Here is a 288,358-nt window from a genome sequence, read left to right as displayed (position 1 = left end):
TTTCCTCCCCATCTAGGTGGTCTACATGTTACGTGCTCCTAACACCTTAGACCCCGCGGTCTTGTATATATATTGTATTGATTGTGATGTGTTGGTTTACTTTAGTATTAGTGTGATTCTTTGCTATGGTCGATGTTACAAAGACCTTGTAATAAATGTGTCTATATTTTAATATAACACCTGTCTGGAGTCATTTGTAAGTGTCCTTGCTTTGTGTGCTTATTGAGGTCTTTCCGTCATCCTCACCCCTCTTGAGACTTAGTCTTGACCGCCGCCATCGCTACTCTGATTGGTCTGGCTTGTCCAGAGGTTACCCTGTTCCAAGAAAGTAGGCTGGCCTTCTGAACCTCTGCCCCTCCAGGTCAGTGTTCAGAAATCCATCTTAACAGGTTAGATGAAGTGGTTTTCTTTCCAACGTCGTATGATATGCGCTTGGGATGTTTCCCTGTTGAGATTGTCTTTTCCCAGTTCCAGTCAGGTTTATCAGTGAGGTCAACTGAGGCTTCCCAGGATAGTAGAAGACAATAATTTTGGATATTATTCTGGACTACAGGAGGACTTAAACGTTCTGAAATAGTTGGGAAGTCAGTACCAATGATTACTTCTTCAGGAAGAGCAGGTACAATTGCAGTTTTTATAGTCGTGGGCTGATCTCTGAATTTTAATAGTAGAGAGACCTTCAGATAAGTTTCGACATCACTGTGCACACATGAAAATTTGGACGGCCTGGTTATCCTGGAGATCTTCTGGATACTTTAGGTCTGCTCTCACGGCCATCGTGCATGGCAAGCTCACCTCCCTAGCCTCACAGGAGGTATCTTTCCCTTTGCAATTCGTCACAGGTGATAGACCAGTCAGGTCGCATGAGTTCTGAGCAGGCCATGGCTGCACTAGCTCTCTGTTGTGCCCACATCCTCTAGTCTTCACTCCCCCATCAGCTCTTCCCACATCAATATCAAAACGCAACATTAATACATTAATACCTGCTTTCTTCCCTTATCTTTATGCACCCTCTTTCTAGAGCTCCCTTTGCCATTTTTAAAGTGCTCATCTTGCTTGTATTTTAGAGCAAAAAGCTTTGTTCACCTACCACAAAGGAGCACATTTTCTTTAAATTAGTAATTTGGCAGTGGAGACCTGTTACGTTAACGCTTTAACCTAAGCGGGTCCCCGCTGTCACATTTTCATCAGTTGCACTGCAGGTCCAAATGTAAAGAGCGAAAGACGGTGTTAAAATGTATACAGCACTTTTTGCCCTTCTCATTTGCACTCTGCAGTACAACGTGCATAAACACTGCCTGGCATGCAGGCATGCCAGGCAGCCTTTAGTTTTGTTTGTGAGTGCTGCTTGCCATGGTCTCATGGCAAGCAGCACTCACAAATTAAATGAAACCCTCTCCGACATGCTTGCACGTTTGGGAGGGTTTCATTTCAACTGGGCACACTGCTTACCATGCATGCATGCAAGCATGTCTGGGAGGGTTTACTTTCAATTGTACATGCTTCCTGCCACGCTCACATAGGATGGAGTGTGTACAATAGAACCCTGTGGGATGTACCTGCTTTATGCTGGTGCATAAAATAGGCAAACCCCATAGGGATCTCCAGCATTTGCACCATCATGAAAATCCATGCCAGCGCAGATGCCTGAGCGTGTGGGGCAGAGAGGAACGAGGTTGGTGAAATGTATGTTACGTTCTGCTCTCCTCTCCACCATACACATGCTTGAAAAATGAGCGGTGGCGTGATTGAAAGGCGTTAAAGCCTTATTCAAGGCGTTTACGCCTTTCAATCACATTACAGCTCTGATGAACATGAGCCCCAAAATGTTTTCCCCTCATCCACTCAAAAATAAATACTATTAGCAGTTTGCTATGCTAACGTCTACTAATTTAGGCGTGTGGCCATTACTACCCTTACATTCTGGCAGCAATGGCATTTTTGCTAAATTTTTATTGATCTGAGAAGCAGATGAAGGGACATATTTTGATTATGCGATATTGCAATAGAACGGACAATGTTAAATATCACCTTGTTTTAAGACCACCCGTATCATGAGTTTGTGATATTCACCTCATGTGGTATTTTGACAATACTGTTGAATTACATGTTTTTTAGTACATAAAAACAGGGGGAATCACCCAATAACTTTACCTACACCTAAATTATTGTTATTATTATTATTATTATTATTATTATTATTATTATTATTAGGGTATTTGTTGAGCGCAGACCTAGCTTCGAGAAGCCACTGAGCGCTTTACAATCATGGGGTGAAGAACAAGGTTAGGGAGCAGAGAACCAAGGGGTTCTAACAACAGGGGAGGGAGGGCAATTGTCAGCAATGGGGTCTACAAGTAACCTGGGGAGGAAACGGGGGATCGGATCAGCCTGTCTAAGGTATGGTGAGGAGTGGATGGTCGATGGACATAGGTGTTAGGGAGCAGCCATTCCTTGAAGAAGAGGGTCTTGAGCTCCTTCCAGAACTGTAGAAGCAAGGGTACAAGTCAGATGTTGTTGGAGAGGAGGTTCCAGGGTCTTGGGGTGTAGATAGAGAAGGCCTCTCTTCTGTTTTTTTCCTTCCTGCACTGGCGGAGTTCAAGTCTGCAAATGTCCTTAGGCCTCCAGAGATGTTGAGTTTCTCAGTGGGGTAGTTTGGGGACTTCAGGGTGACAACCTTGTAGATGATGCACCAGGATTTGAAGATGATACAGACTTGCAGTGGGGACCAGTGCAGTTCGATGAGGGTCAGGGTAATGTGGTTGAATTTGCAGAGTCCTTTGATGAGTCGTGCTGCAGCATTCAGGACACACCCCACGGGAGACATGGTTGTCGACAGAAGGCCTTTCAAGACGGCATTGCCACCATTCAGGTGGGAGAGGACCGAGGCGTGGATGAAGGGCTTCATTTACTGCATCAGAGAAAGTTGGCTGTCAATGTTAAATCCAAGGGACTTGGTGCAGGTGGCCAACGGTGGTGTGAAGCCCTCAAGGTGTATAGCAGAGAGGCAGGTATGGATGTCTGGGTGTTTGGTGTTGTTGATCAGCAGTAGGAATTCAGTCTTGGAGGGGTTGAGCTTCAGGTAAGCACTGGACGACTGTATCCATGAGAGGCAGGCTTTGAGTCTGTGGATGTCTTGTTTCACCCAATGCTTAGAAAAATATATTTCCTTTAATTAAAGTGAGCCCTTCATCATCCCCTTCACTTGCATTGCACACGTTCACAGGGGATGCAGAAATAAGCAGAGGTGCTTGCACTCTCATGCTTTTGCAAGTGGAGATGCACAATTTTTACAAGGGTCATCACTGTCCCTTCCTTAACACCTAGGTCCACAGCACTCCACGGTATCCAGTGATTTTACAGAAAACGTTTTATTTGAGGCATTTTCTTACCAGAAAAAATACCAATTTTCTTACACACACATATATATATATATATATATATATATATATATATATATATATATATATATATATATATATATATATATATAAATTCAGTAAAAAAAAACGTTGTTAAAAGGACGTTATGGTTACAAGTAAAATCGAAAACCCCCTGAAATTCGACAGTTATGGTAAGCTAAGCAACCATAACTCGCGCCACCACCGTGCACTGCTAAGACTAACACCCAGGACATCAAAGACGACATCACAAATATCATTGGTGACATCACTGATGACATCACATGTCTGGCTCACTATGTTTTCTTTTGCTGACATATCTAGGCCACATGGTTTTCTTCAGTAATAGTCAGAAACTAAGAATTTTATTTTATTTGTAGACATATCCTTCTAGTAGGTTCTTACAGTAATTCCCTTAGAGTACAGTCAAATCATATGAAACATATACATATGGGAAAACACAAGCTTGAAAGACAGCAATCCTTTTTGTGCATAAAGATAATCACTAGACTTATGAGCACGTTCTGATAGTTCTGTTTTTTTATGGCTGTCCTTTCCCTGTATATGCTCATATTTGTATACATTGTACTCACACTACTTTCCTTAGGGTCCAATCACATCAAGTGATACATATACATAGGGTAAATAGCAGCTTTGAAACAGAGCAATCATTTATTTGCATGAAACTAATCAGTTAAGTTATGAATTGTTTCTGCTACTACTTGTGCTTTTTTTGCTAACTTCACTTTCCCTGTATATACCCATATTGGTATGTGTTCTTGTGTCTTTGTGTTTTGTCTATAGTAATGCAATTATGTAATACATGGGTTTTATTAGCTACTTATTACATATTTCACAGTACACAAAAATCTATTAAGAAAACAATTATCATTTCATTATTCAACATATTACCATTACGAATATCATACCTTCATCTTGTACGCTGCACACAATGTTATGTTTCTGTATGAGTAGCTTAGTATACTAGATAGAACCCCATAATAGGATGCTATTTATATCAATTCATCGTTCAATGCACTTATTAGGGTATATTTCTTGCAATGATTCTTGACACTTTTTTCGCAACATTATAAGAATCCCTTCTACACATATTTCATGAGAAGTACATACACATGTGATGTCATTAGTGATGTCATCAATGACATTTGTGATGTCATCTTTGATGTCCTGGGTGTTAGTCTTAGCAGTGCACAGTGGTGGCGCGAGTTATGGTTGCTTAGCTTACCATAACTGGCGAATTTCAAGGGTTTTTCGGTTTTACTTGGAACCATAACGTCCCTTTAACAAAGTTTTTTCACTGAATTTCATAGGTTTTTAGTAGCGCAACTTAACCATAACGTCCCTTTAACAAAGTTTTTTTCACTGAATTTCATAGGTTTTTAGTAGCGCAACTTAACCATAACGTCCCTTTAACAAAGTTTTTTCACTGAATTTCATAGGTTTTTAGTAGCACAACTTAACCATAATATCTCTGACACGTAACATAGAACATACTAACCCCCTTGTAGAGATTTTCATGTCCGCGGACTACCGCCATGTCCGCGGACACATCGAAAATCTGAGCGTGATGAATGTAAATTTAAATAGTGTGCCCCATTTCCCCTTTGAAGTTGGCTCTGAAAAGAGCCATTTTTGTTTACAGATGCTTGACAAACACCTGTTATTTTATATTTTTTTTCTTGTTTTTTTTTCTTACTTTACTCCTAAAATCTTCACCTAACCTTCTCCAAAGCAACCCTTACATTCCAAAATAGAAAGGCCTTTCCGGTAAAACATAAAGAAATGCCATCTTCTTTAAAATTAACAGCATTACTGGCATCAATATTCCCATTGTTACAGAAGAACATACCAGCTCTAAGCATGAAGGCACACATGCCTCGGTTGATGACACACCTAGCAATGTTTTGCTGAGGGCAAAAAACTGAACTATTGTCCCATATTGCCCTAGGTAGTAATCCAGAACAAATTACTTTCACATTTGGAAGGATCTTCATTACGGCTTGAACCAAGCGTTCCAAATCAGCCAACAAAGTAGGGGCACTGACGTTGCCCAAATGGAAAGCACCATAGTGCAAAACTACCACATGCGGACTGTTCATCGTGGCCATATCCGCACAAACTTGTACAATTCCCTGTACATTGCAATCAGGCACAGTGCTCCACACCACCTCCACTCCTTTCACATCAAAGTTCTTTGCAACATGCCTGCATTCAGCGTACTGCTGTAAACCATGCACAAACATATCTCCGAGCACCGACACCCTGACTTTCTCCACTTCTGCCATCTTCACCACACACAGTCTCTTTCAACACAAATCCACAACCTCGACATCTGATTGGCTGATCCATACAGTTTTCTTTCCACGTTGGATTTCCTGGAAAAACCCGGATGTACCACGCCCTGCCCACGAACAGCCGCAGTGTCCGCGGACAGCGTCCACTTTACTCTCTGTGCCATTCCCTCATTGCATACAGCTAAGCAATCACACAATACGAATAACGTCCTCAGAACACCCCCATTTTGTGAATTTTCGAACATTTCAGGACAGTTATCATTTCATTATTCAACATATTAACATTACAAATATTATACTTTTATCTTGTACTCTGCACAAAATGCTATCTTTCTCCATTAGTAGCTCAGTATACTACATAGAATCCCATAATACAATGCTATTTATATCAATGCATCGTTCAAAGCACTAATAACGGTATGATATTTATTGCAATATCCTTGACATTTTTTTCGGAACATTATAATAAAAATCCCTAGTACACAAATTCCATGAAAAGTACATACACATGTGATGTCATCAGTGATTTCATCAATGACATTTGCGATGTCATCTTTGATGTCCTGGGTGTTAGTCTTAGCAGTGCATGGTGGTGGCGTGAGTTATTTTTCATAGCTTACCATAACTTGCTATTTTCAGGGGTCTTTCGGCTGTACTTAGAACCATAACGTCCTTTAAACAAACTTTTTTAATATCATGCAAACAATATACAAACATGGCGTGCAAAAAACAACTTCTACAGATGGCTTTACACAGAATTTTGCAAAGTAAGAATTTATGCTCGTTCACAGTGAAGGTCAGCTGCTTCCATTTTTTTCTCGGGCACCGGAGAGGCTCACGAAGCAGACTATAGGTTGTATTGTGTTTTGACCTTGACAGACAGAGATTGTGATGAAAGACTTCTCTTGAAGGAGTGTTGCTAAAACGTAAGAGAAGATAAAGATGACATTTCTGAAATGAAACCACTTTTATATATTATATCACTATGCGAAAGATCGTTGGCACACGCAGAGTCGTATTTTGGGACTGCACCACTCGTAGACAATAGAAATTGCAATTGTACTGTAAGTAACCCTTTAGATTACTTTATACCAAATATAATTACAATAGCGTAGCATTAAAGACCGCTGAAGTGAACTTGTTAGTTGAAAGTGGCATAATGTTTTCTACCGCGCACTATCACCGCCGAATTGATCCCCTGTCGTTTAGAGGGCTCTGAAAAAGGCAGACGACACAGGGTGGGTTAATAGAAATAATTTAACCGGTCTATAGGCGGTCAAGCGCTCTACTCGCTGTGCCACTTCACTGTAGCCTGTCAAGTGGCACAGCGAGTACAGCGCTCGCTTTGACATCCGTGCACAGCTCGCTAACGCAACTTTGAATCCCGGCAAGGCGAAACTCAGCCTTTCATCCTTCCGTGGTCGATAAATGAGCACCACACACCGTGGTTAATAATAAGCACGGCTTACATTCCTCACAGTTCTTAGCGCTATATGAATGGGAAAATATTATTATTTTATTATTAACATACTCTCTTGCACTATCTTCGATAGCAAATAGTTTCACGCCCTAATAAATAAAATGATGATTTTTAATGAAGATCGGCTGGTGAGACTAATTTATGTTTTTTAAAACAGGTACGTGGCCCCATTTTGTCTATGTCACGATTTACAGACTCCAGCGGATGGGGTCTTCAACTGCGGGTGCAAGTCCAAATATGCAACTTCATGACCCTCACCATTTTATGGGACAATAGCCAAGGACCAATATGCCCTTACGCAGTACTAGCGGCTACAAACAACATACCAACCAATAGAGTGGTCTAATGGCTCGTTGTTGGAGCAACCTTACGATTATCAGAGCGACTATTTACTGCTTTTATCATAAACCAACAGCCTATCTACCGCAAAGGAACAACGTGTGGCTCCAAATAAACTTTTCCTGATCGACAGCAGAGACAAATGCAAATTGCTGAATATTCTCTAAACATTTGATGTCAAAGTTTGGTGAGGATTCGTCCAGGGGGAGCAGAGTTATAGGGGTGGGGGGTCCCAAAACATCTTTTCTTCCCATAGACTGAATGGGGGAAAAACTTTGCGTACGGCTACAGGCAAAACCACTGGACGGATTTTGACGAAATCTGCGGGAGGTACAGGGGCTTGGTCTAGAAAGCGTGCTTTTGTAAATGTTGTCACTGTACATGCAGTACGTTCATTTATAATTATGAAAATGTAGGTCTGAAATAATTAGTGATATCTATGTTCGCTATGCGGTCACACTTCCCTGTTCGGTCGACGAACAAGAAACCGATTGGCTAAGGGGTTGCCATCATGACCGCGTACACGCGACGTCTCTGCCCATTGGCTGCTGCGAGATGTATTCTCCGTCAGATAGTTTGGATGCGCCGACATCTTGGATCCGCAGAAAGTGGAGCAACTACCAGCGTACACATGCTTTTTTCATTACCCTTTTTTTGCTGTGTCACAGAGCATTGGGAAAGGTTCACACAGTAAGAAATGGGTGATCTATGCATTTGTTCTTCGGCCGTCATGATGTAATTTCTATGGGCACCTTGTACGTACAGTGAATGTGGGGGGTAATAACGATAGCACTTCAGTCCATATAGTGGGCAGAAAAAGTGTAAACCTTCATTGAAAGTGACAACATGCCGTGAACGCATTATTTTTCCCAATGGCTAATTTTAGATTCATAAGAACGCCGCAATGGGTGGCACATGCTACGGTGGTAGTGGCCAGGGGCTACAGTCATAACATATGGGTAATTGATGCACTTGTTCTGGGGGTCGGTCGTCATGATGTAATGTGTGTGGACATCTTGTATGCACAGTACACTTATATCTACTTAATGACATATGTTCTATGGCATCCTTGTACGAACAGAAAAGGAGGGGTCCAATAAGGCTAGTATTTGAGCCTGTGCACTGCACGGGGGAGTTGTTACATTTGTAAGGACACATATGGTGTTAGGGAACATTGAAATTGGCTACATGCTGTGAATACGTTAGTGTTTGCAATGGCTTTTGTTATATTCATTAGTATGCTCCCATGGTTGGCACATGCTACGGTGGTTGTGGCCAGGGCCTAGAGTCTTGGATGCATGGCCGTCGGCCGAAGGCCGAAGGCCTTACTTCCAAGACTGTAGGCCCTGACCACAACAACGCCGCATGTGTCAACCATGCATACACTCCTTGTGTTGCATTTTGATTGGCAAGTTGTGGAGAGTGCATGAAGTGTTGGGTGCATGGCCAAAGGCCATGCACCCAAGAACAAAGAGGTGGTTGTGGGGAGATCCTGCACTCTTGGGTGCAAGGTTGAAGGCCATGCACCCAATAATACACTTATACCTGCGTTATGACGTATGTTCTGTGGCCTCCTTGTACGCACAGAAAATGAGGGGTCCAATAAGGCCAGTATTTCAGCCCGTGCAGTGCACGGGGGAGCTGTTAGATTTGTAAGGACACGTACATTACTGTTTCCAATGGCTATTATTATAGTCATTAGTATGCACAGATGGTTGGCACATGCTATGGTGGTTGTGGCCTGGGCCTAGCGTCTTGGATGCATGGCAGTCGGCCGAAGGCCGAAGGCCTTACTTCCAAGACTCTAGGCCCTGGCCACAACCACCATAGCATGTGCCAACCATGCATACACTCCTTGTGTTGCATTTTGATTGGCAAGTTGTGGAGAGTGCATGAAGTGTTGGGTGCATGGCCGAAGGCCATGTACCCGAGAACAAAGAGGTGGTTGTGGGTGGTTGTGGGGAGATCATGCACTTTTGGGTGCAAGGTCGAAGGCCATGCACCCAATAATACATTTATACCTACTTATACCGAAGGCCATGCAACCAAGAAGAAAGTGGTAAGTACTAGACTTGGAAGACACTGCACACCCATCCCATGCAAGATCTACAGACATACACCTAGGAGGGAAGCCTCTGGGCAGAGGTACTGAAGGATAACACACCTATAGAATAACCCCCACTAACACACTTCACCGAGGTGGTTGTGGGGAGACCCTGCAGTCTTGGGTGCATGGCTAAAGCCCATGCATGGAAGACTGAAGTCATAAGCAGTGGAGTTACATGTTCATGTGGGTGTGGTGGATTGTGGTTGTTGTTTTCATGCCCTACTTTCTTCACTTCATGGCTGCAGACGATGGTCCAAAAATGAAAATTTACAAGGACCATATTTTACATATGCAGCGATGGTTGTGGATAGGACCTCTACTCCTTGAAACTTGGCTGAAAGGCGTAGGTGGTAGGTTACTCACCGCAGACAAAAGGCCAGCCTACAGACACTGCAGCATATTACTACCATAGATTAGACAAGTAGATTCCAATGTGTACAAAATGCCTGGCAATATACTTACTCCTTACTTTGTTCAGAATCTATAACCTTTTTTAAAATTGGTTATCGTACTTGGCGGAAGTATCACTTTTTCCATTTCTGTGAAGAAAGAAAAAGGTGTGTTAATGTTTGCAGTTTTCCCACATTTGCCACATTGCATAATAGACAGTTAAGTTACCTTTTTTTTTTAGACCCTCATATTTAGTTTACAAACCAGTGTACTGTGCATTGCACTCAGTTTCTGTGTTTGCTTTGCTAATCCTTGGGTCTGGGGAAAAAAATCCTTGTCGGATTAAAAAAATCCTTCATTTCTTATGGAACTTGGTACTTTATTTTTTACTTTCAGTGTTTTCTTCATTTTTCAAATCAATGTTATGTTCGTTGCCTTCCTGCTCATTTTTAACAACAGTTAGATACCTGTAGGCGTATTCTAACTGAGCATTTGTTCCTACAGATTTTTGATACTTATTCATTTGTGTCGTTGTTACATCCTGTTTCCTTCATCTTTCCCAATAATGTTTTCTTTGTTGCCTTCCTGACGATTCTTAACAACACTTACATACCTATAGGCAATTTCTACCTGTGCATTTGTTTCCAACGATCTGTGATTATCATTTATTTGTGTCATTCTTCCATCCTGTTGGGTAGTTAGAAACCTGTGGACGTATTCTAACTGTTTGTAGTGTTTCACTTACTTTGTTGACAATTTTGAAGTACACATGAATTCATAAATGTTGGCTTCAAAGAACATTAAATACACATTTGTTAGGTTAGCTGGCAACCTCTGCTTTAGAGCAATGGTGCTATCCTTACATTCAAACCATCCAGAATTCTTTTTAATGTATGCAGTGTAGTGACCTGCATTGGTTGTAGCTCCTGCATGGTATATTATTCCTGCTGTTGTAAAGGTTTTCTTTCCAAGTGACACTTGACCGTGTGTAAATCCAGTTAGTTTGCAGTTGTTTTTGGAGCCATCTGCATTATAACGTAGAAGCATAAGTATTATGTAGGCACTATGTGATTGTATCAGTAAGGTAGAACGATTGTCTGAATTGCAAATACTACATATTCTGCCATGGTTTGCATTTTGTACAAGTTGCTGAAATGGAATGCTCTCACAATTTGGTATGGAAATATACACAAATCGCTCATTTGGGATTTCTTCCTGTATCACTTTGTTACAGAGAGTGCATGTATGTTTCCACATGTACGAAATTTGGAAGATTTCATTTACAGGTATGTTTTTGTTTTCCAATACTAATAGTATGTACATTAGAAATTCTTCTGGATCTTCTTGTGAGTTCATAGTGAATCTCACCATTCCAGCACAGTCGTCCAATTGTTGCCTTACTCCATGAACTCTGTATGTGTTGTCAGGATTGCTTGTTGCATTTCTATGCAGCACTAACATTTGCAAACACAATTGGTCTGTGCTGTGCAGGTAAATATTGTTAACAAGTGGTGGCAATTGAAATAGAATATTAATTGCTACATTTGCATAGCAACTCACCCCACTTTCATTTGTAAATTTGAATGGGCCAGCAAGTTCTGTATCTGAGTGCATTTTTCGGTTTTTCTGTTGCTTCTTTGCCGACGTGCTTGGTTTACATTCCCTAATACGTTCTTCTATGTTTGCGGCAATTGATGAAACTTTAGCTTCTTTTCTTTTTTTTGTGGAATTTCCTGTTGCATTCTGTTGCATTTCTGTTTCATTTACTTTTCTTTTACAACGTTTCACTTTATCTGGAACAGAATATTGTTTCTGGTGAGGGGTGTACAGTGAACGCAATCTATTGGTATTCTAGAATGCAAGGAATATCAGCTTTGACTTTACTTGAATCAAAGTTTATTAGCAATAGACCGTCAAGTGTACGTAAGTGTGGACAATGCTACGTAGCTCATGCCTTCCTTAAACACTGTCTTTCCTATATCTATCAATGCTTTCTCTATGCTCTCTACGCACATACATGTCTTTGAAGAGAAGAAATCGAGCCATCCTTTTTACTTCTGAAACTTTATCAAAGCGAATATTTACAAACTGAATGCTGCTATCACGTGGGTATGATTGAAAGCCAACAACTGTGCCCAGTGCTCCATTAACTAGCCCTTGCTCTACGTCAAGGTTACGTTTAATCATTACTGTTCAATTTAATGATAATTTCAATACTTTTTCCAAACCAGCTTTGTTGGAGATTGAATTTTCTAAACTATTTAGTCTTGTTGTGGCTTGCTCACACGTGGGTACTGTCATACCATGTATGTCTAGTTTGTCTATGGTGCTAATTTCTATTATTGGTTGCATTTCTCTCTTTAGCATTGTTTCATTGAATTTGAAACAGCTTGCAAGAGTTGGCATTAAGGCCATACAATTGACATTTTTGTGTGCTATTTGTTCCATAACATCAGTTGCACATGCATGATCGCTGTAAAGTGCATGTATATGCCGCTTTTTAAATACAGCTTGTGCTTTTTGCGATAATACACCAACTCTAATACTTTTTAAGATGTTGGCATAAGTGAGATCTGCAGATTGCCGCATGTTCTCAGTTAATTCTCTGTATTGGAAATGTTGCCAAAGGTTAACATTACCTATGCTACCAACAGTTTTCCGGCAGAGTTTGTGGCCTACGGTTTTAAAAATCGGTTCTCCTTTTGCTGGTGTCAATTGTAGGTGATCTCTGAAAACGATGATCTGTTTCCCTGCAAAGAGTTCTTCGTTATTACTTTTTAAGTACTTCTTGCAATCTGAGATGAATCAAAGAGATGAATCAAAGCCAACATTAGATTGGAGACCATGCTCACTTCATCTTTTAGCAGCATTTTCATTTGTTTCAATACTCTACGTAATTCCATTGCAGCTTCTGCGGAAGGTTTGTAATTTATTTTGATGCTCTACTGGAAGCAGTAGTAAGCGGTGTAAAGTCACACCGCCTATGTTGTAGGCAGCTAAACCTGTGGGGGCTGTTACAATAGCTGACAGTTTGTTGTTTGTCAATTGTTGAAGGAAATTGCTGATAATTTTGATTAAGAATGTTTTCCCTGATCCAGCTTCACCACTGATGTACAGCAGTATAGATTTGTAATTTTGGCAGGTACATTCTTTATTTTCGTGTTGAACGCCATGCACAATGTCTTTTGTTACCTCTTCAAAAATGGTGCTCTGATCGTTGTTAAGTTTTGCTTGTTGTACCGCTAAGTCCTCTGTATCTTCTTGATACTGATAAATGGTGTTTTCTACTTCTGCCATAGCAACTTCAGCCTCATTTGCTATTAGTGGTTGTCCTAATGGTTCTTTACTTCCTGTTACAGAAGGTTGACTACTGTCGGAAGAGTCTTTATCTAGTTGGGCTTGAATTTCTTCTTCCTGTTGCTGCTCATTGTGTAACAATGTTTTGTACTGCGTAAAGATAACATCGGTGATATTGCTTTCATTTGCTTTGAAAGCATCTTCATAGCACTCATAATTATCTTGTATGTCTTCCTCTTTTCTCCATGGTTTGAAAAGTTGTAACAGAGACATGTAATATGGTTCTTTCTGTTGAGGAGTTTTTAATGACAATTTCACATGATTAATTAAGCTTCATTTGTTAAGTTTCAGTAAGCTCCCTTCACAATCGATCACTCTATATCTACGTTTGCTTTCATCGGGTTTTACTTTATTTTTGTAGGCAAAGTTTTGAGCTATGTGGTATAGACACATGCTTTCCAGAGTGGTACTCCTGTTCGGATAGTATGTGTCCAGTAAATTGTTTTTTAGAATGTCTTGACTGTTGGGATCATTTCTAGCAATTGTTTCTATGTCCTCATATGATTTTAGCACTCTTTTTCTAGATTTTGCAGGACCAAGGCTGAGCCATACTATGTTGTCTGACTTTCCATACAAAGCAGTGCCGGTTAAACGATCTGCTGCTTCATAGGCACCACATTCTCTATGAGAGAGCATTTTTATCCCTAGGCTGTACAATTTCTGTGATAATGTTTTGTCTGATGCTAGGTCATCCCAGAGGTCTTGAAGCTCTGTTTTTTTCTGCTTTTGTTAAGTAGGCTGTAACATATTGTGCAACAGCAGTTGAATTGTCTGCAATGTATTGCACATCTATGTTTGCATTCCATAATAGGGCAATGATTGCATTGTAATCATTGATATATTTTGATTCCTCCCTTCTTTTTATGTAATACGTGTTTTTAGGTGATTTACCTTTAACACTATGTCGAACTGAAGACATGAAGTTGTTTACTTCACCTGTTTCTGAAACTGGTCTAGGGAAACCAAAGCGGCATTTGGTGTAGTATTTATCTTTGTTTTTGTATTTATGGCGACAATATTTTCCACATTTGTGTCTTTGAAATTGTAAAATCTGCCCATGCAGTTCACTTTGTGTTTGTTGTGAAGGGATTTCACATGTGACATATTTTTGGATGAACTTATAAACAGTGCTATCAATGTCGGGCCCAAATTTTTCGGAGCACCTTTGATCCATAACAGCATGTGAATATGTGGTGCTCCTCTCGATTGATATTCTTTTCTCCAAAAGAAGTGTTGCACTTCTCCAATGGAAGGAACAGTTTTATTGCAAATAAAGTGTAGCATTGCAATGAAACGATGATGGAAATATCTTGAGACATTAACTGGATCTAGAGAGCAAAGTTCTCCAGGTGTTAATGTATCTATGTTATTTTTGTTGCTGTTTGCAATGCGTAAGGAACTCATGTAAATCTTCCCATGCATATTCTGCACAACTTAGCGTAACAAACCAAGTTGGTGGTCCAAGGTTTCTGATCATGCAACGCACGTCTCCGTGCCGTCTAAACCAGTATACTTTTGTACCGTGCATGTTTGCAAACAGATTTGTTATACTTGATTGTGAAACCTCATCTTTTTCTTGTACTTTTTGTATTAACTGCGTAGCTGACATATTTTTAAAATGCGTTCCAGATTTAAGAATGTGTGCACCTCCATAACATAGTGTTGCTAATTCACTTTCATAGAGTAGGTGGAATATGTATTCCACATTTTGCCTAATTCTGGGATCTTGTGAATACATTCGTAATGAGCGGTATTCTGATACCCCAATCTGAGTGGGTCTATCATTGTATCTCCCACCTTTGCCAGTAGGAAATAGTAGTGGAAAAGCTTGTGCTTCTATACTTTTTTCCCAAATACTCATTGGTGACCCTTTGGTTTGTCGCATTTGTTAAGTTTCTAGTGCATCATCTATACTTTCATTGGAATGCAATGGATGAATTGTGTAATGGTCCAAAAGAGTGGATACTGTAGCTGGATCCAGAAGTTCGAATTGCCCAGTTTCTGATGGCTCTTGAATTATTTCAGTTGTTTGCCTTAAACTTTCATCAATATTTATTTCCTTGTAGTACTCATTGTTGTCTTTTAGATATTGCAATGCTTGTGTAACTTTGTGTAAGTCTATTAATTGTTGCCACATTTTTTATATCCTTTGTTGGTACTCCATTTACCAAGACTATTAAAGAATGCTCTATTGAACGCTCCACTCCTAAAGTGTGCACATTCTCTGTTAGATCTAATGGCAAGCAAACTACTTTGCCACAAATTCCTTTCACCAATTCAGATGAAGGTGAATTTGCTGTATTTGGATGAAGGCGTATAATTGCTTGAAATGGATGAACTTTTTGAATTATTATGCTCTCATACAAATTGAGCTGTTGCAGGATTTTTGGTAATGGAAACAATTCCATATTATTTGTAATTACACAAGAAGGAGTGTGGTTGTTGTCTAATTTTGCAGTACAGTAACTGCAACATATTAGGCGTTCAGTTATTTCATATTTGCTTTCCGCTAAAAGGTACAAAGCTAATTCAAACCATTTAGACTCTTCATTGTTTTTCCATTTTGTATGCTATGTCCACATTTGTGTTCCTTTTGTAAAATGTTCTGCGGCAACATACACACACATGGTTTGGTACTTCAGGCGATGACCTTTTAAATGTTAGTATTTCTTTTCTGTATGTGTGTAGAAGGTTGTCATGTGCAGAATTGTCGCTACTATGCTCTAAAACTGTTGCTTTTTGTAAGTGGCTCTCACTTCCAAAATATTTTTTCTGAACAGGGTCCATTTCCTCTTTTAAGTATTTGGGTGTACCATGCAGAAGAGTGGTATTTAAATTGTCTAATTCTAATGCTGGACTTTTTGTACAGTATATTTTATACACTAAATTTCTTACTTTGGAATGATGTACTGCTATTCTTTTGATATCATGGAAGGTACTTTTGCAAATAGGGCCAGAAATGCAGGCTAATGGATGTCCTTTTAGTCCTGTTTCTTTCCGCACTACACAAATATCCATATTTTGCAGCACTTTCATTTTACTTTTGTCTTTACCTTTTACATATTGATTGAGGAACTGGCATAAAGATTTGAAAGCTTTGTTTGGAATGGCACACATTGATGTGCACGGCCATTTGTATACTGTACGGTGTGCTTCTGCTGAATCGAGAGGTAATTCTGAGTTTTCAGAAGATAGTTTTGTAAGCTGTGTTTCTTGTTCCATGATCGTAGTATTGATTTTCTCATACCCTCGTCCACTGCTATGGATGGCAATTGTGTTTGTTTGATTTTGTTTGTATGCTTCTTCATTAAAATATGGCTCTGTGGTTGTTGTGTGACTCCATTCACCACCACAAACATGCACAAAATTATTTTTTGTTCACAATCCGTTTATTGCTGAGTTTCATTTGTAGTTTAGTACTTAGGCTTGTTAGTGCTTTCATCCTTTTTAACACTAATATGAACAACTTCCTTTTGAGAAGGATTGCACTGTTCACGAGTGCTTGTAGAATTAACTTTCTACGGTACGTTTTAAGGGGTGGGGATGCTTTTGGTCCTCTTCTTAGTAGATTCTGAAGGACTCCGTGATGAAATTTATTTGCTAAAATACTTTTTTTACTATGGTTCTTACACTATCAGGATTATTAGGAACATTGTAAACTGTACTGGCAGTCGTTTTTTTCACAACATTTCTGTGTTTTGTGACACTTTTTGATGGAGGAGGTACAGTTTCGGTAGTTGTGGCTTCATCTATTATGTTACCCCAACAGCATTAGGTGGTGTATACCAAGATTCTCCACTAGCTCTACAACAGGTGGACGCTTACATCGGACACCTTTCTTTTTATTTGCTCTAATGCTGCGTTCCTTTCTACGGAGCTGCTTTTTGGTAGTCATTGTTTGGTGTCTGTTGAGAAAAAAATATATACTTTGGTCTGTTGTCCAATGTATGTGTGCTGTGTGCATGTGTGTATAAGTGTGATGGAGAAGCTCTTTGGCATGGTGTGTGCATGCACAGTGACCTCTAAGTATCATTTGGTAAGGCTACCTTACTGTTTGTATACTAGTACAATGTGCTTTAAATGAGAGTACAAAGCGCCCTACTTGTGACGAGAACCATTACTAATAACCGAATTGCAAAAAAATTCCTACCGCCACTTATTTTCTCCATCTGCCCTTTTAAGGATTCCCTATGTTATTTCAGTACCAAACACACAGGGATTTGTCAGCCATTCCACCTGTTAATCTTTGTCCCATACATGAATATTTGTAGGTAGAATGGTTTACAAATGAATGGTTTCTTTGGTGCCCAAAATAAACAATTAACCCACGCAGCCTTTTTAAGGAGTAGTTAGATGACCAGGTTCTTCGGATATGTCGTCTGCAGCGTAGATGCTGCTGATTCTCACGAGAGTAGTCTTCACTGTCAATTAAAAAAACGATGTCAATTACTTTGTGTGTTTGCAGCGGTCATGATACTGCAGACTTCACGTCTACTTCTTTCGTCAGAGGATTTAACTTTCATATTTCAACCCAGTCCACGTGTACATTTCACTTCTCTCTGTGCAGGATTTCCATACTACTTTCAATATGGTACTTTCAAGTCCTTCCAAATATCTACATTTTTAAAGGGTTTGAAAATTCCTTGTTCTTTACAAAGTGTAGTATGCATAGGAGAGAGGTTTGTAAGCGATAGGGTAAAGTAGTAGATGGGCAAACATTTTGTACTTGTTAATGAAAAGCACAATGTCCAAAAATCGGGAGACCCTCCCAAGGATATGTCAGCACCACAATCGGGAGTGATTACTATTCTCATACGATAACATTGCAAATAGCATTACTGTAGGCAGTACCGAGTACAGAACTCCGACATTTTTGCATACTAAATTGAGGTCTGCCCTACATTATACTTTCAACTCACATGCTTTTGTCAGGTGTTACCCGCCTTGTAAAGGGCAAACTCACCCGCCAAGCCTCCTGCACGGCCATTCATTCCAATGGGCGTCTCATCCACCAAAAACAAAATCAGCTGATTTCACCCGCCTTTAACACAAAAATGGTTGCGAGCTATGCCTAAATAGGCATGCTTGCAACGTATGTACAGGTTATGCAGAAGACATTAAGCGGTCGTGCGATTTGTAAATGACAAATCGGCTTTCTTGCACTTCAAAAGGGGGAGCATTGTTATGTGTTCCCTATGGAAATTTACCACCATTATTTTGTCTATTTTTAATCATAAGGCTTCCACATGTACTCTGATTAAAATGCACATACCTGTACTCTATACTGATGCATGTGCACATGCATGGAGCTGTACGTAGGAATTCACAATCCTTCCACAGTCGCTTGTGAATTAGGTGCTTTGCAATGGTATGATATTTCCATTAACAATCATCGACAGTAATTTTGAAGTGAGCAATGTTGATGACGGAGTTAAAATTAGCAATGCTCTATGTGATTGGTGGATGTTTGTGTGCCCGCTTAGTTGTGTCCAATGAGGGACTCGCTTTGGTACTGCTGTAGAAAGGGTGGAAGGACTCTGTAAGAGTTACGTGCCACACGTAGGCAACGCTTGTCCGCTGGTAGGGCGTGTCACATACAGGTTTGTACAGCAAATCCTGCATGGGAAGACGACTGTAGGCATCAGCCAATCAAATGTTCACATTAGTCTTTTGTGTCGAAAGACGGTGCGCACACTGAAAATGGCATAAGTGCAGAGGGTCCGGGTTTTGCTGCTTGGAGACATTTTTGTGTAAGGCTTACAATACTATGCCGAGAGTAGGCATGTTGCACACCATTTCGATGTGCAAGGAGTGGAGTTGGTGTGGAGCGCTGACACTGATGCCAATGCTGCAGCAATTCTGCAAGTTTGCAGAGATATGCATGGAATGACCACTCCTCATGTGGTAATTTTGCACTATGGTGCTTGCCACGTGGGATACCTGACTTCACGTACTTTGTTGGCAGATTTGGCACAGTTGGTTGAAGCACTCATGACCCTCTTCCCAACATCAAACATTTTTCTGCTTTACTCCCGAGTGCATTGGACCAACCCTTCTGTTTTCTGTCCAGATCAAAGCATTAGGAGGTGCATCATCAATCGCGGCATGCGTGCATTCATGCTACGAGTCGGTATGTTTTTTTGTAGCCACGATAACATTGTTCCAAGTAATGTGCTTTACTTTGAAGGAGATGGCATTGCATTATCCTCTTTGGGAAATGCGATGTTTTTTTGGGACATAAGACTTGCTTTAGAGATGGTTCTGCAATGTTTGCCAGAGTAAAGCAAGGAAGAAAAATACAAAAAAATACATAAAATACCACATGTCTGTGCGATATGTGGACAAAAATAAAAAATAAACGGCTCTTTTCAGAGCCTACCTTAAAGGGGGAAAAAAGGGAATAGTACTTTAATGTGTCGTCGCCACGCTCTGATCCTGTACATGTCCGCGAACATGGCGGTAGTTAGCAGCCAGCACATATCACCACCGGGGATAGAAGGGTGGAGCCAAATGTAAATGAGAATGAGCGGAGCTAGGGATTGGTCCATAAAGTTCAGCAGGTGTGTTCTGACCGACGTACTTTAGTAACACCGTCTTCTCCCTCACACGACATCACACAGCCATGGCTTTCCATGCTCGAAAACAGATTATCTGGATTGTGGGAGACTCATGGATACATTGGTTGAAGATGCATGCAGAAAGCTGTAGTTTATCTACAAATCTCGGATTTCCACATGCGGAAGTGCACTGGCATGGCGTGCATGACATGAGATGGTTGGACTTGGTACCTCTTTGTGTTACTTTACAGACAGAGCGTCCTACGGATATACTCACATTCATTGTGGAGGAAACAGTTTAGGCCATGTATCTGGCATTTCTTTACAATTTGCCATGAAGGAAGGACTCGCAAAGCTCATGGACATGTTTCCAAATTGTCAAATACTTTTTTCCCGTATTGCCCAAAGACAAAAATGGTTGCGTTCTTCTGCATTTGGTCCACAAATGGAGAAAGCGAGACGCAATGTGAATGAGGCTGTGTGTGCGTTTTTAAGAGATGTTGGCATGTCCTCTTTCCACAATGAAAACATTTTGTTTCGTAGCACTTTCATTTTCCGCAGAGATGGCGTCCACCTCACATATGCTGGTAATCAAATGTTTCTTCACAATGTACAAAATGCATTGCGCCCTCTTTTGCAATCGCACTAACCTATGTGACAATCTGTTTTCCCCAATCCGCTGTTTTTGACCCACACCGCACCCCACCAAAAGGCTCTTTTCAGAGCCGCCACTTACTCCCAACATACTCTTTATTGTGTTTGCGCCGCTTGCACCCTCCCTTTTTCTCCCTCTACGACTGTCCCCAAACTTTTTCTGTACTCCGCAGTGGTCTACGGCCTTCAATTCATAGTTCTATTGTTACACTGTGAAAGGCGGCTCTGAAAAGAGCCTTTTCTGTCATTTTTGATGTTTTTACGTTCATTGCTTACCACCACTTGACACACTAGGAGAAGAGGCGAAAGGAGGTTAAGGAAGGGAGACCAGCCACGGGGATAAGAAAGGGCAACTGAACAGAGAAATATTACGGGTGATCTTTATTTAGGTAAGGAGCAAATCTTCTGTTGCTCGGTGACTGCAGCCTCATAAGCACTTTGAAAACTCTCCACCCTGCAGAGTACTGCGTCACAATACGTGCACACTACTGTCACCTTTGAAAGGTAAGGGTCCACAGCATTGCGAATGGCTTGTGAAGCAGGTGGAGGGAGGCGCTCACCGAGAGGAGTGTCTATTGTGGTGGAAGGAGCGGATTCCGAGGATGATGTGGCAGAACTCAAATGACTACGCTCTTCACATGGCACCACCTTGCGAATATCTGCAGTGTGGAACGAAGTGAGGTGTCGCTTCATGGTTGTCGTACCAAAACTGTACGCTCCAAATCTCCCGCGACTCAACACCACATCGCACTGGTTACACTTCACCAGGTTCGCATGTGCTTTTGGTACATTCCCATAAACGGAAAACAACCGCCACACCCACGACTCCCGCTTAGTGCTCCTAGTGCAGAGTTCCTCCACTTCATTCTCTTCCTCCTCTTCTTCCTCAATCTCTACATCCTCACCCATATATCTCTCTGCAGGCCCTTTCTGAGGTGGTGATGGTGGCAGGTTTGGGGGTGGTGCAGAGGATAATAACCCAACAGCAGCCATGGAAGCCATACCAATTATTTTCCTTTTGGTCACTACAGCAGTAAAGGCATCGCACCTCAATCAGCTATAGCTAGCAAGACAATGAAGATGCGCTCGGGGGTGTGGCCTTTTCTAGGGCTGCAGGGGTGTGCCTCGTGACCGTCTTCATCCCTACAAAGCAGTACACACGTTTTACACAGAAACTCCTGAGGTGCTCTATTGTTTGGGAAGTGTTAAATTAACCTTTTTAAACTCCATAATACTTTGGCTTGTGTCCACAAGTTCATTTTTATTGTTGCGGAAGCACACAACCCGCGGAAAGTAGTCCCCACGCTCAGCGTAGGTGCGGTCACAAGATGACGTCCTCAACACATCCGCCCCCATATTGAAAGTCCCCTGAACAGCTAATGCAAAGACTCAAACATGCGCATGCGCACAAGTGTCCTACAGACAGTGTTCGGGTTATCAAACTACTTCACAGTGCGACACAAGTGAGATGGACAGTTAGGAACTTGTGCGCTGTTCGTAATACTTACGTTTGTACTGCGCATGTGCACTCATGCTATGTTCACTGTACATGCCTGTTCTACGGGTGGCACCATTTTGACTGCGCCCAATACGGACCGCTATAGTGTACTTCACACACTCCATTTTAACTCATTTACACCCATTCCAGACATCTTGTGTATTCTACAACCATGTATTATCTCGTTTCCAAGCGGTACGCCAACATAGTATATCATTTGGACACCCTTTTCTGTTTATGTATGCACATTTTCTAAAGATGCAGCAGTCACACTTCACATCCATCTTACTTCACATTAGACAGCACCCACATTCCATTGCTTGCGGATAGGTCAAACAGGCATGCTGTTCGCGAACATTTTACGTCTTTTTAAAAACAAATTTTGCACACACACACTTTCTCCACAACTACTGTACAAAACCATTCTCTACACAAACACACACACACACACACAAACACACACACACACACACACACACACACACACACAAACATCAATCTAAAGAAATAGCGGGGGAAGCGGACACTGAAACAAATATGGGGGAATTTGGATTTAACACGGCCTGGTTATGAGGGGAAGATTTGTGAGGGGAAGAAGGGATGGATACTTCGTCGAAACGTCTATTCTCCTCTTGCAGGTTTGGGGATGGGTCACTAGGGAATGGAGAAGCAGGGCAGGTGCAGGTGGGGCAAAGGTACTGAACTTTTCCTCTCACAACATCCTCCACAAACTCCCGTAAACTTTTAAAATTGTCGTTCAAAATGTCCATTTTCTGCTCTATCTTTTTTATCCTGTCTTCTTCTATCTCGTTTTTTTTCCCTTTCCTCTTTTCTTTCCTGTTCTGTTGAAAAAAAACACACCATAAGTTAAATGGCTATAAAATACTGGTCACTATTCTCCATATGCAGACCAATGTGTACCATTGTTGTCGCTGTCTTCAGACATTTCCCCCTGCGGGAAATACTTCTCCAACCACTCCAAAGTACTAGCCATTTCTAAGTCAAAACAACACAGAGAAATTATTATTTTTGCACCACATTCTAAAAAAAAACAACATCCACATAAAAAAATGACCTCCACTCACTCTTTTGATGTTATCTTCCTTTGTACTACTGCGTCCGTCCACTATCGTTCCAGGTTGCCGAGTTTCTGTGCAGTGATTACAGTGGAGGCATCCTTTCTTTTTTTATTGCTACCATCCACTTCCCTATACATGATTATTAAATGTTTCCTTTTCTTTTTCCCACCTTCACGTTTCCATATTTACATATTACTACTTACAATATCTTTATGCCGTTCTTCAACGTTTCACACTATTTGTGTAAGACATAAGTACATTTTCAGATACCCCCCTCCTCTTTCAGTAATCTTTATCCTGTCCGCCCCCGTCCGCAACCAGGCGCTCAGTCCGTCCCTTTCTAAAATCAATAGGGAGGGGGTTCTGCATGTTCTATGTTAAATGTTTATCAAATACGTACATTACAGTACATATCTCCCAAGATCACTTAATAAAAATGCATACTCTGCACAACAACTTCATTGCCACACTGTCACGTTTAAGTTCCTCTTCCAAAAACCTGTACAATTCACTACAAAAAACAATTTGATAAGGGGAAGTTATGGTTAATTTGCCCTCCCAAAAACCAGTTAAATTCACTACAAAAAAAAAACTTTGTTGAGAAGACGTTATGGTTAAGTTGCCCTAACAAAAACCTGTATACTTCACTAAACAGAAACTTTCCACCTCTCCTTTATGCTTCACACCAAAACCGAAAAACCCCTGAAATTCGAGAGTTATGGTAAACTAAGCCTGCAACCCTGCCACCACCCCTGCGCACTGCTAACACTAACACCCACATCATCACTTGTTTAGCCCCTTTCTTTTCCTTCCCTGCCATACATACATATGTACATTCAGTAAAAAAATGTCACTAAAGGAATGTTATACTTCACAGTGCAACGAAACACCACTGCACATTCCCCCATTATAGTAAACTAAGCAACCATAACTCGCCCCATCTACGTGCTTTGCTAACACTAACACCCAGGACATCAACAATGACATCACAAATATCATTGATGACATCACTCATGACATCACATGTGTGCCTCAACTATTTTAGTGCACTGAAAAATGTAGGCTGGGTGGTCTCATTAACTGACCAGTACATTATGAAAATTGAAAAGGTGCAGTGTAGCAAAACGTTACCCTTGTCATGTGCTCTTAAAGTACTTTCGTCAGCGTCTGGTGGCAGCTCATGATGCACATGCATGAGGCAATAGCAGGCCTCAAACACACAATTAATGTGTATACATGAAGATAATCTGTGGGATGCTGCTAGTTCTTTGAACCCTACTTCAGTGTCCCTGTATGTGCCACTCAGTTATATGTATTCCGTCGTCATATGTATTGTTTGTTGTAGCACAAGTGTGTATTGAGTCTAGATTTGTGAACTACAAAATACATGTGTAACATTACACAATCACCCCTGACATCTTGCTACCAACATAATAGATAGAACCCCTTGTAGGTAGAGTTTTTTTAGAAATATTATTTTCACCTTGATTCTTTTATTAAGAGATAAGCACAGACATCTTTCAGTTGACGACAGCTTAATTCCTTAACAGACTCGAGATTCACCATTTCAAACCACACCTTTCAACCCTTGTTTTTACAGATACGAAAAACCTGCTACAATCATTGGAAAATGAATACATCATGAATACTACTTTAAATTTGATTCTGCAAAACGCTTACTTAGGTGAGTTACTTACTTCTCAACTATGAACACCCAACTTGGGCTCTTTTAAATGCAGTGTCTCACCAGAAACCTTTCTTTCTCTTACAGCACTAAACACATTGTGCCGCCAACTAACATGTAAAAAGAGCTAATTTAGGACAGCTCAAACCTACATCACGCTTTAACAAGATACCAATTAGGTGAATGGATTAAACCACTTTGCACTATCTTAGCCACATCGAATTTATGGATGCATGCAAATAAGGATTATATATATTGTTTTAGCGACCACCTGTCTACCACCACTGAATTAGGATGCCATGCTATTTACAGGCACAACAATACTTAGCTACCTTTTAGACATAATATGTCAGACTACAAGCTAGGACCATGTTTGAACCAATAGACAATCTTAATGGAGACCTATTTATCATATGTCTCATACACACTCCATGACCGACCCAGAATGTTACCATGAATCAGATAGGCACTTATTTTATGATTTAGCCAGAAGGGCACTGGTTATTCAGAGGTCCTAAGTGTGTTAGTCAGCAATTACAGCATTGGGACATGTCGTAACAGTTCTATAAACCCATGCAATCTTACTTACTCTACTATGTTTTGTTTTTCTCAATATTCTCTTCTCGTCCTTCCTCCTTTATGATTTTTTGATCTTTACTGAAATTACTTTCCTTTTAATTTAATTGTGATATACTGTACCTTGATACAATCACTATGGCTTGCAACTTACAATGAACTACACATTTACTATTGTTAAACCTTGAGAAAGAGCTTTTGGTCAAAACACGTGTTGGCTTAGTCATGACACTCCATGTTTTTGGGAGCACTGGAAAACTGTAATGACACTTGAATATTGAATTCTAAAATGAACATTGAGCTCAGCAGTAGTGTTCACGCTAACCTTACACTGTTTCCTTAAGAGGTTAGGGCATTTCCTCTTGAACACCACAATACGCAGCAGCCAACTCTAGTAATTTTCTATCCCTTCTACACCTCGCGCAAGACAATTGGTTGCCCTAAAAATTGTCCATACGCAAAACATTTAGTATTCATTTGTTAAAATTGCAATCACCTGTGTCAAAACAATCTCTTTTTGACCGTGTTAATTTCTTCTTTTAAATGATGTGTGCATCTTCGCAAAACTGGTGCCATGGGCAATGTCTGAAATTGTCCTTGATTTGTCCTTCATTACCCCCTCGCCTCTTTTTCTATCACAGTCCTTACTTTATGTCAAAGACTGTGACGTGTAAGACCAGAACTCAGAGTACAGAAGATTAATGGTAAGTAATCAGACCATCACCTCCTCCTTAGCTAAGCATTAATCTAGCAACTGTCTACCTTTGTCTGATTGCCTGTCGTCTTGTCCAATTACCTACTATTGTCTCATCTCTCCCTGTCTCGTCTGCTTGCGCCCCTCCATGCGTCCTTCCCTATTGTTCTCCCTGCCTCCTCCCTCCCTACTCTTCTCTCCTTTGCCCTCCTACTCCATGGTGCTCTCTGTCTCTCCTATCTTTTCTAACTGCTTCTCTATTGAATATCCTTCTCTCCTCACTAAATCTGCTAGGAAGAAGTTTAAAAAGGATATACTGGTCTCCAACCAAGGCCTCCCTATCGCTGACACCTACACCAGTGCCGCCTCGAGGCAAACCGTCACTGACATCCTCTTTGTCGTTCCTTCACCAGACCTATGGACTTTTCATATGGTCTCTGTGCTTTCCCCTTTCTCTTCGTCTCCCATTAATGGTGGCACCCGATAAGAGGCCCTCCTGCCCTCCTTCCACTATTTTAAAGTCATCATTAATGTTTACTTGAATGGTACCGTGCTGGTCCAAGGCCCTCAGGCCAATCTTCTCTTCTTTGACAGATGATTCCTGGACCTCATCAATTTCCTTCCTTCTCCTGCTGTCCCCTCTCTTCCCTCCACAGCTTCCTAGCCTCCCCCTGCTGTCTCTTCCTTGGCTACCTTGCCCTCCCCTCCTTCCTCTTCTACACCTCTGCAGGGCATACCTCTGATTTGTACCCATCCCATTAAGTCTTTCAAGGATGGCAACTTTCTCCATATTGCCACTCTTTACTCTTGCTCAGCTGTCAAACACTCCTCGGACATCTGCCGCCTACTAGAGGAACTTGAGCTCGATGTCCTCGGTCTCACCGAGACATGGTTCACAGCCAGCTCTGTCACAAGCTTTGATACTCTCCTCCCTGATGGCTACAAGATCCTCTCCACGCCCAGGTCCAACCGTTCTGGAGGAGGTGTAGCCCTGATCTTCCCTCAGTGATTTCCTGCTTTTGTCATTCCTACACAGGCCTACTCCTCCTTCGATGCCTCGGCTGCAGACTCTCTCTCTGCTAGCCATTCCCTTACTGTGACTACTATCTATCGGCCACCAGGTCAGATCTCCTCCTTTCTCTCTGAATGGGCAAACCTTTCCTCTTCCCTCCTGGTCTTGACCACTCAACTCCTCCTTCTTGGAGACTTTAACATCCCCCTGGATGCTTTGTGTCCTTCCTCTGGACTCTTTCGTGACCTCTGTGACTCAATCTCTATTCTCCCCTCTGGCCCGACTCACTCTGCAGGGCACACTCTGGAGGTTCTGATCACCTCAGACCTTCCCCTTTCTATCACTCTCACCACTCCTCTCTCCTGGAGTGATGGAGTGATCACTTTCTGCCTTCATCCCAGATCACCCTCTCTACCCCCCAGGTCAAGCCAACTCCAGCACCGCCACCCACCTTCTCGGTTATCTGACCCATGAAGCATGTGGCAGTTGAGGCTTTCGCTGCCACTCCCCCCCTACCCTTGGCTGACTCACACCCTGACACAGCCCTTTCCATGCTCCACTCTGCTATATCTGTTACTCTCAATGTGCATGCCCCTGTCATGAGGATCTGCTTGAAGCTCAAAGCCAAGTGCAACTCCTGGTACGACTCAGACCTCGCCACCCTCAAACGCAAGTGCAGGGTGGCTGATCGGAAATGGCGTGCTTCTGGTACATCCTCTGATAAACTGTCCTGCCGCCTGCTCCAAAGGCAATACCGGCTCTCTGTCCGCACCAAGAAGAGAGCTCACATCAAAGCCTGTGTCTCTGCAGCATCTAACAACTCGCCCAAACTCTTTAAAATCTGCAAAGGACTGGCCAATCCTGCTGCAGTCTCTACCTCTCTTGTCACTTCCCAGGTCCTTTGCACAGCTCTGGCTTCTCATTTCATCTATAAAACTCAGGACATCCTGTCCTCTCTCTCTTCCTCTCCCCTTTGCCCCTCTACTCCCTGCTCTTCCTCTGGCCCTTCTTTCGCCACCTCTCTGCCCTCCTTCTCTGTCTTTCCTCTGTTCTCCCCAGACAAGGTTTCTAGACAAGTCTGATCTATGAAAGTCTCATCAAAACAGATTCATCCCTGTTCCTCCAAAACCATCAAGGACCACATTGACTCCCTGGCTCCTGCTCTGTCCGACTTCTGCAACCAGTCCCTTGCCACTGGAGTCTTCCCATCCCCCCTGAAGCACTCCCTTGTGCACCCTCTTCCTAAGAAACCCTCTGCCGACCCGTCCTGCCCGGCTAACTATCGCCCAATCTCCATCACTCCTTACCTGGGCAAACTCCTCGAAAAGATGGCCATCTCCCAGCTCAATCTTCACACTAAATCTGTTTGTTGTCTTCATGAACATCAGTCTGGCTTCAGAGCTGCCAGAAGCACGGAAACTGCTCTCCGGAACATCTGTGAAGACATGCTCTCCAACCTTGATTCCAACACCCCTGCGTCCTCATCTTACTTGATCTCTCTTCTGCCTTAGACACGGTCAATCATGCCATCCTGCTCAACCGTCTCTGTTATAACCTGGGTATCACTGACCAGGGCCTGGCCTGGCTGACTTCTTTTCTCTCTGACCGACCCTCCCAGGTCAAACTTGGGTCCTTCCTCTCCTTTATCTCTATCTCCACCCGTGGTGTCCCCAGGGGTCTAACCTCTCTCCCTGGCTGTTCTGTCGGAATTGAAATAATATTATGCCTCCTATCGCAGCACTTGTATATGTATTGGCCTACGCCAAGTTGTCTAAAACCTCATATGCGAACAAACTCTGCGGCAAGGTCTTGACCTTAGAGAAATTAATGTAAGTCGCCATCTTGGATTAAACCGCCATTTTAGGTTCTCTTGTAATGTGGAAGTCACCCTGAACATCAAAATGGAGGCCGAATGACATTCTGAGTAAAGGTTCCGGCCTTTGTGACCTCCGTACACACAAATAATTAATATGCCTGCAGGCCACTTGTCGGAGTCGCGAACCGAGACCTTGTCCTATTGCTGACCTATGTGTAAATGTACAACTATATCAGCGAAACTAATCAAAATGCATATATTATAGGATTGACCTGGCTAGGAACCCATAGGCCAGATCCCTAGAATGGTTAACCAGCGAGGGGGTTGGCCAATGGCTGGATAAAGGATATAAAAGTTCGAGTATTCCAATGTACGGTCTCTCTTACTAATGCATCGAACCTTCGTTGAAGTTCGTTACGTTACTCTGAGAGCCGAATAGCTATCCGTTTGTCAATTGACTTTGGTAACTGTTGTAGCTTTTAAATAAAGCACTTGTATGTTCTTTGTAACCTGTGTTGGTGTGTTTCTTTTGGGCTTCCCGGCCTCATATTATTTTTATGTTTTCACAGTTGGTGCCCGAATAGGGAACCTCAAGATTGATGCCGGATCATTGAAGGTTGACGCAGACTATCGAACCGGGATCGGACGGTGTGATACTGCGGGCCCGACCGAACGAGACGCGATACCTCGGCAGCGCTGCACGATCCGATCCTTGGACGATAGTCTTGTGGTCTGACACGGCATCTTGACGAGGGTCCATTTTTGAGGCGGGCAGATTTGTCGAAATCACCAAACACAAGGTAAAATTTGTTAGGTAAGTTCTTTGGTAAACCATACGGTCCTCCTTAGGTTTGGTCAGGTGCAGTCGTGACCCGGCTTTTAATTTAACCCTGACAATTTGAATTTGGCGTATTGTATCTGTAGACACAATTATTGACTAGGTAACACCAATTTTTTGTGAAATGCCTGGGAAATTGTCTCACTGCTTTAGGGCTCTGTTCCACAGCGATCGACAATCTTTGGAATTTAGCCGCCCGGCAACACAGGAGGGGTCGCCGGCATGTACTATGTACTGTAAGTATGGCATTGGAAGTATAGTATTTAATGATATTTGGCACAGACAAACCAGACATGCCTCCGAATTTCAGTGGCCAATCAATGGTAGTTTTGAGATCCCCCGTATTGAATACCTAGAATCGGTCTTGCTAAAAAAGAAGACCAGACCTGCAGCATTTGATGTTTTGCAGAATTGGAAAAAAGAAGCATTGCAGCAGCTTAAAAGTAGGGATAAACATGCATGCCGTCATAAAACAAATGCCGAAAAGGCGTTGGTATATGATAAGGAAAAACATTCAGAGTCAGTTAAAAATATGGATAGGGCTTTTTCACTCGGAATCCAGAAAATGTATCCCTCTAAAGATTGCCATGTTTCTGAAGAATTTATTGAAAAATTGTTAAACGAACGCAGGCGTGGTGCCTCTGCGCCACCTCCGTATGATCCTCTCCCGGGTGTTCTGCCCATTCCTGCTGTTGTTCCTGCTGTTATTCCTGTTCCCCCTGTACAACCTATTGTTCCTATTCCTCTAGTTGTTGTTCCTCCACCTATCGCACCACCCCTTCCTCCTGCGCCAATAGTTGCACCCTTATTGAATTTGCCTGCATCTCCGCTCCCGAGTGGTTTTGTATTGACTGAAGTTGATCAGGGTGCGGGGTCAAAGATTGTCACTCGTAATACTGTTTCTGCAGACAAGAAACAAGAATTATTTGCATGGGCTAAGCACTGTATGGAGAAAGGCGATTAAGTTAACGTTTTTTCCACATTATCCAATTTGAACAGTTTTCCCGAGAAAAATGTTTTTATCGAAGGTTTGGGGACTCATTTATGTATAATGTGGGGTAGATTACAAAATTCGGATCTCCCACAAGGGGTGAGGGATCTAAATGCTTTAGCACTTTTGAGGGACACAGAGGAGAAAGTACATGGTCATGTTGAAAGATTGTTTGAGTATAGGAGGGACTTTGAGGAATCACGAGATGAGGATGATGAAGACGACAGTATGTATGTGCAGAAACGGTTCCTTCTGTGTTGTAGATCGGCACCTGAGGAAGTACGAATTTGCACCAAAGATGCGATTCGATGGATCTCGGATTCATCGATACCGCCAGATGAAGTATATGACACGTATAGTCAGTATACAGTAGAAATGCAAAGGAAGGTGATTCAGGTAATGGTACAGTACCTACATGAAGAATGTGTAAGGAAGAAGGTTAGTTGTCCTATAGAGTTATTGGGAATTTGTAAAAGGGCTTTTTCGCCCGACACTTCTTCGACTGCCTTAGCGCTCGACCTGGCTCTGTTGCTTAGTAAGCGGTCGGAGTTACCTATATCTCAGTTGCCTATGAGAGAGGTTCCTCCGACATTTGTCCCAAAGGTTGAGATTCCCACTAACGCTGGGACTGGTGCACCCACTGTGGATATCCCTGCGCATTATGTATCACAATTTGTTCACGTCCCGTTTTCACGACAGGAAGTGAACACTATTAGACAATCAATTCCCGATATCAGGAAAAACCCGACAGGGTTTTACAAAGAGATGGAGTCCGTTTTGCAGTCCTCTGTGTTCACCTTAAGTGATATTGACTTGCTATTCCCTGTACTCCTACCCGTAGATTTATGGAAACAGGTTCGGACAATAGACGATGTGCCAGGGTTGGGAGATACGTGGGCTAACATGACTAGGTTTGATGGGAAAAAGACCAGCTGGTGAGAAACCACCTCAGGTAATACTTACTTTGCCTGATAGAATTGTCGCAAAATTTAAAACTATAATTCCAGAGAAAAGAATTATTTGGGACAAGCTTACGGCCTGTGTTCAAGGAAAAACTGAAGGTGCCACCAAATTCTTTAATAGATTCGAACAGGTATTCTCTGACTTCAGTGGACAGGACTTGGGCACAGAGTCTGGGAAAAGGTTGTTTGTGGACAAATTTGTACGTGGATTGTTGCCCTACATCCAGACACAGATTATGTCCTCTGAGAGCGCTTGGCAGGCGAAATCCCAATCTGAGGTTTTGCACATGGCTCAGTATTATGAGAACCGTGTTAATAATGAAAAGGAGAAAATAGAGAAGAGGAAAGGAGATCTGAAGACTAAAGTATTGTTACAACAAATTGTTAGAAATCCCAGAGGAGGTACGACACAGACCAGAGGTCAGTATGTCCCAAAAGGAAACGCTCCTTTGGGTTCTGTGAATATTAATCAATGTGCCTATTGCCGCCAGGAAGGTCATTGGCGAGCACAGTGCCCCGTCCTTCAACAAAGGTCAAACAATGCGTTTGGGAGTATGGGTAGACGACCTAGAAGTCGCCCTGGAGCATGGGGCCCTGATAGAGGTCAGTTTTCACAAGATCCTCAAACAACCTTTTTCACAGGAAAATCAGACTTTGAGTGTGGACGCAAGAAACATATTTGATCACCCTTCTGCTGCCTACCTTTCTGAAGAGCTTCCTTCCGACGACATTTTATTTCGTTAGGACTTCCCGAAGCAGGGTTTGGAACCTTCACCTATTCCCGTTATTCAGAAAGGTCCCTACGTTGAATTGTTGGTGGGGAATAGGAAGCATCAGTTTTTGATAGACACTGGAGCACAGAGGTGCTCCATTGATCATTCTCGGGTTCCAAACATTCCACTGTCAGGGCAAACAAATGTTTCTGTAGGGTTTTCTGGTATACCAATTGTTTGTCCGGTTTCTTCGCTGGTGTCTGTTTCTTTGGGTCCCTTTACGGACCATTGTCCCTTCTTTCTGACTTCGAACTGTGGAGAGAATTTGCTGGGGTTATATCTGTTGAAGAAATTGAATGCAGTAATTCATTGTTCCTCTGATGGAGTACGACTGACGGTTTCACCACAGCAACTTCCCAATTCTCAGTTTCTGATTGGACCATTGCCTCCTGAGTTTAGCGTTGTTACGGAATGTTTATGGGCAGTTGACGACAATGATGTCGGGGTACTACAGATAGAGCCCGTTAAAATAGTTTTGAAACGTGGAGTTAAATTACCACGCATTCCGCAGTATAAAATATCAGTTGAGGGCGAGCGTGCTTTGAAGTGCATTGTCTCCGATTTTGTGCATCGAGGGGTGATTGAGGAGATTGCAGGTAGTTTATGTAACAGCCCGATTTTGCCTCCATACAAGAAAGGTGACAATGCAATCCCATACTGGTTCATAATTGATCTTCGTGCTATTAACAAAGTTGTCGCCCCACAATTTCCAATTGTGCCTGATGTAACAACAATACTAACAATGATCCCTGCTACGGCTACGCACTATAGTGTTGTGGATTTAAAGAATGCTTTCTTTAGCATTCCTGTACACAAGGCGAGTAGATATTTGTTCGCGTTCACCTTGGGAGGACGTTCATTTACATTTACTCGGGCACCTCAAGGGTATACTGAAAGTCCAAGCATTTATAGTAGAGCTTTGAAAGAGCAGCTCGACACCCTTGAATTGCCACCTACTTGTACACTGCTTCAGTATGTCGATGATTTGCTTTTGGCTGCAGGTTCTGAAAGTGCTTTTAAAGAAGGCACTGTACTGTCATAAAGCTTCGCTCAAAAAATGTCAATATTGTTGTCAGGAGGTCGCCTATTTAGGCGACCTCCTGTCAAAGGAGGGGAGAAGATTGACACCTGAAAGAATAAAACACATTTCTGGCATGTCTGTTCCAAATACACAGAAGGAAGTCAGAGCCTTAATAGGTATGGCTTATTACTGTAGGTTGTGGATCCCAAACTTTTCACTAGTGATAAAACCGATGTTGGCTTTGACGAAGAAGGGCATTTCTTTGCCGCTGCCATGGAAATCGGAACATCAACGATCATTTGAGCTTCTCAAAACCGTGTTATGCTCTGCACCGGTTCTGGGTACTCCAAATTATGACAAGGCCTTTGTTTTGTTTGTGCATGAATGTGATGGATGTGCTCTGGCTGTGTTAACACAGGAACAGGGAGGGAAGAATAGGCTGTGCGGCTACTACTCCTCCGCCCTTGATCCTGTCGCATGCGCTTTGCCAAGATGTTTGCGAGCTGTCGCTGCTGCTGCCGCGTCCGTACAACAGAGTGAGGGAATGGTCCTAGGCCATGATTTCATTTTGATGGTACCTCACTCTGTAGATGTCCTATTGAATAAAACCCAAACGCAACACCTCACCTCTGCACGGCTGACAAGGTATGAATTAATCCTGTTTGCCCCTCACATTCAAATTAAGAGGTGTTGTGTTCTTAATCCGGCTGAACTTCTACCTTTCCCGCAAAATACTGTTTGCGGTGACGAAGAATTACATGACTGCCTGTATACCACTGAACAGGAAACAAAGGGCAGGATAGATCTTATAGATACTCCTTTGGATAATGCAGAAGGGGAGCTGTTTTGTGATGGCTCCTGCTTCAAACTTCCAGATGGTACATCTACAGCCACTTACGCAGTCACTACGTTGAGTACGGTTGTTGAAACTAAGAGAATTTCGCATAACTCCGCGCAGGCCGCAGAGATTATAGCGTTGACCCGAGCTTGTGAACTCTCCGAAGGGCATATAGTAAACATATATACTGATAGCCAGTACGCCTTTGGGGTGGCTCACAACTTTGGGAGGCTCTGGTCGGAAAGAGGGTTCCTAACCTCACATGGGACCAAGATCCAGCATGGTCCCCTGATAGTGCAATTGCTCTCGGCACTCTCACTCCCTAGGCAGTTAGCGATCATGAAATGTGCAGCACATCGTAAGGTCATAGATGATGTGGGAAAAGGGAACGCTTTTGCTGACCAGATAGCCAGGCAAACGGCCATAGACCTTAGCGCAGACATGTATGCTCTAAGGGAAACAAAAGATGCCTATGTAATGGATGAGGGTATTGGGTCTGTGCGAGATATTCAAACTGATGCCACAATAGAAGAGTCTAAAAGGTGGGCCGAAGGAATGGGGAAACTAGATGATGATGGGTGTTGGGTGGATACATCTGAAGGAAAATGGTTGCTCCCTGATTCATATGTGCTGGCAATGGTTACGATGGCACACGGTCCTAACATGTGTGTGCTCAGCAGATCACGAAAATGTTAGAACAAGTCTGGGTGAATGATAAAATTTTGAAGACTGCCCAGCGACATGTCCAGAATTGTATGATTTGCTTACAGCACAATGTGGGGAAGGGGACAGTAACTCCAAGGGGAAGCTTTGGGCCCCCTTCTGTTCCCTTCGAGGTCATCCACTTTGATTTTATTGAGATGGAACGGTGTAGCAATCTAAAATATGTTCTTGTGATTATTTGTGCTTTTAGTAAATGGGTCGAGGCTTTCCCCATTAAAGATGCTACTGCCATGACCACTGCAAAGACTATGGTAAAAGAATTCTTTCCAGGATTTGGGCTTCCAAGGGTAATTTGGTCGGACAATGGTCCCCATTTTGTTGCAGCAGTAATTTTGCAGATATGCACAGCATTACACATTGAAAAACGATTTCACTCAGCTAGACATCCTCAAAGTGCTGGGTTGGTAGAGAGACATAACGGTATCCTAAAGAATAAGCTTGCAAAAACATGTGCCGACACCAAATTGAAATGGCCAGATGCCTTACCTATTGTATTATTAGCCATGCGTACCACACCTCAAACTAAGACTGGGCTTTCTCCATTTGAGGTAGTGATGGGGAGACCTGCTAACATTTGGGGTCTTCCGAAGCCTAAAGCATTGAGGGAGGTAGAAAATGTATTGCTTGTAGACTACTGCAACCAGTTGACTAAAAACCTGTATTTCATTTATCATCAGGTCCAATCAGCTTTACCTGTACGGTTTACGGGCCCAGGACACGATATTCAGCCTGGAAGTTGGGTCCTAGTGAAGGCCTACGAAAGGTCTTCCTGTTTCGCTCCTCGCTGGAGGGGACCCTACCAGGTGCTGTTGGTCACTCAGACAGCAGTGCGGGTGGCTGGGAAAAAACATTGGATCCACGCGACGCATGTCAAGAAACTTCCTCACCCGACGCCACACGTTACAGAAGAAGCAGAACCCCTCGCTGATGCTACAATCTCTGTTCCTGGAGTAGCAAACAGTGCTGTGAGTGCATCGGAGAATTCCTCTGAGCCCGTGGAACAGTCCATTTTGTCTCCACACTCTTTGAAAAAGTCATTTACGGAAAACACTGTTTCAAGTTCTGCGACTTCCGTCGCCTCCGATATGTCGCTTCCCTCAGGAAGTGAAGACGCCTTGTTTCCGGCAAACAGTTTTGGGTACCACCAGGTACGACCTTCGACGAAGAAAATAGAACTACGGCACGGGTCTTTCCGCGCATTTGGAAAGAAGAAGTGATTGAAAGTTTTCTCTTGTAAAAGAAAGTTCCTTTCGAACAAAAGGGAAAAAAAGGGATTCTGCTGGCTAGGGTTGGGAAGGACTAAGAAGTTGCGCGACCGTAGTGTCGCCAGCAACGAACATTGGGGTCGTCGATTGAGAAACTACGATGCCTGCCACCTCCACCGCTGCTCCCCGCATTGGACTTGTAAATAAGGGGGTGATCAACTCGGACAACGAACAATGTGCCTGGGCCCCGAAAACGTATTGCTGTGTTGTGTTAATAATAATTGGAATTTGTGTAATTACTGCTGTGGGACTTTGGTACTTCGAAGAAATTTACCCTCTAAAACTTCTGCTGCCAATTGAGATTGTACCTACTGCTTTGACTCCCTCTGTACACCTTCACACTCTGTCACCTAGAGACTCCCAGCATAGACGAAAGTATCATAATAACACTTTAATGATAGTAATGAATGCAACGCATGCCATTTTTAATAAGAGTAATTGCTGGATTTGCACCCATTTACCGCAACATGGGAACAAGGGGCTAGGATGGTATATTCACCCTTTACCTTTAACGACTGCTTGCTATGCCTCTCTTAGAGCACTATTCTTTGGCCGCTGGAATGATAGCATCTCAGGGAACTTTGATGGAACTAATTTAAATGATTTTGAGAAGCGTGAATTGACTCCCCTGGGATGCTTGCTTTTTGCAAATAGAAGTAAACCTAATGTTGCTTCTATTAGGCCATCTGATAAACTATCTCTTCCTTTTCAAACTCTAATTTCCTTTAAAATGGCTCTGATAGGCAATAAGGACGCCGTGCCCCCTTCCTACTCTATTAATAATAGCCCTGATTCAGTCCCCTTTTGTGTACAAAGAAATGGCACTCGGCCAATGGGAGATTTTGAAGGTTGTATAAACATTGTAAATTTGACTGGAGAGAACAGGCCTCTGTATGTAGGGGGGCCTGTTTATTTCGTTTGTGGTAATTCAGCATTTCCCTGGTTGCCCAAGGATTGGCAGGGAACCTGTTATTTAGGAATCCTGTTACCTGGGGTATTTGTAGCCAGTACATTGGAGGTTTCTAAGGCTCGCCCATGGCGGGACGAGAACGGAGATACCCCTGGGCAAGTATTGGGAGATATAGCAAAATCAGTTGTGCCATTTTGGGGACAGGTAGCAAATTCTGAAAATATTAGGGGACTAGCAAGAGTACTGGAGAAAACCATCAACCGGACCACGGATATACTCTACAATATGACATTAGAACAGAAAGCAATAAGATTGGTAGCACTCCAAAATCGGATGGCATTAGATGTCATTCTGGCAGAACGTGGTGGAGTATGCAAATTAGTGTGGTCCGCTTGTTGTGTTTTCTTACCAGATTCCTTGCCGACAATTTTCAAAGCAATACAGAACTTGCACATCCTTAGTTCTGAAGTGCATGTTCCTGTGGGAGATTGGAATATTAGCGCCTGGTTCTGGGATTCTCTACGATCCTGGGGTTGGAAGGTGCTTTCTGTTATCTTGGTTATTTTGGGAATCCTGCTATTCCTTTGTTGCTGTTTTCAATGTCTACCTAGTGAATGTGCAATGCTAGAGGGATGCTGTGCTCAGGCAGTGAGCACAGTGGGGCACAAAATGTACGCCCCAGATACAGCATCTAAAGAGTTTGTGTTACAAGAGGTTCTGATGAACGACCTAATGGCTATAGACATTACAGATAATGATTCAGGATGTATGGACGACAATGCATGGAGTTATTTGCAAAAGTATTAGAAGTGATATTAGCACTTGGCATAAGCCAAAAGGAGGATTTGTCGGAATTGAAACAATATTATGCCTCCTATCGTAGCAATTGTATATGTATTGGCCTACGCCAAGTTGTCTAAAACCTCATATGCGAATAAACTTTGCGGCAAGGTCTTGACCTTAGAGAAAGTAATGTAAGTCGCCATCTTAGATTAAACCGCCATTTTAGGTTATCTTGTAATGTGGAAGTCACCCTGAACATCAAAATGGAGGCCGAATGACATTCTGAGTAAAGATTCCGGCCGTTGTCACCTCCGTACACACAAATAATTAATATGCCTGCAGGCCACTTGTTGGGGTCGCGAACCGAGACCTTGTCCTATTGCTGACCTATGTATAAAAGTACAACTATATAAGCGAAACTAATCAAAATGCATATATTATAGGATTGACCTGGCTAGGAACCCATAGGCCCGATCCCTAGAATGGTTAACCCGCGAGGGGGTTGGCCAAGGGCTGGATAAAGGATATAAAAGCTCAAGTATTCCAATGTACAGTCTCTCTTACTAATGCATCGAACCTTCGTTGAAGTTCGTTACGTTACTCTGAGAGCCGAATAGCTATCCGTTTGTCAATTGACTTTGGTAACTGTTGTAGCTTTTAAATAAAGCACTTGTATGTTCTTTGTAACCTGTGTTGGTGTGTTTCTTTTGGGCTTCCCGACCTCATATTATTTTTATGTTTTCACAGTTCAACCAATACTTGGCACTTCGAGCCCACTGTATTGCCACTCTATGCCCCAACTTTCAGTGCTATGCGGATGACACTCAGCTTAATTTTAGGCTACCCTCAGCCACCTCTTCTCCTTCCCTCATCTCTGACTGTCTGTCTGCTATCCAAGAGTGGTGTGCCGCCAATGATCTCTGCCTCAATGCCAGTAAGAATGAGATTCTCCTCATCTGCACACCCGCTCCCTCCTTTCCTGTCACTCTCTGGCTGGCCTCTCTTGGCCCTCTTCCTTCTCCCACCTGCGAGGCTAAAAACCTCTGGGCCATCTTTGACTCGACCTTCTCCTTCTCTCCTCACATCTCTGACTTCGCTAAGAAGTCACACTACCAGCTGCACCTCCTCAGAGGTATTTCTCCTTTTCTCTCCTTTCCCCAGAAGCTCACTGTCTCCTTCTACCCTCCGCCTTCTGCAACGCATCCAGAACAGGACTGTGAGACTTGTCCTTGGCCTTGGCCTCAAGCCCAGGGATCATATTTCTCCACGACTGAAATCTCTGCACTGGCTACCAATGGCTGCGAGGATTAAGTTTAAAACCCTCTGCATTGTCCACAAGGCCTTCTGGCGACTGGGGCCTCAATACCTTCAACTCTCTCTTCCTAAATATTTCCCGCTCTCGAGCTCTTTGCTCCAACTCCCTCAGGGTCAGTCGCTTCTCCAAGGAACGAGTTGGTGGTAGATCTCTTTCCTTGGCTGGGGCCTTCCTCTGGAACAGCCTCCCTGCCTCCCTGAAACTTGAGGAGCGCACTTGGGGACTGTTTCTATATCCATACATTCCCCCACCAGCACTTGACACCTGACGTCTGCACTTACCCTTGCACTTGCCAGCAACTGGCCGTACTTCTATTATTGTTTTAGTTATTCTATTAATCCCTTTTACTGCACTGTCCCCTCCCCCCCGCACGTTTCACCTTGCCCCCTCACCTGTGCGATCTGAATGACACCTGGCCTAGCAGGATCGTTGTCTCTGTCTTCCCTCTGTTTCCCCTCCCTTGCCGCATCGCGCCTTGAAACACTTGTGTATAGGCACGTTAGAAATGACATATATCATATCATATCCTCTGTACCCCGGAATACTCCTTAACATACAGTAAGCACTTTGACGAGCAGTGCTGGTCATTGGGCCGGCTCTCGGCGGATCCGAGATCCGGCACCAGATGTGTAGCCGGATCTCGGTATCCAGCCAGAGTCAGCCGCCCAAGCCCATGAACCACGCTGCAAAAAAGAAAAAGAAAAAAAAAGCGTCTGTGACGGCAGCATTTGCCGTTTACTGCATCTTTGGCACTGATGTGTAATGCATAATGCTCACTACATGTACAACTGAAAGGAATCAGTTGTACATGTAGCGAGCATTGTGCTTTACACAACAGTGCCAGAGCCACGTAAAAGGCAATGCTGCTCTCGCGGGCGTTTTTTTTTTTTTCTTTTTCTTTTTTTCGCACAACAAAATGAGCCAGGGCTCATCAAGGGGTTCTGGCCTAACTGCAGGGGTCCTGCGGGTCCGTTATGCCACACCTTCCTGACGAGCCCCGGCTCAATGGGCTACTGGCACCCCTGCCAGGCAACCTTTTGTAGTGATCAACACCCTCTCCCCTTTGGGGAGAGGGTGTTGATCTCTGTATTTATATTCTATAGGCTTGCCTGGCAGGGGACAGGGCCTCGCCTATTCAGCCTTAATGGTGGCGCTGCCCCTTGCCAGCTGGGTAGGTAGGGGCAGCGTCACCATTAAGGCTGAAAGGGTGAGGCCACTGGAAGCTGAGGCCGTTTTCCTGAAAACTGAAACTCCACGAGTTTCAGTCTCCAGGAAAACGGCCTCAGCTTCCAGCGGCCTCACCCTATCAGCCTTAATGGTGGCGCCGGCCCACGGGCTTCTCCTGCTTAAAGGGATGCCTCGCAGGTGCGGCGCCACCATTACGGCTGAAAGGCATTTTTTTCTGGAGCCTGAAGCTTTCGCACACGAGCGAGAGCTTCAGGCTTCAGAAAAAAATCCTTTTCGTGTAGTGGCCGGGGCTGGCAGGGGAGATTAGTGGGACCCACAGGGCCCCGCCAGGCCCCGTCCCACTTAAAGCCCTGGCCAGCAGTAAAAGGCAATGTTACCGTTGTGGGCGCTTATTTTTCTTTCTTTTTTTAAAAGTATTTATCTGATCGGATGGCCACTACCAACCCTGCCCCCTCTAGACCACGCCTCCTCTGCCCCCCCAACTCCTCCCTCACCCCGGCACTTGTGGGATCCCCCACCACATTTTTTCCATTTCCACCACTGGTGACGAGAAAGACTTGGACTCAGAGTAATGAAGATAACTGGTAAGTAATCAAGTCATTATTGTAGTTTGAAGTTTTGTAGCATGCCAAATTGCAGAAAACCGCTGGAAAAACGGAACTAAACAAATATATTGAGTGGCAGATGAGTTAAAATACAATTTTGGAGCCTTTTAAGTCGCACCAACATTTTGTAGCATTTTTTGAAATGACAAATTTTGCATTTTTTATTGAGCGCATAATATCATTATCAGCTGCATGGTCTGAGTAACACATTCTCCACTGTCAATTTGCTTTTTATTCAGGTAACAGTGGTATACTATATAAGTGACAGTGACAGGGAACATAGCGAGAGAGAGGTAAAGGCACAGCCAGACTTCTCTTAAGCAGAAAGGGCTTTTCATGGAGTTGCTTTAACTGGGATATGTCCATGACCACAATCAATCGGGTAATCATTTATTTTGCTTTTCATTCCACATGCTTCTTTGGTGTGTTACAACATTCACCTTCTATCTTCATTATTGTCTTGTAGAGTTGAGATTTCTCGCTCACTTTCTCATTGATAGAAAACAATGCAAGAAGTTAGCAGTGATGCATTTTATGGGCACACTTGGCATGACCCTCAACGGTTTGCACTGAAGCAAATCGGGAGATATCCATAAGCATCTCAAATGTTCACATGCCACCTTCTACCTGATTACCAAAGCTTAAAACTAGAAACAATCTGGAGCAGCCTGGAGAGGGTCTGGGTGCCCTTCAGCAAACTTTGCACGCAAACATCTCAACAATGCCCATGACTTCTCTAGATTTAGGTTTTGTGAATCAGGTGTAAGGCAGCAGGTGAGAATGTGAGATACTCTAAGACATCTCCAGATTTGCCCCAATGCAAATATTGGTACAACAAGGCTGATATTGTTTTGTCTAACCCAGTGCAAAGGGTTTGGGTCTATTTGACCTAAAACATTATACCTAATCACATTGGATTGAATTTATTTGACCTTTTTTTTGTTCTAAAAAGAATGGGGAGACCTCTGCAAACCCCCCACTTGCTATCAAAATTGAATTCGCCAGTGCCCACTTCCAGAACAGCATGTACCACTGTGTGTGACATATTTAGCCGCATAAGAGTGAAGAAGCCCTAATTATAGCTATTAACCTTTTAAACGAAAACACACTATAACAATTCTTTAGTCGTTTTTACAGACTATAATCACTTTCGGGAGAAAACAGATTCTGAAGCACAACCTATCTAAGCTCTGCTTGACTTCACCCTTGACGAGCTCATCAAGGGAAGAAGATATTCATCTGTCTTTTTTTTTAAAACCAATTTTTATTTTGTTTTTCGTAATTTGCATCACAACTACATGAACAAACAACAATAGTCTTCTAGTACGACACTCCATAGAGAACCCTCCTCCCCAACCCTGCGCCACTCCATTTTGAGCTCCCTCCCGACCCTTACCCCAACTCGCACCTCTTAACTCCTGACCCCTTCAGCCTGCTAGGAAATAATCCTCCTGCCCGTCCCCATGGGTCCTCTCAACTCCCTCCTTAGTCTAGTTCCATCCAGCGGGCCCATATCTTTTCAAACTTTTGGCGACATTCCCTCTCCCTGTACACCCTTCTCTCCATCTCTGCACAATGGCCAATCCCCTCTATCCATCTGCTTATATTCGGTAGCATCGAGTTACCCCAGTCCATTGCCAAATGCTTCTTGCCCACCATCATGGCTGTCTTGGTGAGCTCTTTTTCTCTGTTATTAAACCCTGCTTCCCCCTACCCATGTAAAATCATCACCTCAGGACAGACCGGAATTGGGGTGCTGATTGTCCTAGATATCTTGTCCCTGACCTTCCCCCAGAAAGATTGCACTTTAGGGCAATCCCACATCATATGGAAGAACGAGCCCACTCCCGCTCCACATTTCAAGCAATGGGGGTCTACCACACTGCCTATCTGACGCAAGCGATCCCACTAAAGTATGTCCTATGTATGGCCTTGTATTGTATCAATCGCAATCGCATGCTTATGCTGGCCTCTCTCTGTGAGCACAGCGCTTCAACCCAGTCCTCCTCCTCCTCCAAGGTGCCTAGGTTATCCCCCATTTATCTCTATGTGTCTGCATGGGCTTGGATGTGAAGCCTTTAAGCATCTGATATAGTTGCATTAAAGCCTTTCCTTGGATTGCTCCCTCCAGGAGGTTGGCCTCAATCTGCGATCTCTCAGGGATGTCTCATGTGTCTTGTCTGTCCTGGATCATGGAATGTTGCAGCCTAGTGTAGGTACAGCCATCACTAGTTTGTAGACCACACACCTCCTGCAAATGCTGGCATGGGGAAAGTCGGTCCTGGACCAGGATGTCCTTCATTTTCTTAACCCATTTATCCTGCCAGCTTCTCTGCTCCCCAAATGTATGTATCTCCAGCAGATCAGCGTTCTCCCAAATAAGTGCTTCCCTGGTCACAACTCCCCCCAACCCATCCCTCTGAGAGCCGCCTTGCAGGAATCCATTGTACAAACCCCTGGTTGTGCCATCCCCTTATGCCCATATATCTGCTGCCAGGCCATCCTTGGTCCCATCCTCCTCGGTTCCAGTGCAATATGGGCCAATTCCGTCCTGCCAAACAACAATTCTTTAGCAACCATTAGTTGGGATGCCCAATAAAAAGGCTGCATGCTCGGAACACCCAGTCCCCTGTCCCACACCAATCTGGTCAGCGTCTTCAGCTCAATTCTCGGGATTTTATTACCCCATATAGTATCCCTCTGCAACCTCTCTATGGTGCAAAATGCCCCAGTCGGCACCTTAATGGGAGAGTTCTGAAGTACATAGAGGAGGCTCGGTAGTGCCATCATCTTAAACAGGTTTGCCCTTCCCACCAGTGATATCGGGAGAGTCGCCCAGTGTTTAGCGTCGCTCTTCAGCCTATCCAATACTGGGTCTAGATTGTTCTGGAGAAACTCTGCCTACAACATCCTGACTGTGATACCCGAATATTTAAGGGATTCTCTTGCGATCGTGAGTGGACACCCCTCAGGGATCACCTCATTCTCGCCCTTAATTGGCATGAGCACTGATGTATCCCAATTTATCTGGAGGCCGCTTACTTCCCCAAACTCCCTGAACACCTCCATCGCTCTTGGACCAGTATGCTTGGGTTCCCCTAGATAGATGAGGACATCATCGGCATAAAGCAATATGCGGTCCTCCCATCCCTCTGGCCAAGCAAAGCCTTTCAATTGGGGATCCACTCTCACCCTCGCTGCCAGGGGCTCCATCACCAGCAAGAACAGGAGCAGTGAGAGAGGTTATGTCTGTCTAGTTCCCCTTTGTAAAGGGAAGGCTCCCGAGATACAACCATTCACTTTAGCCCTGGCTACTGGATAAGTGTATAAAAGTTGCACCCAATGCACAAATCTGGGTCCAAATCCGAACCTTCTCATAACCGCCCAGAGGTACTTCCAACCAACAGAGTCAAATGCCTTCCCTGAGTCTATTGCCATAAGGGCATATGCAGAGGTGTTACTGGGGGGGAGGGTAGGGCTGAGGTGCCTATAGCCCTGGGTCTTTTGGTTATAGCCCTGGATAGAAGCTCAGGAGCTACAACCAAACGACTAGCTAGCCAGAGTCTAGCCAGTCCCGACATTAGTGTAGCCCCAGATCTTTTCCAGACCTAGCAACACTCCTGGGCATGTGGTCCCTCTAAGGAAGAGACTGCACTAAGCGAATGCTGCAGTCTCCAGATATTCATCCTGGTCACCCTGCCTGTCCCAATGAATGGCAAAACATTTGCGATGATTTTATCCTCCCCCTTGATCAGGGAGACTGGATGATACATGCTACATCGCCTCTGGGGCTTCCCTGCCTTGTGTATTACCACTATCATTGCTTGTATAAGATCCTCGTACAATATGCCTTCCTTGAGGCACTCCAGAAACATGGCCCCCGTCTCCTCCGTTGGGCCCTGTCCCATTGTTTTCCAGAATTCTGCTGGGGTTTCAATGGGTTCCGTGGACTTAGTGCACTAAAGCTGGGTTATGGCTTGTTGTATCTCCTCCAAGGTCGGGTCCACTTCCAGCCTGTCCCGCCGCTCCTGACTCACCTGTGGTAGCTCTATGGTTTCTATGTGCTGTTCTATCATCGCCTCACTCCCGGGTGCCTGTTCCTGATACAGCTCACTATAGAAGACTGCAAACTCCTCTGCTATGTCCTCACTCTTGTCCCAGAGCTCCCCATCCACCCGTCTTATTTTCCTCACCCATCTAGTCCCTTGCTCCCTTTTCTCTAGCCATGCCAAGAGTCTACCAAATGTATCTCCTGCATCAAAAATCCTCGCCTGCTTGTCCCTGTGTGCTGCCCTTGCCTCATCCTGAGCCGCCTTGCCGTATGGGTGCACTGTCCTAGCCAATGCTCTCTTGCTCTCGTCTGTCGTGTCACAAATGTGTTGAGACTCAGTTGCCTCCACCTCCCGCTCCAGCTCATCCATCCTCTCTCTATGAGTCCTAAGGTGTTGCCATATCACCTGTATTGCCCTCCCCGGCAGGACCGCTTTGTAGGCCTCCCAGAGTGTAGAACGGCTATCAACCGATCCAACGTTATTCTGGAAGTAGGCCTCTGATTCCTTTCCGTAGAACCTCTGCCACCTTCTCATTCTTCAAATGATACAGATGCTGCCTCCAATCCGCCCCCACCCTGTGTGTGCTCCACCTCCCTTGCTTGTGATGAGTAGTGGGCAATGACCTGAAATCCACCTTGGGAGAAACTTGGCCGTGGTCGCCCTGCCTGCCATGGAGCTCGGGGAGAATACATAGTCTATATTCGAAAAGAACGATTGGGCATTGGAGTAGAAGGATAAGCCCTGTCAACCGGGGTGCCGGTCCCTCCAGATATCTCACATCCCTGTGGTCTGGATAAAGGTCTTAAGTTTGCTGGGGGATGCCCCTGCCTACCCCTATATGGCAATCTATCCATTGTTGGCTAGGCTGTGTCATTAAAATCCCCACCCACCAATACATACCGTCTCCTCCGACGATGTTCCCTGCAAGAAAACCATCCTACCCCCTGGTCTCTTTCAACTTTGTGCACCTCTAATGGTAGCAATTTCTTGACCAGTATTACCACCCCTCCTTGAGCCTCTAGCAAACCTGGCATGGTCTACAACCGAATATCGAGCCCTCCCCAGGAATTTACAGGCCGCTCCCAACATATGAGTTTCTTGCAGTAGCACTATGTCCGCCTGATGCGACGCCAACAATTTTGACACCACGCTTCCAAAAGCCCATTAATGTTCCAAATCATGCAGGTCAAAGTCCTGCATCGTGAACTATCCACTCCTACTATCCCTTTCTTATGGACTGGGCATACAGGTCCGGAGTAGGCCCTCGTCTTCACCCCTGACGGCCATGTGTCCTCCTCCCTCAGTCATGATCACCCTGGACAACTCAATGAACACTGCAAACTTCTCCACCAACTCACCCCCCCTCACCACCCTTCTCCCCAACCAGAAGCATCTGTCACCCCATAACTGTTGTCCAAACCGTGACTGCCCCACCCTTCAGGTGGACAATCAGGGTGTGTGTGCTCTCCATGTCTCTCCAGCTCTGCTCCGACTAAGTCAATTTTTGTCTTAGCCAACCTGCGTCAGCTCTGGTGCTTTCATGCTCTCCTATATCCGATCATCAATTCCTACGAAGTCCATTCCACTGCAGCTTTATTCAACTTGATACCTTCCCCTCGCCCTCTCGTGATCGATTCCTTCAGCCCAGTCCCTCGCTGTCATCCCAATCCCAGGCCTCCTTTCGGACTGTGAAAAAACTGGACCCCGCTGGGGCCCACCACACTGAGGGTGGCCAGGAAGACGATTGCATACTTTATCTCTGCCTCGCATAGCCACCTCTTGACCTCTTCAAACGAGTGCCTAGCCTTTTGTACAGCTCTCATGAAGTCTGGATAAATCATTACTCTGGACCTGTTCACCAGCGTGGGCCCGTTCGCCCTCAACATCTGCAAGATCTCATCACAATCCCAATCATTTAAAAGCTTTGCTATCACTAGTCTGGGGTGGGCCACTAAGATCCCACCCCTGCTTGGGATTCTGTGGGCTCTTTCCACTGAGAATGATCACGTCAGCCCTATTGGCACAATCCAGTTTACCAGCCAACCTTCGAAGTACAGTTCCATGGAGGGTCACTCTCTTTTATCCAGGAGCCCCAGTATCTGAATGTTGTTACGGCAGGCCCTCCCTTCCGCGTCCTCCACCCATTCTTCCAGCAATTTGGTCCTGCGTTTTAGTTCTTGGACATCTCTCTGCATCGGTTGCAGTGTATCCTCGAACTCCGAGACCCTGTGCTCAGCATCCCCCACTCTCGCTGGGATTTTATGTAGGTCCTGCCTCAGAAAGCTGCCCTCTGTCCCACGGCATCCACTTTACTCGCCAGCGAGGCTTTAGAGTCCTTGATAGCGAGGAGCAGTTTGTTCAACATTGGCGACTGCAAGAGGGTCCCTGTGCTCACCTCTTTCCCACTCTCTCTGTTACTCGAGACCTCTTTTGGGGGAACTTTAAACGAGTCCATCTTTGCCTGCATGGGTGCTTTCTGCCCCTTCTCTTTTGCCCTAGCCCTCGGTATTCCCTTGTGACTCTGCACTTCTGTGGTGTGCACAGGGTTCTGTTTTGCTGTCCCAACGGTGTCCTATTTATTGTCTTGATCTTCTGCCGGGACTTCCCAACAAATACCCCCGCTGTCCCCGCTCCCTCTCCTCCACCACTGGTGTGAGGGGGTTGTTGCCAATGTCCAGAGTTTGTGCCTCGCACCCACTGCACTGTGACCGCCAGCCACCGGGGCTTATCGCCTGCTGCACCCTTGCCGCTGCTCTCTGCCTTGCACTACAGATGGGGGCCTCTTCGGTGGAGGCTATGATACAGCTCCCCTTCACTACCTTGAGTTGTGTTATGTCATGTTAAAGGTAAATATATAGCGCACCGTCACCAACGGAATTGGTCCCCAGGCACTCCCACTTCCAATCATCGGGGATTGCCACTTGCTGCTGCTGCCCCCGTGCCCCTAGCCCTTCACCAATGGGGCAGGGTCCTTCACTGGAGGCGGGACAAACGCTCGCCAAGCTGCTACTTCCAGCTGCGGGGGGGAGATACAGTCTCAGTTCCGCTCCCCCACCTCTACATCATGCGCTTGCCCCGCTGCTTTCAGCGCGCTCTCACCTCCTCTACCGCACAGTTCTTGGTGTCTGTGGCTGCTGTTACCACTGTGCTTACGTGAAAGGCTAAAGCCAAGGTTGAAATTGCCTGTGGACTTCAACAGAATATGATTGCAAGCTGAAAGTCAATCATTGTCTATTAGGCCTTTTAACCTCTACGGGAAATATCACCCAATACTGAAAACTCTCACTCTTAATTAGATTTCTTTTTACAAATATTGTAGAAAGGGAACAGAACTGGTGTGCCTGCAAGTTGGCAATCTGGCTATGATTTGAATCACCAAGGTTTTTCTAACCGAGAAACATCCCAAAATGTTAAGTCTTATGCTGCTTTCCATTGTCTGTTTCTTCTATTTTTGCATTCACACCTGAATAGTTGTACTCACATAAAATGCTTCCGTTCCTTTTCCTAAGTGTCTGATGTGAAAATAACAGTTCATTCACTTGTCAAGAGAGCCTCTTTTGTATTTTTGTTTATAAACAATTTTGTTGGGTTTTACAATGATAAAAATGAACAATTCATATAAATAACACAACTACCGTTACTTGCAGGTGCTTTTTCCTCCCTTCCCCCGTTTCCTCTTTCCCCAGGGCATCATTTCATTAATAGCACAACCCCTCCTGGCCTTACTAATAATTATACTCATAGATTAACCCCGTTATACAGAGTCCCCTCTATTCTGTTGTTTTGTGGTTACCATTGTCCTCAGGTAAAGTTATCCCACATCCCTCATATTTTCGAGTGTTTAGTTGGGTAATCTCTGTTATTATTTTCTCTAATGTTCGGCAGTGGTCTATTCTTTCTTTCCACTTGGTAATAATAGGTGTCTCCTCCGCTCCCCATTTGGCGGCTAAATTCCATTTGGTAACCATCAATGCTGTTGAAATTAGTTTCATCTCCCATCTCGTGCCTTCACAATGCAGAAGGGACAATTTGGGACATATCGTCATTTATCTTTTTTTTTATTTTTAAAGCTGCTATTTCCTGAGAGTGGCTCGCCTTTCAATTAGCCCAGGAGTCCCCATTGCTATTTTATTGCAGTTCACTTTCTGATACCAGCCTGGGCCTTCCCAACCCTCTCACCTTCCTAGCACATTCTGAAGCAGTTCCCTCTGCACGTGGCCCTGTATAAGACAACGAAACTAACTAACTAAATAAATAAATAAATAAAGGCGTGTTTTCAACTTTTGGGTCCTGCATTAACACCACAATTACTCTTGGCTGAAGGATATATAGGGAGGAAGACCAGAGGGCAATGAAGAATTGGAATGATGAGGGAGGTGTTGGTGGAGATAGAAATAGTAAAATGGGTTAGGGAGAGTCAAGGGACGAACATGGAGAAAGAGGACAGGGTGCGGACAGAAGAAAGAAAGAAGGGCGCATGTCGGAAGATAATGAGATACTACGGAAGGGAGTGGACCTCAGATGGAAGGAGAGGGTTTTGAGATTGCAAATGAGGGAGGCAGAGGGATAGGTAGAAATGTAAAGGTAAGGTGAAAAAGCATACGGAAATGCTTTACTCCCCACCAGTAACAGTTCTCTATGTGCTTCCTCGATAGAACTTCTCTTGCCGTGGAATGAGTCCATCATTAGCAGACTCTACCAGTCCCTCTTTACTGGCTTCAATGGATTCTCACTACCTCTAGTACAAGCCTCCCATACAAGCATCCATGGACCACCCACATTCAACAGTAACAGTCCCTCAGGCCAGCCTCAATTGTCCCCCACATATGCCCATCACCTGGAGTACATGTTCTGCTGGCGTTCATTGACAACTACTTTAATAACAGTCACTTATACCTGATCTCATCCATCCTGAATTATTCTAGCATCATCTTAACCTGCCATCCACTAAATCTATCTGGATTTCCCAGTATCCATCAAACCCCTCCTTGGGATAAGCACCCATTGCCGGTCTCTGAGCCTCACCTACCCCAGAACTAGTCTCTACTGCCAGCTTCCAGACTTTAGAACCCCCATCCCCAGTGCTAACCTTAATACTACACAGCCTCTTCACTTACAGCTTACAGCTTGTATTACTTTTCCAGCTTCTATGCATCCCAAACTAACCTATGTCGCAGACGGCCTCAAGAACACACCAACTCTTGAAGACATTTCCAGAGTTTTAAAGTGAAGATTTGAAAAGGGGCTCACTAAGGGCCGTCCCTCTCCCTCTTCTAGCGCAGGCTGGTCTCTCCCTAGCCCAGGCATATCTGATCCCCAGGATGGTCTCTAAAGATTGTTCACCCCAACTGTTTAAGAAGCTGTCCGTCTGGTTATTATGGCCTAAAGGCAAACACCCTTTCTCTCAAAATCCCTATGGGAACAATCTAGGTGGTCCCTCACCTAAGCTTCCCAATTTAATAAAATGTGAAGGTTGGTAACTTTTCGACCCTTTTCCTTCCATGACATGGTATTCCTCTCCCTATGTAACTCTCCCTTTTCTCCTACTACACCCATTCTCTATCCCCCCCCTCTCTCTCTCTCTCTCTCTCTCTCTCTCTCTATCTCTCTCTCTCTCTCTCTCTCTCACACACACACACTCACACTACCTCTTTTATCCTTCCGCTATTCCACTAATATTACCTACCTCCAGTCCCTGATCTTATTCCCCAACTACACTCAGCTCCCCATCTTACTACTTTACTAGTATTTCCTCTCCACACTATGACTACTCTCCCCCTCCACACTACAACTCCCCTCTCTCCACATGGCCACTACTCTCCTCTCTCCACACTACTGCTAGTCTCTACCTACACCTTCTTTCACACTCATTCTCTTTTCACTTGCTACCTGACCTTCTCATTTGCTACCTACTCTCTCTTCATTTGTTGCATTTGCACACCTCACCATGCACAACCCTTCAGCAGTCCTTTTCCAAGATTCTCTGCACTCTCCTTCTTCCTCCTTGTCCCCTGTCCTCTTTCTGCTCCTTTGACCTCACCTGAATAACCCACGTCTTCCTGTTTCCTGTGCCTTCTTTTATCATCCATCTTCCTCCTCCATTGCTCCCCCTCTCACCTTGGTTCCCCAGGCAAACCGCTGCCTTGCCTTTCCACAGTAGAGGTGTTAAATGTGAGCAAAAGCATAAAAGAGGACTTAAGGCTTACCCATATTTTCTCTGTGGGTCCGCTGACTTTAGTCTTTGGCAGCCTGCTGCAGTGAGAATCAATTACAATGTCTCCGTTCATGTTAGGGTTTTCTGGCGTGTGTGAAAGGCCGGCTTGCCAGTCGAACCACTCTGCAGCCCTGTTGCTGGTGGTGTATTGGCTTGTAGGTCAGGGAATTGCTGGAAAGCACTATGCATTCTTGTGGCGAGTCACATCTTAGTTAAAGTCTGGGTTGCGTGGGCCATTGGGATGGCCAGTTTAGCGTATGGTTTCTTTTGCAGTCTGCAACTCGCTCGCTGTTAACTCTCCCGCTCGGGCTGCACACTCGCTCTTCGAATGCCAGGTCTTCTGGGTACTGTAGTTTCTTTGGGGAATCAGAAACAGACTGGCCAACAGTGTGCAAAACAGGTATGGGGCAAGACAAGTTGGTACTGATATCAAACATGCAGGCACATGTAGAAGGGATAGGGACGGGTGCCCCCTCCACTCCCACACCAAGCCTCTGGGGCAGGACTGGCTGTGCCACAAATGCTACTAGGCATTCCATCCTAGGCTGAGATGGTTCAGAATCCCCTCATTATAGGATCAGGTCCCTGATACTGTCACACCGAGTAAGAGCCTAGTATCCATAATCAGCCGGTGAGAATCCCTATAACATGTATTACAAACTACTTGACATCCCAACCTTGACATCCAAACCTGCCTCAATACCAGTCCCCATTGCAAGTGTTCTTTGTGCACCTCATCCATATTCAATTGTTTTGCTTTAGTCACCCCGAGTGGGACAGGTATGCCCAGACATGGGTCCCGTGCCTGCTGGGCCTAGAGACCCAGGCTACTCCTCACTGATGAGTCCCAACAAGGCTGAAACATGTTTGAGGATGCTTGTGGTCTCATGCAGAAGGGATGTGACCTAGCAGTTTGGGCTGCACTTCCCCCTTGGGGGTGGGACCAAGCCTGATTTGCAAATGGTCCTTCCACTTTCTGTAATGGCTTTGCGAGCGAAGAACGATGGCCTGGAGGGTTACCCAGAGCAATGCCAGAGGTTAAGATTAATTCTAAACCTTCCAGCCATCATCTCTTTTGTTTTGCTTTATTCAACATCTGTGGGGCAGATATGCCCAGACGTGGGTCCCGTTCCTGCTGGGCCTAGAGACCCAAGCTACTCCTCACTGATGAGGCCCAACAAGGCTGAAACATGTTTGGGGATGGTTGTGGTCTCATGCAGAAGGAATGTGACTTAGCAGTTCAGGCTGGACTTCCCCTTTGAGGGTGGTGCCGAGTCTGATTTGCATATGGTCTTTCCCCTTTCTGTAATGGCTTGGCAGGCAACAAACAATGGTCTGGAGGGTTGCTCAGAGCAATGCCAGAGGTTAAGATTAATTCTAAACCTTCCAGCCATCACCTCTTTTGTTTTGCTTTATTCAACATGTGTGGGGCAGATATGCCCAGATGTGGGTTCCGTGCCTGCTGGGCCTAGAGACACCAGCTACTCCTCACTGATGAAGCCCAACAAGGCTGAAACATGTTTGGGGATGCTTGTGGTCTCGTACAGAAGGGATGTGACCTAGCAGTTTGTGATGGACTTCCCCTTTCGGGGTAAGACCAAGCATGATTTACATATGGTATTTCCCCTTTCTGTAATGGCTTGCCCAGCGATGAACAATGGTCTGGAGGGTTGCCTAGAGCAATGCCAGAGGTTAAGATTAATTCTAAACGTTCCAGCCATCACCTCTTTTGTTTAGCTTTAGTGGCCCCCAACTGGACAGCCGTTAAAAAGGATTCGATCAGACCATTTTCAACAGGACTGCTTATTAACAATGGACAAGCCTCTGCCAATAGCCACGACTCCCGTTTCCACTCACAAGGTGCTGTTGAAATGGAGAACTGGGAACAGGGATCCGGGTGAGAAGTACCTCCTAACTAAAGAATCCTGCCATTGGAAAAATCCTGCGATCAAACTGAATAACAAAATACTAAGCTGGAGCTCTTGTAAAAGTGCTGGAATTTGGAAAATTAAGGATATCTGCAAGGGAAGTACATTGGTAGATGTTGGTTTCTTGAAGTTCAAGCACAAGATGTGTGAATCTGAACACTTTACTTTGTTTGCTCCGATCTTCTCGCCCCTGAACACTGGCAAACAAGAAAGCTCAGCACTTCTTTGCATCTCCCACGCCTCCCCGTCTGTGCCTAAATGAGTTGCGCTCTCCTGCAGCAGCATCCCAACCTTCAGTCAGTGGGGGCCAGTCAATAGAGGTGGGAGGGCAAACTGTGTCCAACATAACGGGCCAAGACTGAGTACAGATATGTTGAAACATGGAGGAGATGAAAGTTGGCCTAACCTCCATGTCACTCTACAGAGGGTTGGGGGTTACCTTCCCTGTTTCCCTTGGAAGATGTGGAAAAGGAAGCTCTTAACACCTTTTGAGGGTTGGTTTCCAAGGAATCAAGCTGTGCTAGCTTACACATGTTCTGGAAATGTAGGAAAGGAACCTGCTATTGGTAGGATGCACATAAGAGGATTGCTTTGCATTCTGGGGTTATTCTCCCTTACACCACACCTTTTTTAGAATTTAAAAAATTGATGTAAAGAGTCTTTATTGTGGCTAAGACACAGAGGCACCACAGTGAGAAGACTGGATTTTCTAGGAAGGAGTCGTCTCATGACAATGGACTGATCTGCGACGTATTCAATGATCGATGAGCTGTAATCGATAGAGCATAATATAATTGAGTGGATGGGGGCCCACAACCCTCTGATCCGCCCCAGTGTTTGTCTTATCTTCATGATTTGTTGGAGAACTCGTGTATGGAACGTTTCTCGTGTAAGGAACGTAAGGAGCGGTTGGTCCCTTTATCTCCAATTGTCTCGTTGGACTGGTCCTCGTTCTTCAAACACCAGGGATTGTCCACTTTTCAATACTTCATAGCCTCCCCTGTCTATGGAACAGTCTATTGCTTTTCAAGCAATAGGTACAGTAAAGCACATGCACATTTACACGTTAAATAAACAATGTTTAATCAGTTATTTTGTCTGTCGGTTTTTATGTACTTTTCCCACATATATGTTGCCCATGAGGGTACTGTGACACCAACCCTTTGGACCCGAACTGGGCTATGGGTTAACCATACATAGGTGGTGCTTTTGGACCAAGGGATTACCCTGCATTTCCTTTTGCGTGTAAAGCTCTGGGGCCATTTAGAGCCCGATAGGTGGGTTATATTGCTACCCCCTTTTAGGGACCATGTGGAATAGTGCGGCAGAGAGCCAATGAACAGGTCTGTCCTGTGCTGGAATGAACTGGACAGGAGAGAATGCTGGAGAAAGAGAATGTTTAAATAGGAGAAAAGGCAGCAGAGAGCAGAGTGTGAAGAGCTCTCTGAGCGACCCTTGATGCTATCATGACTTCCGAAGCTGGACCGCGTATGTGGACCGCGTATGAAAGGTGCAGCGCATCATGAACCATGAGCTCCTGGCTGCTTGTTTTGAGCAGCCCAGGCACCCACGTGCCTTCAAGCATACCGGTGTACCTAAGAGCCAGGCAGGGCATGCCTAGAAGCTGGATGCTCCAGGCCACGTGTGGGGATGCGACCTGGGGGTGAATATCAGGGCTGCCCATGCCATGGCCGTGTGAGCAGGGCACCCACGGGACCAGGCAGGGTGGCCTCGAGGGCTGATGGCCCACCTTGGGGCCAGTCGAGATGGGCACAGAAGACTTCTGCTCCCAGTATGCTAGGAGTGGCCTGGGACATAAAAGAAGTGCCAGCAGTGTTGCCGGCCCAACAGAGGTCAGGTGGGCGAGCTGGTGAACAAAAAAAGCCCGGGAAGTCAGGATTAAGGGTGGAGCTGTTGCTAGCATGCTGGGAAGCATGAGAGTGTGTTGGCAAACGAGAGCAGCCCGGGGCCACATCCACGTGACCTGGGTGAAGATGTCAGTGCCTGCTCAGTGCCTGAAGGACATGGGCAGGCTCGCCCGTCATCGCCGTGAAGGAGAGGGCAGGTCCCACCCCAATGTTTCGATGAGGGGAGCGAAGTAAAGCGACCCAGCTTTGTGCAGTCAGTACACCCATGGCAAAGGGGTACTGCAAAGAGATAAAAGATATTCCTGGACTGCGGAGGTGCTTGTGAGTGGCACCTCACAAGAGCATCAGGCGTCACATGAAAAGAGCATGGGGCACCCCTAAAGTGCAAGGAGCACTGCCGTAGATGAAGCCAGCACCTGGGGTGCACCAGCCCCTTCGGAGCAACAGCAAGGGGCAGGTCCCGCCACCAGCAACAACAACATCATCAACCAAAGGAAACTGTGACTGGCCCTATAACAGGGGTCTACAACCTGCGGCTCTCCTGATGTTTTGGTATGCAATTCCCCATTGTCTCTCACCATTTACTATGCTAGCTAGGACTGATGGGAGTTCTAGTACAACACATCTGGGGAGCAAAAGGTTGCAGAGCCTTACCCTACAAGAACTGAAAGGCCATTGAGTGTGGCTGACTGCAGCAGCCACATCATTGTATTTAAATGGGTATATTTATTTGTGCAATTAATTAATATATTTACTTGCATATGTATATGCTTATTGGTATTTCTGTATCTTTGGGTGTAGGTAGGCTTATGGTAAAGTGGGGAGAATTTGGTTGGCACAAGGAGTGTGGGGGCAGACGCCCTGGTGTGGGAAGGGTGGATTAGATGTAGGCTTGCCAGAGGCCATCTTGGGAGAGGGGCCGCCCATCAAGGCTATCCTCTGGCCAGACATGTACGAGGCGTTTGTTCTGTCAGTTCACCCTGGTTCTCTCGATGACCCCTTTCAGGGAGGGTGGGTTGGCGCAGTAGGTCACTAGGAGGAGAGTCACACCCGGGCTGAGGTGAGGCAGGAGAACAAATGAGGAGTGTGTAGGAATGACATTCTTTTTGTAGTTTTTCAGTGTTATTGGTTACTCAGGAAAAAGAGATCCTCATTGGGGCCAGTAAAACTCCAACCTGGTGTCTGGTGTCATTATTGAAGTGTTATAAAGAATATGGTTAGAAACACTGGATGGATCTAGACCATCTTCTGTAATGTGGGATAGAGAGTAATATCTTCTCAAAGTTGCCGGTTGCCTAGTGTCCCTCCCATTGCCTCTGGTCTGTGTGGAGTGGTGAGTGGTCCCTCCCTGACCTGAGGTAGGAGTGTGCAAAAGCCACTGGGCAAGGGCAAATGAAACCAGGGCGGCATTGGAGGTACTGCTGAAGTGAGCTGGGCCTCAGACGGACCCCAAGAGGTATCAGGTAATAATATCACCATATATATGGTCGCCGTAAATAATACCGCCGCGAAAATGTCGTGGCGATATTATTTGGGTGACCATATATATGGTGACAGGGGCAAAAATATTGTTTATTAAAAAAAAAAAAATTGGGGGTTGCTAGGGTGTCCCCCGCATGTTCCATGCAATAATGTCGCCACAAAAAACGGCAATTTTCCAGCGATATTTTTGCATGGCGAGATTTTTGTGGCAACATTATTACATGGAAACCCCCAAGAGTGATGTGACAGTGACGTTCCATGACTTTGCTCTGATAGGCATTCCCGGGGAATGAAATTAGGGGAATTATGTAACCCCTGTAACAATAAGGGTCTGGCTAGGTGGGTGGTATTGCCCACCCCATGAGGGACTGTAGTTACACAGTGGTGAATAGCAAAGAATTTTATTTAGTTTGTGTACATTTTATTTTTGCTGGGACTTACCTTTTCTCTCCATCATGACTGACTCCGCCAATCAGCCTCTCCCAGGGGCCACCTAGAATGAAGGGTTAGACGGACAACGGACAGGTATCCCTGGACCAAGAATGGACTGGACAGGAGAGAATGTTGGGGAGAGAGAACTTAAAAAAACAACAGAAGGACAACTGTTGAGAAAAACTATTAGAAGCGTGTGGGACGTGGTGGAAATAGCTCTCTGGGTGGATGGAGGGGGGACTGGCATTGAGCAGCCCCCTGTTATAGGACAACTAGGTATAGACACACCAGAAAGGAAAAGTAAGAAACAAAGTGAAAAGAGATTCCTGTTGAGAAGGGAATGATGGTTTCTTCATCTTTTGATATACCTAACAATACATCTGATCCCACATATCAAGGAGCCAATGAGAAGAATCTAACACATGATCAATATCCAGAGGATTCATTTCCTTTGAGGTTTTTGATGATGAGCAAGTACAGCTACAGTGCATTTCCTTGGGCTTGCACACCTTTCCATCCATTGTTAGGACCATAACAGACTGATTAGGACTTGCTAAAGGGCATGTGAAAGAGCATGGATATAGCCTGTGAGTATTCTTTCTACCAATACATGTATTTCTTTACTGTAGATTTGTTGAGTTCTGCCTCAACACATAGTGCTATCGGAAAGGAATACTAGCAGCAGAACAGACCAGTTTACCATGGACACATGTCGCTTTTACTAAGTAGGGCTAGCTGCAGAGTTTGTAAGTCTGGACATTCCTTATAGTGGTTGAAGTAGGCATGTGGAAACCTTGTGGTAGGACGGATCCACAGAGGTGTATCGTTGTCCGAAAGGGAAGTTATGGGTGGTGATACTGTCTCTATGTGGACTGCTCGGCACAATATCGAAAACGTTTTAGTTAAACATTGAAGATGTAACTGAAGGAGAGTAACTATATTCCCATCTACCCTTCTCTCTTTCTTTTTCCTCCCCTGCCTCCAACTTGCTAAATCTGTGTTTGTTTATGTAGATGACCCTTAGGTCCTTACCATGGAAGTGATGTGTTGTTTCATGATATAACAATTTTTTTCTATTTTGTTTGAGTGTACTTTTTTATCTATGTAGAAAAGTCATATTTTCGTATATCTTTTATCCATGTAATATTTTTCTTTTCTTTTTTCTTAATTATCTTTTCTTGTGAAAGGTTTCCACTTGTTTGTTTGTGGCAACCAAAACACAACAACCAAAAAAAAAATAAGTTCTGGTTTGTGTGCAGAGGCGTCACACAGAAAGACCAGCCATCTCCCTTGGGTTGCCTCCACACTAGCCCAGGCATTCCTCCTAAACCCTGTTAGTACTAGCGCTCTGCGACCCCTACTTCTGTGGGTCTCCTGAGTCATTGGCTAGCTTACCCACCAGGGACCTTCTAACTCTCGCTCTCCTAGCCCTGCCTAGTGTTCTGTGGGGAGTTAGGGAGCAGTTCCGTACACTCGCTCCATTGTAATAACTCACCACTCATGCATTGTCTCACTTTGCCATTTCTACTTGGTTTTCCTCCTGCATTCGCCTCTCTCCCTCCGATGTGTTACTCTGCCTTCCTATCTCCACTCTTAGATGTTAACCTTCCTCCTCCTATTGATTCCCTCCTTTCTCAGCTCCACCACTCGCTACTACTACTTCTTCCTTCTAACCCACTACTACTCCACTCGCTACTACTGCTCTCCTCTCGCCCACTGCTGTATTGTCTCTTCTCCTCTACTACGACTTCTCTTCTTCACCACTACTACATCTTTGCTACAACTACCACTTCTCTGTTATGTTGCTATGGCCTCACCACTTGTACCACTACCATTTTACTACATCTTCTACTTCTCCTCTTAACACCACTACTTCCTTCTACTGCTATTGCTACTATCCTTCTGCCACTACCTCTCCCTTCCCCTACCACTGCTTCCTCTCTCTCCCTACAACCACTCAATACCTTCCATTACTACTGCTCACTGTTACTACCTCTCCTCGTCCAACTACGACCCACCATTGATTACCATTTCATCGCTCCCTTCTTGCACTCATGCCCTACCACTTCACATTACCCCTCTCTCCACTCACCTTCACACAACTTCTCCCTGTCATCCTTCTGGTCTCTTGGTCTTCCACCTCTGGCCTCACCATTCTAACCCACAGTGAACCCTTCTTGAATGTCCCTACCCCTCTGCTGATTGGTTCTCTTTCCTTGTCCAATTCTCTTACCTTAACCTAGAGGGGTATGTGCGGGGAGGGCTGGAAAACTTTTGAAAAGTCTTACGCCCACCGCCTTTCTCAATGTGGTTTGCCTTGTTTATGACATGGGAAGGTATACAGTCATTATTGCACTCTTGTAGGACTTTTCCAATATTATATGTCTCTGCTGGTTTAGTGGGGCATTTCCTGCTGCGCTGTTCTCTGTGATGCCAAGTTGGCTCATGGTACCTCCCGCCGCGTGCTAGCGCTGCCTTCTTCCAACTCTCTGCTGAGTGCCCAGCGTCCCTCTGGCTGTCTCCTGCCTCCAGCCGCTCCAAGCGGACCGGGCTGCACAACCTCTTGTCTCCTCCGGCAGCTCGTTGCAGAACCAGCTCCGGACACGATTCCTTCCCACCAGGTAAGGAGGGCTTGGGAAGGGGGTCTGCAACCAGGCGCCCTGAAAGGCAGTACGCATCGAGGTTCACCGTCTCTCGCAAGACCGGGCAGTGGTCATAGGACTTTGACTAACAAATAGCAGCGAAGCCTGTTTAGAGAAAGAAGTCGAGAGTTGAGATGACAATGGTGCTCATTATATGTTTTGTGGGTTTGTCCTGGGATTACTAGCAGTAATGACTGTTGCAGCTGTGTTCATCCCAGGAATCTGCCTCATTTTGGGAATATTGATGATGCAGTGGGAATGGATGCACATTTCCAGAAATATCACATCCTATATGTCAGAAAATATTTTCATAGAATTCCTAACATTGCTTTAATCCATTGCATTACCATTACAAGCACTGACATTGATTGTGTTCAGTAGTGTATAGTACATCTGCTGTTCAATGTTAAAATATTGTAGAGAAGTCTAATCGTTTACCCTTCCCTGCATTATTTTGGCTCACATTAACAGCCAGTGTGAAGGAGCGTTCCATTCAATACTGGGTGAATCTATTTGGGCAATCTTCAAATAATAATGATCTGTTATTATGGCATTTTCACCAAAATCCTTTAACATGGAACATTTCAAATGCAATTGTTATTACTCAGTCAACATTTTTACTCATTTAATGACCTTGAAAGGATAAAAGGCTGAGTTGTGTCTGCTGCAATTTGACCCAGCGACCTGCAGATCAAACAGGTAGACGTTAGTGGTGAACCTGTGGAGCTATCTTCCCAATAATCACTTAACATGTGTTTGACTTTCCACCGAATAAGCCAGATCAAACTTTCTAAGAATTGCTTTCCGGAAGTGCAGAGGAAAAGGGGTTCATGTGAGTTGGAGTTGATGCTCTGTAAGTAGTAGGTGTGGTCGGAGATCATGATCAGTGATGTAGGCAGAAGATGGAGTTTTGATTGCTGATTGCTTTGAAAGGGTTAATAGATCGGGAAGGATCTTTACTTTTGAGTGTTTTAGGGAAAGGAAGAACATAGAAATAGGATTGAGTTTAGGCGAGGTGGAAAATTGAAATAGGACAGTGTAGTGAATATTTTTGTAAATCAAGGAATTTGTTGGAGATAGGCAATAACCATTCACCAGATGTAACTAAGCGTGTCATCTTTTTTCACCAGTTGGAAAGAGAGAATCCAAGTGGCTATCTTGCGTGTCGTACACGCACATGACATTTGTTGCCAGTGACTATTCGAAAGGAGAACGCCCCAGGGTTGCTCGAAGGCAGGAGATTACATTCATAAAACTGTTATTTAAGTCTGTAAATACAAGCCCTCTGGTTGTGTTTGAGGATGAACAAGTTTGGTTGTGACTTGGGAGTGCAGGCAGTCTTGCACACCTCATCCTCATTTTTGGGGTTCGGTCGACCTGCTGATGATGCACAGGTTTGCACAGTCTTCCTTGAATATGTGCCGGTCGTCCGTCTGGCCCATCTTATTAGCAATATGTTGATTACGAGCCTAGACGCATCCAACATTACGGTCCCACCTGATCCCCTCCTTGCCACCTAATGTTCATGAGGAATTGGAATGTGAAACATGCGATGTGCATGCCAGTAAAAAAAACTCCATTTCACAGCTGTGCTGAAGGGCCCATGCTTAATGCACAGTTTTTGAGCACTTCATACATCACTGGAATGTCGATTGGCGCCATCTTGGAAGGGTGCAGTGCAGTTTACATCACAAACAGTATAATATCAATTATCAACTGAATTAGAGCTTACATTGGCCTTGGGAGGAAAAGACAATCACAGTTGACTGTGCTGAGATTGGAAACAGTGTCACCAACGATTACACACAGATTGCGGAAGTGGAGATAATTTACTTGCTCCTTGACTAAAAAATACCACGAGATGGGTGCTGGAGAACGAAGGAAAGATGAAAGTTCATTGAGCACTAATTTGGTTGATCTGACAAAGATGGTACATGCAATGGCAGGAGAAGGCTTAAATCGTCCTGATATGATGTGCTAAAGAGTCGCATTTCACCACCCCTTTGATCCAGTCACACCGGTATGCTCATTACGCATTACCCACGCAAAAAATGGCAACGTGAAAACATGGAAACAAACGACGGACAATGCATTCATGGTACATGTATATTTTTAGTGGCGAGTGAAATACTGTTCACAATTTAAAGACACATTTTCTATTTTACATTTGAAGAAGTACAGCATCATGGTCTGTTCAACATATTATTTACACCTTACAATGCCGGGCGCTGCTGCTAGCATATGCACGCGCCGTCATAAATACATGTACAGGTTTATACATAAAGATATCTATTTACATTCTGTACATTAGGGCAAGACGTGTGCATTGTTCGGATTTTCTCCACCGAAGTCAGGGATCCTCTCTCCGTCTGAAGCTGTGCGAAAAGTCTCTGTACAGTCTTACGATTGCAGATAACACATTTGTTTGCAGTGCCGAAAACGGTGAAGCGCAAGTGAAGGACTTGGCAATGGCAGCAGGCTATGCTTCTCATTTTCCAAAACATTTCTGCCTGAATTCTGGGCTTTTGCCCATCTTACAGTCTCAGCCGTAAAATCACGCGGCGTGAACGGAGCCTGCGACCGCGGTTCCTCTCCGGGGGGATTTTGACCATTTACTGCTCTGAGGCGTAAACAAGCACGGAAATATAGGTGTTTGCCGGGTTCCGGGGCCTTTTACCATCACAGCCAGAAGATGTGCTGGTTGGCATCCACCGTGTATGTGCATGGCGGACGCCATTGACAATAGATATGGATTCTGCACGCTCAGGCAAAAATCTAATGGGATTGAAGCCTTTCCAGCCGTATCAAAGTTAGATAAGGGCAGAGATGCTTTTGGGTTGCCTTGCCACAGCGGGAGAGGACTGGAGCGTATTTCCCACTCTGTGCCCCTCTCTATCGAGGGAATCTTGAGAAAAATGGCACGAATCAGAAAATAAATATGCAGGGAGCTTATCTCCATGTGTACATTGATTGACCATCAACACGATAGAGTGACATTGGCTGTAGAGGAATAAGTGGATTTCTCGATAGGCCAGTAGTGCTGGGGTCAGAGTAGATCTGATGTTGGGCATTCATTTGTCTGATGTGTGACTGGCTCTAATGCAGTTCGACCAACCGTACAGAAGCACCAGCCTGTCCATTTGACTGGCTCGATCTCATCAATAGCAACATTTCGGTGTTTGATCCTTTACTGGTAACCCCTAAAACAAGTGACTAGTGTTGCCTTGCCACGGACAGGCCCTGGGTGTGGGAGCCGAGGGGAACATATGCCAAGACGATCATGCGTCAAAGGACTAAACCACATACTGAAGAAGCTGGAGCCACCTCACCAGGCCAAGGGGGGATACTCTGGGTGGAGAGCCACACACCCTGGTCTAAAGAAATACAAACACGTGACTACCATGATCCGAGCACACCAATGCGCAGAGATCTGAGAATTCCAGGGCTGTGTTGGAGGCCACCTGAAATGGGTTTGTTTTTAGGTTTTGAAAGAAATGGAAATTGAATTTTGTAGTTATAGCTTTTGCTTTGGCACCACCAATACCAGAACCTTTAAACATCCTCCAGAATTTCAGAAATACAGCCTCGAAATTGCAAAACTCACCAAGCAGGTCCTTTGTCAAAATATTCTGAAGGAAAACCCAAGGGACATTTGATGTTCTTGGCAATCGCCGTGGCACAGAGCATTTGTTTCACCCTCTTTCTTTGGATGGAGTTACTCACTCTGTCGGAACATATTTTTAAACCAGCTGTGAGCACAAAGGGCTCGGGCACTGAATGTCTCTAAATTCTATATGTGTGTGTGTCATACTTTTTCACTTAAGCACAATTGCCCTAATATCCATGATTGTCTTGATCACCATGTTACTTTCGTCTCCCTGCAAAATGCTGACATCAGTCCCAGTGTGGTGTAAGGGTTTAGGGCGGCAGATACGTGTGTGGTGTTGAGTGCTGCAGTTGTCTTTCCTAATGAGAACATAAGTGCTCAGTTTATCATTTACGGAGCGTGGGGTATGGGTCCAAGAATTGCACACACGCATCTCCACATCAACTCTTTTTTGATGTGTATTTTTTTCTAAAAAATGTGACCTCTCGCAAGGGGTAAAGCACATCCCCTCTCATGTGTAACCAATTGAGAAACCACCGTCGGCTTCAATTCAAATAAGCATGACAAACTTAAAAGTTGACAGACCCACTCTCCAGATGTGAACTAATGACCAACTGAATCACTTCGGACCTTTACATTAAAAATGTATCCACCGGTTAATGTCTTATTTTGAAATATGGCGCCTGGAAAGTGCAGCGTTGAAGGCTATCCACCTAATCCAGCATGCATCAGACTTTCTGGTAGCATGCCCAAGTTGTGGGAAGGGGAGGTAGGGCCCAGGGAGACCAGGCATTTAACATGTTGATCCAGTTGGAAGATTGCTTAATGGTTCCCAGGGAGGTTTGGCATCCCCAGCAAACAACTGGCCCATGTCCAGCGAGCATGAGGTGTGAGTATGAGTCGAGGAATGTCGGTGCAATGGGTCTTTTAGGTTTCAGAAACAGCAGCATCATGAACAGACCAGCTCTTTTTTGTACTTACTCGCGCATAGAGTTTTAAGGCACTACAGGGGTATTTCAAGGATTCTGACCGGCTTATGCCTCTGAAAAGCCAATAGGTCTGAGGCATACAGTCACTAAAGAACCACAGAAAAAGTGGACGATTGTCCAGAAGGATGGTAGCCCTGAAATGCAGCTAGGGCCTGGTATGCGTCAGACGTGTTAGGGAATTTGCCGCTGTCCTACCAACTTTTCAGATGTACTTGATCATCAGGAAAGTGACCACCATCCCAATAATCCACTCGGCCTCTGACCTCCAAGGCCACGAGATTTTGTTTGCAAAGTGTTATAATGTATAAAAGGTCAGTTACATACTCGCTGCATAAATCCCAGATCTGTTTGGCCAGTCATTTCTATCTCACACAACAGTTTGAGAAGCTGAATTTGCGCGTCAAAGGACCCGTAAGGTTGACTGTTGCTTTCTAGCTTGCTCAGTTAATTTGATTGGTTCCTTTCCCTTTTGCTTTGTGAAACAACCTCCTTAGGTGGCAGTTGCTTGCCATGCAAAATAGACAATTTGGCTAATTGATATTCATCAGGTGGGTCAGCCCGTTTCGGTGGCTGACTACCATATCCAGCTATCAATTTCACTACTGAGTTCTTTCTACCCAAATTAGACATTTTCATTGGCCCATGGCTTACTAGATGAATTTGTCAGTCTGGTGGACTACGTACATCTACTACCTCTTACCAGCACTTTCTTTGTGTTGTTTACTCCAGTGGTGGCACTTTTTAACTGCTCTGTGGTACGCATCCTCGTTCCCAGAAATGAGGAAAAGGTTGCTTTTTTAAGGTGTAAAACATGCAGGTCTGCCTCCTTGAAATCCTAACAAAAGAGTGTTTTATTTTTGTATTTTTTTAGCACTAACGAGGGATTTGAGGTAACAAAGCACAGCTATGGTAAAAGCCCCAGGTCCTTTTCTTTGATGTCTTATCGTTTATTATTGGGTTGCAGCAGACACGTGTAAATTGTGGAGTGCTAATGATCCCTTTCCCTGACAAGTCACAGTTCACTGGGAAGGGGTCAGAAGCATTCCAAATCCCCTCATTCTGCCTGTTCTCCACAGTAAATGGCTTCATGACATAAGCCCGAAACAGTGCTATGCATGCACACTTGCACATTTTATTCAGAAAGTGCTTGTGCAAAACAATTCTGTGATGTGAAGACAAGTAGGGCAACACACAGAGATGTCTGGTTGTCTTGTGCAGGTAAGACATTTTCAAGCATCAGGGTGTTGTAATTGTTTGCGCACTCCTTGATTTCGAGAACGAGGGGTGATTTTGAAAAGAAGGAAAGGGGGTGTTTTACAATATGGGCGACGAGCATGGGTACAACTTTAAACTGAGAGGGCCACTACCAGGGTTGTTTTATGTATGTACCTTCAATTAAATAATGCTGCTGGTTGATTGTGGGCAGGGGTGTTGCTAGGTCTGGAAAAGGTCCGGGGCTACACTAATGTCGGGACTCTCGGAACTCTGGGCTTCTATCCGGGGCTACAACCAAAAGACCCAGGGCTTTAGCCCCCTTAATGCCTCTGATTGTGGGGATGTGTATGCTTCTTTCTGCTCTGGCAGGATATCGTTTGTAGTTTAGCCCTGCCAAAGGCACAAGGTTTTCTCCCAGGGTTATGTCATGCTTCCCAAAGCAGATTCTGCCAACACTGACTGACCATTGTGCATCTCCAGTAAATGTAGACTTTTGGCCACATGGCTTTTCACCTCCGGAATTCACTCTTATCATGAACCACATGGACTTCAACCTTAACCCCACAATTGCTCCAGATAAAGAAAGTCACACAATGTAAGAGTTACATTGGCAACACCCAGGCCTGCCAGAGAGACCGTCATTTTGATCCGTGGGTGGAAGAGTGGCACTTTCTAAAATCCACTCTTAGTGCTCCCTAGAAACCTTCAGAAAATGTCTCTACCGAATACTGAAGGCTAGTTTCCGAAACTTTCCATCGATAAATGATCATAATTATTTGTCTTTCCCTGACTCCGGCCAAGGAGAAGCAGGGAGTTGCCCTAAAAAGTGCCAACCAGATGAATGACCCAAAGAAGTCTGTAAAATGTGTCCTGAATTGCATAGGATAATCTGCAAAATGGGTTTGCCTCTCTATCAACCCACATCCTCTATGCTCTACTATACGCTGCTTTTGATTCCCTTGTTATTTATTTAAAGGTTTTCCTGGCCACCTCTAGTGTTTACATATAAACCACTGCATACTTTAGCCCCATAAGACTTTTGCCTTCAGCTCAGCTCTATTACAACACAAGACCAAAAATGGCATCTACTCTGAAAAAGAACATGAAAAGGAAATGTGATTTCTGTATCTATCTGGAAAAATATATTCCTCCCTGAAATACTGAAAAGCCATCACAAAATGGCCACTGCTGCCACGTACAGTGGCGGATACAGCAAACATATGGATACCGTCTTTGAAGAAGCACTTCTCCTTTTTGGCCAGATGCTGTCTCAGAGGCTAACTCATCCACACGGAACTTTCTCAAACTGGCTGCCACTGAAAAGCTGTAAGGGCTGGGGCTGAGTCAGTCACACATGCACATGCCAGTCCCCCATGCGGCTTCACTTCCTTTACCAACTGTGTGTGTTGTCATAGGCCTCCCTGCAATTTGCTTAACAAAATCTTCCAAGAACACTAGACTGAGTTTGTCTCCTGATAATTAAAAGGTCTATCCAGCATTACAAGAGATGACCTTCATGACACAGTAACACTTAATAAGGCACCAAAGGGGTCCAGAGAGAGAGACAAAAAAAGCCCTACGCGCAATTGGTAGATTTTCCAACAGGCCGGAATCTATGAAAGCAGGTTGGGAAGTGACAGAGGCAGCCTGACAGGTGACTGACTCTACCCCACCCCAACCAGGCTTTCATTGTTCACGTAATTTTTAGGTTCTTAAGACTACCACGAAGTCTACCAATTTGCTGATATGCCTGTATGCCTTGACATTCTCATGGAGACAAAAAAACAAATGCCTCAGATATTGCATGTAATACAACTCTTTAAATCTCCCTTTTCTAATGTCCCTGTGATTACAACAATAATTCAGGGCGCTGGCACCCCTTTGAAGCGCTTCCTAATGTCGAGCTGGAGTTGCGGCACACTACTAACAGCTGCAAAGTCTGGAATTGGGAAAGTGCTGCTTCCTGGTTGGTGAGGTCTGCCCAATCAAGAGTCTGTGCCCACGGATGTGTCAAGGCATAGCTGCCAGCGGAGCCTTGCCCAGATTTAGATATTCCAGGCCTTCTGAACTAGTGAACCGGGATCTCGTCTACTCTGTAGCCTAAAACTTAAATGGAATTTTAAAAAAGAAACAAAAAAGTATCACCCATCTGAATGGATAAGTCAAATAGATTGCCTCTTGGATCTTGAGAGGCAGGTGCTAGTATCTGGCGACAGAGCTAGCGTACTCAATATTCTGAAGGCTGGGCCTGCCGGAGCGCTGGTGTGGATGGGTCGGATTTAGGACAACACACAGCCTACTTATATGAACAGCAACTGCTGATGTTGGTGGCTGGACCACCAGTGTGGTGGCCCGCAGCCTTTCAGCCAGTATTGTCAGAGAGACAATGTCTATATTGGGACTCGGGAGGATAGCTCAGGGGCAACGTGCTTGCCTGGGAAGCAAGACGTCACAGAGCACAACATGTTCGATCCCGTGTCCGCGCTTAGAAACCTCTGGGTATTAAGCGCGTTATGAATAACCTTTCATATCATACGTAGAAACAGTACCTGCTGGATCCATCAAACTTCCCACTGGACGCTACAGAGGTCTGATAGGGGACAGGTCTTGGTTTTGCAAGGATACAAGGGTTGGCACTAGCCGTATTTAATTGGGTACAGTCAGTCGGTCTTTCAGTGCCAAGCAGGAAAGGCTAAAATTCCTGGTGTCCTCCCTTACATCTTAATTTGATTCAGAGGCTCGTCCGCGTGCACTAGAATGTTTCCGAGGGTGCCGGGGTTCTATTCTGCAGCGCAGAACGTGAACAGCGTGGAGGCTTGTTGGGGCAAACATGAGATTTGACACTTCTGACTATTTGATCTGTTATGTTAAGAGTTCTTTATACTGGGGCTTGTCCCCTTCGTAGTGGTCTCACTGTGTCGCAGCTTGTTCGGAAAGTGGTGTGTTGTGCCCACGAAAATGGCATATCGAGCTTAGGCTTAGCCTGTGGGGGAATGCAAAAAGGCATGGAGGAGAGGAATGGCGAAGGCGAGCACACCCAAACAAACAGGAAAGATTTGCAAAGATAAGAGATGGGATGAATGCAGGTTTGAAGTGTGTGATTAGATGCCTCTGGGCGACTGCCACCCCCGCCACGCCTCCCCGGGGCAATCTTTCAAGGGCTCCACCGAGCTGGCGTAGTGGGAGAAGGCGTGGCAAGTGCCCTTTTGTTATTCACTGCGCCCACATCAGCACCATATTGAGATGATTACCTCCCTGCTTTGGCACAGCGAGGTGGTTTTCATTAGAATAGGGCGCTCATGCTACTGATGAACACCCTGCTCAGCCGTCCCGAGAGGATAGCTCAGCGGCAACGTGCCCGTCTTGGAAACAAGACGACACGGAGCAACACAGGTTCGATCCCGGGTCAGCGCTTAGAAACCTCTGAGTATTAAGCGTGTTATAAATAACCTATCATATCATATAATAAGGCCGGCAATGCCTGAAGCCTCACTGAAGAGTGATAAAAGCCTATCACTCATTGGGGAAAGGGCTAACGTACACCGCCACCAAAAGCAGGCGCCTCAGCCATGAAGCCAGCTTCTTGTTATATAAAGGAGTTCTGAAATGTGTTAGTAAGCGGTTGCATGATGGGATTGCATTGTGCACCGGCATCTACAATGCTTGACAGGGAACCAGGTCTCGAGGAATGCTTTCTTTGCACTCTGTCTCGCGAGTGCAAGGGAGTATGTTTTTGGACCCATGTTAGGAGAGATTCCGTTTTTGACAGTCAACAGATCATGTTCCGGAGCATAAACAGAATTCTGGTGCCAAAGGAAGTGTTTTCTTAAGACCTGCTCATTTCCTTTTCTATGTCTAGCTCACACACCCCCCCTTCCCGGCAACTCAGGTTAAATGGAAGGTCCCTGTGCAACCGATACGCTACAAGTAGCAAAACCAAGGCCTTAGAATTGGTGAAAGCCGGCGTGGCTACATCATCTAGTCTTGCTTTGATAAAGTTCAAGAGAGCTACAATTTGTATTATTTGTAATTAGGACATGAAAGTCATTATTGACAACCTCTAAAACAATACGAATGCTCGCAATGCAGTCCGTAATCCCTGTTATTGACCTTATTCCAAACATTCTGACTTCAGTAGCTGCACACACTATTTCATTGCATTTCACCACTGAGCAGCAATAGCCTTATAGACTTTGGAAGAGTGCATTATTGCTTGGCTTTAATACCCTTTCCCAATGTATTGCCATCTGAGAAACCTGGGGGCAGGCGTTATCCTGTGATAATGATGCTTCCCCCAGCCTATAATCCTTCATGAGCTGCTTTTGGTTATCTTGAGGCCGTGGAATGGGGATTCTGGTCTATGTGTTGGCATTTTCTTTTTACTTGGCTGTTTACTTCGGATGGGGATGTTAGACATTCCGCCAAAGCATTTTGTAAGTGTCTCGGGCGATGTGAAAAACATTTTTGACTAATGTGGAGTGCCTGAAGATTTTTTTAGCCTAACTAATAAACGTAACCAAAACCTTGGCATTCCTCTGGAGCCGAGCGACAGGGCACATTTGGACGGATGCTTTTTACAGAACAATGTCTTGAGTGACTGATCTCTTGGAGGCTGCAGCTATGCACGCGTTCTGGGAAGGTTGTCAGGTTTTCAGTTGTGTGTTATTGCCAGGGTGCTCTTTTAGAGCCACGCGTGGTGTGCTGGAATGATGCAGTGGGACGAGCCATCTCATCTGGAATTTCGCTCATCTGGTATTTTGGGAGGGGGCGGGTGGATCTGTTGATACTGAGAAGTTCTGGAACAAGATGAGGGAAGAGTGGAAGGAACAGCTGCTGGGCGGGAACCCGGCCAGGTGTGGAAGCACACTCTGTACAATAGCTGATGCGGGCTCATTCGTGTGGTCTATAGGGGAACCGCGTGAAGCCGGGGCCCCCGGCGTTTCCGGAGATCTCTCAAATGCATGACACGTCGCTGACTCTGCCCAAGACCTAGTGGTCCGTGGGAGGCACCGGCTTGTCAGGGGAATATCCAAAATTCCATTTCTCTGCTCATGCTTTCCTGCAGGAATAGTTTGCATGTCAGAGATAAATGTTATTAGTTCTTTTCAAAGCACCTGAAGGAAACAGAATGGAACAGCATATGATAGGAAGTTAGGGAATGCGCCCAGCATGGACTGGACAGTAGTGGCGGGACGTGATGTGTCGGGTGCAGCGGGGCGATCCAGGTTCAGGATGGCCTCCTGCACAACTGACCACGGCTATCACAGTGCAGAAGCAAACTCATGAACGTGGTGGCAACGTGGCTTGGTCAGTAGTGGCGGGACATGATGTGTCAGGTGCCACTGCGCGATCCAGGTTCAGGATGTCCTCCTGCACAACTGACCACGGCTATCACAGTGCAGAAGCAAACTCATGAACGTGGTGGCAACGTGGCTTGGCCAGTAGTGGCGGGACGTGATGTGTCAGGTGCCGCGGGGCGATCCAGGTTCAGGATGGCCTCCTGCACAACTGACCACGGCTATCACAGTGCAGAAGCAAACTCATGAACGTGGTGGCAATGTGGCTTGGCCAGTAGTGGCGGGACGTGATGTGTCAGGTGCCGCAGGGCGATCCAGGTTCAGGATGGCCTCCTGCACAACTGACCACGGCTATCACACTGCAGAAGCAAACCCATGAACGTGGTGGCAACGGTATCTGCAGAAATGATCGAATAGAAAAATACCCAATGAGAAATTATAACATTTTTTGCGTCAAATTCGTTAGGTATTTTTGTTCATTTTTATTACAAATAGATGTGGGGTGGGGTTAGGGGATAGGCTAAAGGTAGGAGGAAGTGGAGTGTCTCTCCTGCATTATTAAAAGAAGATCTCACCAGTCGGTGATTGCTCCACTCAACTCTAATAATCCCCCTTTGGAGGTACCCGCTCCCTCGCTGCCTCTACCCAGCAGAGCTCCTCAACTACTCCTGCACCCACGTGTGACCCCGTTGGGGCCTCCCCTATGTACAGTGTTGCGTTGTTCCCAGCTAGGGTAGTGCTTTAAAAATCATCCCAAAAATGTCATACTTTTTGGCAGATGTTGAACAATCTCCTATAAATTGAAGTTCTAACAGTTCAACAAAATCAAGCAAATTGTAAAACATTTTTAAAAAGTAAGAGCTATGTAGGTTCCACTCGAAATGCCAGTTTGGGTTTGACCTGTTCTATCATGAGATGGATAACAACATTGATGTGTGTTGCTGTTGTGTGGAGGGAATTAAGGTTTATGATCATGCATGAATTTGATGTGTTTAGTTCTGTCATACACCGTGGCCACCTCAGAGTCCAGGATTCTTTATCTGATAGGCTGGCGTACTTAAAAAGCTGGTTGGTTTGGTAGAAAAGCAGTTGAGGCTTTCGAGAGTCATTGAGATGTCGGCCTCACCGGCGAGCTGCTGGTCGCAGGTGGGCCCAATGAAAAGTCAGGTCACGCGTCAATCTTACATCTGACAGTTTGGCGAGGTGTGCAAAGTCATGCTTGTTTTATCTCCGAACCACTGGTAGGGTTAAGGCAGAGGCATTCACACGCCACTAACCACTCAAAAGGCAGCATTTTCCAAAGGTTCTAGTCTCACAAAATGTTTACATTATGACGTAATTGTAATCCACTCGAAGGGGCACAGGCAAATTACAATTGTGCCTTGGGCGTCTACGAGATTACTAACTTCAAAGGAACTTGTGTTTTTGGATACGATTGGTGCCAACCCTTTTCTTTGATCTGATAACTTGCCAGTCACGTATGGTGGGCTTGAGGCATGCATCTTCCTATATATGATGGGTAGGGCTGCATAGGTGCACCTGCAGGCACAGAACAGACCAACCTGAGCTCAGTTTTACGCTTTGGGGCAACCTCCTGATGCCACTTCACAAAATGTTTGCCAAGATTTGCCTCGTTCCAAAACTGGCCCCGCTCTGAGAAGGGCACCTGTCCTCATCCCCACAACTTTTACTTTTACACATCACAGAACCCTGCGGACCACTGCTATCACATAATATGAACACTAATGAGTGCCACCAGTCTATAAGCCTTCATTATTTGCTTTTGGTTAACTTGAGGGGGCTGAAGGGGGGATCTGGTCTATGTGTTGACATTTTCTTTTTACTTGGCTGTTTACTTCGGGTAGGGATATAAGATATTCCTCCAAAGGATTTTGTGAGTGTCTCAGTCGATGTGAAAAACATTTTCGAGAAATGTGTGTTGTGCCCGAAGCCCGAAAGGATTTTTTTAGTCTAACTAATAAACGTGACCAAAACCTTGGCATTCCTCTGGAGCCGAGCGACAGGGCACATTTTGATAGATGGTTTTTACAGAGCAATTTCTTCAATGACTGATCTCTTCAAGGCTGTAACTATACACACGTTCTGGGAAGGTTGTCAGATTTTCAGATGTGTGTTATTGCCAGGGGTGCTTTTTTAGAGTCACACGCGGTGCCATAAAGTGACATGTCTCTCGGTGCTTACCACTGTTATACTAACCAGCTCCATGCTTCCCATGTTATCAACATTGACAAGATGGCTGGCCGAGTCGGCATTTCTGGAAACAAAATGGATGACCTGCAGATTACACAGATCTGTGACAGCTGCATAGCGCACCGTGCTATTTTACCAACAGAAGTTACACCGAAAGTGACCGTTCCATGCATTAAATGAAATGGAATATTTCCAATATCTTTCTACGACGGCGTCATCGGTTCCACTATTTTATCGAGGATCAGAAATAGAAAGGGGGCTGCATTTGATTCTACCTGAACAATATGAAAATAAACATGTATTTTTTTTTTTACATTTTGCCATTCATATTTAACACTGTTAAAAAAATAATAGACTCCGGTTTCTTATGTACAGCGTCCTCTATAAAATGTAGGACTTGTGTCGCAGGGAGGGGAGGAGCTTGTGGGAGTGTGCGTTTTCAGAATACCTGAGCAGTCTTTGAACATGGGGGTATAGTTCCCATGCTAGGGGTAACTTAATTAGTCGGTCCAAGAGAGGCCACGTGCGTTGCACCAGCAGTCGGTGTGCTCTGAAATAAAACAGAGAGAAAAAGAAAGAAAGAACAGAATTAGACTTGTCAGAGGGAAATTCAGATGTAATCTTATAATAGACAAGTTACATTTTCCATTAACAGTGACAAGAATATCCTTGTTTCCTTTCTAGGTAAATAGCCTGAGCGAAATAAATCTATTAACATGATTGTCAATTTATATAATGCAGCCAAAATTCAAAATGCTGATCAAGAGTTCATCAAAACTTCAATACATTCCAATGGGAATGTTAGAGATAATGCCATGCGGTCTGCATCCTTTGGCTCTTCAGATGTTTTGGACTGCAACCCCCATCAGTCCTTGCCAGCATATTCAATAGTGAGAGACCATGGGAGTTGTAGTCCAAATCATCTTGAGAACCACAGGTTGAAACCCCTAGAATATTGCATGATTGCAGGTCCCTGTTGGACAGCTGCATGTGAATCCACACACTGAAGAAAGGAACATAAGCTCAGATTGATGTCACAATCCAAAGACACAGCTTTTGTTAGGCTGGCCACAAGAAGGCACCAATGTTAAACAACCACAGACATGTTTGAATTTGTATTGGACTCATCAGTGTGATGGTGTTGGCATGCCTTGAGGGTAATTAATCTAGATGGGTGGCCAATCAAAAACACCATTGAATGAATTCCAGGCAAATAAAATGGTAGAAGAACACTCCTGGCTCCTATATTGCTGGAGCCTAAACGAAGAACAGAGTTGAATACGGGGGGGCGTGGCTTGGAAGCCATGTGAGAGGACGCGCTCTTGGAAGAGCTCCTGAAGATCCTGCATTTATCCTGTGTAAAAGTGCATTGAGACTAACTTTCGCGAGTCAGGAACGAAGGAACCCGTCCATGAATGTATGCTGCATAAATATTGAGGAGCTGAATCCTTCGTAAGCCCGGCAACAACAGAAAAATTGCGATCGAAGATCCGGGAGTCACGGCCCGGACGGAGGGAAGATGGCGGCCATGCCGGACAACGGAGGAGATACATGCGGGGCGATGAAGAGGCATTCTCGTAGTGATCGGTGGCAAAGTAAGCTGTGAAGTGTGAGAATGGCCTCTGGGAGAGAACCGGCGAGTCTCGGTGGGCACCGATTACTTATCACGGGCTTTGGACAGTGACGGTCAGTGGTCGGCACTAGGACCCACCCGAGCTGACCACCCGCCTTGGGTGCCGGAGCATCGCGTGCTGGTCAAGCGGCAGCCTTGGGACGGAGGGCCCACATTGTGTAGGAACTCGCTGGTAGGGACCCAGTCGAGTGGCGGAAGGAGTGACTGCGGAGGTACACTTGGTGCGGGAGAAGCGACTCGCTCCATTGCGAGCGGAAGGTGGGCTCCTCTCTCCCGGGGTGGGGGTGAGGCGGGAGTGTACGGGCCCGCGACATACAGTGGTGGTGGAATGGCGAATAAATCCGTCAGACAGAAAGTGAAACAACCCACATTGGATGAGTTTACCAAGACACCACCAGGCCCAGAAAGTGCTCGGAGCAAGGAGAAGCCATCTGCAGGCGGCATGGCCGCCGCTAGCCCAAATCAGGACGTGTTAGTTGCGCTCGCAGAATTGAAAGCGGATTTGAAAACCGCTTGGGAAGCCAAGCTCGAAATGGTGGTGGCGGACCTGAAAACAGTGCTTGACCTCAAAGTGGGAGAAGTTCGGGAGGAGGTGAACCTACTTCGACAAGATGTGAGGACTCTGTCGGAGCGCACGGAGAGCCTGGAAAAGGAGGGGAGCGCCAACACGGCAGATTGCGCCTCACACAAGGCCGACCTGCATGTCTTGGAACAGAAAGTGCGCAACCTGGAGAACAGGGCCGAAGAAGCAGAAGGGCGCGCCCGGAGGAATAATATCCGTGTAGTGGGCATCCCGGAAGGATTGGAGGGTCACAACCCCACGGACTTCATTGAGAATATGTTGCTCCAAGAGATCACTGGGGGAGTGCTGTCGCAGGGTTTTGCGGTGGAGCGAGCGCATAGAGCATTGGCCAGGAGGCCTCCGCCGGGCGGTCCGCCCAGGCCAATGATAGCCAAAATCCTTAACTACCGAGACAGAGAGAGGATTTTGGAGCATTTTCGCAAAGGAGGAACCATCAAGAGGGGGGAGGCCACCATAACGGCCTACCCAGACTACACCATGATGGTGCAGAGGAGTCGGATGAACTTTGCAGCGGTCAAAAGGAGACTTAGAGAGGCGGGGAGGAAGTATATGCTCCTCTACCCGGCCAAATTGAAGGTGATCCACAACAACAGATCCTTGTTTTTCGAGTCGCCTGAGGAAGCCATGGGTTGGTTGGACATGAAGGGCAGCCCCCAGGAGCCGGAGGTCCAGGCTGATGAAGGTGGCAATAAGAGTTAAGTGCGCTACGACGATAAAGAGTGCAGCCAGAAGACTATGGGACTTGAATATAGTTACTGTTATGGCCGGGGGAGGTCGGGCCTGGAACTGAATGATCAATGCACTGTTTGCACCGTACCTGTGGTTATACGAAGGAGCCTTTCGGGGCTAGTCCATTCACCCCCATTTAGTGTTTTTTAGTTAGGTGGCCGTTAGGGCGACTTTACCCTACTGGGCTCTGTGTGTAACAGCCAGAACTAGATGTGGGGGGGCCTGAGTTCCCGAGGTGGAGCTGGGCAACAGTTGGGGAGGGTGTTGGGGGGACGGGTGGGGGGAATGGGGGGTGCGGGGAAAGTTGGGGTGTACATAGCGTTGGGGAGTTTAAGTTTGACCGCGAGCCCTGGGAGTACATTTTGGATGAGATATCTGGACGGCACGGATGAGCGGGGTGGGTTGGGGGGGAGTGGGCAGGATACCAGTGAATTATGGGGGAGCTAAAATTGCTAACATGGAACGTCAGGGGTCTCAATAGCTATCTAAAACGGAATAAAGTCATGCTATACTTGAGAAGGCAAAAGATAGACATCGCATTGTTGCAAGAAACGCATTTGACCCGAGATAAACTGGAGCTGGTAAAGAAAAAGTGGGGTGGAACGGTGGTGGGATCCACGTACTCGGCTTATGCCAGAGGTGTACTGATCTGGGTGGCGCCACATGTCCCGTTTCAACTGAGGCAGGAAATCTTGGATACTGAGGGGCGCCTGGCTATGGTAAGAGGGGCAATCGAGAATAAAGAGATGTGTGTAGTGAACACGTATGCCCCGAACCAGGGCACGGCAGAGTACTATCGGACTATGAGTGCCAGCCTGAGCTGGTGTGTTGGGAGTGCGGTGTTCTGGGGAGGGGATTTTAACTGTGTGTTGGAGCCGGGGATGGATAGATCCGACGATAAAGTGACTAGGCCCGCCCCGGCAGCCCGGGCGCTGCGGACGCTGCTGCGAGACTTCGAGCTCGAGGATGTGTGGAGGACTAAGCACCCCAATGTGAGACAGTACTCACACTACTCGGCCCCGCAGCAGTTGCACACCAGGCTTGATTATATCTTTGCCACATCGGATGTCTTGACAGAGGTGTCCAGGGCGGAATATAAAGCGAGGGTCCTATCGGACCACTCGCCATTGGTGGTGGGTTGGCAATATGGCCGCCCCAGAGCGCGGATCCCGACGTGGCGTCTGCGCGCAGAGGCGCTTAAAGACCAGGTTTTCAGGGAAGATATGCGGGAGGAAATAGCTAGTTATTTCGATACCAATACTGGCAGCGTTGATTCGGCGGGAACTCTGTGGGAGGCTTTTAAGGTTGTGATGCGAGGGGTGGCGATTGCCAAATCGAAAGGCTTGCAGAATGGGGTCCTGGTTGATTTACAGAGGGCAGAAAGCCAGTTGGAACGGGCGTTGAAGAGCGAGCCCATAGACAACGAGCTGGTGCTTAAACTGCAACAGCAGTGTACGGAACATTGGGGGAGGCTCTGTAACCTAAACTATAAAAAATATATTGAGAGACAACACGCGGGAGGAGACAAAACGGGCCGTCTCCTGGCATGGCTATATAAGAAAGAAACCCCGAGACCCCCGATTAGGACGATTACTAGAGAGGATGGGAAGCAGATAGATACCCAAGAGGGCATAAACGAACAATTTGTGAATTACTATAGGGAATTGTACGGGGATCCGGGTGGCGGTGACCGGGAGGATATGCTGGAGACCCTGCAAGATATTGGGCTGCCCAGGATAAGCACGGAAGAAAGAGAGGAATTAGATGCCCCGATAACATTGGAGGAGTTGGAGGCGGTTGTCCGGCAACTACCCACTAGTAAGACCCCAGGGACGGACGGCCTGCCCAGCGAATTTTACAAAACCTTTGGAGCGGAAGTGCTCCCCCCGATGCTTGATATGCTCAATGAGGCGTTCGAGACGGGGAGGTTGCCGGAATCGCTCAGAGAGGCGGTCATTGTACCGCTCCCTAAGCCCAATAAACCCAGGCATAGTTGTGGGTCGTACAGGCCAGTATCTATGCTGAATCAGGACAGCAAGATACTAACGGCTGTCCTGGCAAACAGACTGCGGAGGGTGATAGGCAAACTGGTACACCCGGACCAAACAGGGTATGTCCCGGGGAGGAATATTACCCAAAACCACAGACGCCTCCACCGGGTGATAGAGATGGGATCCATTAGCGACGGGGAAATGGCGATAGTGTCGTTGGATGCTGTAAAGGCCTTCGATTCGGTTAATTGGGGGTGGCTGCTGACGGCCTTGAGAGAATACGGACTGGGTCCAAGATACGTTAGATGGGCGGAGCTGCTGTATAGTGCTCCACTGGCCAGGGTCCGGACGGGGGCAATCATATCCGAGAGATGGCAACTCAGCAGAGGCACTAGACAGGGGTGTCCTTGGTCCCCGATGCTGTATATCCTGGCCCTGGAACCCCTGGCACTGTACCTGCGGCAGCAGTACGACATTGTGGGTATTGAGATTGGGAGGGAAAAGCATCTGATATCCCTGTATGCGGACGACTTGTTATTGTACCTGAGTCATCCGGAGGAGAATTTACAGTATATCCTGGACGTGATGGGGAGATATGCGAGGTTGTCAGGCATAGCGGTCAACCCCCAGAAGTCGAACATTTTCCCATTGGGCTGCTATACGGGTGTCCCCATAGAGAGGCTGCCGGTGCTACAGGTGCCCTGGGCAGTTAACACGTTTCGTTACCTGGGAATAGATGTCTACCACACGGTAGAGAAAGAACATAAGTGTAACACTGAGATGGCTGTTGAGAAGATACGCGCATGCATGAGTTTCTGGCAGAAGTTGCCCCTGGCGATGATGGGGCGTGGAGCAATGATTAAAATGGTGGTTCTGCCTAGGCTGCTACACTACTTTAGTAACATCCCATATATGATCCCTAAGGGTTTTTTTGCTAAAATAAATGGGGTTTGCAGAGAGTTCCTGTGGCATGGCACTCGAAACAGGGTAGCACTCTGGAAGTTGCAGAACTCTCATGAAAAAGGGGGAGTTAGACTCCCAAACTTTGAGGCTTATTACATAGCGAGCCAACTACAGTTTGTATCCAAATGGCTTTCCGACGAAGAGACCCCAGAACTTAGATTATTCGGGCATGATTGTGCCCCATTTTTCCTGAAGGAAGTCATTTGGTTGCCAGAAACTGTTACGAGAAAGTACCCGGCGATGGTGAGGCTGGGATGGAAGATGTGGAGACGAGCATGCAAACTGATGGGAGACCCACTCCCGTGTTCTCCGCAGATTCCACTAGTTGCCCTGGCGGGGGTAGACGGACAGCTGAGGGGGATTATTAGGACCTATTGGGAATCTGTGGGGTTGGTGACATTGGGTGATGTGTGGCAGGAGGGTGCCATCAGAGCGTTTGAGGAACTTAGCGGGGAGGTTGGATTACATGGAGGCCAATATGTAACATACCACAGATTGGGGAGGAAAATTCGGGAACTATGGCCTGAATTTACCTTGGCAGACGAATCGGAGGTTACGCTGGAAGGGATATACGACACGACGGAAGGGGGACATGAGATCTCTAGGTTGTATGAGATGGTGATGTTGAAGGTTGGGAAGGAATTGACAGGCCTACGATCGGAATGGGAGTGCGAGGTGGGGACCCAGATGGGAGATGGGATGTGGGAACGGGCTCTAAGATACCACAGGAAAGTATCTCGAAATGCCAGACTGCAGCAGGTACAGCTATATGTCACGCACAGAGCGTATATGACCCCACTGCGGATATCCAAATTCCGGAATGCGGGCAGACAGGCGTGCCCTAAATGCGACGAAGAAAATGCGGACATGACGCATATGTTCTGGGCATGCCCAGTGATCGAGGGGTTCTGGAGGGAGGTGGCGCGCAAGCTAGGAGAGAAAGGGGTCACGCTTGCCATAGACACCGCCTGGGCATGCCTGCTGGGTGGGTTTTCCAGACCTAGGAAGCAGAAACATGTGTGTAAACTGAAAGACTTGGCGTATGTGCTGGCCAAACGGAGAATAGCCATGGGCTGGAAAAAATGTAGCAAGCCACGGGTTGAGGTGTGGTGGAATGACCTACAGAAATGGGCGGAGGCCGAGACAGCAGTGTGGCAGGAGGCGAGTTGTATGTCTTGGGAGGAGGAACTGGCCTCTTTGATGGCATGGAGGACTTTGATATCTTGCATATTTGGGACAGGGATGGCTTCGGGAGGGTCGGATGACAACGAGGCCCGCTCATGTGCGGCAGATACGGAATGTGACATGGAAACTGGCTCGCGAGGGGGGAGGGATCAGGGAGGTAGTGCGCACTAATGATTAAATGCTTTATTGTAATATTGTTAATTGCACTACGGTTTGGTTTGTATTGTTGTTTGTGTTGAAAAATCAATAAACTTTTTTAAAAAAAAAAAAAGAGTTGAATACGGCCTCAACACTCAAGAGTGAGCTGAGCGCTTGGTAAAATCTTTAATTATTTGGAGCAAGTTGGACAAGGTGGCACACAAAATGCAGAATAAAAAGGTGTCCATTGCCAGCTCCTGCCTTGGCTCTGCATCAGATGGGTGGAACTGAGCTAGACACTCGGAAACCAACACCATCGCTGTTGTTGTGTTATTTCATTGAATAGATGACAAAGAACAAGTGAGAATGTACTGGAAGTAGAGAGGGTGGTGGTGAGACTGTTGTTGTATGGTACTGCTAATGTAGAGTGCTGTTTGGCACCTGAAGAGCCTTCACTTACATGGTTTAGCATGCACTACTTTCCGAAGCATGAAGTGGGGAATCCCCATGACAAGTGTATTGTCCATGAAATTGACGCATGGTGATCTCAGCCATTTCTCTGGGAATTAACCATTAACTCCACTGTCTCTCTGGTTCACGGTCTGATCAGGAAACGACTTATGCAACAGCCTTTTTTTAACCAACATCTTCGGTATAAAAACAAGACATTTTCGATTTTCCCATGAATGTGTCTTTTTATTGTAAATTTGTCCTAGTGCTATCATTTCAACTTAGATAACAGTTCCTAAATATTTGCGAAGAGATGGAGCTTTAGTCTTATTATCCTAATAATTGTACATAAAAATGTTATATGTGCATGGCTTTGGTGAAAGCACCATATGAATAACACATTACTTTTCCTATTATCTGTTTGGAGAAGAACCAAAAAGATGCCTTTTCAAGCTAAGCTTAATCGATGACTCAAACAAATACGCAGTGTAAAAAATAAACATACCAGCATTATATCTCATTGGATGGGACATCTCTGCATAGGGTTCCTAATTAATTAATTAAGTTCACGGATGCTCGATGGAAGTTGTATTTTATGAAAATCAGGTGTAATTTGTTACCCTCCAATGAGATGTTTGGAATTAGATATCGAACCCCTATTGAGGAGAGATTCTGTCGTTTTGGTAAATCCAAAGAAGTAGAATCCCTTAAGCGCCTAGTAATGGCAAGTCGTAAACTATCAGACTCGAGGAGGCTTTTTCTTGGCTGTTTTTATAAGGATTCTAGGTTTAATTCTGTAGATTTATTGTGGCAACCTTTACTGGAGAGTCCACAAGTTGCTTGGAAAATCGGATGAATAACCTTTTGCATTTAACTGAAAATCTAGAAGTTATTTATGAAAACTCAAGAAACTTAATTCTGTCTATAGGACATTTTATCTTCTGTAAGAGACAACGGACTAGATAATTTATGTATTTGTTTGTATTTTAGATTCTTATATATCTTAGATTGTCTTTTTACGCATTGGATTTATTTGTATTATAACTTTTATTTACTGTGGTATAGTTCAGCAGGTGAACTATACCACAGTAAATAAATAAATAAAATTATCAAGCACTTTGGTTATTCGTTTTCTTAAAGATAAACTTTTTTAGGCATGAGTCTTTCAAATGTTGATTTCCTCGATTCATAGGTATGCAAGTTTTATACATTAATCAAAATATACATTACACATTTCAAATATTACATTTCATAAACAGGCAAGTATTGAACAATAATACAAACACATTATGCATTGAAGAGAATGTCCACGTAATTCCACAGCAGGGCCCAATTTAATACACTGTGTTTGTTTGTTTGTTTATTTTATTTGTAGTGCGCTCCAGACCCAGGGGCATCAGGGCGCAGGAAATAAGGATACGTTCAGCTTGGTTCCATAGCTGAATGAAATACAGAGACATAGATAGGTGCATGAGATACAAAGGCATAAATACAATGTACATTGCATGAGCGGCTGGATACAGAGTCATCGCAGTACAACACAACATAGAGAGGGTGTCCAGAGGGGACTAACACATAGTGGGCGACTCAGTGTGCAGAAGGATATGCGGTGATGGAGCATGTGGAAAGTCGAGTGAGTGTTAGTCCAACGGGTTAGTTATCATTTTCTTTTATCCAGTCTGTCAGGTTCTGTCTGAATTTTGAGAAGGACTGGTATTCTCTAAGACCAGGGTGTAGGGAGTTCCACAATTGTGCAGCCTTAACTGGGAAGCTGTGTCCCCCAATAGTGGAGAGTTTGAAACGTGGTACTGGGAGGCAATTCGAGTTGGCTGTTCTGGTCGGTGTAAGAGAGGTTTTCCTGCTGATTCTGTCATTGAGGTAGGGCGGTGCTCTATTATTTAGGCACTTGTATGTGAGGGAGGCAATTTTAAGTTGGATTTTATCAAAAGTAGATAGCCATTTGTGTTGTCTTCTAATGGAAGAGATGTGTTCATTTCTGTTGATCTTAAGTGCTGCTCTCAAGGCATTGTTCTGTGTTCTGTGTTGCATTGAGATACTTACCAAGTGAAAATCATCACATGAAATTCTGCAAGAGGAGGAAAATGACCTACACTACAAGTCTGGCCTTTCCATATATTATTTGCAAATACCATTTCAATATTGTTTACACAGGGGCGTTATTACAAGTATGGCGGCGTGGGCAAAAATGGGTGGAACGGAATTACCGCCACTTTTTTCACACTGCCATACTATGAGTATGGCCCTGGAGTGGAGGTTTTACCTCCAGCATGATTTACCTCCAGCATGATGCTGGAGGTATATCCTCCATCTTTCTGCCAAAAATCTGCAAAATTGGAGGAATTACTGCAGCGGTAATTCCACCAAAAATGCCCCATAGAGTCCAATGGACTCAATAAAAAATGGGGACTAACTCCGCCACGGCCACTTGTAATCCGGCGGTAATTCCGCCAGACCAAGTGCTGGTAACGGCCATTCTGTTGGGTGGTATTTCGGCAGATTTACTGCCGCAACATCACCCAATTAGTAATGAGGCCTAGAGTGCTTAATGATGGACAGGTATATAACAAATGCTTTATGTCTACTAATTTGAAACCAGAAATGCAAAAGCATTGCACTTTATGCATCTGCTGCCAGCTTCGTTGTTGTAGGTGCTTGTGCCATTCTGCACTTTCGTGGCTTGCGGCCCATTCAGGAAGAAGTTCCACTGGTAACTAAGTTTCCCTTGAGATCCTTTGGGAGGATTATGGCATTCGCATCCGAAGCTCCTCTGAGCCACGCTGGCTGACACCTGACCTAGGGCAAGCCATAGCTATGCAGTCTAACGTCTTTGTGTCTGGGACACTTTTCTCCTGTATGCTGTCGAAACAAAGCTTCATATCAGGGATGAGATTCAATGAAATTAAGAGTCTTAGTGTTCCTTTAAAAGCGACATCAATGCTCGCCTGCCTATCTCTCTAACTCAACATGGGGTGACCATCTACTCTACACCCCCGATTTCTTCTCCACCTCCACCCTGGCCAATAATCGGTTTCCCCGAATGCTGCATCCTGACAATCACTCCCTGGAGCAACTGCATGCATTTGTAGGTGGTGGAGCCGGAGTCGGCTCGAGCCTGATTATAGCCAAATGCCTGGCTCTGTCTCAGGTCGAGTGCTTTTGGTAAGGAAAGCGCCCAGCTGGAGCTAAGCCAGGCATCACTTGCATTCACAGAGTACATTAAAGTGACGCTGCCCTACAGTGACAGTTAAAAGAACTGCATGAAGTCAGCCACTTCCAAAGACATGCTTTACTTATTACAGTTGGTTTTACGCCCAAACCCTTAGGTATCACGGCGTAGGTTACAAGCATATTAAGTATTTTAGCAGTTTCATGCATACAGTTACACAATTTAGTTGTACATGCCAGGAGCCAGGAATTGCATGCTGGTGCAAAACTAAAGATGCAACAGGGGCATGTTTGGTCTGAAACCTGCAAAACTGCAAACAGTAAAACCTGAAAAGCTGCCTTCCACACTTTACCAATCTATGCAATCCTCGGCACATCCATACTTAACGGAGCCCTATTTCTTTTGGCTGCTATCATTGAGGTCACTTATAAGTGATTCTGTCAAATGTGCATAACATAAAAGTTGCACTTATATAGCAAATTACATGACAGTGTTCGTTCCAAAAGGTAACATAAATATTGATAATTTACAATGTGCTCACAACAGGGTGAAGTGGCCCTTAACCTGCTCATAGTTCTGTCGCTTATGAGACATGTTTCTTTCCTAACGGAAATGTCAAATAGATAATGTACTACACTGTTTGGTGGGCAAGAGAGTTTGCCTGGGATATTTTCCTTGACTGTATAAGGAGCCTGCCAGGACAATTTCTTTTACCCTCCCCACCAGCTAGGGGCAGTTGCTGTATGGTCTCCACATACTACCAAGTGTGTGCATGAGGCAATGGGAGGTCACCCAGGTCTTGAGCAAGGGGGACGCTTGCCTAGACATGAGGCTTTCCACATGCCACACAGCCCTCTTGTTTTTGGTCCTAATCTCCCACTTTCATGGACATGTGGGTGCTGCCTGTTGCACCCACGTCTGCCTGCTGAAAGACTGAGACTAGCTCCCCTAGGACTTAAACCAGCGAGAAGCTGTGCACAATAACCAGCTCCAGGTCTGTGTGAAATAATGATGACTATGAGGTGCTCATCCTTCCAGGCAGTTTTGTTTTTGTCTATTTAAGTCTTTAAGGTACAACTGCAAAACAGAGGGGATTGTTTATGCCAACTTTACTTTGCATTCCGGTACATTCAGGATGGTGAAAATAAAATGATTATCGCTTTTTTGCATAACATACATTTGTTTATATGTGTACGATGGTTAATATTGTGATTTGTTTCATATTAAGTTCTCTTTAAGAAACAGAGCATTATTTTAGCTCCTTAAAACCGTACATCAACAAACTCTTATATCAGCTAGAGATTGAAGATTTGTGCTTGTGTCTAACGTGAAAACTGGGATCAAATCGCAGATTAGAGAAAGTGTGTGATTCTGAACAAATCATATAATTTCACTGTGCCGTATCTTCCAAAATTGTGATACCAGATATGGTTTCTTATTATGGGGTCAAAGAGGCAGGAAGACAGGTATTTATTTTATTTTATTTATTTATTAGTTATTAGTGTTGTGGAGGACTGTGATGAGGTGGCCAGGTATTGAGTTGTCATTGGCCCAAATTGGGCCAGGCTAGACAGGGCTACATACTTGTACCCTAGGGCATATTGAAATAAAGACTCCGTCTCATTACAGAAATGGGCAATTACCAGGTCATTACGGCCTTGCCAGACCCGGTATTTGCCCATTCCTGGGCGCTGGAAAAATTCTTCCACATTAGGGCTCAATGGGAACGGGGAGGTCGGATGTACCGGCACCGTTTGTAACGGTGCCTGTGCATCAGACATGCTGTGCTCGCTGGTGCCTTTCAGGTCACAACTGGTGGAATGAAAGGCACCCGCGAGCACAACTCAGTGTTTGCCGGTACCATTGTATCCGGACCGGCAAGCTCGTAATGAGGCCCAAAGAAACCATGGTGCATAAATAAAATACTTTATTTAGTGTTGATGTTTTTAATAGTTTTGGCTTGGACTCATCCATGCAGCCCACCATGAGGCTGGATGAAATGTTGGAAAATTAAAAGAAAAAAGAAACAGAACTCCCCTGCCCAAGAATGGGATGGGCAGGGGTGAAAGAGTCTAAGGTAAAACCTTTAGAGGATGGTTGTGAAAAGAGAAGGGACAAGCAAAGCAAAAAGAAGGAGAGAAAATAAACAATTGGCTCCCTGGGGGTCTCGAGTGGCCCCCGGGGGCATGAGCATTACTGTGGGCCTGGGCTGCTTGCACGGAGCATCGCGGGTTCCGACAGAGCTGTGTAGACAGTTCACCCACCCAAGGACTAGACCGGATGGGCCCTCCTTAGAGGCCCTAGAACATTTACAAGGTGCAGCCTGGTACAGGGCCGCAGAAGTAGATGCAAAGGGCCGCAGGCTGTGCAGTGATTGTGGCGGACCCCCATCCAGGCATAGGAGCTGCCTTAACACATTGTGCACAGGGCCACACAGTGACTCTGTGTGGCCTCACGTGGTGGATAGGGGTCACACCGGGAGGCCAGACTGGGGGATAGCTCCATTTATATCCGTCGCAGATTCCAGGACCACCAGGACAGCGCTACCAAAGGTACTGCATATGTAATGTGTATATTTAAGTGCATATGTATATTTATAGTTATAGGTGGTTATAGTTATGCTTATAAAGTAATGGTAAGTGTTACGTAGATAGTGTGTATAGTGGTAAGTAAAGGGATAGGGATAGTGTAAGGAAGGGAAGAAGGGCCTGTGTGGACCCTGGCGTGAGGTAGGTGAATGAACTGGTGGCCAGCCAGAGGCTGCCCAGGGGGTGGGACCACACACTGAGGCCATCCTCTGGTCCTTCTCTCCAGTGGGTGCTGCCAGGTGTAAGTCAAGGGCCTGTTCCACCTGTTTCACCATATGGGTCTCCCTGTGACCTGTCTAGGGGGGGATAGGCTGACAAGGCAGATCCCTTTAGAACTATAAATGATTAGCGGTAGGAATTTATAAGGATAAAGTTTGTGTTTTTATAAATAAAGAAGGTCCCCTTTGGGATCGCTAAAAAAATCTTCCTTGGTGTCTGTTTCTCATAAAGGAGTATGAAGAGGTAAGGTAAGTACTCAGGGTGTAGCCCACCTCCTGTTTACAGTGATTTTATTTTGCAGGTACAGCGCCCCTACCTATACAGCTTAGGTGGGGGTTGGGGAGGGGGTTTATTTCATGTCTGGCCAGGGCAGGAAAAACAGACTCCCATGCCCAGGCTGCGGCCAGAAAACAAGGTCTACAATTGGGTTTTGTGCTGTAGGCGTTAGAGAGGTAGCATATCAAGTATGGGTTTTGTGTTTGAGGGTGGGGTGGCAGAAGGCGCGGTAGCCATCTTTTTCTGGCTCTGCTTGTGTTTGGCTCTTAGATCCAAGGAAGGGCCCTTACGCGTCGCTCTGGCTCAGCTCTACCCATGAATTCTTTGGCTCCCCCTACCTCTACATGAATTACATGGGCATGTTAAAAGCAAAGCTACACATTGACAGAATATATGGATAAATAACTGCATTTTGCATCCTAGTGTATGCTCACAGTATACATGATCGATTAGACTGGGTAGTTAGAATTTGTGCTCACAGTTCTAGCGGGATGAGGGGGACACTCTGTAAAGATCTTGGTACTATATGCATTTATTTATTTATTTATTTACTTGCAATTCTTGTGTAGCGCTACTCGCCCATGGACGTCAAAGCATACAGAGAACAAAAAAGGACGTGCAAACAGATAACAGGGCAGGACATAATATCCTGGGATAAAAAATAACTAGGTGCAAGCCTAGTCTGGGTTCTGCATCAGCAGCATCCGTTACAAGAGCCTCTGCCTCCCATGTCAAGGCCCTAGATAAATTATCAAGGTTTTCTGAGGGGATAATAGTTAATAAAACAGGAACCAGAGCATATTTACTTCACAAGCCCACTTAAATGCAGCCACTGACAGACCCTGCAAACCTAAGTGATGACTGTAGAAAGATGGTACAACAAGGACCAACACGAGGCAAGTATGCTAGTAAACGCTAGGGGGAGAAGAGCTCTGCACGTGGCAGGGCCCTCCTCGACGGTGCTCATGCGCAGAGGCGCCACGATAGAGGATATAGAGGGGCTATAGCCCTGGGTCGTTTGGTTATAGGCCCAGATAGAAGCTCAGTGGCTACAACCGAAAGGCTAGCTAGCCCCGAGAGTCCCGACATTAGCGTAGCCTCGGATCTTTTCCAGACCTAGCAGCGCCGCATGCGCAGGCTCATCAATGCTCAAGTCCCACCATTGCTGCGTCATCAAGTGTCAAAACTTCACGTCAGTGAAGTTTCCACTTAATGGAGTTTGCAACTGTTAGGCCCGTGCCCAGATATCTGTAGGTCTTAACTCCCTCAAAGGGGGTCAGACTCCCATAGCAAGTGAAGGATTGGGCCACTGTCACACTGGAAAAACAACGCATGTAAGATTCAGACATGACCCTATAAGTCATTTCACACACCCCTCTATAGCTGTTCCGTAGGGGTGCAGCAACAGGCTTTTGTTGTCTGCACATTTCTGTTTTGTGGATAGGGATGCCCTTTTGAAATGTACAGGAAACCCCTGGTACATTCCCTGCTTTGCAGATTCGCATGTTCAGATGCCCTTTGTGAATTGGGCATAAGTTTCTGGGCGCAAGTGAAAGGGGTGCGCTAGCTCCTTCCACACTCGTGGGAAGCAAGGTTTGCGAATCAATCAGGCCGACATTAGATGAAACATTCCCCTGAAACACTGCCTGTCAACCACATGCCAAGATATGGATAGCTGGTTGGTTGTGTCATACTGGGAGAATTGTCTTCACCCTGGGCGCCTCTGAAAGGCAGGTGAAGCAGGGGCGTAAGCTACCTCACCGAGGCCAGACCTGACAAGAATTACTCTGGTTTCCCAGAAGGCCAGTTTGCCTCTGCTGCTGGCCAAGTAGAGGGCCTGCTACGCCCATCCCCAAAAGGATCCTAACGCTTGACCCCAGCGTAACGTCTTATCTCAAAGTCTTTTAAAAGAATACAAAATGGTGGACGGTTTCTGAAAGCAACCCAATCAAAAATGCATTTTCAGGAACAGGCACACTAAAACCTTAGGAAACATGGAGTAAGTGACTAATTACCCTTTGTTCCTATTGGTAAAGTGTTACGACGTCCTTTCATCGACACCTATTTGTGTTGTTACACAGAGTTTTTGCTGAAAAATATTTTCGTAATTTTTTTGGGGGAGGGAAAGCGCATATAAGGGGTTGGGAGTCGTGAATAACAAAAAATAGGTAAAGGACGGGTGGGGCTTGGGGGGCAGGGTGCACCCTGGGGGAGGAAGCCCCCCAAAAAATGTAAACAAAATGTTGATGAGTTTTTTTGGCAAAAACTTTGCGTATAAACACCCGTCGTACAAACGGGTGTCGATGAAATGACATAGAACCAGTAAAGTTAGGGCGTGTCATTTCCGGACATTGGACTATGTGTGGCCAGCAGGAAAAGCAAGGGGAGTTCTAGTATTTAAGTAATAACATCACCTCATGCGCATAGACACCAGTATCCTCCAATTGCCTCCTTTAACGATGCCATTGTAGTCAAATAGTTTTTTCTCCAAACACTACAGCAGATGTGCAAGAAAGTCGTATATAAGAAACTGGGTCCAGTATAATCAATTTCTGACCGGTCATTTGGAACGTCCACATTAGAGGGTTCCTTAATCTACAGCAGATGCAAATGTGTCTCAAAAAGGGGCGCTTCTCGAGCAATAAGGAGAACCCCGCATTCAGGGAACGTTGTGTATATTTCCGGGACAGCACGCAACGTGTCGCAGCTCGCCCATCACCTGGGCAGCAGGCACACAAAGAGCAAACTTGGGTGACACCTTGATGAAATGTTCCCTGCAAGCCCAGCGTGCGATGGCATGCGGCCTGACTGCTTGTCTGATGAGCGCCCTGTACGGGCGCTGTCAAGTGCCAACGAGGGCATGATGGATGGCCGGGGATCCTGCAATTAGCAGTCCACACGTGATGCTTGTTTATAAGAACACTGGCATGCCACTGCCTACACGGATGACACTTACTGACATGACCTGCTCCTTTAGAGGGCAGGCTCTCCAACCCCTGGAAACGCCCAGAGGCAGGAGCACGGCGGCCAGGGTGATTACAAATACGCATTGAGGGCCATGCAGGTCTGACTGTCCATTGAGAATCTTCAAGTGTTGGTACCGTTAATGCCACTTTTCGGCGGTATTCTTTACTCGCTTGTTTCAATTCTCTCAAGTGCAGGGTTTTATTTTGTTTATGGGGTAAAATTCAGAATTAATGTGCAGCCTAGATTGGTGATGGCAAGTAAGACTCCAATCCCATCCACATGGCTAGATAAGGCTTCTGGGGGATGGGGGAGCGGGCAGGTGTACAATCACCCAGGGTACCGAGGGGGGTGAGAGTATCTCTGCAGCAAACACATTAGCCAGCTAAGCTATTTGTCTGGAAATGAAATATGTAACATGCAGTCAACCCGCGGATCTCTGCAGCAGGCACTTTAACCTGCACAGCTATGTTACTGGCATTGGAATCAGTGATGGCTGCAATATCGCAGTACGTCACCCCTGGGGATTTCCATAAAGTGTGCAACCCTGCGTGTTAAGCTGGGGGCTTGAAGGCTACTGTTTACCTACGCTGAGAAACGTTTTAAAATAATGGGTTAAAATAGCGCACTTTAGAGTACACTTTCTGTAATTAATTAGACAAAATGCCACACCGTTTACAATCCGTTTTATAGGGTAAGACATAAAAGTCTGTTAGATGCCAAGCCACCAACAATGCACAGGAGCATTTTCATCAAGCCTTTGCCCACTATATGCAAGGGTAAAAAAAAATACATTTTCATATCATTTGTGCTCACACATGTCCATTCTGGTGCTATGTGCCACTATTCCCACATAGGAAAATACTTGTGTTTGCTTTGTCCATAATTCCAATAATGATACTATAACAAAGCATGTTTAGCCGGGCTCTGCCAATACATGCCAGTATCCCCATGTAAGAACATACTTTGCCTTAATGCCAGTGGAAAAAAAGCCATGCCGCAATAAGAAAACATATCCTTGCTGGCTACACAAGCATGCTCTTGCTGGCTAGATGGTAAGATAGTTCAGTGGGCTGAGCCCATGCTGTAAGATAGTTCAGTGGGCTGAGCCCATGCTGTAAGATAGTTCAGTGGGCTGAGCACATACTGTAAAATAGTTCAGTGGGCTGAGCACATGCTGTTGTAATCTGAGTGTGATTTACAGATTCAAATCCCGTTAAGGCCAACTCAGCCTTTCATACTTCAAAGTGACCTCCCTGATCTTCTTCTCTCCTCTACGGGCCTTGTACTATTACTTTGCTTTTGCACCTCTCTCTTACTCTGTACTGTACTGTGTTTTCCCTGCTCACCAAGTCGTTCCACCGCCGCGATTTTTATGGGTTTGGGCACTGTAAATAAATGCAATAAATAAATAAAGCTCATTAAATGAGTGCAAACTTTGGTTGGGTGATATATTTTATGTAAATATGTTTTCTGTACAGCGCTTTGGTGAAAGCGCTATATAAATGACATTATCTGTACACAACTCCCCATATAAGAACACTTATGTTGCACTGATCATAGTATATTCCCCCCATGTAAGAATATTTATGTTGCTTTTGACCTTAACACCAGTAAAATAAAAAGCCAAGTCAAACAATGGAAACATGCCCTCCCCATGTAAGAATACTCATCATGTTGGCTTTGCCCTTAATGCAAGTACAGCATTCCATGCCACAGTAAGACCCAGCCCGGCAGCCCCACAGTAGTATTACCCCCCTGACTCTACCTTCACTTCACTGCCTGTTTTCTCACCTCAGAGAGCGGTGTATTTGCTTAAGTAAATACACCGCTCTCTGAGGTGAGAAATGTGACAGGTTCTAGTGGTCTGAGCCCAGGCTGGGCGTAACAGCAGAGGGATACCAGCTGCATCAACGTGGGTGGGCTTTAGCCCTCCCAAGCCCATGCCTGGCTCTGCCCTTGATATGGAGGTGCACCTGATAGGGTAAAGTCACAGTTGACTATCTCATGCTTCTCTGCAAAGCTCCTGTGTTAGTAAGGAATGGTGTCCCCTCCACACCAGCTCTTTGGAAATCACCCCGATTCACTAGCCCTCGCTACATGAAGCACACACCAGATAATTAATTGCTGTGAGGGCCTCCAGCGATACCATCTCTTTATACGAGAGCGTGATCAGCAAGTTTATGCTGCAGATTTGCAGAAATGCTGCAAACAAGCCAGAAAATGGTTTCACAGTGCAAGCATCTCCAAAGAATTGTTAATTGGCTGTTTACAGCAGAGTCCCAAAAACAAAGCGCAGGATGAACTCAAGTTTAGTTTAGTTTAGTTTATTTGCTTATATAGCGCACCGAACCCAGAGGTATCTGGGCACAGTGTCTGCACAGTATCTGCACAGTTGGCTAATGAGTGTTTGTAGCTTTGTGTCTCTGTAAAAAGGTGCACTAAATGAACACCCAGGGCTGTGTCTTGGGGTGGGCAAAGTGAGCAGCTGTCCGGGGTGCAGGCAATTTGAGGGCACTGGATCAGTTGTTCCCAGCCAATGTTCGGAGACTGATTTAAGAGCCATGTTACTATTTGTCCGGTTTTTGTGCTTTCAAGAACAAATAAAGAAAAGGGAAGGCACAGAGTCTGTAAAGTATGTTTTAATTGTCTTTTTTTCAGCAGTGCATTTTAAATGGGGAGCTATTTTTGGAGGATGTCTGCAGACACAGCTGTGAGCATGCCATTGGCAGTCACCGTTGTTCGTGGATGTCCCATAAGAAGCTAAAAGATTATGTAATAATAAACAGCAGGGCTGCACAGCTAGCTTCATACTGAGTAAAGCAATGGCTTCAAGCTTGTGCCCATTTGCATTTTCTTTCACTGGTGATTTTAAGGGCTTTATTTACAAAGCGTTTTTCAACGGGATTGCAGCGTTATAAATAGCTTCTGTAAATCAGGACCTAAGTCTCCATAGTATCGTTGTAAAAGCCAAAGATGCTTTGTTTGGGCTCCCATTAACACAAATCTATACAGGGTAGAGTTAGGAACACATGTGAACTAAGTCCTGAATTGCAAATAGAGGTATAATCTTGCCTCCACCACCTAACCCAAGTGTGTGACCCTGGGCAAATCACGTAATCTCACTGTGCCTCAGCTTCGAAAATTGGGAGTCCCTAGAAGTAATTCAGTTCACAGTGTGTGCTATTAAAAATAGTCACGAAAATGGTTTACTAGACTGTAGGCAAAGCCAACAGTTATGCTTGAGGATAGTGAACATATTTTCTTTGGTGCCACATATTCATCATACAAAGAGACATGAAACAATGGAGCGCTTTACAATCTTAGGGGAGGAATACAGTGAGGGAACCAGAGAAAATGGGAGCGGGGAGCTAACAGGGGAATGCAAGTTTGGCCAATTGGCAACAAGGGAGCTACAAGCAACCAAATTTAGGAGACAGTGGGGAGTACATCAAAGAGTCTCAGATAGGGTAGGGAGTGCAGCGTGTGTGGACCTAGGTGTTAGGAAGGAGCCATTCCTTGAAGAGGAAGGTCTCAAGCTCTTTCATGAACTGCAGAAGCGATAGGGAAATTCTGATGTTGAAGGGGAGGAGGTTCCAGAGTCTTGGAGCATAGGCAGAGAAGACCTGTCTTCTGGTACTTTCCTTCCAGTCCTGTCAGAGTTCAAGTCTGCAAATTCCCCTACTTTGTGTGGATCGCAGGCCTCCGGATATGCTGAGTTTCTGAATGAGGTAGCCTGGGGACTCCAGGGTGACAGCCTTGCAGAAGTAAATCTGCACAAAACATATCTATGGTATTTAATGGCTGAGCAGGGGCTACACGCTACAGCTGTACATTCAACCAAGAACATAATAATTGCAAAAATAGATTCTGCAACAGCAATAAACCCTGTCAAGCCATCAAAATCTAGGAGATGGTGCCTTATAGAATGAACTTAAACATGTAACAATGAACGTTCATACATTTTTGAAATATTATTGTTTACTTGCTGCTTTCCACTTATTACCTATAAGTACTTTAATTAAAAGATACTAAAACTAGCTATTGTTTATATTGCAATTCGTTTACAATAGTAGGGAGGGATTGCAGGGAAGGATTCCCAGTATAGATGTGCATTCTAGTGTTTCACCTTATGTTCTATGTTGTTTGGAATCTGTCCTATAGACACTCCTTCGATAGGCTTGCCCTTATTTTTACATGCTTTGTGTACTATTGTGAACCACAGTTGCATGTATGGTAGGTTAAGAGTTTCTCTGCTATAACATTTTTAGACATTTCTTAAATTAAACTTGACCTGGATTGCTTCAACACTCATTTTAAATGCTACACAAACGAAATAGACAGCATTTAAATCCGTGAAAATATAACATGACTGCCCTTTTTTAGTGAGACAATGTTCATGTTATAGACATGCATTGTTGTCAATAGTACTTTGGGGAATGTGACAGCAGAGCTATTGACAAATGCAACGTGAAGACAGAGCATGATGCTTGCCACTCGGAAACAGACCTATCAGTTCGCTGTCTCTTTTCAGTGCTGTTCCAGTTCACAAACAAAGTGCAAAAAATAGATTTCCTGACCCATAATTCTATTTGCCATATCACATTTGTAACGTAAAGTAACGTATTGTGTAGCACCATTTTTGACATTTTGGCAACTTCTTATAAATTTAAAGCAACTCTATACTAGTTGTATCTTCATAAATGCTGTGTGCTACAGAGCATGACACTAGACAATCTACAGAAAGATATGCAATTAACTAAACATGTTCTTAATTGCATATAACGTGTTGCGATAATTAGTGCATGCATTTCAACTGTGCCCTGATTTTAACAGCATCTCTGAGTCTAACAGGGGCAATGTGCATAATGCACACATTGAGCTAATGTTATACTAGGTGTGTGACTTAGTGCTGATGTGAGGCATGATTTGGGAATCAGCACAGCGTAGTGTAGCATAGGGGCTAACAATTAACATGACTAATACTCATTCTACTAATAACTAACCTTAACAACACCAATTCTATTGACTATTAGTCATCAGACTGGGTTGCTTAGGCCATAGCCCAGCTGCTGGCTGGAGGTGCATGAACTCTCACTGCAATGTTGGATTAGAGAAATAAATGCACAAATTAAATGTTTTTCTGCAGTGTGATGATCTTGAGGCAGAGCACAATGAGACAGAAAAATGCAGTTGCGAGAACAGACCTTTGTTCACTCAGGAAGCTGCAGGAAGTTAGAATGAAAATGTTGCACATGTCATCCAGGTCGGAGAATCAACACTGTACAAAGATGACTGTAAAGAAGCAGAAAGGGTTCTGGAAAGTTACTAGGAATTTGGCTAAAAGGGGAAATGTTTGATTGATGATCTCTCGATAGATAGCAGGGAACTAGGTGGTAGAATTATAGGGATTAAGTAGAAAAATATAAGTAGGGGGACAGAAGTAAAAGAGGCTTTAAAGGGCAGAGAAGGAGGAGTGTTAGGGGCTGGTGAGAGAAACATTGGGCGAGAGAAGAAGGAAGAGAGGAAAACAATAGTTAGTGTATTTCGGTGATGGCAAGCTGTGTGCTGCAAAGCTGCAGTGTGGTATTTTGATAGCTGATCATCTGAGACCCGGCTGCAGGGAGGAGGCACACCAGGGAGATCCTTGGAGCCGGCAGGCAGTGGAGAGTGGGAGAGAAAGAGACAGGCCGTTTCGTAGAAGACACCTCTCCGCCGGTCACGCAGATAAAGTCTCACAAAATCTTGGTAAGCATAAATGACAAAATAAGAGAGGAATATATAATTACAGATAACATTATCCTAATTATTGCATAAAGAGGGAAAACTAATTTTTGCATCAAACACTGGAGAATAACAGTGTTTTCCTGTGCAGGGATTTACGCATTGGAAAGTGGGAGTTTGTAGGCCTGCTAAAGTAACTATTATATTTCAAGGTTGCATCTAAAACATGTGTGTGCTCTGCCAGATTTACTAGAATAGAGGCCTATTTCTCTGGGAGCAAAATGAGTTCATTTGTATTGATGGGGGAAGCTAGGAAAGGTTTTGCCAATGCATTACAAATATAAATGTGATAATAGATTGTGAAAACTGTATTTTGCTAAGCTGCACTTAGACTGTTTTTCCTTTTTTGGCACATGTTATGAGATGCAATAATGTTGTTTTCGTCTGCATGATTTATCCAGTTTTGCAGAAAGACGATAAAGAGTGCCAAAGAGCATTGTTTGGCAAGCCATGCGTGGTGTGGTTATTTCGTGATACATAGATTGTGCAGCCCGGTGTAATTATACCGTCAGTGGCAAAATTCCGTGTGCTTAGTGCAGCACTAGGTCTAGCATTGTCCTAACCAAAGCATCCCGCGTAAAATGGTAAGTTCTCAATTCTGACATTTTAGCAAATGACAATCAGAAACACTTTGTTGTTCATTGTTACATCCTCCTCCATATGACAAAAGTAACCTAGAGATAAATAATTCCTTACAAACTGCACAGATATGTCTCACAAAGCAAAGTGTGTCTGAAAGTAACAAAAAGCAAAGTTGTGAAATGCATCTCTGCCAGGGGGGCCCTTTTTGGTTAAGGGTCTTGGTGTGGATGAACATTTTGCTCTATGGTTAATCTGGTTCCGGCCCATCCAGCATGTGCTTGTTTCCTGTGCGGACCCCTGAATCCATGGGCAGCCCTTGCGTTGCTTGAGGTTGGCCTGTAGCATCTCACATCTTTTTTTTCTTGTTTTCAAGGGAACCATTCCATATAGTGTATGGAGCTATGGCTCTTTCTTTGGCCTCTTGCCTGCCTCCTGCATCTGATTTACCACACTGGGCACATTTGGTGCTGAGCCAGGCTTGAGTCGGGGAGGGGGATCAACAGGATCTAATGATGCAATGCAATTCTGCAGCAGCAATGGCTTGCAGGTTGAAGACACTGAGAAACGGCAGACAATGTTGGGTCAGTGGGGCTGGAAGAAACTGAGGCTTCAGATGCGTCGAAGAAGATACGTTTGTTCGGCAGTGACATGCTCGACACGTCATTAGGGTACTGCGGTGGTGGTGGTTTGGTGCTCAATGAAGCTGGTAACCAGACAGGTGGTGTCAGGTTGGGGATGCTAGAAGACTTGTCAGGTCTCAGAGACCAAGATTGCAGAGCTTTGGCATGGGTGTTGAGCTAAACTCGAAAATGTGATGTCTGTTGAGTGTTGAGGTCGAAGACGACTCTGGCGGTTCCCTTGCAGCAGCTTGGACAACATTGAAAAAGCCCAAACTGGCATTGAGGTTATTCCGAGATACTGGGAGAGCCGGGGGTCTCTTCCTTGGTTTTGTGGTGCTAGGACACTCAGGATCAAGGTTTGCCCTTCCTTCTGATATTCCAAACCAGAATATTTTGTGGCAAGAACTTGACAGGTTCTGTCTGCTCCTGTGAGCATGGCCCAGGATGTCAGTTTCTCAGTTGCAGTAGGCTTTGCCGAGACAGCTGGTCATCAAAACAAACCAGGGGATGGTTAGGGAGCAGAGATTTCTTCTTCCTTAAAGCTCTGTCTTCACCGCTCTGTAGGAGGATCTTGGAACAAAAATCTCAGTATAATTCACCCTTGCAGATGGCACTCCACCACAACTATCTCTTCCCTTCCCCATGCAATTACTGGACTGTAGCCACCATCGGACGCAAACCAACCTTTTTCTCTCCCTAAATAAAATGGAACAAAAAATATGTACAGCCTGTTCGGGGTGTTCCACGAGTTCGACAAGAAGGAACTGACTGACCAACTGTGCTGCTGACATGTGACTGTTAAATAACTAATTTAAATAAATACCTAAAATTATGTGTGCAAGGGTAGCAAAGGCTCCTGTATCGGCCCATGATACCTTACCACCCACACCCCAGAATTTCAATTGACCAAAGGAGTGACTTCACAGGCAATACCATTTTGAGGAAGGGAGATCTCAAAGTGGGGTTACCACAGACATGTGGACGCTTAGCATAGATAACTATGACAAGCAATATCTACTATGACATCCCTTTGTCTTTGCAGATAACAACTGCATAATGCCCAACTGCACTCGAGTTCCCCCATTATCAGAATGGAGTGACTGATTTTCCTTCAGCTCAGTCTGCCTCCCATTCGTCGACGTATAGAGTGACTGTGTGCCCTGAAACTCATACGGAATGACAGTAAACAGTTTCATTGCCATTCCAACCCTAGGGTTTATAGACAAAGGTTCAACTCTATGCAAAAATAGCACTTTTCTAAGTAATGTTGTGCAGGACAATCATATTTTGATAGAAAACTGTTTTTCATCATGAAAAGTCAAAGTAGAGTACACATTCATCCCTTGTGAAAAGGTTTATAAATAATATTGCATTTTCACACAGTGCTTCATCCTGGATTCCTCTTGCTTCTAAACAATGTAACAATAGGTGTTGTTATTACCCAATTTAATGGTACTCAACTTATCGACCTCAGGAACGTGAGGGGCTTAGTTGGCCTTTAAGGGATCCGACCTTGAAAAGTTGAGGCTGCCTCATGTCACAGCAATCACTTAACTCATAGACTATCGGGTGTTTATGTACCCCTCCACTTGAAAAGTAACCGCTCTATCTTTGCTTTAAAGTGATTGGATGCCTTCAGGCCAGGCTCAGTGTTGCAATTCTTGACTTCCAGGACATAGTGACATCAGGATCCCACTTTGTAAGTTTGTATCATATACTTAAAGTTTTAGGGAGCTATTTCTTCTTTAATTGTCCCCAGGAAATGGACGAGAATGTGCTTCCTTTGTCACGGTCCCCCTGTGTCCTGCGGTGAACGATGTGCGTGCTTCCTTTGTCACGGTCCCCCTGTGTCCTGCAGTGAACGATGTGCGGGCTGACTCCAGTCCTGTGAAAGGTTGAATGGAACATACAAGACTCTTGCATGGATCACCGTAGCAGAGCGAGGATTGCTGTGGGGAGTAAAGGGGATGTGCATGGCGTTTCATACAAGATACTCCTCGTAATATTTTTGAAGACCATCTCAGAGTGATTGAGTGATGGCATGGGGGCCCATTAATTAAAGGTAATAGGGCCGCAGCTTTGTATCGGCTCAATACTGCCAGCTCATTTGATCTTAAGCCACGAGAATTGTTTTGAAGATTGATGCATAACCTAGAACCCGAGGAAGTGAAACATGTTCTCCTATTGACATGAGATTTGTAATCAGACAGGGAATTGGTGTTTTCTTTGCACACTTGAGAGCCTCTATTTCTGTAGCAGAATCAATAATCGATTAAGTCTTCTTGTGGAAACGATTTAGATTGAAAGCATGGGAGGGGTCTTCTTTAGACCAAGGGTTTTGGAGAGCAACAATTTAAACTAACCAGGTTAGATCAAGGAAAGGATGCATTAACAATGATATTTAGGAACCTCTTTTGACACTGTAGACTGTGACATTGTATAACCCTGCTTTACTTTCAGGCCTGTGCTGCCAGCCACCATCTTGGTAGACTGTGAATCGTTCCTCAGCAAAAGGATGGCTCTGGTGACCCAATGAAAGACTGCTACAACCCCAATAAGATTCATAGCCAGGTGCCCCTCCAGGACGCCCCCCCTTAATGGGCCTGTTTTCAATATCTATACAGTGCCCTGGTTCGATCCATTAGTGGAGGTGTTATTGCATCCCCTTGCAACAGCAGGTCGATATAACCCTGCTAGTTCAACATATTACATGTGTCTCTAGAAACGCCTGAAACCCAGTGTCGTTGAATCCGACTGGGACTCACAAGGACTACTCTAGGCATTAAATAAGGCAATGCGTTCTACGTTGTTGCTCAGTGGAAACGAATTAAAGGCTTTCAGGGGCAGTCTGGATTACATTTTCAGTTTTGAATTGGGTCCCCAAATGGTCCAAGAGCGGGGGATTTCACATGTGCAGAGAGGCCATCCAGTGGCTAGGCCATCAGCTCTGCAACCAGAATACACGAGGTTGGTGATATAATGTAGGAGGGTTGATACTTAGAGTGAGATATTCATCTGTAGGATAGAAGATCCTACAGGAGTGGCGTACAGAAATCGACCAACCCATCCCTCTTTGAGACTTACCATTATCAGCCTGGACCATTGAAGTCGAGCAGTAATCAGCAAAGTCTCCTGGTTTCAGTGAAAATAAGCTCTTCTCTGCCCTGTGTGACTATTGTTTTGTCAACACATGTTCATAATGGCCCAAAGCTCAATGTCGTTGCTGGTAGCATCTTGGGGAAGTATATAGTAAATTAAAAAAATATAATTATATTTAGAAAAAGTAAAAAATAAAATAAGCATGTTCTCTATGTACAGTTCCAAGTTATGTCTTGTACATTTCTATAGAGGAATGTATAGCCATGACAGATAAGGACTGCAGGAGCCTCTCGACTGCCCATTCCCCATCTGCCACGGACTTTGAGGCTCATTCTAATGAGGTCACAGCAACTTCTCGCGACTGATCTTCCTTGTGGCATTGTCACCCATGATTTTCATGCATCTATGCACGCGGCACATGTGGTCCATGAGTGCAGGGAACCTTATAAGAAGCCGAGATTCATGCTTTTCCCTGCATGCATGCAATGCATCCTGGCTGATTTATCTTTTGCTCGGAAGCACACGCCACTGGTCGGCAATGGGAGCCGCCATAGCCAGCAAGGCGGCTGCCATTGCCATTCATTGTGCAAGAAAACCAGGAAAACCGGTTGGCACACGAAATCCAGGCATAACCTGCGTAAATGAACCCTTTCCATAGCTTTTTATAATATGGTGGTCCCCTCTTTTGCCCTCTACCTACCGCACAACCCCACTTCCACCCTCCCACCCCTCACCCTCTTCCTTCCCTACCCCCACATACTCATCTACATATAATTATAAAAATAGATACTGCTTGAATTCTGGTGGAACAAAAGTGAATGACCAAAATGAAAACTTTAAAAAAGAAGTGGTTCAAAACAGGGCATATGGCCAGCACTTGGTTCCAGTGTTTTGTTTACAAGCTGGCAGGGATCAGAATGTGTGGCCGGAAATGTCCACGTTCAGCTCCCGTACTTTTTTGTCCCGACATCCACACTCATCAGTATCGTCTCTATGCCTCTCTTTTAGTGTATGATATGTAGCTTCTTTTCTCTAGGGTTTAGGTGCGGGCAGATTTGATAGCTCTATAATAAATATCACAAATAGAGCAGCACATCTCAGTCAATTCGCCCCCTGGGACGTGGCTTTTTCTGGACGCTTTTCTCAAAAATGGGTAGGTCTGCACAAGCAAGCAATTGGCGACTTACCGGCATGTGCCCCTCCTACTGGACTCAATCATGGATTGGAATTTTTCGTTTCATCCTTTTGGACAAGCCTTCCCAGCGTGCAATTGAAGGAAAGAGAAGAGGTACAAAACAAAACAAAACAGAGGGAAACACATTACTTTTTTATTACTGTTTTTTTTTTTTTAGTTTAGTGAGTTCTCAGAACTCCTTTCCAACATGGTGGTAAACAGGCACAGCGGGGTAAAGGGCAATGCAGTGCGATCTTTCAGTCAACTGAATTATGGATGGGAAAACCGTTAACGATTGACATGAAATGCAATCCCAATGGTTTCTGTCCTAAAAATACCACTTGGTAAATATGTTTCCCGCCACACTCCACATTTTTGCCCCCACTTAGCACACAAGGCTGCCAGTATGCTAGAGAAACCACATGAACATTGTCCGCATCATTTCATTAGTGGGAATAAGGCAATTAGTTTGGATCATAAAGGAAAGTCCATTCTACTGCATTTACTCCTGCTGCTTACGCGGTGGGACTGCGCGCTCAGTGCTGTTGTGCGCAGGCACCTTGGTCAGCCCCCAGGGTTGGCTAACAATTGCCCAAATCCGACATTGCTCCTCCAAAAATTGAAAACATTCAACAGGTTCTGGCTAAGAAGAATTTCACTTTCTAACTGTATTTTGCATGTCCACGCCAGGCAGTCCAAATTTTACATGTTCTTGCGATGGAATGGCATTGTTTTTCAACTGCCCAAAGTATAACATTGCAGGCGAATGATTCACATTTACATTCAGGGATTGGACACATGATATCATTTGGGCAGTGGTGTGACTCTCCCCCCAAAGGCTTTGTGTCTTTCTCCCATTTTAGATTTATTGGACGCGAAACCCTCTATTATTTTATTTTGATTCATACAAATACCACACACTAAACTATTTGCTTCAGTGAAGCGTAATTATACTATGAAATAGACTTGACGATATAGTAATAATATTGATAGCAATTATAATGTCACTATGATGTCTGTGAATTCCAATCCCAGAACTCCTGTGAATGGCTCACGAACCAAGCACTGTGAGGAGAGGAAAAAATATCTCCTGAAACAAGAACCTGGAGAGCCACCAGATGCCAACCTACCCAAAGCCGTGCTGCCCTTACTCAGAACATTGCTGTCCTGTTTTCCCTGTCCCTCTCCCAGGCACTTCTCCCCTCCAACCCATTTCCCCTTGCACTTCTCGTTTCTCACACTTGGACGATCTGAATGACACAAGGCCTGGTAAGATCATTTGTCTTGTCCTCCCCTTGTCTTCCCTCCCGTGTCTTGTTGTGCCTAGAAACACTTTTGTACAGGCGCGTTATAAATTACTTATCATATCATGGATGTCTGTGATTTCATCAAATTTTCTTCACCTAAAGGTGAAATCTTCAAAAATGTTTTCTTCTAATTATTTTTTTATGCCGGGGAGACCCCCTGGTTCCCCCACTTCCCCGTACCTTATCCTATCTCCTTACCCCACCCCATCTATGTTTCAGTGTTTACCCACTTACCCAACCAGATGCGAAGACGTTTTTTTTTCTCGAAGATTTCACATTCGTAAAAATGGATTTGGTGAAATGTACGGATAAGTCATATCATAACCTAGTGACAGACGTCATAGCAACTTTATCCTCACAGCCAAACCATATGGATGTCCAAATGCCTATATATGGGTTATAGTCAGTAGTCGAATTGGGCAGGAGCGGTTGGAATCGGTGCTCCTCTACTTTTTTAAATTAAGTTTTACTGTTCCCATACTCAAAAAAAGCCGCCCCGGGAATGGTTTCGTTTTAAAATAAAAGCGTAGAAAGAAGTAGAAACTTGCACTTCAGTGCACTGCAATGAACATTCCCTTAAACAGAAGGTGCACTTGTTTGGGGGTTTGGATTACGGATGCGGGGGCCTGGTGATGGGGTGCAGAGGCAGGCCAGCTGGGAGCATAGTTCCACTACTTCTTTTCATTCACTTCTACCATTGGTTATAGTTACAAACTCTTGTTTGTTAGTGTGAGTGTTGTGAAAAATAAACTGAGTACCACGCTTCGTATGCATGATGCACTTAGTGAAGAAAGTATATCATTCTTTTATCACAGACTTATTTGTAAAATATAAAGATGCATGGGCGTTTTAATTATCCCAAAATGCGCTTTGATTTTATACGAAGCAGCTATTTTTCCCATTCTCATTTCTCATAGGGCCTCATTATAAGTTAGGCGGTAGCCTTGCCGGTAAAACCGACAGGCTGCCGCCAAACCTCTGAAAAATTCTGGCACCCGCGAATGGGCAATTACTGGGTCATTACGGCCCTGTCGGACCTGGTAATTGCCCATTCGCAGGCGCCGGAATAGAATGCTCCCCATTCCCATTTGAGCCCCACAGGGGCAATGGGAATGGGGAGGTCTGATGCACCAGCACCATTCAGAAAGGTGGTGGCGCATCCGATATGCTCGGCTCGCGGGTGCCAGTACGGCCGCCAGGTCAGAACTGGCGGCCGTAATGGGACCCGCGAGCAGAACTCGTAGTTTGCCGGTCCGGTAACTACGATACCGGCAAGCTTATCAGTACCGTAGTTACCGGACTGGCAAACTTATAATGAGGGTCATAGTATTTTAAAAAAGTACAGGGAGAGACAGAGAAGAGAGCAAGAGAAAGAGAGAGAGAGAAAAGGAGAGAGAGGGGACAGAAGGCAGTAGATTGGCATGTGATACAACATGAGCAGCTAGAGTGCTGTAGAGTGACTGCACACATTGTTAAGACCAGACTCATTACTTTCTTTAGTCCCAACCAGCATGAAAGGAACAGACCCCATTTCTTCGTTGGGGAAGAATGCACTGCCATATACTGTTGAGACAGGCCTCATGTTTTGTCTTTGGGGATAATCAGCCTCAACACATCTTGCAAAATGCTCCTGTGTGCTGTCGGTAATGGCATCTATATGAGTTTTTCCTGTGTTGCCCTGCAGAAACCGGTGTAAATTAAATGCATTGTCACTCAATTTTCAGAAATTTGTGCTGCAAAATGCATGATTTCAACCCATTATTTTCAAACTTTTTCGAGTGAAAGAAATGCCCAAAGCCTAACTGGATTAGTTCAGGCACACTCAGTCGGTTAATCCATGGAAAACATTTACACCAATCAGCTTTATAAATTCCCCACCTGCCATTGCTCAAGACTGTGATGTTTCTGCTGGAGGTCGGGCATGGAAGCACAAGGAGATGGCTGATTAGATCTTGCTCCCTCTTTTCACCACACATTGGAGATCCCGATTTCCTGAGCAAAACCACCTCCAGGACATTTGCCATATTTTGCCCTCCCACTGCTGCTACGCTTGATACTTCACTGCACACAAGGATACGGCTTCTTTCAACCACATGCACCTTATAATGCTCCAATGTCTTACAATCAAATATGCATCCAAAGGTTGAAGACCAAAGCCTAATTGACAAATCACTGTCCAGAAACCAACTCCCATTTCTCACAAACTCACCAGATCAGGGCATGCAGCTTACCCATAGTTGCCTCCTCCCTCTCATCGAAATACCTAAGTGGTACTTCATAGGCCCAGCTCCACCCCTTTGGAATGCTTGCCCACTACACATTCCTGCTCTTTTCTACATGATCCCTCTTAAGGTCAACACCAATATTCATAGAGACAAGACGTCAAGTCGTCTTCTAATCTAGAGCAATACCATGAAATGCAAAACTGACTCCACTGCCCTCCTTCTGTCCTAGCTATCTGTGAGGTACACAGGAAGGCACAGGAATGAACGATTCATAACTCAAAGACCAAGATCTTAATAGCCAGAGGCAATATAAATATCATTTCTTGCTCAATGGTGTCAAATGAACAAATTTAGAATTTTACTCACCTGGGCTTCACTATTACCAAACATTTGAGGGTGTTTACCCACATTATATTTTGTTGATATATTATATCAAGTTTAATATAAGACTCCCCCAGATTGCAGGAGTGTTGCTTGGTCTTTAAAAGTTCTGGGGCTACGCTAATGTTGGGACTGTCCGGACCCGGGACTAGGTAGCCTTTTGGTTGTATCCTCTGAGCTTCTATAAGGGGCTACAACCAAAAGACCTGGGGCTATACTGTCCCCTCCGGCAACGCCTCTGCCAGCGTGTAATCACTGGACTGGTGATCGAAGTCACCTTCCCAAGGCGAGTGCATTACCCCTGATCTATCCTTCTGGCATACAATAACAAGTGAGGATTGAAAATGATAAACATCAGTGAACTGAGTTATTCTACAGGAAATGAATTATTATGGCAAGCACCAGGTTGTGGAGAGGTGGGATGAGTGGAAACCACCACCAGTGTGGTTCAGGAGAGCACTATAGATAGCCCAACGTGGCACCATTGGGTGTGATGACTTTAAACCTTTTACAATTTTAGCACAACAGGTTCTACTCCGGTTATTTGGTTTTCATGAAATTATTGATCTTGAACAACATAACCTCCGAAGCAGATGTGTACATCCTTCATCGGGGTCAATCTGCAGTAGTCAAGACATAAGAGACAAGACAAACAAACAATACTGTGATCCCTCAATCAATATGTCAATAAATATGGAAAAAATAAAAACAGTAAAAAAGTGTGAGATTCCATACCAGTCCTAGTGGACAGACTTGTCAAACTTATGTGTGTGGAAAAACACCAAAGCTAAAACACACAGCTGATTAGGGAAAACTAAAACTGGAATCAGTGAACATGTAAAACCCATAAAACAGAGATAAAGAAGGCGGGTACCTGGAAGTTCAAGCTTGAAATAAAAGGTGAAAAACCTATTTGTTCATAGACAAGAAACAAGAATGAAAGAATCATAATTACACTATCGTTAGTATCTCCATAGAACAAGCCCCCTAATGGTTGAGTAATACTTACCAAAAGGTGGAGATCTGGATGCACAACAATAGCAAGTTATGTGCACAAGTAAGGTCATAATGTACGAGACAGGGTTCATATTTAAATTTAAACTTGGAAGTGACCGCCAGTTTGGTGTGTGGCGTCAAATAGATTATGTCAATGAATGACATCATCTTGCCACGTGTGAAAACGTCATGCTGTTGTCATTAACAATGAGATACGGAAAAAGAAGCTCAGCCTCCTCTCGAGTTTCAAGTCCAGCATGGGTCAAAAAAATAATGATAAAAACAGAAATGGAAAACATGGTAAAATAGCTGAATTTAGATAGAAAATAGATATTAAAATATTGAAATAAAAAATAATGATTGCAAAGAATGGAATATTAAAAAATGATGAGAGGTATGAAAAGAGGGGGTTTGGAGAAATGAATGAATGAAAATATAATACAAGAGGTACAATGTGAGAACACAATCTTTAACTAGCACAACAGTGGATAATGAATCCAAACATAGATAGATCCCAAAAAAGGCATGAGAACTGTTGATAGACCCGTCAGAATAATAGGACATGTAGAAAGCAAGAAAGGTTTAAAATAGACTACCAAAGAAATAAGGCAAACGCAAAATCTGATACACTGTACAACAGTTTGCCAAGGAGATGCATCATGAATAGCATATTGGTGAATTATAAGAAACAATAAAGGTTGCACTCTTCGTTCATGCCACAAGGAGAGACAGCATCCAAACAGTCAATCCAGAAGGACTCCCTACAGTGAAGGATCTTGTTGTGGTCAGCATGTGGTTCCATGTGCACAACTTCAAGAATCTGGAAATAAATGTGTGCAAGCTGATGACGTTGTTCTAAGAAATACCTTGCCACTGATGAGTTTAGGTTTTCGGTTCAGAAATTGGATCAGTGTTCATTCCATCTGAGTTTTGCGGGTCTTGTTGACTGTCCGACGTATTACATTCTGCAAGGGAATTTAATGGAGTAAATGATCTGTGCTGATCGCATGTAACAAAGTCTTTAAGGTACGTTTTGGTGCCTTTCATGGGGTGAAAGACGACATTACCCTTGATAACGTTACTGCAATTGGTGCAATGACGACATGGGTAGATACCAAACCATTTGTGTTTGTCACGCCTCCGATAAAATTGTTTCACGTTACTGTTGGTATGTACCAGCATGTCTCTGAGATTATGACTCTGTTTGTATGTGAATGTAGGTGGATTAATAAATGAATGATTCATTCTTTATCCATGGTGATGATGTTCCAGTATTTCCTAACGATTTCTCTGATCCTGTTGCTCTGAATGGAATATTTTGACACAAATAGCAAATCTGCAGGAATGTCAACATTCTTTTTGGAGAGGATCGTATTCCTATCAAGGTTTGCAACCTTGATTCTGGTCAGGATCAGTTTGCATGGAGAATATCCTCTTTATTAAAATTTCTTAGTCATTCTGTCAAGTTCAATCTTGATGGTTTCATCGGCACTGACAATTCTCTTGACCCTAAGCAGTTGGCTTAAGGGCAGATTCCTGATTAGGTTAGGAGGACGAGAACTGAGTCTGTGCAGAAGATTATTTCCGTCAGTGGGTTTGCAATCAATGTTTGCGATGAAACTGGTACCTATAGCAGTCACTCTAACTTCTAGAAAATGAGTTACACGGTTGCCAAGCTCTATGGTAAACTGTATCCTTGGATCAATAAGATTGAGATAATATACACAATCCCATAAAATATCTTCTGACCCTTTCCAGATCCCAAAGATATCTTCGATGTATCAACCCCAATACTTAAAATATCAGGAGTTTGAGAACATGATCTGATTCATGTTAGAACATAAAACAATTAGAATATGATGGTGCCATGGTGGTGTAATCTGCAAGTAGAATTGTTTTTTTAAAGAGAAATATGTATTCTGGGTAATGAACTCTAACATGATCATGATGAATTCTTTGGAGGCACCTAAAAGACCTTCCTTTAACAAGAGCCATTCTATGGCTTCTTGATATGAAAATGTGTGATGAATGCAGCTGTACATACTTCTAACCTCTAAAAAAAGAGAATATCATCACCATCATAAAATTTGAGGCATTGTAATAATAGTGTGGATGTGTGTGGTGTCTTTTATGTATGTGGAGTTTTTTTGAACTAAAGGTTGAAGGAAGTAGTTGATGTACATCATCAGGGGTGGAACAATACCTAATTTTGTAGCAGTGTTGAAAGTGTGTTATGCAAAATTGTGCGCTATTGTTTGAGGTGGTTCAGAGTTGTGGGGTCTTGAACAGTGTCCTCAGAGCCAGAAAACTGAGGATTCCTTTTTAAGCTGTTCTTTTCGCCCTTCACAGTGAGTTAAATCTGGGTTACATATATGACGACCCTAGGATCAGGCCAATAGGCCTTTGGTTTTCCATGTGAGGCTATCACCATGCTCTCCTTTTATGATTTACGTTATCAGATGTTTGTAAAAGATATTAAGTCACTAGAAAAGCATGGTACATCACTTGATGAAGGCTCTTTGGTGCAATATGTAGGTTATTTCATTTCTACGCTATTAAGAAAGTGGACAGATAAAGGGTTAGTGCTTCAATATATAAAATATTTATAGTGGTCTAAGAGGAATTCGAATTTCGGGAAAGGGCAAATTTGACCCATTATATGATTAACATGTGTGTATTGATTGAGAACTATCCTATTTGGATCCCAGAGTCTTCAGATAGACAATGATTAGCCTGATAGAGTTTTGACATGTTGCAAATTAGGGACACCTTGGTTTCGGTGAGCACTTTGGTGAATAAGTTAACAAGTGCCACTCTCACTTTGGGCTATTAGGTGGCATGCATCACCTCATCAACTATAAGCTGAAACTATTTCAATGGAGTACAGGTAGGAGTGAGATGACATGTGAGGAGGGGCACAAAGCTTGTGGGTGTTACTTGGTTATTTATCTGCCCATTGACTGCCAACAGCCATGTTAATCCCTGTGGCCGTTTCCCGCCAGTGCCTGCCTCTCTCCGGCCAAAGCACGACCTACTAGAATGTCTGTGAGCTCATTCTATCAAGCAGTAACATCACATTTTAGCCTACCAGTTTTATTTCCTAAGCAGCCTGCTGAAAGTTAATGGCTTAATTGCAGCTACAAATTGCTTCTGGTGTAATACAATTTCAGAACCAAGTTTGCCTTAATGTATATTTCTTCCATGCACTGAAGTCCTGTTAAAAACGAGAAATGTCAAATCCAACAGATTTGGCTTCAGGTATTAGATAAGCATTTGGCCGGTACTGCCATTATAGGCCCATGAAATCACTCAGTTTCCTGCTGTTGCAACCCGTGGCCAATTAGTACCATTATATCAGTCCCTAGCGAATGCCTATCCCGTACTTACACAAAAGCCCAAATATTGGTTTTGCCAATGCTAGTTTTTCCTGTGTAGTGGAAATACTGATGCATTTTAGATTGCTATGCCCACAGTATGGTCGCTCTTTTATATCTGAAATCAATCTCAGGTAGAACTCTCACTCTAGTTTTAAAATTCTTTTTGAAGATCAGGGCAAAAGAACTTCAGCTGCATTATTTGTTGCCCTTTAGCTACATCCGATGGGGCCTGATTTACAAAGCATTTTTGTTAATGCGATTTCCATGCCAAAAAAAGCTTTTGGAAATCAGGCCCACAGTGTCTTATTTATGCGCTTATGCTACTTACGTACGGCAACCGATTATGCTGCCGGAAACTTTCTACTCTTCTCTATGATGTTGACACATTTTATTTTTAGAAACTTGTATTTATTTATTTATTTATTTATTTATTTATTTATTTATTTATTTATTTATTTATTTATTAAATGTGTTGTTTTGGCTTAAATAAAGCCTTTCACAAGTTTATCAGTTCATTCATACATTTGTGTACCTTATGAGGTAGATTTATCTCTTTCAGTAATATGCATATAATTATTATTATTCCACAAAGTTAGATTCCTTGATGTATAATTAATAACAGTTTACATTTATAGATTTAGTTCATTTAAAAATCGTATGACCTTAATATTAAGAGAAATCGACTCAGCATTGATTATCATGTTCCATATATCACAAATCTGTAAGTTTTTGTAGTCTTTAAAATGATTTAAAAGGTGCAATTTACGTAAATCTAGAGATTTACACAATGTCAAAAAAGTTCAAACGTCTCAGTATTTTCTATTTCCTCGCAGAATCTACATCACTCAGATAACTCCAATGATCTTTGTCTTCGTGCCAGTACTTGTTTGGTCAGCCATAGGTCAAACCTTAATCGCATTATCTGGGAGCGATAGCGCAAATCTGGGAATTTAAGCAAGTATTTTGGTAGTAGACCTCTTTTTTTTGGGGTATAGATTGCAATGTTAATTGATCTTATAGTTCTTTGATTGGGTTAGCGATTGCAGCCAGTTGCAGTTCAATAATTTCTTTTTGGAGCGGTCAGGATTTTCGACCAGCATTTCCTTAGATATACCTGCTTTCTCCATTATTGTTTCACAACATTTCTTCCAGCTTCCCATTATAGTCTTATTTTCAAGAATGATCAGGTCTGATATTATCGACATAACAGATGACATATGTACGGCTGGTGTAAGATATTTCCTGTATAGTAATAGCATGTTCCACCATACTCTTACTTGCAAAGATATCAGACAAAGCTCATATCTTATGATTAAAATCGGAAAACTAATGGGCACATGTAGCAAGGTTTTCCATAAAACCTCTTCGATATAATCCCATTTAGGGTGATGTTCTGGAATTTTAGCCTTGGCTCCATATATTATTGTGGAAATCACTTTCTGTACATAATATATAATTATTGATTCCACAGAGAATCTTCCATAGGTATTTTGTATTGCTTTACCTTGCGATGCCAGAGATTTCATTTTAGCTTGGATCTCAGTTTTATATAAGATGTCACTCTTGCAGTTATTGACATTGACACCTAAGTATCGGTATTCATTCACTATATTGAGTAGTTTTTTAATCAATATACCATTTTTATTCGGATGTTCTTAGGGACACCGTTTTATTTTCTATTTGCAGAACGTTGGTTTTATCTGTATTCATCTCAAGTTTATTTCTTTGAACATATTTCTGCATTGATAATAGTTGATGCTTTCCTTGAACTCCAACTAGAGGAGGGAGTGAGTCTCTTCGCAATTCCGCTCGTCACTCATCAAATCCTTGAATCTTTCATTTTTGCAGTTGACTGAGGAATTAGACCATCAGTGGAGTAAAGGGCGCGGCTGTTGTTGGCTGTGCGGCTGCTGTGATCTCTCCTTACCTGCAACCGCGACTTGCTCCGATTTGTGTTAGTCTAACGGCTGGAGCCGTTAGTAGTTGAAGTGAGCACTTTTTCTTCCTGGTCTGTCACGTGACTGGAGTCACGTGACCCTTCTTTGACCACACCTCCAGGAAGAACTATAAGAGCTGCACGCAGCGGCCCTTGCGGCGTGAAGCCCGCAGTGGAGTAAAGGGCGCGGCTGTTGTTGGCTGTGCGGCTGCTGTGATCTCTCCTTACCTGCAACCGCGACTTGCTCCGATTTGTGTTAGTCTAACGGCTGGAGCCGTTAGTAGTTGAAGTGAGCACTTTTTCTTCCTGGTCTGTCACGTGACTGGAGTCACGTGACCCTTCTTTGACCACACCTCCAGGAAGAACTATAAGAGCTGCATGCAGCGGCCCTTGCGGCGTGAAGCCCGCAGTGGAGTAAAGGGCGCGGCTGTTGTTGGCTGTGCGGCTGCTGTGATCTCTCCTTACCTGCAACCGCGACTTGCTCCGATTTGTGTTAGTCTAACGGCTGGAGCCGTTAGTAGTTGAAGTGAGCACTTTTTCTTCCTGGTCTGTCACGTGACTGGAGTCACGTGACCCTTCTTTGACCACACCTCCAGGAAGAACTATAAGAGCTGCACGCAGCGGCCCTTGCGGCGTGAAGCCCGCAGTGGAGTAAAGGGCGCGGCTGTTGTTGGCTGTGCGGCTGTGTGCGGTAAGTACTCGCTCCTAATAATATATCTGGCTAAGACACTATCCTACTGTTATCCTCCTCATCGAGTGATATAACCCTTCAAATGGAGCCCATCAAACCTCGAACTCGCCTCCAAGGCAAATTGGATGAAACGCTATCCTTGGCAAATAATGGTCCTACCAAAATAAATACAAAAGGACAACGAACCCTGAAATTATCTTCCCCTCCGCATGTAGATTTGGCGTTTGATTTACAGCAAGCAGATCACCAGGCCCCGCATTTAACAGCAATTCATCACTCTTCTGGAAATGCAATGCCAGTAATACAGTTAATCCAGAATATCGAGCCCGATCCTGTCTTGCCGCCACTTCCGCTCTTCCAACCTGCGCAAGTGGAAAGTAATTCTATATTTGATGACCCCAGCTATTCACAAACCCTTAGGGATCGAGCGAAACTTGCAAAACAACAATGGCAATCTTCTTATTTATTAAACAAAACGACTGTCAATGACAATCCAGAACCACTCCCAGCTCGTACTGCACGGTTATCGCTTGATATGACTGAAATCAATGCAATCATGGATTCCCAACAAAAAAGAGAAGACATTATCGGAGCTAATCAGAATTTAACAATAGCTCCAAAAATAAACACATCGACCCCAATTGTCTCTAAGGGTCTCTATGCACATATCAAAATCTCTCCAAAGACTATTCAAGATAATATAGAGCATGACTCGTTCTTACCTCCTAAGATGTCTGAAGTAACAGACGACTTTCAAGACCAACCAAACAGACTACCTACGACGATGTTGGAGCTACAAAACTCGCTAGTCGCTGTACTTTCTGTAGCTATGATTCCTTTTTTAAAATTACAAGAAGCAATGGTAGATTCTACCAAAGATCAAGCCACTCTACTGGCAATGATTATGACTAAGCAAACGTATTTAGAAAGTTTTATTGGAACTATCCATGAACGTTTAAATCATGAGGCGGAGACATCGAGGATATGGCAAAGCCGACTCGCCGAAGTCGCAAGATTAGATCGTGCCGAGAAACAAAATTTAATGGAGACTGTTTCCTCCATCACAAAAAGAATGCTAGATGAAAAAATAAAGAAACAATCGCTAGTGCTGCCCTCTCCTGCAAGTCTAGCAAAACAATCTCAAACTATTGATAGCACTGTACAAACTGACGTTCCAAAAACAGAACAACGACACGATTTTGAAGTACAACCAATCAATAGCGGTACACTAAATCCAAATCATATGATGCCTACTCCTAACTCTGAACCGCCGGCATGTATTCCTTTTGACATCTTTGATTTGACTAAACGAGGCTCAGTGGGAATATCACCTCTTCCAAAAACAAACAAAAAGAAACTCACAAAAAAAATCCAAACGGGGTCACGGGCCTTTTTAAGAAAAATGCAAATTGTACAAAAGTCCGTGCAAGAAAACACAATCAATACCGGAAGGGAAAAACAAAAAAAGTTTAAATCTAGCAGCCTGTCAGCTGTTGCTGCTTCTACGTCAAGTGATACTGGACCAACCTCATCCAATAAAGATGTGGATAAATTGCAATCGGAACCACTAGATGCACTACTGGCCGTTATAAATCAAGACGCCCCTAATAAAATCATTGCATCAGTAATCGATGGCGAGAATAACTCTGATGACGTTACAACTCTTGAAGTTATGACACATAAGACGTTCAGCTCTATAGATCCACAAGATGAGATCTTTCTTGTGCTGGACGAATGTAAAGAATCTTCCTTTGATTCTGTGGACTCGAGTTACACCTCTAGGCACTCCTCTATTATTTCTTTAGAATACTCAGAAGTGTCCGAAGATGACTCAGGGTCACAGTCAGAAGTGAACCAGAAATCAAGTGACAACATGTCTCGTTCAGCTCAACCGGACCCTCCACTGATTAGACCGACCTTTCTTAATTGGAAAACAAGGTCTCTTGCTTTCAGAATTTCTCTAGCTTCCTGCGCAGCAAGTAATGATGAGGCTGTAATATTGAATAGAGCAAATGTATTACGCCTCCTAAATGCTATTCCACAAACGGCGGATATTAAATCGCGAGATATAGAAGTAATTCTATTTCCTAATAAAAACAAAATGGATTCTGTACAGATAGATTTTTATTCCGAAAAACTTATGAATCGTGTATTGTCTACTACAAAACAATTGGAAATCCTGGGATTTGAAGCTAAAAAAATTACTGTATCAAGCCTTTTGGCTTTGAACAAATACACTCACAAACTTGCGATAATGGACTCCTATCGTCATAATAAAACAATTGTGTACAACAGAACCACAAAATATAATGAGGAAAATTCATTATTTGATCGAAATGAATTTACAAAGAAACGCGGGATAGGGAGAGATCTAGAACGGTCCCTCGACACAAATGTACTATATAACGATCATCGGTCCACGACCAAGAAAACATACTTATAACAATCAACAAGAAATCCAACACAACTGAGCGTGATTTCACTATGCTCGTGGAACACTCGAGGCCATAAACATCTTTTTAATGAAGGATCATCTGTGCTTTCTGAAACTGAGATAATATGTTTACAAGAAACCTGGCTGAAAGAGGAGGTAGTCTGCGAAGGGTTTATTACATTATCAAACCTTGCAATCTCCTCTCAACTTGGACGTCCAGCCTCAGGTATGATGATCCTAGTGAAAATCAATCCATTTTGGAAAATTATAATGAGAAAGAACATCCATCCTTGGGCTCAGTTTGTGACCATTCTTATTTCAACTTTATTTACAGACCAAGATCAATGTAAGGATAATAACTATATCACTATATTTAACATATACTGGAATCCGTCAGCAATGAACGACCATAAATTCCTGGAATCCATACTGGACGAAATTGATAATATTGTCTTACTCAACCATAGAACGGTCTTTTTAATTGTAGGGGATTTCAATTTCCACTTATTTGACAAACAAGGCCAAAAACTGGACAGAAATGCATTATCAGAGAGAGCAAAAAAATGGGTAAAAGAATTATCGATCCGTAACATCACATTAATCGACCCTGCTGTGGACAACAAAGGAATCCCGATTCCAACATGGTCCCGTAACAACACAAATTCTATTATTGACTACATTTTTTCATCAGAAGGTTTGAGAACTCTAATAACTTCGATTGAAAATCTTCCTCAACCTTCCAGCGATCACCACCAAATAAGAATCACTTGGGATTCAGCAACATTAAAATATCCACGAATAATTTTGCCACCTCTCGAGATTAATAATGCTCTTAATAGAATTCGTATTAAAAATCATCAAATACCTGAGTTACTGTCAACTTTTAAAGATTCTACACTTCATGATCATGCAAAACTTAACTATAGTTGGATTCTCGAGAAATACCATCATCCATCACATAAAAAAAACCATCCTATTGTCTGTCATAAGCATCAATTCAATCTTGAAATTGCCCAGAAGAAAAAGAAGCTTCAAAAACAAATTAGACAATTAAAAAAATTGAAAGAACCTGACTTTGAGACCAAAATAAAAAAAGAAAAACAAATATATTCTAATTCAATTAAAACAATTAAAGCTCTAACTAAACAGAATGACGCTGAAGCAATTTTAGCGGCTCTAAAAGACAAAAACTCAAGGAACTTTTGGACTCTGCTGAATCCTGCTTCTAAAGTAACCGCTATGATCCAAGAAGTCGAAGCTCAAGAATGGATAAAGCATTTTACATCCTTGTATAACACCTATCCAAATGCGTCTCTAACTAATGAAATGCAAAACAAAGAACCTTGGAATCTCAACTGGGATGTGGAGGATATAAGAATTACCATCATGGAGTTGAATCCTTCCAGAGCACCGGGACCCGACGGTCTATCTAATGCTACCCTTAAAGCAAACCCGCATGAATGGGCATCCTTCTTTTTTCTTCTCCTCCAACTGATAGAAAAAACGAAACAAATTCCGCAAAGTTGGACTTTTGCCGTTTTGATTCCCATCTACAAAAATGGAGACCGCAAATCCCCTGCAAATTACAGACCCATAGCCCTGCTAGATCCCTTGGGCAAATTATTCGCAGGATACCTTGTTAAAAAACTCACCAATTGGGCAATGGAAAATGACAAACGAGACCAAAGACAAACTGGCTTTATCAAGAAAGTTGGAACAAATGTGAACTTATTACTCCTGAACCTGATTAAACATGAGGCGATACAAAAAAAACATCAAATATATGTAATCTTCATAGATTTAAAAATGGCCTTTGATTCGGTGAACAGGTCAAAGCTATGGTCCAAACTGACAGCCTGGGGTTGCCCAGACTCTATCTTGCACCCCATCATGCAACTCTATTCAAATACTTCTGTTAGAGTTCGCTTAACGAACGACGGTACAGTTACTTCTCCTATTCAAACCTCCAATGGCCTGAAACAAGGATGCCCTTTGGCTGCCTGCTTGTATAATTTGTATACATTTGACTTTAGCAAACAAATCCAAAACTCGGTAGCAAATCCTCCTAAAATCAACAACGAAACTGTTCAGACTTTAATTTATGCTGATGACATCATCATTCTGGATAAGACTATAGCGGGCTTACAAAAATCTCTAGATAAAACCCAAGAATTCATGCAGGAGAACGATCTAGTGATTAATTGCAACAAAACAAGGACGATGAGACTCGCCCCGCAGAAAACCGATAAACCCAGCCTAAAAATATTCTTAGATGGGAATGAGATCGCCATGACAACCTCGATGAAATACTTGGGCGCGATGATCAACTCCTCTGCAAATGAACAGGAATGGAAAAATTACTTAGAGGACAAAGCCAGATCTCTGGCCAGACAAGGCTGCTTCTTCCATAGGAAGTACGGCACATATTCTTTTAAACCAATAATAGCCTTCTACAAACAAAAAGTAATTCCTGTTCTATCGTATGCTTCTGAATCCCTCATCAACTATGAATCCATTAATTGGACTAGATATGAAGCACTGTTTTGGAGAAAAACCTTATCCCTTCCAAGATCTTTTCCTATGGCTAGAATACGATTCGAACTAGCTCTCCAATCCATTAAATCCATCGTTCTATGGAAGCAAATGGACCTTCTTAGAAAAATAATCACAAAAGATAAGATCCCGTCATTGGAAATATTGAGAGAAAAAAAAACCGCTTTTCATATCACAGCACTTACAAAATGGAGCTCTAAAATTAAAATGGAAATGCAAGCTGGCGATATACCTGAGGAAATGTTAATTAATAGACCTCAATATGCCAAACGCAAAATTCAGACGAACGACTGGATCCAAACCATCGGTGATCAAGACCAATACAAAAGACATCTAAAATGCCAAATAGAATCAAGAGCCTTACACGAATTACCTGCTTATCTAAACATCTTTCCGGATTGCTATATCCGTGACCTGTTCTTCCGATTTAGGCTGAATATCCTACCAACACAAGAGTATCAAGCTATGATTGATAAAACAAACAGAATAACACCATACTGCCGTTTTTGCAAAATTGCAACCAACAAAGAAACTTTATTTCATTTGGTTATGGTCTGCACGGCCTTGATAGACCAAAGATCACTACACAGAGACTATTTTGGTATATCAAATAAACAACTAACAACCAGAGAAAGATGGGACAATCTGTTAAGAGGTCAAGATCAAAAGTTAATTTTAACAATTATTAAATTCTGGATAGCTATTAACAAATGACATTTGAAACGCACGAAGGAAGCAGAAACAAGGATTATATGAGATTCCTATTTTATAATGTCACTTTGTCTAGTTTCTTTTGTTGTATTTTATTTTTTATGAAGAAATGAAAAGTTTGTAAAATCAAACAAAACATTTTAATAAAAAAAAAAAAAAAAAAAAAAAAAAATAGTTGATGCTGTTCTCCAATCCGTGTTTGATCGATTCATATCAGATCATCAGCGTAAAGCAAATAAGATACAATATGTTTTCCAATCTTTGGAGCAAATGAATTGCAATTTTCCAGGTCAGTGCCTATATCACTTATATAAAAATTAAAAAGGGTTGTTGCAAGTATACATCCTTGTTTTAATCCAAGGGAAGTAGATATCGATTCTGATAAGCGTCCTTTTTCGTCTAGCTTAATTCTAATGGTAGTGTCAGCCAATGTAGAGGGGGGGTTTGTGATTTCTTTGCTTGTTCTTTCAATGTGGTCATAGTTATTAGATTTGCGCTCGTTCCAATACCTATTATGAATCCAGATTGATATTGATCAAGATGTTTTGACGATGTGAGCCATTTTTTTTAGATCTCTCAAGATGAATCTGGCAAATATTTTCCCAGCTGTATCCAGAAGTGCCAATGGTCTGTAATTTGCAGGATTGTTGCTGTCACCTTTTTTGAATATGAGAATAAGAATGGATTCTTTCCATATTGATGGTATAAATCCAGTTTTTAGTATAGCTTGATAGATATTATAGAGTACTTCAGACCATTTCTCTGGGTTTTCTTTTATTACTCCATTAGAAAACATCGGGCCCTGGCACTCGCGATGCACTTAATTTTTTTATTTCTATATGAACATCAAGTCGGTCTATTTTTAGCTCAAATAGATTTTGTAGGTAATTCAATTGATTGTGTATCTTGTTTGGGTTTTGAAATAGTTTGTTACAATGCTCCGACCAGGTCTTTTCGCTTATTGCATTTAATAATAATGATTTGTTTCCATTCTTATTTGTATTCTTTATTAGTTGCCATATTCTGGAGCTCGATTTCGAACATAGTGCTTTCAGCATATTTTCATTATTTTCTTGTTTCTGACCTGCTGGTATTTGTTTTATTCGATTTTTGTACTTTGATTTTATCTTTTTAGATGTATTCCTTCTAGCATATGCAGTATTTTTCGTAGCTTCTGCTTCATTTGTAACTTTAGTGCTCTGATTTTTGGTTCAGCTATATGTTTATGAATAAAGTCCGGTCATCTGTGTGTCCGAACTTGATTGTGGAAAAGAGCTAGAAAGTGATTATAAGGAACTATGTCAACTGTATTCAATTTATCAGTTAAATGCGTGTTTTCCTGAAACTTGTATTTATTATTTTCTTTCTTACTGTTGTACATATGACATTTTGCTCGACCTTTATGTATTTTGTTAAGCGCACTAAAGTTGAAAGTTGAAGATTTACCCTACATGGGAAATGTGTAAACTATGCAAATACCTGTATTCATAGTACTCTGGGAATATTGAGGTTTACAAAAAATGCAAATAAATAAATGAACTAGGAGTGAAATCGCCTCTCCTATAAAACATGCATTTTCATGTGCTCCGATTTACACTGGTTTCTAATTTTTCACTCAAAGTATATAAAACAATAGGTGACTGCTCCCCCTCTATATCTTAATCACCATCGGGAAGTGATTAAGAATTATAGTTCATCTGCCTTTGCCCATCTTCTGAGTAGATGGACAAAGGCAGATGCTTATAGAAGGGCTACACAATTTCTAATATTGTCTTTAGACTTTTGGCGTGCATTGCTACTTTAAACAAATCCCTTCTACTGTCCCCTAATTGGAAGGCAGAAACTGACGACTTTGCTCTGCTGTAGAAACTTTTACCCTCCTTTGCCTTAAGCTTAAGTTTCATTCTACCCCTTTTGATGTACTATGGCCAAGTTTTCAAAGCCTTCAGGGATGTTAATGTGTACCAAAGAAGCACGGGGTCATGTGTCCAAGTTAAAAATAATATATATATTATTATAATTTAGTCAATAAGACTTGTTATACAAAAAACAACAACATAAATAATGACATTCACTTGTGTATAAATAGATAAAGAATCAGCACATATTTGTATCCAATATATCTTTGATAAAAAACCATAGTTGGGTAAGATGATAAATCAGACTAAAATAATTACCGAACATAAAAAGCTCCCAGATTGTCAGTTTAGTACCTGATACCACTCCCACATTACCAAATGCCAGCATGTACTTTCTACATATCACATCAAGGCTTTCACATTTCAGGAGCAAATGATTAGTGGTTTTCAGAGTATGTGCACCACAAATTCAACAACATCTTAATGATATACGTATCTTTTTTTCCTTGTTCCACTTATTTTTGTAGATTCAGCAATATTAAACTTAATTTTCATGTAGTGCCGCAATATATAGTTATTTGGAAAAGAATATGGCTCAAAAGGTATGAGAGTGCGCTTCGTTAGATATTGAAAAGAATCACCACTATTCCCTTTAGTAGCACATTCTACTAACGCTTGCCCACTATTGCATTCAAAGATGACTTTTTTTATGACAGTTTTATAGTCCAGATAGTTAAGACTAGTGCAATCAGTTGTAAAGTGTGAGTACTAAGCATTCACTTCAGTAAATAAACAATCAATAACAGTGCCTCTAAGAAGAGTGGTTCTAGAAGAATCACAGCAGACAATTTTTGATAATGGAGAATCCTGAAGGGAGAGAACGCATTTCCAATAAAAGTTAAGACAATGAGAAATAAGGATGGATCTAACCCCGCAGATATCAATTTCTGAATATATATATATTGAATCATAAGCCAGCATACCGCAAACCCAATTCATATACCCACAGTTCTCTAGAAATGACTATGGCTTTGCTGCGAATAATGTTGTGGTCTATAGTGTATCAGCTTAATTCAGACAAATACGGCAATACACAGACATATACTACAGTATTTATCTCAAACCATTGTCAAATGTTATAGCTTACTGCAGCTCACTGCAAAACACTGTGGGATACATTGCAGTCTATGTAGATTTGTTTTATTAGGGCAGCATGGTCGCATTGGGGCTGCATTCGATACAGAAACGCAGGTTTCTTAGCATTATGCATTGACGGCCATGTTATTCCCATATTAGGTTTCTTTGAATAAGTGCAACATCACTTCTAGTATATGTCCAAGGTATATCTCGTTAGGGAGAATGTTATGACTGGACTTGAGTATGTATGAGTGGACCTGAGAGTGTGCAGGGAATGTTGGATGAGTTGGAATGTTGTCTTGTGGGAGCGTTCCGCCGTAGGCAGTTGAAACCATGTAGCCTGGGTGGTGGGAGCCAGTGGGCTTCTTCCCTACTCCTACACTTGCCCTGTCATCTCATGTACTTAATTTATGTAACAAATAAAGTATTAAGTACTGTTTTACCTCAGCTGCCTGAAGAACTCTTGATCTTAATAACTGGCGAAGAGGATGGGATTTTGGGTGGCAGCCAGGGGGGGTGAGTCTTGGAGGGATAGTTTTGCTGGTCAGAGCCACAGCGTGTCAGGTGCTTCCCTGACTTTGAGTTGAGGTACTGTCTTTACTAATAGTTTCTCAAGGACGGAGGAATGCTGCAACGGGAAGAATGCCATGAATACGTAATTGATAGTAATCTAGAGATTAGCGCAGTGTCGCCCATAGTGACATCCTGGACCTACGGGGCTGATATTTCTCCTGTGTTCAAGTGAAAGGGGCCTGTTGTTAAGGGCTGTCTGCACAGCCGTTGTATAAAGGAATACTGATAACGCTGTCTGGGAAGTAGTTCTGGGCATATCCAACAGAGATGCGTTGTGAAGTGGGCGTATTACATTTTTTTTTTTATTTTATCTTTTTATAATTCGCTGTAGCCCGCGGGCATCAGGGCGCAAAAAGATTAGCTAGTGTAAACAGATCATAGAGACGAGAGCTATCTATGTGAACAGAATCGTCTTTAAGCGATTCTTAAAAACTTTAAAAACATGGCCTTTGGTCACTCTCTAGTTACATGTTTTGTTAAATTCCTCACGTTGGAGCGCTTCGGGAGTATAAACCACATTAATTTATGTTCGTCCGGTTTGCTTTCCCTTAGAAATGTATTACCAATCTCACACTCATCCAACCCCCAATATATATTTAACTTTCTGTCTCAGGTTTTCTCTAAGGAGAAGTTAGCTTAGCATAACAGTTATATGTTTAGACCTCTGCTCTGGCGGTGCATAAGCGAATTCACACGTATGTGTTTGGTGACATGAATGTTAATATCTATGTACATTCATATTTATATTGACGGTATTTTGAGTGCATGTTGACTGCATTTTACTTTTTGTATTTGTTGATAAAATGTTGTGTTAAAGTTTTAATAAACTGGAAACACACACAAATAAAAAAATAAAACAAAACCAAAAAATATCATTGATTATGTTAATGTGAATGTCACGTGCGAGTTTGCATGTGACATAGTCCATGACATCAAAAGCAATGCAATGGTAGGGGGAGAGCAGGCAGCTTTGCTATATATATATATATTACATTTCACATGTTTTGGTGTTTTTCATCCCAACATAATCTGCTGTGCATATTATTTTTTTACCAAATTTTCTTTTTAGTTAAGGAAAATGTGTTTGCATATACCCTTTAGAACACGGATCAGGCGTGGGAAAGCAAATTCGGTATTTTACACAACTTAATATATTAAATTAAAATTTAGGTTTCATGAAGAATAAAACAAAGGATATATTTTTATGAATTTTTCAAGAAAATACCAAAAGCGCTCTATGACAGCAATAGCAGAGTGTAGTACAATTGTAAGCCAGTTTTGATTTTGTTCTGCTTTTGTTAACCTGCCAAGCTAAACCAGCAAGTTTTTTTTTTTTTATTGAATTCAAGCTTGAAACAAAAGCTGTCAGAATAGTTTTCATGATTGCAACTACCTTTCTTTTATGGCTTTACAACAATTTCTGAAATATAAGAATACTTGTGAAAATCCATATATTCAACGGTTTCCACTTCCAATACCTCTAAGAACACTTGTACAATGAATCCTAACTTTTTGCAACAGTTTTCCTAAGAGGTGAAAAAGCAATTACTGTCATTTTTGTAACCACTTGACACATTTGGTGAAATCCCATTCCACTCTTTCCAAAATGTCCAACTCACTTTTCAGTTTAAAGCAATAGTTCGAGCATGGGCAATACTTGCCCTATTCAGGATATTTCTCCAGACCTGCTGCAACACATATTCCCAATCTTTCAGAGGCATGTTTTAGTTACTTGAACATTGTTTTAGCTAGTGTTTTACTAGGGTTGCAAAAATGAGGTGGGGCGGGTGGTGATCTTCTATTAAGGGAATGGCTTAAAAAGTGCACGGTCTCACTCAAACAATGCACAGTGAGACCCTTCAAACATGTACTTACAGACACAACACACTCTCAGATGGTTTTCTTTGCATCGAGTCTGCATAGTATACATACATTTCTCTGGGGTTTGTAAATAAATCACTCAATCACTCACGCAAAGTATATTAACTTGGCAGGTACGTCATCCCTATTTCGTAAATAAATTACTTATGGGATGGGAAAGGGGGGTAAATGTGGACAATTGTAGCACACATGTGGCTTCCTGATGATTTGTGTAAAATCGAATAGGATTTTAGGAACATAAGAACGACCACTGCGTTTTAAATGTGATTATGTCTTTGATAGTGATTAACCTCTTAAGTGCTGAGGACGAGTAGGCACGCCTGTGATGCCGGAAATGCATCTGAGGGACAGGGCCTCTGAATCCTTGTCCTTTTTCTGTTTTTACCGTGTGTTCTGTCATGTTTTCTGCCCAGGAGTCCATGAGGGACTCCTGGCAGTGCAGCTCTCTTTTGGTTTGGTGAACAGACCCATGGGATACCCTTATGGCACCCATGGGTAGGGGTACAACCCTGTGCCCCTAGTGTATGTTTTTGGGCACCTGTGGGTGGCCCACAGAGCAGGGTATGGGCTGGTGGCAGCTCCATGCTGAATTTGACAGGTGCTCTGGGTGTCCTCCATTTTGGGATACCCAGGCCCTGCCATTGGAATCAGTTGATTCCTGATAGGAAACAAGATGGCCCCTGTGGCCTCTTGCTTTCTATTGCCTGTTATCTTGTTTTTCCCAAAGTCCTGGGAAGCCCTGACTCTGTCCCTTCCCCCTGACTGGCTGTTGGGTGGAAGTTCCATATATGGTGTTGTTGTGAAGGCCCAGCTAGACTGACTGGAGCCTTCCCAGTGACTGTATGTTGTGGGTACCTCCTGTGGGTGGGACCTGGGTGAATGGAGTGTGTGACCAATATACACTCCTTGTTGTGGTTGTCTGGTTTCTGGCATGAGAGACAAAGACTGAGACAGCCCTGCCCGAAACTGGCCTGAATGCAGTGTGTAGTGTTGAATGGCTGGGTACTTGTCCCAATCCACATTCCTTGTTGTGAGTGTCTGAAAGGGAGGAGTGTGGCCTGAATGCACTGTGTGCCTGATTGGCTGACTGACTGCATGAATGCCCTTCTGTGTGATTGGCTGCTGTGTGTGTGCCAGCAGTGTGGATGAGAGACAGAATAGTATATCTGGGGACCTCTCACCACTGGAAATTGTTCAGAAGCATTCAGAAGCTGAGTCTCCACTCAAGAGTAACTGGATTTGCTGATCCTCGACGTCCAACTGGAAGAAGAAGACTTGCTGTGGCATTTGCTTCGACAGAAACTGAAGGTTGTCGACATCGTCGAGGACTGACCCGAGAGAGGACCTGGCTAGGCGCCCTCTTCCCGTGCTCCGAGGGACCATCGAGCACCGCTGAATCTTCGCCGAAGCGCCCTGGAAGTCAGACCCTCGAAAGGCTGCCGACCCGAGACGGGACCGCCGAGGAGATCGAAGTGAAGCACCCGGACCTCGACGCTGTCGAAGTCCTTTGCCGTCGACCAGGGTTCGCAGGTCTGTGTAACCGCTGGAGGCCCGTCGAAGTTGTGTTGCCCAGCCGTGGGAACCACTTGACGCCGTGCCGCCGACGACCGGAGCCGTCCGCTCCTTGCCTAAGAACATTTGACTCGAAGGACTCCCTCGTCCGCACCGTCGACCGCTTTTGCCCTGCCGGAGAAAGTCGAGGACGACCAACGCGCCGAGGAGAATCCGCCGGTGGGTTTCCCGCCACCTCACGATCCCAAAGACTCGAGCGACTCGACGCCCTTGCTGGGCTCCCGTCTCTACAATCTTTGCGGTCCAGAACTATTGTCATCGAGGTGCCCCGCACACCTCCGCCTTGCAGGAGGCCGACGCCCCGACGCCGACGAGCACCGCTCGGACGAAGCTGCCGCCTCTTCGACATCGTTCTACCTCGTTTGTCGACGGACGTTCGACGCCCCGTGCCTCCCGCTTGAAAGGGAAGGCATTCAAGAAGGGCCGTCGATTCCCCGTCGCCGAACCCCGAGGTCTTCGACGTTTCTCGACGCCTCTCGACGATCCGTGACTCCTGCTTAAAAGGGGGTCATTCAAGAAGGATCTGTCGACGCCTCTTCGAAGAACTCGACTCCACCAGGTACATTGGGGGGGTAAAAACATTGTAGGAGAGAATAAGACTGTTGAACAAAATATGGACTGGGCTTGTGTCATATCCCTTTATTTTACAGGTTGCCCAGGTGGGGGGATCTCCACACAGAACTGTGTCCAGTAGCTAGGGCCAGTATTCTGCCTATTGTTTCAACCATCTTTTATCTCTCCTCTCTCTATTGCTGGTTCCCTTCTTATTGATCTGTGTGCCATTTTTACAGTATTGTGAATGCACTTTAATGAGGTCTAATATTAGTGGTACCACTTTAGAATTGTAGATATTTATCATTATTGGTTTTCCTGAGCACAAAGTGCGTTGTTGTGATAAGTGTACATAACCCTTGAATATTAATTATATACAGACTGTGTTTTCAGTAATACAGTGTGTGGACATTCCTTTGTGGGGGGCTTGGGGATACACTGTACTTAAGAACCAGCCTGCATCACCTCCTGAGAAGCTAGGCCTTGATTGCTCGTCCATCGCTACCGTATTAGAGAATCTTGGCTGGGGTCCTCTGTGCCTCTCCTCTACCATATAGAGAGCGGAAGTACAGACCCCCCCACCGGTCTTGACAAGCTGGTGGCAGCGGTGGGATGCTTATGGTTTTAAGACTCAGTGTATAACCGTGCCACTTACAAAATATCCGCACTTTATTAGATTAAGGTTTGGGTGTGTACCAAATAACTGCATTACAGGCAATGGAGCCCATTGCAAATGGTAAATTGACTCGGATGAGCTTAGAGGCTCTCCAGAGTGCTTGTGAAGCCAGGGAGTTGGACTTTGTGGATAAGTCTAGGGCTGAGCTGATAGCTGCCCTGGTGGACTACCAGACTGATGGTGAAACCCTTGATGAAGGGGGGGATGCAACCAGTGAGGACTCTGCCCCTGGGGTTGTCGCTGAATCTGTTTCTGGGAATGCCACCATTCCTGCTGCCTCTGTTCCAAACCCCAGCAATTCCATGGAACTTGAGTTATTAAGGATGAAATTGGCCTTTGAATATCGCAAGTTGGAAATAGAAGCTGAGCTTAAGAAAGAGGAGCTGGCACAGCAAGTGGAACTCAAGAATAGGGATCTTGCGCTCAAAGACAAGGACACTGAATGTCAGAGAATCCAGCTAGAGAGAGCTAGAGTGGAGACTTCAGCTAGACCAATTGAGAGTGGCAGGTCCCCAGCCACCAAGTTTATGAAAGATTTGGTTGGTGTGTTTGTGGAGGGTTCAGATATCCTCCAATGGATTGAAGCGTTTGAAATGGCTTGTGCAATTCATGATGTAGATAAAAGAGATTGGGCTAAGTGTTTGTTAAGCAGAGTGCCTCAAACTGGATATGACTGTATTCTGAAGCTGAGTGTGGAGGAAAGGGGTCAGTATGAGTGTATGAAGTCTGCTTTGATTGCCAAGTTTGGCAAGACACCTACCCAATACCTTAAAAGGTTCAGGGATTTTAAGAAAAGAGAGAATGTGTCTTGGGTTGACTGGGTGAGTACTGCGCACATGAACATGATGGGGTGGATTGACGGTTACAAGGTGAAAACTTTTGTTGAGTTGTCCCACCTCTTGTTTTTTGAGCATTTTTCTGAAGCCTGTTCACCAGAGCTGCGTCAGTATGTGGCTGACCAGAACATTTTGGACCCCTTTAAGCTGGCTAGGTTGGCTGACAAGTGGGTCTCCCACCGGGTGTCCCCTAAGGACTCCAGTGGGAAGGACAAGGACAAAGAAAAGGGGACCTCTCAGAAAGCTGAGGAGTCCCAAAAGCAATCACAGTCGGGTAAACCAAAACCTTCCTCTCCTAAGACCCAAAAATCTGGTGGGGATAAGTCCTCTGTGGGTGGGAATAAGAGTAGTGGTCCACCTGCTGCAAAGCAGGTTCCCAGTGGTTCCAGTACCGTACCCCGCACTCCTGGCACTTGTTGGGATTGTGGGGCTCTGGATCACAAAAGGGGTGACCCCAAGTGTAAAGGTAAGGCACTTGGAGTACAGGCTGTCAGCCTGACCTACCCTTACCCCGTGGCTGAGGTGGAGGCCACTGTCCTCCCCTCCTCTACAGGAATCACATTTGGTGCTCCGGTAGAGATTTCCTTAGTGTCCCTTGGGGCCTGGGACCAGTACGCAGAAGTACTGGCAACTATCCCGCAGAACACCCGTAGGTTTTTGAGAAGTGTCCTCTTGAATGGCCAGCCTTCTACTGGTTTGAGAGACACTGGGGCAAGCATGACAGTGGTGGACAGGACCCTGCTCAAGCCAGAGGACTATGTAGGTGCTCCTCTGAGAACCACCAGGTTAGCTGGTGGGCCTCCCAAATTATCGCCTGTAGCCCTAGTCACACTCATGATTGGAGACAAGACAGCAAAGCTTCCTGTCCTGGTTCAGGACAATGTCCCTGCTAACATTCTGTTAGGAAATGATCTAGTAGAGTTGGGGTTGATCTCGGATGGTCTTCCCATGACTGCTGCTGCAGTCACTAGGTCACAGGTGACACCGGGTCTGGCTGTGAGTCAGGTACCCGAGCCAAAGGCAAGGCCTAAGGCAAGAAGAAGGAAGACCAAGAAGGCCACCTCTGTGGAGGGAACACCTTCTCTTCCTGCTGTTCCGACAGCACCCATTGGGATCCATGCTCCGGACGGGCTGGGTCCAGCGGAAAACCCAAACTCAACTCCTGTGGGAGAAGAGACAGAAGACTCTCCTGTGGGAGAGGTTCTCAACCCGGAGGATCATCCCGACCTTCAATGCTTGTTAGCTGAAGGGGGACCCTCCCGGGCAGACTTCTGTAAGGGACAGAGAGAGTGCCACTCTCTCGAGGGCCTGAGGAAACAGGCCCTGTCCCAGGCACAAGGTGAAGTGCCTAGGACATTCAAGATTTATTGGGAGGGTGAGCTCCTTGTTAGTGAGCCCACTAAGCCCGAACCTGGTGCCCGCAAGAGGTTGGTGGTACCCCAGGTTTACAGGCCCTTCCTACTGCAGTTGGCGCATGAGGTGCCCTTGGCTGGTCATCTTGGGACCAAGAAGACTAAGCAGAGGCTCTCTGCCCATTTCTACTGGCCACGGATGGGAGTAGAGGTGGAGTCCCACTGCAGGACCTGCCCAACTTGTCAGTTGTCTGGCAAGACTGGAGGCAGGGTCATTGCCCCACTGCAGCCATTACCAGTGGTTGGCACACCATTTGAGAGGGTGGGCATCGACATCGTCGGTCCCCTTGACCCTCCCACTTCAGGTGGACATCGGTTCATCCTGGTCTTGGTAGATCATGCCACCAGGTACCCTGAGGCAATACCCCTTCGGACTGTTACTGCCAAGGTGGTTGCCAGGGCTCTCCTGGGCATTTTCACCCGTGTTGGATTCCCCAAGGAGGTTGTCTCTGACCGAGGATCCAACTTCATGTCTAGTTACATGAAAACCATGTGGAAAGAGTGCGGGGTAACCTACAAGTTCTCCACCTCTTACCACCCCCAGACCAATGGTCTGGTTGAGAGATTTAACAAAACTCTCAAGGGCATGCTAGGTGCTTTGGAAGAGCCCCTAAGGAGGAAATGGGATCTCCTCCTGCCATGCCTGCTGTTTGCTTACAGAGAGGTACCTCAAGAGGGTGTTGGTTTCAGCCCCTTTGAGTTACTCTTTGGACATCCCGTGAGGGGGCCCCTCGCCTTGATCCGAGAAGGCTTGGAAGCCACCCCTCCAGGTCCCGCCAAGCAAGTGGGGGACTATGTGTTTGGCCTCAGGCGGAGGATGACACAAATGATGGGTCAGGCAACAGCAAATCTCAAGGCCAGCCAGGAATTGAATAAGTACTGGCATGACCTGAAAGCTTCGCAAGTGGATTGGACTCCGGGACAGGAAATCCTTGTGATGGAGCCTACCAAGCCTAGAGCTTTGGCAGACAAGTGGACTGGACCCTTCAGGATCATCTCCAAGATGGGCGAAGTCAATTATCTGGTGGACATGGGAGCCTCTGGGGTAGCCCCCCAGGTATTCCATGTCAACAGGCTCAAGCCTTTCCACAGGCGAGCAGAGGTCTCATGTCTCTTGCTAGCTTCAGGGCAAGAAGAGGATGAGAGTGAGCTCCTTCCTGATTTGCTGCATAGCAACCCTCAGGATGGCTCAGTGGAGGGAGTACAACTCTCTCCCGATTTGACAACAGAGCAGCAGAGGGCCTGCCGGGCTTTGCTCCAGCAGTATGCCCCTCTGTTTTCACTGACACCGGGCCTTACACCGTGGTGTAAGCACGAAATTGACACTGGTGACAGTGTGCCTGTCAAAAGCAGGAGCTATCGTATGTCAGATACCGTCAAAAACCACATCCAGGCTGAGGTCGCCAAGATGTTGGATCTGGGTGTTATTGAACCCTCCACCAGTCCCTGGTCCAGTCCAGTGGTCCTTGTCCCCAAGGCAAGTTCCCCGGCGGGTACCAAGGATTGGAGGTTCTGTGTGGACTACCGAGGAGTCAATGCCGTCACCAAAACTGACGCGCACCCATTGCCCAGGGCTGATGAGCTCGTGGACACTATAGGTGCTGCCAAATTTGTGAGCACCTTTGACCTTACCTCAGGCTATTGGCAAATAGCTCTGACGGACCATGCCAAGGAAAAGACGGCATTCTCCACACCTGAGGGACTCTACCAGTTTAGGGTCATGCCCTTTGGGTTGAAGAATGCCCCTGCCACCTTCCAGAGATTGGTCAACCATGCGCTCAGTGGGCTGGAAGCCTTTTGTGTGGCTTACTTAGACGACATTGCCGTCTACAGTTCCACCTGGGAAGAGCATTTGACACATCTGGATAAGGTGTTGCAGGCCTTGAAAAGGGCTAACCTCACTATCAAGGCCACCAAGTGCCAGATAGCTCAGGGGAAAGTTACCTATCTTGGTCATGAGGTAGGAGGGGGTCAGATCCAACCTCTCTCCAGTAAAGTACAGGACGTACAGAACTGGGAGACTCCCACTACTCAAACCCAGGTGAGAGCCTTTTTGGGCCTCACTGGGTACTATCGCAATTTCATGGCAGACTATGGAACCATAGCTGCACCCCTGACAGCTCTAACTTCACCCAAACAGCCTAGGAAGGTTAATTGGACTGAAGACTGTCAGAGGGCCTTTGATGGCTTGAAAGAAAGTCTGTGTAGGGCACCTGTGTTGAGTGCGCCTGACTACAGCCGACCCTTTATCGTCCAGACGGATGCCTGCGACACCGGAATTGGAGCTGTCTTGTCCCAGTTAGATGACAAAGGGAGAGAACATCCTATCATATTCATCAGTAGACAACTCAAGGGTAGAGAACTTAGGTGGGCTACTGTTGAAAAGGAATGTTTTAGTATAGTTTGGAGCCTTAGGCGTTTTAGGCCCTACCTTACGGGGTCCACCTTCAAGGTCCAAACAGATCATAAGCCCCTGAAGTGGCTTATGCAGATGAAGGGTGAGAATCCGAAATTGCTCAGGTGGTCGATTAGCCTACAAGGGCTAGACTTCACCATAGAGCACAGACCAGGGAAGAGTCACGATAATGCAGATGGCCTTTCCAGAAGGTATGTTGACCATCTGGATGAGGGTGTCTATCCCGTGGGAGATTAGGCACCCTCCACCTCAGTCTGGGGGGGGCGACTGTGATGCCGGAAATGCATCTGAGGGACAGGGCCTCTGAATCCTTGTCCTTTTTCTGTTTTTACCGTGTGTTCTGTCATGTTTTCTGCCCAGGAGTCCATGAGGGACTCCTGGCAGTGCAGCTCTCTTTTGGTTTGGTGAACAGACCCATTATGGCACCCATGGGTAGGGGTACAACCCTGTGCCCCTAGTGTATGTTTTTGGGCACCTGTGGGTGGCCCACAGAGCAGGGTATGGGCTGGTGGCAGCTCCATGCTGAATTTGACAGGTGCTCTGGGTGTCCTCCATTTTGGGATACCCAGGCCCTGCCATTGGAATCAGTTGATTCCTGATAGGAAACAAGATGGCCCCTGTGGCCTCTTGCTTTCTATTGCCTGTTATCTTGTTTTTCCCAAAGTCCTGGGAAGCCCTGACTCTGTCCCTTCCCCCTGACTGGCTGTTGGGTGGAAGTTCCATATATGGTGTTGTTGTGAAGGCCCAGCTAGACTGACTGGAGCCTTCCCAGTGACTGTATGTTGTGGGTACCTCCTGTGGGTGGGACCTGGGTGAATGGAGTGTGTGACCAATATACACTCCTTGTTGTGGTTGTCTGGTTTCTGGCATGAGAGACAAAGACTGAGACAGCCCTGCCCGAAACTGGCCTGAATGCAGTGTGTAGTGTTGAATGGCTGGGTACTTGTCCCAATCCACATTCCTTGTTGTGAGTGTCTGAAAGGGAGGAGTGTGGCCTGAATGCACTGTGTGCCTGATTGGCTGACTGACTGCATGAATGCCCTTCTGTGTGATTGGCTGCTGTGTGTGTGCCAGCAGTGTGGATGAGAGACAGAATAGTATATCTGGGGACCTCTCACCACTGGAAATTGTTCAGAAGCATTCAGAAGCTGAGTCTCCACTCAAGAGTAACTGGATTTGCTGATCCTCGACGTCCAACTGGAAGAAGAAGACTTGCTGTGGCATTTGCTTCGACAGAAACTGAAGGTTGTCGACATCGTCGAGGACTGACCCGAGAGAGGACCTGGCTAGGCGCCCTCTTCCCGTGCTCCGAGGGACCATCGAGCACCGCTGAATCTTCGCCGAAGCGCCCTGGAAGTCAGACCCTCGAAAGGCTGCCGACCCGAGACGGGACCGCCGAGGAGATCGAAGTGAAGCACCCGGACCTCGACGCTGTCGAAGTCCTTTGCCGTCGACCAGGGTTCGCAGGTCTGTGTAACCGCTGGAGGCCCGTCGAAGTTGTGTTGCCCAGCCGTGGGAACCACTTGACGCCGTGCCGCCGACGACCGGAGCCGTCCGCTCCTTGCCTAAGAACATTTGACTCGAAGGACTCCCTCGTCCGCACCGTCGACCGCTTTTGCCCTGCCGGAGAAAGTCGAGGACGACCAACGCGCCGAGGAGAATCCGCCGGTGGGTTTCCCGCCACCTCACGATCCCAAAGACTCGAGCGACTCGACGCCCTTGCTGGGCTCCCGTCTCTACAATCTTTGCGGTCCAGAACTATTGTCATCGAGGTGCCCCGCACACCTCCGCCTTGCAGGACGCCGACGCCCCGACGCCGACGAGCACCGCTCGGACGAAGCTGCCGCCTCTTCGACATCGTTCTACCTCGTTTGTCGACGGACGTTCGACGCCCCGTGCCTCCCGCTTGAAAGGGAAGGCATTCAAGAAGGGCCGTCGATTCCCCGTCGCCGAACCCCGAGGTCTTCGACGTTTCTCGACGCCTCTCGACGATCCGTGACTCCTGCTTAAAAGGGGGTCATTCAAGAAGGATCTGTCGACGCCTCTTCGAAGAACTCGACTCCACCAGGTACATTGGGGGGGTAAAAACATTGTAGGAGAGAATAAGACTGTTGAACAAAATATGGACTGGGCTTGTGTCATATCCCTTTATTTTACAGGTTGCCCAGGTGGGGGGATCTCCACACAGAACTGTGTCCAGTAGCTAGGGCCAGTATTCTGCCTATTGTTTCAACCATCTTTTATCTCTCCTCTCTCTATTGCTGGTTTCCTTCTTATTGATCTGTGTGCCATTTTTACAGTATTGTGAATGCACTTTAATGAGGTCTAATATTAGTGGTACCACTTTAGAATTGTAGATATTTATCATTATTGGTTTTCCTGAGCACAAAGTGCGTTGTTGTGATAAGTGTACATAACCCTTGAATATTAATTATATAAAGACTGTGTTTTCAGTAATACAGTGTGTGGACATTCCTTTGTGGGGGGCTTGGGGATACACTGTACTTAAGAACCAGCCTGCATCACCTCCTGAGAAGCTAGGCCTTGATTGCTCGTCCATCGCTACCGTATTAGAGAATCTTGGCTGGGGTCCTCTGTGCCTCTCCTCTACCATATAGAGAGCGGAAGTACAGACCCCCCCACCGGTCTTGACAACGCCCTATTTGCACAGACATGCATATTATATCCCAGCACTTTGAAGTACTTCTGAGCATGGACCGCGCGCTGGGCTCTCTGCGCATTTCATTTGTGGCCACACTCACCCAGCAGCAAAATATCTGCAGAGCACAAGGTGTATAGACTACTGTGGACAGCGTCAACTAATGGACGTGAGGCTTGGGATGTCCTTCTTGAGCAGAGAGACAACACCTCATTTCCATAAAGGCTTCTCACAGCTTGCTAATCTATCACCCAGCCCCTCTTGATTACTATGAGCCTCCTTCTGTGCGTTTTGAGTCTCCAGCTGTGTGCATTCAGTCAAATGACGAGCGCACGGTACTGCTGTCTGTCTTCTTTTTGCTGATAGATTTTATCCATCAGCAGTGATTTTTGGATACCAAGGCTGGAGCCTCATTACTCCACCGACCTCTAGGCCCTTCTCTTCTGTTTTTTTGACTCCACAGATGAATAATAATTGTTACCATCAGTGTATTTATGGGCAGCGCAAATGAAGTAATTACTTTCTGCGCCTCCTACGGACCCATCAAGGTGAATTTGGTCCACTTGATTTTGGCAGTCCTATAAATTGAACTTTAATTGGTGTTGGGTGTGTGAGTCACAGTCAGGTTCAATCACAGTTTTTTAACAATTCCTTTTGTTTGCTATTTTTTATTCTGTGTATTAGCATTCCACTAGAGGTCCAGATCTTCAATCAAAATTGAAACACAGTATATCTGTTATTATGTGACCTGATGGTTTACTGTTATTTTGTATGCTAAAAATGTTGTGGGCTTTCTAAAGATTAATTGTTATGTCACGTGTGTGCCCTGATGAAGACGACTATCAGTTTTTTCTTGATTGCCTTTTTTTTGACTGAATTAGATTTGTTTTTTGTCGTTGAAACTACGCTTATGATGATATTTTGTAATGAGATACTCGTAGTAGGCACTAAGCACTTTTTAACAATACCTTTACACTGACTATCACACACTGTTCTGGATATACAGTGGGTAATGAATTATATTTAGCAGTGCCCTTTAGGTAGTTTTTAGATTTTTTTCTAGCACTTTTTTGATAAGTACATACATTTTAAGATGTTATTGTGTGGATGAAATTCTTTTATTCTACTGTGATTTTTGCATTATTAATAAAATATGTGGATTCAATTGCTTACCTGACTGAGCCTCTTATCACCCCCACACCTACCTGAGTCAATTATTTATTGAATCATTATTGTATTAATCCGTGTGACCTCCTGTTCTGTTCTTGTGTTACATATAGTTCCCCTTGTCCACGGGGTAGGGGATACCCATCTTTTTTGCCTCTAAAGTCCCCTTAAGTCAGGTACAGTTCTCTGTGCCATCCCCCATTTCCAGGGAGTGTCAGAGGTTGCACTCAGCATTTGCATTGCCACTGCAACATCATTCTTCTGGTCAGCATTGCATGCATGCCTTGACACCCATGTCTGTCCGTTCTTACTGATCTTTTGGGCGGGTGGCATTCGGGTGCAGCATAACCCTTTTTTAAGTAATAAATGACAAAGTCAATATTTATTTATAGTGAAAATATTTTCTGGACTGCTGTACTGAAATCCTTTGCTCACATCCTCACACTATTTGCCAGGTGTTATAATTTGATTGGTATTGCCATGATTCGTTCAGTTATTCACACACTATGGCATTTTGTGCAACCATTGACCAGGTATGGCCCTCGTTTGGCCTGTAACACACATAATTCCCATGTATTGCCATTATTGCATTAGGGCCTACTGTGCCCCTTTTGGCAGCTCTGACTATCATATGGTTAGGAACACACACAGCATGCCAGTTTTGCAAGTATATACACAGATATTCACATGATTTGCCATGTATTGTCATCTTTCCCCAGGTACTCAAAACATATCCCACAGCGTGCCACTATTTACTGAATAGCTGCCCTATATGTACATGCACACACACCATTTGCCAGATACTACCATCTTTTTTTTAAATGTTGTCATATTCTCAGGGACTCACATCATATAGCAAATTTGCTATGATTAATCAGGTATTGCCATTATGTGGTCAGGCACTCACATCATTTATATGTCTTTCCATGTTATTGTACAGGGTGCAATGGACAAGACATTGGGCCTCATTCCGAGTATGGCGGTAAGGGATACCGGTCACCGTTAACGAGATCGGTGCCGGTAATCCCTTACCGCCACATTCCGAGTTCCCTTTGCGCCCTCGTCCTTAACGCTTGCTTTTAGCAGGCGTTAGGGACGAGGGCGCAAATGGGCTTTTTAGCCAATAACGGTGACCGTAAAGTACGATCACCGTTATTTGCAATTTCCCCATTCCCATTGAGTCCTATGGGGGCTCATTTGGGAATGGGGAAGAGCCCTGGGGAATGGGAAATTACCGCCCTGGTCAACTCGGAATAGGGCGGTAATTTCCCATTCCACCAGGGCGGTGCCGGTACGGATCCGGTACTGACCAAGGCGCTACTACCGCCATTGGTTAGCGCTGGACTCGGAATGAGGCCCATTACACCCAAAGAGGCTTCTGCACATCTAAGAATGCAACACGATAAAGCATACAAAGATAAAGAATAAATGGAGAAGATGAACAATAAACGTGTTAGTGCAGGTGACTGGAACATGTGTCTCTAGTTGTTTTAGACTACAAATTACATGGTCTCTCACCATTGACTTTGCTGGCTAATGCTGATGGGAAATGTAGTGCAAAGCATCTGGAGAGCCGCCAAATGTTGCAGACCCTGCCTTAGTAGTATGGGACTGTGGAAAGAAGAGTTGTAAGACAAAAAAAGTCAAAGAAGTATCATGAATCAAGCCAATGGAATGCTCGGCCGGACATCCTGAGCCCAACAGGCAGTCACTCATTGAAGAATCCCGAGGCAGAACAATCACCATAGGCCCCACCCTCATTGGCTACAGCAAACAGACAGAAACAAGTAGCAAGTCCCGAAAGTCCAACATGTTAATGCCCTCAGCAGGAAGGACTGCATCAAGAAAGAGGGAAACCATCAAGAACCAGTGGAGGGCATTAGAAGCCTGTTGAACTAAAGTGTAGCCCAGCATGACTGTATTATCCCTCACCCATACAAGGGTGGGTGTAGAGGGGTAAGTCAATGGGTGCATGGCAAGGTAGTGTTCAATGCAAGTGCAGGCCCTCAATGAGCCAGCAAGAGGGGAAATGGGCAGAGACAACACTCATACCCTTCCAGAAAAAGCCATCTGGGTCAGTAACATGTGGGATATATTGCCCCACTCAACAGTATTTCACCACATCACCAAGCTGCCTGTCTGCAGAAAACAGTAAATGGCTGTGCTGGCTCCTGCGAGCACCAGGACCTCAGAACTGTGTTTTGGCAGCAACAAAATGATGGCTGCACCGTCCTGCCAACCGCAATTCAGACAGGATGGAACAAAGAGACAAGCTGAAGGAGCGTGCCAGTGTGTTCTGAAACATAAATGGAATTAAGTGAAGAGGCAGCACTGCTTTGAGGAAAACCCAAAATTCCCCTTAAAAATGAAACATTTTTGCCCTTTAAAAATGCTGCTTTGACGCTAATTCCATCTTTTCATTCTGAAACCACTGTGATTAAAAAGGCCCAGTCATGCCTAGGATATTTCACTGTGTTTTACCAAAACCAGGCATAATTCGTGAGTGCCATCCCAGTCAAACCAACTCTGAGAGAAATCAATAAGCAACTTCACTTTCACTCGCACAGGAACATGCATTTATTTCTTTCCAATGGTATCCAAGCTCAGCAGTTCAAAGAGACTGTAACTCTCTGAGCCAGGTCAGTGTCAATGTATCTATGCTTCAGATAAAACTCCTGCATTCAAGGAAATGACTATAGCTGCAAAGACAGTGTGGGAATCCAGGAGCTGCCAAACCAAATTCAAAGAAAGGAATGCTAGCAGTTTTCAACATAGGTAAAAATGGGCTTTGCTGACTGAAGAAAAAAAATTGCCTGTTTAAAAATAAATTGTTGAATGAAAGCCTGCTTACTTAGCAACCTAAACAGGCTTTGTTGCTGGTGAAAATACAGACATGGGCTATTTTCTTTTACAGGTTTGTTTTAAACCCAAATTAAGAAGATAAAGAGTTTAAACCACATGGGCTGAATTTGCAAGCTCTCAAAAACCAGTTATTCCAGTTGTCAGCCTTGAAACCTCCCCCCTGACGAAGGGAGCCACACCATAAGCTCTCAGCAGAGACTAACAACCCACTGATAATTACAGGGTGGGAAAGAATCTAGTCTACAGAAACCCACTGACAATGGGACTCCCAGGGCAAGGAAGTTGGAAGTGTGAAGGGGCAATAAAGCCTCCAATCAAGATGAGTAACCCCCATCTTGCCTTGAAGGAAATGACAGTTGGTTGCAGTTGGAGGAATGAAAAAATGATATAGTGACAATGGACTGCCTTTTGGTTCCAAAGACTATTTTATAAATAAAATTTAAAGATTTATATCTCTGCAGCAAGAATTAGTAAAAAGGTAAAATGTTCGCAGTTTTAAATATAATTTTATGGACTTTCTTTTAAGACTTGGTAGAATTCATTGACACCTTGGGAACAGAGATGGGAAAATATGACAGATTACAAGAAAAGCATCCAGATTGCAAAGGCGAATTTTTGTACATACATCCCTTATGATAATCCACACCCATGTAGAAAGTTCTAGAATTTTGAGTAATATAAATCTCATGGAAAAGCGCAAAAAAATGGTGGAAGGACGAAACAAGGTCTCACGGAATGGAGGATTGGACTGCAATGTGCTGCACATAATATGTAACCTGTGCATATAATTTGCTAAGAGATTGGAATTGTATAAATGTATGTCTGTGGCAAAATCGGATTTTAGTTAAAGCAACTATGGGAGGTTTTTGGACATTGTAAAACTCACACCATAAATCTGACATCATTTTCTTGAAATCAAACGAACTGAGAGCGAGGCTAAAACATTGCTGACCGTACTCCAGGGCCCACTGCAAAGCCCAGGTATTGCTGATCCTGCTCCAGCAAGGCCTAAATTCTGAAAACCACTAAAATTCCCAAATAACCAAAGGGGAAAGCTGGAGTGTGTTTTGGGAAGCATCCTGATCCCACTAACTGCATGCTTGCTGCAAACCTGCCATCCAGCTGATCTGTAGTATCCAGTGACCAGAATTGCCAGTCCAGAAGTGCTACCCAGTGACCAGAACTGCCCAGCTGTATGCCAGGCGCCCTGTCGTGTAATGACCAGAACCGTTGACTGTCCAAAATCCAAAAACTAAAGAGTGGACTGTGAGTATCAACTGCCACCCCACCTAAACCCATAGCCTATCTTGTCTTTGTCCTCTTCCCATTCTCTAAGTCACCCTATCCTTAGCCTGATACCTTGTTCAAACGGTCACAATCATTCTTGCAACCCTGCCCTTGATTTCTAGTTTTAGCATCACATTTCTCTTCATTTCTGTCTTGCATAGATCCTAAGTCATCAGCGATACTGTGTTTAAATAAATTCATTTTCCTTTAAGAAAAGGGGTACACTGCGTGAAGGGTTACAACTGCAGCGTAACTTTTGAGATTCACGGGTGGCGTTTCTCTTTTCTTAGCCATTAAATCTAGTTTAAGTAAGATTTGCCTTTCAATTTTAAAACCAATTCCTCTTTTCACTGCTCTGTTTCCCTAAAAACGAACCTCACTAGATCTTACATAACTCATTCAATTTACCAGGTAGAGAATTACTTTCACTTCCATATTTTACCTGAGATATACCGCTACACCCCAACCAAAAATCTCAGAATCAGTGTATTTCACCCGTTTTTATTAAAAATCGTTTGGGTAATTTCAGGCGGGGATTTCAAAATCTGCAGTTTCCAACGTGTCATTTGCTGCAATCTGTTTTAAATTTTGCACTCATTTTCGAATGTATGCTTTTGGTAATCCATTCTTTGTGAGGGTTAGTGTCTTTGCATTGTTGCTTTAGTGAGGAATTTAATTTGCTTCAAGGTTTTTCAACACACATTCATTATTTAATTCTCCATTTCCGAGTGTCATTTTGTAACATTGAAAGGGGTTTAAAATCCTTTTTCTGTCTTATTTGGGGACGGAAGGTCAGATTTGAATTCTGTTTACTATTTGTCATTCCTGATTACCTGCTGCTTCTGTTTATCCACTCAGAATTGATTATTTGTGGGTTGAGGGAACATTGCAGGGGGAAATTCTAACTTAGGTGCTCTCTGTCCCAAAACAAAAAGTGCGCCTAATCTGCTGTGCTGTGTATATGTTCCACTAGAAAGTAAACCCAGTGCATTGCTCACATTCTCATTGTAATGATCACCCCATTTGGCGATTGCTGCCCCATATTACATTTTTTAAAATAAATAAATAAATATTGTATTTTACCAACCAGCCTGGTTCATGGTACATTGTGACCTGGGGTATTTGAAAAGGGGGTGTGATATGAGTGGTGTACCATCTCAATATTGAATCTAATATAAAAAAATAAGTATTTCAGTTGGGCGCTGCACACTAGGCCGAAACCAAAGTGTGTGTTGCCTGATTTAAATCCTTAACAAACATCACAACTGTCAGGTAGCATCGCCTCCTAGATCAAGCAGCAAAGTGTCTGAGCAAGGAACCTCTCTTCCCCAGAAGATGGTCCTGCTAGCTTGAAGACAAGCAGAGACCAGACCAGCATCTGCCTACAGTCCACTGCAACAAAGTGTCAGAACAAGGAACCCGTCTTCCACGGAAGATGGTCCTGCTAGCTTGAAGACAAGTAGAGACCAGGCAAGCATCAGCCTACAGTCCACTGAAGCAAAGTGTCTGTGAAAGGAACGCTTCTTCCACAGAAGACGATCCTTCTAGCTTGAAGACAAGCAGAGACCAGGACAGCATCAGCCTACAGAACACTGCAGCAAAGTGTCTGAGCAAAGAACCTGTCTTCCACAGAAGATGGCCATGCTAGCTTGAAGACAAGCAGAGAACAGACCAGCATCGGCCTACAGTCCACTGCAGCAAAGTGTCTGAACAAGGAACCCATCTTTCACAGAGGATGGCCATGCTAGCTTGAAGACAAGCAGAGACCAGACCATCATCAGCCTACAGTCCACTGCAGCAAAGTGTCTGAACAAGGAACCCATCTTTCACAGAAGATGGCCATGCTAGCTTGAAGACAAGCCGAGACCAGATAAGCATCAGCCTATAGTCCATTGCACAGGAATATGGTCCATAGTCCTTTACAGAGTGACCCAAAGGTTGCGTATAAGGTTTGATTCTCACCACACAACACACCAACACGGCAGAATCACCAGTGCCCTAGTCAATTCATGCCTGTATAACTCAATTATCCAGGCCTGAACAGAGCTCTGAGACTTACAGAGTGCTTAGGCACCCTTTCAGAATGCACCAGGCATTGTGGGCATTCCCCTCAGCAGCGCCTCCTCATCTTTCTCCAAGGAAGTATGCCTGTTTTGCCTTCATTTGTATTGTATTGTGTTGTACTCGTCATTTATTTAGCACCATTATCCCATTTGTATGGCCTCAATGCGCTTTCATTTGCCCAACTACTCATGCCATTTAGCTGGCTTTACCATCATTTTCTCTCCTGCACTAATAACATATCCAGGGTGGCAACCATTGGCCAGATATTGACATTGGGACCCGCCCAGTAATCCCATCCTAAGTCTAAGTGCACCATTTGCAGCTATTAACATCATACCCACATTGTCGCGTCATTTCGCAGCTGTTTCATGGTATCCCCAGATGAACCCTTGTATTACATTACAATTGGCATTCATTTAGAATGACATTACCGCCAATTTTAGTAGCTGAAAAAAATATAAAAGGTTCAGGCGGGACACCAAGTAAATTCAGATATTTAAAAAAAGAAAATAAACACACACTACACTAATGCTCATATAGCACTAAAACATATAAAAACTAAAGAACAAAAGTCGAAGTCCACTTTAGCTTTGAAATAATATTGCAACTTGCAACTTAGCTAGGAAACTGCGACTGTTGAAAAAAGTTAGGTTCCATGGTGGTGAACCCGAGATGAGGGGGTGGTAAGTCTTCTGCACAGGTCTGCCAACGGTTGGGAGGCTGGAGAAGTTAAGGGAAGAGGAAGGGGAACATGGGTAAGGAGGCCCTAGGAGGGCAGGGCGGGGATGAGGAGGGGCAAGTGCTGAAGCAGTGCCATGGTAAAAGGCAAAGAGGGAAGGGACATCGGAGTGCTATGCACGCGGGAGGGTGATTTGGGTTTTTCTCCACTCATTAAGAACTGAAACAAAAACACCTTAGGGGAGAAAGAAGGTGACATGAAAAATCTGGCACACAAAATGGAAAGGAGGATGGCAAGTGTGTGGGCACACCTGCAGTGCAATACCTGGACCGGGGACGTTGTTGTGGTACTGCTAACAATGTGGGGAATATGGGAGCTCCCCACCTTGAGCACATAGCGAGCAAGGACGTGGGACTATATGATAGTTTGGTGCCGAGGATTTTCAATGATTCCATTTTAAAACCTGTGGGCGGATTGATGGCAAAGATGAGAAATAATAAATAAATCAGTGAAATACAATTAGGTCTTTTTCCATTCAATGGCATCTTGGGCTTTAAACAAACACTTTCTTGACATATTTCCACATATATCCATTGCCATCATATGCCCGGCTACTTATACACGTTTCCAGGTATTGGCATAATTTGCCCTATTCACACCAGCTAGGAGCATTGCCCACGTTTCCTAACTTTGATGCCATATGCCCAAGTACTCACTGCATTAGTCCAATCAGTCTCCAATCCCTGGCTACTCACAGTGTTTTGCCACTGCCGCCATTTGTCCAGGGACTCATTGCCACCATTTTCTCAGGTACAGAATTGGCCAAGTATTGCCACAATAGGCCATGCTGCTCACACCATTTTGCATGGATTACCATCACACAAATAGGCACAACACGCTCAGGTACATGCTCAGGTATACAGACCATTTGCCAGGTATAATCGCATCATTTGCCAGATGTTAACACCATTTGCCAGATATTGATATTATACAACAGGGTAATCAAACCATTTTCCATTTATCGCAATCACATACATTGCTTCTTACATAATTTGTGAGATATTGCCATCAAATGACCAGTTACAAATACCATGTGTCAGCAGTGGGACCCTGGTGGCGCTGTGAGGAGTGCTGGTGATCTCTCCTTTATCTCTCCAGTTTATCAGTGGAGCAGAGGAGTGCAGAAGAAGCATTGGCAATGCCAACTCATTTGGCTTTTGTGTAGGCATGGGAAAGGTACTTGCCAGGCACTGCCGTAGTGGCATTAACTGGCCAATGATGGTAGCAAGTGCAAAATGGTGTGAGTACCTGGGCATCCATTAGCAGTGCCTGGCAAATGCCTAATACTTATTCACATGCCAAAACGGTTGGCTTTGCCAATGCTTGTTTTAACAGGACTTCAGTGAAGGACACTCATGGTGCTTATAAATTGAGCGGCTGAAGGCAGTAGTGGGTTTACAGTTCCAATTAACTCTCACTGGCAGGCCCGTTGAGTGCACAGTTTGATGGAAAGGCTCGATTTAAGCGAGCTCAAAGAGTTCCATGAGCTCGTGTTTTGTGCAGGGAGGGGCAGAAACCAGGTAGGAATGGCCATAGGGATTAGCATGGCCATTGGCAGTGAATGGGTGGGCAAATAACCAAACACCTATAAGCTGTGTGTCACTCCTCATGTGCTATTTCTTCCTAGCTTTACTCTAATGCAGTAATGTTGGCTTATAAGTGGCGCTTTACCTAATAATGAAACTAACCAGCAATGCTGGGGAAACGTGCTGGGCAGAGGGTGGACAGGAATACCGTGCTCATCTCTCTCTCCTTTTCAATGGCAGTGTGAGAAGAGAGCAGCATCCCCGGCCTCTTTCTGACCCTTTTGGCGTCTCGTCCCTGCTCCGACAGAAGATTGTCCAGGGAGGTGGACAAGGCGGAGGGGGAGGGGGTTGAGAGGCTACAGCTGGATGACAATGCTTCTCTTCCACTGCTCTAGGTAGCTTCTCAACTCTTGTGGAACTACCCAGAACTGCCAACTACATGTGAGCGAGGGTACAGCAACATCTCCCACTGCTCAAACTAGCTGGTGTAGAGCTTCCAAGAACTGGCTGCCTACAGACGAGCGAGGGTCCGGGAACATCTCCCACTGCTCAAACTAGCTCCTCAACTGGTGTAGAGCTTCCCAGAACTGGCAACCTACAGGAGAGCGAGGCGCAGGGAACATCTTCCACTGCTCAAACTAGCTCCTCAACTGCTGTAGACCTTCCCAGAACTGGCAACCTAAAGGCGAGCACGGCTCAGGGAACATCTTCCAATGCTCAAACTAGCTCCTCAACTGTAGAGATTCCCAGAACTGGCGGCAACTGGCGGCCTATAGGCGAGCGAGGGTCAGGGAGCATCTCCCACTGCTCAAACTAGCTCCTCAACTGGTGTAGACCTTCCCAGAACTGGCAACCTACAGGCGAGCGAGGGTCAATGAACATCTCCTGCTGCTCAAACAAGCTCGTCAACTGGTGTAGAGCTTCCCAGAACTGGCAACCTACAGGCGAGCGAGGCGCAGGGAACATCTCCCACTGCTCAAACTAGTTCCTCAACTGGTGTAGAGCTTCCCAGAACTGGCAAACTACAGGCGAGCGAGAGTCAGGAAACATCGCCCACTGCTCAAACTAGCTCCTCAACTGCTGTAGACCTTCCCAGAACTGGCAGCCTACAGGCGAGCGCGGGTCAAGGAACATCTCCCACTGCTCAAACTAGCTCCTCAACTGGTGTAGAGCTTCCCAGAACTGGCAACCTACAGGCGAGCGAGAGTCAGGAAACATCGCCCACTGCTCAAACTAGCTCCTCAACTGCTGTAGACCTTCCCAGAACTGGCAGCCTACAGGCGAGCGAGGGTCAGGGAACAACTAGGAGTCCTGCCCATTACTACCAAGTCGCCTTATGATCTGGTAGACCGTACTTCCTGCTGCCATCCACGTGTGACATAGGCATTGGGAGAGACACTCCTTACACAGAGCTTTGTATGGAGATGAGCTCATAGTAAGTCCTCTCTTTCTTGGACATATTGAAGAGAACCCAGCCTACATGGCTGTCTCTCTACAAAGAAACATGGAAGCCACAGTCTCCACTCCCTCAAGGCGCTCGACTTTGCCATTTTTGACGAAGACAGGAAATGCAGGCCTTTTAGCCCCATGTAAACAAGAATATCCAATATCCTTTATTTTGAGAAGGCAGAATTAAAAAGGCACTGATGTTCTGAGAAGGCACTTTTATTATAAACAAACATGTGTTGATTAATATAAGCAGCGGGTACTTCATGTAAGTTGGGCGTATGATTAAATCCCATCAGATATAATGTGTATTCATATTTAACAATCTGGTGCTAGCGGCATATTTGACCAGTGGTGTTCCACTGGCCTGACACCATCACTCATTTAGGGAAGCCGGCCGGGACTACAGAGAAAAGCCACCGGGGTTAGGGCACATGAAGTGAGTTTGCCAGGCAAGCATAGGGCTCCTCTGTTCTAGCCTGATCACCCTTTTTAAGGCACTGTGGGGGTCGGAAGGAAGGACAGCGCCCTTCTACCCTGCATTCCATGAAGCTGCTGCTTAGAAGAAGATGGGGTCTAGTGCCGTCTCAGGTAACCGTGTTATAATCTTGGCTCCCCACTTGACCACATGTGCGACCTCAGGAAAATCTCTTTGCATCACTTCACCAAGTTTTCTTGTCTACCAAAGATGGTAACACTTGCAAATGCGCCCAAGGTGGATTTATAAGAACTAAAGACACATATAGACAATTATATGAAACAGGGCGGCATCACGTAGAAACAAGCATGCGTTATCCAGTGCATTCAAAAATACGTTAGTTGAAGTAATATATTCGAGGCTCTGCCTGGTGTGTTCACATGAAGAAGTCTAGTGTTGAAAACAGGCACAGAAACCTAAGTAAAATATATGAGTATTTTAGTGACGTATATGTTCAGAAATATATGATTGGTCTTTACTCAATGGCCATTGCTCTTGGAGACTAAGGATGACCCGACCACATGGAAAGACTGACAGGGCTGCTGCACATTCATGGAACATGTCAATGAGATACATGTGATATACTCTGTCTCCCAGTCATATATCAGCCTTTCAGAGGTCCCTGCCCATTGGGACATGTACTGTTTCCGGCGGAGGCCAGCAAGCCTTCACTTCCGGGATCTGTGACTAAGCAGGCTACCTTGTTATTGGTGACCTGGGTTTGAATCCTGGCTCCACGCTTGACTGCATTGTGTAATATCTTGGGCAAATCACTTTACGTTTCTGTAACCATGTTCCCCTTATATGCCAAAATGGAGAGAACAATGGAGCTTGGTAAACTAAAGTATATGAGCTCGAGGATTAAATAAGGAAAACGAATAGAGCCAGTGCTGCCTCCTGGTGGAATCATAGCAGCCTTGAGTGTTCCATTGAGGTGCATGTTTCATATGTGATAATAGTAATGTTCTTTATGCTGGTCCCATACCAAACAGACAGCTTCTTCCTAACACACCTTATATAACAAGTAACCTAGGTTCTCAGATTTTACCTCCGGATTTCCCATTTGACCACAATGTGTGATGCTTGGCAAAACATGTCAACTCCTTGTGCCCCACTTCCCTTGCTATCTATCACATTTCTGAGTGCTTAGATATGGGCTAAATGTGATAAAGCACTATTAACAAAATGATCTTTATATTCAAAAAGCACGTCAATATTCCGTGGCTACTCTATCACGACGAGGGGTTCTTCATTTTGGACAAAATACAAATCATACAATGCAAATGTCCCCAGTGAAGGACATCAGTACATAAATAGCAGGCGTTCACAATAAAAGGCAATCTTTTTAATTGTGCTAAATACCTGACACTCTGAGTGTGTCCCAAGGGAGAGGCATTTCACTTCCAGGTTCCTGTAGGGATCACTGGGCACGGCCACTGGTGGATTCCCTCTGCATCTAGCTTTGCTGTGCAGCATTTCTGTCCGTCTGTGCTATGAGTGTCTTGCCTTCCTTCGTGCACTGAAGGAGTGGATGTGAGATTTGATCAGATTGGCTGAAATGGCTAGACAGCCTTTCATAATTGTTTATTTATAAGCGTGACCGGGGATCAAACCTGTGTTGCGCCACCTCGTCTTGCTTCTAGCGCGTTGCCCCCGAGGTATCCTCTGGAGACTTTAAGTCAAACATGAAATACAGGGCCTCATTACGACCCAGGCGGTAAGTTACCGCCTGGGCCGTGACTTTACCACCATGGCGTAAACTACGTTTACGCCATGGTGGTTGGCGGACTTACCGCCCCATTCCGACCTTGGCGGGGCGGTAAGTCCCCAATCCCCATTTACCCTTCCCCATTCCCATTTTTGCCCCATAGGGCATAATGGGAGTGGGGAAGGCGTTAATTACGCCACCGTAAATTACGGTGGCGTAATTAACTCCATGGTCCCTTAGCGCCATGGATTTTAACACCTGCTAAAAGCAGGTGTTAAAAGCACCATGGCGCTAGGGGACCTCGTAATTGGCGGTAAGGGGTCGGCGCCCTTACCGCCAGGGTCGTAATGAGGCCCACAGTGTTTTCAGCAAAGTGACCAAAGGCTGGTCGAGTGCTGTGTAGTCTACTATTTGGCAGCACACACACACTGTGACGACTCCCTCTTTTTGTTGCATGGACCAGACAATGAATTAATTGCTTTGCCATTGAGTGGCGCCAAATGTGCCTGGGAAAGCAACACGTAATCAAAGGGACCTTAGATGACCCGGGCCTTATTCAGAACGAGTTTTCCAAAGGGATGGGTGCTGGTCTTTGTGAACCAGGTCCCCGGACTTCACTGAAGGGCTACAGACAAGGCACTCAACCCACAGCAAGCACCAGCAGACCATATGTGTGAAAATGAGTGCAAACTTGTCTTCTCACCAATTGGCAGAATGTATCACTTAATTGCGTGTGAAATTAATCAATCATTAATTCAAAACACCTGAGTAGTTGGAGAGCACAACATAAATATTTTTCGATAGTTGTAGTTTTCAGATGTGTCACCAAATATGCCACGTTAAGATCACCGGTCGAGACATCCTCCAACAGAAGCAAGTGGAAAAGCCTGTCTTTTCCATCCAGGTGAATGTAGAGTGACCATCATAGCATAAAATGGAGTTAGGAAATACCATGTTATCATCCATGTCAATTATGATGCAATTTCCTGTCACACTAGTCAACAGGCAAACATATTTCCATCATGTAAGTCAATAAAAGGAAATATTTTAACTTTGAAGTCTATCACAGAAAGCAATTCATGAGAATATTTCTGCGTGACAAGCCAGTAGTAAAGTATTCAACAATACAAGTGAATAGATGAGAACTGTCTACCATACAATTGAGTAGAGAACTGTGAGAACATTACAGCCTTCTACCATAGAAGTGAATACACAAGAGCCCTCTACCACACAACTGAATGCATGAGAGATTTCCACCATACAAGTGAGTAGAGAACTGTCTCCAAATCAAGGGAATAGATGAGAGATGTCCACCACACAACTGAATACATGAGATGTTTCTACCATACAATTGAATACATGAGAGCTGTCCACCATACAAGTGGATACGTGAAAGATGCTTAATATTCAAGTGAATAGAATGAGAGATGTCTAGCTTTCAAGTGAATGGAGGAGAGTTGTCTACCATAAAAGTGAACGGATGAGAGATGTCTACATGCAAGTGAATAGATTAAAGATGGCTAGCATTGAAGTGAGTACATGGGCGCTGTCTAGCATTAACGTCAACATAGGCGAGCTGTCTAGCATACAAGTGGAAACATGAGAGATTTCTAGCATACACCAAAATTGATGAGAGCTATCTACCATTCAATTGAACACAGGAGAGGTGTTGGCCATAAAGGTGATTAGATAGGAGCTATTCGACAAGTGAATGGTTAGGAACATATTTCTATCTTAAAAATGAGTAGCTAAGGACCTTTCTACCACACAAGTGAAGAGATGAGAACACATCCACCTTATAAATTAATAGTTAAGGACATTTCTAGAATACAAGTGAATAGAAAGACACTTTGTATCTTATAGGACAGTAGATGTGGTCCCTTCTACCATAAAAACAATATTTCTACCATACTGTTAGTCGATATAGGTACCTGACCCATATTGGTAAGGGAAAAGAGACAAAATATCACCCCAGGTCTGAAAAAACATACAATAATGTGGGGTTTGATGGAAGCCCTGGATCAAATGAACTGAAAGGCCAGGTTAGGCCCAGCATTTGCAGAATACCTTCTTGTCATGCGAAGGCACACTGTCAGACTGAAAAGCTAGCATCAAAAATGTCAACACTGCCAATGTGCCTAGTGAATTCAAATGTATGTACTTCTGCAGTTGAAGCATGAAACATGTGAAAAATGAAATCCGGCTGCAGAAGGGAATTGGAAAGGCACATTGTTGACTGACAGACAAAAGGTAGTATTTCACTCACAACTGCCCGCATCAAAATACTGTGTAGATTGGAAATTGACTTACATGAAATTGGTAAGCCTCGAAACCAGAGACCTACTTTCCATTATAGGCTATGGCATGTTTTAAGTATAACTTTACTGACACAGAGAGCAAAGAATAAAGGGTACCTTTGCAAACACATGAACAGTTAACATGGAAAGAAGTGCATTTGCAGCTTAAGAACAATGAACACATGGAAAAATGAATCTCCAGTCCAGAGTCATGTGAAATATGTGTCATAATTTAAAATGGATTTTGATGTCATGATGCATGACATTAAAAGGCCTCATGTTTAAAAGGAATAGCAACATTTAAAAAATATCAGTTTATGTTCACTTCCCCAAGAGATCTAAAGGGTGAGCTCTGCCTTTTCCTGTTATCTCAAAATCTCTTTTGAACAGCCGACTTGTGCTGGACTGAGGCTTATATTGGGGTGGAGTCATGAGACCTGGGTAAATAATGGCAGCTCTTAATGAGTTGAACTTTTTTAAATCCCCAAAATTCAAGAAATTGTATAGTCCTTCTCTGGGCTGACTGTGGGGATGGCCTGCAATCAAGACTGTCACATGATGGTAGAGACACATCTGGCCAGAGAGATAATATCACTTCAGCATCCATTAAGCCCAGTCTTTGACTGTGCAAGAATGTTGATGGGCTTTATGGCTGGCAGTTTAAACACAGGAAGCTCATGTTGCTCATGTTGAGCGAGAAATTAAGTTTAATGTGCCCTCTAAGTCAGAATATGCATATATGGTTAAAGTTTGCTATAGAGTTGTATTAAGAATCACACTTTGTTCATTTTCTCAGGAACCATATGTTGCTGAGTAATGGACCAAGCATCATTAAAAAGCTGATCAGCAGGTCTACCTGTTGATTTCATTATCATACAAATTTGACTTTAGTAATAAGAGTTGCAATATAAATTGTGTTTTTATGTCTCCAGAAAATGTCAAAAAGCAGAGATTCAGGGAGGTGATAGCTTAATAAATTAGATATCTGGTTAGAGAATTTCATATTGATAACTGTTATCATTTTTGAATTAATCATGAAAAAATCTATTCGCACGGGCAACATTGTTCTGAGATGAAACACATTTCATCAGAACCGGCATGTGCAAACCATTTTAGTAATCTAAATATTATTATAAATTTGCACCAGCTGCCAAGTAGTAACTTTTTAAGTGCAAAAATTAAAATGTGTAAGAAAATGAATGCAGGTGGGAGGGCTGATCCCCACCCAATTTGACCTTGGTAAACTGAAGAGACCAATCACAGAAAAGGGCCATCCCCTTAAAAAAGGGTATGGGAAATAATTGTCCAATCAAAACTGATGATCAATAAGATGGCATATGATAATTAAGACATTTTTGGGGTGTCAGTAAAAGATTCATAAGGAGACGCACAAGGGAACTCAGGGAGAACTGCCTGGGAAATGAATGAGAAGGATTGACTGAAATCATCTGGGTGGAACTGCTAACCACAAAAAGAGACAGAGGCCAGGGAGCTTTGACCAAAGCAGGCAGGAGAAGGAAAGTAGACTGGAGAATATCCACAACTGATGTTGTATTTTTGACCAGATTCCTGTCCTGTAACTGAAAGCTGACCTGGCTGTCCTTTTCTATGTGCAAACACAGAGATGATTATGTAAGTTAACTTGTTCAACCAACTTGTCCAACTAAACTTAGTCTTGTGGGAATCTGCCGTTCCCTTAATTAGTGGGTGGGGGACTGGCAGTAGACCCTTAGCAATTTTATTAAACAATAATTTAATTAATTCCCATATAGCCCAATTGCACAGAGTAACATCATTGTTTCCAGTGTGAATAAAAAAAAGATAGCCTATAATGTGAATGGGTATTCCTTTTCTTTTTGCTAACCCCACAAGCCCCTAAAAGAAGGGGTGCATAAAAACTAAATTTCCCACTGCTTTCTGATTGCCCTGAACCATGCTTTAAGGCAGCTGAGTCCCAAGTGGTCAAGTAAATAACTGGGTTTGTGTGCTGGGACAAAAAAGTGTTTCACAAAAGAATAAAATAAAGTCCTTAATTTAAAAGCATACTTTTTACAGAAAGTGGGCAAGTGTTCCTTGAGAGAGGGGAGAATGTGCATTGCAGAATAGGGATGATAAAAGTTTCTACACAAATATATGAAAGTGCTTGTTTCAAAAGTGTGTTGTGCTATAACCTATAACCTAGTGAGAAAATTCAGAGTGTGCTGGGAGATTAAAATGAAGAGCATAGCGCCTGCCAAATTTCATTTTTGCTAATAGTAAAGAGTGGCATTTTATTTAAATGAAAGTTTGGGAAAAGTGATCGTCATGCAAAGTCTATGGAGTAGTTACATTATTTTGTTACGTTTTACGGAGCTGCATAGTTTTGGCATTCAGAGTATTTAATGTGATAAAAGTGTTGAAATGCTCATTTGACCTGTATTCTATTTACTGGAGACTGAAAAGAAAAAAGCACAAGTGGTGTAAACTCAGATGCTTTGTTACTGTTTATACCCAAAAGGTGAATTATTTGTATTACATTTTTGTTTTGGTGCCGCCGAGAATGTTGTGTGTCGGGTGAATTAGTGTAAATATAAATCTTTCCATAATAATTATGTACAGGTATCTTGGCGTGGCACTTTTGATTGGGCGGGGGCTCCCTGTATTATCAGGGCCCATAAATATATCTCACACTAACCACAGTAAAGAAACACACATAGGACACCGCCATAAAAGATTTACATGTACAATTCACAAGTAACAACAGTACATCCTCTATACAAATTCCCGAAAAGTGGACAAAATAAATGTTTAAAATTCCTCGACATGTTAAAATAAACCATCAGGTGAAATTAGACAATGCAAAACTCCATCGATTAGATTAAATATCTACAAGATTGATAAACAGTAAATATCCAAAGAATGCACAAATCATCATGATGGACATCCTAAAATGCAAAGTTAGTTGCAAGCTACAGTCAACAATGTCGATGGTCGTAAAGTAATTACGTGCAATTATCAACCCGACAATGTACTTTACGGTTTGTCAAAGGTGTACAGTATGAAGGATGTGGAAGAGAAGTGTCTATGTTCTAAAACTTTGGACTCCGATCATCTCATGAAATCAGAAGCACGAAGACGCTCACATATATTTTAACCAAGATAAGCAGCACAATTCGAAAGGTCAGAAAATATGAATATTGCCTGCAAAAAATGTATCAAACAGCATGAAGAGAAGTGTCTGGCATGTCGAGCGAGCCAACCCCACTATACTGTGCCAGATGATTTACTCTATAGTTGCACTAATCATCTTGTTCTTCGTGTCCATGCCCTGCTCATATATGATTCCATGGTGAAGGTAACTCTCACCTCTGAACACAGGAGTACGAAGATGAGAGCAGTTCTAGTATTTCTTAGCCCACCTTCACTGAGGGTGCTAGTCAACCAATACTTTCTAATACCTGCAAAAATAGGACAGAGTAGACAAATATTTGCCACATTTTCTATAGCACCAAAATGTGAAAGTCTTATTGATGAGTGCACCCACACATTAGAATTCCCAATAATCCTCCTTGGGCACATGCTGCAACACCACAAATTTAGAAAGCTCAGTTATAGGAGCAGGACCATGCAGCATCTTTTATTGAAAACATTGACATAATCATGGGTGGTACCTTGAGGAATAGCATTAGACATCAGGCCCAGCTGAAGATGTGTGGGAGCCCATTTAAGCATGATGGTTGGGGGCCCCCTGCTTAGAGCAAAAACGTTCTGAGGCAGCCACGGGGAACATGCATTACAATGGCCACAAAGATGAGATTAATAGCCACCAGTAATCACGAGACGGCCATCTTGCAGAGAGCTTAAACACTAAATGTCCACTAAAGAGCTCTAAACACTTCTTTGCTAGCAAGTGGCTGATGTGGAGGAAACAGTTTTAGAAGGCAATGAGGTGATAACACTTCTGCGTATCCTGTGTAAACACAGCTTGTAATGTGAACACTGCAAAGCACACATTTTAAGCCCCAGAACGAAAGCAGGCCCCCACCGGCAAATAAATGCTCGAATTACTAGCACTGGTACTACCGATGCAGGTGATTCTGTCAATCCCCTCCATGGAGTCCTATGGGACTCCATTGAATGGAGATTTACTGCCCTTTCTGCTGCTTGTAATGTTCCGGTGATACCAGGATATTAGGCGTCGGAAACGGTAGGGGCAGTTTGCCGGTATCCCACCAGATTTTCCGGCGGGATACCGACAAACTTGTAATGAACCCCACTGACTCACTCCAAGATCTTGTCAGGACCGGGGGAATCACATCTTTAATTCTATCATTGGAGCCCCTCCACTAGCAGTAAAGTGACTTAATCCATTATATAGTGTGGGCTTACCTAGCTGGTCACTGTTAGCAGAAGGTGTCTGCAGCATAGAAAGGGAGGGCAGACATGCTGATTATTCAATCAATTCGCAGAGGAACATAGCATGGGCATAAGTGTGACCCACACTAGCCTACACTCATGGAATTCCCCCAGGTCTGATAGCAGGGTGTTGCGCTGCTAGGGGACTAGGTTCAGGTCACTGCTGTCAGCAGGAGACTGTAGAGGAGCAGGTGGACACATTTTTCACTAGCTCCTGCCCCCTAACCACCGGCATACTGGAACAGCAGGTGAATGGCTATATGTGGGACCCCATGTGTTATGGCCATACATCATTGAGTATATGAGAGACGGTATGCACTCAGACAACCGTATCGAATGTACCCTCGCACTAAAAGTGTGGAAGGATGTTGTATGGAAGCATGTCAGCATGTACCACTGGACATCATGGAGGTATGAGTGAAATCTGATAAGGGTAATGCAACATCATAAAGAAGATATATGAAGGCATGCTGAAACTATATGAAAGTACTGACGGAGTGACAATATAAATGAAGCAATAAGAGAAACATGTACGAGACGATAAAATAATCATGAATGCAAAAGAAGATGATGTAACTTACTGACCAATAAGTGTAAATATGCAGTAACGCAAGATAGAAAAGACACATATAAGCTTGCTATAGAGGAATATATAACGTGGAAAGGACGGCCATAGTTGGAAAATGGACACTGGCTCGTGTAAATATTCAATTCAACTGCCTCAGAAGCCGATCAGGGTTGCAGAACCAGAAGACCCGGGCAGAACAGATCAGTGTGCACAACAAAGAGAAGTCAATGTTGGCTTGGGATCAAGGATACTATTTCAAGAAATAGCAGTAAAGCACAAAGGGAGGCAGATGGACGAGTCATGGACATGAGACATATTTCTCTAAAATTAAGGAAGAAGAAAACATCTGCAAGAGCCAAGTATTGGATATATAAAAGTGTATAAAGTTCATACAAGGTAGAGTGAGCAAGTCTCTAGAGGTCAAGGGGAGAATGGACACCCAGGATAATTAAATCAAATCGTTGTATATAAGAGGCTGAAATAGACAAACTCCTGGTCTCTTCACATATGACTAGAAGTCAAAAACAAGGGCTATTCATTTAGCCTCGAATGAAGATAGTGATGTGCTTGCACTCACATGGATGGCTTAGAATAGAGAGCAGGCTACCAGGTCAACTACAAATGGAAGACTTTGGCTCATGGACGATCTGGTGACAGATGATGAGCTAATTGGAAAAGTGGGGAGTAAGCTGTCGTGATCCAAGCACCTGTGTTTCGGTCGCTCACTTGCCGCTAGTCGAGTAGAAAGTCCAAGGTTGGGTGAGAATGCCAACCAATCAGTGGGTCTATCAGGCAATGCGCTATACAATGTTGAATAGACCAACCCATTGTCTTTTTGTTTGCTATAATCAGTATTATACGTATTTATAAGAAGTTTGAGGTTTGTTTTACAGATAAGAGACAGCCAGTGAAGTATTAACTCATATGCATTCTATAAGTGGATATGTTCCCCTAATATAATCCCTCCTGTTAATAAATGTTATGGTTTGCCACGTAGGATGAAGTCATAGATGACGTATATTGGGGTATAAGACCCCTGTACAATCAAGTTTGTGTGTGAGTGTGCAAACATCTGCTTGATGATTGTCAGTTATCTTTGCTTTATTTACTTGAGAATAAAGTAGTATTTTTCCATATTCCTTGAGTCTGTCCGGTTATTTTGGTCTGAGACCTTTATTGGTAATTCCATCTAGCACAAGAGACGCCTTCCGGTGCTAGAGCACACGACTAACAGGCTAAGGCCACCTTCATCTAAGAATATATGTTATTTTAGTGCACATACGCTCACACATTTACCTGCAACTGTCTAAAATTAGCCAACAGTTTGATAAAACCTCTACTGAGAATGAACACAAGCTAAATAGCTTGCTTATTGGCCATTATCCACTAAGGGTGATCTCAATCACTCTGCAGCTCACGTCAACATACCCAGAGTCGGCCCGAGGCATGGGCATTCTGAGCGTGACCCAGGGCCCGCTGTCAGAAGCTGTCAGAGGGGCCCTGCAAGGCACCAGTGTCACTCTGCCTCAACTGCTGTGCAGCTTCCATGTACGAAGGTCACGTGAGACCACTCCTGACCTCCTGTGGCTCTCTAGAGAGAGACACCCATTCCCAGCAGCCCATCAGGACCTGCAGGCCCTTTAATGACTGCTTATAACTTTCTTTCTTCAAGCAGCGCATTCAAGTGGGGGCGATTTACAAATGATGGCCCATTTAAGAGACCATTGTTTTGGAGGAGATGTTCAAAACGTTTCTTTCTTAAGAAATGCAAATAGGCATTTGCATTCTGAAAGCACACACAAAGCACCAGTTATCTGGCTAAATCTATGCTCTCCTCCAGGTCAATTACAATATATCATACAAAACAGTTTTAAATTAGCTACATTATTTTCAGATGTTCATATTTAACACACCAAAAAGAGTTTATTTTTGGTGGAATGTGAAATGTTCATTGCATCATACATGAACTCTGCATTTGTCAAACACAAACACAAACGAGTAACCTTTTCACACATTACATGTTGTTATACGTGTTGAAAATATATTTTCAAAGCCCAACTGCCATATTTAGGCATTTTGCTGAACTGCATTCTGGTATTAGTACTCTCCCAGTCACAAGGGGGGAATAATGCCACAATTGTTCACTTTTCTCTTAACATATTGCTGTAATGATTTATATATTTGAATGTGTATATGGTATGTGTACTTTTGAAGTCATCTTTATAAAGCAGAGTATTGCTGAAAGCCAGAAGTGGGGTTGATGAGAGGGCAAGTGAGTCCTGAATATTTGCCCAGGATGTGGCAAAAGATGTTACAATCTTGTAGACTAGTGCAGTTATTTTTCCCTAATTGTGGCCATGTGCTGCTTTTCAGGGCACAAGTAAACGATACTTGTGTGTGGACAGCGTACCTTTTTTCAGAGGGCAGACGCAACCCCCTTGGGTGTTTTTGAGGTCAGCAAGCTTGCTCAAGCAGATGCTCGTATTGGGATTTTGTTTTCCAGGAAATATTACACTCCATATTGCTGGGTTATAAAGCTGAGTACCTTTTATACTTGCCCAGAGTATTTAAGAAAACATTTCCACTCTCAGGTTATTTTTCTGTTGTTGATTCCTTTTTGAAAGGCCAATGCTCTTTTGTCTGGTGCACTTTCTTCTAAAGGGAAAGGCCAAGTGAACTAAATGTGTGTCTTTCATTTTAAGATATATTCACTTACTGTGTGTATAGATTTTTGTTTTCGTTATGGGGCAAAAGTTCCCACACCGAGTGATGCGCGGGAGCCGTACTCATCCCCATCTCAAAACACCACACTTAACAGCATATGTTGCTGCAGGAATAAAAAAGAAGACATATGATTGATTTACCAAAAGGTCCAAAAGTATAACATCTCAGCAACAGTCTCCTAACCAGCTCAGTTGCCTTTGCCACTTTCTGCTATAGGATCCCCTGCTATTCGACACCCAACAAACAGTTTTGGCCTGCTCACCCTATCCAATCAACGATTTTGGGGGTACATTAATGAGGCTACCTTCTCATATTGTAGGGAGCAGCACTTGATAAACGTAGTTATTATTTGCTATTATTTTTTTGACAGACAAAATAATCCTTATCTGAAATAAAAGCATATTGCTCAACTGAACAATATGCCCAAATGCACACAAAATGAAAAATGAAAACAATTGTGTAACTACTGCAAATACAGACGTTAGTTTCAGTTAGCAAACTACAAGCACCATATTTTTGCAATGCCCTACACAGATAGTGTTTTTAAACTAAAGTTTCAAAATACCTTTTGCAAACAGTATTTCTACCAATTACATCTGGGAAGGGATGTGTTCAAGTTTCTGAATTTCAGGCTGCTCTCAAATCCGTCCATCGCCCCTTAACCAAAGTGAGTGCTCCCGCAACTTTTATCACACTATGCCTTATGTGCCAAAATTAGAAGTCTGTACAAGGTACTCAGCTGCCTGTTCAAAGAAAATGCCTCCTTCCTGATATTGCCACATCAGTAAATGTTATTATTGATAATTCATCTACTGGACACCACTGTGTATTTGTCTACTACCTTACACATGGCAACATGCTTTTAATGTAACTTCCCATGCTACCTTTGCGGACTAAAGACTCATTCTGTGATATCACTAATGTCACAATTTATGCAAATTAGGGGGGCCGACACATCTTTTGCTGCCCATGGCCCTGCAAATCTTATGGCCGGCCATGGCCATACTAGTGGGGACTATCTATTTGAATATCAGTCTGATCGTTTGCAAAGGGTCTTCATGAAACTGGCCTTCTACATCAAGATGAGCTAGCTTATCATCCCCATCTCAGGGCCCGATTTGTGGAATTATTTGCACTGTTCAAAGTGACTTTGCACTGCTGAAAAGCGAATTTGCACTGCCAACACAAACCCTGACTCATGGAACTGTGCAAAGTGTATTTCTGCAGTGCAGGGGCGTTGCTAGGGGGGCTATAGCCCCTGATCTTTTGGTTGTAGCCCCGGATAGAATCTCAGGAGCTACAGCCAAACACTAGCTAGCCCCCAGTCCCAACAGTTCCGACATCAGCTTAGCCACGGGTCTTTTCCAGACCTAGCAACTCCCCTGCTGAAGTGCAAAGTTGGTGCAAACTAATTTTTGTTGTACAAAATGACTTTGCATAGTTTATTTAATTTTAATGTATTTAATTGTTTTTTTTATAACACACCTAATACCGTACCTGAGATCAGTTTCTAAGCACGGATCCAGGATTTGAACCTCTGTTGCTCTGCATGGTCTTGCATCCAAGACCAGCATGTTGTCCCTGTGCTATACTCCATGCACGAGGAGACCCAGGGTTTGTTTCCGCAGTGCAGTCACTGTACAGCATTGCAAAGTGACTTAGAACCGTGCAAACTCCATGAATTAGGCCCTGTGTGTCTAAGCTGTGGTGCATGGGAAGAGGGAGTATTCCAACACTCTCAGAGCAGAGGCAGCAAACACAATGGCAACGCTCTCGAGAATGTACAACAGCGCCTGTGAAACTGACATGGCTAGCAACGGAAATGACTATTCTCGGAAACTCGCGCAGCACGGCAAAAACACACAACAAACACCACATAACTTTCCATCCAATTTGAAGACAACTATGATTTCTTTGAAGCTTTTCTATGACATACAATGTAACCTTTCGCTCATCACTAAACACTGTAGTCAGCGGTAATTAGGGGCTGCAAAGACACTCCCTAATTATGGGGCCTCCCGCGTGATAACAACAAAAAAAGACAATTGCTAATGGGTGCTTTAGGGTCATAACACTATGCACAGATGGCTATCTTTTCACTCAAAGAAAGGTCCTTTCAAACAGCCACTCACAATGGCAGACATGTGAATGGTAGGCGGTGCGTGTGTTCTGTTTTTAATGGCAGGGCATGCTTACCTCGCCCTCATAAACAGTCAGAACTGCTACTGGCAAAGCCAACAGTTTTGACTCTTGCATGGGTCATCGTGTGAACTTTTACTTGAACCATGTATCAGCTTTTGCTCTCTTATGAGTGCCACCATTTTCTAGGTATTGAAATGACTAGCCCAGATCTTAACACTAAAAGGAACATGACAGTAATTAATATCTTCTAGCTGGCACTGGCATAAGTTGCCCAGGTACTAATATCAAGTACAGATAACACCACCAAAATCCCAAGTAGAAATACCTTTGTAATACCAAATGGCAACAGCGGGTAAATAGTATGAGTACTTAGGCATACGATGGAAAATACCCGTCCGATAGTTAAACAAAAGTGAAAACAGTTGGCTTTGCCAATGCTTGGTTCTGCAACCTTTGCCTGCTAAGTCTGTCCTTCCTCCAAGCTTCCTGCAGGCATGTGAACAATATGACACGATGGAGAATTAACAAGAACAAGATGTGCTGCAACTACGCTGTGTGACAAAAATTATAATGATCTTGCCAAAAGAAATACAATTTAGTTCTAGCTGCTTCTGAGTGCAGGAACCCCATTGGGTTAGAATAGGAAAGTGTCCACTTGGGCAACATGGCCACTGTATTTACTAAAGCCAAACACCAGCCGCTGGCTGCATATCACTTCTCATATCCATCTGCCCTCTTTTTATGCTCTCATGGCACAAGCGTTGCCCCACTAGGCGTGGCGAGCCCAAACTAAAAAGGGCCACTATGAAATCACGTGGTGAAGGAATTCTAATAGACCATGTTTAAAAATGGAGGCATACGAACACAATTAAAGGCGCCAACCTTTTAGTACACAGGCTGAAACGGGCACACAGCCTGAACAAATAAAAGGGGAATGCAAATGCAAGTTAAAGTGTATTTTAGTGAAGCTAAAAAACGGAGTACTTATGAGTTATAAGTGAAAAAGCCTCTGTCCTCGACATTGATGGAAACAGTGTTCTTCGTTTGAAACCTGAAGACCAGGAGACAGTCCTCGGTCTAATGAGGAAAAAGAGAGTTAAATATAAACAGGCCTCAAAGGTTCGAAAGGCCAGTCCAAAGTGGGGGACTATAGAATAGACAACCTTATGAGCAGCAAAGGACAGGCCTATTTGAAAAGCTCTCTTATTCCATTAGGTGGGACCTCCAGGGTTAGCATTTGCAGGAGCTTCCCCGCTCCCTTAGGTGGCCTGTCACAGACCATACATACTGTTTGCCGCTTGGTTCTCTCTCCTAAATGTAATGACTTAGGGCCCGGTTCATGGGATTTTTTTGCATGGTTCTAAGTGGCTTTGCACTGCTGAAAAGTGACTTCACGCTGCCGACACATACCCAGATTCATGGAAATGGGCAAAGTGTTTTTTTTGCAGTGCAAAGTCAGTGCAAGGTCAGTGCATAGTCAGTTTTGCAGTACAAAATGAGTTTGCACGGACTTTGCACTGCAAAAATGCACTTTGCACCGTTCCGTGAATCAGGGTTTGCGTCAGCAATGCAAAGTCACTTTGAACCGTGCAAAAAAAATCCATGAATCGGGCCCTTAATCTTCTACACACGCCGATATTTGTGTGTACAACGTTGCTGGAATTTATTGAAAGCAAAGCATAAATATGAAAAAGGGTCAGTGGCGGCTGGTGAATTTTTTAAGTGGAGGGGTGTAAATATTTCCTCCAAATATGCCCCAGCTTCTGAGCGTAGTTCAGTGAAGAGGAGTTCTTGTGTGGGGTGGGGGGATTGGTCCCCGAGAAACATTTTTAAATAATGGGTGCATTGTACAACACACTTTTGTTGAAAAATTTTGTAAAAAGTCAAACAGTTTGCTATTGGTTTCGTAGGATAACTCATGAAATAATCCAAAAGATGTAAGTCACCAAGAGTGTAAAGGAGCATTTCTCAAAGATATTTTCATGATTCTGTCACCCACAATATGTGTCTTCATGAAAACATTTTCAAGTTGGCTGTGCATACATTTCCATGCTGCCTGCACCAATATATGCTGGCATTCAAAAATAAGAACATACTCATGTTTGCTTTGCCCATAATGCCGGTAATGAAACTATAAGAAAACATGCCCACACTTGTTCTGCCAATCTATGGCACTTTCCCTATGTAAGAACATACTCCAGGTGGCTTTACCATTAAAAATGCATGCCACGTTATGAGAATATGTCCAAACAGGCTGCACCAAAATTCCAGTCTAGCTACATAATACCAGTTATCATGCTTGCTTTATCAAACATTCAAAATATAAAATGTCATGCCACAGTAAGGAATTGCTAGACTAGTTGGTCCATAATGCCAGTCTATCCCTGTAATAAGACTTATCATGCTTGCTTTGTCAAAGTTAACCAATACAAAATGTCATGTCACAGTAAGAAATGGCAGGACTGTCTGCACCAAAATACAAGTCTAGCCATGTAATAACACTTATCATGCTTGCATTATCATAGATGGCCAGTAAAGAAATACCATGCCTGCCCCCTGGTGTGCCAGTGCCTGACATTAACACATAATCACATTCATGAATGTGATAATATGTGGGTGTGCCAGGTGCTGGGGGGCCCAGGAGACAGACATGCCATTTTTACTTGTAATAGATGCTCAGTGAAAAATGCCATGCCCGCTCCCTTGGTCGGCTAGTGCCTCGGAGGCACACATAATCAATTGTGTGTGAGAGAGACTGTGGGGCGGAGGGTGCATGGCATTTTATCCCGGGCATCTATAAATGATACCCATTACAAAATTGCATACCTTCCCCTGGTTCCTGCACATGTTCTCAGGAGCCAGGGTGCTGATGACTAAGCACCCACTCGGTTTGTATGTGCAGGGAGTTGCAGAAGAGCCCCGTCACACAAACAAACATGCATTTCCCCAGCCAGCATTCCCAATGGGCTATGCAAGGCTGGGGAAGCAAAACACTGCCGACCTGGCATGGCTCATTGAGCATGCACGCTTGCAAAAAGCATACGAAAAGCAGCTGAGGGAGCACTCAGTGTTTACAATGGGCCTGCTCATCCATAATAGTTGAGGGTGCCAGTGGGTCACCCCTGCCTCACCCATTATGTATGAGCAGCCACTAAAGGCTACAGCCAAACGTTTTATGAAACCAGTTTGTTTTACCCCAGATTTTGGGGACATTTCCAGAGATGTCGTTTGTAAACGTTGCACGTCTAACGATCTGTTGTATTACAGTAACCTCTCTCAGAAGAAACATAAAAGGCATGGGCACCAGAGGCATAGACAGGGTAGGCCATGAGCGGGCAAGACCCACCCAAAATCTGTAAATGCCCACTCAGCAGTGCTGTGTGAGCATTTACAGATGTTAATGCCACTGTGGTGGGTCCAACTACATTAGCTTCAGGACGCACTTGTTAGACATTGCTAGCTACGCCTCTAGTGGACACGTTGACTGGCAAAAGATGGCACACTGCATACTGAAGGACGTACACCGCTGAAACCTTTTCATTTTCTTCCCATCATTTTGTAAACGGCCGCATGCTTCTGGGAGTCAAATCTCTGGTATGTGCAGTCCATTACACGCCAACTGAGTGATATACTCCAACCTGATGCAAATACACCACCATCAGGACTCCCTTACTCTCACGGGAGGGAGTGGGGGATGGGGAACACAGGAGTGTACACCGCTGGAGGTTCCGGGGCGGAAAGGAAACTACCCAGAAGAACGCATGCCGAGCAAAGATACTGAGGTGGAAAGGGATTACACTAAGCCTCATTTTGCATGGGGCACAGCATTCTGAAATGAGCAGATGAGTATACACCTGGAGAGAAAGGCTTTCTGGTTCTAACTTGGGTGAGTGGCACTTTCTGCCGCTGGTGGGTGCTCTGTCGCTGGTGCCGTGGCGGTGGATTCCCTGTGTCTGCCGATTCACCTCCCACACCTCACACAGTCGCTCCCTGGGAGCTTGTACCCTCATTCTAGAGGGCATTTGATCGTTAGCATTGGCGAGGCGCTGGCTGCCATTGATACAACGGAAGAGCATTGCTTATCTCTGCCACAGGATCTCAGCAGTATCATCCCATGCACTCTTACACGGATGGCGGTAAGGGTTTACCGGTACCGGTAAAACCTTACCGCCTTACTACGAGGTCCCTTTGCGGGTTGGAGAATTTAACGCCTGCTTTTTGCAGGTGTTAAAAACCAAACCGCAACGGGACCAGGGAGCTAATTACGGTACGGCAATTTGCGGTGCCGTAATTAGCACCTTCCCCATTCCCATTATGCCCTATGGGGCAAAAATGGGAATGGGGAAGGGCAATGGGGGAAGGGGGAATTACCGCCCCACCAACCTTGGAATAGGGCGGTAATTCCCCTTTCCACCAAGGCGGTGCCGGTATTTTACCGGCATGGACCAAGGTGCTAATAGCACCTTGGTCCACCGCCGTCCGTGTAATGAGGCCCTAAGTCCTGTTACAGCCACTAGATGCATGTGAGTTCGCTCTCGTGGTATGGCTCTCTGAGGGTAAATTCCGCTGTGGAGTAACTTTGCTGAAAATTTTGGGGGCGGGACATGACACATAAAGGAAAGAGTCTCCTGCCAAAAGAGTGTGACAAAACGGTGTGCCACAAAAGCTGGGGGGACAAACACCCTTGCCCCCCTAAAATTACGCAAAACACTCTCCCTCACTGTGGCTCCCCACTTTAACCTTTTTATGCAGGCTAGGTCTCGTCTGCCAGTTTGGCCTGGGAGTCTCTCAATAAATCACTGGGGATTTGCAGGGGCACCTAAAAAATGTCTGTAAGACTTCTTGCCTCCACTCTTCTAAGGTACTAGAAACTGCAAACATGGGAAATAATTCTTACCATGAGGTGTGTTATCCTCCCTTTCTCTAGCTCAAGCACACCGTCTGATCCTCTGCACACCATTACTCAAGCATTCCTACTTATACATTCCCACTCTACCCTAACTCCTCGCATCTACCCACTATGTTTATTTGGTGCGTCTCTTTCCTACTCCTGTCTCCTTGTCCATATCTCTTTACACTTTTTTCCTTTACTGCGCCACACATTGCAGTCTGTTTCACCCCAGTCGGGGGCACAACCTTTTCTGCAAGCATATGGTCTTTCACTGATCTGGCTCTGACGTTTGCAGGGACACATCAGAATTTAGGAAAAGAGCCTGACCGGCTGGACACATTATTGGTATGTCTCTTTTCATCAGATCGACTGTCAAGATCAAAATGAAGGGGACTGTGTGACCCTGCACACATCATATGTCCCCTCTTTGGACACAGGGGGCGGAAAGTGGGTCCGTTCCGTTCTAGGCCAGAGCATGGCTGCAACTGGGATCTATATGTTTTGCTCCCATCACTTTTGTTTGAACTATGTTGGTCCTTTTTTAAACCAAATGTCTCCTTTCTGGCCCTTATGAGGAATTGCCCCACTGATGTGCACCCCCTTTGTACACATGTACATACCCATATTATCCATCTATATATTTTCAGGCCTGTGGTGTTTTTTCACCTGCATAATCTTTATAGCGGACTGTTTGCTTGCTGCAATTTAATCACTGCAGCATGATATATAGATATATTTTCAATGAAAAAAAACTTTAGTTAATGATTCGTTAAGGTAAACAACTGTATCGCAAAAGAAGCCTGGAAATTCAGCTAAAGCCACCTTATCTTCGCACCCCCTGTTGCTGATGACATCACCGGTTACATCACTAATACCATCATGCATGACTTCACTGATGACATCACCGATGACTTCACTGGTGCATTCACTTATAACATCAAATATGACAACGATTATTTAACAGACTGAATCAGACATAAGATTACTCTAGATATGTGCCATATTTAGATCACCCTTACGTTTCTACATATGTGATTTTATCAATTTAGAATAGTTCATAACAATGAGTACATTGGGAAAAATAGCCAACAGCTATACATCCATCATATCGCTATTTGCGAAGCTTTCATTTGTAGTAGGTTGGTAAAAGATGATATCTGAATTATAAGTATAAAGGAGTGAGAGACAGAGGAGACCCACGGCCCCCAGGAGTCGTATCCCACAACCCAGGGCGAGATTAAAGGGAGTAGGAGAGTTAAATGACAATAGAGGAGAACGTGAGTCCCACAGCAGTGATATCATAGAGAAGGATAGAGTCCAGCATAGAGACAGCTGTCCAAGGACAGGGTCTGCGATAGAAGCACCATCCATAAACTGGAAAGAAAACAATGTCATGTCCGTGTGCTGGAGTTCTGCTCTGGCTGCTGGTGAGTGGAGAGCTGATGTCACCAGTGATGTCCACTAGCCATGGCCTGTGGCTGTGTCCACTGTCCCTTTTAGAACACTACTAGCCCACTAGCCATGGCATTCGCCCATGGCCACGACGCAGTGCCCACTATATTTTTAAATCACTACCAGCCCACTAGTCATGGCCTTCAGACATGGCCAGTGGGCATGGGCAAAGGCCTTCGGCCTTGACCACTGTATTTTTTAATCGCTACCAGACCACTAGTCATGGCCTTCGGCCATGCCAACTCTATATTTGAAAACAATTGCATGTTCCCATTGATCTCCCCTATAATACTATGGGCCTCATTCCGAGGTGGGCGGTAAGGGGTTAATGGCGCCGGTAAGGGTGCCGGTGCCGTTAACTCCTTACCGCCGCATTATGAGGTCCTTTAGCGGGTCCTGCTAAGAGCGGCTGGTTTTACCAGGCACCCTTAGTGGGAGCCACTAAAGGACCAGCATGCTAACAACGGGCCCGTTATTAACGGGCTCGTTGTTAGCATGGTCTCCATTCGCATTGAGCCCTATGTGGGCTCAAATGGGGATGGGCTCCCTGAATGGGGAAATACCGGGTCCTCCAAGGTTGGAATGGCCCGGTAATTCCCCATTAAGGGGACCCGGACCCAGTATGCGGTAAGGGGGTAGCCATGGCGCTAATAGCGCCATGGCTACCTCCAACCTCGGAATGAGGCCCAATGTCTCCCATAATGTCATTTTCTTTGGCATTGTGAATCCCTTCTCTTCTAATAAATATGTCCTCTTGGGAATTGCAGCGGGAACGTGCCGAGCCAAGCCGGTCCTGAGTTCTCAATGCGTTGAATTTCAGGGGTTTTGTTCAGATAAGTTTCTTACCTTAAATGATCATTAACTAAAGTTATTTAATTGAATTTCAAGGGTTTTGTTATTCCATAGATTTTTTTCTGTACCACTGGCCATGACCTTCAGCTATATCCAGGGCCATGGCCTTCGCCCGCCCCACTGTATATTTTGGAAAACTACCAGATCACTAGCCATTGCCTTTGGCTGTGCCCAGTGTCCATTTTAAAACACTACTAGAGCACTAGACATGCCCTTCGACTGTGCCCACTCTATATTTTAAAACACTTGCAACCCATCGCTCAAAGAAGTTCATCAATCACAGACTGATTTTGACCTGTTTTAGCAGGGGAATTGTTATGTTTAAAAGATGGCAGGCTTTGAGAACTCCATCCTAAAAAGTGAAGGGTGGAAGGTTTTTAATTAAACTGAACTGCTGGCACTGCTCTGGGCAACCTTCCATGCAACCGTTTTTAGCCAGTCTGTGCCATTGCTCACAATTTCTTTAGGCAATGCACAGTGAGAATAAATGATTTTCCAAGGATCACACACTTTGGTTAAGCAGTGTGCTATACGCCCCTTGTTTTATGGTCGGTTTCTTTGTGGCTGTTGTGATACATCGCACAACCCCAACTAACCACATGTAAGCAACCCAGAAAAGGGACAACAATGACCGGCTGTAAGAACAACATATGCCGAGGTACTTTTGTCCCCATAGTGAAAATCAAAAGCTGGCACCCATGAATATACACATAGTAAGTGAACATATATCTTAAAGTGAAATATACAAATGTAGTTAAATTGACCTTCCCCTGAGAAGAAAGAGCACAAGCCAAAATAGCATTGGACTTTTACAAAAAGTAATGAACACCAGAAAAATAACTTGAGAGAGGAAATGTTCCAATAAATATAGTGGCACCATATAAAAGATGCTCACCTTTTAAACCCAGAAATCTGTAGTGAAATATTCCCAGGAAAACAAAATCCCAAAACGAGACAAGTGCTTGCGGGAAGCCGTCTGCATTGAGAACACGACCACCTTAGTAAAATCCTGGTAGCCAAAAATGTGAGCAAGATTTGCAAACTAAAAAAAAAAAACAGGGGTTGCGTCTGCCCTCTGAAAAAATTGTATGCTGCCCTCCCACATGTGCGGACACAATCAGACACAATCAGGGGAAAATAAATGCACCAGTGTTCAGGATTACAACCTCTCTTGCCACATCCTGGGCAGATACTCATGACTTAATTGCCCTCTCATCGTTTCCCCTCCTCACCCCCATGTCTGGCTTTCAACAATACTCAGCTTTATAAAGATAACTTGAAAGGTACAATAACAATAGTGTCACTCAAATATATAAATCATAATAGAACAATTTTAGGCAAAAGGTGTTCAATTGTAGCATTATTCTTCCCATCTTGACTGGGAGACTACAAACACCAGAATGCACTTCAGCAAAAGGCAAACAAATGGTCTCTCAGAGAGCACTGGGAACATAGCAGATCTTTAAACAATATTGGGGCATACCACACCAAGAAGGTTATGGTGGGTTTAAAAAGGCTTGGAAAAAAACCTTTCACCTGAAATGTGAAAGTAGGAAAGTCCATTTGAGCTAAGTCACACATTCCACAACGTCACCTAGTAGCCATCGCTGGACGTTCACCTCCAGATCTGAGCCCCTGTTCCTCCAAAACTATCAAGAACCACATCGACTCCCTGGCTCCTGCCCTGACTGATTTCTGCAATCACTCCTTCGCCACAGGAGTCTTCCCACCCTCCCCTGAAGCACTCCCTTGTGCACCCAATTCTTATGAAACCCACTGCTGAACCCTCCTGCCTGGCCACCTACCACCCAATCTCCATTACTCCCTTCCTGAGCAGGCTCCTGGAGAAACTGGCCATCTCCCAGCTTAATCTCCACACTGAATCTGTCGTTTGTCTACATGACCATCAGAGCTGCCAGAAGCATGGAAACTGCTCTCCTGAACATCCGTGAAGACCAGCTCTCCAACCTTGACTCTTACACCCCTTGCGTCCTCATCCTGCTTGATCTCTCCTCTGCCTTTGACACTGTCAACCATGCCATCCTGCTAAACCATCTCCTTGATAACCTGGGTGTCACTGGTCAGGCTCTGGCGTGGCTGACTTCTTTCCTCTCTGACCGACCCTCCCAGGTCCAACTTGGGTCCTTCCTCTCCGCTATCTTTTTTTCCACCTGTTGTGTCCCCCAGGGGTCTAACCTCTCTCCCTGGCTGTTCAACCAATACCTGGTACTCCTGGCACACCGCATTGCCGCTCTCTGCCCCAACTTTCAGTACTATGTGGATGACAACAAGCTCATCTCCAGGCTACCCTCAGCCTCTACTTCCCTCATCTCTGACTGTCTGTCTGCTATCCAGGAGTGGTGTGCTGCCAATGATCTTTGCCTTAATGCCAGTAAGACTGAGATTCTCCTCATCGGCACACCCGCTCCCTCCTTTCTTGTAGCTCTCTGGCCGGCCTCTCTTGGCCCTCTTCCTGTTCCCACCAGCAAGGCTAAAAACCTTGGGGTCATCTTCGACTCTACACTCTCCTTCTCTCCTCACATCTCTGACGTCTCTAAGAAGTCACACTACCAGCTGCACCTCCTCAGAGGTATTCTTCCTTCATCTCCTTCCCCCAGAAGCTCACTGTCTCCAGAGCTGTGGTTCTCTCTAGGCTAGACTATTGCAACAGCCTCTTTCTAAATCTGCCTGCTTCTATGCTCCACCCTCTGCAACTTATCCAGAAAAGGACTGCAAGACTTGTCCTTGGCCTCAAGCCCAGGGATCGTATCTCTCCAGGATTGAAATCTCTGCACTGGCTCCCAGTGGCTGCGAGGATCAAATTCAAAACCCTTTGCATTGTCCACAAGGCCTTTTGGGGCCTGGGGCCTCAATACCTTCAACTCTCTCTCCCTAAATACCTTCCCTCTCAAGCTCTTTGCTCATCTACCTCAAACTCCCTCAGGGTCAGTCGCTTCTCCAAGCATAGAGTTGGTGGTAGATCTCTTTCCTCAGCTGGGCCTCCCTCTGGAACAGCCTCCCTGCCGCCTTCAAACTTGAGGAGAATCATCTTCGGTTCCGGAAGCACCTCAAAACCTTTCTCTTTGCTTCTGCTTTTTCTCCTTCTCTCCCTTGCTGACTTCCTGGCTGCTGACACTGATATTGCACTGGTCACCTGGTCACCCACAGATCCTGGGCCCAGGTCCCCTCCCCCGCCAGTCGCACTCTTGCACTGCCTTCCTGGCAACCCTCGCACTTGTGGACTGTTCCTGTATCCCTACAGTCCCACAACCAGCACTTGACACTTGATGTCTGCACTTACCCTTGCACTTGCCACCTACTAGCCGTACTTTTACTTACTCTTATTTATTATTTATATTTTTGTTTTTTTGTTTTGTTTTTTTCTTATCCCATGTACTGCACTGCCCACTCCCCCTTGCCCCCGCACTTCTCCTCCTTTCCCCTTCCCATGCACTTGCGCGATCTGAATGACACCTGGCCTAGTAGGATCGTTGTCTGTCTCCCCTCCGTTCTCCCGCCCTTGCCTCATCGTGCCTTGAAACACTTGTATATAGGCGCGTTATAAATGCCATATCATATCATATCATATCATATCATATAACAAAAGGTTATTGTAGTTTGCTAGCGTGCACGCTGGATTTGCAATTCTCCATGTATTAGCAGCTCTTACTCAGAGATATCTACACTTTTCATGTGGGCCTCATTGCAGCTTGACCTTTAGAGTGCAATACTTTCAAGGACTGGCAGTAGCACTGTTTAAAAAATAATAATGCGGATGCTGTGTGCTTTCTTAGTGTGTTATAAGATATTTAAAACTAAGTAAACGCACGCCATCCAGGACTGTGGACTGTCTCCCATCCATTCAGTAAACGGGACCATCCCTGCTTAGCTTTAATGCAAGGAAGGGGTTGGCACCCTCAGGCCATCTAGCTCTAAATGGTCCTGTAACTTGTGCTCATTTATTAGGCGACATGGCCTGAGGGGGCCAGCCCCTTCCTCACTTTGAAACTAATCAGATGCCTAAGACCATGGTCAGTGATTTTTCACCTCCGACATCACTGTAGTTATAAAAATATACGTAATATTGTTTTCACTTTTTTTCTATAACCGCAGATATGAACTACAAATACTCTTGGTTATACCCTCAGTTATTATTTTGTACTCCGTATACCCGTGGTTATCGGGGAAAATGGCAAACCCCAAAATTCTTACTTGCCCTCTCATACCCTCACCAAGTGGCCCCCACATGTGTGCTTGCTCCTCTCATTGCCCGATAGCTTCCGCACCTCCCCTGACCTCACCTATTCTCCCACAGCACTCGCTGTTTCTATGACGCAGTTTGCTTTGAAATGTTGGCTATTCGTGGCTATTCTGTCTGATGACTGAGGTTATAGAAAAGCTTTGTGTTGCAATCTCAGTCCCTATACCTTCTCCAGCTCTAAAATTTAACGTAGTGTTCTATCCCCTCAAACCCCCCACCTCTACACTAAATGCATTTCCCTGATTTTTCACCTGGAAATGGCATTTTCCTGATTTTTGACAAACTTATTTTTGCAGAATTTCAGCCAAATCCGTTTCACGAGTGAAAAGTTATTAGCAATTCATTTTTAGTTTGGGATATTAGGTGTCACTTGTGATACCTATAACAGCCCAAAGGATTGCATTCAAATTCTGATTCATGTGTACATAAGGAGAATGGCTTCCGACAATGGGCACACGCAAATGACATTTGAGGAGGGACACACAGTGCATTATGTGTTGGTTGGTTATTGATCCCTCCCATTCCCTGCCCCTAGCCATGCTGATCCCTATGGCTAATCCCACCCATTTCTGCCCATTTCGGGAACTCTTTGAGTTCTGAGCTCTTCCATGGTGGCTGCCATCTTGGATGACTGTCTCTAAGGAAGCTCTCTGTAAACCAGCCGAAACCAGCAGCCATCTTGAAAGTCCTGGTTTAATACACTATTTAAAATATCCAGAGTAAAAAGCGTTTGTTTATTATTGACAACAAACTTCAAATAAAACATGAATCATGTTAAAGTAATAATGAAAAGGGACTTAAATTTATACAGGCCAGATTTTGTTAATCCTAAAGTCAGAAAAATGGCATTCCATAGCGTCTTCTCCAACATGAACCCTGTCGCACAACTCTGACAAGCTCCAAGCCTAAATCGTCATAGCACGCAAAAGAAGGTAACAGTTAGTGTTCAGTATCTAATCTGTACTACTTTCCCCATCATCAAACTGTAACAGCTAACCGACAGAAGCTCCAGGCACAGGCCCGTTTCTTGGCACGGGCGAGGCGGGCGACTGCCCGGGGCGCAATCGTCCCAGGGGCGCGATAGCCCACACTGGTGACGGCTCGACTTGCCCTGTGTCGCATTCGCCGTGGGGCGAGCTCAATTGTCCATTGTCCTGGGCTGTGCGCGACTTCTCAAGTAGATGTGCTCACGTTAGGTGCCTGCCCCGGCACCTAACGTGAGCACATCAGCTACTTGAGCAATCACGCACAAACGACTTCCAATTGACACCCCTGGCTCGCCAGCCTTCTTCCTTTCAATCCGTGCTGCAGCGCCAGGACTACTGCTGCTAAATTTCATTAGCAGCTGGGGTCACTATCAGACTCGGCGCCACAGCGAGTGAAGTGAAGAAACAACAAGCCACGGGGAAGTTAACTCCTTTTTCAATCATGTTAGGAGTTAACTTCCCTGTGTGTAATCGGCAGCGCTGAGCACTGCTGCAAAGTTTCATTAGCTCGGCGCCACAGCCTATGGACTAGAAACTGCCCTGTACCCAGGCTTGCATCCCAATTAGTGAGCTCATAAATTAAATGCTTTTATTCAGTTCTGGTATTTGTTGAAATTGTGACATTAAAGCGGCCTGCCGCATATTTCTGCTGGGTTAAACAAAATAAAAAGCAATCTTGCCACATCAAATTTCTCTGGCTTTTTTTTTGTTTTGTTGCACTGGTGACATGTTGGCCATGCGCCACCCCGACTCACAGATTCTGCACTGCTGCACCCTGCACGACCCGGAGTGTACCTCGTGACCCACAGGGCTATTCAGAGTTGCTTTTACAGTAGAGGCAGTCCACCTCTGCGGAATATAGGTGCAAACCTGCAGAAAGGCATTTTCATATTTCTGAAGAAAAACAAATACTAAAAATCTGCGGGGAGAAACAATCCAGCAATCTGTGGTAACGGCAGCGGCACTGGCCATTATTAGACACATATTGATGAAACAAGCTAATTGAAAAAGCACGCATTGGTCCTGATTCTTTTAAACCTGTATTGGTCATATGCAAGATTACACCCGCAAATTTGTTTGAGAAGCATGGCACTCACATTTGCTAAACTGGCATGCACAGTGGGTGAACATTCATGAATAACCTCAATGGGAATTAAGAGGAAGTGACGTAAAACGGGAAAGAAGCACATTCCCCAAGGAAAAAAGGATGCAAGTGGTGTGTTCCCACATAAATCTTGAGCATGCTGCCACACACAACAGGAACGCATGAGCCACGCCTACCAAAGGGAAAGGTGCACACAAACGGCACAGTGTCTAGGTGATGGAAGATTGTCAGCAGGCCCATTTCTAGGCCCGGGTGAAGCGGACAGCTGCCTGGGGCGCAATTGCCCCTGGGGGCACTTTTGCCCTGGGAGGCGAAATTTCACTGCTGGGGCGATTGCCCGTGGGTGAGTAGAGGGCAGCCGGTGCTGCCTCTCTGACCCACCTAACGTTACGTGAGGCTCTCTAAACACAAGCCACCATTTTGTTGTAGTGTTGCACCAAAATCCTTCCTGATGGTTTCCTTAATCGGACCCCTGTTTCATTTGTATAGCAATGATCAATTGACGTTGGGTAGGAGTTACTTAACCATGGAGTGTAGTTAGGGAGCGGCGCAAGTCGTGCGCGGGTGGGGGGGCACATTTTTTGTGTTTCGCCCTGGGCACCAAATGGACTAGAAACTGCCCTGGCTCCAGGTTGCCACCATCTCCAATGAGCAACCCTGACAAAACAGAGCATGTCATACAGACAAAGAAGACAGACTAACAGTGCACGGGCCTCAGGAACTGGCAAGCTAACGCAGCAGTTTTAGAAAGGGAGGTGGTTCACGTTTCAGAGTTCTTCGTGGGATTTCCCAGCTTCAGACATAGAGGTTTTCAAAAATATTTTGAATTGTGTAGCCAACAAAAAAACGGACATTGGTTGTAGCGTTGGTGCTCCTCGGAATGGGCTGCTGCATGGACCTGAGCAAAATGTGCCCGCCAGCTGACTGCTGCCGCGGTCCTGATATGTTTGTGCAGATTAACATGAAGGTTATGTTTGCCCCGGTTCTCTGGCTTTCTATGGCGCTGCTAAACATGATGTTTTATGAATGCGCCATGAGTGACTGGCAGATCCCGGTATATGTTCGGGCCATGATCCCGGTTTATGTTCCGGCCATTTGTACCAACAAGTCAGTGGAATGCCCCAAAGAAATTCACAGGATGGCGTGTGGGACTGTAAGCATGCCGGCATCAGAAAGCGAGGAGATTCTGCGTGTGCTGCACGCAGAGTCACAGGTAGGAGCAGCGAATTAAACACCCCTGAATTACAGAAAAAACGCGCTTGTTAAACCTTTTCCACAGAGGGTTTGATGTCTTTATGTTCACAGCCTGACATGTTTACATGGTACTTCCGGTAGGGGTTAGCCTGCTGGCAGGGTTCTGACCGACTCATTTCTGTGACAGCTTTTCATGTTCCTCGTCCATATAGATTTTCAGTGACGTCTCAGTATTTGTGAACTTTGCAAAGAAAAACAATATCTCTTTCCACATATTAAGTGCCAGTGATGCTCATTTTTATTGACAAAATGTCGACCATCGTTTGCATGGAATGCAGTTCATATTTGCTGACTGCTCTTAAACATTCAAAGTGTTATGTGGCGAGCTGCCATGATCCCAGTAGAGGGGAAAATATACCTTGTGCCCAACGCTCGAAATATTTGTTGGCCTAAGAGTTCAGTGCGTGCCCCCTGCGCCCAAAAAGGTTGCCCACACCATTGCAGTATTCGCACACGGCATCTGAACGATGCCAAGATGCCCCTTTTCACCCCTTGTATCTAATTGTGCATATTGGTGCGGCTTTTTGCGCACTTTGACGCACATCCCGAATTCACACACAGGAATGCTCTTTAAAATGCTCAGGAAACACATTGCCCTGCGCCTGTTGGAGCAGGCACATGGGATGTGCACCAGGCACGGGGTTTGTGCCATGTATGACAGGGCCAGTTCTGACCCCCTTCTGCATTTTTTTTCCAAGTGAAATGTTGTTTCCTTTCTTTGGGCATTTTGCAATGACGTGCCATTAAGGGACTGTTCACTGTGAACTGTAACCCCCTCCGCGTGGGCGCAGAGAGCATGCGATACATTAGTGCCTGGAACGTGCTCCCGACACTACTGTTTGCATGCGGATTAGCCACTGCCTCATTTGCGCTGCAGTACATCCTCCTGGGAACATGGTCACCTTTCTCAATAAGATGACCTGCACGCATCCCATAATTGGCATCTTAAAGAAGTGTCTCCCTTTGAGAATAGGCTCCTATGTTTCGTGGGGGCGGGAGTGTGAGATAGGAACATTTTTATTTATTTATTTTATTTCTTTGTATTCACATATTTATTATAATTTAAATGCATATTTTCTAATACAGGATTAAGATGCTAAAGCAGTTGCCTTTGGAAAGAATCCACCATGTTGATGCATTAAGTTCCAATAGGTACCCCAGTGCAAAATGCTAGAACACATCGCTTCTACCTGAGAATACATGCAACCCAGAGACGTGTCAGCCTCATTGGGCCTCATTAGTGAGGTGCGATGTGGGTCTTGTTTGAACCCAGTATGTCTAGGATGGCATTTGTAATCGTCGTTGCACTCGAAGCGCTAATATATTGGCCTCCGTCCATGTTTAAGGGCAAACTGCTGGCATTGCCAATGCTTGTTTGAATTTCCTATGTAACTCTGTTTTACCTTAACTATAGGGCAGACAATATAATATATATATGTGTGTGGGGGGGATGCAGGGACAAGGAAAGGAGAGGCGGGCAGGGCAGGGGCACAGGGATATGAGGGGGATGCCCCATTATAAGAAAAAATACAATTATATGGCAACAGTGAACATGCCACCGTGATTATACTGTAAACATTGGGCAGATAAAACCATGAAGAACCTTTGTGATCGACTATTTGAAATGCAGTTTTCAGTAGAAGGGACTTTTGGTGGTTTTTCTGACAATTATTTTCAAGCAAACTGAGAAATCCGTGAATCTGATTCTCCTTCATGCTGTCAATTTCCCAAACCATTCCAGTGAATTGGTAGATTTTGATAGTTTCTGATGCAAATGGAAGAATACCCACCAGGTAATGTGTCAAGAGTAAATTATTGTAGACAAGTTGACATATCTGGTGAAAATCAATTTGGTTTGTATCTGTCTTCTCACAGTACATCATTAAAAACCCTACAAATTTCCCGAAAGATTCTTCCTTGACGAACCAATCCGGTTGCCTGCTAGAAGTGTCTCTCAACATTCTTATAATTTTTTTGTTATTGCACAAATGCAAAGGCATCCTCAAACATGTTTGTGATAAGAGGACATAACGTTTATAAAGTGAAAAAATCCAAGTCAAGGGTCCGTTGCGTACAGGCTGCCGGTGGTCTTAAAGGGGGAAGGGCAGGGGGAGGGGGAAATCCTATATCCTGACACATAACTCATCAGAAGGACTATGATGAGAATTTGACATCATCCGTAGATGATGAGTTTTTGGGGGCATTACTTTTGGGATAATTCGTTCTTTTAGCGCCCAATCATTTTCAAAATTTCACTTGGATTTCGCTGCCTTTGGGTGGCACACAGACCCCACCTTTGCGCCCCCCTCCCATTTACATGGTAGGAATGTGCACAGTGACAGAGGCAGGTCCTGATGCCGGGGCGGGAGGGGGGGGCAGCAGGACGGATCCTGGGGAGCACTTGTCAATGAAATTTGACATAAATAAATTTCACTCATTCTCAAAATGAAATAGTAGGTTTACATTAGAAAGCAGAAATCTTGATACGTATGCATTTTTGTATGTATTATATTGTGCTATTTCGAGTGCAACCGAAAATGAAAGCAATTAATACATATTTGACTCTGCCTTTCTCCTGCACTGAGGGTGCACTGTTCATACTGGGGTTGGTGAAATGGGAGGCTCAGTGAGGGTGCTGAGCTTCTGATGAACCTTGTAAGGGACCAGAGGACCAGGTCTATAATTGTGTTTGCCATTTTGTGTGTGTTAACTGTTAATATTTGTAGATACTCTAAGAAATGCACAGGTTTTGCAGTGCTTCCAACCAATCAGCGGCCAGCACTCAACATTCAACTTTGCCTTGGTGTTCAAAGAAGAAACAGATTATTGGGTTTAATGCTAGCGAGACCCTTTTCAAGAAGGAAAGACATTTTGAGAGGCAGAATCGAAATATGTTCTCCACAAAAGAAGCTATTAAAAAAGGGTAATTACATAGTTGTACTAACATTGTGTACTTGCACTTATTAAAATGTTATTTTATAATGCTCACTACCAGGATATATTGTAGCCTTAATAAGAATGATACACTTGTCATACTGAGCAAAGGACATTATCAAAATCTAGAGTAGACATATACATTATGTTCTGATCAAGGAGGACAGTCTTATTACTCACCTATTGTACTCGTTGGAGATACCCCCATGTGAAAGGGGAATGGTACAAATAGCACCAATGAGGGTTCTTGGCTGCTTCTCAGAAAATAAGCATTTTGGGGACATGAGAATAACAAAAGATCTTTATAGTTGGCACATATATTTGTGACTAAATGGTTTGTATGGTTTTATCACAAAGTACATAATGCACACTGGGTTTGTTCCTCATTTAATTTCTCACAATACTTACTCTGACATTAAAGTGTTTGCAGCCATGGTCGATACATACTCCTAAAGACAACTGCAGCATTTGTGTTAAGGTAAAATGACTGGGACAGTCTGAGAAGAGCCTTGGTTGATTTATGAGCCTGGCAGAATTTTAGAAGGGATGGGTTCATTGAGATGGGAAAGTGGTTCCCAGGGTAAGGCTGTTTGCCCGAATGGGGTTGTGCATGCTCCCAGTCACCAATGTACAGACAGCCTTAGAGAATTATATATCTACACAATACGTACATCACGGATAGAAATTCGACCACACCACAACAATAATGTATTCAAATGCCCATTTTCTATATCTCAAATGAATACAGCATTATGGATCAAGGGAGGGGTCATTAATACAGGATAAAAACCAGATCCTAAATGTTGGCCAAAGCCAAGGGTCATAGCTTGGGAAATGGTAATTACCCCCAGTTATAGCCTACAGCAATAACGTTTTTTGAATTGTGGTGGTGAAGTGTTAGCTTAAGCTTAATAGTGAGTAAAGTGCACAAAATGTGTTGGTAAATCAATGTGGTTTATAAGGTAAGTATATTCATTTTAAACTTGGTAGGAGTGAAACTATTTTAGAATGAGGTTGCTTTAGGTGCAAAGGTAAAGTGCACAGTTTTTCTTCAGAAAAGTGAAAGCATCGTTTCATGTTTTAGGTTTCACTTTGATGTACTGCATTATATTTTATTGCACTGCTGAAGGAACTCTTGCTGGGAAATTGCATTGCTGTTTATTGAATGTAGAGAGATGCGCTGGTTGCTTCTGAAGTCAGAATGTCTGGAATGCAGTCAATACCAAGAGTTATTGACAACATTCTGAACATTTTAATTGGCTCCGATGAGTTCAGTAATGACTACCATGTGCTAATAATCAGAAAAGTATCCCTCTGACTGATACTTTCCCCTTCACTATTTCCAGCTTTTTCACTTTTGCTTCCATTTGCCTCTTTCTCTCACTCGGTTTCTCCACCCCTCTGTCCCTTTTCTTACATCCACACCCTCTCACTTAAATTATTTCAGCCTGTCATCCAGCTTTTCTTTTCTTTCCCCGTTCAATGTTTGTCCCCTTCTTGGTCACTTTTTAGCCACTGGTGCATGTATATTTGGGACCATGGGGGTGTAGCCGTTCCAATACTGTCACATGTGAGATACACCTAATCAGTGCTACTGCAGTCTCTTCTTGTTTGCTACCCACCCCAGAGCCCTAGACTGTCTTTGAACTTAGATGTATTACCCGTAGACTATACAGAGGGAAATAATAAGAAAGGGATAACAGAAGTAGCACAGCCTTGTGATCTTCAGGAAACACAAGGGGCATGATTCGTGGAATATTTTGCATTGTGCAAAGTGCTTTTCACTGGTGCAAAGTGACTTTGCACTGCCAAAAAACACCCTGATTAATGGAACAGTGCAAAGTGTCTTTTTGCCGTGCAAAGTCAATTTGCACTGCAAAAATACACTTTGCACTGCTCCACCCTGATTCATGGAACAGTGCAAAGTCTCTTTTTACCACGCAAAGTCACTTTGCACGGCAAAAAGACAAATTGCACTGTTCCATGTATCAGGGTGTTTGTTGGCAGTGCAAAGTCACGTTGCACCTGTGAAAAATACTTTGCACTTTCCAATGACACCTCCCTTTATATGAACGGCACAATAGATCGAAAATAACAGTGATACCACAGTTACAGCACTGCAGCCGCAAACGATGAAGGAGAAACTAAATGTATTGAGTATAGCAAAGAAATTAATCAGATTCTTAGTGTGAAACAATACATTCTGAGGCATTTGCACTGTTTTACCACACAGTTAGAAGGAGCACTGCCTCCTCAATAAGGTACCTCCCTCCAAGCGTACCCTGTCTGATCAAATAAGAGTACATTTGTAAATGGTGAGAGAGAGAAAACATACCTTCTTTTCTTGTTCTCCCATGGTGTTGCCATGGGGAATGCAGTGTACCATGTGAGGACAATAGAGCCGCCTAGCTGGGGAATTGGTGAGGTCACAAATCTAGGGTTATGGGGAAGAAAGGGGACCTGCGCTCCAGAGGCGTAGACAGGGTAGGGCCTGTGTGTGCCAGGCCCACCCAAAATCTATAAATGCCCACTCAGCAGCACTGTGTGGGTATTTACAGGTGTTAATGTCACTGCAGTTGGCTCAACTACCTTAGCTACAGGCCCCACGTTGTAGGCAATTTTGGCTATGCCTCTGCTGCGCTCTTGTAATCTAGAGAGCATTGCAGCTACAAATCAGCCTATGCCGGGCACAGTGCAGTGCTGCAGAATCTTTCAGGAAAATTAGGACCAAGCTGGTTTAGGGCCCGATTCATGGAATTTTTTGCTGGGATCAAAGTGAGTTTGCACTGGCGCAAAGAGACTTTGCACTGCCGACATAAAGCTTGATTCATGGAACTGTGTACAGTGAATTTTAGCAGTGCAAAGCCAGTGAATAGTCATTTTTGCAGTACAAAATGACTTAGCACTGACTTTGCACTGCAAAAATACACTTTGCAAAGTTCCATGAATCAGGGTTTGTGTCGGCGGTGCAAAGTCACTTTTCAGCAGTGCAAAGTCTATTTGAACCGTGCAAAGAAATTCTATTAATTGAACCCTCAGTTTATAAGACCGATACACTTGAAAATCAGCAAGTGTGCGTGGGCTTCTGCAGATTCACACAGTAGTGATAGAGGGGGGGGCTTTGAAAAAGTCACATGACACTGATCAGAAAGGGTGCTGTAACATCATTAATTATGTCTCTGTTGGGGTCCTATTTCATGTCATCCTCAATGCCATTTTTTACTGGAAATGTGTCATAGGGTCTGCAAAGCTCTATTTTATCTGGTGGCACACACATGTTGTAATGCATGAGGTTCTGAATGGTAACTTCCAAGCCACACTGGCTACCCATAAAACAGCGAATCAAGTTCAAATCAATGTGCATAGCACACAGAGCAATCCACGACCGAGGCGCAGAGTTCCTAAGGAAAACAATAAATGTACATCGCACAGCAAGGCCACCAGATCCAGCAGCGACATCCGTTTGGAACCAAAACCATACAACAAAAGAAAACTTGGAGGATCCTCTTTCTCTCACTTCACCCCAAAAACCTGGAACGAGCTACCAAAGAACATACGTAACACAAGAGATCACCTCCCATTCAGAAAATTCATCAGATCTTGGCTTTTCACCCCATTGCTATATATAATGCCTATAGGGACATATACACAGATGAAACAATGCTGAGAGAGGAAACCGATCCCCCCCTAGCCCCCTAAGCTATCGTCCATCAACAGAAGTTAGGGAATAAAAATCTACGGAAGATCAATTTACCAAGTGAAAGATAGATAATCTAGAATCATACCAAAGAACGATCATGGACCGATTGGGATGGAAGGGTAAGGATGACTTAATAAACACAGGTGGCTATGGACCACCGACAGGAAATAGATAGGAAGGGAGCAGGTGATTGTAAAAGTACAGCGCCAATACCAGGGTGGGTGACAATTCCCGTCCCAACTGGGTGCACTAAGGTCGAAAATAACACAGCTGGGAACTTGCCACGCCATCGCCTCTAGAAATTAGACAGACAGGAAAGAAAAAGAGAAAGAATATACCTAACCCATAGGGCAACCGGATACATAGAACAAGAATTACAAGGACTAAGAGACATATAACCCACTAACACAAAAGCTCAAGTTTCTGCATACGTAACTCACACAGAAATCCACACAACCACCATATCGCACAGCAAACCCCATGCACTTCACCAAACAAACACATAAGTAGCAGCAACAGCACACAAGGACTCACATCGATCCGATATTCACACCCAAGCTCAGCGCAACAGTGAAAACTGAACTGAGGTTGCCAATAGAACACCACCCTTCTCACTTACGCCCTCTTCACCCCACTAACCCACCCCCGCCTTCTTGTTTGCAGATCCGCCTGAGCACCTGGGGACCAATTCCGTTGGTATAGCTTTATGTTATGCTATGCTGCCGGTATTTTTACCATGAAACGTTGCTCTTTTCATGGTCTGTATATATGTGTGAAATGGTGGGATGTGGCTGTAACTCACTGGACACTCATGGGTCAATATCCCCTCCCATCTCTACGCAATGATTGACTCAGTGCCTCTGCATATAGGATTTATATGAGGCTTTTTCTAATCATTAGTCAGGTCTATCTTGATTACTTGTTAACTGATCTTTGCACTGTAGTGTCATGTTGTGTTATCTACTGGGCTTATATAAGACACTGCTGTCATTTACATGGTCTTCAGCCGTGCAGTGGATCTGCAAGAGAGGGGGGAGGGTAAGGTTAGTGGGAGGGGGAGGGGACATGGCAGGTAGCTTTGCTGCAGTGTTCATGCATGCGGTTCAGACGCACCTGGGTACGGTGTTTGGTCCTGATTCTAGGTGGTCTGTGTCGAAGGCATATGCCAGTGGTGGGCAAGCCACGTTCTTGGATGCACACTAGAATTTGCTCACATAATATGAAGTGTGATCCTTTTATTCTGACGAAGCCCCTATTCAAAAACGTTCTGCAACAACATCACTGCAGTCTTTTGTTGTGTCCACTGCATTCATGCTGCAAGTGTATCAGACTGGTGCAGGCATTCCTGTCGCACATGACAATAGCTACTCCACAGGGTCCTACCCAGGCCTGTCCTGCTCAAAGGGCTGCATGTGGGAGGATGTCAACACGTTGTCATCTGTGACTCTCTGGCATTGCGGTGGGGATCCATTGCAACCATGTGCAGATCAGCAGCAGGGTCATCTGTGCAAGTGACTATAATAGAAGAATACACAACACCTGGAGGGATTGGTCCAGTTACACTAGTCGTGGACTTAAAAGGCTATGGAATGGGTGAAATGGCAGCTCACTGATTTGACCGAAGATGAAGTTTTGGAAGACCCTAATAACCACACTAAATATCAGACAGTCTGCCTCCTTCCCAGATTCGAAAATTAGAAAATACCTCTGCAACCCTCTCCAGTTCGGATTCCATCATTGCTCATGCTACAAAAGCTGCCTCGCTTAACCACTTTTTGACATTGTCACACCATCAGAAACGTTCTTCTAGTCCAGTCCTGCTCGACATCTCAACTACCTCCGATGTGGTAGGGTATTGCTCTGGACTGGATCAGAGACGTATACAGGGTAGGGCCTGAGCGGGGAAAGGTCCACCCAAAATGCCCACTCAGCAGCACCATGTGGGCATTTACAGTTGTTAATGTGACAGCGGTGGGTCCAACTACTTTAACTTCAAGCACCACTTGTTGGACAATCCTTGCTACGCCTCTGGACTGGATTGCTTCTCTCGTCATTTCTTCTCCGTGTTTTGGAACTCATCCACCTCAGACCGCCACCTCCCTGCCTGCCGGTGTCCCCCCAACGTTCTGACTTTGCCTCATACTCCTCACCTCTTTTTTACCGCCTTCCTGGACTAACGTATCTCCTTCTCCAGGATCTCTTATCAGGGCATTGTGGGTGACACCGCGTACATCCCGCTCTCATGCTCTTCTCTCACTACTGATGCGTCTTGTCGCATTACGGTTTGCCGAACTGCAATCGGCCACTGGATGGCACTTAGCTTTCTTATGTTGAACTCGTCCAAGTACGGGGTGATCTACCTCCCTGCCCAAAAAGTCCCCACCCTCCTACCCTCCCAGACATACTCTCCCCTGCCCAAAAGCACATACATGTTGGTGTCCTTTCTGACTGCAGTGCCACTCTTCAACACTGTGTTACAATGATGACCAATCCGGCCAAGATAAACCTGCTTAATAATACGAGTCTAAGCCCTCTTTTCACAAATATTAATACCAGTTTATATATAACACTAGCTCACCTGAGGGCATCAAAGAGCTGTAATAACAGTTGATATCATTACCCGCCGCGTGGTACTCAATTTATCGGCTTCTGAATGATGAAAGGCTGAGGTGGCCCTGTCGGGATTCAAACCTGTGCCAGATGTCAGAAACGAGCGCTCAGCTCACTGTGCTATCTTACTACTACCTCACCTTGCGTTGACTACTGTGCCAGCCTACACCTGCCACCTCTACTCTTTCTCCTGACTAGAAGAAATGCTCCACCACGCCCCGTTCACTCTACAGTCTACAGTCTACACGGTTTTTCTCCTACTTGTCCATGTCAAACCAAACCCTCGTGCCATTCCTTCTGCACCTCCTCAAAGCCTTGTGCCTGCTGACTTGCCTGACATTTGTTCCTGATCCTCTTCCGCACGTATTTATTTGTTTGCATTTATTTGCAGTACACATAACCCATAGGTATGTAGGTGCTAGTTACATTGTGGAAGAGCAGGGTATTTATAACAAGCTTGTTTTTTTTTCTTTTCTTGTTTTTTTTTTCAAGTGCAGGTCTGGGATTCGAACCTGTGTTTTGCTCAGCGTGGTCTTGCTTCCAAGACCCGCGTGTTGCCACAGAGCTATCCTCCCGTCCTCATGCGCTAGTGACGCCCCCTAATCCGGCTGTTCCCTGACCACCTTGTGCATCCTGTTGCTCTGTCCCTCACCCGGTCCCTTACCGCTGGAGCACACAATCCCCTGTGGAAAACTCCACTGCCACACGCACCCATTCAAGTCTTCCCTTCAGCTCTAGCCTCGAGCCAAGAGGGAGAACCCTCAGCCTGCGGTCACATTCAGGGGTGCACTGGGAACCAAAAGAGGCCCTGCAAATAATGTTCCAAGTGGCCTCAAATTGCACATTTTCAGCAAGCTCAACCCTTTTCCTATGAGGAAATTCGGAAATAAAATAGGTTACCACACAAAAGAGGCCCAGTTTGCAGAGGCCCGTCGGGAAATCTTTCGTATAGGCCAGTCCAGCCTCTGGCCTCGACTTCTCTAACTCCCCGCCTCCACACTCATCTCTACAGCTCCAGCCCATTGGGCCTCTGTCTGGCTTGTCGTGTCCCTGGTCTGTGTAATCCAAGCAGCCTTCTGCGCCCTGCGCACTCCCTCTGTCGCAGGATTTCCCAGACTACGCTTGTGCTCCCTTGTCAGTGGTTCTGGTGTAACACCGTGCACCCTCACTCAACAAGCGTAAATAAATGCGTGCGAACATTCGGTCCATCAAATATGCATCAAACAGGTCTTCCCTCTGTATCCTGCAGTCACCTCCTATCCTCCACAATTCCCAAAGGCCACCACTTCATCCATGCAATCTACTCTCCACTCTTGCCAACGAGTGATGCCACATACCACCCAGGGCTAACTTTCTCCATCTACCCTAGATGGGTTATTAGGGGGACCTGCCTGCTTGCATCACCCCACAAACAGGATCCCTTTTCCCAGCCAACGTCTCCCTTTCACAGCCTGTAGTATGTTCTTCGAAAGCTGGTGTAATTAACTGTTTATGTATGACCAGTGTCTGTAGTTTGCACTGTCACTGAACACCAAAGTGTATCCCTGAGCCGTGTGCAACAAGTATGTTGCTGTTCGTATGGCTAGTTCACCAGGGCACGACCACCCTAGACATAAAGCGCAGCCTGGAGAGCTCCCAAAGCACCTAATATGATATCGAGTGCAATACACGGGTGATATGTTCCCTAGAAGACATATTCACCCTGAACAGCTTCAGTGTGCCTGCAGTTGTACATCCAGGAATTATCTGCGGAATCGTTGCCCCCGCAGAAGCTGCGGGTGTGCCCAGAAGTGGACCGGGCTATAGGCAAATGGGACTCTCCGATAGACCCGGGCCTCTGAAAGGCCAGTACTGATGGGTAAGAGTCCAAATATGACAACGTTAGCTTGTCACGTGAGTAAGGCAACTCAGCCCAAGGGACAGTCGGAAGTGCTGTCAATTTCTCTCCAGGCCAGCCCACTTCTTGCAAGCTTTCTTTCTGTGCCTCTGAAAGGCCAGTACTGATGGGTAAGAGTCCATAGAATGGCAACCTTGGCTTGTCACTTGAGAAAGGCATCTCAGCCGTAGGGACACCCTGTCAGTTTCTCTGCAGGCCAGCCCACTTCATGCAAGCTTACTTTCGATGCCTCTGAAAGGCCAGTGCTAATGGGTAAGACCTTAGCTTGTCACGTGAGTAAGGCATCTCAGCCCAAGGGACAGTCGGGAGAGCTGTCAGTTTCTCTGCAGGCCAGCCCACTTCTTGCAAGCTTTCTTTTCGTGCCTCTGAAAGGCCAGTACTGATGGGTAAAAGTCCATCATATGGCAACCTTAGCTTGTCACGTGAGTAAGGCAACTCAGCCCAAGGGACAGTCGGAAGTGCTGTCAATTTCTCTCCAGGCCAGCCCACTTCTTGCAAGCTTTCTTTCTGTGCCTCTGAAAGGCCAGTACTGATGGGTAAGAGTCCATAGTATGGCAACCTTGGCTTGTCACTTGAGAAAGGCATTTCAGCCGTAGGGACACGCTGTCAGTTTCTCTGCAGGCCAGCCCACTTCATGCAAGCTTACTTTCGATGCCTCTGAAAGGCCAGTACTAATGGGTAAGACCTTAGCTTGTCACGTGAGTAAGGCATCTAAGCCCCAGGGACAATCGGGAGAGCTGTCAGTTTCCCTCCAAGCCAGCCCACTTCTTGCAAGCTTTCTTTCTCTGCCCCCGAATCTAAGGTTACCCCAGGAAAATCCTCTACATAACATCAAAGTGGCAAATTCGGAAAGAAGTTAGCAGCGATACTCTGACTTACTCTAAACTTACTCCAGGGGTAGGCCTTTTCATTCACAAAGAAGTTACTAGTGGTAACTCTAGCAAGCTCTCAGCTCTCACCCTGGACCAGACTCTGAGTTAAAAGTTAGCAGATGTAGCTCTGACTTACTCCTGATGTACTCCTGGAGAAGGACTATTTCATGATAAAAGTTAGCAGATGTAGTTCTGATTTACTCCTGATGTACTCCTGGAGAAGGACTATTTCATGATAAAAGTTAGCAGATGTAGCTCTGATTTACTCCTGATGTACTCTTGGAGAAGGACTATTTCATGATCAAAGTTAGCAGATGTAGCTCTGACTTACTCCTGGTGTACTCCTGGAGAAGGACTATTTCAAGATCAAAGTTAGCAGATGTAGCTCTGACTTACTCCCGATGTACTCCTGGAGAAGGACTATTTCATGATCAAAGTTAGCAGATGTAGCTCTGATTTACTCCTGATGTACTCCTGGAGAAGGACTATTTCATGTTCAAAGTTAGCAGATGTAGCTATTACTTACACTTGACATACCCGTGCAGAGAAACTATTCATGTCAAAAGGACCGAATTGGTAATACCTCTGACTTACTCCTCCCATTACAGGAGTAAGTCAGTAGTAAGCCAGAGCTATCACTCGTAACTTCTTTGTGAATCACCCCTACTTTAAAGGTAGTGTCACTGTTAATCATGGCTTTGCCAGAAACAAAAGGTAATTGCTCAAAGTGGCTAAATACATCACAACTTGTCCATGTGCCTTCATTTTGTGGTTGATCCCCTTGACAATATGCAAGTACTGGCAGGTAGGTGGTGAGAGAGGTCCGGGGGGGGGGGCTGGGAGGAGGGGTCTAGACTGTCATAGAAAATGCTTCTTGTATACTTCGCATACGTATATGGTATCATGCGGTTTTGCTGCACAACACCTAAAGCCCATTTCTTTTAATCTCCTTTGTTAATATTTCCCCCTGGGGGGGGGGAAGTCACAGAATCCCCACCAATCAACTCTAGTACACATATCACTATTTTGCCCCTCCCCCTCCTCCCCCGACTGTGTATTTGCAGATAGGCCAAGCATTCATTAAGCACAATGTGTGAATGTAATTCAGCCAGTCCTGAGCTCGACTCGCAAATTCTCCACTTTTTCATGTGTGCCCCTGGGCAAATCATTTCATTTATGTGTGGCAGGGAGTGAGGGCTCGTTTCAATAGGCCTTGCGCACACAACATGAAGCAGGAAGGCCACGATGATTTTGCAGAAACCCAAAAGTGGCCTCCAACCAACACATCATCAAGAAATGGGTTCCCATCAGTGATTTGTAATTGATGTCGGGCTAGTTTTGAATGTTTGCGAGAAAAATATTTAAGAATAGAAGTTAAACACATTTACAAAAAAGAAAATAGACAAAGTTACACTGATCATCCAATATACCCTAAACCAACCCCCATTAGTACTAATGAACGACGTGTAAACTGCGCAGGAACCCTTTGTGTCAAACTATTGTTATTAACACCGCGACAGCACCTAAAAAAAACCGACCAAGGAGTTCTACCATCACCCAGACCACGTGACATGTAGACAAATAAATCAAACATAAAATTAAGCAATGGTTCACACTGGGACCTAAGACCCAGTGGTTCGTACACGTAGGGCCCGATTCATGGAATATTTGCCCGGTTCAAAGTGACTTTGCGCTGCCGACACGAGCCCTTATTCATGGAACTGTGCAAAGTGTGTTTTTGCCGCGCAAAGTCAACGCTGTCATTCTTGCAGTTCAAAATTACCTTGCCCGGACTTTGCACAGCAAAAACACACTTTGCACGGTTCCAGGAATCAGGGTTTGTGTCGGCAGTGCAAATTCACTTTTCAGCTGTGCAAAGTCACTTGGAACCGGGCAAATATTCTATGAATCGGGCCCCTAGGGTTTTTGTGGTAAGGTGCTGTCGCGGTGTTAATAATAATACGTTGCCACGCCAGGGGCACCTGTACAGTTTATACGTCGTTCATTAGTACTCCTTGGGTTAGGTTTAGGGTATATTGGATTATCAGTGTAACTGTCTATTTTCTTTTTTGTGAATGTATTGAACCTCTTTTATTAAACAATGTTCTCGCAAACAGTCAAAGTCAGCTCTAAATGCTTGCGTAATCAATGACAAACGGCTGCCGGGAACCCCATCTTGTCTGTGTGTGTGTGTAGGCATTGTGGTCAGCTTGCACTGCTGGCCACTGTAGGAACTTGCAGCCGGTGAGGCGCGTGAGGAGCTTGCCCGCGGGCACTGTGGGAACTTGCAGCCGGTGAGGCGCGTGAGGAGCTTGCCCGCGTGGGGGCATTGTGGTCAGCTTGCACTGCTGGGCACTGTGGGAACCTGCAGCCGGTGAGGCGCGTGAGGAGCTTGCCCGCGTGGGGGCATTGTGGTCAGCTTGCACTGCTGGGCACTGTGGGAACTTGCAGCCGGTGAGGCGCGGGAGGAGCTTGCCCGCGTGGGGGCATTGTGGTCAGCATGCACTGCTGGGCACTGTGGGAACTTGCAGCCGGTGAGGCGCGCGAGGAGCTTGCACGCGTGGGGGCATTGTGGTCAGCATGCACTGCTGGGCACTGTGGGAACTTGCAGCCGGTGAGGCGCGCGAGGAGCTTGCCCGCGTGGGGGCATTGTGGTCAGCTTGCACTGCTGGGCACTGTGGGAACTTGCAGCCGGTGAGGCGCGTGAGGAGCTGGTGGGAACTTGGTCAGCATGCACTGCTGGGCACTGTGGGAACTTGCAGCCGGTGAGCCGTGTGCAGAGCTTGCCCGCTAGGGGCAGTGTGGTAATCTGCCCCTGGTGGGCAACTGGGATTGCAGTGACACAGTACAACACGTGATCTCTAGCGCCGGGAAGCTGCAGCAATATTGCCGCAAGATATCGGATGGCATAGACAGGTTTAGGTAGCACTTCTGAACAGCCCTGTACACCCTTGGAATAACTTGCTTTCTCCTGTATACTGGTGTGCATTGTACTCATTTTACATAAGGCAGTATATTTGGACCTGTGAAGGCCACGTAGCAGATACCTCTCTGCTGCAGGAGTATTCACCCACTGAGCTATCCTATCTCAGTGACGTTTGAGACTAGGCGGATATATTCGTTTCTTCATTCTCAATGACTACTCTAGGCTCGCGAGAGACGGAAGTGGCCGCCCTTGCCGAGTTTTTCATAAGCATGGTTGAAAGTACTAGTCTTCGACACCACTCCCCCCCCCACCTCCCACACACACACACACATTCCTCTTTCCCCACTCTTCCCCCACCCTCCCCCCTCAATGCTTGGTGATTATGCCGACAGCGCGAGAACCCAACCTTCCCCTGCACACCTCGATAAAGTGAGTGCCCGAGCCCGCTGCTTGTGCTGTCACGGGTGCAATGCAATCAACACATGCCGAGAAACAGCTGTTTCCCTGCACCCAGGCGCTGGTCTGGCTGCGTTTGCGCAAGGATTCCGCTAGGTGGCGATATTGCAATAACACGTGCAAGAGTAGAAAGGTCGCGCGGGACCGAAATACGTTTCTGCAATGCTTAGCAGCGCTGTCGTGATTCATGGCCAGGGGTAGAAGGGGAGTCCTTCGCGGCCTGAGGTAAAATAAAGCGGGTCAGGAGGGGTTGGCAGACATGAGACTCTCGGCTGGCAGGCAGATGGCTGCGCAGATCACATGGAGTCAGCACCAGGCTGCCAGCTGGGCGCCCATCTGACAGAGGGGCTCGCTGACCCTTGGCTCGGCTTCCCCGGTTTATATTTGCAGCCCCGCTGCTGCTAATAATAACTGCGCGCCTTTACACCGATAGGGTTTACAGCGCATGGCGCCTGCAAAAGCAGATGTTACTAGAGCGCGCGCGACCCAATGGGACTCGTTTCCACAGCCTCGGAAGGATACAGTGCTGCTCGGTCATTGCACGCGAGTTTCGACAGGTTGTGCATTACCCACCCGAGCTACCTTGCCAGCCTGCTGTGTTAACATTGTCGGTAGCCTTCGGCATTGGTCCCTACTGATTTTACTGGGACAGCGCTGTTGGAAGCATGAGTTATGCTGTGTACGTCTAAGCACACGAGGGGTTCTCTTTATATTCGCCGAACAAGGCAACGGGCTGTTTTGTTTGCAGAGAGTGGGGTTACCCCTGGACACTGTGGACCCACAGGTGACGGTTCCCCTGGTCACAGAAAGTGGGGCGTTTGCCAGTCACATGCGGTCGGCTCCCCATTGATACACGGGGGCAGGGTCACCTGAGCACCGGGTGATTCCCCAGGACTGAGCAGATGGGTTTGGCCAACTCTGTGTGCTAGGCTCCCCTGTATACGTGAGCGCAGTTTAGCAAGATACAGTGAGTGCCGTTTACACCGGGTTCTAGGGGCCGGGCTCCCCGGGCACAGGAGGCCAGTGGGCCAGAGGAATCACCAGGACTCGTGCTTGCAGCTCTGCCACTCGCGAAGCGAGCGCAGCGCCCCGTGCAACCTGACAGCATACAGCAGCTGCTTCACTTCACTCTAGTGCTGTAGTGGCGCGTAGACCTTCACTCTAGTGCTGTAGTGGCGCGCGGACCTTCACTCTAGTGCTGTAGCGGCGTGTGGACCTTCACACCGACACTCTACTGCTGTGGCGGCGCGTGGACCTTCACTCTACTGCTATAGTTGCGCGTGGACCTTCACTTTACTGCTATAGCGGCGCGCGGACCTTCACTCTACTGCTGTAGCAGCGCGCGGACCTTAACTCTACTGCTTGTTCGGCGCGTGGACCTTCACACCTTCACTCTACTGCTGTAGCGGCACGTGGACCTTCACACCTTCACTCTACTGCTGTAGCGGCACGTGGACCTTCACACCTTCACTCTAGTGCTGTAGTGGCGCGTAGACCTTCACTCTAGTGCTGTAGTGGCGCGCGGACCTTCACTCTAGTGCTGTAGCGGCGCGTGGACCTTCACACCGACACTCTACTGCTGTGGCGGCGCGTGGACCTTCACTCTACTGCTATAGTTGCGCGTGGACCTTCACTTTACTGCTATAGCGGCGCGCGGACCTTCACTCTACTGCTGTAGCAGCGCGCGGACCTTAACTCTACTGCTTGTTCGGCGCGTGGACCTTCACACCTTCACTCTACTGCTGTAGCGGCGCGTGGACCTTCACTCTACTGCTGTAGCAGCGCGCGGACCTTAACTCTACTACTGCTGTAAGAGCGCGTGGACCTTCCGCGTGTTGACTGAAACGTGAAAGTGATCGTTACGGCGGGCAGACGACTGCTCTGCATTTCACCGTAGCAGGATTTTCTATATTTCAATTAGGTGGTTGTCTATATTTTTCTTCGAAAGAGGCACACGTTATTTAGCGTATGTGTTTTATGAAACTCCCGAGACCTGAATATACCTTCTTAATCATTCGCTGTTCGGATTTTTGTTTTCATGGGAGGCCCGTGACTTTACTTGCTAGCAGTGGCTGTCATTTTAGGTTAGATGACATAGTGCGGCCCTCCGAGCCCAAGTTCAGATCGCGCTAGGAATGACTCAGCCTTTCGCCTCTCTGACATTTTGCATGGGCGGGCGAGTGACACCCTGTTAGGTAACGGTAACACATGCTTGCAGCTCGACCAATCGGCGAGGGGGTTACAGCGAGCGCACGCAAAACAACCAGTAATTGCTGATTGCCAAGACAGTGGGTAATGAGCAAAGCGCCTAGAAGCGGGACGAATCCCTAAAGAAGCATTCTGTGGACATTAGATGTTATTAATGTTAATATATAGCGCACAGTATCCCGTTAGCATTTTCTGTGCGCTTCAAAACACTCAGTGATTGGTCTTCCAGTTCTACAAAGGCGCATTTTTAAAGTATTGATCTGTTTGGATAACTTCAGGGAGCACACGAGAAAGCCGCCTGTTGGTTCCATGTATATTTGCATCGGGTGACTTGTCATTCTCTGGTCTCTTTTTTCCGTTTTAGTGGTGCCGCTCGGCGCTATACAAAGTGAATGGATAAACGTGCCAACATCTGGATGTTTTATGTATGCAATGCTCTTAACCTCCCTCACCCCATTTCCCTTCGGGGGTACACTGCGCCTAAGGCAGATAACAAGTCCATTTACTGCTCTCCTCGGCAGTGTCCACAGCGTCGTTATCTTTAAATAAACACCTCCCTCCAGTTCCATGAGTGCGTGCCCGCGAGCGGGCTTTTCCTGTGTGTCGGGAGGAATACTCCGGCTTCTGTTTGCTCGCGCTTTATATATATATAACTGGATGTTTTTTTGATTACACAGGTGACACTTTTCTGAAAGGTTTCCACGGACTCTGAGTCCCATTTAAACGCACCCGTCAGTCACATCACGGCGCCACGGGCTACCAAGAGCAGTGCCCCCTTTTTGGAACTGTAAACTGCAGGTGTGTTTTTAAGGACTTCTCTTATGATTGTGTTCAGCTGCAGCACAACGGAATGCCGTCATTTCTGGGGTGGGGGTCCCACATGTAATACACTCCCTGGCAAAGTGCTACAACGAAGGAAGCTGCGGTCTAACGCACGCCTTATCCCCGCGTTGCTGAATCGTTTTCCCAAACACCCACGCGGTGCCTTCAAAGAGTTACCTGTCCAGCGCCCCCCAGTAAGGACGGGGGCGGAGGAGTGACAGCAGTGCACATCATTAGCAAAGGGAAGGGCCTGTCGGATTTTGGAAACCGCCCGCTTCAGCTAAGCGTGTTTCTATGCTCTGCAACGTTCAGCATGCTGTGGCTTACATGCTCAAGGACTAGTTCAATTTATATTAATACGAAGGACCTTCTACCAATCATCGATCATCCAGCCGTCCACCCATCGATCGATTCATCATCCAGCCATCCACCCAAGCACAACTTCGTCTCAGAATTTCAAGGGCTCTGAGCGACTGTTGTTTTTCGCCTTGTTCCTTCCCTCCTTGAGCGCTTTGAAGCACTTTCATGTCTAAAGGCGCTACATAAATAAACAATACAATACATACCCTGCCATCCATCGGTCATTCCTTCTGTTTACCTCTCAGCCTGTCTACAGGTCACTCTTCCCTCACTAACCGACCCCGTCCCCTTTCTTGCAGAGCCACGTGAGCGCCTGGAGACTGCCCCTGGGTGGTAGCATTGTGCGGTGTAAACCAACATAACATAGTGTATCCACCTGCCCACTCACTCTTCCCTCACTAACCGACCCCCGTCCTCTTTCTTGCAGAGCCACGGGAGCGCCTGGAGACTGCCCTTGGGTGATTGCCGAGCATGGTATAAACCAACATAACATAACATAACATAGTGTATCCACCTGCCTGCTGAACTTGACCTATAATTGCTGCCTGTTTTCCAGAGGTGTATTGGGAAGGGATGATGTGCTAATGGCCTACAGGAGCTGAAACATGACCCCATAAACCCTCGGAAGCGCAAGTTCATGGGTCTACAGTGGAAGAGTCCGCTACTGCCCCCTTTCAAAACGCAGTGGTGCTTTTCCCACTGCCCGCAGCAAGAAGCCGGTCTCAAGGGATTATATTAGATTCTCTAACATACCCACCCATATCCCATTTTCCAAGGCCAGGCGGTGCAGTCCAGCGGCTAGTCTGTGGTGTTATGGAGCCAGGACTCCTATGGTCTAATGTTGACCTCCCCCTTGATAACATGCCACGATCTTGGATAAAACACACGCGCATCTGCCCCCTTAATCTAACAACATGGAGGGTGCTTGCTTAGAAACAGGTTTAACCTTGGTTTTAAAGCTTTGGAAATCCCACACATTGGGTGTGTCATCTGAGCCGCATGGATGAGGCTGCCACACAATGCCTTGGTCTGTGGGACTACGTTTATCGTGCTCCCGGGTTCCCCTTTCTGCGGGTTGGCATACATTGGGCAGCTCCAACCCCCCTGGCTGCGCGGAGGGGCATGCATGACATTACAGGCGTGCACACTGAGTCGGGTGGCCTACCTATGCGGACAGCGGATAGAGGACACAATGCAGCCGGGCACCTTACATGTCTGACTCTTTCTCGTGGTGGGCACTGCCGTTGCTGGTCCTGAGTGGGGTCTCGTCAGTCCTGCTGCTGGAGCGGCTGCTGCTGCTCAGGCTGCCATTGCCCTCCTGCCCCCCGGCCACCTGCTTGGTCTCTTCGCAGCTCTGCTGCGTCCGGAAGGTGCAGGGGCACTGTGCCACGTCCCGGGACACCACATGCCGTTTGCAGTCCACACTCCTTGGGCAGCAGAGCAGCTTCTTGAAGGCCTTCCGGAAGTCGGGGCTGCGACAGTAGATGATGGGGTTGAAGCCCGAGTTGACGTAGCCCAACCAGTTCAAGAAAAGAAAGGCCTGTCCCGGGATCAGGGACCGGTAGAAAACCTTGATAATGTTGGCCATGAAGAAGGGCAGCCAGCAGAGTGTGAACGTGCCCATTATAATGCCCAATGTCTTCAAGGCCTTGTGCTCCTTGATGGCCATGAGTCTGGAAGGTCTCCGCTTGGAGCCCCGCCGGTTCCTGGGGGGCTCGATGGGCTCGTTGAACCTCACCTTGTCCTTCTCGATCAGGCTGATCTGCCTGGTGGCCACGATGAAGACCCGCACGTAGACGAAGATCATGATGACCAAGGGCACGTAGAAGGAGATGATGGAGGAAGTGATGGCGTAGGACTTGTTGGTCACAAAGTCGCAGCACTTGGGGTCATTGTAGCAGTTCATGGACTCCACGTCCGCTGTGTCCCTCCACCAGTGGTTCATGATGGGCAGGAAGGAGATCAGGGCGGAGATGGCCCACACCAGGCACACCACCAGCCGGGCCCGCAGCTTCGTGACCAGCATCTCGTACTTGAGGGGCGATGTGATGGCAATGTAGCGGTCCACGGCGATCACGCATAGTGTCTCGATGCTGGCCGTCACGCAGAGCACATCCACTGAGGTCCACAGCTCGCAGACTATGGTGCCGTAGAGCCAGTCACCGCGCACCACGCTTGTGGCACCGGGGGGAACCACCAGGACGCCCATGATCAAGTCTGCACACGCCAGAGAGGTGATGAAGACGTTAGTCATGGTCTGAAGGCGTGGGGTCGTTGCTATGGCAATGATCACCAACGAGTTTCCTATGACGATAACCAAGATGATGATGGTGAAGATGATGCCCACCGCCAATTGTTGGGGCACAGGTTCGCCCTCAAAGTCACTTACGTTAGCTGAAAGATTGCTCAGAGTTATGTTCTCTTGGGGGATGGGCTCCATCGTGCTGGGGAGCAAGGGGCTCGCTCCCGGGGCAGAGTGGGCTCACGGGTTAAGTTGCTGGAGGCGGCGGATCCTGCTCCCGCTGGACGGTGCAGGAGGCGAGCGTCCAGGCTGTGCCATGTCTCGGGACTGTGGAGTGAAGGAGTCGGCAGCAGCGAGCGCTGAGCTGAAAGCTGAGGGAGGCACCCTGGCAGTCGGACCAGGGAGGAGCCGACCGGGGCAAGGCCAGCCCTTAAAGGCACAACCAAGGAACAACAGGTACAGTAGCACAGTGGCGATGGGCCAGGCTGCCCACGGGCCCGCCGGCTCTAGCACAGCAGACTACTTTTATGACCTGGCTTTGTGTTTTAATCCCCAGAGGAATGTATGTCCGTTCTACAGCGAAATGTGAAAACCGTAACGTTTTAAGCGAAACGTGCTCATTTTGTGACGTTCCTCATGTTACTGCCACGAAATTGTACTTTTATATTGATTTTTCATTGCTACTTTCTTTCTTTCTTTCTTTCTTTCTTTCTTTCTTTCTTTCTTTCTTTCTTTCTTTCTTTCTTTCTTTCTTTCTTTCTTTCGTTTTTTCTTTCTCCTCCTCTACTTCTTTCTTTCTTTCTTTCGTTCTTTCTTTCGTTCTTTCTTTCTCCTCCTCTACTTCTTTCTTTCTTTCTTTCTTTCTTTCTTTCTTTCTTTCTTTCTTTCTTTCTTTCTTTCTTTCTTTCTCCCTCCCTCCCTCCCTCCCTCCCTCCCTCCCTCCCTCCCTCCCTCCCTCCCTCCCTCCCTCCCTCCCTCCCTCCCTCCCTTCCTTCCTTCCTTCCTTCCTTCCTTCCTTCCTTCCTTCCTTCCTTCCTTCCTTCCTTCCTTCCTTCCTTCCTTCCTTCCTTCCTTCCTTCCTTCCTTCCTTCCTTCCTTCCTTCCTTCCTTCCTTCCTTCCTTCCTTCCTTCCTTCCTTCCTTCCTTCCTTCCTTCCTTCCTTCCTTCCTTCCTTCCTTCCTTCCCTCAAAAGTAATATCTCACGCCTCTTCTCCCCATTACTACCCATTACCGCGCCCTACCTTTGAACTCGGCGTCTTCACAGCTTTGGTTTTGCTTGCATAGTTTGTAAAACTTCCCTCCGCCCTCCCCCATGCAGATGTCATTTGATAACCTTATACCCATCACCCCCCATCGGTGGATCTATCTCTCGCCGATCTCCCCCAGGGCGCAGCGACCCCCCTCTCAGATTCCAGGGGAACTCATCGGTCCCATTATATGCGCGGGGAGTTGCTGACGTTAAGCCCAAGTGCTTTCTCACTACTTTGGTCCGCTCTTCCAACTATTTTTAAATTCGTCCCCTTTCTTTGTTCCAACTTGTAAAGGAAATAGCTGGGCTATACAAACGTGCGCATTCCAGTCATCATATTTCCTAACCAGACTCTAATCTTCATCTCATATAAACGTATCACGCATTTGGGGGTACGGTTTGTGGCACTCTGCATTTGTAATGATGTTCATTCATCGGTTCCCAGTCTTTTTACCGCACAACATCACCACAGATTTTTTTTACCGCACCTTCTTTTCCGACCCGACCCCCCACAAAATGCAGGGGGCGGTGGAGTAGGCTTGTGTGAGGCAATATGGGATGGGGAGAGAGGGGGGTGCAAGGATCCCGCCGGTCTGTACCTTTGTGTGTATTGCATTGTCATGTAATAATTGAAGTGGTCTTATATACCACCCTTTTGCCATTTCCGGTGGCCTTGATGAGCGTAGCTTTGTAAGAAAAAGTGCGGGGGTCTTTGGAGAGGCAGATGCCAAACGTGTGCTGTTGATGGGTGCAGGTCAGAATTACCCAAGTTTGCTGGGTGTCAAGATGTGATGGCTATTTCACCTTTGGGTCTGGTTAGCTGCTGATGTGGGAGGGTGTGATAGGGCTACAGAGAAGAGTTAATTTGGGGCTAAATTAGTGCTGATGTGTGAATGAGTAGGCATGTGGCTGCTGTCTGTGAGGAATTTGTGGGTCTAGTGTAAGGTGGTTGGATCTCTTAGAGTGGAGTCTGTGTGTCTGGGGAAGAGAGGAGCAGGCTTTACAAGGCAGAGGCAATGGCTTTCATTCCGAGTATGGTGGTAATCATGGCACTATTTGTGCCATGACTGCCTCCAATACCGGTACTGACTCCGGTTTGGTACAATGGGGACTTACTGGTCCATTCCGATCTTGAAGGGACCGGTAAGTCCCCATTTACCAAAACATTCCCCATTCCCATTTGATCCCCCATAGGGCTCAATGGGAATGGGGAGGGTGCAAATAACGGGCCGGCGTATGTCAAGCCCGTTATTTGTGCCCAGGTCCCTTAACGGGTCCCGTCCTTAACACCTGGTCAGACCAGGCGTTAAGGAAGGGACCCGCTAAGGGACCTCGTAGTAGGGCGGTAAGGGATTACCGGCACTGGTCACCTTACCGGTGCCCGGTATCCCTTACTGCCCTTCTCGGAATGAGGGCCAATGTCTTTTGGTTCAGAGAACGGGCTGCTTGAAATTTGAGGACTGCAGGCAACCACTTCACCTTCCTAAATATGTTGATTGGCAGACTATGGGACGCCTCAGCCTCACTCTAACATGCGCAGAGGTCAGCTAGGGCATCGCAAAGTGTTTCATGAGACGTGTGCCAGGCAGTTGGGGCAGGGGCCAGCTAGAATTACTGCTCGTTTCTCCCAGAGTTCTACCTTTTGCACTATTACTCCCATCAGGTGTAGTCAGCATAGTCAATGGGTGTGGTAGTCCAAAGCATCTGGGGAGCCGCAGGCTGCAGACTGTGAAATGGAGGGATGGCATAGTATAAGTAGAGTCAGCGCAAAACATAATATTCCATTTTAGGCAGAGCACAATATGGCATAAAATGAAATAATATACCACTGCATAACATTATATGAAATGATAAGGCAACATTTATCTTGGGATAACTTAATGCTTAATATGATGTCAAATGATATAGCACCGTTTCGGACAGCATAATATAACGACATGAAATAATATAGCACATCATATCTTGACATGAACTGCTACAGCATGGTATAACCGTGCGCAATTATGGTGAGGGCACGGATCATCTTTAAGTAACTGGGCATATAGTTGAAGTGTCTTTCAAATGGCTAATACTGATACACAAGCCAAAACTGTTGGCTTTGACATTGCCTGTTGCAACAGGACTTCAGTGAAGGACACATATAGTGATTATAAATTGAGTGGATGAAGGCAGAACTGGTGAAGACATTTGTATTACACCAGCAGTACGTTTACAGCTCCAGTTAAGTCAAAGAGGTCACTGGAGGATATGTTTTGGGCAGGAAGTGGATGGGAATGGCCATAGGGATTACCACGACCATGGGCAGTCAATATGTGGGTAAAAACCCAAAGAACACCTACTAGCTTTGAGTCCTTCCTCATAAGTCATTTCTCGCTAGCTGTCCTCTAATGCAATCGTTTCTGCTTATAGGTGGCGATTTGGCACCACCTAATAGGCAAAACTAATAAATGGTTAACATTGGACCCAGGCAATGCTGCAAATGGAACTTATTTACTGGGGGACCTCACCATTGGCTTGGAGGGAATTAAGAGAGTGGGGGGGGGGGGGGGTGGGGACACAGATTTTTTTTACCCCCCAACCTGATTTAAAATGTGCCTTTCAGGAGAGGTTAATATTGAGCCACTGGAAAATAACACACGAGAGGATCGTTCCATTTCGGACAATGCAGTCAGCAACGTTTAAACCACACACTTTTAAACAAAAACAAACCGTAGCTTAATATTATATTTTGTTTAGCTTACTATCCTAACAAGCAATCTTACAAGGAATCTGACCTGACCCGGAAGTGGTCTTGTGGTTAGGTGATTCTACTGTGGTGCTGGCGTCAATGGTTTGAATTCTGTGTAAGTCAAACACACAGACAATCTTGGAAATGTTTTTTAGTGGGATCCCAGATCTGGGAAAATCCAGCCCTATGACCAGCACTAGGCTAGACCCAAACTTTGAAGGAACTACAACCATAGGTTCGAAGTTTCCCAGTTCTGTGTATGACACCTCGAGCCAGTCCTGATTTCTTTCTCCTATTGCATGCTGGAACTTGTAGTTTTGTTTCCCCAAACTGTACGTATGGGCCTACAAGTCCCAGCGTGCAGTCTGGAAAACAGGACTGGCTCGAGGTGTCACTTATCGAACTGGGAAACTTGGCACCTACATTCAATCCTGAGATGATCCTTCCAATTCCTGATAGTTAAACTCTGCGATTCCTTAGCAGAGGATGTACGAAGGATCGACCACCTTTTCATGTTTCTGAAGAGACTTAAAAAACAATATTATTCATTCGTTATTGGTAGCGCTGTAATACGCAGTTATGGCTCATATTCCGCGTTATAAATAATGTTATCAAATAAAATATGGTGTACCCACTAGATTTGTGAGAGCAAGGTGAGGAATCAACAGTTAAAGTGACTGTGTTGTGAGCCTGAGATGTGACTTTGTTTTTTTGTTTTTGATTTTTTATTTTAAATCCAAGATGTGACTTTGTGAACTTGAGGGAAATGTAGGCCACTCACGCTGTTCCAAAACTTGGCTGCCCCATCCACCTCATGCTAGTTTGCAGCCGCACAAAATCTTCAAGTGGGCTGCCGCTCCTCATTTGATACATTAATGGCCACTAAGCCATAGGGTTTTGGTGTATCACTGCAGAATGGACATTTTCGTACAGCCAAAATGTGGACAAATATACCATCCATTTTTTTCCTGGTCTTTTTGGATGATTCCGTTACTAGCCACCTATTATCACAACACAACCAGCCAGCAGGGAGCTGAAACACAAACAGGGTAATTCATAGAATTTCTCACAAAAGTGTCGCACGCGGCCGGCGCACAGTGTGCCCGTGCGAATGTCTGCCCCAGCCGAGTGCGCTAAAATCGATTTCCGCGCACAGCGTATTCATGGATTTTAGCCTCCAAAACCAGCCATGGCGCAGCGACACTGCAGCAGCGCCAGTTATGCCCCTAAGAACGCCCTTGCGCAAGGAAAAGCCATCAAAATCCCCAAACCATCGCAAAGTGCTGCGCTAACCCTGGACCAGTTTACAGGGCTGCCAAACAGCAAATGGCAAGCGGGGAATGTGTATTTCAGGGGTGGGCGGGAAGTTTTACACACGATTGGCCTGGGTACGTGTATTACAGGGGTGTGCGGGAAGTTTTACATGCGATTGGCCTGGGTACGTGTATTACAGGGGTGCGCGGGAAGTTGCACATGCGATAGGCCTTGGGAGAGTGGGGTACATGTATTACAGGGGTGCGCGGGAAGTTTAACACACGAATGCCCTGGGTACGTGTATTTCAGGGGTGCCTGGGAAGTTTGCCACACAAATGGGCTGTGTACGTGTATTTCAGGGGTGCGCGGGAAGTTTCCCACGCGAATGGGCTGGGTACGTGTATTTCAGGGGTGCGCGGGAAGTTTCCCACGCGAATGGACTGGGTACGTGTATTTCAGGGGTGCACGGGAAGTTTCCCACACAAATGGGCTGGGTATGTGTATTTCAGGGGTGCGCAGGAAGTTTCCCACGCCAATGGGCTGGGTACGTGTATTTCAGGGGTGAGCGGGAAGTTTCACACGCAAATGCCCTGGGTACGTGTATTTCAGGGGTGCACGGGAAGTTTAACATGCGAATGCCCTGGGTACGTGTATTTCAGGGGTGCGCGGGAAGTTTAACACGCAAATGGGCTGGGTATGTGTATTTCAGGGGTGCGCGGGAAGTTTCCCACTCCAATGGGCTGGGTACGTGTATTTCAGGGGTGCGCGGGAAGTTTCACACGTGAATGCCCTGGGTATGTGTATTTCAGGGGTGCGCGGGAAGTTTCACACGCGATTGGCCTGGGTACGTGTATTACAGGGCTGCGTGGGAAGTTTCACATGCAAATGGGTTGTGTATGTGTATTTCAGGGGTGCGTGGGAAGTTTAACATGCGAATGCCCTGGGTACGTGTATTACAGGGCTGCGCGGGAAGTTTCACACGCAAATGGGCTGTGTACGTGTATTTCAGGGGTGCGCGGGAAGTTTAACACGCAAATGCCCTGGGTACGTGTATTTCAGGGGTGCACGGGAAGTTTCCCATGCGAATGGGCTGGGTATGTGTATTTCAGGGGTGCACGGGAAGTTCAACGCGTGAATTGGCAGTGTGGGTCCTCCCAGGTGTCCCCTCTACCCCCTCCACGTCCCCTGCAGGCAGCCCACACCACAGGGGACTACCCTGCACCCCTGGTCATGTCGCGCAGGCAGCCCATCCAGCATGGGCATGCCCCCCAGCCAAGCCACATGTCACGTTGCAATATGATAACCAACTCATGTCTCCCAGTACACCCACCCCCCAGCAGTGAGGGGCACCTGCCAGCAGGCCCCCACTCATGTCCCACTCATGTCCCCCTGCACCTCCAGCCCCCAGCAGCGAGGGGCACCTGCCAGCAGGCCCCCACTCATGTGCCCCTGCACCCCCGAGCAGTGAGGGGCACCTGCCAGCAGGACCCACTCATGTCCCACTCATGTGCCCCTGCACCCCCACCCCCCAGCAGTGAGGGGCACCTGCCAGCAGCCCCCACTCATGTCCCACTCATGTGCCCCTGCACCCCACCCCCCAGCAGTGAGGGGCACCTGCCAGCAGGCCCCCACACATGTCCCCCTGCACCCCCAGCCCCCAGCTGTGAGGGGCACCTGCCAGCAGGACCCACTCATGTCCCACTCATGTGCCCCTGCACCCCCACCCCCCAGCAGTGAGGGGCACCTGCCAGCAGCCCCCACTCATGTCCCACTCATGTCCCCCTGCACCCCCACCCTCCAGCAGTGAGGGGCACCTGCCAGCAGGCCCCACTCATGTCCCACTCATGTGCCCCTGCACCCCCACCCCCCAGCAGTGAGGGGCACCTGCCAGCAGCCCCCACTCATGTCCCACTCATGTCCCCCTGCACCCCCACCCTCCAGCAGTGAGGGGCACCTGCCAGCAGGCCCCACTCATGTCCCACTCATGTGCTCCTGGAACCCCACCCGCAAGCAGTGAGGGGCTCCTGCCAGCAGGCCCCCACACATGTCCCCCTGCACCCCCAGCAGTGAGGGGCACCTTCCAGCAGGCCCTCACTTATGTCCCACTCATGTCCCCCTGCACCGCAGCCCCCAGCAGTGAGGGGCACCTGCCAGCAGGCCCCCACTCATGTCCCCCTGCACCCCCAGCCCCCAGCAGTGAGGGGCACCTGCCAGCAGGCCCCCACTCATGTCCCCCTGCACCCCCAGCCCCCAGAAGTGAGGGGCACCTGCCAGCAGGCCCCCACACATGTCCCCCTGCACGCCCAGCCCCCAGCAGTGAGGGGCACCTGCCAGCAGGCCTCCACTCATGTCCCCCTGCCCCCAGGTCATGACTATCCCCAATCATGGCCCTTATGGGCAGTCTACCCAGCACAAAGACCCAACCAAGTATTGCATCCAGCCACATAGAAAAGCCAATTACATGATACAACCCCAATGGCAAGTATGTAAATGAACACATGTCCGTCACACACACACAATGGTTGCAAGTGAATGTGAAAACCCATATCATGACATGCATGAAACCAATGAGATAATACCACACATCGAAGTATGAAGAAAAAAATGTACTAAACACAACATGAATGGACTTAAAATCAAACAAACAACAATGGGAATTTAAAAGAAAAGCTGCATGTCCGCAAAAGAATGAAAAACACGAAATCATAATCCAAAGAAATCCAAAAGAAATGGTGGCCAAAGTCACAGTCCATCAAAGCAAATCCAAGGGAAAAAAAGAAAGTGAAAACCATTGCTCCATGGTGAAATCATAAAAAAAAGAGAAGCTTCCAATGTTGAACTATATACAGATGAACAATCCAGAGTCCATGAGCCCAACTGAAGAAATGAAACCTATCAAAAATACTACCTAATAAAAAAATATATACAGAAACGTGGTGCATTGTCCAAGCACAACCAAAATAAAGAAAAAACGAAAGGAAACCTAACACTAATTAACTATATACAAGGGCAGCGGGCTAGTCCGACTGCTCACTTTTGGATGTCCCGGGCCAGGGCATCATCCAACTCCTGCTCGATGTCCTGGAGGCGGTCCACTTCCATGACCCCGAGGGTTCACAGGGATGATGACATCTGGACCCCCAGGTCCCTGCGAATTGCCTCGAGGCACTTGGCCCGCCCCAGAGCCCTTTGCATGGAGTTCTCCGCCCTGACCATCGTGAGCCGTGCCTCTTCCGCCCGCTGCCGCTCCGCATCTATAGCATGGCTCAACCGCTGCCACACGGAAGACACTTCCCGTCCTGGGTCCTCCTGCCCTCCGGCCGATGCCTGCCCCTCCGATGTCAAAGGCCCCGAGCCATCATGGCTGCCACCTTGTTGCTGCTGCTACTGTGCCTGTGCCCGTGCCCTGGCTCCTGCTGTCTGCACCTCCTCCTCCGGCTGGGGTGCAGTTGTTGAGGTGGCCACCCCTGCTGGACGTCCGACTCCCGACTGTGGCAGGGATGTGTCCTCCACCAGCCTGGCCGCAAGGTCAGAGGCAGCTCCACAGGGCACCCAGGTGACAAATGGGTGGGAAGATGGCACGGAGGACGACTGGCGCATAGGGGGTTCAGGTGAAGAGGGGGTCAAAGCAAGGCTCAGCAAACGGAGGAATCCGGCCTGGGTGACCTGTCCCAGTAGGCTGACGTGGTCAACGAGCCATTCGAGATGACGTGCAGTCTCCCCATGAAAAGACTGCAGGTCACCTCGCATGGCCCGTTGACGCATCGCCACCCCACCCAGGACAGGCTCAACCCAGTCCCAGATAGCCACGTCCGCAGAGAGAGGAAAGCCAGTTGTTGTAAGCTCAACCCCTCCCTGAAAACGGGTCTGGACTGAGGTATCCCTGCTGGTGCGGGATGATGCAGTCACAGGATCGGGGACAGGATTACACACAGGCACCTCCGCGGCGGCCTGTGCTGCCTCCTGTCCCTGCCCCTGCGCTGCACCACTAGCACCAGTGGAATCCCCACTTCCAGACCCCGTCTCTGTCCCTTGCACGGCCGCCTCCTCCACCAAACCCCCCACCAACCTGGATGACTCCGTGCCATCTTCCGCCGTCGGACCCTGTGGGGTCTCAGCTGCCCCTTCTGCTGCCGAGGAGTTCAACTCCGACCTCCGCCTCTTGGACCTTCCCTCTATAGCTGCGGCCTGGGACGCGGCACCGGACTCCTCACTCCCCGACAAGATGACAACATGGGAGGGGAGCCGGCCCTTGTGTCTCCAGCTGGTGGTGTGATCCCCGTCGCTGTGCTCCACAGCACCCTCTCCGCCCTCTTCATCAGTTGATGCTGCAGACAGGGAGAGATAGGAGACAGGCATCAGGACACTGTACAATGGACTGATACACACATGACAGTTGCACATGAGTGGCAGTGTCAGACTTCAGACATGGCATCACAATCCCCAACACACATGGCATGTCAACTCACACACATGAGCAATTCCACAGCCATATGGCAACAGCGAGCAACATCCATAAACATACAACAGCATGAGCAGCCAAAGGTGAGCCAGACATCACATGAAACACAGGGAGTGCACTAGACATGCACACATGCCACCACACCTACATGCATGTGTACACCTCCACCAACTGTCGCAGTGATGAGATTTGCACCCATGTCACATCTGGCAATCAGTCTTCTACATATCAGTGTCCCAAGCATCCATGTTGCATCACTGTTGCACCCTTGTGAAATAAACACACATGCACATGTACACGGTGCAGATACATGCAGCTGGAACCGACATCCATGTGTGACACCACAACAACTTACATACACAGTCATTCAAACATGCAAGCTTACACACACATGCACCATCCATGTGTCTCACACAAGAGAGGACTTGCATGTGTTAGCCCCACGGCCCTGTACATACACATCCATACATGGCCCTCCAAAAACACATGTGCAACCTGCACACTACAGGCACACCACCACACGCACAGCTTACAATCAGTATGCATGTACACTTACCGCTCGACTCCAGACGGGACTGCCTCTCAAGGGCCTGGACGTGGAGCGCTGGCGATATGCGTTCCAGGACGCTCATCTGATGTTCCAACAGGTGGCCCCGTACACGGTGCAGATACATGCAGCTGGAACCGACATCCATGTGTGACACCACAACAACTTACATACACAGTCATTCAAACATGCAAGCTTACACACACATGCACCATCCATGTGTCTCACACAAGAGAGGACTTGCATGTGTTAGCCCCACGGCCCTGTACATACACATCCATACATGGCTCTCCAAAAACACATGTGCAACCTGCACACTACAGGCACACCAACACACGCACAGCTTACAATCAGTATGCATGTACACTTACCGCTCGACTCCAGACGGGACTGCCTCTCAAGGGCCTGGACGTGGAGCGCTGGCGATATGCGTTCCAGGACGCTCATCTGATGTTCCAACAGGTGGCCCTGGCGCCCCTTACCATCCGCTGGCTTCACGAGGCGCCGGGCCTTGTTGAGGGTCCTGGACCTGAAGTCCTCCCAGCGCTTCTTGACATGTTCGAAGTCGCGGACTGCCACCCCCTCCGCGTTGATGGCAGTCACGATGTCCGTCCAGATCCTGGCTCGTCTTCCTTGTCAGCGTGCAAACTTCCGCAGAGGGCATCATACTGCCCCAGGACCTGCTCCACCAGGACACCAACTTCGGTGGCACTGAAGCTGGTGGCCCTCTGCCTCTCTGGCAGGGGGTTGCCAGTGCTGCCAGATGGTGTGGTGCCCAACATGGCAACCCCAGAGGCAGGAGTGGGTGGGCAACTGGATCCTGGGGCTGGGCTGTGGAGCGATGCAATCCCAGTCGGGAGTATTCGGTTCCTGCAGGGGTGGTCACAGCAACTGCACCCCTGTCTGATGTGCAGGCAGCAAATAGCAGGGCACGTGGGCAGCAGGCAGCAGCAGATGGCAGGTGGGAGCATGCTCGGGGCTCTGGGGGGCAGTAATTCGGCCTTCTGGGCAGGAGCGTGGTCTTCCGTGTGCTTCCGTGTGCTTACGCATGGCCAGCTTGATACGGAGTGATTTGGCAGGTGAAAATCTTGAACGTCAGCGTGTAATTCGAGGAAAGGCCCTTAGCGCGTAAGCGCGTCAGCACACGTACGTGATTTCATTGGACCAAAGGCCCTTAGCGCATAAGCGCGTCTGTGACGTGCGTGCATGGGCGTTTCCCTGTACCCGGGTGCATGTTACACGTACAAGAACTGCACGTCCGGGTGTCAGCTCGTGTGATTGGAGGATAGGGCCTTAGCGCGTATACGCGGAAGTGACGTTGGATGTGTGGGCCGGTTCAAAAGGCACGTGTAGGACGTCATTTCCTTGTACGTGCTTTTCGTGGAGAGCGAGTGGGTGAATTCTGTACTTCTTGTTGGTTCACACGCGATTTACTTTACAGCGTTTCTAGTTCGTACTCCCTGTTACCTCTGACAGCTTTTTTCTGATTTTCTGTTGGGCCTGTTTCCTCAAACAGCATTCACTTCTTCTTTTGTCCTGTCTCCTCAGACAGCGTACAATTCTTCTTTTGGCGGGGGTGTTGCCAACGCACACACGCGCGTATTTTTCACGCTCTCTTCCCAGGCAGACGGTGAGTCACGCATGTATTTAACAACTGTGCTTGCCCCGTGTGTTGCGTACCCCTTCAGAGGTCATTGTAGGCTGCGTGTAACACGCATACGTTCATTTTTGTGTTTCTGGGTGCCACAGCGTAGTGCGGGTTAATTTTTCCACGCACGTGGTCTACGAGGGGTTGCGTGCACGTTATTTTCTGTTTTTGGGGTGCCTGTGCGCTGCGTGACCCGTCATCTTTCCCCAGGGGTCACATACAGCCTTGCTAGAGCACTAGGGTATGAATTCCATCTAGTACCCTACCCCTTTGACCCCCCAATTGCCCAGGACAATAGTTTACTGCAACTCCCATACGCACAACAACATCCGTGCCATGGTTGGGAGGCGACCAAGCGGTAAGGGTGGCAAAAGTGGCCGAGCCTCAAGAGGTGGGCGTGGTGGGCGCGGTAGGGGACGTGGCCGGGATTTGCAGGGTACCCCTAGCCCCATGTGTGGAGGACCAGTCAGGGATACCCATGCCCCCCCCATGGTTGAGGGAAACGTGGCTGACACCATCTCTGCTCAGCCCTTGTTGGACCGGTCCATTGTGGCACCTGACCTGGCACAGGGTGACTCCCAGGCTGACTTCCAGGTCGCCAAGTCTAGGCCACGTGTGGCGGTGCAAGTTGGTGTCCCCAGGCCACGTGTATCAGGGGCAGCTATGTCATCTGCTGCCCCGAGTAGGCAGGGTGGGGAGGCTGCAGGGGCAGCTGCAGCTCCATCCACCCCAGCTCTGACTCTCCCAGCCAGGACAGTGTTGGTCCCAGTCCATCTTGCTAACGTTCCCCCTGACTACATCACACTTCAGCCAATGCATGCACCAAGTCCCATGCTCAGTGTGCATTCTCACACTCCAACTATCCAGTCCACTGATGCTCCTGCCCCTAGTGGCCAGAGCGGAGTAGGCCACTCAGGATCCCCACCACCTTCCAAAAGAAAGAGGAAGAGTGCTCGTCCACTACAGGCTGATACCCCAGACACGACTACGCAGTCCGGCACGCCAAGGAAGCCTAGCTTCAATGATGCCGAACGTGATGCACTTGTGCAGTATGTGTCCGCACATGACAGCGAAATGTTGATTACTTCAGGGTGCAAGACCACACCTGCTTGACGTCAGGCACACTGGCAGACCGTCGCGGACATCATAAGTGCCCTTGGATTTGGGAGGCGCACAGCTGGTGAGTGCTACAAGCGCTGGAATGATCTTAAGTGCAGGGCAAAGAAAAAGCTGGCCTAAAGTCATGCCGCTACTCTGGTGACTGGAGGTGGGTCTCCACAAGAGGACATTGAACTCACTGTACATGAGTCTGTTGCTGGGACCTACGTCACAGAGGAACAGATCCAAGGTGTGGGAGAACTGCCAGATTACGAGGCATTGTCCGGTGAGTGCACATACATGTGTGTGTGATCCATGTGTATGTTGTGTGTGTGAGGGGTTCTGATTGAGTGCCAGGTGAGGGTGTGTGTGCCTGAGTGGTTTGGGTCACCCATGTGCTTCATCCAAAACATTCTGCGGCCCTGGATTTGGGTATTACAGTATCCCTTCTGCCCACAGTAGACATTTTGTGCAACATCACGCCAGTTGACCTTGAAGTGGCATCTTGCAACAACATTGTTCGGTATTTTTCATTGTTCATTCAGGCTGATTGTTTCAATTCCCCCACTTTCAGTACGCATTTCTCAGCCCTATTGTCACATATTTGACATGCCTATGGTACATGCCATCTGTGTGATGGCATGTGTCATGTATGTGGATTGGACATGCCACTCACAGGCCAATGTGTGATGGCACTGCTAGCCAGCATGCAGCTAATGTGTTGCTCTTCCATCTTGGTGTGATCAGTGTCTGACATTTTTTTTGCTCCCCTTCAAACTCAGTGGCAGTGCATGCATCGGAGGGTTATAGTCATGTGGGACATGTGTCAATCAAGTACTGGTTCTGTAGCTTGTCAGGCCTAATTGTGTGCCATGGGGCTAATGCCTGTTTCCATTTTTTGTCTTTCATGTTTTTGCAGAGGATGACGCACTTGATGCTGTTGAGGGTGAGGAGATGGTGCAGACCCAGGAGGGATCTCAGGCACGACCGGGCACTAGAGGGGGACGGGGTGTGGTGGTGGGTGAGAACCCACTCTTGCTGCAGACCATTCTCTCAAGGGGTGTCTCTGGGTGCACCTCCCCAGACCTCTATTCAGGTGTTGATTCGGATGATGAGACCTATGTGGCTTCGCAGGTAAGTGTTTCTGGAAGGGATTCTGTTCTGTCCGACCCACCTGCACCAGGGGTACAGCCCACTATGGGGATGTCAGTGTTGGTAGGTCCGCCTTTGGTCGTTACAGATGCAGGGCCACACTCCGCAACATCTGATCCTGTACCTGGGCCAGCAGATCAGAGGGGGAATGCAGTCCTGCAGCCTCAGGCAGTGCCGACACAGCAAGGCGCAGTTCGCCTTGCCCCAGACATGTGTGGTGCCCGCCAACGCGGTGGCCGTACACCACCAGGCAATACTGCATGGGAGCAATCCATATACGGTATGGCAAACCAACAGGCTTAGATGATGGCTCAGACAATGGAGAGGGTGGCCACTTCCATTGTCCCCCCAGAAAGGCAGATGGAGCAACTACAGCAGGCAACAGACTCCATTTGCCAATCACTCAGGGAGGACATGTTGGCGTCCAACAGGGACAGACGGGCGGCACTGGAGACTCTACGCCAATCGATATCATTAGAGTCCCAGGGCCACAGGGAAGCCCTGAGGGTAGAAGTGCTTCACCTCAGGGAGACTCTTGTTGACCTTGAGGCTTCCACTAACAGGAGATCAGAACAGCTGCTGGAGCGGGTCACACTGATGCTCTCAGCAGAGATGCAGGCAACTCGGGAGGAGGTCCGGGCATCACGTCAGGTGGTGCATGGGGATCTCCGCACCATATTCCTCCAGAACAAGGCCTTCCACACCCGCATGCTTGCTGCCATGGAGGACCATACTAGAGCTTTGCGTGGGATGCCTCCCATAGCACAACCACCTCCTGTGGCGGCAGCAGCACAGGGTGATGAGAGCGACCACAGCGATTCTGAATCTCTCACGATAGCATAGCCGTGCAGGCCATGAGCCCATGGAGGTGTTTTTTTTCCGCAACATCCACACAGGTGGCTGTTGGTGTGCACCCTGTCCTCGGACCTCCTGGGTGGCCTCCCCCACCCCCCCTGGCCCCCACATGGCCATTTCTGATTTTTGATTTTTGATTTTTGATTTTTTGGTACAGTGTGTTGCCTTGTGTGGCTCCTGTGGGCATCCACTGTATTCCGGCTGGGCACATGTAGGCTTGTCCTAGATGCTTGGGTTTGTGAGACACACACCCCTCCTGCTTCCCATTTCCATGGGCTTGCAAAGGGTGTGCCCAAGTGACAGTGACTTACACAGTGACGTTGGACTCCCATGACATGTGTGGGCAGTCTGTAGTCAATACTGTGTATACATTCCTAGTGCATATTGTTGTTGTATTGTACACTGCATGGTGTATTGATGTGTGCTTGTGCATCCATGTCTCCCTCCTAATTTGCAGGTTCATTCCTCATGTCTTCACAAGGCCGTCTACTTTGGAGATGGAGTTCATGTTGTAAGCAGTGCACTTCCAGATTTGCGTGGCACCAACACTGTACAGTTGGAAGTGGTCGATATGCTGGCATCACCAGGTTGTAAGACTACGTATCCTTTAACTTAGTACTGTCATGTTAATGCTATGTTTGGGGTTGGCTAGCTGCATTGTATTGTGGTAAGTATTTGGTCATGTGTGTTGTTAGTTATACATTAATGGGAGCATATTGTGTGTGGCCAATTTCCATTAGGGACACTGTACTTTGTGACACTTGTGTCATGTTTTGGGGATTACTTTGCTCTCACATAGCATGACATGCCATGGTGTGTTGGGTGGCGGTGCTGGCGAGGGGCAGGGTGACATGGCACTGTTGCCATGTTGTATCTTGCAAGGGGTAATGATTTTAGCAGCATAGAAGTGTGTCTTTTGATGACACAGCATTGGTGGTGTTTGTGTAGGTAGGGATGCACATAATGGAACAGTGCCAGGTGAATAATCTCAGGCTGGTATGGTTGTGACAGTTGACTGTCACTTGACTAATCATCATTGATTGTCAGCTGGTATGTGCCAGGGCTGTCTGCACTCCACAGGGGTGTGATTTTAGGTGAAGTAATTAGCCACCAGCTGCATACGGGCTGCCTCACCCCGTGCCCTTTTCCCTCCCATGCGCAGTGGGCGTGCATGTGGTTGGGGATGTGGGGGCACCACCATGTCCACGGCCAGGCCCCGGTGTGTTGCAACGTAGTGCAGGGGACATGCTGCCACTATGATCCTGCACACTACTGGGGGAGCGTATAACAGCTGCCCGCCAGAACGCTCAAGGGAGCGAAAGCGTAACTTGATCACTCCGAATGTGCGCTCCACTATGCCCCAGGTTGCAATGTGGGCTGTGTTGTACCTTACCTGGGGTGGGGTGGTGGGGTTCCGAATTGGCGTCATCATGTGGGTGCTCAGAGGGTAGGCACTGTCTCCTGGGGAGGTGGTGATGGGTATCATTAGTGGGTTGTGACATTACTCAGTATCTGACATGCATGCATGTGCAGTGGCATTTATACTCACCAAGCAGCCATGGTCCCAGCTTCTAGGTACCGGTTTAGGGTTGACATTCTGTAAATTAAACTGTCGTGGGTGGACCCTGGATAGTTGGCATATACTGAGGTGATGATTCCCTTGGCATCACATACTACCTGGACGTTGATGGAATGCCAGTGCTTGCGGTTTCTATAGATGTGCTCAGATGCCCTGGGGGGACGTAGTGCCACATGGGTGCAATCAATGGCACCTAGCACTTTGGGGAATTGTGCCACCCCGTATAAATCCTGGGCCGCAGCCTGCCTTTCTGCAGGTGTTCTGGGCAGGTATATGTGCCTGCGGACTGATGGGCGTGTAGTGATGATGGCCAAGACCTGGTTTAGGCAGCTTGACTGCGTAGCCTGTGACACCCCCCCCCCACTATGGCACTTGTTCGCTGAAATGATCCAGTGGCCAAGAAGTGCAGTACATTAAGGACCTTCTCCAGGTGGCTGAGTGCTTGGGAGCACATGGTGGGTGATGTGAGGTCATCCTCCCACTGACTCACCAGGTCAAGTATTATGTGAGGTGGCAACCTGTACCTCCCATACACGTGGTCATCAGGCATCCCAAAAAGGCTGGTTCTGGGTGTAAAAATTCTGGCCCTGACTATCCTCCTCCTCCTCCTGCGGTATCCCACGGCCACTGCTTCTAGGAACGGTATATTCATCCTGGCGTCTGAGCTTGTTTGTTGTTTGCGCGCACTTTTATGCTGCACGGGTCGACGTACACCTGCTTCCTGCTGGCGTACGTGTTTCTGGATTGGCCCGTCTTTTTTGGCGCATGCCTTAGCCACGTTCGTTTCCATGAAAACGTGTTGTAGGTGAGCGTGTGAAACTTCCCGCGCACCCCTGAAATACACGTACCCCGCTCCCCCAGGCCCGATCGCGTGTAAAACTTCCCGCGCACCCCTGAAATACACACACATGCTATTTTTCACACAACGGGTGTCCGTGTTTGTCGCGTACCCCTTTGCACGTCATTTGTCCTAGGGGGCCACAGTATGGGACATTCATCGGAGCTGTACATTCATGCTTTTTGTTAGCGCACATTTTGGCGCACATTATTTTCCTGTGCAGGGCCGCTACCGCCTGCCTTCGTGTGGCGGACGGGTTTGGGTCTGTGCGCGTCTTTGCCCGTGCGCTGGTTTGCCCTATTCGATTCTATGAATACGTGTTGTGGGCGAGTGTGTGGGTGTTCCGCGCACTTGCCTCCTGTACTTCCCCCGTGACACCCACATTTTCACGAGTTGTTCCCCATACCGAGTGTTACGCCCCGTGTTCCACCTACTTTTGTTATGTGCAGCGCTCTATGTGCGCTTTCGCTGTGGCCTTAGCGCATGCCGTTAGATGACCTGTGTGCCGGCGTGCGCCGCGCACTTTTTCAGCGCACATCCCAGATTTTATTCGCGCACGGACTTCCATGAATAGATGTGCGCTGGTTTCCCTGCGATATTCGCACTTGCACTGCGATTTTCGCTCTTTCACTACGAATCGCACGTTTTCGCATGCTTGCGCCGTAATTTTCAGCACACATTAATTCCATGAATCGGCCTGTAAATGCCTGCTGGAAAGCTAGAAATCCTTCTTTGTCAGCAAGTAGCTGATGCAGAGGAACTGTTGTAAAAAGGGTGGGGATAGCACTTCTTTATACCCTGAAGGAAGTGACGGCTGGAAGGGCTCCAGCAAACGCAGCTTGTAAGGCAAGTGCTGCAAAGCACACATTTAAGGCTGAAGAATGAAACTAATATAAAAAGGAATAATTTGCTGTGTATAAGACTTCTGACTGCATAATGGAGCAGTTGCTGGAGACCCACCTGAGGCCCCTTCAAATTGAAAATAGTTGAAAGACCCTGACACCATCACTGGCAACCATTCTACTCCTCTCATGTAACTGGGAAATAATAATAATGCAGAAAAGAAATGTGAATTAAACATAGAGTCGGGCAGTAGTCCTGAAATACAGCAATGTAAGAATTCCTTGTTTTCAGCACCAAAGACACAAATCAGGTACTGGCACATGGAACGTCTAATTCCCGCAAGATGTGCTGGGAATGCGGTGCTCTGGTGGTCTGATCAAGGCGTAGGCGCCTGAAGTCATTAGCATACTACGGCGCGAGCCCAGAGCAACATCACAGGTAAGGGTGCGTTTTATTTTATTGAGCTCAACTGTGAAAAACTTCTTTCCATTTTTGTAAAGGTTTTTCTTTTTAAAAACCAAAATTAATAAATAATAATAAAAAAAGGTAAAGGTGCGTCTTGAATACAAGACCTAGGACAGACGCACGCTTTAGTCAGAAGTAAAGAAAATGTATACATGTATATTTTTGCATTTACAGCTTTGAAGCACAGGCCACCCAGCACAATGTAGCAGCATCTGAATAGCTGCGGCACACATGAATTAAATCTAAGTAATGCGCGAAGAAAATGTGTACAGTATATTGGGCACATGCTTTGTGTTTGTGCCGTATTGAGATTCATTTAAGCAAGCAGATCCACATTTGCAATGAGTATGGGAGAACAGATGTGCGATGCAGCACGATAGGGAGACCTTCTATAGCTATGGTTCACCAAACGCAGTAGGGGAGCCTCTTTTTAGCGGCCCCTCAGACACCGTTTGGAGAGGAGCGCATGGATTGGCTCCAGTCTGCATAATGGGCAAACAGTTTGTAATAAAGAGAAGTCCTAAGCAGCAGAATCCACTATATATGTTGCATATTTAATTCTTTGCTACAGATTAAGCAGAGGGTGACAAGGGCGCCAGCAAAGCAAGGTTTTTCTCGACAAGCTGAGGAACACAGGACATTAGATACCACGAGAGGAGAGCGTTTTCAGGAAACGGGCGGCTCTCTGAATAAACCATTAATAATATAAAGACACTTAGAGAATCCAGAGCATAAACTGGATTGAGACAGAAAACAAATGGTGCAAACAAGCACAAGCATTCCATTATTTTTCTTTCATTAATGCAGGGTGTGGAGTTTTTTGATCATCCTGTAATGAAAGAATATTATTTCTGAAATTAGATTGATATGAATTGGATTAATTCTGGAAGTGGAGCAATTTTAAGGTTCTAAGTAAGTGACACTCCGATATGTGGTGAAGGGAGCACAGTGGTGACAATAAATAATCGTCTTCGATACAGTCATAAATAAATACACCCAATTTGTGCTTGATTTCAGGCATTTCGAATGGTGAAGTGAAAGAGTTCCTGTACCTTGTGACATGCACAGCTGTTAAGACAGTGAAGAGAGGGTGCCTGGAATGCCCCTCCTAACCTCTAGGAACATGACGGCCTGAAGAGCTAAGAACGCATGAAGCAACTCACTTTTCGGACAGCCCCCACGAGAGCCAGTGACATCCACATATGCCGACAGATACCATCTTAGACAACCATTCAAACCTTATCCAGTGAACGTGTTTCTGGACACAGGTGCCCCAACACTGGTTATGGATCCAAATGCCTTGATGGATGACATTGACTAATGCAGAAAAGCCATTGTGCTGACGTCATTAGTGACACCACGACATAGCAACCATAGTCACAAAGTAAACTCGCAGCCATGCATAAAGTTACACAAACATACACGTGCACACACGAAGAACATGCTTACACAGTTCTGTAGATAGAGGACAGATACATATACATACTGTCAAAAGCTTTTATTATTTTCTCATTAGCCACGTGCAGAAACCCTGAACTCAAGGCAAACAAAGAGACGCAGAGCAAGCTTGAAGCCGCTTATCGCAACTAACCGGATGGAACTATAGGATCAAGTAAGGAGCCTGAAAGGAACAAACACAACAAAGCTATGGGAAACATAGTACACTAAGGATATGTAGAAATCATAGTATAATTATGATGAGGTTACATGAGGCCACAAGCCACAGGACGAGAGACGAGGAAAAGCAGAATTAGGCTGCACAGGCCAGGGCCCGCAGCCAAGGTCAGAGACACACAGCACATTCCAAACCTAAGAGACACGGAGCCATCTGCAGAAAAACAGAATAAATCCTCATAAATTGCAGACTACAGAGCGCGATTTCGTGGTCCTTGATCACGTGATGTAGCCGAGCTAGACAATAGTCATTCACCCACGGTGGTAAGATGAACGGTTCTCAGCAACATAGACATGAAGTGAAACATGGAATCGTTAACAATGTTGCAACGCTTAGGGCATTCTCACAGGTAAAAGTGGTGGTAATAACAGTTACATTGGGAATGCATAGTCATTCTCATCACCTTGAGAAGGTGCACGGAGCACTGAGAACAGAGGTGGGTCCCAGGCCTGGGGAGATCAGCTCCAGCCAATCAGGGAACAGAAATCCAGGGATGGATGGCAGAGGGCAAGGGACAATGGTAATCCTGCGACCCTGCAACAATGTAATAGATAGTTTCTTGGGGGAGAGGCAGGCCAGCCACCTGGCACATGAGGACCAAGCGCTATATAAATAAATAAATAAATCAATCAATCAAAATAATATCCACAGGTGCTGTATATATGTGATACCAACCCAATCACCCAACAAAGCAGACTCTTAGTTTTTTTCAGGAAGGGCCCATGTTGTGATATCAAGATGAGACAAAATGGCCCGACATGGGCTTGGAAGCAGTGATTCTGGGAATGTTCTAATTTCTTGAATGATCCCTGTCTGTTTGTGTAATAAACAACAGTTATAACTTGCCCTTGGCTAATTCCTCCGTTTGTATAATGGGGGAAGGTTGGTGGGCTCTGGGAGCTGAGACGGCTTGCTCGTAGTAACCCCTAGTCCTCTGGCATACCTAAGCCAACAACTGTAAAAAAAGGTAAACATTGGTTTGTGAAGTCCTGATGAAGGCCCGATTTGAACTAAGAAGGCTCCCAAGCATCTGGCAAGGGAGACCCAAGAAACTTTAGGGCTGAAACACAGTAGTGTCGAAGATATTTTTTTGCAACATTGTGTGAGATGACATTAGGTGACATTAGAAGTGTGTAGGTGGACACACAAGCATTATACAATTGAAGAATGTCTGGATGTGATCACAGCGTTATAACTGTAAATTGAGTTTTGAATAGAAGTAAATTTATTAACAGTTGTTTCCAGAAAATGAGTTTAATGTACTGTGGAAGATGGCATATGTATACAAAGGGGGTCATTATGAGGTTGGAGGTAACCATGGCGCTATTAGCGCCATGGCTGCCTCCAAAACCTCACCGACTCCGCCCTGGTGAATGGAGCTATTACCGCCCCATTCTAAGGTTGGCAGGGGCGGTAATTCCCCATTCACCAGGGCCCTTCCTCATTCCCATTTGAGCCCCCACAGGGCTCAATGGGAATGGGGAAGGCGCTAATAACGGTACCGCAAATTGCAGTACCGTTATTAGCTCTAAGGTCCCTTTGCGGATCCCGTCCTTAACCCGCAAAGGGAACTCGTAGTAGGGTGGTAAGGGATTACCAGTACCGGTGCCCTTACCGGTACCGGTATTCCCTTACCGCCCGGTTCGTAATGAGGCCCAATGTGTATTAAGTAGAGATACCCAGTCATGTTTCCACTGGGAGTGAGTAATCATCCTCACAAACTAACCCCCACGCAGTAGATTATAATGTCTGTTTGTAGTATTAATGTTTTTTACCAGAGGATATTGAGTCTGGGAGACCAGCACTTGTACTGTTTTTTATTATGTATGGTTTATATAAAAATGTTCTAAAGAGCTGTGTTCCAGTGTCAGCTTTGGCAATTCTAGGCAGGGTGTATGTGAAGCACATTTATTATTTTGAATAGGAGTGTCCATGTTCATTGATCTTTGATACGCCCATGTTGGTGTTTAGTATCTTTTCTGATTATTTACCCAGGAGTGGTGGAAGTACATCATTGGGTCCCCACAAAAATTGTGTGTTGTTAGATTGTGCCACGACACGCTATCTGACCAAACCACAACACATTTGTCTCAAAGTATAGGGAACCACAATGTTTCTGCGACTATTATTAGAAGTACGTATAGAAAAGGCACTTTCCGCTAACCCAGATACAGTCCAACTCGCCGAACAAAAATACATGTACCAATCTCGTGCCCTTAAACCTAATCTTCCTGCCTGGCTGGTATGAAAAAAATACCGATTTGTTGTTGGACGGTGATGGTGCGGGACAAATCCTTGGCCCCACAAATGTTGGCAGGCAAGACAACCACAGATGCAAGTCTTCCTTAAATTCCTTCGGAATCCTAGTCCACTGGTGTTCCTCTTGTCATCCAGAGATTGCCCCGCCTATTGGACATTCCATTGGCCAATCCTTAAGGCAAAATTCAACTGACCTAGAAGATCCTACAGATGATGCATCATCCCCTTCCTGTCCTCAACCAAGGATACAATACTCCCCCTGAATGCTTCCATCTCAAGAGCTGGGATCCTACTGATCCCGTAAGCAGAATCCAATTCAATACAGAGAAAAAACAATATGGTCGTTGACCATGTATAGTCTCTTCTGCAGGCCGAGAGTGTGCTTGGTGACTGCCTGCAAGGAACACATCATGTTTGCACAAGCACTCGCTGTACAGATGATGACTCGCCTGGCTGCTCCCAGAATGCCTCTGCAAAACCATTTCTAGAAGTGTGCTTAGCTTCCGAAAGAACACTCAAAGCACCCAACGACCCATTGGCCTGCAAATGTAACATAATTCCCACTCAAACTCGAAACTTAAGAGGTATAGGTCAACATGGTGTCCCGGCTACAAACGGAATGCGGCCTCAACGCCATATTTAGTTTTCAAGAGTCGGTGGCCAAATGGTCTAAGCATAGAAATGGATGCATCTAAAGGGGCATAATTGACAGAGCAAAGTGGTGGTCAACGGCATCATTAACTGACTCCCCCTTCATGAAGGATGATTTTCGAATAATGCAAAATGCCCATGTCTCCTTCAAACACACCAGGGCAAGAGGAGGTCTTGGAAGAGCCCCAATCGTTCCCAAGGTTAGTTATTTCTTTATCTTCTAGGAAGCAACTGCTGGGTTGAGGAAACGAGATTTCCGAAAACTAGACAAATGAACCTTATAACACTCGGGCTGGAACACCAAAACGTTTTCAGATATCATACATTGCGCCGCCTCCTTCTGAGGGGATTACCCATGAACCAAGGCATTTTATCTAATATGAGAATCTGATTTGACCAACCTGTCCTTTCCCTGTGGCTACAAACACTCCACTTTGGAGTATTTTGACCCCTAGTGTCAATGGTGTCCACAAAAGGTGCAGAAGTTTGTATCTGAACGTTTTTGCATTTTCATTTTATGAGTTCCTACTGAATGTCCAGTACACATTTTTCCTGTCTTCACTCACAATATGGGCCCACAAAGAATAATGGCTAGACTTAAAAGCTCCCTCCTTCTCTGCCAAACAAGGCCAGCCACATATCCATCTCTTTAGCATCCCATTCCATTTCAGGATTACCAGTCTCTGTGCTTCTAAATTCTGTGTCTTTATTAGGCTGTGGTCGGCTTGTAAATCCCCGAAGGCTCAAAACGGGAAAACTGCGCATAGGCAATTTTATAGGCTACATTAGGGTATTTTGCAAGTGTTGTCTTCGCACAAATAGAGATTCCCCGCCCCTAATTGCCAAAGGAGGTCTCGACATAAAACCTCTTAACCTTCCTCTCTCCTTGAATATCTTCCCAAGCCAAGTCCTCCACCACAGTCTTGTTCATTGATGTAAGCACCCGTCCACATGTATTCCTTCACTTCTTGTGTGAGGGGCCTGGCTAAGTGCCTTGACTCTCCAGACACCGGTTCACAGATTGTCACCAGGGCTCCCATCGCTTCTATTGTTGGATTAGAGTTCCTCCCCATGCCCTTGTTCTTCTGGGACCATTGAAGAGGCGGGCTGCTCATCACTCCTCTACTCCCATGAGACGTGACCTCTTGCAGTGTAAGTGGGTTTCGGTAACTTTGTCCCTCATTGGTAGGCCAGGCTGTGCGAGCGCAGGCAGCTGTGGGGTTTCTGTGAGACCAGTGACAGTGTGGGAACATTGTCTCGATGCTGGGCCACCAGCAGTGGATGTTGGGTTGGCAGCTGGTGTTGATGAGGAAATGGTTGCAATGCTTGCCTTTGTGACTGCACAGCGCCCACCCGACCCGTTTGAATAGCTGCGCTTGCTTAAGAGGGAGTAGAGGGACTGATTTAATGTGGGGACATTGAAGCAGTTGGGACTGCAATCAACTGTACTGCGACTGAGAATGCGGTGGAGCCCAGAGCTGTATATGTGGTGGTTGGCACTTTTAGAATGGTAGGAGCCAGATGTACTGCTTGAATGTTGATGGTATAAACAGGAGGTAAAAAACAATGTATTTGGGGTGGTGTTGGTGTTCCACGCTGTACTTGTATTGGAAAGGGACAAACCAATCCACACTTGCAACACAACCCCCACTGCAAAGCTTCTTTGGAACCCCATACTTGCCAACATTCTGTGACCAAAAAGATGTTGGATTTTTCAAGTTTCAAAAATAATACTTAGCATAACAATGACATCACAGGAAATGACAAAACATACACTGTTGGCACCACTGGAGCATTCTAAAATGCAGAACCCAGCAAACAGTACAATATGGACGGATGCTGAAATGTTTTAAATGTATAATTGTGAATTGTAAGTTAACACCAAATTCAATTAGCTAACTTCACAGAAAATAATCACACAGAGCTGGTAGGCAACGTTTGCCACTGCTCTGTAGCAGCAGCCCGAGCAGTACATATTTATTCCTGCCAGGGGTGTTGCTAGGTCTGGAAAAGATCAGGGGCTAAACTAATGTGGGGACTGGCAGGACTCAGGGCTAGCAAGCATTTTGGTTGTAGCACCTAAGCTTCTATCCGGGCTACAACCAAAAGACCTGGGACGATTGCCCCTTCAAACCCCCCTAGCAACACCTCTGATTCCTGCAGTGTAGGTTGAACACTGAACAACATAGCGACTAATAGAGTGCAGGGCAGAGTCATGTAGCTGTCAGGTCAGTGGATTGATCTGAGCCCATCACTCAAATGGATCACTTAGCCGCCCACTGCACAGACAGATTAATTGCCTTAGAGTCACATAAATTAGCTGCTACTATAAAAAGCAGCAGGATCTGTCACCCAAATCTGTAGGCGGTAGGACTGCTTAAAAAGCAGTAGCCTACTGCTTAAATCAGTAGGGTTGGAAAGTATGAAACCCTCTATGGCAGTGGTGCTCCACCAGGTTTAGGACCTGGTTCATTTACTGCATATAACCCCAAAATGTGCCTCCCTAAAGTACTACGCGCCCAGGGTCATGTCCCTTGTTGGTGGGTGCCATGTCCGCTTTGGAATTTATACCACCTCATGTCTCATTGGTGCAACCTTATAATGGGAGGATGTATGATCGTGCAAGATAATGCGCCTTCACCCTACCCCTGTGCATTTGCACATTTAATCTTTTCCCTTTTTGGTAATGTAGGCGAGGCTGCCCCTGGGGTTTGCCTGTTCTCTGTGGCCGTTACCTCCGCTACTTCACAGCCATTGTTTTGGGTTGGTGACTGGGTATGCAGTTGGTATAACTGTTGAAATCCCCTCTCCCTCACAGCTCCTAGAAGGGTCTCCATCATAGCAGTTCCATTTTCCTGCTGCCTTTTAACATTGCCCCTCTCCAATATGTCCGTTGGCCTCTTGCTCTTTCCAAGCATTCTACCTTAGTTGAAAACCATTTTAAAAGGACCCTCTCTACTAACCCATCCTGATTACTTTACAGGGGTGATCAACTTCCCTCTCTGGGTTAGATCTGCTATCAGATCATGTGGAAACGGCCCACACCACCTCACTCAAGATGGCCGCCTGAACTGCTGATCTGTTTATCAGCTGACAATTCAGCTAATGATCACAAAGAAGGATCCTTTGTCAATATGCAAACCAGACCGGCGTTAATCACAAATCCAACGTTAACTACCAACAGGCTGTATGCATGAGGGGTCCGTTAGCTAATCCTACCCAACATGTTTCCCACCCCATGGCACCCACCTAATTGCTAGTCATCCCAACTTCGTTAGCTGTATGGATTTATATGCAGCACAGCATAGCACACCACAAAACAGAGCAGTGTAGCATAGCTTAACGTGAAATAATATATTAAATCTCAAAGGCCATAATGTAACATAATATCAGGCTTTTATGGAGTGCTTCAGGGCAGATTACTCCGGTTTATAAGAGCTACCATAATGGCTGATATTATTACCCAATTCACCTGTGCTCAAAAGAGTATCCTTTGCCCAGACAGTACTCAAACTTTCAAAATACAGGTTATCACCAAGCCAGAGGGTTTGCTTAACCTGCGTGCTATCTCCTTGACACAAACCACTCCACAGCAAGATCCATGCTCACAAATGTCAATGCATTTGAGCATGTTTTGTAATATTAGCGTTTGAACATCACGCCATGTGCGTCATTAAACACCTTATTTCTTATAACTAATTTTTATATTTGTAAAGAGAAAGTCTGAGCACCAAAATGTTGCATTGTGTTGTTGGCAATCCTCATCACGAGTTGGGCGGTATCCTGGCAGTATTACTGCTGGGATACCGCCCGGGCTAATAGTGTTACCACCAAACCCTCAGGTGTTATTAGCGCCGGATCACGGGTTTGGCGGTAACGGTAATTCCCCATTACCCAATGGACCCAACGGGGAATTTTCGGTGCAATTACCGTCGGTGGTATTACCGCGCAGTAATTGCACTGAAAATCGGGAATTTCCCGGCACATTTACCCCCAGCTCACAGCTGGGGTTAAATGCAGCCAAAGTCGTGATTTGGGGGACCCTTAAATGCGGCGGTAACACCATTACCGGCACATTTAAGGGCTACCGCCAAACTCGTGATGTAACATAATATCAGGCTTTTATGGAGTGCTTCAGGGCAGATTACTCCGGTTTATAAGAGCTACCATAATGGCTGATATTATTACCCAATTCACCTGTGCTCAAAAGAGTATCCTTTGCCCAGACAGTAGTCAAACTTTCAAAATACAGGTTATCACCAAGCCAGAGGGTTTGCTTAACCTGCGTGCTATCTCCTTGACACAAACCACTCCACAGCAAGATCCATGCTCACAAATGTCAATGCATTTGAGCATGTTTTGTAATATTAGCTTTTGAACATCACGCCATGTGCGTAATTAAACACCTTATTTCTTATAACTCATTTTTATATTTGTATAGAGAAAGTCTGAGCACCAAAATGTTGCATTGTGTTGTTGGCAATCCTCATCACGAGTTGGGCGGTATCCTGGCAGTATTACTGCTGGGATACCGCCCGGGCTAATAGTGTTACCACCAAACCCTCAGGTGTTATTAGCGCCGGATCACGGGTTTGGCGGTAACGGTAATTCCCCATTACCCAATGGACCCAACGGGGAATTTTCGGTGCAATTACCGTCGGTGGTATTACCGCGCAGTAATTGCACTGAAAATCGGGAATTTCCCGGCACATTTACCCCCAGCTCACAGCTGGGGGTAAATGCAGCCAAAGTCGTGATTTGGGGGACCCTTAAATGCGGCGGTAACACCATTACCGGCACATTTAAGGGCTACCGCCAAACTCGTGATGAACTTAAAACATTTCTCAATCCATGTGAAGTATAAAAGGGGAGTAAAATACATCTAATTAATAACGTTCGTTCGTTGAAATGCCCTTATTCGACTTTAGTCTTACGACACAAATACAGTAAATTAAACAATAATCATAAAAAGCATAAAAACATATAAAGCAATACATTGTTACTAACATCATGCCCTTAATGCAGGCATACATCTGTACGATCATCTTTGTTGAAACTTTCACAGTCCATTCCATGAATACATTAATTTGCCATTAGCTATTTACTCAGTCGGCCTAAATCTTGAGGTTCATTTTGACTGATATTATCTGACATATACGCTTCACGGGCTTCATATCGTCCAGATACTGACATGGTACGCATTTAATATGGTTGATTACAGTATAAAGAAAATACATAACTTCAGTTCAACTACAATAACCTGTGTGGTATCCCCTCGGAATCAGAACAGGGAACTACTTGAACCATAATGATTCCGAGCTTAACCCCTAGGGGTTGACCACTCGCACCCTGCGTGCGAAGGCACGCATGGCGGACGTATTTGGCCCACAAAGTACACCGTCTTTCAATCTTCAGTTTGCTTAGAGTAGCTTGATGGACCCTACGGATATTGGTAGCATTGAAAAGTGGCTTCAGAGATCTCATTCGTAAAGTCTTGTATCCACTACAGATGAGCATAAAATGCACCACCGTCTCGTCACCAGAGCCACAGACTCGGCAGTTGCTACTGAGTCCCCTGCCCCACGAGCTGGTGGATTTGGCAACACTTAAAGTATTTACGCTTAGCTTAAAATAAAGTGCTTGTGGGCATGGCGGGTTTATGGCATCCAGATATTTTTCAAAACGGAAATCCATTTCCCCCAATAAATACTCGGGTCCCGAGCACAATTTGCTACACACTACCACTATCTGCTTTCCTGACAAAACAACAGCAGCATCTTTATCCCTGGCAGCACTCGACTTGTCACTAGAACCTGGATTAAACCATAAAGTGCTAAATTCAACGTCCATAAGACATTTCTTTACCTGTACCATCCACGGGAACACTCCCGCCTCCAGACTCATGACATGTATTAGTGCTTCTCTGATCCTTATGCGGTTAGGTGAGCCCCATAACCTCACCCAGTATAACACTGGTTTTAGGCTCACCTCATCCTCTATCTGGCAAAGGTCTGTTCCCATGTGCATAAGAGCGCAAAGGGAGCATGAGCAACTTCTTAAAAAATATAATTTCAGGGTCGGAGGCTACATATTTGCAAAGCCCCTTATGTCAGCACAATAAAGGGCTGATGCCATTGCTTGTCACCTTTAGATTTCAAGGGCAGGTGACACTGCTCCAGGGACGTCATTTCACCAAAATGCCAGTTGTAGCGAAAGGGAGATCAAACGACCCTTGGCCTCTGATGACATCACACGAAGTGATGTCATTTGACCCCACCCCCAAGTGACATCACAGGAAGTGATGGCACATGACCTTTCAACCCTTAACAAAACAGGAAGTGACATCACATAGCATTGTTCCAGAACACAAAAATATGGTTATAACATCACCGTACTATGATATAGATTTCATACAAAAATGCGTCACCATATGTAGCACTAATATTAGCATCAACAACCACAAGGCAATAAAGCACTATCAACCAGCCAGTAACTAACTGTCCTTACTGGAACGGAAAACAGTATTTGAACAGCCAGTGTAGTGAGAAACACTGAGATCAATATATGCCCAGAACAAAAAAGGTTTGAAAAGCTTTTTGCAGCCTGTAAACTCAGTTTATGCCCGAAGAGAATACTGAAGTTGATACCAGATTAGGAGGCCTCATATCGCCAAGGTTTTACCACCTGCTGACAGCACACCTGCCAACCAAGTCTCCCACAATTCGTGGGAGTCTCCAACAAAACGAGGCTGTCTCCTGAACTGCGCAATTTAACATAATTATACAGCAAAAATTGGAGGGAATCTTCCTGTTGTCCAAGCAAATCTCAGTCTTTCTTGGGATAAGTTAAAAAACTTTCCCGATTAAGTACTTAGATGTGCTAGAAAAAAGCTTCTTGATGATTTTGTCATACAAAATGCTGGAGGTGACTGCTACTTTCATCTCGGAAAGCGGCAAGGAGGAAATCCAACGTGGTCAGAAGGCACAGAATACAGAAATTGCAAGGGGCACGTCCCACTGCTGTCAACAATAAATGCCCACTGATTATCACCTCATTGTCATTTAACACTGGTTCCTCCACATCAGCTCCTTGTTGACAAAGAAGAATGCATAGATTTTCACTGGGCATTTAGTGTTTAGGTACCCTGCTGGCTGCCTGTCTCGTGACAATCAACGGCTATTAATGCCCGGGTGTATCCCTTTGCTTTAAATATGGTATGTTATGATATGTTAAAGCATTTTTATACTGTGCAATATCACCACCTGCGTGGTCCCCTTGTGCTGTGGTGGATTTGTAAACCAAGAGGTTAAACTGTGGGGGGTAAGTTAGTATGACTGAGCAGGAAAAAAGAGCAAGAGAGCTGTGATGTGCTGCTGGGAGCTTCAGTTCGGTTTACACCATTTGCTGAGTGTAGATGTGAATTTTCGGTCGGTAGCTGTCATGTGCTGTTGTGCAACCCTATGTGTGGTTTGTTTCATTGTTGCAGTGTAATGAAGGGCATGCGGTTTGTTGTGCTGTAGAGGTATGGGTGAATATAGTTTAGAGTTTGAGGGGTGTATGCATAGGGATGAGTTTTTGTTGTACCCCATCCGTTCTGGCCACCTGTGCCACATATATTCTTGCCAATGTCGTACATTGTGGTATGCTACAATTCCCACTCCTATTTTCTGTGCAGAGGTGTGGGTTGTTAACATGGCTATTTGGTGGTGATACCTTCTCCGCCCGCCAGTGTTCAGACTAATGGATGTATACATCACTTTACCTCCTGGCACATCCCGGTGTGCAGCAACCATTGCCTCCACATGCCCCTTGCGGAGGGGGCACCTCTTCCCTGTGCCCTTGAGCTCCCTGGGCCCCATGGTTTATCTGTTCAGTTGCCACTCTTTCCCCTTTAATTCTAAAGCCCCCTATCAGTGGTTCAATTCGGTCAGTCCCATTTCTCCCCTCTATAGGAATGGGTGAAACTGGGTCTCCTTCCCATTCGGGGGCCTCTCTTCTTTCCTCCACTTCGCTGTGGTCTGGCCTAGTCCCCCGTCTTTCTATTTGTGTATTTATTCCATTGGGCTTGGGTGTTGCTCATTCGTTTTCACCCCATTCTGAGTTGAAGAGCCAGGTTTTTAGAAATGTTCTGAATTTTAAATGGTCCATCATGGTTCGTATTTCTCTGGGCAGGGAGATCCAAAGTTTAATGGCTAGCCAAGAGAAGGCTGATACACCAAGTTTTGTCCTTGTGTATGGTTTCTGGCAGATGTCATTGCTGAATCTGAGCATTCTGGTCGGCTGGTAAATGGTGGCTTTCTTTTGTATTAATTCTGCTCCCTGGCTGTGGATTGCTATGTGTGTTATGCACATTGTTTTGAATGTAATTAGCTTTTTAAATGGCAGCCTATGTAGCTTCTTTAGCGCTGGAAAGATGTGGTCCCTTCGTCAGAGTTTGAGAAGTCTGGCAGCTGCATTCTGTATACGTTGCAGTTTCTTCAGTAAATAAACCGGCATTCCGAGGTATAGGTTGTTGGCGTAGTCTATCTTGGACATGAAGAGGGAGGTGATGGCCAGTGTTTTGTGAGTGAAGGAGAGGAATGGTAGAATCTTTTTGATCGTGTGTAGGTGGAAGATCCATTTCTTGATTTGCATTTACTTGGGGTTCTAAGGTTAGCTCGTTGTCCATTATGATTCCAAGGTTTTTGACAATTTTGGATGGTCTGGGTGCTGTTCCTAGTTCTGTGGGCCATGGGAAGTACTTGTTGCTTCCTTGGTTTTTGGATATAACCCTGATTTCAGTCTTGCCCATTTCTTTTTTGAGGCTGTTAGTGTTCATCCATTCATAGAGTTCTTTGAAACAGTCTATTAGCTTTCTATTCTCCTCTTGTACATCTTTGATTTTGTAGATGATTTGGGTGTCATCTGCATAGTTGTAGCAGTGAAGCCTTGTCTTTTGATGAGGTTGATAAGTGGAGTCATGTAGATGTTCAAGAGGAATGGGGATAGGGAGGATCCCTGTGGTACTCCACAGGTTGTGGTCCGGTGGTGCGGATATGAATGGTTTCTTCCATACTGTCTCTGTTCTTTCGGATACGAGTGATTTAGTCCAGAGAAGCGCTGTGTCGGTGATCCCTATTTCTTCGAATCTCTTGATGAGGACTTTGTGGCTGACTGTATCAAATTCTGCAAAGAAGTTGAGTAGTATCAGTGCCGAGTTTGTGTTAGAGTCTGCGTTGGTCTTTGGGTCATCCCAAATAGAAAGAAGTGCCATCCCTGTCCCTCTCATGGGCCTGAAGCCGACTTGTGCCTGGTCTAATAGTTGGAGGTTGTCTACGTGTTCCAGTGTTTGTTCATAGACATAGGTCTCTAATAGTTTTGCCGGATAGGGAATGTTTGATATCGATCTATAGTTACAGAGGTCTTCCACATCACCCGTTGTATCCTTGAGGAGTGGTTTGATGCACGCAGAATTAAAAGCCCGAGATACTCTACCCATTGAGAGCGATAGGTTGAAGAGGATTATGTGGCATTCCGATGGTGTACCCTGTTAAAGGATTGGTTTATAGATGTCAGATGGGCAGGGGTCCATTGGGAGCCTGCTTTGTTGCTGTGTTTCACCAGCTTGAGGAATTTCTTTCTTGACATTTGTGCAAAGCTTTGCAGCTTGTTCTGTGGTTCCAGGGTCGGTAGGGGATGGTGCACCATCTGGTTGATTGGTCTACTTTGTGTGATCCGAATTATGTCCGTGATTTTATTTTGAAAGTGGTCTGTGGATCATCGGATAGCTTTTGTGAAGGTACCAGTGTGTTATTGCATCCAGGAGGATTTCTCATCTCATTTACGATGTTTGATAGTTGTTCCTGGGTGTTGGTGTCTAACGGCTGGAAGGGCTCCAGCAAATGAAGCTGGTAGCGCAAGCACTGCAAAACGCACATTTAAAGCCCCAGAACAAACATTATATGGAAAGGAATCTATTGCCATATTAGAAGACTGTTGACTGGCAACATGAGAGCAGTTGCTGCTCGCGGCTACTTTTCATTTGAAAAAGTTGAAAGGCCCAAATACCGTATTGTGCCCATGCCAATACGCATGCATAGATAGAGCCAAGGGAATTAACTCTCCCTTTGTTAAGTGGCACCATACCCCCAACAGAAAACATGCACTAGCTATTCTGTTGCAAAACATCAACCTCTGAAGGCCATGGACATCTAATAGCAGTGCCTGGCAAATGCCTAATACTTATATACCAGCCAAAACTGTTGACTTTGCCAATGCTTGTATTTAAAAGGACTTCAGTGAAGGACACTCATAGTGCTTATTGAGAGCCAGAGCTGCAGAGTGGGGACAGAAGAGAAAAAACATGCTGTACCGTATCCGAGGAGGTAGATGGATCCAGCAAGATCAGATGGGTAAAGGGTTTACAGTGACATGCACCGAAAAATACATTTATTAACAGGGCATAGCGTAGAAAATCTAATTGAAGGGGAGTGTTGGGGACGGGACAGCTCCGTCCCATGCCTCAAAGCACTTTAGAGGGAGGCAAGATGCATTCGGAGCACTATGATAGGCCAGGGGGGAGGGAGTACGGTGAAAGACCACCTCCCAATACAAAGGACCCCACTTCAATATAATCAAATACAATCAACCCACACAGTGTAGAGCAGGGTGTGAGCAGCATTGCTATTTTGTGTAGATATTAGTAATCATAGGTAGAAGGGAAGGCCTGCACATCAAATGCAGCATTGTAGGCACTAGGCCCAAAGTGTGAGAAGAGGGAAATCTCCAGCCATGGGCCAGCTCCCATGAGGACAGCCCCCACCTCCATTCGCCACAGCGCCTAATCATTGTTCTAATAGAGTTGCAAATATGTGTTTTCATTCAAGAGGAATGTGCCCTACAAGGCCGTGATCACAGACCGTCACCTGGTGAGCATGTTATCTCAAACTGGCCAAAGCATGACCCAGCCCATCCCCAGGCGACCACGAGTTATCACCCATATAACTGACTAACCCTTAAGATCTCAGAATTCCATGGCACCAGGTGCCCTTTGACCAACGACCCCAAAGTAACAAGTCCTGAAAAAGAGGGCGGACAGGGCACATAGCTGAGCGACAATCGTTTAATTTGTACTGGGAGGGATAACTTATATTTTAAAATGAGGGTGGAGACCTTGGAACCGAATGGCATGGAATGGAGTGAGTGAAATGTGTGTGTGTAGGTTGGAGCATCACAGAACCTCCTTTGTGCCCATTTTATGGCCTGTGTCACGACCCCAAACCCTCCTGTCCTCACTGGATCGAGGCTTCCGCTGCTCGCCTGCTTATAGATCAACTGCATCGCCTTTCCTTACGTGTTGGAAGCTGTCTGGGAGATTACCATGGCAACGTTGTATGCTATCGAGATGCCACACGGCAACGCTGCATTCTAAAACTATCCATGGTCATGTGACACAGAACGCCACGTTTCCACGTCAGCGCTGCCTCCCAGGAGACATTTAAAACCAATCATGTCCCTCTGCCCGGAGTTTCTGATTGTCAATTTCCAGATCGAAGCTTGTTAATTCTTGAGTCTGTTTCCGTGCTATGCCTTTGGCTGATCCTTGTTTGACTACCTGTTGCCGATTTTGCCTTTAATCAGAGTCCCTGCTGTCTCCTCCCACTGCTCTGGTTGCTGCCTGTTATCCTTTGACTACGGCCTGTCCCTGGACTCTCTTTTGCCTTCCAATTTTGCTTCCATACTACGACTGCACTGTTCTGACCTCGGCCTGCCTTCTGACACTGCGACTGCCTCTCATTCAGCTCTGGGTTCCTGCCAGGAGAAACGCGCTCAAGGAACGCCTGCCGACTCTACGATCAGCTGCATTCCCTTGCCTCCAGCAGTTCTACAGCGCATGGGATCACGCTGACAAAAGTCAGTCTTCTTCTGCTTACCGCTTTATCGCGCCCTGCTCATAACACCATTTCGAGGCAAAACCTTACTACAGTATTGGAAGTCAACTGTTTCCTGAGCCACTGTCAACACCCAGCGAGTTTTGATTACCTCCTGCAAACTGCCCTTTCCTACCACCACTGTTCCTCCCACTCCTATTGCTCCCTGTGCCCAGGACTTTGGATGCTCTGCTGCTTCCCTCAAATTGTGCACCAGCCCCACACTAGTTCATCCCTGGTGCGCCTGAATCCTAGTTCCTTACTAACCTTCCCTTCCTTGTTCCTCTCTCCCTCCTGCTACCTCTCCTTGGACATGTTACCTGGCTTCCAAAGCGGCACTGTACTGTAAGAATTATTCCTGTCAGTCATTATACACTGGTCTAATGGTGGTAGGGATTCACTGTGGACCCTCACATCCTTAATACTTGCTTTACATTTCCTAGGAAAGACCCAGGAAGGAGGTTCCACGAACACCCATATAAGACCTGTTACATCTACTCCCAGGTTAGTGAGTAATTTTTACGGGGACTATCCCAATCATCTCGCCCAGGACCCTACTGATCTGTGTCTCTCTTATTGATTCCAGCTTGGTGTTTTCCTGTGGTATTTCTGGATTCTCGCCCTTTCAAGTGATTAACTCCCCTAGCTTTGCATATTGTTAGCAGCTATTGAGGAGTATCATTGGGAAGATCTCCCTCTGAGTGAGGAGACCTGGACATTTTGGGGTCCAGGCTGTTTTACACAACCAGAGCAAGTGAGGTATTGTACGCCCATTCCTGGTGAGTACTTCGTGTATCTGCTCATTGCTCTGTATTGTGACAGCCTGCCAGGTGCTCAGTATAGTGATAAAGTAGCAGTATATCAGGAGTGCACTTAATTTGTTCTTTGACCTTCGACGTGAGAAGAAGGGGATCACTGCAGCACCTACGTGATGGATGACCGACGGACTATTCTGCGACCAATGACCTGGCATCTGTCATGTAGCAGGTGTATCATGTATAGGTGCACACAAACCAGCCACGCAGATTTTTACTGTATGTATTGCGTCATCTGTGACAATGTTTTCCTTTATAAGATTCTGCTTGTATTACTGAGGAGTTCGGGTGAGCACACACATGTGAGTAGACTCTTTTGGAGTGACAACAAGAAGGGGACAGGTGCATGGGGAAGTGTGAGAGGTGGGAGCACGTGGAGAGCAAGGTCGATGATACGATGTGGGTGAGGGTTCTGTTATTTGGTGTTTGGGCTGTGAAGAGATTATTTAGGTAAAGCATTATAAGGTAAGACAAAGGTAAGGCAAAGGTAAGGCAGGGAGCCCCTCCTCGGAAGGGAGGGAAGGTGGTACTACAGTAAAGTATATTATTTAAAGGAGGAATACAGAAATAAAATTAGTGGTCTCATAATAGGCCTAGAATAAGTAGTGGTTGTTATTTTAGCTTGTTATTTTAGTATATTTTATTTGTGTTCTATTGGATAAAGAACATGCCCTAGGAGGGGATGTAATTGTGTTTGTCACAGTGTGGTGTGGCATTTGATGATTTCGTGGAGTGGTGTATGTGTGCAAGGAAAGGGGACAGAAAAGTGTGGGGGTTAATTTTCCTTTTTTTGTTACAAGCAAGCGCCAGCCCACGTGGCACGTTAGCGGGACTTTGCAGGGTCAGTAAGAGATAGACATCACTAGCATTGGTTGAGAAACACCAATAAGGTACATGTACAAGGCCCTGCCACTGTATCATGACAGGGTGGAGAAATACCATAAGCAATGGAGGAGGGGGGGTGCCTTGCCCGTGGCCAGAGCAGGGCTCACACAATAAGAGTGCATTGGAACACATGTCACATTTTTAGTAGCTAAGTATAAAGGGAAACAGCTACAGAAGAGAAAACAAATCTTAGACCTCTGGCGCATAATAGAAGATGCGGAACACCAAGGGGACAGAGTAGGGGCACAGAGACAGAAAGATGGAAAGTACAGGAAGGGAGGAGAGGGTGGGGCGCCAGCAGAGCCCAGGGGAGTATATCCCTTGACAGGGTGTCCCGCAGAAGGATACATCAATCCAATTTATATACCTGTCATGACAGGGACCCCTTCTGCTGTGGTAGGGACCCCTTCAGCACCAGTAACAACACAGGCTATCTCTCCACCCACCCCATACACAAGCCCACCTGAAGTATCAGCATCCACAGGTTTCAGATCAAGAGAGTTTGAAGACAGGTTGTCAGAGTTGTTAGCAGAACTGAACAGGATACAAGCATCCTCAAGAGAGGGGAGGGATGCTGGGGCACCGGAAGATGGATCAGGAGAATGGAGATCAGGAGATCTTTTGCTTAGAATGGAGGAATAAAAAATGTATGTGTCAAAAATGAAGGAAGTAGGGGTAAGTGGACACTTCAGATTAGATAGGGTGGTGGGAGATGTTGAGAGGGATATTGATATTGATATTGACAAGTGTTTCCGAGCGCGACAAGGCAAGGGGGGGTACAGGGGAGAACAAAACAATGATCTTACTAGGTCCAGTGACATTGAGAACGTGCAAGTGCATGGGAAAGGGGGAGAAGTGGAAAGTGCGGAGCAACAGGAGAACAGAACAAATGATAATAAACAAATAATAAAAGTAACAAAAGCAGCAGTGCAGCCAGCAAGTGGTAAGTGTTGAGTTTAAGGCAGCAGACAGGGTAGGACAGATAAGGGCAGGGGGAAAAAGAGGGGGACTGTATGGGTACAGATACAGACCCCAGTGCAAGGGGCGGCCGAGAGGCAGTGCGGGAGGGTGGCAAGGTGAGCAGATACCTGGACCCAGAGTACAGAGGGTGGTCAGGTGCACAGTGCCAAGAGAGACCAGATCTGCAGGGGAGAGGTGTGGCGAAGCGAAGAGGAAAGTCTTGAGGTGCTTCCGGAAACGTAGATGGTTCTCCTCAAGTTTTAGAATGGCAGGGAGGCTGTTCCAGAGAGAGGCCCCAGATGAAGACAGAGATCTACCCCCAGCTTGTTTCTTTGAGAAACGACTGACCCTGAGGGAGGTAGAGGTAGAGGAGAGAAGAGCCCAAGAGGGGAGGTATTTGGGTAGGGATAGCTGAAGGTATTTTGGACCCAGGCCCCAGAAAGCCTTGAGGACGATAGTGCCTTATTCACTGAGGAACAGGGTGAAGAAGAAGAAAGGGTGAAAAGGCGGTTGAGGATATCCCCCAAGCAGTAGATATGTGGGGGAAGGGCAGGTTGAGGAATAGGACCAGCTGGATGGCGTTAATAAGGAAAAGAGGAAGTGTGAAGAAGGGTATGGGAAGTGGGGAAAAGATGCAGATCCCCCTAATACATAAGGGGACGGGAGAACATAGTATATGCCCTGGCCCCAGATGGATAAGAATCATTTAATTAAGGCACTCCCACAATTCACAGCAGGAGTGAGCAAGTGGATATAGGATTTTGAAAAGCAAACAGCAGAGTTGCCCCTGGCAATCGGGGACATCAAGAGTTTGATGATTGCTATAATTGGGAACCAGGCCGGGGATGTGTGGGTTAGGGCTGGATATCTGGGAATAACCCTGGGGGACAATGCAAACCATGGAGCATTGTTTAACGGAATTAGAGCACAGGTATGGGACGCACTATAAAGGGCTTTCCCAGATACCACTGATTTACAGTCCCTGATGCAGTGTAAAATGGGTGATGATGAGGATCCAGCTAAATGTATTCCTAAATTACAAGAGATGTGCAGAGCTGAAACTGGAGGAGCATGGGACCGTTCAATATCATTTTACTATTTTAGTGTAGAGAGCGGATTGCCAAAGGAAGTGCAGAAGGCTTAAAAGAAGATTGTGAGTATTGTATTGAGTAAAAGGGGTGACCAGAGATTGAGTATAACATGCATCATTGCAAAAGGATTAAGGAACGGGAGAGGGAAACAACTCAAAGGTGACAGGCGGAGGAAGCAAAATTGCTAGAGAAGAAATTGGCAAAGGTTGTCGTTCAGGTGCCTTTGTAGATGCCTGTACAGGTGGAGGGGTCAGAGAGTACCCAACAAGTTGTGCACGCCACTATTTCTGCCCTCTGTGCTGAAGGAGGATAAGAATAGTATGGCAGGGGACAACAGTAACCCAGCCCACAGTGGCAACAAGCAGGATCGCTGCGAGCAAGAGGGGGATTTCGAGGAGTAAAAGGGGAGGTTTCGGATCCAGATGGGGTGTTTTGGACCATCCCAATGTTGGAATTGTTTAAGGTGTGAGCATTTTGCAAGGGAATGCAGGAGTAGGTTTGCAATGGGGTATAATTACGGGTCACAGCAGCAGGGCCAAGGGCACCAAAGGCACCAAGGGCCCCAAGGAATAGGGTATCTGCAACAGGGTCAAGGATATCAGAACCAATGGTACCCATAGAGACAACACCAAACATATAATCAGAAGCCTCAAGCAGCTGATATTCAAGTGTGACACCCACCACAGCAACAGCAGGGCAGTGCTGCCCTGGTGAGAAGGGTACCAAGTGGGGCTACCACTCCCTTTGGAGAAGCAGCAGTGATGGGGGTAACCCCTTCTCGCTCCCTGGAACAAACACATATCCTGATTAGGACAGCCCACAGAGAGCACTTGAGTGTCCGGTCTTGTCAATGACTATCCATCCTGAAGAGGAACCTTTGGTGGCGGGGAGATAGGAAAGACACAGTTCATATTTATGGTGGACTCAGCTGCAACTAAATCAGGTATCATGGGGGGAGATTTTCCCTTATCAGGAAAATATCTTGTACACAGGGATTCTCTGGGGCTATTTCTAAGGTTTCATACACTGAGGAACCTGACGTAAAAGTAGGAGGGAAGGTAGTACGGGTGCCCTTACTATATTCTGAAAGTTCCCCTGTTAATTTACTGGGCAGGGATTTGCTCAGCAAATTAAACATGACAATATAATTTACAGATCATGGTATAGTTTGCTCCACGCCTGGGATGTGCACTATACGACCGATGTTGATAATACACACAATGACAAGGGAGGTGGTAGTCCGCGGGACACCCGTGGACCCTGACATGTTAATTTATGGTATTATTGTGCTCATGGAGGCGGTGCTTCAGATTCCTAAACAGTGTTGCCGAGTGCCCACAGATTTCATCTTTCGTCCAGCTGTGTCACCTGAGGTGGTGGTGGGAACAATATTGTCGCTGGATTTACTGGGATTGTTGGTCTCCGACAAGAGGGCTGTCGTGTTAGTAATTTACAGGGATGTATGTGAGAGGTGCACAGTGCTCTATATAGATCCAACAGTACAGCTAAAGGAAATGACGGATGACGAGTTGTTTCACAACAATGAAAAAGATGGGGAGATAATATTAGAGTTTGTGTCCCCTGTGACATAATGATACAGTACCGAAGGGTGCAGTGCTCCTTGATGGCAGTGTTAACCCCACCTCTATTTCTTCACAAAGACTTACAACATGTGCCTTCACAGATGTGGACTACAAATCCACATGATGTAGGATTACTGAAAGATGTGACCCATGTGCGTATAACACTGAAGCCAGGCTGGGGGCGTGGCCAGCAGCCATGAAGTGAGCACGCTTAACCGAGAGCTCCTGCTAAATCTGTTATGATCCGGTGCAAAATCACTGTTCTGCCACACTCCTTTTACAAAAGAATGAATGCACATACATCAGAACATATACTGCGCATGCTGGCCGATTGAGGAACACCCTGCTTTAGGCACATATCAGATTTACGTTTCAAGAGTTTGCCTGAAGACTTCTGCGGTGCGGGAAAGACGGCACCTGCACTTCCCACCATTCATGGGAATGCAGTCATGGTGAACAGCAGAGCAACAAAGATACCGGGTGAGTGCTAAACTGAAGCGGAATCACTGCAACGGGCCGGAACTAGCATCAGACACAATCAGCACTGCCCGGGTAACCTGGTTGCATTACACGCCCTGCCGTCTTTACCAACAGGCCCGCACAGGCTAACTGCTACATTGAGCCCCATATAAGCCTGGTAACAGTGCACACAAGATGACACTCGATATCTGTGTGCTACCGGGGGATTGCTTGTGTTAACGCAGGCACAACACTCTCCCTGCCAACAGTGCTCCTCGTCAGCTGGCCAGCCTGAACATTACCCCTGCAGGCTGCCCTGACCACGAACAGAGGAAGCCCCACCGAGCACCTCTTCGCCTCTATAGTTTCAAACTTCAGGTTGCGCAGTAGGCAGTAGCAAAAACCCATCTCAGTCAGTCTGCAGGCTACACTTTTTGCTACACAAAGTTCGCAGACTCCCACACACCTCCTAATGGGCCTGCTGTGCTTACCGTAGGACCTCGAAGAGCCTACGTGACACATTTCAAACTGTATTAAAAGCTCCACAGTGCATCTGTAGTGCTCTGAGCCACGTCAAACACCAGCTTACCCAGGCTCACACCATGGCACGGTGGCCCAGCTAATACTGCAGAGCACACCAGGCCCCCAGCTGCTTAAGCCCAGATTGCAGCATCTAGTCAACATTACCCTTACCTAAGCAGGAACACTTCAAACCTACACCATTGGATATCCACCTACACGGCGAGGAAATTATCAAGGTGTTCACTGCACACAGGGCCACTCTGTGAACACAGGAAGTAAGCTCAGACACCCTACACCTACAAGAAAGCCAGACAGCTGCCGGGCAAGAGCCTAAAGATCTCCACTCTAGTGCGCAAGTGAGACTTTGGATAGCTGAAGCTGAAAATTGACCACTTTACACATTGACTCTGGCTCAACCCCTATACACTAGCAATCTCTGGAGGCAAAGTGTGCTAACCCACACTACTTGAACACAGCGCATTACAGCGGGCTGAAGGCCTCCCAAAGCGCCTAAAACCAAGGGAGGTCAAACTACCATCGACAGCTATGCCAAGGCCCAGCAGCAGCTGCCCTCTACACAAATAGCATCCACACAGGAACACAAGACGGCAGCTGATGAGCCAAACAACACAATACTACAACCAATTGCCAAATTGAAAACCTCCCTGTGCCCCAAAATTGATGCGTTAAAGGCTGACGTAGGCATATTACGCCAGGACATCAGGAAACTGGCTGAAAGGACCACTACCTTGGAAAAACAACTGACAGAGAACACTGCCACGATCCAAAAAAATCCAACCTGAAGTTCACATTTTGCAACAGAAGGTTAAGCTGCTGGAAGATTGCGCGGAGGATGCAGAAGGAAGAGCCCGCCGCAACAATGTTCGTATTATTGCCCTGCCAGAAGGTGAAGAGGGACATGACCCTACAGCTTATGTGGAGAACTTGTTTTTCAAGAAGTCGGCCGAGGGAACCTCTCACAAAGCTTTACAGTGGAAAGAGTGCATAGGGCCATAACCCGGAAACCACCACCAGGAGCCCCCCTGAGACCAATCATTGCGAAAATCCTTAACTATAAAGATTGTGAAAATATCTTATCCCATTCAAGACATCGAGGCACGATAAGCAGAGAATCACCGGATAGTGGTGTATCCCGACTATACTCTACAAGTCCAGAAGGGCAGAGCTCACTTCACCTCGGTAAAAGCCAGACTTCGGAAGGCGGACTTAAGACACATGCTGCTATACCCAGCAGACTTAAATATCCTATACAAGAACCGTGCCCTGTTCTTGGACCTCCAAGAAGATGTATACGCATGGCTGGACAAGGAAATAATTAGTCCTCTAACTGAACCAAGCACACCTCGCTATTGTTAGCAACCGCCATGGATTATGTAGCTCAAACGGGCCAACGAATGAACCAAAGCCACTGCACATGCCTGTGACCTACTAACCTACACCTGGACCTTACTGGGAACTCCTGAACACTGGGTGTCGGCCTACCCCACTGAATGGCAGTCGTGATTACAGCTATGCCAAGAATAGCAGGACCTGCTCTAAATACACAGCTGCAACGCCAGGATGTAAAGGCCCGATCCCGGGCTGCTGCCAACCCGCCCACAAAGTTCATCTTTCAGGGACACATGTTTCTACACCCACCCACAATGCGCAAATCCGCGGTACTATCACTGAGGACAGACGCAAAGTGCTGTTGCGCCTCAGTATAGGTAACAATGATGGGCAATTGTTCTTAGTTAACTTAGTTGGGGAAGTTGTAGTTTATTCCATCTTGCCCGTATCAGAAATGGATTCACCATGCTGTACGGTGCTGTCCACCCAGCTTTTCGTGCATAGGAGGGGAGAGATGCCCATACGCCTGATGCATCGAGCCCAGTCGACACACGAGAAACGCCACCTACACACACATTGCATAGGCGAAGAAAGGAATGTTGGGGACCCTGCAAAGAATAGTACCCCAACATAGCCAGAGACTTGAGACTGCTCACTTGGAATGTCCACGGATTAAATAACTTTTTGAAATGAGCCGTGTCCATGCATACCTCCGCAGGTACAACATAGACATAGCCCTACTTCAGGAGAGCCATCTAATGGCTGACAAACAAGCGGTAATCACTTGAAAATGGGGCGGGCGCACTGTGGGATCCCCCTTCTCAGCGTATGCCACAGGGGGGCTAATTTGGATAGCCCCTTCCATGCCCTTCATGATGACCCAGCATAAATCGGACAATTAAGCAGAATGGTATTGGTAAGAGGGCCTTTGGAGAACATACACATCTGTATAATTAATAAATATGCCACTAACCATGACACAGCCACCTTTTTTCAGACACTGTGCCCTGCCTTACGTCAAACCTGGAGGGCAAGATCATTTGGGGCAGATACTTGAATTGCATTATAAATCCACATATGGATAGGTCAGACACCAAGTTCCATAGACCCGCTCCAACAGCTCGGTGCCCGACCACTCTCTTGTCATCCTTTGAACTGCAGGATATATGGAGAATGCTCCACCCAACCTCTCTGCATTATTCACACTATTCGGCAGTACACACCAGACTTAATTATTTTTTCGTAGGAAAAGAGTTGCCCCTAAAATCACAAGAGCAGAATACAAGAGCTCGGTTTTATCAGATCGCGCCCCCCTTATGGTAAAATGGCAGTACGTGTCCCGTAGGCCCCCTATCCCAATGTGGAGACTTCGAGCTGAAGCACTACATGACCCTCATTTCCCGGGACATCTCCAGAATAGCATTACCAAGTACTTTGCATTTAACTCTGGCAGCGTCACCAAAGCCAGCACACTGTGGGAGGCTCTGAAAGTGGTTGTCAGGGGAGTGGCCATTTCCACGGCAGGGGGGATACAAGCCTCAATACGCAGAGAACTCACCTCATTAAGTGAATCAATACAGAAGCTTGAACAGTCAGGACAGGGCCAACACGACAGAGATGGCAACATAGTAACAATGCATCAAAAGAGCTCAGAATGCTGGGAGCGATTAGGAAAACATAGTTACTCCAAATACATTGAAAGACAACACGCCGAGGGTGACAAACCCGGATGGTTGCTCGCCTGGCTATACAAAAAAGAGGAAACACGCCACCCCATATACTCGATACAAATACAGCAGGGAACCAAATGCTTTACCCAGGAGCATATCAATTCAGTCTTCCAAGCAAATTACCGCAATCTATATATAGAAGAACCCAAGCCCCTGGAAGCAGATATCCATGCAGTGTTCGCAGAAATACACTTTCCTCACCTGCATGCGGCGGAAGTGGATGGCTTGGAAGCACCCATTACGCTAGACAAACTGATAGGCATAATTAGGTCACTGCCCTCCGGAAAAACTCTGGCCTCCGATGGTCTGCCCTGTGAGTTTTATAAAGAAATTGTTGTGGACCAGGCACCCTATCTCTTGATCACAATATAGGAAGCATATGAAACAGGCACCCTCTGCCCCAGCATGAGAGTATTGATCATCATACCCCTCCTCAAGCCACAGAAGCCACCACTAGAGTGTGGCTCTTATAGGCCCCTGTCTATGTTGAATCAGGACGGCAAAATCCTAACAACATTGCTCGCCAAGAGATTGAAAAAAGTAATCTACACCCTGGGGCACCCCAATCAGACTGGTTATGTCCCCGTCAGGCATATATCCTTGAATCTTAGGCACATACACCACACCATTGACTGTACCAAGACATGGGACACTCCCTGCACAGTAGCTTCGTTAGATGCCATAAAAGCATTTGATTCCATTATATGGGATTGGCTATACACTACAGTGCGCCGGTTCGACTTTGGGCACATGTTCATTAGGTGGGGGAGGCTAATATACACAAGACCAATGACAAGAGTTAAGACAGGAAACATTTCTCGGGACCATGGCAACTAGAAAGGGGCATGAGACAGGGTTGTCCGCTGTCACCACTGCTTTACACTTTAGCAGTGGAACCGGTAGCAGCATACCTGCATGCTGAATACAGGGACGCAGGCATACTCATTGATAAAACACACCATCTTATATCATTGTACGCTGATGGCACATTAATATATGTACACAATCCAGAAGACAATCTGGAACTAATTACAGAGGCCCTGTACGCCTTTGCAGTATATTCAGGTATCACTATAAGTAAAGATAAATCAGCCTTGTTCCTTCTAGTAAGCTAAGCCAGGACGTGCTACGGTAGACTTGCTGTCCTCCTGCAGTGGAGCATAGATACATTCAGATATCTTAGCATCAACATATACCACGATCCAGCACTGGAACATGCCAATAAATCCTTAAAAGCACTAGACAGCATAAAGAACCCAATGAAGTTCTGGACTAAACTCCCCCTCTCTCTAATGGGCAGGACAGCCCTATTAAAAATGGTAGTGCTCCCAAAGCTCCATCACCACTTTGCAAATTTCCCATATAATATACCGAAAGTCTTTTTTTAAAGATTAGATTCCCTATGTCGAGAGGTCTTATGGCACAGCGGAAGATGTAGGAAAGCACTGTCCTCCCTACAAAGACTGTACGATGAAGGTGGCACCAGGGCACCACACTTCGAAGAATATTACATTGCAGGCCAACTACAGCACATAGTGAGTTGGCTCGCAGATGAGCCTACAGCAGACATTAAATTACTCGAGCCCCCAGCACCTAACTGCTTTCTTAAAGAACAGTTGTGACAAAGGAAACCCCTGCCCATCCATGAAGCACACTTAATTACGTTGGGTATTTTATTTTGGCATCGGGCACTTAAAATTATGAGATTGTCTGACCCATTCTCAGTACAAATTCCTTTGGTCTCCCTAGTACCGATCACATCCCAGGCTCGCCTAGGTATCCGCAGGCACTGGGAATCTCTAAGAGTTGCCACAATAGGGGACCTAATGAAAAGAACCTCCTTCGTGCCCTTCAAAGAACTGGTAACCAAAACTGAAATACACCATGGCCAATACTTGCTGCACCACACCATCCAAAACACGATATTACATAGATGGCCAGCATATGGCGAAATAATGGAGACACAATCTGTAGTTAACACCTATATGATATAGCAGAGGGCTGTCATACAATTTCGAGGATATATGATTCCTTGCTAAAAGACGCCCCCCCGGGGAGCTAGAGATTACGAGTAAGTGGGAAGAGGACTTAGGCACCCCTTTCCCAGACAGAGTCTGGACAAAGCTACTGTGTTATCACAAGAAGGTATCTCACAACATCAGACTGCAGCTAATCCAGTTATTCATCACCCACAGAGCATATCTGACGCATCTACACATGTACTGGTCGTGGCCAACTGTCGCAGAGTTTTGTGAGGGAGTGATGACTAAACTGAACAAAGCAGATATTACTCCATACCGCTGACACCAGCGGCCTGCCTATTGGGATGCTTTGTGTGCCCCAAGACTATGAGGTGTACATCCAAAATGAAGGACCTGGCATTCATCCTAGCAAAAAAGGATAACTATGTCATGGAAATCTCCTTGAGGCCCTATCATAGCAGAGTGGTGGCGAGATCTTCAGAAAGGGGCAGGGGCCGAATCAGCTGTCTGGAGGCGAGCATTGCACTGGTGTTCCTCGGATGACGGGGCCGATATCACAGCATGGGTGGCATTAATATGTTCCTTATTCGCTCCAACATCGGATGTCACTGAAACAACAGACATTACGCCAGCAACAATACAAGTGTCTCAACCCTAATGCACTTGATTTATAAGGTACTATTATTTACATAAAGGGCATCACACAAGAGGGGAATGTTTGGTTGGGTGGGAATGGTAAAAGAACAGTTAAAAGTAATCTGATTTGTACCACATCACAAGTAGCGGCCAGACATTGTCTAAAATAATGATAACATGTATAAACACTGTTTAAATGTTTTTGTTCCCTTGTTACACTGAAGAATTAATAAAACTGTGTTTAAAAAAAAATAACACTGAAGCCAGGTGCGGTGCTGTCCAGGGTAAGACAATATCCATTAATGAGGAAGGCAGAGGAGGGTATTAGAAAGACAGTGCAGGCGCTACTGGAACAGGTGATCATTTTGCCGTCCAAGTCTCAGTGCATGCATCGATATACCCTGTCAAGAAATCAACAGGGGGAAATTGGAGAATGATCCAGGATTTACACCTCTTTAATGATGTGGTACAGAAAGAGTTTCCAGCCGCCCCGAACACTGTGACAATTTTATGCAGAATCTCCAAAGAAGCAACACACTTCACTGTAGTGGACTTGAAAAATGCATTCTTCTTGATTCCACTCCATCTTGAGTCGAGGTACCTCACAGCATTTACACAGGGCCAGATGCAGTTCAAACATACTGGGTTACCTCAGGGGTACTGCGAGAGCCCAAGCATATTCCACAGAATACTGCACACTGATTTAGAGAATATTCAGGTGCCTAGCATGATTATTCAGTAAGGAGATGACCAGTTAGTGTGCAGTGATAGTGAACAGCACTGCCTAAAGGGATTCTATTGCACTCCTACAATTGCTGGCCTGTAAGGGGGTACAAGGTAGACAAGGCCAAATTGCAATACTGTCAACAGGAGGGTATCTATCTGGGACAGTTCATATCAGTAATGGTCAAAGGATACTACCAGATAGGGCAGCATTAGTATGCACCACCCCAGACCTGCCTCTGTTAAAGAAATGCAGACGTTTCTGGACCTGTGCAACTACCGTAGGGCATGGATCTTAGATTACGCGGCATACACGAGGCCGCTTTTGCAGGCCCTTAGGGATGCACAGAAAACAAAGGACCATAAGTTACAGTGGACGGCAGACATGATCAAACAGTTTGACAATTTAAAAGAAGTCATTAGTTCGGCACCCGTACTGGCCATCCCAGACTAGACGCAGGAATTTGACTTATTCTCACATTCAGATGGCCAGTTTATGAAAGCAGCATTGACACGGGAAAGCCCTATGGGCTATAAGCCATTTGCCTATTATAACAGCACTTTGGATGCAGTGATGCAAGGGCAGTTTGCGTGCAAACAAGCTTTAGCATCTGCTGCTTTTGCAATAGAGAAAAGTACTATACTTGTAATGGGGTGCTCAGTTACATTATATGTGGAACACTCTTTGTTTCGCTATTCTAGAAAGGTCAAAATCTACTCTGACTACACAAAGATCTTCAGCGTATGAGATTATCATTTCTAAACCCCATATTCATGTGGTTAGACGCAAAACAGTGAACCCTACCACCTACTTAAGAGACACATCTACTACAGAGGACTTAACAGTGCACGCCTGTGCCACACCCGAGGGGGAGGAGGACTACACCCCTAAAGCTAGGGAATGTGCCTTGACAGAGGGTGAGATACCTTTTGTTGATGGGTCTTACACAATTGAGCAGGAGGATGGGCAAATACGTACAGGGGCAGCATTGGTACGACTTGAGGAAGGGAAGTACAAAACGGTGGTCATGAAGAGGTTGCCCATGCATTATACTGCATAGGCGGCAGAACTCATAGCGCTTATTGAAACTCTGAGAGCATCTCAAGGGTGCCATGTGACAATATATTCTGACTCAGCGTATGCCACAACAACGGTACACATCGTACTTTCCTGCTGGGAGAGGAGGGTATTTTGGAGGGTGGATCGATCCCCAGTGCAGCATGCAGTACTGCTAGAAATACTGGTAGAGGCATTATCACAGCCATTTGTTGTGGAAGACATCAAGTGCGCCGACCATACTAACAGGACAGACAAAATATCGATGGGGAATGCAGCGCTGATGCTGCAGCCAATATGGCATTGTATCTGTCAAATGAGATAAACGCTGAATTCGTTGTGACTGCCCCACCAGTGAGCGAACATCCAGCATCTTACACAGCATTACCCATCTCCCAGATTATTGAGTTACAAGGAAGGGCACCTGAAAGGGAGAAAGAGTTGCGGTTATGAAGAGGGTGCAAGCAATCCCCGGTAGATCTGTTATGGAGAGAAGAGAGCTCTGGAAACCAGTAATGCCACGGAGCTCCTCACAGTAGCTTTTGAACAGTTACATTACTCATCCTACAGTTCAAAGCAGCACACAGCAGCAGATATACAGGAAGATTGGTTTATACCAAATATGCAGGAGAGTATCACAGAAATGGTCGTACATTGCACCACATATCAATGTTTTAGTACAGGGATGACACTACGGATGTTACGGGGCACCTTGCCCCGCCCTACTGGGCTGTTCTGTAAATTACGCATCGATTACGCTGACTTCTCATAGTAGTGGTTTGCCCTTTCTAGGGTTGGGTGGAAGCAGGGCCATGTGCACATCTAGATGCCAAGTGTGCAGCTAGATTTTTGGTACATGAGGTTTTCCCTCGATGGGGTGTGTGCGAGGTTTCAAGGTCAGATAATGGCACACATATTTTCAATGCATTGTTTCAGCACGTCACAGCGCTACTTAGTGTCAAGCACCGGATGTGTTCAATTTATGACCCACAGGCCAATGGCATTGTGGATAGGATCAATGTGTTCCTCAAAAGAAAATTGTCCACACTGTGTACCATGTTGAAGAAGAACTGGTTGCACTGTTTGCCCCTGGCCATCTTCGGTTTATGTACACAGCCCAGCAAAGACCACCATCTGTCACCTCACAATGTGGTCACTGGTTGGCATATGCACCCTCCCACATCCCTTGTAAGAAGAGCGTTGGACGCACATAGGGCAGCAGCAGTGCTAGGTCATGAGTTCAAAGATTATTTCACTACACTAAATAGAGTAATTAAATGTGTCTCCCGACAGATTGCACCTCCCAGGACTGAGATGACAGAGACACCGGACATAGCAACTACTACAGCGACAGATCCTAAGCACATGACCACACAACCACTGCTGCATGGTGATTTCATATACGTTCGTAAAATTTGCACAGGTGGCAAAACCCTCAGTTGCACAGACCCTATGAGGTGGTGTTTTGTACTCCTCTTGCGTTAACAGTAAAGGGCTTGCACTGTTGGGTTCTCCTATCCGACATCTGGAGGGCACCTCCAGATAGTACGTTGGTACATCAGTTACCTTAAAAAGGAGGGATTGCAATACCTGTACCCCATCTACCTCACCGGCCTGTCCAGGCATGATATGTATGTAGTAGGACACTCCATTGGTGAGCTGAAGCTCAGCTGCTAGCTCCATATCTTTCTTTTTTTCAGGAGCTCCTTCTTTCATTCTTCCCTTCTCTTTCTCTCTATCTCTCTCTCTCACTCTCTCCCCCTCTCTCATCCTTTCTCTCTCTTACTCTCTTTCTCTCTCCCTCTCTCTCTATCTCTCTCTCTCTCTTTCTCTGTGTAAAAAGTACAACGTGCACGTCTCTCCTTTTTATTGTCTTGTGTATTTGAGTTTTCATTTCAGGAGAAAAGAAGATGGACATGACTAATGTAAATAATTTGTTAAGTAGGGACCTGATGTGCAGATGCGCGGATGAGAAAATATGGACTTATGTTTATTATTGTGGGTTGACCATTATCGCAGGTCTCTGTGTGAAATTGATGGCACTATTGTGACTGTATTGGGGGGAGGATGTTATAGGGGGAGGGCCTATACAAAGGGGGGAATGGGATTTTATATTATCCAAATGGGACAGTACATACCTATGTTAATATTAGCGAAATTACATATATTAGTAATAGTGTGAATACTAATAATAATAATGGAAATTAATATAGGAGTAGCAATAGTGCTGATACAACTGTTAGTGATGGTCATAACTGGTTCATCATGACAGTGGGGGAAACAGTGAAAAGGTTGTTCTCAGCAAGTAGGAGATTGTCTACCAATTTGAAACAATACAATCCTATTTTTGATAGCACTGTTAAAGCTGCCATCCCTGAGGGCGTGTATAGAATAATGAAAAGTGAAGTACGAAGAAAGTATGATATCTATCAAGTGGTGGGTTTGGATGTGATTGAGGATATCCGTCATCCCGAGTATCCGGGCATCTCTTATGGAGCAGGCGGATCATGTAACTTGGGGGTACATTACCAAAGGCTGTCTGCCTTTCACCATGCAGTAAATTAATGCATTACTTCCTGGTCCGATAAATCTGTGCAGCAGATTTTCCCTATGTTTCCCAGTACCGCCTGGTATATTTTGGGCTTGCATTCTAGAGATTCTACTTTAGTCCACTTGATTGCTCCCGTGCATGTCGTACTACTTCAATAGCAGTTTTACTATTTCTACCTGCGGAATCACCTTCATATCCATATGTATTTTTAAAGGTGGATGATACTGGGTCACGGTCACTCTCCTGTCATTCTAATACTTCAAAACTGTTCACTATACACCAGTCATTATCGAAATAAAATCGATCGATGAAGAGCAGTTTTGGCCAAAATAAGTGTTTTTGGCTGCTTTATCTCAAATAAACCGTTCATTACAAGTCTGTAACTCCAACCCGTATAAAACACGGTATTATCAATGGCTTGAACATGCGTCCTTCTTGGGAAGACTGACAGGCCGATTCATGGAATAATTAGCGCGGCGCAAGTGGCCAAAAACGTGCGAATCGCAGTGGAATAGCGAAAATCGCAGTGCAAGTGCGAAAATCGCACGAAAAGCAGTGCACATCGATTCATGGAAGGCCGTGCGCGAGAAAACCATCGGATGTGCGCTAAAAAAGTGCGCGGCGCACGTTGGCACACAGGCCATCTAACGGCGTGCGCCAGGTCACAGCGAAAATCGCACAGGCCACAGCGAAAATCGCACATAGCGCAGCGCACACAACAAAAGTAGGCGGAACATGGGGCGTAACACTCGGAATGGGGAACAACTTGCCAAAATGTGGGCGTCACGGGGGAAGTACAGGGTGCAAGTGCGCGGAACGCCCACACGCTCGCCTACAACACGTATTCATGGAATTGAATAGGGCAAAAAAGCGCACGGTCGAACCAGCGCACAGGCACAAACACGACCGCCACAAGAAAGCAGGCGGTAGCGTCTCTGCGCCTGTAAGAAATGTCCGCCAAAAGGTGCGCCAACAAATAGCACCTATATACAGCCATGATGAATGTCCTATACTGTGGCCCTCCAGGACAAATGACGTGCAAAGGGGTACCCACAAACACGGACACCCGCTGACAGAAAAATAACGTGTGCGTGTATTCCGGGGTGCGCGGGAAGTCTCACACGCGATTTGGCAGGGTATGTGGATTTCAGGGGTGCGCGGGAAGTTCCACACGCGATTTGGCAGGGTATGTGACAGGGGTGCGCGGGAAGTTCCACACGCGATTTGGCAGGGTACGTGGATTTCATGGGTGTGCGGGAAGTTCCACACGCGATTTGGCCGGGTACGTGCGCGGGAATTTCCACACGCGATTTGACTGGGTACCTGGATCTCAGGGGTGCGCGGGAAGTCACACACGCGATTTTGCAGGGTACGTGGAGTTCAGGGGTGCGCGGGAAGTTCCACACGCGATTTGGCCGGGTACATGCGCGGGAATTTCCACATGCGATTTGTCTGGGTACCTGGATCTCAGGGGTGCGCGGGAAGTCACACACGCGATTTTGCATGGTACGTGGATTTCAGGGGTGCGTGGGAAGTTACACACGTGATTTGGCAGGGTGCGTGGATTTCAGGGGTGCGCGGGAAGTTCCACACGCGATTTGTCCGGGTACGTGCGCGGGAATTTCCACACGCGATTTGTCTGGGTACCTGGATCTCAGGGGTGCGCGGGAAGTCTCACACGCGATTTGGCAGGGTACGTGGATTTCAGGGGTATGCAGGAAGTTCCACACGCGATTTGGCTGGGCACGTGTATGACGGGTACGCGGGAAATTCTACACGTGATTTGGCTGTGTGCTCCCAGGTATTCCCTGTACACCGTCCACGGCCCCTGTAGGCAGCCGACACCACAGGGGACTACCCTGCACACCTGCTCATGTCACCCAGCACCCCCACCCCCCAGCCACCATGGGCAGCCCCCACCAGGCCCCCACTCATGTCCCCTATCACCCCCACCCCCCAGCAGTGCAGGGGCACCCTCCACCAGGCCCCCACTCATGTCTCCCACCACCCCCACCCCCCAGCATCCAGGGGCACCCTCCACCAGGCCCCCACTCATGTCCCCCTGCACCCCCACCCCCCAGCAGTGCAGTGGCACCCTCCACCAGGCCCCCACCCATGTCTCCCACCACCCCCACCCCCCAGCAGTGCAGGGGGACCCTCCACCAGGCCCCCACCCATGTCTCCCACCACCCCCACCCCCCAGCATCCAGGGGCACCCTCCACCAGGCCCCCACTCATGTCTCCCACCCCCCCACCCCCCAGCAGTGCAGGGGCACCCTCCACAAGTCCCCCACCCATGTCTCCCACCACCCCCACCCCCTTAGCAGTGCAGGGGCACCCTCCACCAGGCCCCCACCCATGTCTCCCACCACCCCCACCCCCCAGCAGTGCAGGGGCACCCTCCACCAGGCCCCCACCCATGTCTCCCACCACCCCCACCCCCCAGCCACCAGGGGCAGCCTCCACCAGGCCCCCACTCATGTCCCCCACCACCCCCACCCCCCAGCATCCAGGGGCACCCTCCACCAGGCCCCCACTCATGTCCAACTCATGTCCCCCTGCACCCCCACCCCCCAGCAGTGCAGGAGCAGCCTCCACCAGGCCCCCACCCATGTCTCCCACCAACCCCACCCCCAGCATCCAGGGGCACCCTCCACCAGGCCCCCACTCATGTCTCCCACCACCCCCACCCCCCAGCATCCAGGGGCACCCTCCACCAGGCCCCCACTCATGTCCAACTCATGTCCCCCTGCACCCCCACACCCCAGCAGTGCAGGGGCACCCTCCACCAGGCCCCCACCCATGTCTCCCACCACCCCCACCCCCCAGCAGTGCAGGGGCACCCTCCACCAGGCCCTCACTCATGTCTCCCACCACCCCCACCCCCCAGCATCCAGGGGCACCCTCCACCAGGCACCCACTCATGTCCCCTATCACCCCCACCCCCCAGCAGTGCAGTGGCACCCTCCACCAGGCCCCCACTCATGTCCAACTCATGTCCCCCTGCACCCCCACCCCCCAGCAGTGCAGGGGCACCCGCCACCAGGCCCCCACCCATGTCTCCCACCACCCCCATCCCCCAACAGTGCAGGGGCACCCTCCACCAGGCCCCCACTCATGTCCTCCTGCACCCAGGTCCTCACAATCACCAACCATGTGCGTTATGGTCAGCCTCCACAGCCAAAAGGCCCTACCAAGTAACCCATTCACCCACATGGAAATGGAAATTACATGTTACACCCCCAACGTTCATAAAGCAAATGAACCCATGTCTGTCACACACAATGGTTGCAAATGAATGGGAAAACACCCAACATGACATGCATGAAACCAATGAGATGATAGCACACAGTGAAGTATGAAAACAAAATTGTATTAAAAAAAAATGAATGCAAATGAAATGAAACAAACTACAATGCCAATGAAAAAAAGAAAAGCTGCATGTCCGTCCAAAAAAATAAAAACTCCAAATCCAAAAAAATGTCGTTCAAAGTCACATTAAAAATAAAATCAATCCGACAGATAAAAATAAATGCAAAGACCATTGCTCCATGGAGAATAAATAAAAAATAAAAAAATAAAACAATCCAATGAAGAACTATGTACAAAACATCCAAGGGTCCATGAGCCCAACTGAACAAAGGAAACCTACAAAAAACCCTAACAAAAATGCAACTATATACAAAAAGTGGAGCTGTGTCCGTCGACTCCAAATCATAAGAAGAAACACTAAAGAACTATATACAAAGGCGGCGGGCAAGTCCAGCGGGTCACTCCGTAGTGTTCCGGGCCAGGGCATCATCAAACTCCTCGTCTATGTCCCGGAGGCGGTCCTGTTCCATGGCCCCGAGGGTCCGCAGGGACGACGCCATCTGCTCCTCCAACCCCCTGCGAATTGCCTCGAGGCACTCGGCCCGCCTCAGGGCCCTCCGCATGGAGTTCTCCGCCCTTACCATCGTGAGCCGCTCCTCTTCCGCCCGCCGCCGCTCCGTACCTATCTGCTGGCCCAACCGCAGCCACACGGAAGACACTTCCTGTCCTGGGTCCTCCTGCCCTCCGGCCGATGCCTGCCCCTCCGATGTTGATGGCCCGGAGCCATGATGCCTCCCACGTTGACTCTGCCGCTGCCTCCGACGCAACTGCCTCTGCCAGCACAACGGAATCCAGGCTGATGGAATCCACCAACGCCGTCGTGCACGTGCCCTGCCTGATGATGCCGGCACATCCTCCATCTGCTGGGGTACAGTTGCTGTGGTGTCCACCCCTGCTTGACCTCCGACTCCCGACTGTGGCAGGGATGGGATCACCACCGAGCTGGCTGCATAGGTCAGGGCAGGTCCACAGGGGGCCCTGGTGGCATCTGGGCCGGAAGACGGCAAGGAGAACGACCGGCGTATAGCCTCCACAGAGGAGGAGAGGGCCGCCAGATTGGCTGACACATGCAGGAAACCCCCGAACATGGAAGATCCCAATTGGGCCACGTCGGCACGGTGCTCTTCGTGATGATGTGCGTGCTCCTCCCGGGAAGCATGCACGTCATCACGAATTGCACCCGCGCGCATCGCAACCCCAATCAGGACCTTCTCCATACGGACACGGGTCCCCTCGTCCGCAGGTGGAGGGGAGTCAGGTGACATGGACATCCCCTCTACCTGCGGACGGGCCTGGGACGGGGCATCCCTGCTGGTGCATGGTGGTGCACTCACAGGGTCAGGGACAGCGACATGCACAGGCCCCTCCACGGTGACCTGTGCTGCCTCCTGCCCCTGCCCCTGGACTGCACCACTTGCACCAGCAGGGATGCCCCCACCAGGCCCCATGTGTGCCCCAGTGGCGGCCTCCTCTGTGGAAACCACCAACCTGGATGGCTCCTCACCGTCTTCCACCGTAGCAGGCCCCTGTGGGGGCTCACCCACCCCTTCCGCTGCAGCCGTGGGGGCATCCCCGCCGCCTTGCTCCACAGCGCTGTCTCCGCCCTCTTCTTCACTAGCCGCTGCGTAGAAGGAGACATAGAACACAAGCATCAGGGTACTGTACAATGGTCCCCTAGATAGGAAGCAATAGCAGATGAGTACCACTGTCAATGTACACTTCCATCATGTCCCTCCACAACACATGGGTCAGTCCAGGCAAAACACACACAGTAACAGGCATGGTGCATGCCATGGACCTTTCCATACATGTCCAATGGACTCTTGAAACATACAATGATATGGAACTCACATGCATCATGGGTCATGCCTATCACATGCACACACTTCACCTCAGTCACATCCATCTGGCCTCATAAACCCCAAACACAGCGGATACAAGGGTAACTAGGCTGCATCAGTGAATCTGTGCATTGTCACACACATGTGTCATGCATCCATGGCATTCACAAGTCACAGACACGCAGGTCAGGCACACAGACATGGCTACCATATATGTACCTGGCATCAGCACCCATCCCTCACCCCCACCCATGTCCAGGAACAGAGACTGGCATGCTCTCATGTTTAAAATCTGCATAGGGCTCCCCATGTGGCATTTAAACACATGCAACAACAATGTGGTTCACACATCACTGGTCGCACATGCATTACCATGATGTCCCTGCACACATACATGCATACATGGCCTATGTCACACATACAGGCAAGTATCAGACAACCAGCACACCGCAACATGCCCTGTCTCACACAGCAATGCTTGGACACTTACCGCTCAACTCCAGACGGGTCTCCCTCTCAAGGATCTGGGCGTGGAGCGCTGGGCATACGCGTTCCAGGACCCTCATCTGGATGGAACTCATGCGGCCCCGGCCCCCCTCCACGAGGCGCCGGGCCTTCACGAGGGTCCTGGACCTCAAGTCCTCCCAGCGCTTCTTGATCTTCTGGACGTCGCGGGTTGCCACCCCCTCCGCGTTGATGGCAACCACACAGTCGGCCCAGATCCTCTCCCGTCCTTCCTTGCTGGCGCGGGACGATCCAAAGAGGGCATCATACTGCCCCAGGACATGCTCCACCAGGATACCAACTTCGGTGGCAGTGAAGCTGGTGCCCCTCTGCCCCTCTGGCCTGGGGTTGCCACTGGTGCCAGATGTGGAAGTGCCCGACATGGCAACCCCAGAGGCAGGAGTGGGTGGGCAACTGGATCCTGGGGCTGGGCTGTGGAGCGATGTTATCCCAGTCGGGAGTCTTCTGTTCCAGCAGGGGTGGACACAGCAACTGGACCCCTGCAGATGGCTGATGTGCAGGCACCAAATGGCAGGGCACGGTGGCAGCAGGCAGGCAGGCAGGCAGGCAGCAGCAGCAGATGGCACATGGGAGGCTGCTCGGGGCAATGGGGGGCAGTAATTCAGCCTTCTGGGCAGGAGCGTGGTCTTCCGTGTGTTTTTGCGTGGCCAGCTTGATACGGAGTGATTTGGCACGTGAAAATCCTGCACGTCAGCGTGAAATTCGCGGAAAGGCCCTTAGCGCGTAAGCGCGCCAGCACGCATACGCGATTCTATTGGACCAAAGGCCCTCAGCGCGTAAGCGCGTCTGTGACGTGACCCGCACGGGTGTTTCCCACATAGCACGTGATGACGGAGCACACGTGGAAAGAATGCACGTCAGAGTGTCATCGCGTGTAATTGGACAAAAGTGCGCGTACACGCGATTGGCCTATGTACATGTATTTCAGGGGTGCGCGGGCACTTACACACGCAAGTACGTCAGCGCACCTGTATCCCAGGGTGCGCGGGAATTTCCACATGCTATTGGACTGGGTACTGGATTTCAGGGGTGCGCGGGTCACACGCTCGCCTACAACACGCGCAAAGAAACACGTACGCCAGTAGGAAGCAGGCATACGTCGACCCGCGACAAAATAACAAGCTCAGACGCCAGGATGAATCTACCGTTCCTAGCAGCAGTGGCCGTGGGCTACCAAAGGAGGAGGAGGAGGATAGTCAGGGCCAGAATATTCACAACCAGAACCAGCCTTTTCGGGATGCCTGATGACCAGGTGTATGGGAGGTACAGGTTTCCACCACACATAATACTGGACCTGGTGAGTGAGTGGGAGGATGACCTCACATCACCCACCCTGTGCTCCCAAGCACTCAGCCCCCTGGAGAAGGTCCTCAATGTACTGCACTTCTTAGCCACTGGATCATTTCAGCGGACAAGTGCCATAGTGGGTGGGGTGTCACAGGCCACGCAGTCACGCTGCCTACACCAGGTCTTGAACATCATCACTGCACACCCATCAGTCCGCAGGCACATATACCTGCCCAGAACACCTGCAGAAAGGCATGCTGCCGCCCTGGATTTTTACGGTGTGGCACGATTCCCCAAAGTGCTAGGTGCCATCGACTGCACCCATGTGGCTCTACGTCCCCCCAGGGCATCTGAGCACATCTATAGGAACCACAAGCACTGGCATTCCATCAACGTGCAGGTAGTATGTAATGCCAAGGGAATCATCACCTCAGTATATGCCAACTATCCCGGGTCCACCCACGACAGCTTCATTTACCGAATGTCCACCCTAAGCCGGGACCTAGAAGCTGGGCGGCATGGCGATACATGGCTGCTTGGTGAGTATGAATGCCACTGCACATGCATGCATGTCAGATACTGAGCAAGGTCACAACCCCACCAATGATACCAATCACCACCTCCACAGGGGACAGTGCCTACTCTCTCAGCCCCCACATGATGACGCCAATTCGGAACCCCACCACGCCACCCGAGGTAAGATATAACACAGCCCACATTACAACCCGGGGCATAGTGGAGCGCACATTCGGAGTGCTTAAGTTACGCTTTCGCTCCCTTGACCGTTCTGGCGGGCAGCTGTTATACGCTCCCCCAGTAGTGTGCAGGATCATAGTGGCAGCATGTGTCCTGCACAACGTTGCAACACGCCGGGGCCTGGCCGTGGACATGGTGGTGGCCCCACATGCACAGCCGCTGCGCATGGGAGGGGAAAGGGCACGGGGGAGGCAGCCCGTACACAGCTAGTGGCTAATTACTTCACATAGAAATCACACCCCTGTGGAGTGCACACTGCCCTGGCACATACCATCTGACAATCAATGATGACTCAACCTGACACTGATCCTGAATGTCTGGAGAATCAACCGTGAAAACCATATCAGCCTGAGATTGTTCACCTGGAAGTGTTACAATGTGTGAATCCCTACCTACACAGACACCACCAATGCAGTTTTGTGAAAAAACACATTCAAGCAGCTAAAATGAATACGCACTTGCAAAATGCAACATGAGGACAGTGCCATGTCACCCAACCCATCCCCAGCACCGCCACACGACACACCGTGCCATGTCATGCTATGTGCAGGTAAACAAAGTAATCTCCACAACATGACACAAGTGTCACAATGTACAGTGTCCCTAATTGAAACTTGCGACACCTGAAATGCTCACAGTAATGCAGGACCAACAACAAACTTGAGCAGGTACTACCATTAACATGACATCACGAATGTAAGAAATTAGTAGTCTCACCACCTGGAAATGCCTGCACTCCCACCATTTCCAACTGTACAGTGTTGGCGCCATGTAGAGTTGTAGGTGCACTGCTGCTAACATGGACCCCATCTCCAAACTAGAGGGCCTTGTGTAGACATGAGGAAGGGACCTGTAAATTAGGAGGTAGACACGGATGATGAGTTACACATCAATGCAACATGCAGTGTACAACACAACAGCAATATGCACTAGGAATGTATACACAGTATTGACTAGAGTACCCACACATGTAGTGGGAGTCCAATGTCACCATGTACGTCAATGTCACTTGGGCACACCCTTTGCAAGCCCATGGAAACGGGAAGCAGGAGGGGTGTGTGTGACTCAAACCCAAGCATCTGAACCAAATACATGACAAGCCTGCATGTGCCCAGCCACAATGCAGCGTATGCCCACAGGAACCACGGAAGGCAACAAATTGTCCCAAAAAAATTGGAAAAAATAAAAATAAAAAAAAAATAAAAAATGGCCATTGATGGGCCTGGGGGGGTTGGGGAGGCCACCCAGGAGGTCCGAGGACAGGGTGCACACCAAAACCCACCTGTGTGGATCTTGGGAAAAAAAAACACCTCCATGGGCTCATGGCCCACACGGCTACCCTATTGTGGGAGTATCACTGCTGTCGCTATTATCACCCTGTGCAGCTGCATCCGGAGGTGGTTGCACTATGGGAGGCAGCCCACGCAAGGCCCTAGTCTGTTCCTCCATGGCTGCAAGCATGCGGGTGTGGTAGGTCTCGCTCTGGAGGATGAGTGTGCGGAGGTCCCCATGCAACAACTCACGGGATGCCCGGACCTCTGCCCTCGTTGCCTGCATCTCAGCTGAGAGCGTACGGGTGAGACGCTCCAGCTGCTGTTCTGTCCTTTGGTGTGTTGAAGCCTCAAGCTCAACAAGAGTCGTCCTGAGGTGAAGGAGCTCCTGCCTCAGGGCTTCCCTGTGGCCCTGGGACTCTATGGAGATGGCTTCCTACAGAGTCGCCAGTGCCGCCCGCCTGTCCCTGTTGGACGCCAACATGTCCTCCCTGTGTGACTGGCAGATGGAGTCGGTTGCCTGCTGTAGTCGCTCCATCAGCCTTTCGGGGGGGACAATGGAAGTGGCCACCCTATCCATGGCCTGAGCCATCATCTCTGATGATGCTGCCTGTTGGGTTGCCATACCGTAAATGGATTGCTCCCATGCGGTATTGCCAGGTGGCGTACGGCCACCACGTCGGCGGGCACCACACCTGTCTGGGGCAAGGTGAACTGCGCCTTGCTGTGCCGGCACTGCCTGAGGCTGCAGGACTGCATTCCCCCTCTGATCTGCTGGCCCAGGAACAGGATCAGATGTTGCGGAGTGTGACCCTGCATCCGTAACCACCAAAGGCGTAGCTGCCAACACTGACATCCCCATTGAGGGTTCTGACCCTGGTGCAGGTGGGTGGGACAGAACAGAATCCCTCCCTGGAACACTCACCTGCGACGGCACGTAGGTCTCATCTTCCGAATCAACACCTGAGTACAGCTCGGGGGAGGTGCAGCCAGAGACACCCCTTGAGAGCACGACCTGCAGCACTTGTGGGTTCTCACCCACCACCACACCACGTCCCTCACTGGTGGTTGGTCGGCCCTCGGACCCCTCCTGGGTCTGCACCATCTCCACAACCCCAGCAGTATCATGTGCGTCTTCCCCTGCAAAGACATAAAAACAAAGAAATGGAAACAGGCATTAGCACCATGGCACACAATGAGGGCTGAGAAGCAAGAGAACCATTTCTTGATTGACACATGTCCCACATGACTAAAACCCTCCCATGCATGCACCCTCACTGCGTATGAAGGGCAGGCAAATGGCACACACTGATGACACCAAGATGGAAGATGAACACATTTTCTGCATGCTGCCTGGCAGTGGCATCACACATTGGCCTGTGATTGCCAGGTGAAACACACATGCCATCACACAGATGGCATGTACCATTGCTATTGAGTGAAGATGGAGAGGAGGGCAGCACTTATTCATTCAGTCCAGTTCCCGCATGTAATAGCTTTTCTAATTCAAACAGGTCTGATTTTTCACCTGGAGCTGCCAGTCCAAAATGGTCCAATTGCACAGGGACATGTGTGAACAAATGATATCCAGGTAACAAAGTCACTCCACTTTACCATAGCCATGTCAGACATGTGACTAGAGGACTGAGAAATGCCTAGTAAAAGTGGTGGAATGCAAACAATCTGCCTGAATGAACAGAGAAAAATAAGCAACAATGTTGTGGCAAGGTGACACTTCAAGGGCAACTGCCGTGCTGTTGGCCTAGATGTCTACTGTTGGCAGAAGGGATACTGCTATGGACAAATGCTGCTGCGCAGGATGTATTGCATGAAGCACATGGGTGACCCATACGACTCAGGTGCACACACCCTCACCTGGCACACAAACAGAAGCCCTCACACACACCATGCACATGGATGACACACACATGCATGTGCACTCACCGGACAATGCCTCGTAATCAGGCAGATCTCCCACGCCTTGGATCTGTTCCTCCGTGACGTAGGTCCCAGCGACTGACTCATGTGGAGTGAGTTCCATGTCTTCTACTGGAGACCTACCTCCAGTCACTAGAGTTGCGGAATGACTTGAGGCCAGCTTATTCTTTGCCCTGCGCTTTAGGTCATTCCAGCGCTTATAGCAATCATTGGCTGTACGCCTCACGATTCCAAGGGCACTTACGATGTCCGCAACGGTCTGCCAGTGTGCCTGGCGTTGTGCAGGTGTGGTCTTGGATCCTGCTACAATGACCATCTCGTTATCATGTCCGGACACATACTCGACAAGTGCATTCAGTTCGGCATCCGTGAAGCTGGGCTTCCTCGACGGGCCGGACTGTGTAGCCGTGTCTGGGGCATCAGCCTGTGCCGGACGAGCACTCCTCCTCTTCCGCTTGGAAGGTGGTGGGGATCCTGAGTGTCCTGCGCCGCTCTGGACACTAGGGGCAGGAGCCCTGGTGGACTCCGTATCAGGAGTGTGGGATTGCACACTCAGCATGGGAGTTGGTGCAGGCATTGGCTCAAGTGTAATGGTGTCAGGGGGAATGTCAGCAGGATGGACTAGGACCGACGCTGTCCTGGCTGGGTGTGTGAGAGCTGGGGTGGATGGAGCCGCAGCTGCCCCTGCAGCCTCTCCGCCCTGCCTACTTGGGGCAGCAGATGACCTTGCTGCCCCAGATCCACGTGGCCTGATGACATCAACGTGCACCAGCGCACGTGTCATAGGCCTGCTAACCTGGAAGTCAGCCATGGAGTCAGCCAAGTCTGGTGCCACAATGGGCTGGTCCAACAAGGGCTGAGCATGGATGGTGTCAGCCACATCAGCCTCAACGGGAGGGGGGTGGATTATGGGTGCCCTTGACTGGTCCTCCACACATGGGAGGACAGGGTCACCCTGCAAGTAACGACCACGTCCCCTACCGGATCCACCACGGCCACCACTTGTGGCTCTTCCACCTTTGCCACCCTTACGGAATCCTCGCCTCCCAGCCATGGCACTGATGTTAATGTGCGTATGGGAGTGGCTGTAAACTATTGTCCTGGGCAATTGGGGGTCAAATGGGTTGGGTACCAGATGGTAATTGTACCCTAGTGCTCTAGCAAGGCTGAATGTAACCCCTGGGGAAAGATGACGGGTCACGCAACGCACAGGAGGCCCAAAAAAGGGAGATGACGTGCACGCAACCCCTCCTAGACCACGTGTGCAGAAAGAAAAACCTGCACTACGCTGTGGCACCCAGTAACACAAGAATGAACGTATGCGTGTCACACGCAGCCTAGAATGACCTCTGAAGGGGTAGGCTACACACGGGGCAAGCATAGATGTTAGATACGTGCGTGGCTCACCGTCTGCCAGGTAAAAGACCGTGAAAAAGGAGCGCGTTTGGTTGGCAACACCCCCGCCAAAAGAAGATTTGTACGCTGTCTGAGGAAACAGGACAACAGTAGAAGGGAACACTGTTTGAGGGAACAGGCCCAGGAAAACCAGTAAAAGAGAAAAAAGAGAAAAAGCTGTCAGAGGTAACAGGGAGTACGAACTTGAAACGCTGTGAAGTAAATCGCGTGTGAAACGACAAGAAGTACAGAATTCACCCACTCGCTCTCCACGAAAAGCACGTAGAAGGAAATGGTGTTCTACACGTACCTTTTATGCAGGCCCACACGTCCAGCGTCACTTACGCGGCGTGTACGCGCTAGGGCCATTTCCACCAATTACACGCTTTGTCACTTCAGCGTGTAGGGCCATTTTCACCAATTACACGCTTTGTCACTGCCGCATGTACGCCCTAAGCCCATTACCACCAATTACACGCTTTGTCACTTCTGCGTGTAGGGCCATTTTCACCAATTACACGCTTTGTCACTGCCGCGTGTACGCGCTAAGCCCATTCCCACAAATTACACGCTTTGTCACTTCTGCGTGTAGGGCCATTTTCACCAATTACACGCTTTGTCACTGCCGCGTGTACGCGCTAGGGCCATTTCCACCAATGACACGCTTTGACACTCGGACGTGTCTTTCATTTTTTTCACACGCAACATTTTCCAACGTGTGCCCAATTCAACGTGCACGTGACTTCATAGACGCGCATACGCTGGTGACGCGTTTACACGCTAAGGGCCTTTCCTCGAATTACACGCAGACGTGTTGGATTTTCACGTGCCAAATCACTCCGTACCAAGCTGGCCACGCGTTCACACACGGAAGACCACGCTCCTGCCCAGAAGGCCAAATTACTGCCCCCCAGAGCCCGGAGCACGCTCCCACCTGCCATCTGCTGCTGCCTGACTGCCTGCTGCCCACGTGCCCTGCCATTTGCTGCCTGCACATCAGCCAGGGGTGCTGTTGCTGTGACCACCCCTGCTGGAACCGAAGACTCCCGACTGCTTTTCCATCGCCCCACAGCCCAGCCCCAGGACCCAGTTGTCCACCCACTCCTACCTCTGGGGTTGCCATGTCGGGCACTGCAACATCTGGCACCAGTGGCAACCCCCGGCCAAGGAGGCAGAGCTTCACTGCCACCGAAGTTGGTGTCCTGGTGGAGCATGTCCTTGGGCAGTATGATGCCCTCTTTGGAAGGTTGCGCGCCGACAAGGAAGGACGGACTCGGATCTGGATGGACATCGTTACTGCCATCAACGCGGAGGAGGTGGCAGTCCGCGACTACGAACGTGTCAGGAAGCGCTGGGAGGACTTCAGGTCCAGGACCCTCAACAAGGCCCGGCTCCTCCTGAAGGCAGCGGATGCTAAGGGGCGCCGGGGCCACTTGTCGGAAGATCAGATGAGGGTCCTGGAACGCATATCCCCAGCGCTCCACATCCAGGTCCTTGAGAAGCAGACCCGTCTGGAGTCGAGCGGTAAGTGTACATGCATACTGATTGTAAGCTGTGCGTGTGGTGGTGTGCCAGGAGTGTGCAGGTTGAACATGTATTTTTATGTGGCCAAGTAGGGGGGGTGTACAGGGCCGTGAGGGTGACACATGCGAGGGGTCTCATGTGTGACACATGGATGGTGCTTGTGTGTGTGGGCTTGCATGGCACAGGATGTGGAGGAATGATTGTCAGGTGTGACATGGATGTCGATCAAAACACTGCGACAGTTGGCGGAGGTGTACACATGCATGCAAGTTTGGTGTTGTGTGTGCATGTGAAGTGTACTCCCTATGTTGCATGTGATGTGTGGATGACCTTTGGCTGCTCATGCTGTTGTATGTGAATGGATGGTGCTGGCTGTTGCATTATGGCTGTGGTATGGCTCATGTGTGCAAGTTGAAATGACATGTGTGTTGGGGATTGTGATGCCATGTCTGAGGTTTACCAATGCCACTCATGTATAACTGTCATGTGTGTATGAGTCCATTTTACAGTGCCCTGATGCCTGTGTTTTCTTTCTCCCTGTCTGCAGCGTCAACTGATGAAGAGGGCGGAGAAGGTGCTGTGGAGCACAGCGGCAGGGGTCGCACCACCAGCCGGAGACGCAAGGCCCGGATCCCCTCCCAGGTTGTGATCTCGTCGGGGAGTGAGGAGTCCGGTGCCGCGTCCCAGGCCGCAGCTGCCGAGGGGAGGTCCAAGAGGCGGAGGTTGGAGTTGGACTCCTCAGCAGCAGAAGGGGCAGCTGGGACCCCACAGGGCCCAACGGAGGAAGATGGCACGGAGTCATCCAGGTTGGTGGGGGGTTTGGTGGAGGAGGAGGCCGTGCAAGCAACAGTGGTGGTGTCTGGAGGTGGGGATTCCACTGGTGCTAGTGGTGCAGTGCAGGATCAGGGACAGGAGGCAGCACAGGCCGCCGTGGAGGTTCCTGTGTGCAATCCTGTCCCTGCTCCTGTCACTGCATCATCTTGCACCAGCGGGGATTGGCTTACAACACCTGGCCTTCCTCTCCCTGCGGATGTGGCTATCCTGCACCAGGTTGTGCCTGTCCAGGGTGGGGTGGTGTTGCGTCAACGGGCCATGCGAGCTGACCTGCAGTCTTTTCACGATGAGTCTGCACGTCTTCTCGCATGGCTCGTTGACCGCGTTGACCCACTGGGACAGCTCACCAGGGCTGGATTCCTCCGTTTCCTGGACCTTGTTCCGACCCCCTTCTCCACAGAACCCCCCTATGCCCCAGTCATCCTCCATGCCATCTTCCCACCCATGTGTCACCTGGGTGCCCTGTGGAGCTGCCTCCGACCGTGCGGCCAGGCTGGTGGACAACAGATCCCTGCCACAGTCAGGAGTCGGACGTCCAGCAGGGGTGGCCACATCAACGACTGCACCCCAGCTGGAGGAGGATGTGCAGGCACCATCGGACAGGGCACATGGACAGCAGCAGCTGCAGCAGGAGGCTGTAGGTGGGAGCCACGATAGCTCGGGGCCTTCAACATCGGAGGGGCAGGCATCGGCCGGAGGGCAGGAGGACCCTGGACGGGAAGTGTCTTCCGTGTGGCAGCGGTTGGGCCACGCCATAGATGCGGAGCGGCGGCAGGCGGAAGAGGCGCGGTTCACGATGGTCAGGGCGGAGAACTCCATGCGGAGGGCCCTGAGGCAGGCCGAGTGCCTCGAAGCAATCCGCAGGGAGTTGGAGGTGAACATGTCGGCGTCCCTGCGGACCCTCGGGGCCATGGAACAGGACCGCCTCCGGGACATAGACGAGGAGTTCGATGATGCCCTGGCTCGGAACACCACTAAGTGAGCCGCTGGACTGGCCCGCCGCCATTGTATATAGTTATTTAGTGATAGGTTTCCTTTGCAGTTTATTTTTCTTTGGAGTCGACGGACACTGCTCCACCTTTTGTATATAGTTCCATTTTAGATAGGTTTTTTGGTAGGTTTCATTTCTTCTCTTGGGATGATGGACCCTGAATACTTTGTACATAGTTGGACTTTGGATTTTGATATTTTTTTAACTATGAATATTTTTTGCCATGGAGCAATGGTTTTCTATTTCTTTTTTACCTTCATTTACTTTCATGGACTTGAACTTTGGAAGATATTTTTTCGGATTGTCATTTATTGATTTCAATTTGAAAAGGGACAGCCTGCTTAATTTTTTAATTTTTTTACTTGTGTATTTTGGTTGATTTTGATTGCCATTGCTGTTGTTTTTAATACATTATTTGGATTTTTTCTTTCTTCAATGTGTGGTTTCATCTCATTGTTTTCATGCATGTCATGATATGGGTTTTCAGGTTCACTTGCAACCATTGTGTGTGTGTGTGAGACACATGTGTTGATTTACATTTTTCCATTGGAGTAGTATCATGGGCACATGTAATACTTGGTTGTGTCCTTGGGCTGTGGTGGCTGGCCATGAGGCACATGCTTGAGGATTGTCAGGGCCTGTGGGCAGGGGAGATGAGTGGGGGCCTGGTGGAGGGTGCCCCTGCACTGCTGGGGGGTGGGGGTGGTGGTAGACATGAGTGGGGGCCTGGTGGAGGCTGCACTGCTGGGGGGTGGGGGTGGTGGGAGACATGAGTGGGGGCCTGGTGGAGGCTGCCCCTGGTGGCTGGGGGGTGGGGGTGGTGGGAGACATGAGTGGGGGCCTGGTGGAGGCTGCCCCTGCACTGCTGGGGGGTGGGGGTGATAGGGGACATGAGTGGGTGCCTGGTGGAGGCTGCCCCTGGTGGCTGGGGGTTTGGGGTGGTGGGAGACATGAGTGGGGGCCTGGTGGAGGGTGCCCCTGCACTGCTGGAGGTGGGGGTGCAGGGGGACATGAGTTGGACATGAGTGGGGGCCTGGTGGAGGGTGCCCCTGGTGGCTGGGGGGTGGGGGTGATGGGGGACATGAGTGGGGGCCTGGTGGAGGCTGCCCCTGGTGGCTGGGGGGTGGGGATGGTGGGAGACATGAGTGGGGGCCTGGTGGAGGCTGCCCCTGCACTGCTGGGGGGTGGGGGTGGTGGGAGACATGAGTGGGAGCCTGGTGGAGGCTGCCCCTGGTGGCTGGGGGGTGGGGGTGGTGGGAGACATGAGTGGGGGCCTGGTGGAGGGTGCCCCTGGTGGCTGGGGGGTGGGGGTGGTGGGAGACATGAGTGGGGGCCTGGTGGAGGCTGCCCCTGCACTGCTAGGGGGTGGGGGTGGTGGGAGACATGAGTGGGGGCCTGGTGGAGGCTGCCCCTGGTGGCTGGGGGGTGGGGGTGGTGGTAGACATGAGTGGGGACCTGGTGGAGGCTGCCCCTGCACTGCTGGGGTGTGGGGGTGGTGGTAGACATGATTGAGGGCCTGTTGGAGGCTGCCCCTGCACTGCTGGGGGGTGGTGGGAGACATGAGTGGGGGGCTGGTGGAGGCTGCCCCTGCACTGCTGGGGGGTGGGGGTGGTGGGAGACATGAGTGGGTGCCTGGTGGAGGCTGCCCCTGGTGGCTGGGGGGTGGGGGTGATAGGGGACATGAGTGGGGGCCTGGTGGAGGCTGCCCCTGCACTGCTGGGTGCTGGGGTGGTGGTAGACATGAGTGGGGGCCTGGTGGAGGCTGCCCCTGGTGGCTGGGGGGTGTGGGTGGTGGTAGACATGAATGGGGGCCTGGTGGAGGCTGCCCCTGGTGGCTGGGGGGTGGGGGTGATGGGGGACATGAGTGGGGGCCTGGTGGAGGCTGCCCCTGGTGGCTGGGGGGTGGGGGTGGTGGGAGACATGAGTGGGGGCCTGGTGGAGGCTGCCCCTGCACTGCTGGGGGGTGGGGGTGGTGGTAGACATGAGTGGGGGCCTGGTGGAGGCTGCCCCTGCACTGCTGGGGGTGGGGGTGGTGGGAGACATGAGTGGGGGCCTGGTGGAGGCTGCCCCTGGTGGCTGGGGCGTGGGGGTGGTGGGAGACATGAGTGGGGGCCTGGTGGAGGCTGCCCCTGCACTGCTGGGGGGTGGGGGTGATAGGGGACATGAGTGGGTGCCTGGTGGAGGCTGCCCCTGGTGGCTGGGGGCTTGGGGTGGTGGGAGACATGAGTGGGGACCTGGTGGAGGGTGCCCCTGCACTGCTGGGGGGTGGGGGTGCAGGGGGACATGAGTTGGACATGAGTGGGGGCCTGGTGGAGGGTGCCCCTGGTGGCTGGGGGGTGGGAGTGATGGGGGCCATGAGTGGGGGCCTGGTGGAGGCTGCCCCCGGTGGCTGGGGGTGGGGGTGGTGGGAGACATGAGTGGGGGCCTGGTGGAGGCTGCCCCTGCACTGCTGGGGGGTGGGGGTGGTGGGAGACATGAGTGGGGGCCTGGTGGAGGCTGCCCCTGGTGGCTGGGGGGTGGGGGTGGTGGGAGACATGAGTGGGGGCCTGGTGGAGGGTGCCCCTGGTGGCTGGGGGGTGGGGGGGTGGGAGACATGAGTGGGTGCCTGGTGGAGGCTGCCACTGGTGGCTGGGGGGTGGGGGTGGTGGTAGACATGAGTGGGGGCCTGGTGGAGGCTGCCCCTGCACTGCTGGGGGGTGGGGGTGATGGTAGACATGATTGAGGGCCTGTGCAGGCTGCCCCTGCACTACTGGGGGTGGGGGTGGTGGGAGACATGAGTGGGTGCCTGGTGGAGGCTGCCCCTGGTGGCTGGGGGGTGGGGGTGATGGGGGACATGAGTGGGGGCCTGGTGAAGGCTGCCCCTGCACTGCTGGGGGTGGGGGTGGTGGGAGACATGAGTGGGTGCCTGGTGGAGGCTGCCCCTGGTGGCTGGGGGGTGGGGGTGATGGGGGACATGAGTGGGGGCCTGGTGGAGGCTGCCCCTGGTGGCTGGGGGGTGGGGGTGGTGGGAGACAAGTGTGGGGGCCTGGTGGAGGGTGCCCCTGCACTGCTGGGGGGTGGGGGTGGTGGGAGACATGAGTGGGGGCCTGGTGGAGGGTGCCCCTGGTGGCTGGGGGTGGGGGTGGTGGGAGACATGAGTGGGGGCCTGGTGGAGGCTGCCCCTGGTGGCTGGGGGGTGGGGGTGATGGGGGACATGAGTGGGGGCCTGGTGGAGGCTGCCCCTGGTGGCTGGGGGGTGGGGGTGGTGGGAGACATGAGTGGGAGCCTGGTGGAGGCTGCCCCTGCACTGCTGGGGGGTGGGGGTGATGGGAGACATGAGTGGGGGCCTGGTGGAGGCTGCCCCTGGTGGCTGGGGGGTGGGGGTGGTGGGAGACATGAGTGGGGGCCTGGTGGAGGGTGCCCCTGGTGGCTGGGGGGTGGGGGTGGTGGGAGACATGAGTAGGGGCCTGGTGGAGGCTGCCCCTGCACTGCTGGGGGGTGGGGGTGGTGGGAGACATGAGTGGGGGCCTGGTGGAGGCTGCCCCTGGTGGCTGGGGGGTGGGGGTGGTGGTAGACATGAGTGGGGACCTGGTGGAGGCTGCCCCTGCACTGCTGGGGGGTGGGGGTGGTGGTAGACATGATTGAGGGCCTGGTGGAGGCTGCCCCTGCACTGCTGGGGGGTGGGGGTGGTGGGAGACATGAGTGGGGGCCTGGTGAAGGCTGCCCCTGCACTGCTGGGGGGTGGGGGAGGTGGGAGACATGAGTGGCGGCCTGGTGGAGGCTGCCCCTGGTGGCTGGGGGGTGGGGGTGGTGGTAGACATGAGTGGGGACCTGGTGGAGGCTGCCCCTGCACTGCTGGGGGGTGGGGGTGGTGGGAGACATGAGTTGGGGCCTGGTGGAGGCTGCCCCTGCACTGCTGGGTGCTGGGGTGGTGGTAGACATGAGTGGGGGCCTGGTGGAGGCTGCCCCTGGTGGCTGGGGGGTGGGGGTGGTGGTAGACATGAGTGGGGGCCTGGTGGAGGCTGCCCCTGGTGGCTGGGGGGTGGGGGTGATGGGGGACATGAGTGGGGGCCTGGTGGAGGCTGCCCCTGGTGGCTGGGGGGTGGGGGTGGTGGGAGACATGAGTGGGGGCCTGGTGGAGGCTGCCCCTGCACTGCTGGGGGGTGGGGGTGGTGGTAGACATGATTGGGGGCCTGGTGGAGGCTGCCCCTGCACTGCTGGGGGGTGGGGGTGGTGGGAGACATGAGTGGGGGCCTGGTGGAGGCTGCCCCTGGTGGCTGGGGGGTGGGGGTGGTGGGAGACATGAGTGGGGGCCTGGTGGAGGCTGCCCCTGCACTGCTGGGGGTGGGGGTGATAGGGGACATGAGTGGGTGCCTGGTGGAGGCTGCCCCTGGTGGCTGGGGGTTTGGGGTGGTGGGAGACATGAGTGGGGACCTGGTGGAGGGTGCCCCTGCACTGCTGGGGGGTGGGGGTGCAGGGGGACATGAGTTGGACATGAGTGGGGGCCTGGTGGAGGGTGCCCCTGGTGGCTGGGGGGTGGGAGTGATGGGGACATGAGTGGGGGCCTGGTGGAGGCTGCCCCTGGTGGCTGGGGGGTGGGGGTGGTGGGAGACATGAGTGGGGGCCTGGTGGAGGCTGCCCCTGCACTGCTGGGGGGTGGGGGTGGTGGGAGACATGAGTGGGGGCCTGGTGGAGGCTGCCCCTGGTGGCTGGGGGGTGGGGGTGGTGGGAGACATGAGTGGGGGCCTGGTGGAGGGTGCCCCTGGCGGCTGGGGGGTGGGGGGTGGGAGACATGAGTGGGGGCCTGGTGGAGGCTGCCCCTGCACTGCTGGGGGGTGGGGGTGGTGGGAGACATGAGTGGGGGCCTGGTGGAGGCTGCCCCTGGTGGCTGGGGGGTGGGGGTGGTGGTAGACATGAGTGGGGGCCTGGTGGAGGCTGCCCCCGCACTGCTGGGGGGTGGGGGTGATGGTAGACATGATTGAGGGCCTGGTGCAGGCTGCCCCTGCACTACTGGGGGGTGGGGGTGGTGGGAGACATGAGTGGGGGCCTGGTGGAGGCTGCCCCTGCACTGCTGGGGGTGGGGGTGGTGGGAGACATGAGTGGGTGCCTGGTGGAGGCTGCCCCTGGTGGCTGGGGGGTGGGGGTGATGGGGGACATGAGTGGGGGCCTGGTGGAGGCTGCCCCTGGTGGCTGGGGGGGTGGGGTGGTGGGAGACAAGTGTGGGGGCCTGGTGGAGGGTGCCCCTGCACTGCTGGGGGGTGGGGGTGGTGGGAGACATGAGTGGGGGCCTGGTGGAGGGTGCCCCTGGTGGCTGGGGGTGGGGGTGGTGGGAGACATGAGTGGGGGCCTGGTGGAGGCTGCCCCTGGTGGCTGGGGGGTGGGGGTGATAGGGGACATGAGTGGGGGCCTGGTGGAGGCTGCCCCTGCACTGCTGGGGGGTGGGGGTGCAGTGGGACATGAGCAGGTGTGCAGGGTAGTCCCCTGTTTTGTGGGCTGCCTGCAGGGGCCGTGGAGGGTGTACAGGGAACACCTGTGAGGACCCACCCAGCCTAATCGCGTGTGTAACTTCCCGTGTACCCCTGTAATACACGTTCCCAGCCAAATCAAGTGTGATAATTCCCGCGCAGCCCTGTAATACATGTACCCAGCAAAATCGCGTGTTAAACTTCATGCGTACCCCTGTAAAACACGTACCCTGGCCAATCGCGTGTTGAACTTCCCGTGTACTCCTGTAATACACGTACCCAGCCAAATCGCATGTGATAATTCCCACGTACCCCTGTAATACACGTGCCCTGGCTAATCGCGTGTAAAACTTCACGCGTACCCCTGTAATACACGTACACTGGCCAATCGCGTGTTGAACTTCCCGCGTACCCCTATAATACACATAACCTGGCTAATCGCGTGTAAAACTTCCCGCGTACCCCTGATATGAACGTTACCCGCTTTGCGTTCCTTGTTTGGCAGCCCTGTAAACTGGTCCAGGGTTAGCGCAGCCCTTTGCGATGATTTAGCGATTTGGATGGCTTTTCCTTGCGCAAGTGTGTTCTTGGGGGCGTTACTGGCGCTGCTGCAGGGTCGCTGCGATACTCTGCGCCAAGGCTGGTTTGGGAGCCTAAAATCCATGAATACGCTGTGCGCGGAAATCGGTTTTAGCGCACGTGCCTGGCGCAGACAATCGCACGCGGACACTCTGCGCCAGCCGCTTGCGACACTTTTCTGCGAAATTCTATGAATTACCCTGTGAGTCTCCGGATAGGATATCCCAGCCATGTCGTGCTCATCCCAAAATCCTTCTAGCTCCTTGAACAGCTCGAATTGTAGATTAAAATCCCGAGCTACCTCTATGTAGATTCTCTTGGGGTCATGGTGCTCCCAGTTATCAACCTGTCCCGGGAGTAAATCCCACAGGCTACGCCTAAAAGTACCCTTTGACATATTATAGATGTTAAAAAGTAGAGGGTAGTGACCACCTGAAAGGTACACTACAAGATACTGTAGGTCTGGGGACCCTTTCTCTCGTACCTCAACATGCCAATTTAATGAATTGTCTATCCAAATCACAGGTCACCATATTGTCTATCCCTTGAGCCTTTGTGAGCCGTAATAGAGAATATAGGCTATCCCTGCACCTATTGGGTCCAGTGCCCAGTTTTCTAATTAAGCCCGAATCCCCAGATGAAATTACACCAATTAGGGTCCACCAGATGTTGCCTTAAACCTGTGATATTCCACAAAATCATTTTGACAGCGGAAACAGATGACATAGAGGTGCATCCTTCAAACCCAGGCCTTTGCCTGAATTAATTAATAACTTCACGCAGTACAACACAGCATGATCCATCCAACATAGCACAACACAACATGACACAGCATGTCTCCGTCTCTCTCTCTCTCTCTCTCTCTCCCCCCCCCCCCCCTCCCTACTGCCAATTCCACTGGATGAAGAAAAGATGAAAGTTAATAGGATTTAATAGCATGTTTCAAATGCGGCCTCCGTACAAAATATGGGGGTCATTGCTGCGGATGTTGGAAAAAAAATGTATTAGGCATCCGGTAAAAACGCAGGAAGACACACGTACATGGATTGATGTTCCAGGGAAGTTTGTCTACTATGCGCCGCTGTGCCTCTCACCCAGAAACGTTTCTTTTAAAAATACCACTATCAGAAGTAGGATCAGATTATTGTCTAGAAGCCTGTGTGCGCACTTCGGTGTGACTGTGAGGCACACTCCAGGAGCCAGATTACAGAAACTTTGCACCGGTGCAAGTACAAAGTTTGCACAGTATTAGCACCAGGGCAAAGTTTGCACTATTTTTTATAAACACTGTGACATATTAGAAAACTATTGCACCACGACAAGTACAGTTTGGCAGGGTGTAAGCACCAGGGCAAAAATTGCCCGAGTGCAAAAAAGATACATTTTCAATGGTTTTTTTTTACCAAGGCAAGTTTGCCCGAGAGCTAATACCATTCCGTGTGAGCACTAGGGCAAACTTTGCCCTGTTGCAATAATGCTGTGAAATTGTATCTTTTTTGACCAAGGGCAATTTTTGCCCTGGTGCTTATACCCTGCCAAACTGCGCTTGTCATGGTGCAATAGTTTCCTATTTTGTCCCATTTTAAAAAAAAATAGGGCAAACTTTGCCCCAGTGCTAATACTGTGCACACTTTGCACTTGCACCAGTGCAAAGTTTCTGTAATCTGGCCCCAGGATGGCTCTGCACTGCCGCTATGGTGTCTCTGCATATTGCAGTGTTACTGCGCGTGCCTTCCAACGTGGCACGTGCACGAGCTGCCATTTCCTTAGCGTCAATACAGGGGAGACGGCAGAGGACAACAGTAACGGATTAGTGCTGCAGGCTTAACCCAGCCAAATGTCCGAGTGAGGCAGAGGTGTAGTAAATCACATGCAGCCGGCAGGCAAGTGCACCTGTTCCTTCTTGTTATCATGTGCTTGTTTGGTCACCGTGAATGAGTCATTTGTGAGCCATCTGAGCCCACGTGTTAGTTTTACCGCTGACGTTTCATTGAGAAAATGGCCACCTAGTCAACTATCCTCTCTTCTTCAAATACAAGACGAGCATTTGCTATTTTTCATTATAGGAAGTAACTTCTGAGGAGGACAGCTCCTACTGGTTCACTGTGTGCCCCCGCCATTGCCGCCAGAAATCATATCGGAATAAGGGATTGTGAAAAGACAAGCGCTGTGCTGCACTCTTCTAATGACGATTGTTAAATCATGTATCTTGCCCTCGAGCATGTACCAGCTGTCACACGGCTTTTGGGCATGTGCTGTTATGTATACAATCTCGCACTTCGCTGATTCCTTTCTCATGACAGCTTTCAGTCTGAGGAGGACTCACCCCTGCCCTATCAATATGGAATCCTGGCTAGAGGTTCTATTGGAATGGCACACGCTGGGAGCATTCCTCCTGCAGACTGCGGCCATCCAGTGTGTCTCCACGAAAGGCTGAAGGGGCAGCACTGATCATGGCCTTGCCAAGGTTAAAGTTCTCTGCCCACAACTATAACAAATATATCTTCAGTGATGATGTCAGGGCCTTTCAACTTTTTCAACTGATATGGTCCCTTTGTTATCCCCCTTCTCCCGAGTAGCTTGCTGTATTATGATGGTAGGATTCTTTATCCAGGACATTAAATATGGGATTTGCAGAGTGCACATTAAAATCGGTCTTTGTTGGCTCCTCAAGCGTCATCTCCCTCAGGCCTCTTGCAGTATCCATCAACGTTCTTATCACCTCGTTTCCTATTTACTCTGGTTTCATCTTCAATAATCCTCCTTCTGCCGTAGAGCATTTCATATCTTTTAAGTTAACATTTAGTGCTTCAGCTACCCATTGGCTGCCTGACCCATGATATTCTGAACCTTCACAAAATGGCCCGAACACCTCTGCAGCATGCATCAGAGGTTGGCAACAACAAGTGTGGCTTTTTCCATAGTCTCTCCTTTAAGCAGTACTTTGCTATAGGGTTGTGGCAGTCACAGCTCTACTGATAAACGAAGTGTAGGAAAGACCCTATTCGCACATTAATTGCAGCTTCCGTTATGGCATATTTAATAATCACCGGGAGATGCCATATGACATATGAGTGTCCCAAGTGCCAGATGGAATTACCAATAACAATCTCGGACCCAAAAAACCAGACAGCTCAAAGAATATTGCAAAATACTACTTTATTATCAGCTCAATCAAGTTGGGAAACCTGGTGAATAAACAGATTGCAGCTCACTCACTCTCAACAATAATTTGATTATACAATGGCATTATACCTCGATGTGCATCAGCTATGACAACATCCTATGTGGCAAACTTTAAAAATCTATTGATGAGAAGGATTGGTTAAGGGAACATATATACCTATAGTTCATATAAGTGTAAGTATCATTATTGGATGCCCCTTAACTGGTAGGCATGCCTTGAACTACATCTAAATACGTATAATACAGATTAATAGCAGTATAACAGCAGCAAATTGGCTTCTGCAACATTGTATAGTACACTGCTACAAAGGCCCTCATGATGGGTTGGCATTCTCTCCCAACCTTGGACTTTCAGCTTGTTTGCACCAAGTAAGCAAAACAAAACTCAGGTGCGGGGAAATCATCACTCACATGTTCTATTAGCCTACCATCTCTCATTGGTCTGGCCCTAAGCCAAGGCTTCTTCTTTGTAGTTGACCTTGGGGACTGTTCTTCTCTTCTCTGGGACTTGTAAGGGAGTGTAGGTACACCACTATCTTCGCCAGGTGCTTAATGAATAGGCTTGTTTTCAAGTTCGGAATCACATGTGAGGAGGCCACGATTCTATCCATTGCAACCTTTTATTTAGTACTATTTAATTCAATTATGCTGGGTGAAATTACTCTTCTTGGCCTCTGGAGACTTGGTTGCTCTGTCTCACATATGCTTTCTGCCTCTTTGATTGTTCAATACTTGGCTCTTGCACATGTTTTCTTATTTTCTTAATCTAAGAGAAATATGTCATGCATATTCAGCTAATCCTCTTGGCTCCCTTTGTGCCTTGCAATTATTTCTTGATGTGGCATCCTTGATCCCAGCCAATAGCTATTCTTTGTTCCTCACACAAAGCTGTTTTTTCCAGTGCCTTTCATCTCTGCCGCCCTGATCTGTCCATGAGGTAGTTTGGTCATTCTTAGCATGAGTCTGACGTCCATCTTTTAATCATGGCTGCTTTAATCGCGTTATAGTTTCTTCAGCAGCAGGCTTCTATTTTTCTCATCTACCTTGCATTTCTGCATATGTACATTCACTTCATCTCTTCTCACTCATATCTTTGATGCACACGATTTCTTCATTTTCATCTACATGTTTCTTTTGTTATTTCAGTTATGTCTTTAGTCTTAGAGTATTTGTACATTGTATCAGTGCGTCTTTGTATCTTCTCTTCATGACATCACTCTGCCTTTGTCTGATTTCACTTACAGCTATTTGATGTCCAATGGACTATGCAGACATCCTTCCACCATGTCAGTGTAAGGGTACATTCGATACGGTTGTCTGCATGCATACGTCTCTCTTATCTTCAATGCGGTATTGGGATGATACCTGGTGTCACACAGAGTGCTCTCTTGCTGCTATTCCAGTATGATGGAGGTGAGGGGTGGGCACTAGAGATGATGTGTACATCTGCCCCTCTACATTCCCCCCTCTGGTCGAGTCCTCGACCACCTCCTCTTCCTCAATCTTCTTCATCTTTTCTTCATACTTTGGTTTCACCCGGGATCCATGCTTTTTTTTGTCACCCCCTCAGGTCGCCTGTATTCTTTATATGCTCTTCCACACTCCAGGTCATGTGACAATACTCTACAGTCGGTTGACAGAATACCCAACGTTCTACATAGTTTTTGTGATCCTTTGCATAATAAGACTTCATCCCTGATTTTGCCAGGGAACTCTTCTTTATGTTCTTATTATCTTCATTCCTTACCAGAAAAAAAAACCTAGCAATACAAACACTATTATTGCTACGAGTAGCTTAAAGGCATTTTCCAAGCAGCTTGGAATCCATGTAAACAGGGATAAAAATAAATAATCTTTCTCTGTCTCATCGGCTTCTTTCTCCATCTTCATATGTAGTGTTGACAGCATAGTTATTGTCTCTGTCAGGGTTCCATTTTCTCCATCATGGACGGATATATGCAACTGGAAGGTCCGATCATGGTGCACATGCGGTCTTACAATGCTGCAATCAAGTCCAACACATACCTGTTCTGAAGGGTCATTAGTCTGATGGCCCTCAATTGTTCTCGAATCACATTAAATCCTTTGATTGTTGTATTTATTGTTTGTACTCCCACCTGGTTATCTGCAACCCTTTGGTGTTTACGGCAGTCTGGATTCCTGACATGAATATAGCTGTTCATATTACTTCCATCTTACTGAACAGTTTATGCTCAAATGGAATGCTATCATAAGCTTCTATTGATTTTGCTGAGAAACAGTTCTCTCTCTTCAGCCGCAGGAGATTAATCAACCTCTTCTTTCTCTGGTGTGAATCCATTTTTGGACAATCTTCAATATGGAGATCACTTTGGGGGTCACCAATGTAGGAACATGTATGACCACAATAGAACACATTCCTCCCTAATTTTGAGGCAGCTGCATGTAAGTTCCAGATCCACAGAACCAACAGTGATCCATCAACACAGCAGTTCCTCCACTCATTCCTGGAACATCAATGATATGCTTATTGTGATGCTGGAAATGCATTGGAGGGACAGGGCCTTCCCATCGTTGTCCTGTACTCCCTTATCATGTGTGTTCCTTGTTATTTTCTGCACATGAGTCCAGTTGGGACCCCTGTCACTGCAGCTCTTCCTCTTTTTGGTCATGGTGAACAGAGACCCTTGGGATAGCCTTATGACACCCATGGGTGGGGGTAAAAACATGTACCCCTAGTGTATGTTTTTGGGCACCTGTGTGTTGCCGACAGAGCAGGGTGTGGGCCGATGGTAGCTTCATGCTGATATGACAGGAGCTCTGAGTATCCTCCATTTTGAGATACCCAGGCCCTGCCATAGGGATCAGTGGATTCCTGCTAGAAGGCAAGATGGATCCTGGGGCCTCTTTTTCTATTGTCTGTTACCTTCTTTTCCCAACGCCCTGAGAAGCCCTGACTCTGTCACTTCCCCTGACTGGCTGTTGGGTGGAAGAACCATATATGGTATTGTGCGGAAGTCCAGGCCAGACTGGCTGGTGCCTTCCCAGTTACTGTATGTTCTGGGTATGCCCTTGTGGTGGAACCAGTGTGAATAGAGTGTGTGACCAATATGCATTATTTTTTGTGGGTGTCTGGTTTCTAGGTGTGTGATGCAATGAATGAGACAGCCCTGCCGGAAACTGACATGAATGCAGTGTGGTGTGCTGAAAGGCTGAGTGCTTTTCCCAATCCACATTCCTTGTTATGGGTGTCTGAGTGGAAGCAAATGGCCTGAATGCCTGTGAGCCTGATAGCTGCCTGCCTGCATGAATGCCCTTCTGTGTGATTGGCTAATTGAGCCTAGCTCAACCAGAGTGAATGAGGGACAGATATGTATATCGGGGTGTGAAAGCAAAAAGAGAATATCGAGGCTGAGTACCCCAAAAGGAAATACACCAAACGCAGGTTCAAAAGATACACAGATCTTTATTCTACAACTGAACAGTTTTCAAAGAACAATGCAACAGATAGCTATCAGGCCCTCAGTACAACACAGCGAATACCAGCCCTGTTCGGTGTGTGCAGTGAGTGGGACTGTACATCAGAACATTTGCTCTTTTTATACAGTTTTGTAGCATGATGTTCAGCCCCTCTGTACGTTAATGATTCCCAATTCTAGGGTTCGTGCCGAGTTCACCTCTGACTTGCCCAACTATATGAATATGGATCACCTTCAGTTTACATGTTCAACAAGTCACAATAGCCACAGTATATTCTTGGATCTAACATAAGCCTTAGTACATATTTTAATACAATGCAGTCCAACAAGTGTTCATGTTTAGTATTTACACAGCATTGTGCTTAATATATGTTCACGGATTAGTATTGTTGGTACAGGTAATCCTCTATCCACAGGTCAACGAAGGACAAGGTCTCATTACATGACCCTAACATTTGGCCTGCGGGCAGTTTAAGCATTAACATGCATGCAGAGGTCAAGACGGCCATTTTACCAACAGAAGAACACTGTCCACCATCTTAGAACACAGGGTGACTTTGGAGCGAGAATCAAAATGGTGGATGAACCTAAAATGGCAGCTAAGACTGATCTAAGGTCAGGACCTTGCAACGCGGATTTCCTCGCAGAGCGACTTGGCCTAGGCCAATACATATACAACCAAGAGGGTATAATATGATTTCCCGTTCGACAGGGGGACCTCTCGCTTACCAATTGGTTCAGAAGCTGAAGTCAAAACTTGAAGCTCATCCTTGAAGCCCAGCTGAAAGAAGAAGACTGCTGCTGCATTCCTTCGAAGAAATCTAAAAGCTGTCTAGTCTGTTGAGCCAGGTCCGAAATAGGACCTGGCTAGAAGACCTCTCCTTGAGCTAAAAGGGACCATCATGCAAAAACTGCTCTCCTTCATCGAAGCACCCTGGAAAACAGTTATGTGAGTCTGACATCCAGAGAAGGATTCCACCGAGAATCCTCAATAGAAGTGCTGGGACATCGAGGACATAGAAGGAAATTGCTGTCAACTAGGGTTCAGAAGATTTCAGTTGAATTGTGTCACCCAGAAGCAGGGACATCTTGACGCTGTGCTGCTTGACATCCGGAGCAGAAAAGCTCTACATCACCTAAGAACATTTGAACGAGGGCTCCCTTGCCATCACTGCTGACCAGTTTGTCACCCCAGAGAAAGTCAAGGTCGCCGGCTACCTAGGAAAGTCAGTTGGTGGATTTCCTGCCACCAGAAGCCGACAAAGACGTCCCGAGGACACTGACGCAGTGAAGATCTGAGGTCCAGCCCATGGTCGAGTCCCAATCGCTGAAGCTATCCTGTGGTACCTGCTGTGGCTGCAGTACTGACAGGCCAGAGGACTGCGGAATGCGACTCCTGACCCCGACGCCCACTGCCAGGGATCCATCCCTCACCAAGTCTTATTTATCACAATGCACACTTTGCATCAAGGTTTACCGCACCCCTTATTTTACCAGGACTTCAATGATTGATCGTCGAAGAGCACCTGAAAGGTCGAAGGTGCAGTATCGGCATCTGTGTTCCACTTTTCTTTGAGAATCTCGACATCCAGTGGCTCCAACTTTAAAGGGAATCCACCCTCGTGGCGCACCGTTGACGAACCGTCGAAGAAACTCTTCCATTGCAGGTACATTGGAGTTGATAAACATTTTGACCAGGAAGCAAGACTTAGTAGGTATTTATGGACTGGGCTTGCTAATACTTTTATTACAGGTCTCCCACGTGGGGGGATCCTCACTCCAAATTGCGTCTCTATATCTAAAGAAAGCATTCTGCCATAGCCTGACCTTAACCTGCCTTCCTTCCTTATTTTCTAAGTTGATACACCTGGCTAATGATTTGTATGCTCTATGATAACTGCTACCAGTTGATGCATTTTAAAGGAATCTAAAGCTTAAGTGTGGTACCACATAGAAACTGTATATATTTGTTATTTCAGAATGACTAGAGTACAAAGTGTGTTATTGAATTGTGTATATATCTCTGAACCTTATTTCTATATAAAGAACTGTGTTAGCACATAACATGGTGTGTGTGGACCTTCCTTTGTGGGGGCTTGGGGACTCATTGTACTTAATAACCAGCCTGTATCACCCCCTGAGAGCTTAAGCCTTGGTTGCTCGTCCATAGCTACCATATAGAAAACCTTGGCTGGGGTGCTCTGTGTCTCTACCCTACCGTATAGGGAACAGAAATACAGATATACCCCTCCAGTCTTTACATTTACATCCATCATTTTATCCTACTTTAGTCGATCCTGTATTTCTGAAGCACAGTGTGATATATAGATAATCGTTCATTCATCGTTAATATAGACACAGGTCCTGCGTCATCTTGACCCATGTTAGTAGTTTTGCATACTAGGCCCATGATTTCAGGCATTTGTCATTTACCACTTGTACTATTTGTGCTGGTGCTTTCATCAATAATTGTGCACTACAGGCCAGCATTCCATCTTCCCATCCGGTGCAGGCTGCTACTCATCCATTTACTAACATCTGAGGTCTTTCCCAGCTTCCTGGCAATCCTGGTGATTCCCATGCATCAGAATATCCTAGTCTCTTTTGCTCAACAATCCTTATGTGGTCTCTAGTCATACCACTGAGGCAATACATAAGCATCCTACTCATCCAACCTGGGTCCTTTTCCATTTGCTGCTTTTTTATGTATACATCTTCATATGAAAATGTCTTTCTTGACCTCTATCTTAGGGTTGCCCATTTTCCTTCAAATTGTCCTCTTGTTGTGCACGCTGCTAATTGACTGAGACATCTTGCATCATGTACAGGTATTTCTCTTGGGATGAATGTTCTGGCTATGCTCATGGTATAAGGGATGAGAGAATACATGTAGCAGCTTTCACCTAACGTTCTCCTCAGTGCCTCCTTCATGTGCTGATACCACATGTTGTTCTTTAAGTGGCTTGAATTATCAAGATGTGTATTTATATCTTCATGATCTTCACCATCTCTGTTAAGTCGAACAATTTGTTTAGAAAAATAAGTGAAAAAACAAATTGTGCTTTTGTTAGGGATGATAAGAGATGTTTCATTGTCAACCACTGTATCTGAATGTTTAATCATTATGTGTCTAAATGTCATAATAATAAGGGAGAAAAGACAAATAATTGTGCACAATTAGCTCACAATTTGTATCCTGAAGAAATGTATCGATTTTCCTATTGGTAATGATTCTCTTATATTGTTTAACATTCCCATTCTTTAGTTCAATATGTAAATGTATTACTTTTGTGAAACACAGGCTCCCCTTTCTTGTAGTTTCACAGTTGTGGGAACAACCTCCTCTACTAGGTAAGGTCCTTCAAAGCAGGGTTTATTTCAAGGGCAGACAAAACTCTGTAATTGTAACGCTCACCTGATTCTCGCAGAGGCGCCGGTCTTGACTGGGCGGCTACCGTATCTTCAAAGGTGATGTGTAGCACCCGGTTGGCTCTTTGGGCTGGACCTCTGTGCACTGTATGCCTGACGTGTAGAGTAAGATGTCTTAGGTAAGTGAATGCCGAGCTCTCCATCTGCCTCGGGGCAGGGTGCTGTAACCAGTTTCTTCACTGGATAGGTAGCGCAGGCCTCTTGACTTCAGAGGACTGCTGTCCGTCGTTTACTGCACGAACGGTAAGTTTCGAGTCATTCAAATGTCTTTAAAGTCTTTAGTAATGATGTCGCTTGTTTTGCAGGGTTCCGGCGATGGCGGATGATGGGCTGAAGTGAGTTGAAGATGGAGCCCGTGTGATGAATAGAAGCGCCTGGAAGCACGTAAGTAAGCGCTTGTTGCCTGCTTCACTATGCGCTCTAACTGTCTTTTTATTTTGCAGGTACGAGTTCGGAGCGGCTGCAGGGTGCCGGAATACCCACTGGATTAGATGTGGAAAGGAGTAATGGCACGTGAGTATTAAAGTTCCCCAATGTCTTTAAACGCACCTTGTTTTGTCTTTCAGATGCGGGATGCAGCGCCGAAGGCCTCCGGAGCGTGCGAAGAGTTGGTAAACTTTTGTCTTTCAGATGCCGGAATGCAGTGTGAAGACCTCCGGAGCGCACGAAGAGTAGGTAAGCCTTTGCCTTTCAGATGCCGGAATGCTAACCTGTTCTTTCTTGTCTTTATAGGTGTTGCTGAAGACTGGATTCAGGATGGTAAGCCTTTGCCTTTCAGATGCCGGAATGCTAACCTGTTCTTTCTTGTCTTTATAGGTGTTGCTGAAGACTGGATTCAGGATGGTAAGCCTTTTTCCTTAGGCCCAGGACCGGATGCAGAAGACACGATGAGCGTTCTGCTGCAGAGGTTGCAGAATAACGCAAAGCAAGATTCATCCACCGGGTGTGGTTTAAATAGCCTCCTGTAGTGCTTAGGTGTCTCCTTCCACAGCCACGCCTAAGTAAGAAAAGAGTTCCTGGTAAGAAAAGAGTTCCTGCCTTCCAGAAGAGTTCCAGTGTTCTGAATCTAGGGAGTGGCTCCAGCCCCACCCAACAGGAAAAGTAGTTCCAAACAGAAGAGGATCAGAGGCTCAACTGGCAGGCAAGTAAGCAGCATGGTCTGCTGAAGGTAAGTCCACCCAAGCATTATGAGCCCGGCGCTTCCAGCGCTGGGACTGGGCATATTTATGAGCTTGGTGCCACTGGCGCCAGGACTGGGTCCAAAAGGTCCCAATTGGGACTGGTTGGCACTCGGAACCTGGGTTATGGATCTGCTTCCAAGGGAGTTGGGAAAACCCTGACCTTTTGGAAGCAGAGATCATGACAGTACCCCCCCTCAAGGCCCCTCCCAAACCGGGCTTCTCCGGGGGTTTTGGCTTGTCAGGAAATGTTCGGTGAAATCTTTTGATTAGGCGAGGAGCGTGGACATATTCAGCAGGTTCCCAGGATCTCTCTTGGGGGCCGTAGCCTTTCCAGTCAATTAGGTAGAATAGTTTAGATTTGGAGATCTTGGAGTCCAGAATGCTTTTGACTTCAAACTCGAGTTCTCCATCCACTAGGATAGGTTTTGGAGATTTGGTTAGTCGGGTTTGAGGTTGCACGGGTTTTAATAGAGAGACGTGGAAGACCGGATGTATCTTCATGTGCGGGGGCAAGTCCAACTTGACCGCTACTGGGTTTACTATGGTAGTGATGGAATAGGGACCAAGGTATCTTGGGTTGAATGTGCGTGGCCCTTTTAGAGATAGATATTTGGTGGATAACCAGACTTGATCCCCTACTTGATAGTGAGGGGCTTCCTTCCGATGTTGATCTGCTCCTTTCTTGTATTGTTCTTTAGCCCTTTGAAGGTGAGAAACAGCTTCCTTAAAGGCTTGGGTGATTGTAGAATGCAGGTAGTCTACTGCTGGTGTTTCAAGATCTTGGAGGGGATCCAACTCCGAGGTTCGAGGGTGACTGCCGTACAAAAGAAAAAACAGGGTTTTCCCAGTTCCCGAATGGACAGAGTTATTGTAGGCATACTTGGCTATCCAAAGGATATCTTTCCAAGTTTTTTCAGTTTGTTGCAGCATGCAGCGTAAATACTGTTCCAGAGTTTGATTGGTCCTCTCGGTTTGTCCGTCGGTCTGAGGGTGGTGACTGGTCGATAGTCTCACATCAATTTGAGCCGACCGACAGCAACTTCGCCAAAAATGAGAAATAAATTGACTGCCTCGATCCGAAATTAGAACCGAAGGAAAACCGTGCAGTCGGACGATGTTTTCGAGAAATTCTCGGGCCAGAGTTGCTGCTGTTGGCAAGCCTTTGAGCGGAATGAAATGCGCCATCTTGGAGAATAAGTCCACGATTACTAGAATCGTATTGTATCCGGAGCATGGAGGTAGATCGGTGATGAAGTCCATAGAAAGCGTATGCCAAGGGCGAGGTGGGATGTCAATAGGGCGTAAGAGGCCTGCTGGTCTTTCCTTTTGACTCTTGTTTTGGGCGCATACTCCACAGGACATTATAAAGTCTCTGATATCTTTTTTCCAAGACGGCCACCAGAAGTAGCGCTTGATCTTTTCTGAGGTCTTGGCTATACCGGGATGACCTTCCGTTAAAGAATCGTGATAACAAGAGATTACTTTTTTCTGTAAATCTGTGCTGGGTAGGTATAATCGTTCTTGGAAATACAATAAGTTGTCCTTTACTGCAAAGTCCTTTCCCTGCAGATGCCAATTCTGTATGTCTGCTGGAGTTACAAGTTGCCTGGCTTTATCCTTAACTTCCTCTATGGATTCTGTGGCGATTACACCCAGAATTCTTTGTTCGGGAATGATTGGTACAGGTTTAGGGTTGACCAAGTGTTCTTCCACTCCCATCCGAGAAAGGGCATCGGCTTTACCGTTCTTTGTACCAGGTCGATAGGTAATTATGAAGTCAAACTCGGCAAAGAATAATGCCCAACGGAGTTGTCTAGAGGATTGGGCTTTTGCGGTCTTCAAATATTGCAGGTTTCGGTGATCCGTAATCACAGTAACGGTGTGTCGGGCCCCCAGCAGATAATGCCGCCACGCCTTAAAGGCAGACTTGATAGCCAGAAGTTCCTTGTCAGTAATCGTGTAATTGATTTCAGGAGGCGAGAATTTGCGGGGCCAAAATGCCACGGGATGCAACTGATTGGTTACCGGGTCCTTTTGTGATAGAACTGCCCCCATGGCAAGGCTTGAAGCATCAGTTTCCACGATGTAGGGGAGTTCGGGGCGAGGGTGTTTTAAGATTGGTGCAGAGATAAATTTAGTCTTCAAATCCTGGAAAGCTTGTTCCGCCTCAGTAGACCATTCAAAACGTTTGTTTTTCTTCAACAAGGCAGTGATGGGCTGGACTATTCGAGAGAATTCGGGGATAAACCTGCGGTAAAAGTTAGCGAAGCCTAACATGCTTTGCACACCTTTTACGGAGGATGGTGATGGCCATTTGAGAACTGCATCGACCTTCTTTGAATCCATACGCACTCCGCCAGGTGATAATATGAATCCCAAGAATTCAACTTCAGTCACGTTGAAAACACATTTTTCCAACTTAGCGAAAAGTTTGTGTTGACGCAATCTTTCGAGGACCATTTTCACGTGTTTCCGATGTTCAGATTCCGATGAAGAATAAACGAGGATGTCGTCAATGTAAACAACAACACATACATCTATGAGCTCTCTGAGGACATCGTTCATAAAATATTGAAAGGCGGCCGGGGCATTGCAAAGTCCGAAGGGCATGACCTGATATTCAAATAGCCCATACTTGGTGCGGAAGGCCGTCTTCCATTCATCGCCCTCTTTTACTCGTACCAAGTGGTAAGCTCCTCTAAGATCCAGCTTTGTATATATGCATGCTTTTCTGACTTGGTCCAGGAGTTCAGGGATCAAAGGTAACGGATATCTATTCTTAACGGTGATCTGGTTCAGGGAGCGATAATCGATACAAGTTCTAAGGTCTCCTTCCTTTTTTGGAACGAAGAACAAAGCTGAAGAAGCAGGGGACTTGGAAGGACGAATAAACCCATTTGCCAGGTATTGATCCAGGTATTGTGGAAGGTGAAGGTTCTCAGGCTCGGTGAGGGCATAAATTCTACTACAAGGAGGAGTAGATCCAGGTATCAGGTCTATCTGGCAGTCATAAGACCTATGAGGAGGTAGAGAGTTAGCCTGATCCTTCCGGAAAACATCTTGGTATTCTAGGTATTCGGGAGGTAACTGGGGAGTCTCTGAAGAAATTGCGACCAGTGCAACACCAGGTGGAGGGTGACAAGTAGAGACACATTCTGGAAACTGGACCGTTCTTGCTCGCCAATCGATCAGAGGATTGTGTTTCTCTAACCAAGGTATTCCTAGAATAATCTGAAACTGAGGGGCCTTGATCACATCGAACACGATCTTCTCATGGTGTCCATCTTGACTTACTAGCGTCACCTCTTGAGTGGTATGCGTTACTGGCCCGGAGGCTATCTCCGTACCATCCACCGTAGTAATGACGTCCTTTACAGCCTTGGGACAAAGAGTTAGATTCATCCTCAAAACCATTTCATGATCCACATAATTGCCGATGGCACCGCTGTCGACGTAAGCTTCAATTGCATGTAATCGATCCGGATTATCAGGGCTAATGAGGACCATAGGTATCACGAAATGCGAGGTCACGGAACTGGTTTTCACGCTCGGCGAGAGGACCTCTATTCTTGTCGGGCGAGGTTGTTTCCCTGCTCAGAGTTTGTAACTTTGGTAACTGCAGCTCCTACTGCCTTCTTGGCAGGTTTCACCGGACAGTCTCGAAGAAAGTGCCCTGAGTTTCCGCAATATAGGCATAATTGCAACTGTTTCCTCCTTTCCCGCTCCCTTTGTGTTAGAGGACCTTTCAGACCCCCTATTTGCATGGGTTCCCCGGAATCTACTCCTTTGGAAGGAGTTGGCGGTTTGGAAAATACTCGAGCATCAAACTTGGAACGATCGGCCTTCCTGTTCTGCAGCCTGTGATCTATTTGAACGACCAAGTCTATATAATCCGAACAGTCTTGTGGGGGATTCACTACTTGGGCTAAAACGTCTTTGAGCTCTCCACGTAGACCTCTATAAAACAGCGTAATCCTTTTGTCCTCAGGCCATTGAGTTTCCACTATTAGTCTATTGAAAGATGCAATATAAGCCAAAAGGTCTTGATTACCCTGTCGCAACGAAAGAAGCTCATTGTCCAAGGCCTGCCCCTGTGAATGTCTTGCGAACAGTTTTTCCATACTAAGCTGAAAGGCTTGAAAATCATGGAGAACCGGATCATCTTGATTAACTAGAGGGATCGACCAGTCTGCCGCATTGCCACTAAGGTACGAAAGTACAAAAGCTACTTTTGCTTGATCAGTTGGAAAGGCTGCTGGCCGGCATAAGAAGTGCAACCGGCACTGATTGATAAATACTGCAAACCTCTTTGGGTCACCAGAAAATCGTTCGGGCGGAGCCAGAGGTACATTCCCAGGTAGGTTGATCTGCACTGGATTCATAGAGGATGTTGAAGGAAGATTTGCCCCTGATGCGGGTAACGGGGTCTGTCCGGCTTGTGACTGTAGCACTTGTCTAGCAAGATTGTCTGTTCTCTCCTTGGAAATAATTAGTTCCCTTCTTAGAGCATTCGTTTCCTGACGAGCTGCATGCACTTCTGCCCTTAGTTCCCCAAGTAACCGGGCTAGGGGGTCAGTATCCGAGGTTTCCATAGCGCCTGGGCGAGAGTTTTGCGGTAGTCTTTGCGTTCTGTAGCGCTCACCTGATTCTCGCAGAGGCGCCGGTCTTGACTGGGCGGCTACCGTATCTTCAAAGGTGATGTGTAGCACCCGGTTGGCTCTTTGGGCTGGACCTCTGTGCACTGTATGCCTGACGTGTAGAGTAAGATGTCTTAGGTAAGTGAATGCCGAGCTCTCCATCTGCCTCGGGGCAGGGTGCTGTAACCAGTTTCTTCACTGGATAGGTAGCGCAGGCCTCTTGACTTCAGAGGACTGCTGTCCGTCGTTTACTGCACGAACGGTAAGTTTCGAGTCATTCAAATGTCTTTAAAGTCTTTAGTAATGATGTCTCTTGTTTTGCAGGGTTCCGGCGATGGCGGATGACGGGCTGAAGTGAGTTGAAGATGGAGCCCGTGTGATGAATAGAAGCGCCTGGAAGCACGTAAGTAAGCGCTTGTTGCCTGCTTCACTATGCGCTCTAACTGTCTTTTTATTTTGCAGGTACGAGTTCGGAGCGGCTGCAGGGTGCCGGAATACCCACTGGATTAGATGTGGAAAGGAGTAATGGCACGTGAGTATTAAAGTTCCCCAATGTCTTTAAACGCACCTTGTTTTGTCTTTCAGATGCGGGATGCAGCGCCGAAGGCCTCCGGAGCGTGCGAAGAGTTGGTAAACTTTTGTCTTTCAGATGCCGGAATGCAGTGTGAAGACCTCCGGAGCGCACGAAGAGTAGGTAAGCCTTTGCCTTTCAGATGCCGGAATGCTAACCTGTTCTTTCTTGTCTTTATAGGTGTTGCTGAAGACTGGATTCAGGATGGTAAGCCTTTGCCTTTCAGATGCCGGAATGCTAACCTGTTCTTTCTTGTCTTTATAGGTGTTGCTGAAGACTGGATTCAGGATGGTAAGCCTTTTTCCTTAGGCCCAGGACAGGATGCAGAAGACACGATGAGCGTTCTGCTGCAGAGGTTGCAGAATAACGCAAAGCAAGATTCATCCACCGGGTGTGGTTTAAATAGCCTCCTGTAGTGCTTAGGTGTCTCCTTCCACAGCCACGCCTAAGTAAGACAGAGAGTTCCTGGTAAGAAAAGAGTTCCTGCCTTCCAGAAGAGTTCCAGTGTTCTGAATCTAGGGAGTGGCTCCAGCCCCACCCAACAGGAAAAGTAGTTCCAAACAGAAGAGGATCAGAGGCTCAACTGGCAGGCAAGTAAGCAGCATGGTCTGCTGAAGGTAAGTCCACCCAAGCATTATGAGCCCGGCGCTTCCAGCGCTGGGACTGGGCATATTTATGAGCTTGGTGCCACTGGCGCCAGGACTGGGTCCAAAAGGTCCCAATTGGGACTGGTTGGCACTCGGAACCTGGGTTATGGATCTGCTTCCAAGGGAGTTGGGAAAACCCTGACCTTTTGGAAGCAGAGATCATGACAGTAATAGCATCTGGTCCCCTGGATACAGTTACTTCAATAAGGCATCGGAATCTACTGTTTGACAATCTTCTTCAGTTTTCTTTGAACCCTCCCACTGGCTTTTGATCTGTTGAGAAATAAAAGAAACACTAGCAGCCATATTTGTTAAATAATCATGTGTCTCATCACCTAATGTTTTTGCTACACTATGGGCATCAGTTTCTACACTAGTAGGACGAGCAAGAGGTATTCTCATGCGGCGTCCAGTCACCAACTCACAAGGAGTTAGATGGTGATCTGATCCAGGCTGGCTTCGCAGTGCGAATAATGCAAGGGGTAAGCAATGTTACCACCCCTTATATAAAATGACTTTAATCTTAGCTATCCTCTCTTTAAGGAGTCCATTTAAATATTCACAGATACCATTTGCCTGTGGGTCATAGGCAGAGGAAAATATATGCTTTATGCCTAATAAAAGAGTAACCTGCTCAGATAGTTAATTTACAAAATGCAGCCAATTAGCAGACCGCAGGCCTTCGCACAGACCCCATCTAGGTACCGCCTGACATACGAGAAACTTGGCATCACATGTTGCATCGTGGTGAGTACATGAAACTGCCTCTATCCATCTGGGAAAAGGACATACGACCACTAACATTTATCTTTTGTCCTTTTAATACGTATTTGCTTCTTGATTGATATGTTTACTACTATATGATTGAGCCTGCTGCTAGATTCAATTTGAAACCTACTCGCCAATTGTATAAGTATTAGTTTTAAAATTTTACTAGCCTCTTGATTAATTCAAAGTCTCTTTATAATAGGAATTCATTTAAAACTAACTTCCTTTAAAGTGTGTCGCCTTTGTAACTTGGATCGCTGTAATGTTAGTTCCTTGAACTACAAATCCCATCCATATTGTAGTTCTACACTTTTCTCTTATTTGCAGACCAGGCGCATGAGAAGTTTTACCACTTCACATCACTTTTGTCCTGTTAATACGCATTTGCTTCTTGATTGACTTGTATACTACTATATGATTGAACCTGCTGCTAGATTCAATTTTTAACCTACTCGCTGATTTTATACTTATTAGTTTTAAAATTTTACTAGACTCTTGTTTAATTCAAAGTCTCTATTATAGTAGGAATTCATTTGAAACTAGTGTTGGTTAAAGTTTGTTGACTTTGTTACGTTAGTTCCTTGAACTACAAATCCCATCCATATTGCAGTTCTACACTTTCCTATTATTTGCAGACCAGGCACGTTAGCACCAACGCATGTGAAACTAGTTGGTCTGTGCCGGTCCGTTGCGTCCATCCATCGGGAGCATATCCTTTCAAGTGTGCACTCATTTGTGGAATTTTGAAATGCATCTATTAGATGTGATTATTGCCGCCAAAGAACAAATTGGTAAGAACAGTCATACCTTTGAGTTGATTTAAAAAAAGTCTAGATTTAGGGAGGTATTACAAACTTTGAACATTCCATCGGCTAATAGAAGTACATTAACGCCACCTATGGCAGCGGACACAGGTCCTATAATACCTTCACAGTTCAAGAACAGGACTATATTGAGTAATACTTCAACGGCAACCTTGCAGACCGACACCGACACCGTTACTATTAGTGAACCTGACCACCCACAATCCTAAGACTCCGATACTAACTCCTACCTTAACATCAACAGCTGCACATCTTAAGAGATCATATCTATGCCTCCTGAGAATACCCATACTGCTGGGCTTGTAAGAGGATTCAATTCAACACTACAGCTAAGTCAACGCCTAGTCTATAATACTGAATGAAAACCCTTATTGATATATCTTTATGTCCAGTTCATGCGTTCTGGATGACTACCCCTAAATAACACCCCTCTCTTGGAATCCCCCTGACCCCACTGAGCCAAGAAGTAGTTCTGTTTTGCAAGTTTAAAAGGTTTATTTGATAATTTAAAATATAGATATCACACTTTATAATAAATTAATAATTGAATAGCACACTTAATCTGATATGATAAAGATCAACAACGGAGAATCTGGCACTAGCACACTTCTTATAATCACTAATGAGTTGACATGAAATGGATAAGGTAGCACCCTGGTAAATAGGAACAAAAGTATAATGTGGTAGAGGATGCTTTATGTAAGCTCAGGTGGATGCAATATTCAATGAATGCAGTACAAAAAATACTCAATATGATTTCAACCAAACAATGTAATCACTTTTCTCTGGCAATCCCCTCCCCCCCTTTGATGCAAGGCAAGGAAATGGAAGGAAAACACACAGTTCTCAGAAATGCAATCAAATGTGATTCAGTTCACCCCAGCAAGCTTAGACTACAGAAGTTTGAAAACACAGGCCCAAATTGCTTTGATATGTGCTGGCAATGAATTAAAAAAATATGCTAAAATGCTTTTAATTCCCTTTCAGAGGTTCAGGGTGAGTGATATCTAGTTAATATTAGCTCAGGCTCACTCTTGCAATGATTCAGGGATAGTTAGCAGGTTAAACGAATTTCTGGCAAATGGAAGGCAAGCAGCAGCAGTTTTTACATGTGAAGAAATTTGCAAATCGCGGCAAAATTCGCGGATGCGCCGAGCGCTATTACAGAGGAACCACAAGGACTATCTCTATCGTTTTGGGGTCCTAGGAAAGCCTAGGATCTCATCTTCCAAATGAAAGTTACTGCAAGTCGGTTGCGGAGATATGAGCGATTAAATAAAGGTCGTTTTTCAGATTTGAAATTTTAAAGTTAAAAAAAAAACACGTGCAGCTAGCAACTAGAAAATGACAAGTGACAGCTTTACAAATGACAGGTGACAGTTAGGAGACAGTTCTACTTAGATTAAAATAGGTTGAATTATATTATTTAACTAGGAGATTGGTTCTGCACAGTTTTCTAGGTACTCACACTACATTCTTGAGTGAAATGGGCCTCGCCATGGATCTGGTCAGGGTTTTAAACTGGACTCTGGTCTGGTCTGGTCTGGCCTCTGCACTTCACAGTGATCTGGGTCAGCTCTCTCTGCTGGTCTGAGTCTCTCTGGGTACAGCACTGCTTTCTCTCTGGTCTGGTCTCTTAGTTCTGGATAGATTGAA

At 46.5% G+C, this 288,358-nt stretch overlaps 1 protein-coding gene across 2 annotated transcripts; it reads right to left on the bottom strand.

Annotated features, from left to right (window-relative positions):
- Nucleotides 1–61,881: 61,881 nt before the first annotated feature.
- ADRB3 (adrenoceptor beta 3) lies at nucleotides 61,882–195,022 on the bottom strand. Of its 2 annotated transcripts, none has more exons than XM_069617950.1 (3): nucleotides 193,658–195,022; nucleotides 101,287–101,354; nucleotides 61,882–73,658 (listed from the first exon to the last, which is right to left on the bottom strand). In XM_069617950.1, the coding sequence occupies exons 1-2, from the start codon at nucleotides 194,884–194,886 to the stop codon at nucleotides 101,315–101,317; spliced, it is 1,269 nt and encodes a 422-aa protein (XP_069474051.1). In that variant the 5' UTR covers nucleotides 194,887–195,022; the 3' UTR covers nucleotides 61,882–73,658; nucleotides 101,287–101,314. The 2 variants fall into 2 exon arrangements, 1 of the variants encoding a protein (XP_069474051.1); XR_011276006.1 differs by having other exon boundaries at nucleotides 73,643–73,658; nucleotides 193,612–195,022.
- Nucleotides 195,023–288,358: the final 93,336 nt, after the last annotated feature.

The sequence above is a fragment of the Ambystoma mexicanum genome, chromosome 10 (assembly GCF_040938575.1).
Source record: "Ambystoma mexicanum isolate Mex_15411 chromosome 10, UKY_AmexF1_1, whole genome shotgun sequence".
In the NCBI taxonomy this organism is placed as follows: domain Eukaryota; kingdom Metazoa; phylum Chordata; class Amphibia; order Caudata; family Ambystomatidae; genus Ambystoma; species Ambystoma mexicanum.
Note: the sequence above shows the minus strand (reverse complement) of the source record. Positions and strands in the feature narration are given on the sequence as shown.

What these genes read in the sequence shown, in the direction of transcription:
- ADRB3 (XM_069617950.1), bottom strand. Translation starts at nt 194,886, where the DNA reads ATGGAGCCCATCCCCCAAGAGAACATAACTCTGAGCAATCTTTCAGCT. An exon ending in CACGAGAAAGAGTCAGACAT is followed by an intron (nt 101,355 to 193,657) that starts GTAAGGTGCCCG and finishes CACGCTGGGAAG; the next exon opens with GCTTGTCCAAAAGGATGAAA.